The sequence below is a fragment of the Ornithorhynchus anatinus genome, chromosome 9 (assembly GCF_004115215.2).
Source record: "Ornithorhynchus anatinus isolate Pmale09 chromosome 9, mOrnAna1.pri.v4, whole genome shotgun sequence".
Lineage (NCBI taxonomy): Eukaryota > Metazoa > Chordata > Mammalia > Monotremata > Ornithorhynchidae > Ornithorhynchus > Ornithorhynchus anatinus.
This window is the reverse complement of record NC_041736.1, coordinates 42,030,124-42,315,238: the sequence shown is the minus strand read 5'-3', so window position 1 is coordinate 42,315,238 and position 285,115 is coordinate 42,030,124. Positions and strand designations below refer to the sequence as shown.

The following is a 285,115-nucleotide window of genomic DNA, read 5'->3' as shown; positions in this document are numbered from 1 at the left end:
ACCCTTGTCTGCCGTGTGACCTTGGGCAAGTCTCCTCCAAGAGGCCTTCCCAGATTAAGCCCCACTTTTCCTCATCTCCTACTCCCTTCTGCATTGCCCTGACTTTCTCCCTTTGTTCTTCCCCTCTCCTAGCCACATAGCACTTATGTACATTATCTATCACTGTATTTATCCCTTTGTTCTTCCTCCTTCCCAGCCCCAAAAGACTTATGTACCTACCTATAATTTTATCTGTACTGATGTCTGTCTCCCCCGTGCTTGACTGTGAGCTCACTGTGGGCAGGGAATGTGTCTATTATATTGTTATATTGTACTCTCCCAAGCACTTAGTACGATGCTCGGCAAACAGTAAGGACTCAATAAATAAGACTGACTGACTGATTTGTTATTGTGTACCATATGGGCACTCAAATGCTATTGTTTTTGTCTGTCTGTCTCCCCCGATTAGACTGTAAGCCCGTCAAAGGGCAGGGACTGTCTCTATCTGTTGCCAATTTGTACATTCCAAGTGCTTAGTACAGTGCTCTGCACATAGTAAGCACTCAATAAATACTATTGAATGAATGAATGAATCATTGGCAAGATGTTTTCCCAGAGCTTCTAGGAGCATCTGACACCAGTGGCAAATTTGGCTTCCCTGAGAAGTTCACCAAGACCCTAAGGTTACTCCACAATTGATGGTCCGATCCGTTGAGTCAGAGATGAAGGTGCTCTGCCTAATCCTTTACCTACATAAAAGGCGGGCTGGGTTGACAGGTCCAGTCCTGTCCATCCCCTTCTGTACCATCATGAGGGACCTAGAAGCTGGACCACCATTTTCCACCAGGATTTTCCACCAGCGCCCTATCAGCCAATCCTCAAGAAGCTGCTGAACAGTTTTCCCTTGTCAAGGGTGAAGATTAGTATTGTTGTATTGTACTTTTCCAAGCGCTTAGTACAGTGCTCTGGACACAGTAAGCACTCAATAAATTCATTCATTCATTCATTCATTCAATCATATTTACTGAGCACTTACTGTGTGCAGAGCAAGGTACTAAATACGATTGAATGAATGAATCATTGAATTTATGAAGCACTTACTTTGTGCCGAGCACTGAACTAAGCACTAGGAAAGAGTACATGAGAGTCCTGAGTGTTCCATGGCTGCTAAGACCAAAGGCTTTTGGAATAAAGGAGGTTTGAGATGGCCTGACTTCTAGCACTGAGGATGAAATTCAAGTTTTGTGGAAAACTAAACAAAAAGAGTATTCTACACTTGTTTCAAGTGGGCTGAACCCACACTTGACCTCTTTCACTATCATTAGTTCGTGAGCACTACCCCGCTACCCGAGCACCTCAAATGTAACTTAAAATTTCCATAAGCTTACTGGTAACAGTGGAACTTTAAAAAGTTCCAGTTAGGTTCCTTGTGTGATGCTAATGAGTTACTGATTCAGTGATTCAGAGAAACCCATTACAATCTGAGTGACAGATGTAGCAAGTGAGAGAAGGGTGAACTTGAATCCATAAGTATTGCTCTTTCAGGCTGTAAAAAAACGAGGCTATCCCCAAAGTGCATCCCGTGGCCAAAAGGGGATACTGAAAATTAAGCATGGATAATCAAAACTGCTTTAAAAAACCCAAAAATTAAACATTGGGAAGGAAATACTGGATTCTGGTGGAACATTCATAAAATCATACAGATGATATTGAATTGCTTTGCAGTTTCAGCCCAGTGCTGTGGACTAAAGCCTAAGTCCAAGAAGATCAGAACTTAAATGTTTCATCCAGGAGAGTAACACTGAATTGTACTTTCCAAGCGCTTAGTACTGAGCTCAGCACATAGTAAGTACTCAATAAATACGATTGAATGAATGAATTTATATCTGTGACCAAACTCAGCAACCTAAGCAGCATACTACCTGATGAAGCACCAATAGACAAAGAAATAGAAAACTGAATCAAATATGTCCAAATGATTCTGAGGAGGCTGGCAGATGAAGAAACAGAGGCCCAGGAAACGGAATCTAATTCTTCAGTCATTCATCAAGGTGATGGGGGAGGGAGGAAAAAACCCTAGATTTCCTAGCTTCTAGTCCAAAGTACTATATTGATTACATTACACCGTTTGCCTGAATAGCTCAGTTCATCAACTACGCTTAAGCTTCACTCCGCTGTCACAACTGTTTCATTTTCCAGGAGCCTCACTTGCTGGGGGCAAAGAGAAGGGAGAATGGGGATGGATTTGAGCTGACTTCCCCAGCCACCGTTTTGTTGTGAAAGAAATGATGGTGATGACTGGGCTGTAAGAACACATTCATGCCAGGAGCTGAGGGGTGTGGAGGGGGGACGGGAGCAGTGTGGGAGTGCATGCCTGGGTTAGAGGGGCAAGTCACATGTCTGATGTGCATTTCCTCTTTTTTTCCCTCCCTCTCAGGGGCACCACTTCTGTCAATCAGATACCCTGGGAAGAGGAAGAAGGGAGAAACAAACAAACAAATGACCAAAGAGGGTACAGGGCTTCAGGAAACAGGACCACTTTATGGGTGTGAAATGTTCAGGCCCAACCTCCCTCCTGAATTTCACTTAGGTTAGTGACAGCCTTGAGAGGGAATACTGAATTTCCAGGAAAACTGTGCTTTTTATTCATTTATATTACACTTGGCTTCCCCACGGCCATATTTCAATTTTCCTCTGCACTTTACTTGGGACTTTAGCAGGAGTTTAAAATTTAAGCCAAAAGAAGGTAATGGTGAAGACAGACCCTTCCTCTTTTGGGTGGGTCTCATCTATTTAGCTACAGGACCTTTTAGTAATACAGTTAGCATCCAGTAACCTTCAGCCTATCGCATGGGAATAAACTGCTCTTCCAACAGGCTAGAACTTTCATTTTCTGCCCTGCCCATCCCAATTATTCAACTACTTCGCTAGTTCCCAAGACCAGGTACCCTTCACTGGTAAAGAAAAGGGAGTCCTATATAGGCCTTGAATGTCAATTATAACCTTTCTCCCATTTTCTTCTAGGGGATAAAGGAAGCAAACTCAGTTATCAGAGTACTTCTCCCATTATGAAATCAGTGGTTTTGTGAGATTTCCTTAAATAAAATAGGGAATTTACATAAACATGTAAATCCATTTTAGAGTGATTGGCTTTTTGAACCGAACACTCTAAAATGGATTTACATGTTTATGACTATTTTATTTCTTTTGGCCTTTTTCCTGCTTTGCTTAGTAGACTGACGTGGTGTAAATTAACTGAAATTTTTTTATCATCATCTAATAATAATCACTATGTGCCAAGCACTGTGCTATGGGCTGAGAAGATACAAGATCATCATGTTGGACACCATCCCTGTCCTACAATGAGGCTCACAAATCTAAGAGGGAGGAAGCACAGAGATTTTATCCTCATTTATATAAAGTGCTTTGAAGTAGGCATTCCATTCTGTCAAAAGTTTTCCAGTCTGCCCTGTTGCTGTCAATTAATCCCATTCTCTATCATAGTATTAATTAGATGCTTATGTGCCGAGTGCAGTGCTAAGCACTGGGGCAGATATGTGATCAGATCAGACACAGTCCCTGACTGACTTCGCTCATTTGTTGAACCCCAAAAAGTAATGGGGCCAGAGCCAGCGACTTGGCCGCCTCAGGCAACTAAACTCCCACCTTGGCAACGAGGAGTTGACGCTCCTGGTCTGAAACAGATGCCAGGGTTAAGCTCTGGTGAGCCTCAACACAAACAGAGCCCTGGTAACCTAGTCAGCCATCACAACAAAACTCTCAGACTCAACCAAGAGTAAGGCTTAGTTGGGGATAAAGATAAACACAGTGGTCCCTGCATATTTTTTGGCTGAACGGATGCACCATTCAGGGTGAGCTCAGGAATTTCTGTACCCATGGCAGGACTGTACCTCCACTAGCTGTAAGCTCCCTGTGGGCAGGGAGTGTGTCTGTTTTTTGTTGTTTTGTACTCTCCCAAGCATTTAATACTGTGTGCAGAGCTTGTATTCACCCCAACGCTTAGTACAGTGTCTGGTGCTTATAGTAAGCACTTAACAAATACCATCATTATTATTAGTTAGCTCTCAATAAATATGATTGACTGACTGACACTAGCCTCCTTTCCAGCTCTGAGTCCCCTCCCCCTCCCCCCCTCCACCCAAACACCTTCCCCAACGAGCTGAACATGGAGGTTCCCCCATGTCTGAACCCTAAACTGGTTCAGACTCCTCCCCATCCTCACCTCCAGCCCTTTAGGAAAGTAAGAATAATGAAGTCACTTCAAGGAGGGAGTATGGGTCAACAGAAACATCAGTTAAAACAGAAGTCAAACAATTAGCAAACAATTCCCAAGTTATTAGCCCTTTCAAGCACCACAGTGAATGGAACAAATGCTATTTAATCAAATAATGGTCAAGGTCCTGGTTTCAGCCCAGTCCTGAGCTACACAATTATTAGGGGGCTGGAAGAATTCACACCCTGCCCAACATTGTGTTAAGGTCCTTTGTGGGTGCCTTTCTGGGCATTTCTCACAAATGCTCATGACTAATTCCCTTTGGGCAAATGAGCAGCAAAGTTAAATGAGTACCAGGCTGAGTCAGGGTTGCCCTTCTATGCCCTTTCAGGTTAGGCACTCCATGAAATCTCCTCATTTTCCACACTCTTAGCACAACTCTGTTAGTCCAAAACAATCAATAGCTTTTTTTGAGCGCCTTCTGTGTGTGCAGAGTACCATGCTGAGTGCTTGGGAGAGCACCACAGAGGTAGAAAACCCGCTCTCTGCCCACAACAGGAAGACAGGCACAAATAATTTACAAATTGAAGAAAGTGTTTAAATAGTAGGGTATGGACACTGACAGGTATAAAAGTTCCATGGTTGTGAGAACACAGATGCTGAGATGAAATCAAAGCGCGGGGAAGTTAGCAAACTGGGGAGAAGAACCATGAATCCAGGAAAACTCCAGGAGGAATCTGAATTTGGGATTTCTCCTCTAGATTGTAAATGTCTGGTGGACAGGGAATGTATCTACCAACTCTGTTTTATTGTACTCTCTCAAGTGCTTACTACAGTGCTCTGCATACAGTAAGTGCTCTAAAAATACCATTGATTAATTATCTTTATAGACACTAAAGCTTCCCTTAACCAGTCATTTTAGTGTCTGTCTCCCCACTGCCCATAACAAAGATTGGAAGCTCCTTGACGGCAGAGATCATGTCTACTAACCCTATTGAACTCTCCCAAGTGCTTAGTACGATGTTGTGCTCCGAGTAAGTGCTCAGTAAATACTATTGATTGGTTGATTGAAGGACTTTATAAAGAACTTTATAAAGTCCTTCTCAATTTCTTTCCATAAAACGCAAGAGGGTATCTGTAAGTGGACTTACAAAGAGTGGAATTGAATTCAGTGGAAGTAAGTCTTTTCCTCGGAGTTGATGTCAGCACTTTGTAGATGGCATATATGTCTACAATCCCAATCCGCAAGTACCTGGATTTAAGCTACTGTTCACTTTGATAAGTGGGTTGTTTCTAGATATCACAAAATCGCAAACTTGAGGTTAAGTCTCATGAGGTATTTTCCTGAATCATCTTGAAATAAATACTTTCAGAAGCTTTTGGATGCATCTCATATCAGAAAGTTGGCAATGTGGCCAGGTGATTTCCAATTCCTACTCACTTGGAGATATTTCAGTATGTGAAATTTCTAAGATTACATGACAAACCTTTCTTTTAAATATTATGACATTTACTAGTTCAGAATTCTGACAGAGCTTCAATCAGTTTTACACTCTGAATTTAACCAGTTTTTCACTTTTGGAAATTGTGAAAACATTTATTTTGGGGTTTTTTTGAAGCACTTAATTTTCATTCTTCCTCAACTACCCTTCATTATATCTTACCTTTTTGAGAAAGCAGTACATTTTTATGTGCATTTATCAGTCATTTCCATCAACCTCTCATTTCCATTCCATGCCAGGGACACAATTCTCTTAGCCATTTTATTATTTGGTTTTCTCAATCAGCTGCTATTAGGTAAACCTTTGCAGATTTTTTCTTATTTTACTGATGTTTTATTCCAGTCTACTCCATTTTGGCTCATACTGATTGCTTGACTGTAGAGCTGACTGAAAGCCACGTTTCTTCTTGCGGCTCTTGCTGCCAGGTAAATTGTGTAAAATGCATACTGTCGAAGAAGAACTTCACCGACTCTGCACTGTGTTTGCGCGGGTATGATAGAGAGAATTTTATCGCTACTAGCGCTTCTTGTAGGGAGAGGTGGTTGAGGGGCAGAATTAAGGCCAGCTCAACTCTGAGTAATCCAGAGCTTCTTTTGGCTTAGTGGATAGAACACGGGCCTGGGAGACAGAAGGACTTGGGTTCTAATCCTGGTTCTGCCGCACGTCTACTGTGCGACCTTGAGCAAGTCTCTTCACTTCTCTGGGCCTCAATAACCTCATGTATAAAATGGGGAATGAGAGTGTGAGCCCCATGTGGGACAGGGACTTTACAGGTTCCAACTGATTAGCTTGTATCTACCCCAGTGCTTTGAACAGTGCTTGGCAGTGTACTAGTTGTCTGGGAGAGTGCAATAGAATTAGAAGACAAGATCCCTACACTGAGAAGTTTACAATCTACTGGAAGAGACAGACCCTAAAATATTGTACAGCTAGGAGGCCATAATAGAATTTATGAGGTATTTATTTAAGTGATATGATTAGTGGTGAGTGCCTAGGTGCTTAGGTTTTTTTTTAATAGTATTTGGTATATAGCACTTACAGTGTGTCAAGCACTGTTCTAATCACTGGGGTAGTCACAAACGAATTAAGTTGGACAGAATCCCTGTTCCACATGGAGCTCACAGTTTAAGTAGGAGGGAGAACAGGAGAACTGAGGCACAGAGAAGTTAAGTGACTTGCCCTAGGTCACACAGCGTTTGGCAGGGCTGGGACTAGAACCAAGGTCTTCCGACTCCCAGGCCTGGGCTCTTTGTACTAGGCTACGCTGCTTTTGGAAGAGGACTGACATGGGAGTTGGGGGATTTAAAGTGAGGAAAATAATAATAATGATTGTATTTACTATGGGCCAAATCCTGTGTTGAGCACTGAGGTAGGAATAAAATAATCAGATTAGACACAGTCCCTGTCCCAGGAGAAGTTTGCAGACTAAGAGCTAGTGAGAACAGGTATCTGCTCCCCACTTTATAGATGAGGAAACTGAGGCACAGCGATAGTAAGTGACTTACTCAAGGCCACACAGGGGGCCAGTGGCAGAGTTGAGCTTTGAAGATGTGGGATGGGGGAGCCTGTTGCATATGAAGAGAGAGGGAATTCCAGGCAGGGCCTCAGGCATGAGTAAACTAATAACTCTTGGGCATTCAGGAAGCCCAAATGATGCCCTAGTCAATAATCCTAGAATCATGTTCACTAGTAGAGTTGTGGGACAGCCCAGCTTTGGGGAGAGCCCCTGGGGGGATTCTGGGCAAGACTGCTCCTTATTCAAATGAAGGGGATTGAGCAGAACCTGGACCCATCTGTCTGGGTAAATTCAGGGACTCAGTAGCAGCTCAGATCTTTGTGATCATCTCCCTCTAGGACACCATGCTTCCTTTACCATGGCTACACTTCCCATCCATCTTCAGTGTCCCACTACCAGTTGGTCATGGGAGGAGGAGCCAGGAGAACTTTAGGTTGCCCTCCTAAACTGGGGGGAAAGAGGTGTCATCAGCAGAACGACTTTCTAAACATTTGCTCCCTTGTCCATTTTAAGCACACATACCTGGGCCAAATTAGGTACTGTGTCAACAGCCTAATGCTTGCCTGCATGTGCCAAGGAAAATCCTGGCTACAGTCACAGCTTAGGACTGTTGATTCAAAGCAAAAAACGTACTAAAATTTTCATTCCTTTCCTTCTTCTCTAGGCCCACAGCTTCTAGGGCCATCTTTCTTCCAGTTTTGAGCTTTGGTTTGAGATTTCTTTTGTCTTGGTAGTTATGCTTATGAAAGCATTTTGTACTGCGAGGTTTACACGGGAAAATTAGAAATGGCAGGAAAACATTTCAAAGCGTTTGAGTGGGTGTTTATGTTCTTTGCCTGGAAGTGAATTGGTGTGCATGTCCGGTCCTACCGGATGGGTAGTTCAGCTTTTTGGAGCCTTCTCTTGTTCTCCCACCAGTATTGACAAATTCAAGTGTGCAGATTCAGGGCATTTGGTACACAGTGTTGGTACACAATGTCCTAAGGTTGTTGATCTGGTTTCGAGACAGACATAATGGTAGCTCTAGGCACATCTTGATCTACTCAAACAATTGGAAGGGGAGGAGATTTTTCTGATTTGGAGATAATACCAAACTGGAAGAAAGGCAAGAAGCAGGGTTCATGGAAACAAATGGCTACTAGACAGCCAGATTATGCTGGAGCTGGAAAGTCTCTATTTTTATAATCTTTTCACTGCCAATTAATCTTGAGCCAGCTAGGAGCTGACATACGTTTGGATCATAAATATCATAAAGAAAAGGGTAGCACCCTTCTTTTGTCTCTGCTCCAGTGGGGCATGCAATGAGGAACTGGAGAATGCAGCAGCTTGGAGTCTAGGCTCCATGACCTAGGATTTAGGGAAGGCACAACAGAACATTCTCTTTTCTGAATATTGTGCTGTCGTTACTGGAGTAGCAGGAGCCATGGTTTTGCATCCTCAAGAAAAAGAAATGATTCTAGCTCCCTCTGTCTACATTTGAGGAATAAAATAGGTGCCTGGGAGGAGAAACTAGAATGTAAAGCAGTCTCTTTAGCTATTGTTCAAGCAAGAGAGGGCAGACATCCCAACTACACCTCTTAACCTGCAAAAGGCAACAGTCGAGACCTTGATGAAAGAGGTTATGGCTTTCCGTCTAGAGGCTTTCTTAGTTTTACCTTTTCCTTTAAAGAGCACTAACTACCTTGAAAGTTTTATTGGCTTGCTTTGTGAAAACTCTGTATCATGTTACAGTGCCCAGTGAAATTCTCTGCACATTGGGCACTCAATATACACTGCTGAATGAATGAATGGAAGGATGGAAAGATGGGTGATGGTAGAAAGGGTGGAGGACGGTCTCTTTTAATAATAATGTTGGTACTTGATAAGCGCTTACTATGTGCAGAGCACTGTTCTAAGTACTGGGGTAGATACAAGGTAATCAGGTAGTCCCACATGAGGCTCAGTCTTAATCCCCATTTTACAGATGAGGTAACTGAGGCCCAGAGAAGTGAAGTGACTTGCCCACAGTCACCCAGCTGACAAGTGGCAGAGCGGGGATTCGAACCCATGACCTCTGACTCCCCAGCCCGGGCTCTTTCCATTGAGCCACGCTGCTTCTCTATCCCTTTGAGAAACAAACATGTAGCTTAGTTGTTACTGAAGCGCCTATTTGATTCATAGTACTTGAAACTGCTTTTTCTCTTCTTCCGTTCATTCGGTTGTATTTATTGAGCGCTTACGCGTGTGCTGAGCACCGCACTACGTGCTTGGGAGAGTACAGCGTAACAATAAGCAGACACATTCCCTTCCATTCCTTCAGATTATTAGAAATGATGCTTATTTTTTTTTATTAGATCACTGGTCACCCGTCCCAACATATTTATGCCAACAAACAAAGCCAAAATAGTAAAGAAGCTGCACCAGCTCCTTCTGGGTTGAGGAACACTCCCAAGCTGGAAGGTTTAGCCCATGATTTGGGGACACATTACTCCACGAAGGCGGCTGCCCATTTTGAAGCCTAGTGACAGGACGAAGATCTATTTTCAAATCCCTCCAAGGAACGGGAGCTCCTGAGAGTAGGAGGAGCAGCAGAGAAGTGTCACAGGCAAGATATTGCTTATGATTTTTTAATCCCTGTTGCTCTAAGGGGCAGCCTGCTTTTTCAGCCTCATTCACTTGCCCGGGCACACCCGTGGTCCGGGGGGGAAGCTAAGGACCCCAGGGTAGGGAGAGACAGGTCTTGGCTCATTCGATCTTTCATTCAATAGTATTTATTGAGTGTTTACTATGTGCAGAGCACTGTACTAAGAGCTTGGAATGGACAATTTGGCAACAGATAGAGACCGTCCTTGCCCATTGACGGGCTTACCGTCTAATCGGGGGAGACAGACGGACAAAAACAAGACAATATAATCACGATAAATAGAATCATGGAGATATACAACTCATTAACAAAATAAATAGGGAGATAAATAACATATACAAATATGCACAGTGCTGACGGGAAGGGGGAAGAGCAGAGGGTGGGAGCATGTGAGAGACTTGGGGTCCAAATCAGAGCCCAAGCCTTTCACCCCAGATTTATTGTGGCTTAGTGGAAAGAGCCCGGGCTTGGGAGTCAGAGGTCATGGGTTCTAATCCTGACGCTGCCACTTGTCTGCTATGTGACCTTGGGCAAGTCACTTCACCTCTCTGGGACTCAGTGACCTCATCTGTAAAATGGGGATGAACTGTGAGCCTCACAGGGGACAACCTGATGACCCTGTCTCTCCCCCAGCGCTTATAATAATAATAATAATAATAATGTTGGCATTTGTTAAGCGCTTACTATGTGCAGAGCACTGTTCTAAGCCCTGGGGGAGATACAGGGTAATCAGGTTGTCCCATGTGAGGCTCAGAGTCTTAATCCCCATTTTACACATGAGGTAACTGAGGCACAGAGAAGTTAAGTGACTTGCCCACAGTCACACAGCTAAGTGGCAGAGCCGGGATTCGAACCCATGACCTCTGACTCCCCAGCCCGGGCTCTTTCCACTGAGCCTGGCTGCTTCTCTGCACATTGCACATTCTCTGCACAGAATAGTGTTCTGCACACAGTAAACGCTCAACTCGGCCCCTTGTCAGCTGTGTGACCGTGGGCAAGTCACTTAACCTCTCTGTGCCTCAGTTACCTCCTCTGTAAAATGGGGATTAAGACTGTGAGCCCCACGTGGGACAACCTGATTCGCTTGTGTCTACTCCAGGGCTTAGAGCAGTGCTCTGCACATAGTAAGCGCTTAACAAATACCAACACTATTACTACCCTTATTATTATTTAGGCGCATCAGCAGCTGGCAGGCCCAGCGATCCGTTGCTCCGCTTTCGATGCTTTACGCCTGGAACGGTCCCTGAGAGGGCGACGAGGCATCCGTGCGCTCCGCGCTCGACGGGCTGGGGCTGACGGGCGCGCGCACGGCGCGACGGGCTCGCCCCCGCGACGGCCGCCCTCCTCCCCTCCTCCGGCAGCGGTTTTCCAACCCGTGCCGGGAGGCGTCCTCCCCGCCGCCCCGGAGGGATGTCGAGGGCGTCCAGGGCGGTGCTGGGGCTCTCCGTCGTGCTGACGGCGGGCACGGTGATCGGCGTGCACCTGCGGCAGCAGCAGGACCGGCAGGTCAGGAGCACGTGACGTTGCCCGCCCGCGGCGCCCCCTTCCCGGGGGCGGGGGGGGGAGGGGGGGCGCCCGCTCTGCGCATGCGCTCCCACCCCCTTCCGGGGGGCCCGCTCTGCGCATGCGCCCCCACTCCGGGGGGGGGGCGCCCGCTCTGCGCATGCGCCCCCACATTCATTCATTCCCTCCTGATTAAGGAGCCTTTCCTCTGTGCGGAGCACTGTACTAAGCGCCTGGAAGCAGCGTGCCTCAGTGGAAAGAGCCCGGCCTGGGGAGTCAGAGGTCATGGGTTCGAATCCCGGCTCCACCACCTGTCAGCTGGGTGACTTGGGGCAAGTCACTTCTCTGGGCCTCAGTGACCTCATCTGTCAAATGGGGAGGAAGACTGTGAGCCCCACGTGGGACCACCTGATCACCTTGTATCCCCCAGCGCTTAGAACAGTGCTTGGCACATAGTAAGCGCTTAACAAATACCACACTTTATTTTATTTCTTTATTTGTTAAGCGCTTACTATGTGCAGAGCACTGTTCTAAGCAGTGGGGTAGATACAGGGTCATCAGGTTGTCCCACGTGAGGCTCACAGTTAATCCCCATTTTACAGACGAGGTAACTGCGGCACAGAGAAACGAAGTGACTTGCCCACAGTCACACAGCTGACAAGTGGCAGAGCCGGGAGTCGAACCCATGACCCCTGACTCCAAAGCCCAGGCTCTTACCAGTGAGCCACGCTGCTTCATTGGGGTGGATACGAGCAAATGAGATTGGGCACAATCCCTGTCTCATGTGGGGCTCACACTCTCTATTCCCATTTTACAGATGAGATCACTGAGGCACCTAGCAGTAAAGTGACTTGCCCAAGGTCCCATAGCAGACAAGTGGCAGAATCGGGATTAGGATCTGTGACCTACTGAGTCCCAGGCCCATGCTCTGGCCACATTGCCATGCTGCTTCTCTGCCACTTGTCTGCTCTGTGACCTTGGGCAATCCACTTCACTTCTCTGTGCCTCAGTTACCTCATCTCTAAAACGGGGATTAAGACTGTTAGCCCCACGTGGGACAATGATTAACTTATATCTACCCTGGCACTCAGAACAGTGCTTGGCACAGAGTAAGCACTTAACGAATGCCATCATTATAATAATTATTATTACTGAGCAGACCCTCCCCCATCCTGAATATTGGATTGACTGACCTCCCCAACCATGCCCTTTCCCCCAATTTACCTGGACACCCCCCGTCCCCCAATCTCCCAAGATCACCCACCAACTCGTATGACATCTCTGGTTTCTTTCATTTCAGAGGCTTCGAAACGGCGTAGTCAGAGACATTGAAAGGCAAAATCGGAAAAAGGAAAACATCCGTCTTTTGGAAGAACAAATTGTTTTGACGAAACATTTTGAAGCAGAAAGAGACAGGGTGCTTCTGGCAAATGGGTCTCAAAAAACAAACCATGAAGTGAAAATTAAGCCTGAGTGACACAGTGGGGTTTTTTTGTTTGTTTTTTATGTGGCCAGGTATTCCCCAAATTTAAGAAGACCTCAGCCTAGCTTTCCCCTACATATGTTTATATGAAAGACAGTTGGCGTTTAAAATACTTAAAAATTATCTGAGTGGATTTGTCAGTGAAAGACCACTCTAAAGTAGGTTCGTCTGTGCTTCTCCCCCTTTTCATACCTTGGTAAGTAGCATTTGAAATTCTGGGTCACCAGTTCCATGGACTTCAGAAGGCAATCTCTACCTGGCCCAAGCAAGGATGGACAATAACCTTCACATGAGGGCACTGATGAGTCGGCACGATGATGAAGCCACTAGAACATCCACGTCAGAGGGCCTGGAGGAGGGTGAGGTGGAAGGTGAGACCCTCCTGATTGTCGAGTCGGAAGACCAAGCCTCCGTGGACTTATCTCATGATCAGAGCGGGGACTCTCTGAACAGTGATGAAGGGGACTCCTCTTGGATGGAGGAGTTGTCCTACTTCTGTGAGAAGTGCCAAAAATGGATACCAGCCAGTAAGAATCTCCCATTTTTTCTTTATTTGGGGTGCCAGTTTCTTCTTTCCTAAGTTAATTACTTGGTCATTCTGCCAGGGGAAGAGGAGTAGACCTTTAACAGAAAGAAATTTTATTTGTTCGTTTTTTGGGGGGTATTTGTTAACCATGTACTGTTTAGAAGCAGCATGGCCTAGTGGATAGAGCACAGGCCTGAGAGTCAGAAGGACCTGGGTTCTAATTCCAGCCCCACCAAGTGTCTGCTGTGTGACCTTGGGCAAGTTATTTTACTTCTCTGTGCCTCAGTTCCCTCATCTGTAAAATGGGGATTGAGACTGTGAGCCCTATGTGGGACAGGAACTGAGTCCAGCTGATTATCTTGTAACGACCCCAGCACTTAGAATAGTGCTTGACACATAGTAAGCGCTTAAAAAATACCATGATGATTATTACTGAGTGCTGGGACAGGTACACGGTAATCAGGTCTGGCATAGTCCACATCCCACAAGGGGCTAACGGTATTAATACCCATTTTACAGAGGGAAAGGAAGCCCAGAGAAGTTAAGAGACTCGCCCAAGGTTACACAGCAAACTGGTGGAGTCGGGATTAGAATCCAGAAAGAAAACGTTCTTTTTCTAACCCTTAGTTGATCACATAACATATGCAAAGAACCAAACCATTTTATTATGGCCAAAGTTCAAATGCTCTGTGTTGGAGGAAATATTTTCTAGTATGTTGAAGTGATTGGATCTCATTTTAAGTAAATGTAGCACATATATATTGAAGAATCAGCCACTTTTCCTAAGATAGAAAAACCTCTTCTCATGAAAAATGGTTGCCGTACCTACCCATGGTGAAATCCTTGGAAAAGGGGACAGGATGTATGCTTGACTCCCAGAGGGAGTGTTTGGGCCATGATTCAGCCATTGCTGCCTTTGGGTTTGGGTTGCTGCTTTTCATAGTTAAGAATAGTCTTGACTCCTTTCTCCCCTTCCTTTTCCCCCAAACCTTCCTCGGTGTTCCTGCTCCTCAGGAGGAGTCGGAGGGATCAGAGAGTATGTTAAGGGTGCGGGCCTGGGGGGCACATAGCCTGGCTTCTAATCATGCCTCTGCCACCTGCCTGCTGTGTGACCTTGGGCAAGTCACTTGATTTCTCTGAGGGCCAGTTTTCTCATGTATAAAGTGGGGATTCAATGCCTGTCACCCTCTTAATGGTTCAGGGACTGTGTCCAACCTCGTATTTTACCCCAGTGCTGAGTAGAGTGCTTGGCACAGAGTCGGTATTGGGGGCCAGGGCCAGCTCCGAGCCCAGTTGTGTTCTCCAAGGTGGTGGCGACTATGTGGATGTAAGCACACTGAGGCTCTGAGGCTCCCTTGTGTGTGTGTGTGGGGGGGGGCCTGGCTCCCTCTTTCTGATGGTTTTAGTGCCTGTCTGTCTCCTTTTTCTGCTGCTTTCTCCTTACCTCTCCCTGCCAACTTGGTCTTCTGTCCCTGTCTCCGTGGAAGCCACACTCAAACATTGTAGCTGCAGGAAATTAATAGAGATAATTTTATTCTCCAACTTCTCCTTTTGTTCTAAATAGTAATCTGTTGGGCTGAAAATAACTTGCAATTATTAGCAATTTGCAACTCTCAAGAAAGCAGCTCTGTGAGCAAAAAGGTTTGTAAGGAATGAGCGAAAAAGAGGTTGAAGAGAAAACTGCTAGGCCTTAGAAACACTAAACATGACAGAGGAGACCCTTTTCCTGTTCACCATGTGGCTGGGATTGTCTTTGGCCTTTTCAACCACACATGCGATTGTTGATTAATTTCACCCTCAGGAGAGTCTACTTCAAATATGGGCAACTCTGTACTATGTACGAATGTATGATTGCATAAGCAACCCATCCATGGGAAAATAAAATAGAAATTTCCAAATTTTTTAAGTCTATGTGCTAAATTTTTTCCGGGTCCTATTTCATCAGCCTGAAAATTACAGATGATGTGCCTAGATAAGAATGGACCTACAAGAAATCCAATCTGCATCAATCTGGCTGATTCCTTTTTCCAAATTTTCTCTTCTCCATCCAAACAACAGTCTCCCAAGACAATGGAGCTGGGTCATTCAGTGAACGGTGCAAGAGATCGAATAGTTCAGGAGAGGGAGAGGAATACGTTATCCCTTTTTATTTAAATGGTTTTCTCTGGCTGATAAGAACTACTATTTTATAAATGCTTATCGCTCACGATGTTGCTTAGCAAATAATAGTAAAAAAACAAATAATTTTGCAAAATAGAAAACTACCAGTTTGGCAGGGCCACAGATTGGCGCCCTTTTTGCCTCTGTCCTAATTGGAGATTTAGCGGTGGGGTATGAGGAGGGTGTGGAGGATCAAAGCTTAGGTCTCTTAGTCTCTGCTTGCTAAAAGTGGTCAGGGGCCAGGCCTGTTGGGAAGAGTCCCTGACAGCCTCATTTCGGATGGTGATCTCTGCTCTGTCCTCTGTTCTTGTCCATGGTAATCCATGAGCCCGGCTGGAGGATGAGGTGGGGGACAACCAGAATGCCAAGAGGCAGGTGCTCGGCTGAACCCTGGACCACCTTCTCTGAATAGAGAGAAAGAGGGAGCATCACTAGTAGTGAAAATGCCAGACATAAATGTCCCTCGTAGGGAACAGACCAGATAAAGCCTGGACTATCTGATTTAAAGCTGGACAAATTGCTACTCTAGATATGGAGAAGCAGCATGGCGTAGTGGATAGAGCACAGGCCTGGGAGTCAGAAGGTCATGGATTCTAATCCTGGCTCTGCCACTTGTCTGCTGTGTGACCTTTGGCAAGTCACTTCACTTCTCTGTGCCTCCTTTACCTCATCTGTAAAATAGGGATTGAGACTGTGAGTTCCACATTGGACAGGGACTGTGTCCAACTCGGTTTGCTTGTATCCACCTCAGCACTTAGTATAGTGCCTAGCATATAGTAAGTGCCTAACAAATACCAACATTATTATCATCATTATTATATGAGAGCCAGAACCATTTTCCCCCCTGCTTTCGGGCGTGCTGGGCAGGAGAAAATAAAAATGAGCAAGCAGAAGGAAAGTATAAGTGTGTACCGGGGAAGAAAAAGCTGGCCTGCTCATGGTTTAAAATATGGTCCAAACTTTGGACACAACTTCTGTTAAAAAAAAAAAAAAAGGCAAACTAAACTGTTTTTTTTTTTCCTTCTCTGCTTTAGGTCAGCTTAGGGAACAACTCAGCTACCTCAAGGGTGATAACTTTTTCCGGTTTACTTGCTCAGATTGCTCCGAAGATGGTAAAGAACAATTTGAAAGGCTGAGGCTGACGTGGCAGCAGGTAAATAAAAATCTCCATCGCAGTAGAATGACGACGCCACTGAGTGCAGTGTTTCCTTGGGCCGATAACAAGGGTCAAACCCAGAGTTGTTTGCCGGCAGCATTTCTTAAGAAAAACTTGTAATCAGAGCTGGCAGTGGGGAGAGGTGAGGTGGAGGAGTGCCGAAGAAGCTAAACACACTCCTCCCAGAGTATGCAGCTTTTTTCCATCAAATTTTTTTAATTTTAGAATGAGGCAGGGTATGCCAGGGGAGGAGAAAGGAGATGGGGAGGCATGTGGAGGCAGGGGTATGCATGCTAGGAAGACCTACCCAGTCACTCAACCAGTGGCATTTTTTGAACATTTTGTGCAGAAACCTATACTAAGCACTTGGGGAGAGCACAGTAGAGTTAGTAGACATGATCCCTGTCCTCAGAGAGTTAACTAGCCAAACTGAAAGCATCTCACTCTGTCACCATAGATGACCTTGACCTCCACCGGTCCCTGAGCGGACTGAGGAAAATCTGAACTCTGAGCCAGAGCTGGCAGCAGGATTAGGTGGAAGGGAGAAGGGCCTGGCCTTGCTTCCTCCTGGCCAGTGGAGCAGGGGCAGCCCTCAATGGATTGTTTGTAGCCTGAGGACTGGCTCTCTGACGCGCCTCTCGAAAACAGGCTCTTGGCCAAGATTCCTTAGTGACAAAGTAAATCTCTGAAAGGTAGTTTTTTTCCCCTTGATACGCTCTTCACTTTATCATTTGATCATGATAAACAAAGGATCTCTGTAAGAAAAGAGTTCTTGTTTGTGAATTTGAGTTGAGTGATTCCTGAAAATCTCAAGCCTAAAATTCCTTTCACATAAAATACTGAGCTGTGATCTTTCTGCTGGTCAGAGAACCAGAGAAATTACATAATTTCCAGGTGAAAGTCAAGCCAGCCAAAAGTAAGTTCCAAAAAACAAAGCTAAAAGTTACATTCTAAAAGTCAAGAATGTCGTTTGCTTATGTACCAATACGGTTATCTACTTCTATCAGCATTCCTTTCTTGTGAGTCATTCTAGTAGTTGTTGTCACCTAGCTAGGTCCATTAAAGTGCTGTCTACCCTAACCACAATAATCACATTCAGTTGTTTTGTTCTTCAGGGCACTATAACAAATCATCAAACTTAAACTTTCAATTGTCACTTACTGCACATCTCAATTTACATATGGTTTGAATACTAAGGACAACATAATGTCTCTGGTGGTTCAGTTTGTCTGTGGGCATGGGGGCAGGAGTGGGGCAGGGTATGGGGGGGGTGTGTATGTGTGTTTGCTTAAAGGCCCTTCATTGTGGAGCCTACTGTTCTGACCACCAGACACACCGCACACACAAAGATTGTGCTTAACTGATGTTATTAACTCTCAATTCTCAATTGCTAGTTAACACCAGAAGGTATTCCCTTTGGCACTTCTCCCGGAACCCCAAGAAAGAGGTACATATGTGAGCTGTGGAGAGAGTGACTGCACCTCTAGCTAGGGTCTGGCAACAAATTCTCTGCTGGAACAGGATGTAACTCCAACAGACGCAAGAGAGTGGCATGGAGGAGAACTTTTTTCTATTCTGGATTTATGGTGATTAGAGACTTTGGGTCTCCTTTAATTCAGACTCTGCTGCAAGCTCTCTGTGAGCAGGGATCATATCTCCCAACTCTACTGTGCTCCCTCAAATGCTTAGTACATTGCTCTGCTCACAGTAAATGCTTAGTAAATACCACTGATAGATGACTCCAGAAGGGAGAATAAAGACCAATACTTTTTAACTTATATTGAACTAAGAAAAAAGGTTTAACTATGATCTGCCAGGCCACAATTCTTGTCTATATATGATGTCCATCAAATCATGTAGTGTGTGAGTTTAAAGTGGGAAAAGAGTGAGGATCAGTAGAAGGGAGATAGCTGATTGAGTTTCTTGAAGCCACTGGTCAGGAGTTTCTGCTTAATGTGGAGAGAACTGGTAACTACTAAAGGTTTTAGAGGAGTCGGGAAATGTGCAAGATGATGCGTAAGAACAGTAATTTGGGCAGCAGAATGAAATATGGACTTGGGAGGGGTCAGGGGCAGGGATGTCTGCAAGGGGACTGTTGCAGTAGTCGAGTCAGGATGTAACAAGTGCTTGGACCAGCGTGGAGGTAGTTGGATAGAGAAGAAGGGACCAATTCTGGAGACACTGTGAAGAAAGAACCAGCAGGTTTTGGTGACTAACTCAGTGTGGGGATCAAAAGAGCAGGAGGAGACAAAAGATAATGCCAAGGTTGCAGGCTTGAGATATAGAGGTAGTAATATTGTCAACAGTGATGGGAAAATTAGGAGGAGAAGAGGATTTGGAAGCAACAATTGAGGGTACTCTTTTGGACATTCTGAGCTTGAGGTATCAGTGAAACACCTGTGAAGAGCCATCCTGGAGGCAAGAGGAGAAGTGACCTTCAGAAAAGGAGAGGGGTTGGGACTAGTGATGTCAATTTGGGTCTCCCTGCCCGAAGGTGGTAGTTGAAGCTGTAAGATTAGATGAGGTCCTCCCCTAGTATAGAGTGTAGCTTGAGATACTAGGGGACCCAGAACTGAGCCATGAGAAATAGCCACGGGGTGGGAAGCAGAGGAAGAGCTGGCGGGAAAGACTGAGAAGGAGTGACCAGAGAAGTAAGAGGAGAACTAGAAGAGAAACCAAGGTTAGATAGTATTTCCAGGAGAAAGAGGTGGTCCATAGGGTCAAAGAGAGCTGTGAGGTCAAGGAGGATTGGGATAGAGTTAGATTTGGTGAAGAAGAGTTCATTGGTGAAATCATTCTCTTCTTCTCAGGTCTTTTCTAAGCTATTTTCTTTTTTGAGGTGCTTTCTTGGGGGAAGAGGGTGGTGTTTAAGGGCATTCGGAATGGATGAATAATGTTAAGTGAAGTGTAAGCCAAAATAAACCAATCAAAAATTCCTATCTCCTGGAAATTTTGAGATTTACTGTTCTTTTCCTTTAAGTTTACAGTTAGAAAGGTTTCTCCTAGGTGATCCAAATCCCCAAGTGTCCCTTTTTCAGGTGTTATTTCTGTCTGTGCTTCAGGTTGTGATGTTGGCCATGTATAATTTGTCTCTGGAAGGAACTGGACGTCAAGGCTACTTCAGGTGGAAAGAAGATATTTGTTCGTTTATTGAGAAACATTGGACATTCTTACTAGGGAGCAGGTAAAGTAATTATATTTGAAATTTGGGAGTGGGCATGTTGAATGAGAGGGGATAAAACATATCAGATTTACCCAACCCCTTCCAGGACATCACCTTTCATTGTGGAAGGAGATTGCTCTCTCCAGTGAAGTTGAGAGTGAAACTAACAGAAACATCATTTTGATAAGGTACTCCAAGCTGAGGAACCCAGTCCAAATTATCTCGCACCAAACGCTGGGTCCTGTAGATTGATTGATTCCCCACATTGGGGAAAATAGATGGTCTCAGTGGAAATGAAGATAGAGAGCACAGCAATGGGATGTACAAGGAAGTACATCTGGCAAACTAAACCTTTAAAAGGGGGAAAGCTAGCATAAATACTGAAAGTAATCAAAAGGAACTAAAGGAAACGTTCACTTAGGAAAAGATAAACTATGTATTTAGCTGGATCTCAAAAATTATGTTGATGGAAAAATTGGAAAAAAAGTAATATTGGCAGTAGCTTCCAGGGTAAACATTAAATGAAAAAGAATAACATGCATCCAGATTTATATTTTTATGGAACATAGAGAATTGATAATGTTTCAGTAATAACTTCTAGAAAAGCAGAGCTTGAAACTGTCATCAATCTGGCAAAATTTACTAAGGATTAGAGAAGAGACCAGGGATGGTAGGAAAAGGGAAGAAAGTGATAACTAGTGAACTGAGATAAACTATTAAGAGGAAATATTTAAAAGTAAAATACATTATATCACATGAAATGGACAGCAGAGATTTGAGGCAGAGGTCATTTTCTTTGATAAGTAACATGACACTTCATGAATATGGTATCATTCACAGATCAGGCTAAGAGAGAGGAGTTTTAGCCTTTTGGTGGGATGAGGAAAGTGGAAGAAAGTGGTGGCAATAAATAGAGAAGGGTTTAAACAAGGCAAATAGTCACAAAGTCAAGATAGAGATGGAAGAGGCCACCGTGGCCAGGAGGGACTGAGGCAACCTCAATGCCATTAAAGTCACTGAGCGAGAAGATAAGGTAGAAGAAAAAAATGTGTCCTAGAAATATTAACCTACCTACTTGAGGAGGCTTTCCTTTTGGCTCTTTTCCAGGAACCCCAAATCCAGTAAGCCCTGATTCCTGAGTCTCAGAAGTGGGTAAAATCCTGGAACAATTGCTGAGGGGTCCTTAAGACAAAAGGCACAATAGTGAGTGCATTTCCTGGAGGGCTTTGGAGAGTGCTCCCTAAGTAGCTGACAGAACGTTTTCATTAGAGCAGGTTTTTCCAGGACATCTAATGCATATCACAGAATAACTCATTGCCTTTGTCATCCACTTTGGTTCCTACACTTTTAGTTCATCCCACCTATATGCACCTTGCATTGAGATAATGAAACTGTATCTCATAGTCAGAGGTCTTGTCTATCCTTCAGCATTTGTGTCGGGCTTTTGAGATTGCTTGTGTCGGTGACACTGCTTCTCTGCTGAATTTTATCTAAGCTTTTTGGATCAGTAGGCATTGTCATTATCTCCTGAACAACTAATAAACCTAGCAATAGTTCCACCAGCATAGACATGGATTTTCAATGTTTCTTAGCCTTCTGCATTCTTTTCCACAATAATTCACTACGCAGATGAAGAAAAGCTCTTCAGGTTCTGTTGCTAAGACACTGAGAGGAGTGAGAAGTGGAATCTGAAGTCAGAGGAAGTGTTCTTTTGGAGCGATTTTTTTCAGGAGGTGTCATTCTCATTTCTAAATTGCTTAGTGGTGGTTGGAAAGGAGTTGCCAGTGTAAAGGACTCTAGTCTTAAAAAAGGGAAATCTACCAAAGGGGCTCCCTGTGGTAGTGCTCTTCATTGGGTCCATGAGAACAGGGTGTTAGGGGAAAGAGGCCGGTCCCAGAAACCCACCTCCAAGGCCGCTGTTCGTCCAATGAGGAATACTGCTTCTTCCTAAGAAACCTGGTAAAGTGCCTTGCTCCTTTTCTCTTTCCTTCCTTCTCTCCCAAAGTTGGAGACCTTTCCTGCCCCTCTCTGTATCCCACCCTCATGTGCACAAGCTGAAAAGAACAGATGGTGATTTCTCTCTCCTACTCATCTCTTTGTAATCGAAGTTGCTGGTTTGACTGACATGTTTGAGGATTTCTGTCTTCTACCCATCTCTTTGTAAATTGAAGTCGGCTGTGCGAATGACATGCTTTGATATGTTTCTATATTGTTGCTGTGTCTACCACTAGCAAAATGCTTTACACTCTTACCAATTATTGTTATTTTACCATATTATATACTGAAAAGGTGCAAGAGTCGAAGGAATATATCAGTACTGGGAGGCAAAGGCAGAAGCGTAGCGGAATCTTGCCTTGACTGATGTCACACTCATGTGCACAGCCGTTTCTTCCAACACTGAATCTACCTGTACATCATGTTGGACCCAGGACAGATTCATGTTGTGAAAAAATTTTTACCTGATTCCCCCATTGTGTTCTCCTCAAATAGTATAATGAACACGTGCTCTAACAGAACCGATGTATTTTAGAGAGCCAGAAATGCTTTACCAAATGGCCCTTTCCCATCATTCCCCTTTGCGGACTTTTCCTTTTTCCTTTTAAAGCAGTATTTTCTTCACTTGTTCAGGTTTTGGTGGAAGATATAGTTTTAGTTTTGTCCTGTGGCATGTGGATTTTCTTAGTGAAAGTGAACAAGGGATGTTCCTATATTGCTATCACTCAGTTCTCTTGATTCTTTTCAAAGCCCTCAGTAATTTTGTATTCATTATAGTACCCAGACTTAAGGGGGAGTTTTGGAATCCTTACAGTATCCTATAGCCACTTACACATCCATCTTTTAAAACTAAAACCATCTTTTGAAAAATGAGCTCTAGAAATTAAAAGATTTTTTTCTGGAGTCTGCAGTTGCCCTGAGGCTTAACTGTGTTCAAGGAACAAGTCATCCAGTTCCAGCCCTGCTTTGGTACGTGAAAACCAGGAACAGAAAAGCTGTTGGAAGAAGCATTGGTCCCCCTAGGCAAAATGAACTATTTACCTGTGCTCACGTCTATCATGATAGATCCACAGAGAAGTTGGTTTCTGTCCAACTGAAGCATTAGCTTTAAATGGGAAGCCCATAATTCATGGTGTTGGTATTTCCTTCTAAGAAGCAGTGTAGGTTAGTGGAAAGAGCATAGGTCTGGGAGTCAGAGGACCTAGGTTTTAATCCCAGATCTGCCAATTGCTTGCTGTGTGACTTTGGGTGAATCACTTTTCTCTGCCTCGGTTTCCTCATCTGCCAAATGGGGATAAATACCTGCTCTTCCTACTTAGACTGTGTGCCCCAGGTGGGACAGGGACTGTGTCCAATCTGATTAACTAGTATCTACCCCAGCACTTAGTGCTCGATACATTGTAAGCAGTTACTAAGTGCCGTTGTTATTATTATTCCTTGTCTCCATCTTTTAGGAAAAAGACTTCAACATGGTGGAGCACCGTAGCGGGCTGTCTTTCTGTGGGAAGCCCTGTGTTCTTCCGCTCCGGGGCTCAGGAATTTGGAGAACCAGGATGGTGGAAACTCGTTCACAACAAGCCTCCAATAATGAAACCTGAGGGAGAAAAGCTTTCTGCCTCTTCCCTGAAAGTAAAAGGTGACATTTATCAGAGCAATACTGAAGGTGCCAGAAAGGCCAAAGTCAACTGAGTTTTAAGATAAAAGATAAACCCTAATTTCAACCAACAGAGTTAATTTTCTCTAGAGTTATAAACTCCGTGTGCTCTTTATGGCATATTTTTATATGATTTAATTTTTAAATACTGCATTTACTTGCATAAATAGCCTCTACCCTGCCCCCTGATTTTTTTAAGACAAAATATTTTAAGCAGTGGTAGTGACATGTGGGCTGAAGTAGGAAAAAAGATGGGGTCAAGATACCCTGGGGACAGGCTCTAGCTGCAAAGTTTTCTTTTTCCAAAGTGTAGAAGGGAAGAAGGATGGTTACCATAATTCATGGAGTGTCTATTTTATACAGCATTTGGAAGAGTACAGTAGAAGCAAGTGCTCTCATGTTTCTCTTCATCCTTTGCTCCTCTGTTTTTTTGTCCTCTTCTTATTTTCTCCTGTTCCATTATTTTTAGACTTCATTCTCCATGTAATAGCCCTTCCCCTTTTTGCCGGAAAAATTACGCAAAAAAGTGGGGTGATTATGGAAGTAAATGTGGTAAACCAAAGACTAATCTTTGGTTAATCTAATCTTAGGAAGGCATCTACTTTACCAGGCATATTTTTTTTCATGTCTGAACTACCTCTAGTTGTCTGTACCCACTGTGATTTTTAAAAAGTTTCTTTGGTCATTTTATTCTGTTTCAAAGCCCTCACATCCATGTTGTTTTTATAGGCTCACCCTGATCCTTGTCAAATTGTTTAAACAGTCTTTCTTTTCTAACAGCATCCAAACCACCTTTGGATCCCATCATTACAGTGGAGGGGCTTAGGAAGCGAGTGAGTCGCAATCCCGTGGAATCAGCCATGGAGCTGAAGGAGAAGCGGTCACGCACACAGGAGGCCAAGGAGATTCGGAGAGCCCAGAAAGAGGCAGCAGGGTTTCTTGACAGGAGCACTTCATCCACCCCTGTCAAATTCATTAGTCGGGGCCGGCGACCGGACATGATTCTCGAGAAAGGAGAAGTTATTGACTTTTCCTCCCTGAGTTCTTCTGACCGCACCCCTCTGACTAGCCCTTCTCCTTCTCCTTCCCTGGATTTCTCTGCTCCCGGAACACCCGCCTCTCATTCGGCCACTCCTAGTCTGCTGTCTGAAGCCGATCTTATTCCAGATGTTATGCCGCCTCAAGCCTTGTTTCATGGTGAGAACCATCTATTTCCTTTCTTCCTTAGAGCCTTTCCTTTGTCTCCCTGATTGTATTTGTGAGCAGAGTTACCCTTGAGGCCGAAGATGAGGTCTGTTCTCCTTGCCAGCCTTCTAGCAACATTTACCTTTGGGGGCAGCAGGACTGGGCCAGAGAATGTGAATGGCTCAGTGCAAGCCATCACCACCACTACAAAAACAATTCAAGTATTTGTTAACATTCAGCAGCATTGCTGAGAAAATGCAATTTAATGAGAAGACATCATGCAGTAAGAAACAGTGTCAATCAGTCAGTATTTATTGAGTGCTTACTGTGTGCAGAGTACTGTACTAAGGGCTTGGGAGAGTACAATATAACAGACACATTCCCTGCCCATACCGACCGTTCAGTCCAGAGGGGGAGACAGCCGTTAATATAAATAAATTATGGATCTGTACATAAGTGCTGAGGGAGGGGTGTGAATTAAGGGAGCAAATCAGGGCGACGCAGAAGGGAGTGAGAGAAAAGGAAATGAGGGCTAGGGAAGGCCTTTGGAGATGTGCCTTCGGTGATTCAGTCAGTGATTCAGTGTCAGTGATTCAGTTCAGAAAACATCAAGACAGGCTGCATAATGCAACAGATGAGAATTTTTCCCAGTGCTTGGATTATCACACTCTTAAGAAAGGTAGTGAGATGGCTTTTTAAAATACTGTCACCTCATGGGCCCCTGAGGGTAATGGGAAACAAGAGTAACAGGGGGAAATGAAATGCAGAGCTCCTGAATCCCCAGCTCTCATTTTATCCATTGGCTTTAATCTCCTTTCCATCAAACATTTCTCAGAAGCTACTAACATCCAGAATTGACTGACTTGACTGTCACATTGCTTCCCTTCCCTTTTCTGGTAGAAGTGCCTAATGGAAAATGAAGTAGTAAAAGTGGTGAATAGAAAGAGAGAAAAGGAGAAGCAGCATGGCCAATTGGGAAGAGCACAGGCCTAGGAGTCAGAGGACCTGGGTTCTAATCCTGGCTCTGCCAATTTCTTGTGTGTGACCTTGAGCAAGTCACTTAATTTATCTGTACTTCAGTTATCTCATCTGTAAAATGGGGATTAAGACCGTGAGCTCTTTGTAGGACATGGACTGTGTCCAACCTGATTATCTTGTACCTACCCCAGTGCGTAGTACAGTGCTTGGCACATAGTAAGTGCTTAACCAATACAGTAAAAAAAAACAGAAGCAGCTAAGAGGAGCAAAGGGCTTAGATAATCCATCCCTGACCTTTCAAGAGCTGACTGGAGCAAACCAGGTGGCAGTTAGCATAAAAGAACATCCTGTAAAAAGTTGGATTTATTGTTCAGTCTTTCTGAATAGTTTATCCTATCTGTCTATCTGATTCCACACATTTCTCCTGATGCTGCTGTTTTTTGATTCTCCATAAAGATGATGAAGAGATGGAAGGGGACGGCGTTATAGACCCAGGAATAGAATATATTCCGCCTCCCAGTGGAGCGTCAGCTTCTGGGCCCTTGGTAGGGGGCAGAAAGAAAGTCAAGCCCCCTGAACAAATAAAACAAGAGATAGAGAGCGAGGAAGAGAAAAATGAAAGGATGGAAGTGGACAGCGAAGACACTGAGGACTCCAACACCTCACCGCAGGCTCGAGGGCGAGAAAAGAGGAAGTCCCAAGTGGAGAAGGACAACAAACCGAAAGGCCCCAAGTACACACCCGTTAGCATCTATGAAGAAAAGCTTCTTCTGAGGCGACTTGAGGCCTGTCCCAATGCTGTGACCATGACTCCGGAGGCCAGGAGACTGAAGCGCAAATTGATCGTGAGGCAGGCTAAGAGAGAGAGGGGATTGCCACTCTTTGACTTGGACCAGGTTGTTAATGCTGCTCTTCTCTTGGTGGATGGGATTTATGGAGCCAAAGAAGGTGGAGCTTCCAGGTATCCCGGCGGACGTGCCACATACAGAACTACGTGTCAGGATTTCAGAATCCTAGACCGATATCAGGTGAGCACTGCCCAAGCCTGCATTCAGTCAGTAGTGGATTTATTGAGTGCTTACCGTGTGCCACGCCCTGTACAACAGGGTCCTGAACCTGAAAAACTTGGGGGGAAATTTTTCAAAGGTTGGGGGAATGGAGCGGAAAAATCAGTGCCTAGACAAATCCACAGTGAACGTGCTTCTTTTTCTTGGGGAGTGGATTTTCTATGAATGCCACAGGGACTGTTGTCATTAGCAGAGGAACTCTCCTTCCGGTTCCCCATAAAACCTGAATGAACAGTTATATTTCTGTAAGATCCCTCTTTATGGTTTTTCTCATGATCACCTTAGCCAATAAGGAATAAAGCCACAAAGAACGGTCACTTTCTAACTGTCTCTCTATTTATTGACCGCCTGGGGCCTGCATGAACATCCCATGACTCATGTACTGCTGGCCGCCCTCCAGTGCTCCTTGTCCCACAGCTACATTCAGAAGCTGAAAAACCAGAGTGGGTGCTGCTGCCATCGTCCACTCGCTAGCTCCCCGGAGAGTGCCAACCCTCTTATGACCACAGCCACTTTTTCTGCCACCCTGTCCACTCCTGGCCCTGCGTAAGAGGACCGTGTGGGATGACGGGGAGAAACTGTATATAGGTAGATACCGCTCTTGCAATTGTCAGCAAGGAGACAAATAATGTAGGCTCCTTTCCAAATTAAAGGGAGTAGTCCAGGGACAGAGCAAATGCGAAGCGGAGGAGCAAAAACAAAGCCAAGCTGTTAAGGCAGGTAAATTCTTCATTTTGGCCAGGTAGAGTTGAGGGGGAGAAATGGAGGAGTAAAGACTGGAATGAAGAATGATGAAAGTGGGAAGGCAGGGAAACATAATGCCACCGACTCTGCCTTTCTAACCTGCCTGGTTGCTACTCCAGGTCTTCAAGGAACAGCTCTTGAGGCCGGTGAAATCGGGCCACTTGTTCTGTGCTAGGAATCTCTTTAAAGGAGAAGATAGAAACAGAATAGTTGAAATTTTGGATTTGAAATATAATTGGCGTTAAATTTACTTTCACTGATGGGGCTTGCACTTTGCCTCTGACTTCTCCATGATCAGGGCTCATCAAACGTTAACAGGCAGTCAGTCGTATTTACCGAATGCTTACTGTGTGCAGAGCACTGTACTAAGAAAAGTACAATGCAGAAGAGTTTGTAAACACACTCCCTGCCCACAAGGAGCTTTCGGTCAAACAGAATTGGCTCTTGTCAGCTCCTTTCTGCCTGTTTCGAGCCAGCGTATTGGTTTTATTCTGATTTATTCTGTCATCATCTCTCTACCTCCTGCTCCATACAGAAATACTTGCTCATCTGCTTTCATTTCCCACTCATCCCTGATGAAAAAGGGAATGTCACTCTTTTGTACTTTGGATCTGTGCCCATTGCAGTGGCTCATAGCATCATGTAAACTACTTTTTGACGTACAGACACAGTGCTTGAGCCAAACAGCAACATGAAATTTTAGAAGTCGAAATGAGAACTTTCAGGTGGTGAGGTGTTATCGACTTGGTTTTGATGTTAAATATTGGCCTGGATCTGAATGTAATTTAACATTTTTAACATTTGTAATAGGTGATGCAATCTAATTATTGTTTTCCTGAGTAACTGATAATATTGCGTGTTAAGAGTTTAGTCTTCTAAATTTACTTCACCCTTTCCAATCAATCTTCATTATTTTCTTTGCAATCCACCTATTTGTATTCTTATGCCAGAAGCCCAAAAGCACGTATCTTATTGTTATGTGACTCAGAATGCATGGCAACTAAATTCAAGACAAAGAGGTTAATTTTTAATTTGAGTGTCTTGATGAATCCTTATGGTTGAGATTTTAAGTACTAATTTAAATGAAAATTCCCCAAGCAAGCATAATTGAAAAATATTCTTCAGGTACTGTGAAATGTAAATTATATTTTTGAGATGCATTTGTCAAAAAAAATTGGATTTTTTTTGTAGTTTTTTGACTTAGGGGAAAAAAGGATTTGTGACCTTCAAATGAGGAACTCAAAAGTATCCATATTCTCTCAGTATTTAGCACAGGTCTTGGCACATAGTAAGCACTTAACAAATACTGTAATTATTATTATTATTATATCACAGAGAAAATTAAGCTAATAATATTTACTAATTGACACTTTCTGAAATTTACCATGGCCTATTATATAACCAATATCTATTTGTTTTGTAGACAACTTTGCCATCCAGGAAGGGATTTCGGCACCAGACTACTAAATTTTTATATCGATTGGTAGGATCAGAAGATATGGTGGCAGACCATAGTATTGTCAGCCCTTACACATCGCGGGTCCTGAAACCTTATATCAGGTATACGTCAGGAGAGGATGGATGTCAAGACTGCTAATGAAGACTGTCGGTGCCTTCCTTTGCTAATTCTCTTTGAGAGGGAGATCTCAGTTTAGGGGAGTAGAGGGACTTCAAAGTGGCACTGGAGGGTGTCTTTACTTTTTTCATATTGTCCTCGATGAATCTTTTCCCCTCCTCCGTCTGCTGTTTTTACTAACCCTTTTCCTTTCATTTGTGTGCCTCTGATAGGCTCTCATTCTTCCTTCCAACAGGTCCTTCTGCTCCAACTCCCAGTATTTCTTTCTTCTTTGGAAGCAGAGGGAAGGCTAACTCTTAGGCAACTTTCAGTCCAGCTCTACACAGAAGGATTTCCCTAGGGATATGGCAGCAGCTTGAGACCACCTAGAACCTTGCATTTCACACTAGTTTCAAACTTGTGCCACTGGCACAGGAAGAACTTTTGTGTTGGTAGCTGAAACTCCTTGGCCTCCGGAGGCCTTCCTGGCGGATTCTCCTGTTGGAATGAATAAAGCCTTTCGTTAAGAAGGATTTGCTCTTCCGAAGTCTGAGCTCGTGGGCAGGGAATGTGTCTACCAACTATGTTCTACTATTATATTTTACTCTTCCATGTGCTTAATACAGTGCCCTTCACACAGTAAGCACTCAGTAAATACGATTGATAGACCGAATGTATTTATCTTTCAATTGCAGCCTTGCTGTGGTGCAGAGAAGTTGGCTTTTTGGAATGAGAAGAGCCTGACAATACTGTATTTTGGGGGAAGCAGCATGGCCTAGTGGAAAGAGCTCAGGCCTAGGAGTCAGAGTCTGCTACTTGCCTGCTCTGTGACTTTGGGCAACTCAGTTCACTTCTCTGTGCCTCAGTTTCCTCATCTGCAAAACGGAGATTCAATCCTATTCTCTCCTACTTAGACTTTGAGCCCCATGTGGGACAGGGGATTTTGTCCAACCTGATTATTTTTTGTCTCCCCCAGTGCTTAATACAGTGGTGCTTGGCTTAGGGTAAGCGCTTAAAAGTACCAAAATTAGAACAAAGCCATCTAGGGTCTCTGACACCCCGAAGTAAGAAAATGAGAAAATAAAATGGGAGAGTGCTGGGTACCCTTCACTATAGCAAATGCTGCAAGGCTATTTTGACATAATCAATAAAACCATGAAAATTCTAGTGCTTAATACAGCATATGGCCCTTAGTAAATGCTTAACAAATAAGTACGATTATTTACTTGCTTTTAGTTGTACTTAACTTTCTTATTGAAATGAGCTGTTTCATTTCTGCCCCAAGGTAAAGGCTGTAGTGATTCTAGTTAAATTTTGTCATAAAACATTTTATTGCATATGAGACCAAAAGCTGTCGAGATGGCCTTTGTGAAATTAGGCACCTCAGGAGAGTCTCCTGTCCACTAGTGGGGTCCACCTTTGGCCTTGGGCAGAAGGGTAAAAAGATGAAAGAAGACCCAGGAGACCAAACTCTCCTCTTGGTTCAATAGATGGGTCTTCTAGGGCCTGGATCACAAATGGCATATGGCAAGTAAACTCGCACTGCTACTTCTTATGCCTGTTCTCTAATTGAAAATGGACAGCCTCATTGCTCTCCTTGGATCCTCTTATCAAGCATTAAGTTCAAGAGAAAACTTTTTTGGTTGGCAGTCTCAGTGACTGGAATGTCAAGCAATTTTTGAACCAAGACCAGAAATTCACTGTCCAAATCAAAACTGCACATTTCCTTCTTGAAAGCCTAGCACTATGATCAGTCAGTCAAGCAATAGTATTTATTAAGTGCTGGTTGTGGGCAGAGCACTGTACTAAGCACTTGGGAAAGTGTAATATAACAGTTGGGAGTGATAGGTTCCCTGCCCATAAGGAGCTTACAGTTTAGAAAGGGAAACATTAAAATAAATTACAGCTATGTTCATAAGTCTGGGGGGACGTGGGTGGGGTGAATGCCAAGTGATTCAAGGGTATAGACCCAAGTACATAGATGATTCAGAAGGGAGAGGGAGGGAGTAGGGGAGAAGAGGGCTTAGTCGGAGAAGGCCTCTTGGAGGAGATGTGCTTTTAATAAGGCTTGAAAGGTGGGGAGAGTGTCATCTTTCTCTGTCATCTTCCCCAATAACATTCATTTTATTTGTTTTCTATGATCCCTGGAGGCGTGATTATGAGACAAAACCTCCCAAACTCCAGCTGCTAGCAGAGATTCGGACCTATCCGTATAAAAATGACACAAACTGGAAGCCTGAGCCTGAAGCCCCCATTGATTATTGCTACGTCCGTCCAAATCATATCCCAACTATAAACTCGATGTGTCATGAATTTTTCTGGCCTGGTAAGATTAGTTAAGTTTCATATTTTTCTCTGCTATGTCCTCTGCTTAAATAGTCTTCTTACACATTTGTTTCACCGGTAAGTATTTGTTTGATAGTCCACTGATTTGTGAGGCATAATAGGAATTCAGCGGAGAATTGTTAGCACCTCTTAGTTTTCTGAGATCAAAGAGTAGCATCAATTTGAGGAACTGTAATAAGTAAACTTTGTTAGGTACCTACCAGATGTCTGCTTCTCTTTGTGTCCTTTGTTAAAAACATAAAGGATTCTTGAGTTTTTGCTGCAATGTATGCATCGCGTGGGTTTGGGTTTCTATTTTGCTTTGCATTAATGATTTGAGTTGATGGGCGTTTAGGGCCCTGGTAAATCAAATGAATCGGGAAGAAGTTGTTTCAGCTCTTGTTTAAAAATAATTATAAAATTTTCCTAATTTCTCCTAGTAGCAGAGCACCTAATTTCATCTTTGTAATTTGTAGTTGAGTGAGGCTTTATTTTAATTCTTATGACCTACATTGTCTGTTTTATTAGAGTATAATTGGCATATGGTTAGTTTGGCGGTTAAAATGGCCACATTGATTTTGAGTCATTTAAAATAGCTTTAGGTTTTTTTTTGATTGTTGTTTTGAATATGTAGACGCTATATAGCTATCCACTTGGGCATGAAAGCATCAGTTGATGAGCATGGATTTAGGGGAGCTGGACCTTTTAAACCCCCTGACCATTTTGATATTTATTAAACTACAAAATGAAGTGACTTTTTGACCTGTGGAAAATTTCCCTTCAGTTTGTATTGTCTTTTTTTCTTCCATTCTTTGTAGGAATTGACTTGTCAGAATGCCTGCAGTATCCAGATTTCAGTGTTGTCGTCCTTTACAAGAAAGTCATTATTGCCTTTGGCTTCATGGTCCCTGATGTGAAATACAATGAAGCCTACATCTCTTTTCTGTTTGTCCATCCTGAGTGGAGGCGAGCAGGGATTGCTACTTTTATGATTTATCATCTTATTCAGGTACTTGACTATTCTAGACCATAACTAATATCTTTGTTTCCCTGAGGAATTTGAAAGTAACCTAGCTAGTGTTCTGGGTAATGGTCTAGTAGAGTAGTTGCCAAAAAATTAAATATGTCAACTGGAAGCCACAGGCTACAGATAAAAGTGATCATTATTATGCCAGGGTCCATAAAGAAATAGAAAACTACTCGTGGGATCCAGAAGCTCAGGGCCTGAAAAAAATTTGCCTGCTGGTGAATAAGGATTTTAATCATATTTGAAAATATTTCTCTTTGCACAGGTATTAGATTTCTTTAGGCTACTTCTTTTCCTTTGCCATTAGATGCATCATCACTGTGAAGCTGTACTCTGGGTTGATTGATTATTTAACTCACCTTCAAGGCTTTTCTGATCTATTATTTTGTATTAATAGAGCTTATTTTCTTTAAAATTCCATGGTATTTCCCCTGGAGCCGTCCCATTTGCTTGAAATGGGGGCTCTTAGGCAGATACCTCCCTACATTGTTAGTAATGTTTACCAAACTCCCAAAATATGCAGAATCCTATGATGACTTTCTCTGAAAGTTTCCAACTGTTGATGGTTTGTGATGGTGGTGAGACTTTTGTAGTTGTCCATTCTGGTTATTGATCTGTAGCTACCTCACATGAACTGTAAAGAAAATATTTTATGGCTGCACAGGCAAAGAACGAGAGTGGAAGTTGGCATTAAAAATGTGGGTTTCCTAGAATCTTTCCCTGTAGCCTGGGGTTAGTTTGTGCTAGGCCAAGCCCCAGCCCCAAGGGAAGACCCATTTCCTCATAAAAATAATCTGTCAATCATTAGCCCTCTGTTTTTAGGCTAAACAATCCCAATTCCTTTAACATTTTTGATAAGATCTCTTTTTCATCCCTAATCATTTTTATCACCTCTCCAGACCCCTCTCCCACCTCCCGTTCCAGTTTCTCCGCATCCTTTTTAAAATGTAATGATCCCAACTAGACATAGTAGTCTCTTAGGGTCTGACTAGCTTTCCTACTCAAAGGCAAGTTCATGGTTAGAAGATGCTTCTGTTTTAAAGGCCAGGCATTTTACTCTTCCATGAAGGGAAAGGGAGTGAACTCAGCATCCTAAGTCCTAACTTTCTCCAGCAGCCAGTCACGTGGGTAGAGTACCCTTCTAACACTAGCCAGGTCTGAGCTGCTCAAAAGAAGCGGAAGATGGAGTGATGATTTGGTGGACTTGCTCAAGCTCGTGGAAAGAGTTCAAAGGAATGTTTCAGGTCCCCAGATCTACTTGGTTGGCCCAGAATTGGGGCTGTGGATTTTTGTACTTCCTAGGGCTGCTTTCTCCTTTATATTTGTATCGACCTGATTCTCTGGAAAGATTTTTTCTCTTTGAGGGTGGTGATTTGAGACTAATGCAGTTCCCCCAGACAGTGCAAGCTCATGGTGGGCAGGAAATATGTCACTGGGTTATTCTTCACATTTTTTTAAAATGGCATTCATTCAGCACTTACTAGGTGCCAGGCACTTTACTAAGCACTTGGGTATATAGGAGATCACCAGGTTGGATGCAGTCCATGTTCCACATGGGGCTCACGGTCTTAATCCCCATTTTACAGAAGAGGTACTTCCAAGCACTGTGTCTAGTACAGTGTTCTGCACTAAGTGGACCCTCAATCAGTGCTGCTGCTGCTGCTACTAGAACTATATTCAGGAATGTCATCCAGTGACATTATTATTAAGTGCTCACTAAGTGTCAGGAAGTGTTCTAAGCACTGGGGTAGATACAGTTCCTGTCCCATCTGGGACTCAACAGTCTAAGTAGGAGAGGGAACAGATATTCAACCCCATTTTGCAGTTAATGAAACGGAGGCACGGAGAAGTTAGGTGACTTGCCCAAGGTCACCCAGAAAGCAGTTGGCAGAAATAGGATTAGAAACCAGGTCTTCTGACTCCTAGGCCCTTGCCCTTTCCACTAGGCCGTGCTGCTTCAATATCTGTAGTTTATCCTTTGTGTACCCATTTCTTTTCCTGAGCTTTTGGGAGTTTTTCCATCTTCCAGAAGGACTGAAAAGTGTGAGAAAACCATTCATGCCAAATCCAAGTCTTAACTTTTAATGCCAATTCTTTGGAGGAGGTCTCAACCTTATTTGGCTCAGTGGAAAGAGCCCGGGCTTGGGAGTCAGAGATCATGGGTTCGAATCCCGGTTCTGCCACTTGTCAGCTGTGTGATTGTGGGCAAATCACTTAACTTCTCTGTGCCTCGGTTACCTCATCTGTAAAATGGGGATTAAGACTGTGAGCTTCATGTGGGACAACCTGATTAGCGCTTAGAACAGTGCTCTGCACATAGTAAGCACTTAACAAATACCAACATTATTATTATTATTATTTATGGGACCCTGTGGGGAATAATTGGTGGACGAAAGAGTAAAAGATTACAGAAACAGAATTTCTAATCCTTGCTGTTTCTTCTAGCTATTCATAAGTGTCTGAAACTGATATATCTGAGACATTTAAATACACTTAAAGTGTAGATGCATTAGTACTGATGATGATAAACTCACTCCTGGGCTCTCCTTTCGGTGGAAAAAAAAAAACCCACAACAAAATATCCAAACATTGCAAAGTTCCCAGGTCATCTTGTGAGTGTTTTGAGAAGCAGCAAATTCCAATCCTCTTTCCGCTGCTGCTATGTGTTGTAATGTCTTTGGGGTTCCCATTTTCTCACGATTCTGCAGTTAACTAAATACCAAAACATAAAAGTGTTTCTTCACCTACTCATTTTCCCAGAGGCCTTTTCATTTTGGTGTTCATTTTTTTTCTCCTCCCTTTGGCAGACCTGCATGGGCAAAGACGTCACTCTTCACGTCTCAGCAAGCAACTCAGCTATGCTACTGTACCAAAAATTTGGATTTAAGACCGAAGAATATGTCTTGGACTTTTATGACAAATATTATCCCTTGGAAAGTAAGGAGTGCAAACATGCATTTTTTCTGAGATTGAGACGCTGAGACGGTCTGGAGTCATACCACGTGAATGGAAAACTGCACCTGCAGAAAGAACCCATCTGTGGGATACTGAGGCTTCAATCAATCAGTCAGTGGTATTCACTGAGCTTAGCCTGTGTGCAGAGCACTGTACTAAGCGCTTGGGAGCATACAACGCAATAGGGTCGGTAGACCTGATCCCCCCCTTAAAAGGTGACAATCTAGTGGGGCTTCATGCTCAGAACCTAGGTACACTGAAGCGAAAGTCTATGGAAACCTTGATCTCTGATTGGAGCCAACAGTAGCACGTTCTTTGCCAAGAGCACAGTGTAAAATATCCCATGTGTTCAGGGAGACCTGAGCCTCAGAGCGACTAGAGGTCTTTTAAGGAGTGTTCTCGGTTTCTCTTTTTTAAGAGGGCCCAGGACAGATTCCTTGGGATTTCTTGCTAAGAACATTGATTTTTCCAGCCCAAATGGAACTGTAGTTTTTATGAAAGATTGATAAAAAACAGTTGGATATAGTAATCCTACGAAACTGGCATAAAATATAAATCAGAGAAGAGGAAACATAATGCCCTGCCCAATTAAAGGGAAGGTTTGAAACTCCTCCCCTTTTCTCTAGCCTGTGATATATCCTTCCACTTTAGTTCTCCATGTCAGGCAATACTGTTGGTATTGTATTGCTTTGGAAGAACCTAGAGTTATAACTCCAGGGCAGCCCCTGCTACCCACAGCTGAATGTGGAAAATGCCCAGGGCAGACAGGGGTCGATCTAACTGTTGCTAGAGGATCTCCAGCCACTGAGGTGATCCCTCAGCCTCCTTAGGGAGCCGGGGAGTTTGGAAGTCCTTCCTTGGGTCTCACTGGAGCTCTTGCTGCCATTTAAGGCCAGTCCCTCGTGTTTGTGTTTAAAATGTTCGGCCTCCTCCTTGGGAAAACGCTTCCTTGACCATTATTTGTGTCTCTTGGGATTGTTTCTCTGGGTTTAACAGCCTAATTTCTTTGATCTTTCCCCTAGAACCTATGTCCAAGTCCCTCAGTTATTTGTCTCTCACTCTTGGGCCCTCTCGTCTCCCTGCATCTTTTTAGAAGTTGGACACAGTCCTCTAGTGAGGGGCTGAATAGCACGGAGTACAGGACAGGAGAAAGACTCCTTCCTGCCTCTTTCCTGACACGTCCCTGCTGTTGACTCCGTTCCCTTGCTGGCTTTCGTCGTAATGGCCCCACAATGGCAAACCCTCCCATCGATTTGCCCCTGAACTTGGGTCTAGCCAGTTTTTTCTGGGTCTGTGTTTCAGTTTTTGTGTCTAAGTGTACTGTTTGGTCTATGACCCTATTTTGAGTCTAATTTATGAAATAACTTTGAGGTGTAAACAGTTCTCCCCTCACCCCCCAGAAATTTAGTGTTACCAGTAGTTGTTGAGGGTATTCTGAACTCCTTCAGTCAGGTAATCAATCAAAATGGGGGCATGTAGAGCCGGGATCATTTGCAAATGGACAGCAGTCCCCGAAGGCCATCCCGTCACTGCTGATCTCCTAGTGGGGATTGCTCCGGAGCCAGCAACGGCCCCAATCTATGGAGTGGCCGCGGCCGGGACTTGGCCCCCAGCGTGCCTAACGGTTTGGGCGCACTGGTCTGATAGGCAGGACCCCTCTGCTGCTCTGTCTCAGCATAGCCAGGCCCCTTATGGGCCACAGACTCACAGAGGGTGGGTAGAGAGGGGCTGCAGCTGGAGAAGCACTTGGAGTGCTCCAGAATGAAAAGATGGGGAAGCACTGGTCTCCATCACTTCTTTCTGGCTTCTCTGGGTGTATCAAAAAAATAATAGTTCCTGTAGCTAAGTAATTGGTCAGTTTCTACCACGTCGGACCTTCCCGATCCAACACTGTCAGCTGAGGGGCAGCGGGATAGGCTCCTGCAGATAGGAACCCTCCTCTCCAGGGGCCGGCCACAAGATCGTCAGTCAATCAGCCCGTTAACCGAGGTACTGCCCGGATGGCTTTGGGCACCAAAGGCGGCGAGGGAGCTTCGTCCCAGCAGAAAGGAATAAGTCTGTTATGTCAGAAATAGAGTGAATTGTGTTCAGCAGCAGGTGGAGCAGGAGGTCACGTGGTTCCGTTGCTCAGTGGAGCCTTTGGGTCTCTCCCCTTTCCGGTTGCTAGCCAGAAACGGTAGCACCATAGAGGAGAGCTTCCGGATGAATGTGGATGAGGGCACGGGGCTTTCCCTTGTCTGAAGCCGACCAAAACTGCAAATTGTATTACATTTAATTGGGTTATCCTAGAGGTAGGGTGGCCTTTATTTTATTTCAAGGGGGTAAACCTCTTGTATCTGTAGTATTTTCACCAAACTTAAATCGTTACAAAGAACAGTGGGAGTTGTTTGCCCCCTCCACCTCCATCTTTTATGCATCTTCGAGGTGCCTAAAGGTTAGAGTCATTGCCTTAATTGACTCTCCATTCTGACAACAGTTAGTGTACGTGTGTAATTGGCCTGTTATAATGGCAAAGAAAATGTAGCCTCCCATAGAAGAAACTGTAATTCTAAAGTCACCCTTTATTAACCCTATAGCTATTGCTCTTAACAAAATGTTTTTACGATCTCCTTGAAATTTGACAATTATAAATATTTGCTGTACTGGAAAAAAAATCCTCTTTTTCCAACTGAAATAAAAAAATTCCTTTCTTGCACAAATGCCAGGGACTGTGATATTTCCACAGCATTTGTGTACACTTGTGTTTTTGTGATTTAAGAAGAATCAAAGCAAGTAAAGAGGAGAAATAATTTTGCACCTGTTTTCGAAATCTGGCCAAAACTGCTTTGTGGATGTATGTATGCATTTATTCATTTACTTGTAGGATTTGATTTTGGTTACTTTGGGGTAATGATTTGGAGGTGGAAGGTGAAATTGGTTTATCTAAAGAAATTAGCAGCCGGTAGCACCTTACCAGCCCGCTGCTCAGTCTTTCTTCGTCTAATGAAGTGGTGGCTTTGCCCTCTGGGTCCTGAGCCGGAGCATTAGAGTGAGGATGGTGCAGGCTTGGGGCAGCAGGTTGTTGCTGCGCCTGGTGGCCTTCGGGACACTCCTTCTCTCCACCAGTCGGAAAGCAGAAGGTGGGGTCAGAGATTGTGTGCCCAAGGGTTTGTTACAGGGCTCTGGTGATGGTGGCTGTCTGTCTGCCTCTCCTTCCTTCCCATGTCCTCTCCCCTCCCTCTTCACTCAGCTTCACTCCAATTACCAGGCAAGTCCTCTTCGTCTGTGATTCCTCTGGCACAGCTCCTCAATAGCCCTCGGCCTCTTGGACCCCCAAAATAAAGTCCCTTTGGGGGATGCCCCTGGGGAACTTTGTGGTAGAGACCCCTACGGGTCTCCCGGGTGAAGGTAAGTGTGCTCAGGGGGTCAGATTCAGCTCCGGCCCCTCGGACACGACTCGGGGGCTTTCATGCCGCCACTTAGGAACCGGGGGCGAGTACCCCTCGCTCTGCAGCTGGCCTCAGATGACTTGGAGTCAATGGTGAGGTGTGGGGGACGAGGGGATCTCAGAGTGCCAGCCCTTCTGTTCTTCAGACCGTTAGAAGAAGCTTGTTAAGCGGAGCTTGGGTGGACCAGGAGAAGCTCCTGCATTAGGTGCAGACCCTTGCTGAACAGCCTCTCCCTTGGGACCCTCGTGAGGGTCTCAGGTTCCCCTAAGGTTCTCCCCGGCCTAGGTGTGTCTCTGGTGTCTTTGGGGTCACCCCTCCCCGCATAGCTCAGAGGCTGGGGCAGAGGTATTGGTAGGAGCTCATCCCTTGCTCTCTGAACCTCACCTTGGAGCCTCTTTTCAACTATTTTTGCCTAATCAGAAGAGACTGAAAAAGAGGATCTTAGAAGGCCCCGGAGGGGAATGGGGTGATCCGATCTGTTGGCCTTTTGTTGTTTTCTTGCTCTTTCCTCCGGTTTTTGCCAGAAAGTGGAAAAGACTTCTGCCGTTCAACTCTTACAAAGCCACTCTGAAAATTGCGATCAAAGATGACCTACCAACTGGGTGAGAGGCATAGCGGTGCCTGTCGCTACAGTGACCTCAGAGATGTTCTGCGCTGCGACTGTGGGCCGCAGTCGTTCTCCAGGTAGGGGGGAAGGGGGTGGGACTCTGCCTGTTTCTTCCAGATCAATAGGGGTGATTTTCTCTGCTTGCTGTCAGTTCACAGGTGGATTGAATTGGGAGAGGGAAAGATTGCAGGGGAAGAGAGGGTCCGCTAAAGTGCTTTCTACATAGCAAATGCTCACTAAATGCTGCTGAGGAAGAGTATATACCTGTGACCATTGCTGGAAAGATTGGAGAGCCCGGGGGATATTCCTAGTTATGAGATGTGGACTGGGGCTGGGATGGGAGGAGAGAAGGCTGGAGGTTGAGCAGGGCCTAGCTTTAGCATTCAAAGGTGGGAGTCTGCAGATCGTATTAGTGAATGTGGGTTTTCAGTTTTGTGCTTGCTTTGAATGCTCAGTTAATGGGTGAATTTGCATTGTTTGTCTATGTGTGTTGGATGGGAGTGGAGGTTCATGTTTGCTGACCGGGTGCTAGGCCAGAGGCCTGGGAGTGTTTGGAGTCATGAGTTGTACTGCTACTTGGACAGGAAGTGGCTCTGGCTCCTCACTTGAGTTCTGTCTTTCCAAGGGGAAGGAGAAAGCAAGGGAGGGAGCAAGCAGGAGACCCAGGGAGTCAGGGGCAGAGGTAATAACAATTTTTGTAGGATCTTTAAGTGCTCACTATGTGCTAACCACTGGAGCAGATGCAAGGTAGTCAGGTCAGGCATAGTTGCCGTCCCACGTGGGGCTCACAGTCCTAATCCCCATTTTACAGAGGAGGTAACTTGAGGCCCAAATAATTTAGGTGATTTGCCCAAGATCATACAGCAGACAGGTGGCAGAACTGGGATTAAAACCCAGCTCCTTCTGATTCTCAGGCCCAGGCTAGGCCCCACTGCTTAGTTCCAAAAGCCCTTGAGCACTGACCTTTCTCCACCCCTACATTTACCCAATGTCACTTCAGAGTCAAAAGCCTCTATTCTTGCTGTCATGACACTCTGTCTCTCTCTTTGTTATTGCCTCAGTCTCTCCCTTCTATATTTCATTCATTCAGTCGTATTTATTGAGCACTTACTATGTGCAGAGCACTGTACTGAGCACTTGGAAAGTGCAATTCAGCAATAGAGACAATTGCTGCCCTCTGTATTTCTCAAGATGGCCCTTGTTTTTTATTGAGGGGTATCCTAGAAAACACAGCCATAAATGGACTGGTGTTCCCCAAATATATACTCAGTACAAACAAGAGCATTAGTCTAGAATTCCAAACTCTGCCCTAACTCTGGCTTTCCTAGTCGGGGTTCATCACCCCATCTATAGTACCCGCCTGGCTGGGGCGGCTGTGTGGTGATGTGTCAGTGGTGGCAGGGAAGTTGGCCCCGCCTGAGTCGGGCAGTGGTGGGGTGATGTGTCTACGGTGACAGGAAAGCCCAGACTGCGACAATATTTACAGTAGCACACACAGTGCCAGCCTGGTGCGGGCTTCGGAGCATGGAGTCCATTCAGTCCATTTCCTGCTGCCAGGCCTGGAGGGGAGGAGAGCTGGCAAGAGCAGCTGCCTTGTCTTTGTCCTCCTCCTCCTTTCTCTGTTTTATTTCATTCATTCTGGGAGCAGAGCACTTCAGGAGAGCACAAGAGATAGGCACAATCCCTGTCTACCAGTACACTAAAATCTGATGGGATAGAAAGATGCAAAATCATTTAGAGATAACAAGTAGCAATGTTTCAATAGTGTAAGTAAATCAGTATGTCAAACTGCTGAGATGACAGTAGGGAGGATGTAACCTGGGGAGAAGAAAAGTGAATTGAGGAAAGCCTCTTGTAGGAGGTAGGATTTCAGAAGGGCTTTGAAGATGGGGCGAGCCGAGATCTAGCCAAATTGAAGAGGGAGGGAGTTTCAGAATTTCTTCCTCCCGGCCCCATGGTTTCCCACGGTAAATGACTCCCGGGGAGGTGAGAGCAAGTGGGGCGCTGGCTGGCTGCTGGCATGGGCCGAGATGGAGCCCCGCCCGTCTCGCTGAGTGGTTCTTCCCTGGGCGGCGGTGGCAGGGAGAGGAGGTGGGAGCCGGCACTGTGCCCTATCCCTCTGCTCCATTACCATTCATTCAATACTATTTATTGAGCGCTTACTATGTGCAGAGCACTGTACTAAGTGCTTGGAATGTACAATTCAGCAATAGAGACAAGTTGTGACCTTAATAAGGCTTTGAATATGGGGAGAGTGGTGGACTGGTGAATATGGGTGGACAGGGAGATGCAGGCCAGCGACTGCTTGTGGGAAGTGGGAAGGCAGCTAGACCAGACTGAGTTACAGTAAACTTCAATGGGCCACAGAGTAGGAACGAGCTTGCAGCCCTGGCCCTCACCTTCGCTCCTCCCAGGTCACCCAGCATTCAAGTGTTCACCTGGGAGATGTTGACCAGTCACCTCACCGGGGAATCCTCTAGCCTCTGGCTTCCAGGCCATGGCCCTTTGCTACTCCATCGGAAGCCGTGGTGACCGGTCAAGGCACAGATGCCCACTCCAGTTTTTTGACCTGGAGTCCCAGAATTTCTCACACTGGGTTTGACAAAATTTGGGTTTTTCATCAGGGCCAAATCGACCCCCCAGTGGTGGCTTTCTGGCCTATTTTAGCTGTCGGAAGCCTGTATCCATCCTGGTCCTGTCACTCCTGAAGTCTCGCCTCTCATTACCCCCATGCTCAAAATGAAAAGTGGACACCTCTGAATTAAGGTAAACTCTGAGAGAAGAAATCCAGAGACCAGCGGAAACCTCCCAATCTGCTGTAGACTGCGCCTAGGGTCTCAGGTCTCTCACAGGAGGGGGGAAAGAAGTCAAGCCTCAGTGTCGGCAAGTACAGAGGTAGTGAGATGTGGGGAGGAGCCCAGAATTGATGTCATTCATTCATTCAATCGTTTATACTGAGCACTTACTGTGTGCAGAGCAATGTACTAAATGCTTGGAAAGTACAATTCAGCAATAGAGACAATCCCTGCCCACACTGGGCTTTATATTGATGCTGTTAATGCTTGTCTGTTTTGTTTGTCTCCCCCATTCTAGACTGTGAGCCTGTTGTGGGGTAGGGATTATCTCTATTTGTTGCTGAATTGTACTTTCCAAGCACTTAGTACAGTGCTCTGCACACAGTAAGCACTCAATAAATGATTGAACGAATGAATGAAAGAAGGGTCCACAATTACCCAGGGATCCATCCCCTTCTCTTCCCAGAGGAGCAGAGTGTGTGGATTGAATTTTAGTAGATCAGTGAGGAGCGAGCCGATTGAGTGCTATAAAGGGTGAAGAGTTTCCGTTCGATGCGCTCGCTTTCCTGAGCCCTCATAAACCCTTCCAAGGACAGACATGTTGCAAAAGGTGCTTGGGATGGAAGGAGAAGAAACCAAGTCTCTCTTTGCTAGTAGCCTGGATTCAGTGGCTTTGGTCCCTGCATTTGAGCTGGTGTCCTCTCACTCAGTTTAGGATTGGAGAAGAATTTGGTTAACAGGCTAAAAGGAATTTGTTGGACAGGAACACTGAAGGGAAAGAGTAGTGGGAAGAAAAAGATATCTTCCAAAACGATTCAGTGTATTGTGTTGGTGGGAGGTGGTGCATCATCCCTAGGCTCTTTGGAGAATATGGTTTTTCCTTGTTCAGCAGCAGCATGCTGTGGAAACAAAACTCAGCTTGTGGGTGAAAAAGCCAGGAGCAGAGATGCTAAGGAGGTGATACAGCTACAGCAGCAGAGCAATTTCCTTGACAACTACTCATGGGCCTCTTATGCCAGAGGCAGAGCAAGAGAAATGGGAGCAGGATACAGTGGGGCCTTGTATTCTCGTGACCAGGGAATCTTTTCATCTTGAGTCACAAGACAGCAAGTCTCAAAGTGATGGACCGAGGACATTAAGGTTAGACTTCCTCAGCCTTAATCAGGGCTTTTGTCCAAACTAATGGAAGCATCTGTTTCTTGTTTTTGTGTGCATGATTCCTATGCTGGCAAAATCTGTCCCCAATCACCTTCAACACTAGCCTTCAAATAGAGCAAACACCACAAGAGAAATGTGTGGGTTTGAAAAATAAATCTAGACCCAGCCCCAACATTGCAAGGATAATAATCCACTCCCACACCAAGCTGGAGCTTCCAAATTGGCTTCTTTCCAGAAAAATCTTATCCCTTGCTGCCCCACACCCCTAAGTCCTCCCTGCTCTTAGACCTGCAAGAAGGTCTGGTCCCCCACTGAACGTAGGCCAGGCTGAGCTCTGCTTCCTCAGCTCACCCTCCACCCAGCAGCTCCTACATGCTTCTCCTTGGGGATTGGAGGAAGGAGGAGGTGGGGAGAACTGCAGGTAATTTCCTCCCCCTGACCCATGGAATGGGAATGGGCAGCAGCAGCAGCATTAAGCAAGGACTGTGATAGATTTTGGTTCCTCAGTTCAGAGGTTCCAAGTCGGTCCATCCTCCTTGGCTAAAACCTCCCAGGTTAATTCCCTGGGCAGAAGGTTCCTGATTCCCAAGTACTTACCCTGACTTTATCACCGAGGTCTCTGACTTTCTGCTTTCAGGGACCCTGGCCTCTTTCTTCAGGGAGTCAGAGTTTGTGTCTAATGGTGTATAGGAAGGAACCATAGAGTGGAGTGGGGTTGACTTGGTGCACAGGGAGCTGATGAACTGATCAGAAAAAGCTTGGTAAGGGGGAAAACAAGCAGAGAGTGAAAGTCTCCCGCAGAGAGAGGCCCCAGTGCGTGTGCCAACCCCTGGCCCTTTCCCCAAATATACACTCTTTTTGAAGTCGATTATTATAGGTTATCCTGAGGGCTGGAGTTCTGGCAGGACCTGTCATTTCTTTTGCTTCTTTCACAAAGCTTACTTTGGAGACTTCTTAGGAAGGAGCTAAACAGAACGTAATAAGATCCAATTTATTATGCAAATGCAGTGCTGGTTTTAGCAGGTTTTTTCGCTTGGGCAACACTAAGTGGTTTTGCGAGACAACAGCAGCAGGGCTACCTCCTTGGTGCCTGGCGGTTTGTTTCACAGGAAATAGAACATGAGAGTTTCATGCTATCGCTCAACAGCACAATTATCTAACAGTCATTAGGCCTGGTCTTCTGTGTCTTGTTACACACAGGGAAAAAAGACAAGGAGTTAAACCTTGTAGTAGGAGCCAGACCATAGTATTTATCTAATAAAAATATAAAAATAGATGGTGGGAGCCAGGAAAAAAATTCCACAGGAACTGTTCCAGAAGCTCAAATGCTTCCACTGGGGGCATGAGCTCATGGAGCAGATGCAGATTTTTTTTAATGGTTTTTGCTAAGGGCTTACTATGTGCCAGGTACTGTGTAAGTGCTGGGGTAGATATAAGATAATCGGGTTGGACATAGTCCCTGTCCCAGAAAGGGCTCATAGTCTTAATCCCCATTTTATAGATGAGGTCACTGAGGCACAGAGACGTGAAGTGACTTTACCAAGGTCACTCAGCAGACAAGTGGCGGAGTCGGAATTAGAACCCGTGACCTACTGACCCCCAGGCCTGTGCTTTAGCCACTATGCCGTGCTGCTTCTATCATTCTGCCCTCCCTTCTGCACAGCAACGTTACTTCTCCTTCCACCAAGCCCACTGCCCCCAACAATGATCCCAAAGCTTTAACCCCCACCCTCGGAGCCTCCAGTGCCCGATGAGCTGACCAATACTTGGAAAAATTATAAATCACTAGAATTGAGCTCCGCAAAGTGTCCCCTGTCACCTCAGTAACTTCTTCCTGACCCCACTCAGACACTCATCTTTCTCAGCATTCTCCCAACAGGAGATAATCCACTTGCTTTCAAAATCTGGCCCCTCTGACTTAATTCCTTCTCATCTCCTAAAAACAATTGCACCTACTCCTCTTTCCTTCTTGAATTCAAACCCTCATGGTCTAATGGCTCCTTCTCCTCCACCTTCAAACAAATCCAAGCCCCTTCTATCAACCTTCTCTGGATCCCACTGCACCCTCAGCTGTCGTTCTTATCTCCTTCCCCGTAGGCCAAACTTTTTCAAGTGAGTTCTATTTGCCTGCTGCTTCTCCTTCCTCTCCTCCAACTCCCTCCTTGACTCTTCAATCCAGTTTCCACCCTCATTCCATTGAGATCACTCTGCAAAGACGTCAGTGACCTCCTCCTTGCCAAATCTGCTCCTCCACCTCTTAGCTGCCTTCGACACTGTGGGAACACTGTCTAACCTTGGTCTTACTGACACTGTTCTCTCCCCAGCTTCTCCTTTTACCTCTCTAGCCATTTCTTCTCAGTTCCTTCGGCTGGCTCTTCCTCTGACTTCCACCTCCTAATTCTGGTTGCCCCCCAAGCTCCGTTATGGGTCTCCTCTTGTCACTTTACACTCGCTCTCTTTGGGAGTTCATCCGTTCCCAAGGCTTCAACTACCACCTCTATGTAAATGGCTTCCAAATCTACCTCACCAGCCCCAAGCTCCCTCCTTCTCTGCAAGTTTGTATTGCCCCTGGCTTCCAGGACATCTCTAAATAGATGTCCCGCCAGCACTTCAAGCTCAATATGTCCATAACTGAATTCATCTTCCTTCCCCTAACTTTCCCATCACAGTTATATACCAACATCCTCTCTATTTCTGAGGCCCACAATTTTGGCATTCCCCTTGACTCCTCCTTTTTTCAACACCATTAGTCAATCCAGTGTTTTTTCTGCCATTTTTTCTTCCACAACACTTCAAATATGTATCCTTTCCTTGCCATCCAAACGACTACCATACTGTAACAGGTGCCTGCCATATCCTGGTTTGACTATTGCATCGACTGACTCTCTGGTCTCCTTGCCTCCAACTTCTTATCTCTCCAGTCCATACTTCAATCTGTTGCCTAGATCATTTTTCAAAAATGTTCTGCACAAATCTCCCTCCCCCAAAATCTTACATGGTTACTCGTTCCTTTGCGCATCAACCCAATTCCTGATGACGGGTTTTAAGGCATTCAATCAGTGCTCTTCCTCTTGTCCACTCTTCCCACTGCACTCTGGCTCCCACTCTGTTTCTCTCTAGCTAACCTACTCAACATGACACTCTCCCTCTTCAAATTCAACAGACGACAGCTCAACCAATCTTCAAAGCTCTTTGAAAACCACATTTCCTCCAGAACACCCTCCCTGATTAACATTTTATCTCCCCTGTTTCTATTCCCCTTCTGCTTGTTCAGTGATTCTTGTCCACCTAAGCAATGAAGTACCCAGAACTTTCTGAAGCCCAATAAATATCTTACATTCCCTTTTAACTTCAGCACTAACTTGGATACATCTCCCCCTTTCCTCATGTGTAATTATTTTAGTATCTTTCCCCTCCACTAGACTATAAACTCCTTGAGGGCAGGGATCATGTCTACTAATTGTACTCTCCAAAGCATACATTAGGCATCCAGCAAATACTAACAGTTGACTGACCTTTAGCATTCAATACCAATACCATGTGGGACTGACAGCTTGTGTTATGGGAGGGGGGAAAGGAAAACGGAAAAGGAAGATATCGGAAGATGAGGCTAAGAAAGGGGAGGATGCAGACCTCAAAAATGGATATCTGGATAAGAAATACCATTTTTTCTTTGCATAAAACCATGGCAAAGACAAGGTGTTTGTATATCATGCCATAGAGAAGCAGCGTGGCTTAGTGGAAAGCGCATGGGCTTGGGAATCAGAGGTTGTGGGTTCTAATTCCAGCTCCACCACATATTAGCTGTGTGACTTTTGGGCAAGTCACTTAACTTCTCTGTGCCTCAGTTACCTCATCTGTAAAATGGGTATTACTTGGACTGTGAATCCCACGTGGGACAACCTGATTACCTTATATCTGCCCCAGTGCTTACAACATGCTTGGCACATAGGAAAGTGCTTAACAAATACTATTATTATTATTATTATTATTATTATTATAGAGAAATGAATAGTACCTTGGAGTCGATGGGATAGGATCATCTCAGACCACATTCACAAAGCTTGGACCTTGAAAAATGACAATGAAGTCCAATAAGGTGATGTCATTACTAATAAAGCCCTAGACAAAAGCAAATCTTTGCTTCCTACATGGCTCATAGAAAATTTAACATTTTCAGAATCATTATTTTTGTCTGCTGTTTAGGTAGATGACATGGAAAAACGGTCAAAGTCAGGGAATAACATGTTGAGATTTTCAGGACTTTACTAGAAGTTATTATACTAAATGATTAGTAATCATTTAGTTAACCTCCACTTCCTTGATTATCATTCCATCAAACACTTAGGACTGTTGGATTTATCTGCTCCTTTATTTTATGCATTTTATGCTTTTTTCATTTGAATCTCTGTACTTATTCTTGCATGAATCGTACACTTGCAATAGCTTATTTTCCCCATTTGATTGTAAACTCCTCAAGGGCAGGGACCATGTCTTTTTCTCTAGTACAGTTCTCTGCACACAGTTGGAGCCCAGTGAGTACCACTGCTGCTGCTGATGACACTCACCACTCACCACTCTTGGTTGCCAAGTACTTAACTTTGACCTCCTGAAGTGGGAAGGTGGAGTGGGAGAGTGTTATGTCTCCCAAGTGTTCCTGGGACTTGTGGTTGGGTGTGTGTGTGTGTCTCCTCACTGATGTGCACCCTCAGAGCTAACTGTGACAGTCCCTGTGGAGATCAAGTTGCTCAGAGAGAAGCTGGGGACATAAACTGAGGTTAGTGCTGAGACCTCTGCTCTCCAACCAACACCGAGCACCCCTAAAAGGCTCGGGCTCTGGGCGGAACCAGTGTAGCCCACCAAAATCTCACTCCTGCATGGTAAGGAAGTCCTGAGGCAGATCAAAAACACCTCAGGGTTTCCCTTATTTTTCCTAAGGTTGAATTTTTTTAAAACTACATATCCTTACTTAAGCCAAGTCAAATCTCTCCCTCTAAACCTAAAGAGAAATTCACAAAATTATTGTCACAGAGCTAGCTGATTGTGCTAAGAAAAGGCCTACAAAAATTTTTAGAGTGAAAATGTTTAGAGTGAGGTCAAAAGTCATTCAGTTTACTGTTCTTAAATTGGGTGAGTTGACTCAGCATTCCTTGGCCAAGTCTAGCAGCAAATAGTGAAATGATTTGGTCATTCCCAGTCTTCAGGGCCAAGTCATAGGCTGACATCCCTTTCTCGTTCTTCTTTTTGATGCTTGCGTTACACCTGTAGGGAAATACAAGGAAGTTGAATTATGACGGGGTAAGGTTTTTCACCCAGTACATGAATTAACTTGCTCTGCCATGGCAGAGGATCTACTCTGGTTACTCTGACGTTGTGGGAGTGACTTGCAGCTGAAGGCTGTAAGTCTTCCAGCTTCCAAACCTGACTAACCTAAACTTCACTTTTGCTGTGTTTGTCAACCTCCCAGGTTCAAGGACTTTCAAATGAGCAAAATTTTATTTGGGGTTTTGAACTTCATTACTTGCTTAAAAATGACGAGACTGGACTTGGGATAGGGAAGACCTGTGGGGGTGGGTGATGAGGAAAGGGGAGAGCAGTCAGTCATTTATTGAGTGCTTCCTGTGTGCAGAGCACTGTACTTAGTGCTTGGGAGAATACAACATGAAAGAGTTGGTACACACAGTCCCTGCCCACAAGGAGCTACAGACACCCTTGCTAGAGCCCTTTGTCTTTTCCATTTGATGTGCCGTAGGCCCAACAGACTCACCCCAGTAAGACTTCTATGCACTTCACTCCCTCTAGCAGAGTCGCTTCATGAAGAGCCGTATTTCTGAGGCTGTGTGGAGAAAAAAATGCCAGTTCATTTCTGACTAAAAGCCTAGATGGGGAGTCTGGTTGGTACTTCATAATGCAGTGGCCCAGGAGACATGTCTAGCTGACTCATTCAGCAAGCCAGTCACTCTCCAGACAATGCTGGTTAAACAGGACAGCTCGCCTCCCAGAATGTGTCCCCGAAATCACTTAATACCTAGATTCCCTGACTCTCCTTTCTCTTCACTTTCCTTCTGGGAATTTATATTGTGGGGGAAACCTGAGGGGCAGTAGGCAGTACAATTTTGGTCAATATCAAGCTTTTCAGCCAATAGAATTCTCGTAGAACTCAGAATTTCAAAAATCCTTTCTCTCATGCTTTGAGAGCCCAACTCTGCATATCAGCTTAGGTGTAAAGAAGAAAGTTAAAAATGTAAACATTGCCACACACCCTGGTCCTCTTGCAGGCCCTTGTTGCGCTCTACCATCACTATAACAGTGGGAGAGGAGAAATGATGGATCGGAAAAGGGAAACACTACACACAGTAGATGCTTAAAAAATTATATTATTGCTCCTAATGGGCTTCAAGCTTATTACTCCAGAGAGGAAAAAAATTGTCTGGATTAAATCTGATTATATCTGGACTAGTTCATGGACTATATCATAAAGGGGCAGAGCGGCCACACCCAAGCCTGCAGTAGAATGCCGAATGGATCATCATCTTCTACAGTCCCAACCCACACTGCAACCAATGGGCATTTCTCAGTGCTGGTCTATTGAGGCGACTGTCAAGATACTGCAGTGTCCAAGGCAAGACACCAAGATTGGGTTGATGCAAATGGCTCAGAGATAAAAAAGTCTATTTGAAACAAAATAACTGCAGTACCAGCAACACATGCAGCTCCTGGGACTTAGATGAGAGGCTTTCAGACACCTGGTGTTGGGTTGGGCAAATTGGGAACATGCACGACACGTGATCCGAGGCCGTGCAGGCCACCGAGAAACTAAGGCTATTCACATTATAATAATAATAATAATGTTGGTATTTGTTAAGCGCTTACTATGTGCCGAGCACTGTTCTAAGCGCTGGGGTAGACACAGGGGAATCAGGTTGTCCCACGTGGGGCTCACAGTCTTAATCCCCATTTTACAGATGAGGGAACTGAGGCACCGAGAAGTTAAGTGACTTGCCCAAAGTCACACAGCTGGCAAGTGGCAGAGCTGGGGTTCAAACCCATGACCTCTGACTCCAAAGCCCGTGCTCTTTCCAGTGAGCCACGCTGCTTCTCTAATTATAAGGCCCTGTCCATGCCGTCCCCCATCCCATAATTCCTGAAGAGAACAGATGGCTCCAACCTCACCCCAGGGGAATGCAGAAGAAGAAAATGAAGGGCACTCGTTGAAGCTGTTGAGCTTCTCTAACTTACGGTCCTGACGGCTGGTCAATATCTGCCCCCTTCTGCACAAGAATTGGGATTGCTTCATGGTGCATGTTTAAAACAGCCACAGTTAGAACTGGTCGATCCTCACTGTTCTTGCAGTTGGGATCAGCTCCCTGAAATGTAGAGAAATCAATCAATCAACCAATAGAATTTATTGAGTACATGGCACTATGCTAAGCACTGGGAAGAGTACAATATAATAGAGTTGGTAGACACATTTCCATCCCACAATGAGCTTACTGTCTAGAGGAAAGGAGGATCCTGTAATACACCACCATTATCTATGTCACTCTGTTTCCTTATAGAACAAGTGGCACCAGGAGCTAAATGTCCAAACTAATGAAAATGATTAGTCCCCAGATTCCTGGAAAGGGAATTCAACAATTTGGATCCAGCTTACAAAGGGACACAAATATCTAGGAAACTACAAAATGTTTCTGTAATTAAGCCAAAGACTAAAGCCAACTTCTGGCCCAGGAGAGGTAAGGGATGATACACGAAAAGGTAGGGATTTTATTGCCCAGCTTCCTATAGGAAATTCAAGTTTCCTGTTCTGAACAGCTGTGTTCTGTCAGATGTAAATGTTCATCTAGGGACAGTCAATAGGCAAATATGCCACGCTTACTCATTCAACTTGTTCAAGCTCAGGTGGAACTTTCCTATATTTACACTTAAAATTGGCAGCAGTTGCTTTTTTAAATTAGAGTTAATAATAATAATAATAATGTTGGTATTTGTTAAGCGCTTACTATGTGCCGAGCACTGTTCTAAGCGCTGGGGTAGACATAGGGGAATCAGGTTGTCCCACGTGGGGCTCACAGTCTTCATCCCCATTTTACAGATGAGGGAACTGAGGCACAGAGAAGTTAGGTGACTTGCCCACAGTCACACAGCCGACAAGTGGCAGAGCTGGGATTCGAACTCATGAGCCCTGACTCCAAAGCCCGTGCTCTTTCCACTGAGCCACGCTGCTTCTTATCTAGTGATCTGGGCTTTGTCAAAAGAGTTTGCAATCTGATGTACTTAAATAAAATCTCATAAAGCAAGTCTTTATAAGTCAAATTTCTCAGGACCCAATATCTACAGCTTTCCAAAAACCAGGAGGCATGAAAAGCAGCGTGGCTCAGTGGAAAGAGCACAGGCTTGGGGTCAGAGGCCATGGGTTCTAATCCTGGCTCCGCCGCTTGTCAGCTGTGTGACTTTGGGCAGGTCACTTAACTTCTCCTCAGTTGCCTCATCTGTAAAATGGGGATTAAGACTGAGCCCCATGTGGGGCAAGCTGATCCCCCCAGCTCTTAGAACAGTGCTTTGCACGTAGTAAGTGCTTAATAAATACCATCATTATTATTATTATTTGCCCAGCCAAAGCCCCATTTGAGAAGCCATGTTTAAACTAAATTCTGTGTGGGGATAATTTGGGGATGAGGCCCGGAAAAGTATGTGAAGGGCTATGTCAAATAGAGCTGTACCCCACAAACTACACAGGCCTAGCCCTCCTAGGCAAGTTCCAAAGACACCCAAAGAAAACACAATGAGTGCAATGGGTGCTAAACCCATGGAATGTATTATTATAGGAAATGGGAGCGAGTCAACTGTTCAAGAAAGGGTTGAACACCTGAGGTGAATGCATGAGACCCGTAATACATTTTTAGGGGGATACCATAGAGAGATGCTATATAGGGCCTCCTGAACCATGTGGTTGGCTGTCCACAAGTATCTGACACCCCACAAGTGGGCACATGCACATATACTGCTTCTTCTGACATTGTGGCACTCTGTGCTCCACCAACATCATGCTACGAAAAGAACATTCCCACTTCCCTCCCAGGGTTCTAGCCAAAACACACAGATAATGGCAGGAACGAGTATAAGCCTCTGCTAATGTTTTGACTAATGGGATTCAATTAATCAATGGTATTTATTGGAGAAGCAGCATAGCAGAATGGATAGAGCCAGGCCTGGAAGTCAGAAGGACATGGGTTCTAATCCCACCTCTGCCACTTGTCTGCCGTGACCCTGGGCAAGTCATTTCACTTCCCTGGACCTCAGTTCCCTCATCTGTAAAGTGGGGATTAAGACTGAGCCCCAAGTGGGGCAGGGACTGTGTCCAACCCGATTTGCTTGTATTCACCCCAGGGCTTAATATAGTGCCTGGCCCGTAGTAAGCACTTAACAAATACCATAATTACTATTAATATTTGAGCACTTATTGTGTGCTGAACACTATACTTACTGCTCAGGAGAGTGTTCTGACACATTCCTTGCACACAGTGACCTTACGGTCTTTGAGTCTAGAGTCTAGATTTAGCATCAAATTAGAGGATGGTCCCTGTAGATGGTCCCAACCCTTCCTTCTCTGTATCCATTTTATTAAAATTAACTTTTTGACAGGAAGTTAAACAATAATTATTTTCCACTGATTCAGAAGTGATTTTATAAGAAACAACTTTTCCCAAGTACACGAACTGTATGGGGTCTTACTAAACTATCAGAAACATGTGAGAGCCTAGTACACTGCCCAGGAGCAAGTGGATATTGGCAATGTGTCCAGAAAGTTTGAGAAATCGTGTTTTTGTTAAATTTACCTCATCTAGAAGTTCTTCGATGAGAGAAACGCTTCCTTTCCCTTTCAGACTCACTTCTTTCAGGAGGCTTCTATTTTCAGGCTAAAGAAAGAGAATTTGGAAAACCCTCAATAACTGTATTCATTCCCTATGTGGCAATACAGAATCCTGACATCATCTTCACCGCAATCCAGGAGGTGTGCTCCCTCTAGACACTTGCATGGGGAAGAAGAAGAAAGCTTTAATCCTCCCGGATTCTGGCCATGCTGAGCCTGGCCTGACTGGAGCCTTAAGCCTTGGCATCTGAGTCCAGTTTGGGTCCAAGCAGGGCCAGATGTAAGTCAGAGGTGAGCTCGGGCCAAATTATAAATGCTTGGGGCTGCAATTCCAGGAGACATTGTTGTTAACAGACTGCTGGAAGTCATAATCCCAGGAGCCTGGAAGACAATAGTGTGTGTGTGTGTGAGCATGAAAATACAAAGCAGAGAGCAGTCTGGAAGTGTATGGCTCTTCCCCAACTCAGGGGTCCCTGAGGAACACTCTATCTCGGTTCCCTTTTGTGCAGACTTCCCCCCGTCCTTGTGGGCTTGGGACATGCACGAGTCAAGGCTCAGACCCCGCCCAGGCAGGATCCTGGTGTCCAGACTTTATCCAGAACCACAAGAACAGATGAGAGAATGCAGCTGCTGGACTGTCAATAGCAATACTACAAAGAGAGTATGTATAAGCCCAGTGAAGAGTGTAAAACTTGCCCCGGGAAATAAGAGTCAGCAGCGTTGTCTTTAAGAAAAATGGGCACTGGTATATATTAATAGGATTTGCAAAATCCAGAAAGTAATCTTTCTGCTTTAATCTGCTGACTCAAGAACTTATTTAGAGTACTCTCTAGGAGAAAAGAGAAAAATAATGATTCAAAGAATGGAAAATAGGTCTTAGGAAGGAAAGTTCAAGGAACCGAGATGCTATTTTGTTTGGAAAATTGTCAGCACCTCAAGAGCGTCTTTAACTTCTGTGATATGTTCCCAAACATTCAATACTTATCCACTCTCTTGTCTCACTACACCTCAGCTCATATTCTTTGCTCCTCTCAAGCCTACTTACTAACTGTGCGTCATCATTCTATTCTCTCTTGCCTTTGACCTATTTCTCAATCCCTTCCTCCTGTCTGGAGCTCTTCAAATCTGACAACTCCCCACCCTCTTCAAAGTTCTGAAATCATATCTCTTCCAGGCCTTCCCTGATTAATAATGTTTAATCTCTCCAGGTTATCTCCTCCATAGCACTTCTGAGCCACCTAAGGATTTGTGTCCTCTCAACCTCCTATAACACTTGTGGTCCATAATTCCATGTTTTAGCCTTTTACTTAAGCACCAACTCGCAAACATATCTCCTTTTCCTTCTTTCTCCTATCTGTAAATTATTTCAGTGTCTATCTTCCCAGCTGGACTGCAAGCTTTTTTGGGGACAGGGACCACACTAATTCTACTGTGCTCCCTCAATCGATTAATACAGTTCTCTGCTCAATAAAATGATGAAGATGGGAGAAGGCTAATGGGTAAAAATGACTGCTTTCCAATATATGATGGGTTAAGAGGAGAATGTTGATGCATGATTCTCCATATTCACAAAGATTTAAACAAAAATCCTGGCTCTGCCACTTGCCTGCTGTGTGACTTTGGGCAAGTCATTTAACTTCCCTGTGCCTCAGTTATCTTGTCTGCAAAATGGGGACAAAATATCTATTCTCCCTTCCCATACACCATGAACCCCATGTGGGACAGCGACAGTGTCCGATCTGCTCATGTTGTCTCTATCCCAGTGCTTATACAGTGCTTGGCACATAGTAAGCACTTAAATATCACAATTATTATGAAATGGAAATGGGTTTAAATTAAAGAAGGGATTTTGGTTGAACAGAGGAAATAATTTTTTTATTATCAAGGGATTTAGTAAGAGATGTTGCAGATTCCCCTTCCTGTGACATTTAAAAAAAGAATATACAACGATCCACTTTGGATGGTCTAGTCATTCCCCTCTCTGGGGGCTAGAGACTGGACCAGATAATTTCTTTCAGATTTTTGAGCCCCCACAAAGGACAGGGCCATGTCTAATTCCCACCTGTGTTGTCTTTTGCAGGGTCTACTGCAGTGCTTTACACACAATCAATCAGTGGTATTTATTGAGTGCTTACTATGTGCAGAGCACTGCTCTAAGCACTTGGGAGAGTATAATTCTACAGAAATAACAGAAATGGTCCCTGCCCATAATGAGTTTATAGTCTAGAGGAGTAAGCACTTAAGCACAGTAAGCACTTAATAAATACTCTCACTGTTACTACTCAAAATTTCCCCTCACCGCCCGGATCTTTGACCCTATGATTCCAAAACAAAGTTCAAAGGCAAGTTAAATTTACGTCAAACTCAGAGGAGGCCTAAATTCTGGGATAATGTGGGTATATCTAGAGTTGGCATCAAGGGAACAAGGAGAAGTAAAGGAAAAATTCAGGATGGCCCAAAAGGTTTAGTTATAAATGTAAACTGAAAAATAAGCCAGGAGAAGTGAGACGCTTCCAAAAGCATGACGGAATCACGAACCCCTTCATTCCTTGTTTCTGAGTCCTCCCACCTACCCGTTGCCCTGGTTGTGCTCCACTTTTCTAGGGCACATCCAGCACCGTTATCACCATGATCATCATGAGCAGTATTTATTGAGAGTCACCTTTGTTTAGAGCACTGGAGAAATTATGAAAGAAAAATAAGGGGCACACAATTTAATAAAAGACAGGCAGACAAGCTGAGTTGGATAAAAACACAAAATTCAGGAATAAAAAACCTCAACAGCTGGGGTGGTTGCTGCTCCAAAGCAGCAGCAGGAAAGTGGGGGACCAGAGAAAGTTTCACTCACCCTTTCATAGGCAGCAGAAGCCCCCCTGCAGTACTCTATGTGGCAAAAGCTCTTTCTCCTTATTTTCTCCTCAATTCTTCTGGCCTTTCTTTTTTACCTTTCACCTTCTTCCAGTTCTTCACTCTTCCCCATCTCCCATTCTTTCTCTTGTTTACCCTTCCCTTCTTCCTCTTCCTTCCTTCCTTTCCTCCCCCTCCCCCCCCACCTCCTTTTCTTTCTTTCTTTCCTTCTTTCTTCGAGAAGTAGCGTGGCTCAGTGGAAAGAGCACGGGCTTTGGAGTCAGAGGTCATGGGTTCGAATCCCGGCTCTACCGCTTGCCAGCTATGACTTTGGGCAAGTCACTTAACTTCTCGGTGCCTCAGTTACCTCATCTGTAAAAGGGGGATTAAGACTGTGAGCCCCACGTGGGACAACCTGATTCCCCTGTGTCTACCCCAGCGCTTAGAACAGTGCTCTGCACATAGTAAGCGCTTAACAAATTATTATTATTCTTTCTCCCATTCTGTCCATCCTCCTCCTCCTCCTCTCTCTCTTCCCTGCCTCTTTTGGTCCTTTCCTGTAATTAAAACTGTTTGAGAGTTTAATCTAATGCTTGACCCATAATGAGCTCTTAAATACCATAATAATAATAAAAATAGTAAATGAACAGATAGAATCTGCCTCACACCACTACTCATCTGTTACATGCATGCAGCTGAATCTCTTCTACTTTAAAAATTAACAGAGAAAAAGAAGAACTATACATACAGAAAGCTTTTCTTCTTTTGCTAAATATTTTCTTGTCTTCTTCTTGGTCCTTTTTTCCTTATTCTCGGTGCCCGAGGTACCCTGGCTCTTTTCACTCACTGTATTTGACACAGAACAATTAAGATTTAAAGAGAAACTCCCTTATAAAAGTGCATTGGTCAGTACTACTCTGCTGCTCTTTTGTACTCAGGAAGGGGACAGAAAATAGCTCAGAGGAATTTGTGTACCAACATCCTCAGAAGGAAGCAGCCCCAAAACTCTCCGACGCTTTTCCTCGGAACCTGGGGGCAATTGGGGGACCATGGCAGGAAGGACCTGGGAGAAACTAGTCACAGGATGGAGACAGAGATGGCTTCTAACCCTCACCAGCACCACTGAACTGAGTGGCTCCACCACACTTGCAGTGACTGGCCAGAAAAATGTAGATATTTTTAAGAAGTTGTTTTCCTTCCAAAGTAACATACTGTAAAGGATTTGGGCCCCTTCACTGAATTCTCCAGGTCTCAGTTAGTTTTACTGAAAAGCTTTAGAGAAAACTCACCCAAGCTGTCTTGGCTACTATACATTCCATTCCTGCCTTCAGTCACATCACTTAAAAAATGACTGTTGGACTTTGTTGGCTTGCTGGTGTGGCTATCCTGGCAAAAAAAATAGAAATTAGTCATTTCAATAAATAATCTTATAATGTCATAGCTTTCAGTTATGCTAAAAACCATGAAGGACCAATCACAGAAAGACCCAGATATAAAACAGGGAGAGGGGAGGCAGGTGTGGAATCCCATATCAGCCGATGAGGTCACGGCTTTTTGGAACCCCAGCTGCGGCAGCTGCAGGGCAAAGCTAAGGAGGGAGGATAGCAGGCCTAACTCAACACAATAATAATTATAATAATGTTGGTATTTGTTAAGTGCTTACTATGTGCCGAGCTCTGTTCTAAGCGCTGGGGTAGACACGGGGGAATCAGGTTGTCCCACTTGGGGCTCACAGTCTTAATCCCCATTTTACAGATGAGGTAACTGAGGCACCGAGAAGTTAAGTGACTTGCCCAAAGTCACACAGCTGACAAGTGGCCAAGCAGGGATTCGAACCCATGACCTCTGACTCCAAAGCCCATGCTCTTTCCACTGAGCCACGCTTCTAGTGCCTGGAACACAGAAGCGCTTAACAAGTACCATTCAAAAAGTTAATACATATAAATTTAAAAAAATGCTCTACCAATTCTATAGAGGTGTTGTATCTGACAGTAATGAAAAGAAATAGCTTGAAGACATACAATCCTGATGCTTAGGTCACCTATCCACAACTTGATTCCTCGATATGTGCTCGTGGGTACCTTATGTTATCTGCATGACTGGTCCATTTAACTCTTTCATTGAAAAATGAACCTCTCCTGTGGGATCCAAAGAAGCAACAATCCAGCAGCAAGTGGCTCCGAGGTACCAAGAAGGAACTTTTCTTAATGACAGATTCTGTTCCAACACACCTTTTTAGTGATCTGTATGTAATTCAACCTGATATTGACTTCAAAACCATCCTCTTGGACCATCGCAGAAAGAAGCTGAAAAGAAAAAGCAGAAATGGTCTTAAAACCCCTTTCATTCATTCATTCAATAGTATTTATTGAGCGCTTACTATGTGCAGAGCACTGTACTAAGCGCTTGGAATGAACAAGTCGGCAACAGATAGAGACGGTCCCTGCTGTTTGACGGGCTTACAGTCTAATCGGGGGAGACGGACAGACAAGAACAATGGCAATAAATAGAGTCGAGGGGAAGAACATCTCGTAAAAACAATGGCAACTAAATAGAATCGAGGCGATGAACATTTCATTAACAAAATAAATAGGGTAATGAAAATATATACAGTTGAGCGGACGAGTACAGTGCTGAAGGGATGGGAAGGGAGAGGGGGAGGAGCAGAGGGAAATGGGGGAAAAGAGGGTTAAGCTGCGGAGAGGTGAAGGGGGGGTGGTAGAGGGAGTAGAGGGAGAAGGGGAGCTCAGTCTGGGAAGACCTCTTGGAGGAGGTGAGTTTTAAGTAGGGTTTTGAAGAGGGGAAGAGAATCAGTTTGGCGGAGGTGAGGAGGGAGGGCGTTCCGGGACCGCGGGAGGACGCGGCCCGGGGGTCGACGGCGGGACGGGCGAGACCGAGGGACGGTGAGGAGGTGGGCGGCGGAGGAGCGGGGCATGCGGGGTGGGCGGTAGAAAAAGAGAAGGGAGGAGAGGTAGGAAGGGGCAAGGTGACGGAGAGCCTCGAAGCCTAGAGTGAGGAGTTTTTGTTTGGAGCGGAGGTCGATAGGCAACCACTGGAGGTGTTTAAGAAGGGGAGTGACATGCCCAGATGGTTTCTGCGGGAAGATGAGCCGGGCAGCGGAGTGAAGAATAGACCAGAGCGGGGCGAGAGAGGAGGAAGGGAGATCAGAGAGAAGGCTGACACAGTAGTCTAGCCGGGATATAACGAGAGCCCGTAGCAGTAAGGTAGCTGTTTGGGTGGAGAGGAAAGGGCGGATCTTGGCGATATTGTAAAGGTGAAACCGGCAGGTCTCGGTAACGGATAGGATGCGTGGGGTGAACAAGAGAGACGAGTCAAGGATGACACCGAGATCGCGGGCCCGAGAGACGGGAAGGATGGTCGTGCCATCCACGGTGATAGGGAAGTCTGGGAGAGGACCGGGCTTGGGAGGGAAGATGAGGAGCTCAGTCTTGCTGACGTTGAGTTTTAGGTGGCGGGCCGACATCCAGGTGGCGACATCCTGGAGGCAGGAGGAGATGCGAGCCTGAAGGGAGGGGGAGAGGACAGGGGCTGAGATGTAGATCTGTGTGTCATCTGCATAGAGATGGTAGTCAAAGCCGTGAGAGCGAATGAGTTCACCGAGGGAGTGAGTGTAAATGGAGAACAGAAGAGGGCCAAGAACTGACCCTTGAGGAACTCCAACAGTTGGGTTATCCCATGCCTGACCCTGAGTTAAAATTGCCTTCTTCCTCATCTGACAGACAGGGATAATCCAGGCAGCCATGTTAAACATTTGGTTCAAATACTGATGGTCCCTGTTGAGGAGGTGGTCAGGAATCACTTTGCTTGGTCTAAAAGCAGCTGGAAGGATTTAGACTAGATTTAAGGACAAGCTTTATGGCTGAAGGGGTATAAGATATGGGAACAGGTTATCATGGGGGCTTGGAAAATCTCCTTCCTTAAAAGTCTTTAACAGTTGTAATATAGATAACCCTGCCCTTAAAAAATTTAGGGACATTTCTTCCTAAAAGTCGATTGGATGGACTAGATGACTTCCAGCCTTTTGATTCAAGGGTTCCAGAAGGGGCTATTAGGAAGGACAAGGTCACACATTCCAGATGCTGGTGGTGCCCTCCTGCCTGGTAAACCTCCAAAGGAATCTTGGGATTCTTTAACAATTCCAGCAAATTAGATAAAATCATTACTGGTCTTTACTTGAAACCACGGCAAAAGCAAATGTTGGTCACTCTAGGAACTACACTTGGCGGATATGCCGATCTCACTTCTTGGGAAAGGGCTTCCCCAGTAAGTCAACCAGGTATAAGAGGTTTAACTGTTCATGATAATCACCTACTGGTCACTGCAGCCCACTATAATAATAATAATAATGTTGGTATTTGTTAAGCGCTTACTATGTGCAGAGCACTGTTCTAAGCGCTGGGGTAGACACAGGGGAATCAGGTTGTCCCACGTGGGGCTCACAGTCTTAATCCCCATTTTACAGATGAGGGAACTGAAGCACAGAGAAGTTAAGTGACTTGCCCACAGTCACACAGCTGACAAATGGCAGAGCTGGGATTCGAACTCATGAGCCCTGACTCCAAAGCCCGTGCTCTTTCCACTGCGCCACGCTGCTTCTGCTTCTCAATATAAATCAATATAGATTAATGTACATTACAGATATGAATATAAGTGCTGGGGGCTGATGAGGGGTGATTAATATAAATTACAGATATGAATATAAGTGCTGTGGGGCTGATGGTGGGGTGAACATCAAGTGCTTAAATGTACCGGCAATGCAGAAGGGAGAGAGAGAAGGGGGAAAGAGTGATTAATTGGAGAAGGCATCTTAGAGGAGATGTGATTTTAATAAGCCTTTGATGGGTGGAGAGAGCGGTGGACTGTTGTGTGTGGAGGGGAAGGGAGTTCTGGGCCACAGGGAGGATGGTGAGCAAGGGGTTGGAGTGAGATAGACAAGATTGAAGTACAGTGGTGGTTTTTCTGGTTTTACAGTTTTACAGGTACTGGTTTAAACTACAAGGGTGTAGTCCTGTAGTTGGGTTGCCTTGGAGCCAAGCTTTAAAAAAGCTGAAAATAACTAGTAAAATTATTTGTAAAATAATGATCAACCTAATACATTATTATAGAAAACAAAGAAATGAAGTTGAAGACTAGAATTATCTCTATTTTTTTTTCAGATATGATGCTTGAGGGTAGGGCTTCCATGGGGGTGGAGAAAGGTAGGAAAGGATACAATAAGGAAGGCAGACCAGAAACAAGTAGATTACAAAAACCAGAAATCAAAAGAGACAGGTTTAGCCTTCTCACTTGCTCACGCTTTTCTCACTCCCATCTGTGATCTCTCTCTCTCTCTCACACACACACACACACACACACACTCTTCCAAATGCTTAACACAGTGGTCTGTACAGAGTAAGTTCTCAATTAATACCACTGATTGATATAAGAACTCCATGGAAGATAGCAGCTCCAACAGCAGGAAAGAATCCAACCCCAACTCCTGCTCAGATTGCAGGTCTTATTTCCACTCAGGCCTGTCACCTTTTCCTCTCAGGATTGTCACACCTCTGCTATCAGGGGCTGCTCTCTGGGGTTGCTGACTGGTGTCTGCATGCAGAGTAATGCCCACCCCCCGCCAACTATCTCCTCTGAAGAATCTTGGAACCCAAGAGAACTGCTCCTTCATCCCAAAGTGGGAGCAAGAAGCTGAGCTGCTGGCAAGAGACGGACAAGCTCGGCTCAGTCTCTATTTTCTCCCTTCATTGTTCCACTTGGACTGTGAGTTTTATATGTGTAGCTCAGACTTTACTTCTCTTTTTAAACACTGCCTCTAAAAATGTTTTTTTCAAAGTAGTAACTCGGGTTGAAATCTCCATTAGGAAAATAACAGTCATCAAAGTGATTTGGCTGACTTATCTTGAAAGAGAATTAAAAACTTTCCAACCATCCCAACTGTTTTAACCTAATATGGTCGGATGTTCATGGGTATTTTCACACTTGGCCCCATTGCTTAATTAACAAATAAGTGATTTCAAAGTGTTGGATTGTGCAGCCTTTCAGAGTATAGTGATAAGGATTCTCCACTGACTCAAAGGGAAGGGTTGGCTCGCCTGAGTCATCAAGAAGACCTTTTTCAGCAACACCTGGCTTTTTCACCAATTCCCAGGCTGAGTGGCCTGATTTCACTCAGATTTTGAGCTCTGAGAGGATTACAGTCCAAGGAGGCATAGCTGGAGGCCGAGGACTCTGAGAAAGGTCTCAGACTAAAATAGCCACAAATGATTTCACCCTGCCACAGAAGGAAGAAAACATTTTGGCACAAATGGGTGGATGTTGCACCATCCTACCAGCCATGACTCTTGAGTAAATTTTGGTTTTCCTCCCTCTTCCTCTGGGGCAGAAGAATGTTTGGGGCCGGAACACTAGAGAACACTCCTTTTCTTCAGTTCTTTCTGCCTCCTTTTCTGGAATATGGACCTTTGAACTGTAGTCCATGGAGAGACACCATTGTGTTTGATGATAGATCACATACATGACAAATACAGTCTCCCCAGTGATCTGGAGATGTCCACTCTCTGAATTAGTGGGCAGTGGAACTAATGCAAGAGATGGCGGTTTTAAGCTTGCTTAATTCCCTCAGGAGTCTGACAAACCCACTTCATCTTTGGGAAGGAAGCTCCCCAAATCATTACACTATTTGGACCTCTATGGTCGCATCCCCTGACAGGCTAGCCCTGGCTCCGAGCAGCAGACCTGGCCTAAAAATAATGCACTAGAAATGTTCCTGCATCTTCTCTTCCGCTGCTGGGGGAAGACAGAGGGACATGGGCACACACCTGCTGTGCCATTTTCACAGCCGTTCTGTGTGCTGACAGGAGGGAGCCCAGAGCTGTCGAAAGTGGTGGGTGGTAAAGCTGGGAGGCAGGATGACCAGAAGTAACTGGCTGTAGGGGATTGCCGGCTACTACGTCAAGCCTGAAGACCACTGGTTTGACCAAGATGTCTGAACAAGACGATGAATTTTTCTTACTTTTCCCATCCGAGGTTCTCCAATTACAACCCTGAACTCGGGATTGTTCTGAGCATAACTTCTGAGATGAGCACAGATGTGATCCAGCTGTTTCCTCCAGTATCCTAAAACCAAAAGAGGAAAAACAAGATCAGCAACCCATGCTGATAAAACTTTTATGGGTCCAGAAGAATCATGACTGAATTGGGACACTTGTCCACGATGCAATGGTCTTCCTTCAGTCAAACACCTGGAGGTAGTCATTACCATTTTCAAAATCTTTCCAAAGATCAGCAGTTTAATTATAAAAAACCCAGTGAGGCCAGTTTTCTGGAGTTGGACTCTGCTACCATAAGCAGTAGTGGAAATCTTGTGGGGCTGGTGGATGGAGTTCTGGGCCCTCTGGGCTCCATTAGTGGGATTTAACAGTGCATGTAATGCAATCAGAATTCCTAGAGAAAATCACCTCTAATCCTACCACTGGGCAAAACTGAACATGTACTCTTGCGAGATGGGCCATTAGACTAACTCCCATCATGTCCCAGACAGCATGGGAAATTACAATAATAATACTAGTAATAATTGTGGTATTTGTTAAGTGCTTACTGTGTACCACACACTACATTTAAGCGCTGGGGTAAATACAAGATGATTCAGGTTGGACACAGACCCTGTCCCACATGGAGCTCTCAGTCCAAAGGGGAGGGAGAACAGGTATTGAATTCCCATTTTATAAATGAGGAAACTGAGGCATAGAGCAGTTAAGTGACTTGCCCAAGGTCACATAGCAGAAAATAATAATAATAATTCTGGTATTTGTTAAGTGCTTCCTGTGTTTCAGGCACTGTACTAAACACTGTGGTGGATACAAGCAAATTGGGTTGGGCACAATCTATGTCCCACATGGTCTCACAGTCTCAATCCCCATTTTACAAATGAGGCAAATGGCCTGGCTCAGTGGAAAGAGCACGGGCTTGGGAGTCAGAGGTCATGGCTCCGCCGCTTGTCAGCTGTGTGACTTTGGGCAAATCATTTAACTTCTCTGGGCCTGAGTTACCTCATCTATAAAATGGGGATGAAGACTGTGAGCCCCACATGGGACAACCTGATCACCCTGTATTGCCCTAGCACTTCGAACAGTGCTTTGCACATAGTAAGCGCTTAACAATACCATTATTATTATTATTAATAAATAATTTTACCTCCAGGTATTATTACTGTTTAAAATTCCATGTGTTTGCCCTGCTTCAAACCAATGGAAGGTTTCCATTATATTGTGAAAAGTTCAAATAAGGATAAAAGTAACTTACAATGCCCTACCCTTGAGTCACATTCTGAACCTATATTCAAAAAAGATCATGAAAATCAGTTCTGCCTCCAGCAGCTATGAACAGAAAGAGTAACGATGATACTTTCTGCCAGGTTGCCCAACTCTCAGATTATTCAAATCTCCCAAAACTGCCCCTAGAGTGGTTTGGCTGTTGTCAATCTACTCGACAGCAGGTGATACGAAATTGTGGAAAAGAAGTAGGGGTTCAACAAAGAACTTCATCATAGTGAGAAAAGGCAAAAGGTTTCATAATACTGATGATGCTGCATATGGAGAAAAAGTCTCATTAATGAAGCTTTTGATCACAATCTGATACAGGATACATGATCTCTGCTACACACCAGAAACAGAAAAGTGCAAGGTACTCCTAGCAATTCTTGACTTAAGATGCTTCAACTTACAACACACGATAACTCATTGAAATTTAAGCTTGGGTTCAGCGTTACAATACGTTGCTTTAGACACCAACTGTCCCATTTTAGCATTATAAAGGAAAAGGGGAAAATGAGGCTTTGGCTGCGGAGAGGTAAAGGGGGGATGGCAGAGGGAGTAGAGGGGGAAGAGGAGCTCAGTCTGGGAACGCCTCTTGGAGGAGGTGATTTTTAAGTAAGGTTTTGAAGAGGGAAAGAGAATCAGTTTGGCGGAGGTGAGGAGGGAGGGCGTTCCAGGACCGTGGGAGGACGTGACCCAGGGGTCGACGGCGGGATAGGCGAGACCGAGGGACGGCGAGGAGGTGGGCGGCAAAGGAGCGGAGCGTGCGGGGTGGGCGGTAGAAAGAGAGAAGGGAGGAGAGGTAGGAAGGGGCAAGGTGATGGAGAGCCTTGAAGCCTAGAGTGAGGAGTTTTTGTTTGGAGCGGAGGTCGATAGGCAACCACTGGAGTTGTTTAAGAAGGGGAGTGACATGCCCAGATCGTTTCTGCAGGAAGATGAGCCGGGCAGCGGAGTGAAGAATAGACCGGAGCGGGGCGAGAGAGGAGGAAAGGAGGTCAGAGAGAAGGCTGACACAGTAGTCTAGCCGGGATATAACGAGAGCCCGTAATAGTAAGGTAGCCGTTTGGGTGGAGAGGAAAGGGCGGATCTTGGCGATATTGTAGAGGTGAAACCGGCAGGTCTCGGTAACGGATAGGATGTGTGGGGTGAACGAGAGGGACGAGTCAAGGATGACACCGAGATTGCGGGCCTGCGGGACGGGAAGGATGGTCGTGCCATCCACGGTGATAGAGAAGTCTGGGAGCGGACCGGGTTTGGGAGGGAAGATGAGGAGCTCAGTCTTGCTCATGTTGAGTTTTAGGTGGCGGGCCGACATCCAGGTGGAGACGTCCCGGAGGCAGGAGGAGATGCGAGCCTGAAGGGAGGGGGAGAGGACAGGGGCGGAGATGTAGATCTGCGTGTCATCTGCGTAGAGATGGTAGTCAAAGCCGTGAGAGCGGATGAGTTCACCGAGGGAGTGAGTGTAAATGGAGAACAGAAGAGGGCCAAGAACTGACCCTCAAGAACTGATGAAAAAAGTGAGGTCCTGAGAGGTTAAGTGATTTGGCCAAGGTTATGTGACAGGCCAGGTCTGTATTCTTTATTTATATCAATGTCTGTCTCCCCTTCTAAGCTATAAACTCCTTGTGGGCAAGGAATTTGTCTACCAACTAGGTTGTACTCTCCTAGAACACTAGACCACCCAGTTTTCTAGAGATTAACGTGTTATCTTGGTTCCCTAAAAGACTATGGTTTTGTCACCTGTCTCACCAAAGATTTATTTCAAAAACTACTGTCTTGTAACTATCTATCCTTTTGTATAAAGTTGAAAAAGCATAAAACCAACTGAGCCCTTACTATGTTCACAGCACTGAACTGTTCTAAGTAGTAGGGTAGATACAAGGTAATCAGGTTGCCCCACAAAGGGCTCACAGTCTTAATCCCCATTTTACAGATGAGGTAACTGAGACACAGAGAAGTGAAGTGACTTGCCCAAAGTCTCACAGCTGACAAGTGGCAGAGTCAGGATTAGAACCCACGACCTCTGATTCCCAAGCCCCTGCTCTTTCCACTAAGCCACGCCACTTCTTCAGTGCCTGTCAGGGAAAACAACCCATGAGGGTAAATGATTGTCTTCTCCTGTCACCACTGGAGGCTTCCCCAGTTACAGTTCAGCTCCAGGGTGAGGATCTCAGACTAGGGTAGGCCTATAAGGATCGGACCCTCACTGGGTTATTTCCAATTCTGAGTCCAATCTCGGGTGGACTTGGGTGATCCCGAACAAGGATGTGGCTTTTCAAGGAGGACTCTGGAATATACTCTTGTGGCCCCAAAGCCACACCATACTCCTCGAGGGTCCCCCAGATCAGGAATGGCTGAGGTCAGTTCAGAAAACCCTGGAGCAAAATCCAGACTGAGACAGGATCCAGGCCTTCAGCCTGGGCTAGACATGGGCTGAGTTCTTGGGTAACCATCAACTCCTGCCCACCACTCCCTGGCCATTTCCATACCGGCCTGCTTTACAGAGAAACTGGGTGACTCAGTGAATTGGGTTGGGATGGTGCCCAAGTGGGAGGTGGTTCTTTTCAATAACGGTGTGGGGAATCATTTGGCTGCAACTCCCTACCTCAAGGTCCTTTCTGTCCTGCATAGATACTCCAAATATTAGTGCTCTCAGCCAAAATTCCTAAGAGTTGGCTGCAAACCATGGGAAAACTGAGAGCTCTGCTTATACCTATAGGGTATTAAAGTATTAGTCACCCTGTAAAACTTTCAATATATTTGTTTAGTCAATGTAGCAATAGAAAGGTTACAATCAGGTAAGTTTGGCATGACATGCTAAATAGTATCACCAGAGTCATCCAACACACTGTCATTAATTCAAAAGTACCTGTAAAAACATGATTCCAGAAATATAAGGTCCATGCTTGCCTCTGAGCTACTCAAGATGGCAGCTCCTACTAAACACTTGAGCTCGGCTGTCAGTACCTGATTATTTATTGTAACTTTCAGGGACCTTTCAAATCATCTGTGCATAGGAGCCAAAATACATCTACTATTTACTTGGTAAATGTATTCTAGCTCCTATGCAGAGATGATTTGAAATAAAAAACAAAGGGTTTTTTTGGGGGTGCCAGATAGGGTCAGGCTACCTTCTCGATGCAAGGCTAAGTATCTTGGGAGTGAGATATAAAGTTTAAACCTGCTTTGGAGCAAGCTGCTCACCTGCAGGCCAGAGCCCTTCTCATCACTTACTAGGTGGGCCTTGTGCCCTGGGATTAAAGCATACATGTTTTTCCCACTCCATGGCACTAATTTTAGCACACAGCTGACTGGCTATAAAGTGGGAGACTCAGAGTAAGGAAGGGGTGGGACAAATAGTCTTGAAGATCATGGGACTCTGTAAATCAGCAGTTTCTGTATCTGACAACCTTCCAACCCCACCCTGAGCACATAGGTCTTCATACTGAATTTTCACCATTGTACAAACATGATCTTGGTTTCATGACTTTAAACGATCAGACAAAAAGTCTGGAATGACAGTGTATGATTAGCAAGTTGTCTGCTATTGCCAAAACCAGATTCCAACTCCAGAGCTATGAAAGCTTCAATCATATGAAAAATGGTGATGTTTGGCTTTGAAGGTATGACATGAGCCTGAACCAAGATCTTGAGTAATTACCATGGACTGGAAAGAAGATTTTTAATTATTATATGGAAAATCCATTTGAAAAGGAAAAAGAAGAGGGAATATAAACATGGTTTCAGAATCAAACACTGACTTACTTGCTGACCAATAGGACATTTTGTTATAACATGAGACTCACCTTTTCCAGGGCTGATGGCTGTGAGAAGAGGCTTGCGGTCACTCATTTTCTCTTGATTTTCTTTTTGAGAAACCAGCTCAAGTTCTTTCTTCTCCAACTCCTTGCTGGATGGGTAAAAGAGGCCAATGGTTTGGGTGCTTTTGTCCTTCCTGTCTTGAATAGCTGACAGTGATACAATTAGAGGCTGCCATGCAGATTGGAGCTGGAAGGAAATAATGAAAAATATAATTTAGTTAACATAATCCTATAATTTATAGGTAGAAAAAATTCCACGGAGACATCAATGGTGCTTCTAGAAACAGAAGTCTTCACCTGATGAGCTATCAGGGGTAAATGAAATAGAAAATGACAAATATTTATTCAGAGCTCCTTAGTCACCTCCATTAATTCAGGGGCATCCACATGGCAATTAATATATTACTGTTCAAGTACACAGCTGCTGAAAGGGCTTAAACTCATACCCAAGGTATAGTTTACACCCTGGTGTCTCTGCTCAATATTGAAATCAAATGCTGAAATATTTTAACAACAATATTCATTCCAGGGTACTTACTAACATTTCATCTGATCCACAAGAAGAGTTACAACATGGGCAACCTTAATACCCTCAGAGCTGCCCCAGAAGTCAGCTACAACTTGGTGCTACTGTTCCAGTATTCCCATGTGGGAGTTGTTTAACCTACCCCACATAGTTCCCCATGGCTGTTAACCTAATGAAAACTGCAACAGGGTGAAGTTAGGCAACTCCTACAGTTCGACATTGAATTACCCTAAGTCAGTGGCCATGTCTAACAGAAGATTAAAAAAAATTCTCAAGTCTTCTTAAATTTCTTGATAATCCATGTGCCTCAATTGCTATAAATGGCATTTGAATTGTTAGCTAAAGAGGGATTTGCTACTATTTTTTGTCACAGTTCAACACAGTAGGGCAGAAAAACAAAAACCACCCCCAGCACCCAACACCCCAGCATCTCTGGGTACCTCACTTTTGCTCATTCTGCTGAAGAAGGAAGTAGAGGTTCCCACTGGCATTACCACCTTCCTAGCAAAAGTGGGTAAGAGCTCAATCTCATCCTCTCCACCTGTCGCGTAAGCCTCCCTTCCCCTTAGAGGGAGAGAGACTCTTCCTGGGTTCTAGCCTGCAGGCTCTTCTCTCCTCACTGCTTCCCTTTGCTATCCCAAGGTTGACATCATCCTATAGAATCCACAAAAACACACACATAAAAGGCCCAGTATAGAGATTTTGCACTGCAACCCCTTTGAGAGATACTGTCAGGTTGTATTGTCCAATTCAAGGAGATGTGGAGATTTGGAAATTCTACAGTTTATTTGATCAATCAAGTAGACAGCCACAGATAAGACAGTAGACTGCCTATCAGAGAAGACAGGCTAAATGGAGAATTTTCAAATCCTTATTTCAATTGTTTTTAGATTAACTTTATAAAAGAGTCAGTATTGAGCTCCATTTTAAAATTTATATCTCTACTATGGCATAATAATATACTATTTTTAATGGTATTTGTTAAGTGCTTATATATGCCAATCACTACACTAAGCACCAGGGTAGATACAAGATATTCAAGTTGAACTCAGTCCCTGTCCCATTTGGGGCTCACAATCTAAGTAAATCATTAAATTAAAGTCTATTTAAATTAGTCATCATTATCCATTATTTGAGGACTGCTTTTTAAATGGTCAAAGACTGCCTCTTGTGAAAACTACTTAATATGGGGGAGACCTTAAAAGGAATATGTAATGCAGAGAAAGAGGTTAAAGGAAGGCTTAGCGAGTATTTTTCCAGCCTACTGGAAGTGCTAAAGCTCCTGAAGTTCTAAAAGAAGCTGGTGACAGCTTGAATGGTATAAATATAGCATTGTGAAATCGTCTTCCAAACTACTCCTGTTGGGATTGGCTCCACCTTCTCGGAACCTGTTTTAACATCAGCTATGGAGGCAGGACATCTATATTATTCAATCAGGAGAATAACAGTGAAAACAATTTCTTTCACCAGTACTACAGCAGCAGGAGACCAGAACTAGCACTAGAACCAAATCCCAACCAAATCCAAACCATTTTCGAGGGGTGCTTCCTATCTCACAAGTGGATTTGAATCCCAAAGTGAACACCAAATGGATTTTCACTGGGATCCACAAAACTAAGCACTCTGGAAATATTATAACAGAGTCAGGAGAAGGAGTTTTTGATCATGAACAACAAGGTTCTTCAATCTTGTTTTGTCAGGAGGTAGTACCACTTTCTGGGAGAGGGCAACTTGCAGAGAATGGTGGAAATACTCACCGAGAGGTGGTAATCTCTGCCTGGCCATGGTATCCCTCCACCCTCCTCCTCTCAACTGAGAGACCTCTGCAGCAGAGAACAACTCTGAGACACTGAGGCAGGAGCGTCAGCTGCATCACTGTTGCTGCAGTTCTCTCTGCCCCAGTCAAGAGGAGGTCCAGCTGGAAAGGTAAGGGACAGAGGGGGTGGAAGGCCAATACATTTTTGTAGCAAAAAAACGCTCTGAGATACTACCACTTGAAAAGCACTGATCTACAACAACCAACAGATCCAGATCTTTATGAATCTACTTGCAGGATCCTACAGCTTTCAAAATACTTGAATATCTGGATAGTGTCCAAAACTGAAGTGCACTGAGTACACAAATAATTTCAATTTTCAACCAGATGGCCAAAATGATTTGCGTTGTTTAGATAGGGTTTAGTGCTCTCTCATCACAATTGTCTTACCTCAGAAAACTCAGAAGCATCTCCAGGATTAAGAAGCATGCACTTCTCTGAATCTAATCTTTCCAAAGACTCTGTATAAACACCACAACATCCACAAAATCTAGCATGTATGGGATTGCAGGCTCCACATTTAGTGCAGGTGAAGTAGCATGCAGGACGGCTGGGCTAGAGAGTAGAGAGTAGTGAAATTATTCATAATTGACCAGTTAATTACTATGGGGTTTTTCTTTAAAAGAATACTTCAAAACTTAGACAAGGATAATAGAAAAGTTAGGAAGATAGAAAACTAGGGGAGGGAGAGGCAGGAAGTCAGGAAGATAAATGATTTCACAAAGGCTTTAAGAATGAATAAATGAAAATGCATGGATGAAAAAAATACTTTTCTAGCCTTTTGAGTTCCAGAGGTTCTGATAGTTTACCTAGAAAGTAGAAGGGAAGCTTATCAAGGAAAAGCAGTTGTAAGAAATAGTAGCATTAGTAAGAAATTAGAATAATAGCCTAATAAGTATCAAAGTATTCTTATAAGATTGTCCACATGATATAAAGTATACTATATACAAGGAGCTTGGCAGGTACAAAACAAAGAACATTTCCTGCCCACAAGGAGCTTGCTCTCTAATGGGAGAGGCAGAAATAAAAATATTAACAAAGAGTAGTCAAGTATTTAAATGCTCACTATGTGCCAAACACTGCTCTAAGAGCTTGGGTAGATACAAGTTAATCAGGTTGGACACAGTCCTAGTCTCACATGGGACTCACAGTCTAAGTAGGAGGGAGAATAGGTATTTAATCCTCATTTAAAGTTGAGGAAATTGAAGTACAGAAAAATGTAATGCCTCGCTCAAGCTCACACAGCAAGTAATTGGCAGAGTAGGAATTAGAACCTAGGTCTTCTGCCTCCCGGACCTGTGGTCTTTCCACACTGCATAATAACAAACAGGAATACCTTCCTGTACAGAGAGGTGTGAATCTTTCCAGATAGAAAAAGTGTTTCAAACTGAGGGAAACCTAAATGGTAAAAAATCTAAGTGAACATTCATAACAAAAATAGGAAATGAGAATAATAGTCACATAAAATGAACAGAAGAACTGTAAAGGAATGGAACTAAATTTTAATAAAAGTAAATTGATGCAAGTATTCAAAAGAGAAGAGGAAATGTAAATGTAAACTTGAAATTATCTTCAGTTGTTATTGAAAATAGTTCTTAAGGATGCTATTTGGAATCAAGAGGGTCTTAGGAAACCAAAAGTTTTCTTAAGCCTTTATTAAACCTGCATTTTATTTATTTTGTACTGTCATCAAGTAAAAAATGCAAGGACACAACTCAATTATGAGGCAAAATAACTTTTATGGAAGCAAATCCGCACAAAGCCAGGCAAGCACAGAATCAAAATAACACCTCTGGAAATGAGGAGCCTCATAGAGGAAAGTAATCATAAAAACTAGAATGAATAATGTAAGCAGTGATAAAATACGGAATGACCTTGAAGGATGGTTGTTCATAAAAATAACAAAAAACCACCAGCCAAAAGGGATCAGGCAGGTCAACAGAGCAGAAATACAAAAGGAAATATCTGAGGTCTTTTTGAGGCCATGCCAGAGGAAACTGAAGAATGAAATTGAAAAATGGGAAGGAAAAGAGGAAGGAGTGAGAATGAAATGGAAAAGAAGGCCAGAGACAGGGAGAAGAGGAGGAAATGGACTTTAGCAACTGTAATACTATAAGGCAAGAATAAAACCATCAAGAACAAAAAAGGAAACATCAATGATTGTCCATTTCCATATTCTTCAGGCACAACTGGCAAAAACAAACTCCCAAAAGAGAACCCTATTAGAATCCTGACAGCAGAGTTACAGAATCAAAACAAGAGAACACAGATTCAGATCTGGTCAGGCTTGGGCTGGAAAGCTCAGGATTGCAGGAGTCAGAGTTGAATCATACCTTGGTTCCACACCAATCACAAAAGCGAGCATCACAACAGTTTCTACGGCCACACTTTGGGCAGGAAATGGTTTTTCCTCTCCAAGTGGATGGAGGTGGGGTTGTTTCTCCCTTTATTATAGGCTGGTGAAAAAAAAAAAAGAAACTATTCTTTGAGAAAACCAAACAAGGTGAGCAGCAGCATTTTATATAGAGCAGAGGAAACTATTTGTATATCTCACTGCAGCACATTGCAGTACACCTCAGAGTTAATTACAGCAGGTTTAATTTCATCCTCACGGAGGCAATCATTACAGGGTCTGCTCCTGAGATGAACTAGCATGAGTGAAGGGCATGTTTTTACTGCCCTTTCCAAAGAACAGTGAAAATGCTACACAATTAAAAAGCACTTTAATCTACCTCTGTGATTTTAATGCCAGAAGCAACTAACATGCTGAGAGGTTTTAAAAAAAGAAAAACTCATACTTGCCACCTGGACAGAAGTCAGGACATAAAATATTACAGTTAATTCCAAACATGTGAATGGACATGACCAAAAATACTTTTTATGGGCAACTAAGAGTACTTAGGTAACAACCGGGAAACTAATCAATAGCAGAGCACTATACTAAGCACTTGCCCTCAGAGAGCTTACAATCTATGAGGGGAAACAAGTCTGAAAATAAATTATAGATGGGAAGAATAAAAGTGAGTAGATGCATGAGTTAGTGCTTAATAATAGGGTTTAGAAGATAGGTACAAAAATACTATGGAAGCTTGTGAGTTCTTAATGCTTACCGCTTGTGTTTCAGGCAGGGGACTCTCACATGTCACACAGTGCTTGAGGTGGATGGGGTTTCCTGTTCCACAAGTGAGACAGATGATCTTCCTCTTTAAAAAGAAAAGATTAATCATGTGTATCTTTAGGTCAACAGAAAGACAAACTTATAAACAAGCATCTCATTAGCTTACAATACTAATAGTAATAAACATGATTGAATGTACCTGTTGGAATCCTCCAAAATGGTCCTGAATTTCCAACTTCCCAATCACAGTCCAAGGCCCCACTATCATCCTGGTTCCTGGGGCTCCAACCCTCACTGTCTTCACCATCTGGCAGACACCATCCCAAAACGTCTGATTCTTCCTCAGATATTTTATAGACCTACTTCTTATACATTCTCCCAGTGCTAGCCATAATCTAGGCCCTAACATTTTGAGTCATCTAAAAGACTCCCCTCCTCCAGGAATAATTCCTTGACTGATTTCTCCACCTTCTCAATTACAATGAATCCTCAGTCACCTTAGTTCTCCCTGTTCCTGTTATTTATCAAACTGTGTTGGTTAGTTACATCCGTTCTCATGGCCTTTTAACTAGTGCTCTATACTGCTTAATGTTTCAAATGCGTTCTGTGAAAACTGAGGACAAAACTGCCTAAAAATTGCTTCCTCCAAGCAGTGATGAAAGCTTTTTTTTACTGCTACTTTTGAATTTTTAAATTTCAATGTTTTTTCTTGTGATTGAGATGAAAGTCCCCTTATCCTATGACTCTGCCCTCCCCAGATAGACTGTGGAGCCCCTGGGGTCCATGGATAGTGCCTAAATTGAATTTCATGCCATCACCCTAACAGCTGGTCCATTAATAGATGTCAATAGTGATGCTGTTTCATTTCTCCTGTCAACTGTGATATAGGTTTGTTGTGTGCTGACATACAGCCCTGCTGTCAGTCCAGTCCAAAGAGTACAGCTCTGGGAATCAGGTGACATGGGTTCCAGTCCCAGCTCTGCAAGTAGGGGAATGTCTGCTAGGCTCCGTCATCAGTGATGAGAGTTTCAGACCAAAGAATTACTCAAAAGAGGACGGCCCAACTGGAATCTTTGAAAAACAACTGGCTAATGTAGATAGCAAAGACAACAGCAGCTAACAAAGTGATTGCCTGTCAGGCTGTGGCATTACAGCACGGCATCATGCTGTGATCACTTTGGCCATTAATGCAACAGGCACATAAAACGCCTTCGACTGCCCCGCCATCCTGGGAACCAATTCCTTCACGTAGAGGCCAAGGCTCAACTGTTATTCTCTACTGTAAACTGTGAGCTACTGAAGATAAAAGAGCACTGATTTTTTTTTTTTCGGTTGCTACTACTAGCCCACTAACCTTGGATTGGGAATCCCTGGGATTCTGAGCATGTGGGTCCGTGGTTCTGGTTTTTCTTCTGGAATGCTAGAAACCTTCCTCCTCTTCCTCTCTCATATTTCAGCCTGTGTAGGGCCCTATTATGTAACATGTTTTGTAATGAACAAAATAGCTTCTCCTCAGCAAGAATTAAGTTCTCTCAAGACTTTCTTTTACAGAAACAAAATATTCCATCCACTATTGAAAATGTCCTATCTGTCATTTTATTTCTGTTATGTTTCATTACCTTTAAATGGGTACTGGCTGGGGACTGCAGCTGTGTAGCGAGCGGGGTTTCACAGACAATACAATTCAGGGTGTTCATTGGAACTCTAGTTCTGCATTCTCCACATAATCCCATCTGTACAAAAGAGGAAAAATGGATTTAGAGAGAGAAGAGAGGCTTATTTTCAGGTGGGGATATTGCACAACAGAGAAAACAGAAGATTAGGATCAGCAAGCCCTGATTCCAAATTAAAAATCACTGGCCTAGACCCGTTATATAACCGGGGCAAATCACTCATTTTACTTAAGTGAGTATGGGTGCTTGAATAATTATAAATCCCGAGGTCCCTAGGCCTCTGGATTCCTGAATCCCTGTGATACAGCAGGCAAAGCTTGGGACCAAATAACAAGAAGGGAAAGGAGAGAGTAGGAAGGTGGCTGAGAGACAAAGAAGAAAGCTGGGTAGGAGTAGAATTCATGTGCTTATTCCACAGGAAGAAAATCTGAACAGAGTAAAAGAGGCAGTCAATCAATAGTATTTGAGTGTCTACTTTTTGCAGAGCTCTTCCCTTAAAAGCATTTGCAATCTAGCAGGTGAGAAAAGGGGACATGGCCATGAGTTAGTACTTATATAACAGGGTTTGTAAGAAAGGGCCCTAAGTGCTAAGGGAGGTTGAGAGTACTTAAGTGCTTCGCTGGTGTTAAAGTATGGAAATGGAATACCCCTAGATTGGCATGGAGCAAAAACAAGATTTCTCATTAGGACAAGTGGGAAGTATCAATGGATTTAAAAGGAATTGGGTGCAGTCACGGCCAAGGGGCTACTAGAGAGAATGTTAGACATTCTGGGAGGCTCCCTTTCTGTCTGTGGAAAAGTCCATGTGGATTGTTTGGGTTAATTAGGGATCAATCAATAAATATAATTTATTGAGTACCTACTGTATGCAGACACTGAGCTAAGCACTTAGGAGCCTACAAAAGAACTAATAGGCATGATCCCTGTCCTCAATAATAACCATTATATTTAATAAGGGCTTACTATGTACCAAGCACTGTGCTAAGCGCTGCAGTAGATATAAGATCATCAGTTCACATACAGTCCCTATCTCCCTCATTAAACATTAGTGACTTGCCTAAGGTCACAAACCAAGCAAATGGTCATCTGATTCCCAGTCCTATTCCTTTTCCACTAGAGCTTGCTAGGTCACACTAAAGTAAATTACAGATAGGAAGAAGAAAAGGTGATAAGTACCTGAGTTAGTGCTTAACAGGGAATCAATCACTGGTATTTAGTGAGTGCTTGCTGTGTGCAGAACACTGTACTAAGTCCTAAGGAGAGTACAACAGTGTTGGTAGACACATTCTCTGCCCACAAGGAGCTTACAGTCTAGATGAGACAAACATTAATATAAATAAATAAATTATGGATATATGCATAAATGGTAAAATAAGTATAGAAGTATTGCAAGAGGCTATGAATAGTTAAATACTTGGGTGGTACAAAATTAATTGGAGAAGATCTCCTGGAGGAGATTTGATTTCAGAAGGGTTTTGATGATGGGGACACGTGCTCTGTTAAATTTGAAGAGTTCTGGCATGGGGTGGATGTGAGCAACATATTGGTGGAGGGACACATGAAAACAAGGCACTGTGAGTAGATCAGCTTGAGAAAAGCAAAGAGTGTGAGCTGTGGTGTAGTGGGAGAAGAGAGTGAATCAACAGAAGAGAAAGAACTGATTGAGTGATTTAAATCAATGGACAGGAGTTTTTATTTGATGTGGAAAATAGGTAATCAGTGGAGAATTTTGAAGAGTAGGGAGACATGGCAAGAATGTTTCTTTAGAAAAATGATCTGGGTAGCTGAATTAAGTATGGACTGGAGGTAGGGAGGCCAGTGAGGAGGCAATTGCAGAAATCAAGCTGGGAGATTCATTCATTCAATTCATTCAATCGTATTTAATGAGCGCTTACTCTGTGTAGAGAATTGTACTAAGCACTTGGGAGAGTACAGTACAACACTAAACAGACACATTCCCCACCCAGAAGGAGTTTACAATCTAGAAGGAGGGAGACAGACATTAATATAGACATTACCTCATTTATCTATATGGCACACCTTCCCACTCTGTGTCCCAGTCTCTGGGCCTTTCAGAGTATGTGTCTCTGTAGGTCACTGTAAGTGTGTCCCCCCCATCCCTCCCGCCCCCCCCCCCCCCAAAATTCCAAAGACTGCTTTATTAAGATAGGGAACAAGTAACTGCCAAACCAAAGATGAATGGGAGGATGAATTATCTTTCTATTCTCAGCATGAAGTTTTAAGGAAGTCACCTTAATTTTTCTTTGTTCAGAATTTTTTCTCACACTTCATAAGCTGTTATTAATCTTTACACAAATTTGAAGCAGAGAGTAAGGAACAGATATTAATGCCTTCCGCTTAGAAGCTGAACAAGGTGTGATTCAGGGAAGGATGTTTGACTTGCTCTTTGGCTGAACCTCTACACCCCCAGGGCTCCTTACTCAGGATCCCATATCCTAACCATTGGAAACTCAGGAAAGGTTTTCAAACTTCAGTTGCACAATTCATTTTGGGGTCACTACCAATCAAACACACTGCATTTGTGATGAAGCAGGACTGATAAGCCATCTCAGTCAGAGAAAAAATAACAGAAATGAGGTAGCAGAGTTAATCAGACAGATTTTCAGTGCCATAAGAGGACAATCTTACAGTCTATCCCTCAAAATCCCAATTCCACCTCCTTGAAGCCTCCTCCTGCTCATACTTCTCACCTACTTATTGCCGTGCACCGACTCTCCCACTCCTTCAATATCTCTCCAGTTCCGCACATGAGCTGCTAGCACCAAAGCCATTAGTTTTAGGCTTCTGGTGGGTAGAAAGTGTGAGTGGGGTGAGGTTGCAGAGGAATCGGAGAAGGTTGGATGGAGAGAAGCTGGGGCTGGGTTTTGACCAGGAGGCAGTCCAAGTAAGCTGGAAAGCAAAGGTCAGGCTAGATGTTTCCGTGCCCAAAGTCACACTTTACATACTCAGAACCAGGAATAAAAACCAGGCCTTCTACTCCCTAGCTTGGTCCCATCAATGTGCTATTATGATGTTAGTCTAAGAGAACAAAATAGATATAAATATATAAGACAACAATAGGGGTGCTAAAAATCACAAACTCCACCTCCTCTCTCTCTTCTTTAATGCTTAATAATAATTGTGGTATTTGTTAAGCATTTACTATGTATCAAGCACTGTTCTAAGTAATGGGGTAGATTTAAAATCCCTAGGTCAGGGACATTCCCTGTCCCTCAAGAGGCTCATAGTCTAAAAGAGGGGGGAAACAGGTGATGATGATGATGGTATTTATTAAGCACTTTCTATGTGTTAAGCACTGTTCTAAGCATTGGGATTGATACAAGGTAATCAGGTTGGACACAGTCCCACTTGGGGCTCACAGTCTAAATCTCCATCTTACTGTTGAGGAAACAGACACAGAGAAGTTAAATGACTTGCCCAAGATCACACAGCTGGCAAGACTAGAACCCAGGTCTGCTGACACCCAGGTCTGTGCTCTTTCCACTAGACCATGCTGCTTCTTTCTTTTTCTGCTCCCTCCCAATGTAAGTCCCCCCACCTCTCCTTTATTCTGTCTCCCACAATTCCCAAGCATTCTCTTTTTTCTTCAGTCAGTTTTTCTACATCCAAGAAACTACAAAGGGATCTCTCCTACCACTGATTGGAGAAGAGCCCTGCGGTATTACCAAATATAAAATGGAAGCCAATATACCTCCTGTGTAGCTACACATTCCAACAGCACACCGGGACAACCGCTTTAGGGTTGAAGCATCAGGAATGTATTCTTTTCCCCCAACTCCTTCCTGCAAGCCACATGAATGCCAACTGAGATCAGCCAGAAAGAAAATTAGATAAAAAGCCTGTAACTAGGCTCCACTCCCTCTGGGCTGAGCTTGGCCCAGATGAGGTCAGACCGCCTCCAGAACTGCATCCCAAGCAGGGCTCTTCTCCAGCAGAGGGGTAACACTGTACACTGTACTCAGTTCTCCAGTTTCTTGGATTGGAAAAATGGGAAGCAGTGTGGCCTAGTGGAAAGAACATGGGATCTAGAAGTCAGAAAACCTAAATTTGAATCCCAGTTCTCCCACTTGTCCACTGTGTGTGATTTTGGACAAGTCATGGTGGTGGGTCTGTTTTTTATTTCTATGGTATTAGAATCCATTTAAATGTCATTCTTGATCATCCAGAATCTCATTTATTTGAATTATCTCCTATGCCAAATGGTTGGGAAAATTGAGGCTACATATAGTAATTCTAAATTTGACAACCCTTAATTTCCTTAACGTTCTCCAGTGACAGCAGGACATGGCAGGATAGGGAGGAGAGCCGAACTGTGAGTCTGCAGCAGGGAAGAGGCAGAGGAGAAAAACATCTCTGAGCCTCAGTTTCCTCATCAGGAAAATGGAGACTAAATCTTACACTGTCGTATATAAACTGTGAGCCCCTCGTAGGACAGGGACTGGGTGCAGCCTGATAATCTTGTATCTACCTCTCCACTTAAAACAGTGCTTTGGACATAGTAAGCACTCAACAAGTACAATTATTATTATCACTACTTTTTATTATCATTACTATAAATGGGCTCAAGGGCTCAACCCAGGCAGAATCTGAGAGAAGCCTCATAGAGATCCAGACTGTCAGTCCAAAAGCAGACACATCCAAAAATAAATGTCTAATTTTTGGTAGAACAGTTCAATCTAAAGGTACGTGGGGAGTTAAGTGAGTTTTGATAGAGAAGAAAGTGATTGCAAAAGTATTTCTTAGAGTACTGTATTTTTTTCCATCAAAATACAAAAAGAACAGTTAAACTGACACCAAATACTGTGCACATGTAATTAATCTGCTTGAGGAAATAATTCCGAATTAAGCGTCCAATTATGATCTCAAATACAAAGATGAAAGTTAATATGTTGCTTATAACATCAGTTGCTGCTCCCCTGCAGTAGGTCTGCAGTAAGTCTGCAGTAAGTTATTGTATAGACAGGTATGCGAATGATTTAGGCTTCTCATGTATATTCCCTATGAATTTCTCTTCACTGAACCTGCACTATGCACACTAGTCTGTACTGAAAATGTCTGGGTTGAAAAATCTTTGTTTTTCCAGGGATGTCTGAATTTTTAAAAAGAACATTGAGATCTGGGAGTGACATTTCAACCTTTTTCTTAGTCACTTGGGAACACAAAGAAAACACAGCAGTGAAAAGTATTCAACAATCTGCTATCATTAGGCAGCGTGAAGAGTAGAATGACACCAAGAACAGGTTTTTCCAAGCCCAGGTATGAGGAACCTACAAGGTCTCAGTATTAAGTGATTTGGTTTGCTGAGGCTTTATAAAGGGCAGCTCCAGCGCTTTGGGATGTGTTTAAAGTTTTCTTTGCTGACCTGAGCTCCTTCCAGGGGAAGGAGGTGACGACTCAGAGTGGGTGGGACAGGAGAGCCGCATTCTTGACAGAACCGAGCAAAGGGATCAGACGGGCGAGGAGCTAAACAACGGGAACACCTAAAACACAATTAACGGACTGAATACACAGTCTTTACGTTCAGTATTTAGACAGAAAGAAACGGTGATGCAAACACTTCTCGGAAAGAAAAGGGGACGGTTTTTCATTTCAATTTGCTGACCGAGAAACCTGGCAAGAAAAGTTTCCAATTGTACACAAGCTAGGAATTAGGCTTCTGGATTACAATAATACAAAACTGCCATTTCTTTTCCACCCTAGTAACTGTCAATGAGCCACTGGAGGAATAGAGGACCTGATGAGTCTATCCAGTAACCTTGCTAGCTCATCTCCTCCTCTCTCACCATAGATTGGTGTATATGGGAATAATGCATGGACCCAGTTGGGCATAGACAGCACAAGTCTGACTCTTTGCATTAAGAATAAATTCTTACTGTTCCTGAATAGAAAATAAGGCATAGGATAAAAGAGAATATATTTGCCCTTATCTTTTGTAACGGATGAAGGCTCTGCCAATGGAATCTTTTCCCATACCTTTACTATGAATATGGGTTGAGCAGTCCCAACCTCTAGGAACACATGTAAATACAATTATCTTGTATCTACCCTTATGCTTAGAAGAGTGCCTGGCGCATAGTAAGTGCTTAGGAGATACCATAAAAAAAGGCTGACAATCAGAACAGGATCACAGAGTTATGGTTTTCTACACAATCCTTGGACTGAGTTGTTGGTAATGCGTAAAAAGCACAATCAGTTCGCCAAGAGCAATCCAGGAGACCAAAGTAACAGAATTCAAGACCAGAATTTCAGGTTGTTTTTGAGCGTCCTCTTGTGGATATTTTCTGCTTATATAGAGAGGGAAGCAGGGAAAAAAAATAAAAGGTCCAGTTGTTCATTGATTAGAACGAGGAGCTTGGTTTATTTTAAGGCTATGGACTCAAATTTGTGAAATTATAAAGATGGAAAAATAATTGTGGTCTTAGAAATTCTCCAATGTTGCCTGGAAATCAAAGAAGTTTAATAAATTAAAAACCTGTCCTCAGTACCTATTTTTCTCAGGCTTTTCATGCCTCATTCCTCTGATTTTCATTAATAAAGCACACAATGCATATATTTCAGCCTTGCTTTCTTCCAATTGTATTGTTTTGCTCATTTGCTTTCTTTCATCTACTGGCTCCCAAGAAATATTCATCCTGAAGACCTGAGAGGTCCTGCCTTATTGTTTCCCTCTACCCCACATTAGTTACATAACAGACATGCTATATAATATTTGAGAATTGAGGATTATACAACTAGCATCATTTTTACTAAAACACAACAATTTAGAAATATCATAATTCCTTGTCTACACTGTAAACATCAGTCCTATCACGATGGCCTCTATGGTTTCAGTCTGAAACATAAACCCCTGTTAGGTAATGAGGGGGCTCAGAGACAATAGGCTCTAAATATATTTCTGAGTACACAACTATAACCTAGAATGTCCAGCAGACTCAAAAGACTAGTTACTAACAATGATCACAAAAAGCAGGAGCCGGTGAGGGTTCAAGAACCAGTTGCCAAGACTGACAGATGAATAATGCCACTGCAAGAGTAGAATATAATTTCATGAGGATAATATCTTACAGTAGTCTAGCAGAAATACCTCTTTCCCCCTATCATCATTCCCCCTTCCTGTTGGGGCTCCTTCTCCTCCTCAGTCATCCCTACTCTGCTCACAGCCACACTCTTCTTTCTCCCAGGAATTAGCTTTTCTCCAGCTATCCCAAAAGCTCTCAGGTCCTTCTTCCTCTCTTCTACTGCTCTTTCCTTTCCCTTACCTTGCTTCTGGTCCTACTATTTTCAAGTTCCAGTCAATTGCCACCTGGGACCCATCTCTAAGACAATCAGAGCACCTGGCCTTGCTGCCCAGATGAAGACAGCGTCTTCATATTCACAGAAAACACTGGGGTGGGTTTGGTACACCATCAGATTCTAGGTTATTCCTAATGAGAGGGCAATACTCACAGCTCTGGGTAGGAATGTTTATAGAAAATGCTTTACATTTTGGCTCAGCTATAAAGATACTATATTTGGAAGAACAAGAGCTGGTCAGCTGCCCCAGGCACCACCTGGGAAAGAAGCACACAGTGAGTGAATACCCCATATCCTGATCAAGTCTAAGGGCCCAGTAGCATTAATAATAATAATGTTGGTATTTGTTAAGCGCTTACTAGGTGCCGAGCACTGTTCTAAGCGCTGGGGGAGATACAGGGTAATCAGGTTGTCCCACGTGGGGCTCACACACTTTTAATCCCTATTTTACAGATGAGGGAACTGAGGCACAGAGAAGTGAAGTGACTTGCCCACAGTCACACAGCTGAAAAGTGGCAGAGTCGGGAGTCGAACTCATGACCTCTGACTCCGAAGCCCAAGCTCTTTCCACTGAGCCACGCTGCTTCTCCAAGACATTAAGAAATAGAGGGCAAACCTGCCTGCCTCCCTTCCTCCCAGGAGGTTAGGGAATGAAGAAGTTCTGTCCCTCAGACCCCCCCACCCTGGGTCGAACTCATCCTCAGGAATAGAGCGGAGGGGATGCCAAGCTGTTAATGTCAGATGTCAGTTTTCCTCTCACTTTCCCATGCCGGCTGAGGATGCAGGGACTTAAAATCAGCATGTTATTCTCTTCACCACCAACCATGAATCTCGGAGATTAAAATAGGAAAACATACCACTATTTGCAAGGGTGACATTATAATAAAATGAAATCTGAATTTTGCAATTGTATATGGGTTGAATGTGAAAGCCGACAGGGTGTTGAATGTTCTGTAAGAAAACACCATTGCATGGAGCCTCCCATTTTTTGGATCTCCTCCAAAGCTGTACAGCCCCTTCTACCAGTGATCTCACCAGGTTTTCTTCTCTCTTCCCCCAACCAAGCCCAGTTGGGCTTTTTTCCATACCACACCTTTTCCTTTTCCTGCTATGTATCTGGAATCAGGGATGGAACTAAAGGAAGCAAGTGTGACTGGCCATGTATTACCAGTGGGTCAAGTGGGCCCCTATATATTTGAGTCTAAATGTGAGTGTAAAACATCCTTATGCAGGTGAGTGGGTCTGGGTGTCTAAACATGGGTGTATCATTTCTAAACATGCTTTTAAAACACTGCCATGCAAATCATTTTCATCTACCAAAGTCCTTTCAACATTTTTTACAGGAAATTTCCACTGGGTAATATCACTCTTTTACATTATGTGGCCATATAATAGAGAAGCACTGTGGCTTAGTGGAAAGAGCACAGGCTTGGGAGTCAGAGGATGTGGGTTATAATCCTGGCTCTGCCACTTGTCTGCTGTGTGACCTTGGGCAAGCCACTTAACTTCTCTGTGCCTCAGTTGCCTCATCTGTAAAACAAGGATTCTGACTGTGGGACAACCTGATTATCTTGTATCTACCCCAGTGCTTAGAACAGTGCTCTGCACAGAGTAAGCGCTTAACAAATACATTATATATAAATGATTTTTACTCATACTTTTGAAATTTTAAATGTATATATCCTCTGTACAGTTAGATGAAAACCACAGAGACTGTATCTAAACATGTAAATGATATAGCTAATAGAAGCCTCCTGAAGACCTTTGATATAGTCATTTTAAGAAAAGACCTTTTTTACCTTGAAATATCTGGAAAACTCAGCCAATGTATATTTTAGTACTCCAATATTCAGATAATTGTTATGCTTGCATCCAAGTAGTGATAGAGTTTGGGCTGTCATGGCACAAATGAGTTACAGTGCACTGAACTGCTCAGATGATTCAGTTTCATTTCCAACGTGCAGAAACCCCACATTTCACTAGCAATAACCCACTTGAAGTTGGCAGCCTGCCTTCCCAGACCCAAGCACTTGATGGAGGCACACATCTCCTCTGAGCTAAGTAGCTGACAAGATGGTGTCTTGGGAGCTCTTACTTGCCAACTGGGAAGCTCTGATCACATTCACAGCTCCTCATGCAAATGGCAGGCACTTGATCATTCCAACAGCAGGGAATGTTGAGAAATGAGTCCCCGCGCCAACAAAAAGAGATGTCTGAGAGTAGGAGCTGAGTGGGGCCATAACTTTCCCCTTAATATCTTTGATCCCATTTCCCTATCATCACTCTGAACCCTCACTGCCCCTCTCTGTCCCTTTCTTCTCCCTCCACCTTGACCCAATCTCACTATGAAACTCTTTCCCCAAACTTCAGCCTCTTTATATATTCCTTTTTTTGTGGCTTTTGAATATTAGGTTTTAGTCCAAGACTTGTCCTCTATGTTTGTCTCATCAGTGTCTCTACAGTCAAATCACAGAGCTAGCCAGCAGGGACTACATGGAGGTAGCAAACTCCTCAAGCAATTTCATGGTGCACTAGCATGAAGCACCAGAAGAATCCTACCCAAGATGTAAAATGCCATAGGCCCTGAGTGCCCAATCCCCCAAAATAACAGAAATGTTTCAGATACCTAAAGTGCTTATGACATTTGGAATGAAGTATTTTTCATTATCTTTGAGAGATTAATATGCAATATGAGCTCATCCTAAATTGTAATAGGAGGGGGCACTTGTTTAAAGTGATTATTTCCTTTGGCAGCTGGTTTAAAACAAACATCTCAAAAAATGAGAGCAAAAACTGAGTTTCGGGATGCTGAGGGTTTCAACATCAGGGGGCTGGGGTAGATAGAGAATAGAGCATAGCATGAGTCTCGGGAGACCCTTACTATGGCCAGTTGTGAGTAAAGGGTGAGTGCGGAGATAAAGAAAGGAATAGGGAACCATCAGCCTTCCATGGTCTCTGATGGAAGGTGGAAAAGGATCAGAAGATGGGTTGAAGGCAGAGGCCTGCTTTCCCGCAGGAGCCATCAGGCAAGGCTCCATTGATGCTGTTTTTCCTCATGGCACTCCAACTGGTGGGATTCCTATCCAAAGGGAATGCTGCTTCATGTGGAGAGTTATCTATGTGCATCATGGTACTGCTAACCTGACTAATTTCATTTAAAATTTAAGCACTCACTATAAAAAATTATAACCTAAAGTTACTTAAACTCACCTAAACATTACCAAAGGTTACTTAGACCAACCCACCCACCAATAATGCCTCTGTTGAGCCTCATTTGAATTCATAATGCCCACTACTGAATGCATAACTACCACACATTCCTCCAAGAATAAGAGAAATAGAGTCTTACTTGAGAAAGTCAGCTTCCCTTGGAACTCTTGAGGCTTGGGTCCTAGTCAAAGTTTTCCTGCTAGTTATGTCTGTAGAACTAGTGAACTAAAATAAAGGAAGATTTTAGCATAATCCCAAAATCACTGTGCAAAGTGTTTAACAGGGTAATTCCACCGTAACCATCCTCCATTTTATGTTTACTCCCATTATTGTCTTCATTCATCCATTTTAAATGCTCTGGCTTAAGGTCAAAAAATAATTCTAGTTCCAAGCAATACATCAAGGCCTAAAAAAAACATTTAACTAGATTATGGTTAATGAGTTGTATGCTTCAACTTAATATCCATAAATTAGGGTTTTACATTAAAATAATAAAACCCTGCCAATACAGCAACACACACACCCCTCCCATGCCCGCCCCCCACTCCCCTCCCCCCCGCCCCGCACAAAGCTACTTGCCTCCACCCTCACCATTACCACCTGGGCCATGGGCTCTTTGCAGCTCAGATCCTCCCAGCAGGCAGCACCCTGCACTTTTCCAGCAATGACTAGAAACATGTTTATGGTGGCTCTGCTGAAAAGCTACAGGACACCTCCAGGAATAGGCCAGATCAAACATGGTGAGGTGAGTGATGGTGGTAGGAAGGAAAAGGAAGAGGAAAAAGCTGAGCAGCCTCATTGCAACTCCTTCACTTCCCTGCTGGTCCACTACCACTACCCTGCCCCAAGTGGAACCCTTATGAGCAGCATCAGAGGAACCCCAAAATAGTGATTGCTCCACCTGCTGCAGCACATCTGGTCACCCAAGTCTGGAGACCACCGGCAGAGAAAGGAGGCTTCTGTTGTAATTATTTTGACCTCTCCTAGAGCCAAAGGAATTGCTGAAGTGAGGTGATATTGCCATCCTTTTATTATCCAGAAGGTCTTCCCAGGGCCTTATTTGTGAATCAGAGCACTTACATCACCAGAAACCAACCACTGGAGAGTTGACCGATGGCCAAATAAGGACCATGGGACAATAGCACAACATCCTGAACTGCAGGGTGCGCAGGGAACCTCAGGAGACTTTCTGTTCCAGTCAAGGTCCATTCAATCAATGGGATTCATTAAGCACTTTCTGATGTGGAGCACTATAGTAAGTGATTCAGAGAGTACCAACAATGGAGAGGGTAGACACTGTCCCTGCCCACCAGGAACTTACAATTTAGAAGAGTCCACAATTTAGAAAACTCCAAGATGAGCTACTCCCGCCTGACCTGGAGACCATGTGAGGGGTCAGAATAGTTTCAGGACTCCCTACCAAGAGTGTTTCTAAAGGCTGAGAAAAATTCTGAAGGATCCCAGAAGATCCTTTATTCTTCTCCAAACTTTTAGAAGCCTAATGAAGCTGAGGTAGGATCTGGAACTCTCTCAACTCCTTGAGAATCCCTGGCAAGGCTGGCTTTCCCCAGTCTAGGTTTCCCCTAGAGCCACTCAATACTTTTGGAATTTCCCCAAAGCTTCCATGGGGTTTCAGAGAACCCTCTGTTCCACCGACTTGCAATAGCAACTTTGCCAATGGCTTCTTGAATATGTTTCGGTATATGCAAAAAAAATCAATTCATCCAAAATGAGGAAGAACAAACGTGTTTTCTGACAAAGAGCTCACGTTCTTACAGTATCTCAGTAGCATCCTATTTCAATTTACTTTCACCTGCACCTGGTGAGTAGATGATGCAGAGGCTAAATCTTCTTGGTAATCTGAGACTTCCATGGGATCTTTTGAGTAATATGGGTCTTTCAGGATTCTGAGGTCAGATTTCTGGTCTACTTTGCCATCTAAAATGACAACAAAATGTCATTCCTTAAACAGCCCAAATTTACAGAGTTACACATTTTTTACTGTTGGTCAATCTTTAATAAAAGACCAGCATTATAATAATGTTTAAAAGGGTCAGTGAATCCATGCATATCATAGATTACATAAACATGATCTTGTGAATCAAGAATCCATCATCCTCTCCTTTCTAAACATCCTTGCCTGCTTCTCACAAGGAATAATTCTATTGCAACGAGTTTCAAACACCAGCTCTGGCCTTCATTAATAGCATGCCATTCCGTGTCATATCATACCTTGAAACTTTGGAAATGTAACATTATAGTCAGGCTTGCTTCCCACATTTATGTCTGCCTTTCTCTGTTTTGGGCCAAGATGTCCATCTCTCAACTCCTAAGAATTAAGATTCCGTATCAGTTATATCATATGTGGTTAACACTTTAGAATTTCTAATTAAAGTTATGATATGTAGAAAGATGGAGGTGCCAATCAATCAATGGTATTTACTGAGCACTTACTGAGTGCAGAGCACTGTGCTAAGCATTTGGGAGAGTACAGTGCAACAGAGTTGATAGACACTTTACCTGCCTGTAAGGAGCTTACCTGCTCTCTGATAAGGTGATTTACTTCTGTTCCACAATTCACTTAATTAAAACAATGATTTACAGTCCTATGAAGCAGAGATCAGCAGTCTATGTTTCATGAGCCATACTTAGCTCTGCTTTGAACCAAACATGACTGTAGAGCTGGGGAGGGTGGGTAAAGGGAGGGAAAGGGATAGACGGAGAGGGGGAGTTATTCAAGCCCATTCCCCAAGGTTTCGGGCTCTTTGAAGGGGGCCTCCCCAAAACACCTCACAACAAGCAATACCAGTACCATAATCAAGGCCACTGGGCTCCATCTGGCCTATTCTTGCCAGAGTGGGGTAGAGCCAGCAACAGGCAGCCCGCCCTGAGGTGGGTAGGGAGGGCACTAACTCTCAGAGGGCCATGGGACTAATCCCCCCCTCCCTCAGGAGTCCCTAGGGAGCTGCAGGATCCCTGGGTACTCCAGAGCCTAGCAGGCAGACCTGGGTGGGGTAGGACCTAAGATGATCAGACTGCCGCCCCATGCTGTTCAAACCAGGGAATCCTTACCCCATTCTCTACTCAGGGAAGGAACTCCCGCACCTTTGCGGAAGGGCATCCTGCGACCCTGGAGGCACCCAAGGGCTTGATAGCTCTCTGGAGGTGGGAGGGAAGACAGTAAGTCCAACCTGCCAACCGGGCATGGGGAGAGGTGGGGAGCTGTGGGCAGAAGCAGGAGCTCAGGGAAGCTCTTCCATCAGTCTCATGAGAGAGCTACACAGCCAAAACCTGGGGCTGGTTCCCGGGTGAGTTGAAACTGTGTCCTGCTCCAAGCTGGAGAGAGAAGGATTCACCTGTTCCTGGAGATCATACTGCAGTCCTTAAAGGGAGGGGAGGGGGGCGGTCCTACTGTCGTCTTCTGGTGGGACCAGGCAGTAAGGGTTGGGCCATGAGGCTTCTGCCTGTGCTGGGCTGCGTAGCCACTGCCCTCTAGCATGCCTGGAGCAAGAGAGGTGGGGAGGAGAGGGAGAAGAGGCTGACCTCTGTCACTGCCAAGCCATCGCACTGGGCTGCCTCTCCCCTGACCTCTCCTCCCCTTTTCTCTCCTCCCATTTTCTTCCTTCTCCTTGCTTTTTCCTTCCCTTTCCCTTCCCCACTGGCAACAACAGCTGGCGCTCTGAAACGGGCCGCCGGGTGAAATTACATCATCCCGCTGCACCTTGTGATGGACTGATGTCATGAGTCCTGTGGGAGCCACAAATTATAGTACTGTCTCTCTGCATAGTAACTGCTCAGAATTTTCATTCTGGGTGACTTTCCTATATAGGAGAATGCTATAAAGCATTAGCAACCATCATTTTAAAGATATATTTAATAGTTTTTTGCTCTTCCTCAAAAAATATTTGTATGTTGATCTCCCCTGTTAAGAAGGCAAACTCATTGTGGGCAGTAATTCTTTCCTCTGGTCTGTCAAGTGCCTACCACAGTGTGTGACAACGACTGGGCATATAATAATGCTATTACTAATACGACTGTTGCATAAAACTTTGAATTCTCTTATATATAAAAAATTGTTTTTCTATTGGAATTTTATAACCTTAGGGAAATGTTTTAAAGACTACATCAATTTTTGCTTTAGTTAGGAAGAGATCTATAAAAACAAATTCAAGTTTTTGGAAGGGCAAAACCGATATCTTTAAAATACTAAAAGCTAAAAGGAAAATTACAAATTGCTGATTATAGATTACTAAATACTTCAGGATCAGAAAATCTTGAAAGTTTTTTTTGGCAGCTTAAGCACAAAAATCACTCCCCGAACTGCAATGTACCTGCTTTGTAAGATCTTTAAAGAAATTTTCATCATTATCTTCATCAGAAGAGACCAGATTTGGTGACTTGTAGTCTACCAGAAACGTCTTTGTGACAATGCCACTCTCTTTGCAGGTTCTGAAAATAACCCAAAATCATAATGACATTTATGCACTTACTAAATGCCAAGCACTGGGGAAGATACAGGATAATCAGGTTGGACAAAGTCCCTGCCCACATGAGGCTCTCAGACCAAGAGGGAGGGAGAGCAGGTATTTTATCCCGATTTTATAGATAAAGAAGCTAAGGCACAGAGAAGTGACTTCCCAAGGTCAGGACGCAGGCAAATGGTAGTACTGGGATTAGAACCTGGGTCTCCCAATTCTCAGTCCAATGCTCTTCCCACTTGGCCACGTCGCCTCCCTAAACAAAAAACTTGCTAATTTACATAGGTTTACAGGTAGGAATATAAATCAGGAGCAAAGATGAGTCAACTATACAAAGTCCGTAATCTACCTGTTCGATTTACTATTGAAGTGACAAGATCATACCATAGGGGCCTACAACCCCCACAGTTTTTTGAGGTAGACTCCCAGACTTGCCAATCCCAGATCTCCAAAACAATCTGAGAGTTTCCAACCAGGAGTGCAATGATCCCAGATGCTGTTTTTCTGGCCTAACTTCTTTGATCAAAGAGCAACCCCCAGGATCCACTGGGTCATTGTGGACCACAACCGTCACTTGTCTTGCACCTCCAGGATTCTGCCCACACTCTGGTATTGTCCACTTGGTCCATATTGCCACCCTTCTAGACTCATTACAAGTCTCCTCTGACTAAAATAGCAAAGTTTAGGATGACACCAAAGAGAGCAAGGTGGGGTGGGGGAGGAGGACTAAAAAAAATAAATAGGAACTATGAGAGAAGTGGTCATCTGAAATATACTGCTTCTCCTGCATAAGTCCAAAGTGAAGGTCACAGTTCAATCATAAAGATATGCATTTTATCCCTTCTAGGCATCTCTTTGCCTTGCCACTATTTTTTCTGTTGCTGCTACTGAAAACAGGACTAGAAATAATCATTTATCAGTGCTTGTCTACAGAACTCATTTATTTTATGTCCCAAATATTCCAGTGGCAAAGAGTCAAATTGTCAACCCGTGTGAGATGATGGAAAAAATCACATAAATGAGCATATGGCCCAAATATATTCATCTGTTTCCATTTTCCCAATTCTTTTAATTTTGGCTAAACTTAATTCCAGAGTCATTAAATATTTTGTTAAATTGGTTCAACCCTGCTAAGTTTTTTCCTATAAAGTGTCCACTGTATCTCCAAGTGCCAGTTGGGGAAATTGTTGGAAACATTCATTTAAAATTTAATATAGCCTTTACATGCCACAATTATTTTTTAATCACATCTTTTCATAAGCATTGGAGGCACCCCAAACTAACCCATAATTTGAAGTGTGCCACTGAAGGTTACTTAATCAACATAATTTGCTCAACTAATTCTTCTTGAGAGAGTACTGTGTACAACATGATCTTCCGACATTATAAATGAATCATAAATCAAACACACAAATCCCCCCACCCCCAAATTGATAATCTAATTTACTACCACCTATGCATTATATAATCTTTATAGAGCACTCAGAACACAATTTCACAATTATTTTGTGTTTTTAATCCTTCCTTTCGTGTCTGTCGCCATTCCTCTCTTCTTGCCTTATTTTCATAAGATGAATTCCTGGGGGAACCAGAGACTTTCTAATTCTCATCTACGTATTTTTCCCCAGTGCTTAGTTCAGTGCTTTGCACCCAGTAGGCACCTAATAAAAATCACCACTATTACCACTACTTGAGCCCTTTGCAATATTGACTCTTCAGTCAGTGATTTCTACTAGGCATAAATGATTAATCCATGAATCTGAGGACTTTATTTGGGAGTTAACTGTTTACAGTGAATGTTACGTGAAAGGACCTATACAGCTTCAAACTTTCAACCTGCTTGGGTTCAGCTAAAAGCTGGCTTAATTATTGGTTTAAAATGTTAGCTTTATGAAAACTAATAGTAAAAGAACAAAATGGCCCACTCCCAAAAAACAGTCCATAAAGCTATCTATATGATTCTGTCAGCTTAGCTGTGTTTTTGAGGCTGTCAAAGGCTGGGATACTGGTAGAACATAATGAGCTAAGTTCTCCTCTTCAGTGCAAAAGGCTAAATGTTTTGTAGGTTTTTTATGGCATTTGTTAAACACTTATTATGTGTCAAACTCTGTTTTAGGCTCTGGGGTAGATACAAATGAATTAGGTTGGATACAGCCCCTGTCCCGCATGGGGCTCACAGTCTGAGTAGGAGGGAGAACAGGAGAACTAAGGCACAGAGAAGTTAAGTGACTTGCCCAAGGTCACAAAGCAAGTATTTGGCAGAGCCGTTTGAGAACCCAGGCTCTCTGAACCCCAGGCCTGTGCTCTCTCCACTAGGCCACGTGCTGTTTCTCATGTGTAATAAGCAGCAGCCAGGGGAGCAGCCAGTCCAGTAGGCTGCCCACCAAGTCAGGCTTTATCATGTCCAAGGAAGTCCACGTACAGACCAGGCTGACTGAGGCAGTACTCTGCCTCTTCCTTCTAAAGAAAAGTTATCCCTTAAAGGAAAATGTTGCTGAGCAGGATTCTACAAACAAAGGCACAGGACATTCCTCAGCCATTAAAGAGGGAATTGGGAGTACCAGCCATGGTCAGTTATTACCTGGGTTGAGACCAACCAATCTAAAGTGCAACTGGCCAAAAACAAGCAAACAATCAAAAAGCTTCTGAAATACATAATTTCACAGTCAAAACCAATTAGTAGGAATAAAGGTGACGATAAGCACTGTTGTATTACCTTACCTTGTGACTGCCATTGCTTTAATCAATATTTTACCATCAGGCAAAGTGATTGGTCCTGAATACTTAAACGTATTATTTTCACCATAGCCAGCTCTCTTTAGGAGTTCTGGCTTGCTTCCATCCAAGGTGTAGTATATGCTGACATCAGGGGTATCTGGAAATTGTGAATGAAAAAATAATAATGTTGGTATTTGTTAAGCGCTTATTATGTGCAGAGCACTGTTCTAAGCGCTGGGGGAGATACAGGGTAATCAGTTTGTCCCTCGTGAGGCTCACAGTCTTAATCCCCATTTTACAGATGGGGTAACTGAGGCACAGAGAAGTTAAGTGACTTGCCCCCAGTCACACAGCTGACAAGTGGCAGAGCCGGGATTTGAACCCTTGACCTGACTCCCAAGCCTGTGCTCTTTCCACTAAGCCATGCTGCTTCTCTAATAATGATCATCAATATCGACCCTATATTTAAATAATTCTCAGGAGGTAGTTAGTAATTGTCCTTTTTTAAGAATGCCACACAATATTTTTTTCATCTCTGGCTTGAAGCCCCAACCTTCTCATGGAAACTTTGATAAATTTCTATTTTTGATAGGCATAATAAATAAGCAAGTTTGAAATAGTAAAGGGGAATTTTAAAATTACATTTTTGTCACATATAAATCTTTAAATTGTTTGTATGACAAATACCTCCTCTCCCAGATAAAATGTAGTTCGTCATTTTAAGAAATGCCAATATGGTCTGAAAGTCTTTCAAGCCTAAACTATTTAATTCACTTGCCATCCACAGGTCCCACTCCTATTTTTAGCCTCTGCCTTTAAACGAAAAGTTGCCGTCTGTGTCAACTACCACTGGGATCAAAACAGAAAATATTTGGAAAACCTTCAAGATACAAAGTATTGCATTTCAAAACTAAATGCAAGTTTCTCATTTTTTACTTTTTGAACAGTATATGATGCAGTTCTACAAACTAGAGAATAGTACCACATGCCAGGTACATGCATGATTATATGTGAAAGTATTATTAACTATGAATGAAAGCACAATTCCTACCTGATTTTATTTCTACAAGTGTATTAGTGTCTATTTCATGCTTGGCTTTCCCCGGGAGAGGAACTCGCAGGGGAATAATCTGAGGCACAGAGACTGAACCAGCAGTCATTTTCTTGGCTGCTCCTGAAAGAAATACAACAACCCTTTCAATTATAAAATCAAAAGATTTCATCATTTAATCTACCCCAAATTGCAGTTTGGATTTAAATAATTCATTTCATCATCTTCACCAGTTCCCCAAATTTAACTCTATAACAATAAATTAATGCTATTTATTGAGCACTTATCGTGTGCATTGAGTACAGCTCTTGGGAGAGTACAAGAAAGTAAATAGATCTAATCCCGGACCTCAAAGATCTTACAATCTATCAGGGAAAGCACACACTGAAATAATTACAGGTAACAGAAGCAACTGAGAATTAGCACATGGACATAAGTGCTGTGGGGGTGAAGGGTGGGGTGACTAAGTGCTTTGCACACAGTAAGCGCTCAATAAATACGATTGAATGAATGCTTAGGGATTGACCTGCCAAAATTACATAGCAGGCAAGTGGCAGATGCAGGATTAGAACCCAAGTCTCCTGACTCACAGTCCCGTGTCCAATGCCACGCTGCTTCTATTGACCAATTTATCACTCACCATAATTGATTAATAGGTACAAAGAAATCACTTTTTCCTGACAACATTACATAAGAGTACATAAGAAAAAGATACCAAATGCTGAACTTGGGATCTTCAAAGATAAATACATTTTCTTTCCACCACCCTATACGGTCAAGGACTCGAACGAATATCTCCCTATTCTGACTCATTTTAATTACCTTCCCCGTTTTAAAGCAGTTATTAAATTAGTTAAATTCAGTTAACTAAATGAAATTTTCAGTTGAGATAATCTAAAGTAACATTGGAAATTCTAGCATCAGGGCAATCGAGCAGTGGCGGGAGCCAACAAGGAAAGAAACAGGATATGTGGGAGTTTGGGCTCTTGGGTGGGAGGTGAAGGAAAAGAAGTGAAACCTTGGGACCGCCGAGTTACTTCAGAGGTAGAAACCCTTGAACTAAATGATAATATTGCTTTAATGTTGGAAGAAATTAATCTTTCCTCATTAATCAACTATTTGTTGAGTGCTTACTGTGGGCAGAGCATTGTACTAACTGCTGGGTAGAAAGATTTCAATATAACAGACACGGTAGATACGTTCCCTATCTATGAGCTAAACTACAAGAATCATATAGCATTCTATCAAAACTACTCCTTTAGTGGCAAAGACATACACAGCATTAACACCTCATTCCTAGAGTTCCCTTAATTTTTCTACAAGAGACACAATACAGTAGACACTCCTTTTATATTTGGCCTGTTGGGCTCATTCCAGGTGAACCCTGCATATTATATGCAAATCACACAGCACGTAGGTTTCGTTTCCATCAAATGTTCATCTCAGATATTCTTCATTTCTTTCCTTGATTTTCAGGCTTAAAGGAGTGAGTTCATATTTTCCATTCTTAAATTGCCTCCCCTTCAACCCAGAAGGAAACAGTCATGCAGAGGCTGACGTTTCTTTAAGAGAAAAAGATTTCTGCCAGCTGGCAGCCTTCTCTCTCAAGGCATTAAAATTAGAGCATAAAAAGTCCCATAATGTCTACATGGGGGAGTACATATGGAGTCTAGATATGTCTACCAGAAATAACAAATTATGGAGCAAGCCGAAGTACTACAGGCCTTCGGTATTTTAAAAAGTGTTTGGGGGGGGCGGGGGGAATTGAGAGAGTGACATATAGAGGCAGAAGACAAGTGATAGGCACAAAGATGGGGGAAAGAAAATCAGAGGGATGGTACTTTTCCATTCAGAATCTTCAGAATTTTAGAGAGCTTACACAACCAGAGTCGATTTATATCTGCACTGCAGAGCTCCATCAAGTAACAGGAAAACAGGAGCGGGGTCGGGGAAATGGTGATTGTAGCAGAGCTATAGAGGGGGCCAGAAATAGCCGGTGTAGGGGACCTTGGGGAAGTCATGGCGGCGAAGTTGGGGAAAGGCCAGATTGTGGGATGGTGGGAAAGACACTTGGTATAGGGATTTGCAGATGTCTTTTTGCAAACACCAGGACACCCTGCTTCTTCAGTGGTTCCCTCTGCAGCATAATCTAGTGAAAAGAGCACAGGACTCGGGGAATCAGATGACCTGGGCTTTTGTCTCAGCTCTGGCACTTACCTGCTGTGTGGATCTCGGGCAAATCACTTTAACTTCTCTGGGCCTCAGTTTCTTCATCTGTAAAATGAGGATTACATAACTGTTCTCCTGCTCCCATAGACTGGGAGTCCCATATGGGACAGAACCCTGTCCAACCTGGTCATTCTGTATTTATGCCAGTGCTTAGTACACTGCTAACAAATACTACAGTTTACATGGAGAGGGAGACAGCTACTACCTCGCTATCTTGGTTTTAAAATAACTAAGAAAAATAAGAACTGCTCCCCAGATCTCTAGCTGCAGCTCTCTCACCCTCACCCTCTCTCGTTTTCTCCCTCCCTATCTCTCTCTCTCTCTCACACACACATACACTTTGTTCACTAAATGCCAACGGTCAACAACACTGGGGAAGTTGGAGGAAAGGAAACACCTAAACTAGAAAAAGATGTGTTTGGAAGGTGCTTTGTAAAGCAGCTGTGCCACCTGTCAGCTGTGTGACTGTGGGCAAGTCACTTCACTTCTCTGTGCCTCAGTTACCTCATCTGTAAAATGGGGATTAACTGTGAGCCTCACGTGGGACAACCTGATTACCCTGTATCTACCCCAGCGCTTAGAACGGTGCTTTGCACATAGTAAGCACTTAAATACCAACATTATTATTATTACTATGGGAGCAGTGTGGCTTAGTGGAAAGAGCGCAGGCCTGGAAAGCAGAGGCCCTGGGTTTTAACCCCAGCTCCATCACGTGCCTGCTGTGTGGCCTTGGACAAGTCATTTAACTTCTTTGTGCCTCAGTTTTCTCATCTGAAAAATGGGGATTCAATACCTTTCTACTTAGACTGAGCCCTGATTAACTCGTATCCATGCCAGCACTTTGAAAAGTGCTTAATATAAAGTAAGCACTTATACAAATAATAGATTCCTCTAGACTCCTGAGTACTTAGTACAGTGCTCTATAGATAGCAAGCATACAGTGCCTGGCACACAGTAAGCACTTGACTACCGTAATTATTATTGTTAAATTTTTTTATTATTATTAGTGATAATAATGAACTACAAATTGCTAACGTGCCGAGTCACCTGGAAGTGTACTGAGGGATCCAACTTGGAGGGAACTCGGGGGTTGAAATGGCCGGTCAGTGAGTATCTAGGAAACTGGCGGCACTGGGCCTCACACGGGGACATTTATAATAGTATAATAATAATAATAATAATGATAATTATAATGGCATTTGTTAAGTGCTTACTATGTGCCAGGCACTGTTCTAGATGCTGGGGTGGATACAAGAAATCGGGTTGCACACAGTCCACATGGGGTTTACAGTCTCAATCCTCATTTTACAGATGAGGTAATTGAGGCTGAGAGAAGTGAAACAATAATAATAATAATAATAATGTTGGTATTTGTTAAGCACTTACTATGTGCAGAGCACTGTTCTTAGCACTGGGGGAGATACAGGGTAATCAGGTTGCCCCACGTGAGGCTCACAATCTTAATTCCCATTTTACAGATGAGGTAACTGAGGCACAGAGAAGTTAAGTGACTTGCCCAAGGTCACACAACAGACAAGTGGCAGAGCCAGGATTCGAACGCATGACCTTCTGACTCCCAGGCCCATGCTCTATCCACTATACCATGCTCTTATTTTACCTTCCTCGGATTTAAAGAGAAGGTGGGGTACTTTCGAGGGTCAGTCAACCAATCCATGATATTTACGGAGCGTTTATTATGTGCAGAGCCCTGTAGTAAGCACTTGGGAGAGTACAACAGAATGAGCAAACGCGTTCCCAGCCCACAACGAGTTTCCAGTCCAGAGGATGGGAGAAATGGCACCTCATTCATTCAATCGTATTGACTGAGCGCTTAATAGGTGCGGAGCACTGTACTAGGCGCTTGGGAGAGTACGTGGGACAAGAGGAAGGAGCAGCCCTAAGGGAAACCCAAACCCAGCTGGAAGCAACGACTCCTCGAAAGGCCCCGTCCCCTCCCCGCGACCCGCCGTGGCTCAGTGGCAGGCAAGAGCCCGGGCTTGGGTGTCGGAGATCGTGGGTTCTAATCCCGCCTCCGCCACTTGTCAGCTGTGTGACTTTGGGCAAGTCACTTCACTTCTCTCATCTGTAAAACAACGTGGCTCAGTGGAAAGATCACGGATTTAGGAGTCAAAGGTCATGGGTTCTAATCCCACCTCCACCATCTGTCAGCTGTATGACTTTGGGCAAATCATTTAACTTCTCGGTGGCTCAGTTACCTCACCTGGAAAATGGGGATTAAGACTGTGAGCCTCATGTGGGACAACCTGATGACCCTGTATCTACCCCAGCGCTTAGATCAGTGCTGGGCACATAGTAAGCGCTTAAGAAAAACCAACATTATAATAATTATTAAAACAAGGATAAAGACTGTGAGCCCCACGTGGCACAACCTAATGAGCTTGTACCTCCCCCAGCGCTTAAGACAGTGCTCGGCACTGAGTAAGCGCTTAACAAATAGCCTCATCATTCATTCATTCAATAGTATTTATTGAGCGCTTACTATGTGCAGAGCACTGTACTAAGCACTTGGAATGTACAAATCGGCAACAGAGACAGCCCCTGCCCATTGACGGGCTTACAGTCTAATCAGCGTAGCTCAGTGAAAAGAGCCCGGACTTGGGAGTCAGAGGTCATGGGTTCGACTCGCAGCTCTGCCACTTGGCAGCTGTGTGACTGTGGGCAAGTCACTTAACTTCTCTGGGCCTCAGTTACCTCATCTGTAAAATGGGGATTAAAAAACTATGAGCCCCACGTGGGACAACCTGATCACCCTGTATCTCCCCCAGTGCTTAGAACAGTGCTCTGCACATAGTAAGCGCTTAACAAACACCAACATTATTATTATTATTATTATTATTAATCAGTGTGGCTCAGTGGAAAGAGCCCGGGCTTGGGAGTCAGAGGTCATGAGTTCGAATGCCGGTTCTGCCACTTGTCAGCTGTGTGACTGTGGGCAAGTCACTTAACTTCTCTGTGCCTCAGTTACCTCATCCGTAAAATGGGGATTAACTGTGAGCCTCACGTGGGACAATCTGATGACCCTGTATCTACCCCAGCGCTTAGAACAGTGCTCTGCACATAGTAAGCGCTTAACAAATACCAATATTATTATTATTACCGTCCTGAGCCTCCGCTGGACCTCCCCCCAAGGCGGGGGCTGAGGAAGAGGAAGGGGGACGGGACGGGCCAAGCCCCCGGGGCCTCCCCCGGCCTGCTCATCCTGAATATCCCGCACCTCCCGCACTCGGCCCCTCACCCGCAGCTTCCAGTCCCGCTCCCGTTACCAGCGACGCTCGCAGCCGAGTGTCCGTCACGCAAGACCGAGGCTGCTCACTGCTGCTTACTGCCTCCTAGCAACGAGCCCCGCCTCCTAGCAACGGATCCCGCCTCCTAGCAACGGATCCCGCCTCCTAGCAACGGGTCCCGTGTTCAGGCGCCCGCCCATCACCTTGGCCAAGTGACTTCCCTTCTCTGGGCTTCACTTCCCTCATCTGTAAAATGGGGATTGAGACGGTGAGCCCCACCTGCGACAACCTGACTACCTTGTAGCTACCCCAGCGCTTAGACCAGTGCTTGGTACATAATAATAATAATAACTGTAAGCCGGTCAAAGGGCAGGGACTGTCTCTATCTGTTACTGATTTGTACATTCCAAGCGCTTAGTACAGTGCTCTGCACATAGTAAGCGCTCAATATTATTGAATAATAATGTTGGTATTTGTTAAGCGCTTACTATGTGCAGAGCACTGTTCTAAGCACTGGGGGAGATACAGGGTAATCAGGTTGTCCCATATGAGGCTCACAGTCTTCATCCCCATTTTACAGATGAGGTCACTGAGGCACCGAGAAGTGAAGTGACTTGCCCACAGTCACCCAGCTGACAAGTGGCAGAGTCGGGATTCGAACCCATGACCTCTGACTTCCCAGCCCGGGCTCTTTCCACTGAACCACGCTGCTAATAATGACGATGCGTGGCTCAGCGCTGCTAATAATGACGATGCGTGGCTCAGTGGAAAGAGCCCGGACTGGGAAGTCAGAGGTCATGGGTTCTAATCCCGACTCTGCCACTTGTCAGCTGGGTGACTGTGGGCCAGTCACTTAATTTCTGGGTGCCTCAGTGACCTCATCTGTAAAATGGGGATGAAGACTGTGAGCCTCATATGGGACAACCTGATTACCCTGTATCTCCCCCAGTGCTTAGAACAGTGCTCTGCACATAGTAAGCGCTTAACAAATACCAACATTATTATTCAATAATATTGAGCGCTTACTATGTGCAGAGCACTGTACTAAGCGCTTGGAATGTACAAATCAGTAACAGATAGAGACAGTCCCTGCCCTTTGACCGGCTTACAGTTATTATTATTATTATGTACCAAGCACTGAACCACGCTGCTAATAATGACGATGCGTGGCTCAGTGGAAAGAGCCCGGACTGGGAAGTCAGAGGTCATGGGTTCTAATCCCGACTCTGCCACTTGTCAGCTGGGTGACTGTGGGCCAGTCACTTAATTTCTGGGTGCCTCAGTGACCTCATCTGTCAAATGGGGATGAAGACTGTGAGCCCCACGTGGGACCACCTGATCACCTTGTATCCTCTCCAACGCTTAGAACAGTGCTTGGCACATAGTAAGCGCTTATCAAACGTCATCATTATTATTACTGTTAAGCGTTTACTACGGGGGGGGCCTGAGGTTGTGCCACCACCCCCCTCCCCCCAGCCCGGAAATGATGAAGGCAGGGCAGTAACTGCGCCGAGTGAGCGGAAGGCCTCTCTCCTCCTGCTTCGGCTCAGTTCGGGACGCGCTCGGGTGGGCTCGGTTAGATTCGGGCTCAGCTCGGCTCGCTCTCGGATTAGGTTCGGCTCGGGCTCAGGCTCGGCTCGCGTTCGACTGAGTTCGGTTCATTTCGGCTCGCGTTCGGCTCAGTCCGGCTCGCGTTCGGTTTGCTTTCGGCTCAGTTCGGCTCGCGTTCGGTTGAGTTCGGCTCGCTTTCGGTTCAGTTCGGCTCGGCTCGGCTCGCGTTCGGTTCAGTTCGGCTCGGTTCGGCTGAGTTCGGCTCGCGTTCGGGGCTCGGCCCGGCTGGGGCACAGCACGCAGACCCTTCTTTCATGGCCGAGGTGAGGGTGAAGATGCAGCCTCCCGATGCCGACCCGGTCGACATAGAAAACAGGTGAGGTCGAGCGTCCTTCTTCGTCCCCGCTGCTCTCAGGAGCGGTGAACCTGGGCCAGCTCCCCGGCTCCGTCAGCTGGGTGACTTTGGACAAGTCACTTGACTTCCCTGGGCCTCAGTGACCTCATCTGCAAAATGGGGATGAAGACTGGCAGCCCCCACGTGGGACCACCCGATTACTCTGTATCTACCCCAGCGTTTAGAACAGTGTTCAGCGCATAGTAAGCGCTTAACAAATACCAACATTATTATTATTACTGGATCGAGAAGCAGCGTGGTTCAGTGGAAAGAGCCCGGGTTTAGGGGTCAGAGGTCATGGGTTCGAATCCCGGCTCTGCCACTTGTCCTTGTCAGCTGTGTGACTTTGGGCAACTCACTTAACTTATCTGTGCCTCAGTTACCTCATCTGTAAAATGGGGATTAAGACTGTGAGCCTCATGTGGGACAATCTGATTACCCTGTATACCCCAGCGCTTAGAACAGTGCTCTGCACATAGTAAGCGCTTAACAAATACCAACATTACTTGTCAGCTGGGTGACTGTGGGCAAGTCACTTCTCTGTGCCTCAGTTACCTCATCCGTAAAATGGGGATGAAGATTGTGAGCCTCATGTGGGACAACGCGATTACTTTTTCTCTACCCCAGCACTTAGAACAGTGTTCAGCACATAGTAAGCGCTTAACAAATACCAACATTATTATTATTATTACTATTGAATGAATGAATGAACCTAGTAAGCGCTTAACAAATGCCAACATTATTATTTTGAGAAGCAGCGTGGCTCAGTGGCAAGAGCCCGGGCTTGGGAGTCAGAGGTCTTGGGTTCGAATCCCAGCCCTGCCACTTGTCAGCTGTGTGACTGTGGGCAAGTCACTTTGCTTCTCTGGGCCTCAGTGACCTCATCTGTAAAATGGGGATGGAGATTGGGAGCCTCATGTGGGACAACCTGATTACTCTGTATCTACCCCAGCGTTTAGAACAGTGTTCAGCCCATAGTAAGCACTTAACAAATACCAACATTATTATTACTACTATTGAATGAATGAATGAATGAATGAACATAGTAAGCGCTTAACAAATACCAACATTATTATTATTATTATTATTATTACTATTGAATGAATGAATGAACATAGTAAGCGCTTAACAAATACCAACATTATTATTATTATTATTATTATTGAATAAATGAATGAACCTAGTAAGCACTTAACAAATATCAACATTATTATTTTCAGAAGCAGCATGGCTCAGTGGCAAGAGCCCGGGCTTGGGAGTCAGAGATCATGGGTTCGAATCCCAGCTCTGCCACTTGTCAGCTGTGTGACTGTGGGCAAGTCACTTCACTTCTCTGTGCCTCAGTTCCGTCATCTGGAAAATGGGGATGAAGACTGTGAGCCTCATGTGGGACAACCTCGTTACCCTGTACAGTGCTTAGAACAGTGCTCTGCACATAGTAAGTGCTTAACAAAAACTAACATTATTATTTGTACTATTGAATGAAGGAATGAATGAACATAGTAAGCGTTTAACAAATACCATCACCAACTCCCTCTCCTACTCTCCCAAACGCTTAGTACAGTGCTGTGCACATACTAAGCACTCGATAAATACCGTTGATTGATTCGTCCCTGGAGCCCCACATGGGACAACAGGATGATAATGATGGTATTTAAGTGCTTACTATGTGCCAAGCACTGTTCCAAGCACTGGGGTGGATACAAACAAATCTGGTTGGACATAGTCCTTGCCCCACATGGGGCTCACAACACTTAGTCCCCATTTTACAGGTGAGGAAACTGAGGCAGCATGGTTCAGTGGCAAGAGCCCAGGCTTGGGAATCAGAAGACGTGAGTTCTAATCCCGGCTCTGCCACTTGTCTGCAGTGTGACCTTGGGCAAGGCAGGTCCTTCTGACTCCTAGGCCCGTGCTCTATCTACTAGGCTATGCTGCTTACAATGTGTCAAGCACTGTGCTGAGTGCTCAGGTAGATGCAATATCATCAGGTCGGACACAGCCCTTGTCCTAGTGGGGAAGGGGGAGATAAAAGATTAGGTGCTTTAGGTGACTGACCAGTTGCTAGTTTGTGAGCCGCCTAAAATTATCTCGCAATAACTTTTCTCAGGAGTTAGTGACCGTGAGCTTTGAATTTCAGCAGTCGTGAGTTGAACTTCACCCCGCCCCTTGGCTTTCATGTTTCACAGAAGCATATCACAATTTTTAATACATCTTAAATAGAATGTAACTCGGGTTGCACAATTTCCTATACTGAAGAAATATTTTATTTGAAACACTAAGGAATATTCCACGCTGTACTCTCATCTGTAAATCTGGTTCACTTTTTAATACTCTTTTACTTTTAATTCAAAGAAAAATAAACTGCTGTTAATAGTTGACTTTGCCACCCCATATCTGTGCATTTGGGTGTTTTTTTAGTTGAGATATAAGCTATCATGTCTACCAACTGTTGTACTCTCCTTGTACTCTCCCAAGTGCTCACTACAGTACTCAGCAACTCTCCCAAGTGCTCACTAAGGCACTCAGCACACAGTAAGTGCCCAATAAATACTATTGGTATATATAGGGGCAGTGAAATTTTATATCCATTTGATTTGGACATAAGCCTTTTAACCTTAAACTTCACTTCAGAACAAACTTCACTTTAAAGTATGGCCTCCCAACAAAAAGTTGGCTTATGTCCTTGTGCAGAGAACTCTATTTTTTTTTTATGGTGTTTGTTAACGGTTTATTGTATGTTGCGCACTGTACTAAGCATTGGACTAGATAGAAGCTAATCAAGTGGGACACAGTCCAGATCCCATATAGGTTCACAGTCTTAATCCCCATTTTATAGGTGGAGGTAACTGAGGCATGGAGAAGTTAAGTGACTCGCCCAAGGTCACTCAGCAGAGCCAGAATTAGATCCCAGGTTCTTCTGACTCGCAGGCCCCTGCTCTATCCACCCTGCCAAGCTGCTGAAATGTAAACTTATCGAGCAGGTTTTTTCATTTCTTCTCTACACCCTGATTTGGCTCCCTAAAATAAGGTGAATGTTTTTGTTCATGGGCTTTTTCTAGGATCATAGAACTATGTCACCAGTTCCCTCATGGGATCACGGACCAAGTAATTCAGAACGAGATGCCCCATATAGAAGCGCAGCAGAGGGCGATGGCCATCAACAGACTCTTGTCCATGGTAAGTTGGAATCTGATTCAGCTTATCAGCTATAAATTATTAGGGGTGAAAGTAACAATAATTCCTTACCTCTATGCCCGGGACGTCACATCCGATACATTGGGCATGCAGCAAAATGTAATGATGTCTTGGTCTGGGCCATAAACCTGACGCCCACGTCCTCCCCGGCCTCCCTTTGCCTGGCAGGAAGGGCCCACAAGCCCTCTCCATTTCTCCGCTGCTCAAAGGGAGCCTGGGCTTGCAATTCAGGTTGCACAAGGGCTGAAGAACTGGGCCGGCCCCTCCCACTGAGACCCCAGGACTCTTTTCCTCTTCCTTCCGCTTGTCCACTCTCCTTCCTGGATCCCACTGTCAGCTGGATGGTGAGGCGGCGGTGGCTGAGGAGCTGAACTGACCTGGATCGTGCTACTAAAAGCATCGCTTCCAGCCCTCTCCACTGACCATTCCCCGCCAGGCCCCCGACAGATGCCCAAACCCTGCCAGTCCCCCCTGCACAGGGGTTCTCTGTGGGAGCCGAGAGTGCGACAGTGCTTTGCGTTCCCTTCCCAGGTCTGTGAAGCCTGTTGGGATGGGGTTTTTTGTTTCATTTTTTGTTTTTTTCATTACCAGAACCCTGTTGAGGTTTCCTTCCATTACTGACCATCATTACTAACACCCTGAGGTTTTCTACACTGATTGTATGTTGCCACTTCCGTCTCACCCTATTCTGAGCCCAGGGGTCTTCCTTTTCCTCTCCTCCAACCTTTTAAATAATATATCCTCTCACCCAGTCTCTTTCACCCAAAAGCCATGGCCCTCTACTTAGCTCCCTACTCATTTTCTTTATGTACTCTTCCTTGTCATCCATTCACTCTTGCCTTCACCTGTGCATGCAGCTCATCTTTTTTCTTTGATTTTTCACTGTCATCCTTTATCCTTTCATCACTTTTCTTTCCATTTTTTTTGGCCTCATTTTATTTCTTCCTCTTTGATTTCTGTTGTTCAGAAAACTGTTCCACCATACTTTTTCAAGCCTCCTTTATCTGTGTTCCTTCCTCCCTATTTTTCACCTCTCCATTATTGCTTGGGGAATAGAGAGGTTTTCATGTTTACACCCTCACTCTCTGAAACCTCTAGTGCCATGTTTCCCATCTTGAACTAAAACCAAGAGGGTGGGAAGGGGAGAGAAAGTAAGGTTATGAAGAAGGTCGGAAAGGAGTAGAGAGCTGGTTCTTCCCCACCCCCGTCACAGAATAGTTGACCGAGTGACCTGTTTCCATCTTAGAGGTGGGTAAAAGGGAGGGGATGTAATCAGCGTGATGTTAAATGTGTATTTATGTTTGTACCTACCTCTTTTGGTGAGCAAATTTGAGCAAGTGGGTTAAAAGCCTATGTCAATTCATGAGCCTATGGAATGTGAGGGGGTGTGTGTATATTTTTCGCAGTTACCAGAACTGAATGGTTTGTTTTGCATATTTCCTTATGGGAATTGGGGCTCTGAATCTGGAAGCCTGACAATGGGCAGTCATTGCAAGGCTGGACTGGGAAAAGTTTGGACTAGGTGTGACAGGGTCATTAATGAGAATGTTTGGGTCAGCCAAGTGGGGAATGGGAAGAAACAATGGAATTCTAAAACTATATGTGAGCGAAATGTTTAACAGAGTACACATTAGGTTTGTATAATTTATCATTTAAAATTATTTTAAATAAATGATTTACCAAACCAGATATCCTTTAAGTGTAAGCACTATCGTAAGAAAGAGCCAGAGGAATAATAGGGCTCGAGAGCCTAGTTTTAGAAAGCGTCCTCCATTTGAGGAATAGGAAAAATCTATTGACTTCCAGCAAGGGATTGGTTAGTAACGATTTGGAAAGGTATCGGAAAGTCATTGATGTTTCTTCAAGAAAGAATGTTCTAAAAAGAACTGACAAAGATTTTCCTATTAAATTTTCAGGGACAATTAGATCTCCTAAGAAGCAATACAGGTCTTCTGTACCGAATAAAAGAGTCTCAAAGTACTGGGTAAGAAGTGTTTGGTTTTTAAATTGAAAAATTAAGACTGTTACAGACGAAGTATCGTGAAACTTCAGTTTATAATTGATATAGTCCAAATAGCATGTCATTAGAAGACACTTAGTAGTCTCTAATAATTCAGATTCTTTTTCTAAAGCTGACTCAAAAGTCCATTTTCCCATGCAATTTGGAGTTCTCCCAGTTCTCCTGTAGCATGGAGCTTGCTTTTTTGCAAAACACTGCATTAAGAAGGAAATCTTGGTGGTTAGTACTTATCTTTTGAACTTAAAAATGACCATTTCCTCCAGTAAAGCGCCCTGTGGGTTCTAGGTAGATGTACTCAGAAGAAAGTTCAACCAACAGTCATAGTGAGAACACATGGTGCAGATAGAATTGAGTCTACCTTGTTTTTCTTTATGTAGTGAGCAACCGTGTTGTCATAGACAAGAATGCCTTAGTCTTTCTCAGCATATCTTAAAACTGTGAATTTATTAAGGAAGTTTAGAAGTAAAAAAAATGATTGGCCTTGCCTCAATGTAATTGTTTTTCTTTTCACAGGAAAATGAAGGGCTCAGACAACCAAGAAAAGCTAGTTTATCAAATTATAGAGGATGCGGGAAACAAAGGTAATTTATTAAAGAATTCTGTGTAAATCGCTGGGTTTATTCAGTGGGCTTTGCCTAAGTTATCGATGTGAACTCAGAAAAGCCTAAGGTACAAATTAAAAGTGTGCATTTATTGTACTGCACCTCATCTGTTCACGGGTCAAGGACGGTTTTCTGTGCTGTGTCCCACAGAGCAGATGTTGGACCTTGTGGCCATGCTAGAGGGAATAGATGGCAGGGGAGGACAGAAGCGGGGAAAGTTCACTGTTGGTAGTTGAATATTCATGGTTTTTAAAATTTACCCTTTTTTAGGTATCTGGAGCAGAGATATTAGATACAAAAGTAACCTGCCTCTAACGGAAATAAACAAAATCTTAAAGAACTTGGAGAGCAAAAAACTCATCAAAGCTGTTAAATCTGTGGCTGTGAGTAATCTGCTATCCCTTCCCCCCTAAGACACACACACCTCCCCCCAAACATTTCAGTGTGTGGGTATATGTGTATTACTATGTGGCAGACACTATACTAGGTATTGGAGTAGATCAAAGCTAACCAGGTTGAACACAGTCATATTCCACGTGGGGCTCACGGTCTCAATCCCCATTTTACAGATGAAGTTACTGAAGCGTGATTGAATGGAAGTTGCTCTGGCCCTTCCTACGTAGGGAGAAGGAGGCCTGGGGTATTATTTAAATCTCTCACCTCATGTCATACTCTTTGGGGGTCTCCAAGGGAATAGAATAGACCACAAGAATATGTATGTAAAGCTGGGTTAGAACCATGGCATTCTAGCCAAGTGTGCAGTCCCTGACAGCCACACCCTTGTGATCATCTTCATTAAAATGTCCTGGTTTCATTTTGACATTTTAGAAGGTAATTCTATTCTTCAGGAATTAAAAATTACATATTTATTTTGGGGGGGCGGGCAGGGGAAATGATCTGTATGTTTGTAAAATAGCTTTCTCTGTTCTCCCCCAGGCCTCGAAAAAGAAGGTGTATATGTTGTATAATCTCCAGCCTGACCGGTCCGTGACTGGTGGAGCCTGGTATAGTGACCAAGACTTTGAATCGGAGTTTGTAGAAGTGCTAAACCAGCAGTGTTTTAAATTCCTACAGTCCAAGGTAAAACACCAAGAAAAAGTATTTTTGCATTGACTTTTTCTTAGGGGATATCTTTCAGAAAAAAGCTTAAACTTTTCATTAATACTTTAGCTGTGGTCAAGAAAAACTTATTGCTCGAATTACACTAGACCTACCTTCAGACTTTTGTGACGGAAACCAGTTGAAATGCTTGTAAATTGTGCGCTTCAGGGTAGGGTGGTCTAAGGGACATAGTCCGCACATCAGGAGTCCTCGTGGTTCTAGTCCCTGTTCTGCCAGTGGCCTGTTGGGGCTTTGAGCAAATCACCGAAATTTCTCCGCTCCTCACTCCTTACATCTGCAGAACAGGCGTAGTCAATCCTGCCCTCTCCCCCCTCACAAAAATGTTTTGGGGCCATCATCAGATAATTGATGTGAGTGGTCTCTGGAAAATCCAAATGCTGTATAAATTCAAGCTATCATTGTGATGCTCTGTATATTAATGATAAATGCACACTTCGGATTTCACTAACGGTGTGTCGTGTCTTCAACAGGCAGAAGCGGCACGAGAAAGTAAGCAAAACCCCATGATTCAGCGAAACAGTTCATTTGCTTCCTCTCATGAAGTGTGGAAGTACATTTGTGAACTGGGCATTAGTAAGGTCAGAAATTTCAGTTTATTTTACTGTTGCTTACTTTTTAGGAAATAGAGATGGTGAGGAAGGCCAAGACTTCAGAGCCCCCATGCAGCCCCCATGCAGCCTAACCCCAGTGAAGTTAAAAGGGGAGATTGGGAGGATAATGCCCCCCACCCTACTCCACTCCCATACTCACCCCTCTTCTTCCAGCAGAAAGACATCATTATGTGTTAAGTTGACAGGCTGGTGCAACTCTCCTTCCTTCTGACTCCATCGTGATGCAGAGCGAGAAGCAGAGTAGACTACTGCCAGTATGGAATGATTGTTCTTATGAAGATGTGACACGAGTTTGAGAAAATTAATCCAATATATAATTCATTACAACACTATCCCAGTGAGACTGATGTCTCTAGTGTCTAAATTGCTCCCTGGAAGTAAATGAGACATTTCCTGGGAGCAGTAACTCAGTTTGTAAAGGGGCTGTGGAGTGCTTGCTTCAATGTGTAGGCATTTGGCCCCTAGTTGTGTGAGAGGTAATACTCCTCCCAAATACCTCTCCTGTTAGTTTAGTTGAGTTAGGAGTTAGTTTAAGCATTGGGAAAATAGTGCTCAAAATGTTTGTTTTTCCATATGTGTTTTTAAATGTTTTATATTTTCCAAGTATAAAAGTGTACTTTTATTTTACAAAGGGACTGGGGGCCGTTAATACAAAAAAAATACTTTGGGGCCCTTCAGATTTGAAACAGAATAATCGGTGGATTTTTTTTTTTGGCTGTGGTTTCTTTCAGTGTTTTTTAGTCTGGCTCTATTGTTTTTTAGGTAGAATTGTCCATGGAGGACATTGAAACAATTTTGAACACCCTCATTTATGATGGGAAAGTGGAGATGACGATCATTGCTGCAAAAGAAGGGACAGTGGGCAGTGTGGATGGCCACATGAAACTGTATAGGGCCGTCAATCCAATCATACAGCCCACTGGCTTGGTTCGTGCACCCTGTGGACTCTGCCCAGTAAGTAAAATAGTATGTTTAAATATATTATACTAAGAAAGTGAGCCCTGAGGCCACTTTGTATAAATGTATGTCTTTTGAATGAAAAGGGTAGCATTGAGGTTGTGTCTTTGACACTGCGGAGTAAGGTCTTTAATGCCCAAATCATAGTCTGACAGACCACAAGGAATCCTGCTTAGTCAGAAAAGACTATAAATATAGATAGGCCCGAGACTCAAGAAACCATCATTTAAAGACGTAACTCAGGTAAGTCATTTAAGCCCTTTCAGGAGCAAGAGTAATTTTGGGGGGGTAAATTTGGTTATTTATACCTCGGACCCCTCTCTCTCGCTCTCTCTCTCTCTCTCTCCTCCACCTTCTCCGACTACAGATAGAGCTAAAATTTATTTTACCTGTCGTGTGTCTTTAAAGATTCTGTCACAGTTGTCTAACAGTTCTCCCAAGAAGAGAGCAGCACAAATGCAGAATATGCATTGTGGTAATAAATCTGTGTTCATTTTTCAGATGTACCCCAGTAGGTGGGGTTGATAGTTCTTGGCAGGCAGTGTCTAAACAATGGATGAGTACAGTGGAGTAAACTTTCTTCTAGTCCCATTGGGTAATATTTGAGTGGAGTTAACTCCCAGGATCCATGTTGTGTGGGGTCAGCAGGATCCCACCTCTCTCCCATCACAGTCCTGCTGGGCCCCAGAGGCTCTGATGTCCCACATAAGCAGGACGACTACCAACTCAGAGGCAAGGAATATATTAGTGCTAAATGAAATGTTTTTACCCATTCTAAAAGGCCCAATATATTATGAAGAGAATGAAGCCAAAAGGACTGATTTCTATAATCAAATTAATTAGGAAAAGACCAAACCCTCTGGATCCTCTGCCTGACTCCTCCCTCTGTCCACCGGGCTCTCAGGCCTGGTATGGGGGTCTGGAGATGACTGGATGTGAGAAATTGAGAGAAATAACACAGTCAAATTGAACAAATATTATTGTTAGTGCTTAGAACATAGTGCTAAGGACCTTTAATTCCCATTTATTTGCTTTATAGTTGACCTAGCTTTTAATAGTTAAATTTAATGTAAATTTCTTTTTCTTTTCCTTCCTTTAGGTTTTTGATGACTGTCACGAGGGTGGTGAGATTTCACCATCAAACTGTATTTATATAACAGAGTGGCTAGAGTTTTAGTAAAGAACAATCAACTCTGGCCATATTTTGTATTCAAAGGCAACAAATGCAGTGACTTTTAAATTGAGAAATTGAATCTACTTGGGACCATCGAAGTTCACTTGAGAGGTAACTTCACAGACCGGAGTATAGATTTCCTGCTCTGAAGAACAGAGGCTCAAGATTTCCTCCAACTTCTGTTGACTGCGTAAGGACTAGCATTATTTGAAGTCACCCATGAGATCATTAGTAGAAAGACTGGAACAACAAGCGAGTGGCTCTTGAAAAGTGGCACAAGTACACTATTGGAAGGAATGAGTTTTTCGCGGTTGGTGGTGAAAAATGTCAGACAGTTCTCACATTTGCCAACAACTGCAAGAGCTCAAAATTTCCAAGTGGTAGCTTGTTAGTGTCAAGAAATTTCAGGCTGCCTAATGGGAGAAACCTGGAGCCTTTTCACAAACAGACTGGGACAGCAGGAAGTTGGGACCCAGTGTCCTACTCGAGTGAGGAGGGAGTAAGGAGGTGGGGGGCGGCAACAGAGGTGATGGCACTATGGTCTGTTGGGGGGGAGATGGGGAAGGGGAAGATTTTTTTTGCCCCATCCCCGCCTCTCCCTTCCACGGATCGAGATGTTCTTTGTGGTGACATGGTTCTGCTTTCGACGCAACTTTTCTGAAGAAACTTTTAACAACTGCCAAGAATTTCCAGACCGTCGGGAGGCTGAGTTTGTGACAGATCCTGAAAATTTAGCAGCTACGTTGCACAGCAACATTGGGTGTTTAATTTAATGACAAATTAGGTACATAAAAACAAATGTTTGACTTACCGTAAAATAGGGTTTTATTCCTTCAGTTAGCACTCTTAAGTCTGTGGACTCTCAGCTGATGGTGTGAAATCTACCTTTCTTCTTCAATCTTCTGAATCAATACTGGTAATACTGGTGTGCATTTTTGTGGCACCTTTGATTCACTTTATCTCATTTCACCCTCATGTAATTTATCATTTTTTTCTGGGATGGAATGCAAGTAAGAAATGAAACTTCTTTAAAATGTATATGCACTAACTAGCAGTTAAATTAAATTTCTAGGTTACTCCACTGTATCTTTGGCCAATCCCGTCAGCCTCATTATTGCCCTTGTTGAACTGGTTGGTGCAGACTGGGCCCGAACTGAAGGCTACAGAATGGTGGGACTGGATGTGGGCCAACCCACTCTCTCTTTTCTGGTTTCTGGCCAGGAGGGGGGAGGGTTTTTTAATTTTTAAAAGATGGTATTTGTTTAGCCCTTACTATGTGCCAGGCACTGTGTTAAGTGCAGGGGTACATACAAGCTGAGCAGGTTGGACACTGTCCCTGTCCCACATTGGGCTCACAGTATTAATTTTACAGATGAGGTGAGTGAAGCACAGAGAAGATAAGTGGCTTGCCCAAGGTCACATAGCAGGAGGGGGCAGAGCAGGGATTAGAATCCAGGTCCTTCTGACTCCCAGGCCCATGCTTTATCCACTAGGCCATGCTGTTTCTCACATGGGAGCATCTAATGTGAGGCGGTTGTACCCACCACAGATAGAAGTTCCAGCAGACCATCAGGAAGAGGTGGTCCCTCCCCCATCCACAAGTGAGTTGGGCCCTGCCAGTGCTCCCGACTAAAGTAGGATCTGCATTCCTGGGGCTTAGACTAGGCTCCAGGATTTGGGCCAGGATAGGGCTCTATCTGCCTCCCTTTCTTCATGCTTTTTTTTTTGTTGTTTTTCACTCATCCTTCTCCATCTCATTCTTTTCCTTACTTGTCACCCTTTCCTCTCCATTATTTCCTTCATTGTTTCCTCACTCATCTGTTGTCTACCAACTGCTGTATAATTGTTCCCTCCCAAGCATGTAGTTACAATGTTTTGTACCCAGCAAGTGCTCAGTGAATACCAGTGTTGATGATGAGTTCCCTTTACTTCCAAGTGACTTTCTCCGTGTCTCCTTTATCTTTCTCACCTTTCCCCTGTTTACACCTTGCCCTTCTCTCTCTTATCCATCCTGACCTCCAGCTTTTAGTGTTGTGCTGCACTTAATTCCTGAAAGTTAGTGTGACTTGGTTCTTCTGATGGTGTTTTAGTGAGCTGAGCAATAGCTGAGAAAAGCTGGATTTGGAAATGCTGTTTCTAATTCTGATATGAACCTGGACTAGTTTGGAGCAAATTATTTCCCCTCTGCTGTTTCTCTGTGTTTCTTCATGAGTTAGACACACTCCCCATTGTATCCCTCCTGTTATCCCTCCCCACCACCTTACTGAGCTCTGGACCTTACTGAACTAACCCTGTTTTCAAGCTGCAGCTCTTCTCCCGACACACTAACCCCTGCCTCCAGGCCCTCACCTGGATTCCCATTCCTCCCAGCCTGGGCTTCTATCTCATGCATTTCAAGGAAGGACAAACTTAGAGTCTAAAAACTTTCAGTGCAATAATAGGACTTGTTCTGAGGGCTTGAAATGAATACTTGTTGGGTTTGTTCCACCTGGTACCTCCTCTTCCTCTTTAGCCCGGGTCACTAGGCTGTGGGGCCCAAACTGAGTTTCCTTGCAGCTCACTTTACTGTATAGCTTATTGGCACAAAACAAGCCAGGAGCGCAAAACATCACACACACCAGAGGGCTCACTGGTCGGTGAGAGGTCTATTTTATTCTGTTAGTAGTTTGGGAATGGATTCTCTTTTCCAGCAGTGAAGTGCAGGCATTGCGGTGTGGAATCCAGCACAGAGAGACTGGGCTGTGGGAGGGGTCCTGAGGACTGGGATCCCTCCCACTCTCTCTGCCTGGCCCTGTTAACTATAGAGCGCACAGAGGTATCTCCAGGAAGCTATGGCTTATCTCTTCAGGAGCTGGGATGGTGTTTGTCAGGAGAGGGGTGAAAGGGAAAGCTGCACTCACATGACAATCTTTCCTCTGAAAGAGAAAAAACAAGAGGCAACAAGTAAGAGTATTGTAGTGTTTAAGTTATAAGTGTTTTCTATGGGTCTGGGCATTATGCTAAATGCTGGGGAAAACGCAGCACAATCCAATCACTCAGCACCTGGTCCACACTCAGAGGGAGGGAGGATGGTATTTAGTCCCCATTTAACAGATGAGAAAACTGAGGCCAGAGACGTTACCTGACTTGCCCAAGGGGACACATCAAACAAATTGTGGAGCAGGGATTAGAATCCAGGTCCCCTGAATCCTAGGCCTGTTCGCTTTCCACTAGGCTGTGCTGCTTGCCTTGAGAAGGTATGGAGTACGGTTGCTCTTATGATCTCTGTGGGCACATTCTCGTCCATTGTGCTTCAAGTGCTTCGTACAATGCATTCAATAGCATTTCAATAAATAGTACTGCTATTAATAGAATCCCGAGAGCGTTTCTTCTAACTGGTATGTTGTACTCTCCCTAATAGTGCTCTGCACCCAGTCAGCACTCAAATACAATCGATCGACTGAACCCACGTGACTCACATTCCAGCAAGGAGAAGGCAGGTTGGTGTGTTGGGGAGCATATTAAATTTTTTTTAAGCTAATTTTCTCCCCAGAGCAAAATGGACAGGACATCTGTCCTCCAAACATCCTGCCTGTAATGTCTCTGTAAGTTACAAGTTTTCACTGTGCATTTATCTACTTTTTCCCCCCTGTGCTTTTCATCATCTACACCTATGTAGATAGAGACTTGTTTTTGCACTCCCCTTCCCTCCACCCCCTTCCCACTGGATTGTGTAAATTCCTTGAGGGCAGGGCGTCAGTTCTCCTTTGCAATGTCTCCCTACACTAAGTGCTATTCCCCCAGAGGGTGGTCTGTAAATGCCAAAACTGACCTATCCAGAGTCTAAATCTTCCCACAGCAGTGCCAACAGGCTACCTTTTTTTTAAAAAAAGCAAAGAAACCCCCAAAAAACCTAATCCACCTAGATGACAACAATATTAACACTGCCTTATTTCAGTTATTTTGGGTGGTTTGGCAGCGGGGTGAGGGTAGATTGCTATTAGTGTTCTCTGTCCCAACTTAGCAAAGAAAGATGGAAAAAGTATCCATGTGAAGGTCATGCCTGCAGGGGATTTTTAATTGGTCTAAGAGTTGGCCTGATTGGGCAGCTGACCTGGGCTTTTCTGGGTCTCTGGACCAGCAGCTTATCAGGGCTCCGGAACTGACTGAGACCCCTTTCCAGGGCAGAGGGATAAAATCTGGAAGTGTCATCAAGCAGGGGGATGGGCTAATCTTGGGGCTCCAAGCCAAACTTAGTGGTAGGGCTAGGGGTACATGACTCAAAAAAAACATACGTTTTGCTTACACAGCACAATCCCCACTAATATCGGGTTTGCTCTGTGCAGAGTTGGATCAGAAATCTAATTTTCTACTAAGAAAATTTCCTCCAGGACTGCACCTTCCACATGCACCCATGGCCTCTCTCTGACTAGAATAAGGCACTAGGCTCCACCAGGCAGAGCCCAACCAACTCCTTGGCCCCAGGACTTACGCAGCATTCTGCTTATATTGCCGCAGAGCTTCCTCCGCTACCATTTCCATGAACTTCGGGTCGTTCCAAGGAATTTCTCCCGGGATGGTCAGAGAGATTGGGTCCGAATCGAAGATGTGCACAACCACCTCTGTGTCAGATGGGATGGATGGATCCTCTGGATTTGAGGATTTCGAAAGCAACTAGTGGAAGAGAGTAAGGCAATGAGAAGTTGAATCATTTCTAACCAAAAGTGCTTATTTTTAGAAAGGGATTATTAGCACTCCTTAAACCAAGTTTATGCTGGGGCCACTTAACCTGGGCAAAAGCTTGGTACAGTGCTCGGCCCATAGTGTGTGCTTAACAAATGCCACAGTTATCACTGTGCGCTTTCCCCTATTCCACACTGCCTGGTACTTTCAAAGATGATGATACTGCCTCTCTAGGAGTGCTGCGAGACAGTTGGCCTGCTCTGACTGGAAAATTATGGCATTATTTTACAGAGCCTCTCACCTAAGTAGAAGGGGCTTTAGCCTCATCGAATTAACCCAGCTTTGCCCCTGACATGAGCAATATTGCCACCCCACTGGCAGAGAGACTGAAGCCAAGGATGCTTATTTACCCAATTCCTCTTCCCCAGGGCACTGGAATAACTGGCCCTGGCTTCAATTAGCAAAATCCTCAACCGGGTTTACGTTTTCCTCTCTGCCTCGCAGGATTTGATACCTTTAATATAGGAATTGGGTTTAAGCAGGCCACATAAAGTGCACATCCTAGGCAAGTCCATTCACCCTAGCACGTTGATACGTATCTTTAAACTCTTGTTGCTTCCCCCTTCCTGTAATTATTTTAAGTGATGGTCTCCCATGCCAGATTACAGGCTCCTGAAGAGCAGGGATGGTGTCTACCAACTCTATGGTACTTGCCCAAGCACAAACGGAAAATCCCAAGAGCCCGGCTACCGGGCAGGCTAGGGGAGGCATCGGGGAAATCACCCCAAAGGTCCACCTCAACAGCCAAGAAGGGAGAGCTGGACCTCCTCCCCTCACCCCCATGAGCACAAGGCAGACATCAGAGCCTCCCTATCTCCCCACTGCCTCACGGATCAGGGAAGCCAGGCCCGTACCGTGGTGACCTGGAAGATTCCGTTGCTGTTCTGCGTGACGTTGGCCAGCTGGGACACCCATCCAAATTGCTTGTTCAGCTGATCCAGGAGGACAGACATGTTCAGCATCTCCATCTGGAACGACTGGAGGAGCTCGTCATATTTCTTGGAGAATTTCTCCGCTACCCGGAGGGCATCTTCAAACTTCTCCCGCAGCTGACTTTGTAAGGGGTCTGTCTCCGAGCAATCTTTACAGGGTGAAGAGCCGGGGAAGGAACGGAGCACCGAGAGAGAATGATTAGGTGTAGAACCCGGAGATCGTGGGCCCAGTAGAGATCAGTCTCTCTCCTCGACCCGTCCTCTCTATGCACCGATCCAGAGGACCGGTAACTCTGCCTTAGGCCGGTCCAGTTGTCTTTCAAGAAAGTATTTGATTAGGCCCCTGAGCTAAGACAAGGGAAGCTTGGGTTTCTGCTGCTAAATCTGCCCTCTGCAGTACCACACAGTTGAGCTGACGTTCTGCAGTGATCTTCCCTTTGGTCTAACTGACCAGCATTTGACTTATTTACCAAAAAAGAAAGCCATCTGGCACTGAACCGGAGTCTTTAGGTGGGATCCTGCAGAAGCAGGTGTCATACACCTGTGTGCCCGGTGCCACTCATCCCAGCAGCTGGCAGCTTTAGCTAACCACCCAGCAAAGTAAGGATGAGGGCTGAGTTCACCTATTGTGCCTTTACTGGGGAGGGCGGGCTGGCCAGTTTTTAGCACATATGTGCAGACTGAGTTAAACGTGACAGAGAAAGCTATTGCATCAGTGGTGAGGGATAAAGCATAAAGCTCAGTCAGGCTTCCAGATGACTGGTGGGGTTCATGGAGTTGGCAAGAGGCACAACATTCCTTCTGCGCTGCAAAAGGGCCCAATCAAATGAGGAGGTCAAAGGCAAAAACTCATGGTCACCAGTCATTTCTCTGCCCCTAATCTAATCTAATTAGGGACTTTCTGACAGGAAGTGGACATGGCTTGCCTCTGAATGGACGTGGGGCTGGTCTCAGGAATGAAATAACAGATCTTCCGTCAACAAACAGAGGGCAGGCACCTCTGATACATGTGTGTTAGAGGACCACACCTGACCTCTGCAATGGGTATGAGTAGTCACTTTTTCCCAGGTCTCCAGGATTTTGTGTGTCCCCCAGAAATAAAGCCTAAAGTAAAGCCTCCAGATTCACAGAGCCATCCTTTTCCCCTGCCACTCTCCCTGTTATTGCTTCATTTAGATGGCAACACTCCAGAAGTGACACAAAAGCAGCATGAGGAGCAGGAAGTCCACAGCGCATGCCGACTCTGATTTACACCCCCAGTTTTGCTATATGGCTGCTCCCTGCTTGGACCAAAAAAGCCCTACTATTCAAAAGGTTAAATTCATTTCAGAAGCTCAGGCAGGGGATGATATGAAATGCAGGCAGACGCAGGCAGTATATTTTACTAAAAGATGGGAGTTGGGTAAAACCTTCCCTGGTTTTCCTTCATGATGCATAAAGCCACAGGAAAGTCATGCAAGGCCCCATGTGGTCAGGGACTATCCAAACTGAACTTGTAGGTACCCCAGCACTTAGCATATAGTAAGCCCTGAACAAATCACAGAATTATTATTGGAAAGAGGTTAAAACTGATCCTTGACTTTGGTAAATCAAGCCAGGCTTCTACTATTGCACTGTTGAAACTCCAATCAGAGTGCTCTGAATCTTTTATGGAGAATCATTAGTTATGGATGTTAAGTGTCAATAGTGGTATTGTGGTGGTGGTGGTGATGATGATAAAGTTGAATCACTGAACATTACCAGGGAGGCGGGGGTGGGGGGAGCTCACTTACCTATGGACAAAATCTCCTGGCACTTAGCACACTGGTCCTTCATCTTCAAGCAGCCTGCTGAATTGCGTCGGATTTCCCGGCACACCATACGGTCATTGGTGGCATTGTACTCTGGACACGCAAAACAGAAGAAATCACATCAAGCACTGATCAACTCGTGGCCCAGAGGCAGAAGGAAAAGACACCCGATGCTCTCGTTCGCTTCTCTCTGCTGTCCCTTAACTGCCCAGGATTCATTTCTACTTTCTTCTCAAGAGGTCTTCCCTGATTTCAGCCCTCATTTTCTCTTTTCCCACCACCTCTGACTTGCTCCCTTTATTCACCACCCGCTCCATCCCCACAGCACTTAATGTATCTAACCGTAACTTATTTGTATTACTGTCTCACTTTGCATGGAATCTTGATACACACACTGGAGAATTATTTCTCTTAATTTCCACTAGAGGCTCCCAAGAAGGAGGCTGTGGCCAGATAGGGCTAGACCTTCACAAAATCACTATAATCTGCCTTTCCGCTCCAACCAACCTGCTACTACACTAATCCAAGCACTTTATCCTATCCAACCTTGACTACTGAATCACCCTTCCTCTCTGACCTCCCTGCCTCATCTCTCCACTCTAGTTCTTACTTCACTCTGCTGCCCAAATCATTTTTCTAAAAAAACCGAAAACATTTAGTCCACATGTCCCCATACCCCGCCTATCTTACTTGGCTGATTTCCTACTATAACCCAGTCCACACACTTCACTTCTCTAACACCAACCTATTCACTGTTCCTTGATCTCATCTAACTGACCCCTTCCCCCACAACCCCCAACGTCCCTCAGGCCTGGAACTCCCACCCCATCCATATCTGACAGACCACCATTGTCCCCACCTTCAAAGCTCTCCTAAAAAAAAAACCCAAAAAAACCCAACAAAAATAAAAAACAAAAAAATCAGCTCCTAAATGCCATCTAAATTCTTATTCTCCTATTCCCTCTCTTTTCTGTGCCACCTATATACACGGCTCTATATTCTTTAGGCTAAATACGATTGATAGATTGAGTTCACCCTTTAGACTGTAAGCTCCTTGTCGGCAAGGAACATTTCTACCGACTCGGTTGTACTGTACTCTCCCAAGTATTTAGTATAGTACTGTGCACACAGTAAGCACTCAAATAGGACTGATTCCCCACATATCAATAACTCTGGCAAAAATGTCCTCCCTAGTTCTTGATAAGGGCATTTTATGAACCACATAGAAATGCTCCGTGACCAAAACAGTAGTTTTCCGCAGATCTACATCTGGAGCAGACACACTTAGCAAGCAGCTCCTGGGCCTGATTAATAACCGGAATACTCTTTGGAGGCAAATACCCCAGTCTCTCTCAGTGAACCACCACGGGAGGAAAGACAAAGCCTGACTAGCCTTGGTCACTTCCTAGTCCGACAACCCCCCTGCTCAGGTAGCAGTTGGAGGGGAAGGAGTCACAATCGCTTGGGAAATGACTGGCTGGCTGCCAGGCTGGCAATTACTCCCAGCTTAAGCAAGGAGCAGGAAAATGGGCAGGTAGCAGGAACAAGGCACTAATGGTTGGGAGTTAAGACTTCAGAACTTTTTCGATCCCATTCGGACGTAGGCTGGAGACTGTGTTTTGAGCCTCCATACCTTTGGAATTTCAGGAGGGTGTGGGTGTGGGGGGCAGAGTATAGGGGGCAAAGCCTTACCATTTCTCCTGTTGGGCAGATATACATGCCCTGGGTTGGTGGAACTGCACTGACTACCCAAGTGCTTTCTCTCTTTCCACATTTTGGTCAAATGTGGGATAATTGCACTCTCACAAATCTATAGCTCCTGCTTAACAGAAACCAGAAGAGTGGCCCAAACCAACCTGCAGTGCTCAGAATCCCACCTACTCTCCCATTCCCAAAAGACAGAGAGTTTCCCACCTGGCAAGAATCCACCCAGTGACGAGTCACGACCGTGGACGTCCCACTGATTTTCCCTTTCTAAGGCTCTCTGGGTCCCCTCCATCATCCTCCGGGTCATTTCAAAAAGAGGCTGGAACAGATGTTGGAAGCCTTGGTGGCGAGGGAAGAAGGAAGACGTGTCCCTGACTACCCTGCCGCTGGAGAAAGGGAAACGGAAGCCCCGGAAGGGGGATCTCATGGGGTCTTGGAACACCCCCAGAAAGGGGGAGTGGAAGATGGGGTGCATCTGCCCGTAAGCCATCGAACTGTCCTGGAAAAGGTCATCGATGCTCTGCTCCATCAGGCTGAAGTTCTCCTCCAGGTTGTCCAGCCTCTGGTCCTGCTCGAGGTCTTCTTCCAAGAGGGAGTCCATCCGTTCCCCATTCAACCAAATGGAAAAGGGCGAGGACTGATTCAAGAACTCCTCCAGCTATTGGAGCAAACACACGCCCGAGCAGCCAGTGAGGGTCTGTGTCGGCATCTGGACCCTTTAAGCACGTGAGATTCACCCCACCCTCTGTTCCCGCCACTTAGGTTCAGATCTGAAATTAATTTATATTAAATGTCTGTCTCCCCGTCTAGACTGTAAGCTTCTTGTGGGCAGAGAACCTGTTTACCCACTCTGTTGTCCTGTACTCTTCCAAGCACTTCGTACAGCGCCTTGAACACAGTAAGTGCTCAAATCCCAACGATCGGCTATTGGTGGCAATGCCATCTACGAGCCCCAAGGGGACCTGCAGCAGGCTCGCCCAGCTACATGGCCAACTCCAGCCCATGGGGAGACGCAGCTCCAGCTCAATCGCAATGGGCAGGCTGCAAGAGCACCCCAAGACATAGCTATAGCATTAGAATCACCCACATGGTCCCATTCAAATCTTTACAGGGCAGAGTTGTATATGATGCTACCTGTCATCCCAGGGAAGCTCTCTAATCTAATCCAGCTATCTGATGGGCCCACTAAAAGTCGACATACAGTATCGAAGGAGTACTCAGTCTTCAAAATGAGAGTCCCACTGAACTATGTACGCTCTCACTCCCTGGGCGAGGAAGAGGTGGTGGGGTGGACAGGGGATAAAAAATGATGAGGGCCAGAAGGAACAAATATGTTCCCTCCTGGTTTTCTGGTTGGGGACAGACAGGAAGCATCAGGTTTTGGTTACACTCATTTTTAGGTCCCTTGTTTATGCTTTCATTCAGATGGAAAATAGCCTCTTGTGGGTGGTGGATTTTTTAATATATATACAAACACACACATATCCACCTCTCTGGCCTTGCTTAATTCAGAGCTAACTCTTCTTTCTCCTCCAATCCCAGCTCTGCCATTTGCCTGCTACATGACCTTGGGAAAGTAACTTAATGCCTCTGTGCCTTAGTTTCCTCCTCTGTAAAATGGGGCCTGAATCCCTTTTCTTCCTTCCCCTTAGACTGCGAATGGTGTGTGGGTCAGGGGATATGTCTGACCTGATTATCTTTACGACCACCACAGTTATTATTCTTTCCTCAGAAGATTCCTTCCTACCTGGCCAGGCTCAGGGTGGGGCTAGGCACCCCCAACAGCAGACTTGCCACTTCCCACTGGCCCCCTCCATCAGGGAGGTGGCCCTCTCTCACCTGGCGGCCGACCAGGCCAGAACCGCTCCTGCAGACCCTGGAGTAGAACTTCATGCAGGTGTGCTTCAGGCAGGGTTTGCACTCCTCCCACAAGGCCATCATGGTCTCGTTGCACACCTCCGGCTTCTCATTCAGCTGCTTCTCAGTTTCCTTGGCCAGCTGAATGGCTTCCTGCCAGGGGAGAGGAGGAGAAGGCTGTGATAACCACCCAGAAACGCCTAGCAAGATGCTAAGAGTCTGACTGGGTGAATGACAACCTTCATCTGGCCAAACTAAGCTCTTCTGGCTGGAGCCCAGCTTAGACAGCCTTTGCAGTGCTGTAAAATGGGGGTTAACTAGCTCTTCTCCCTCCCCGTTGGACTGTGAGCCTCAGGTGGACCAAGGACTTTGCCCAATCTGCATATATTCTCTCTACCCCAGCGCTTAACACAGTGCTTGGCACATAGTAAGCACTTTCCAGATACCACATCTACAATATTGGCAATGCTAACAATACCTCGATTGCTAGCATATTTTTTCTGAAGAGCTCAAAGTTCTCCTTTTACAGGTATCTTTTCACTCATACTGTATCTACCCCAGTAAGCATTTAAATACTTAATCGTTAATCGTTATTATCCCAGTGATCCTAGAAGGAAGGTTCATGGTAGACACCATGGTGGGGCCATCATGGTGAGGTCACTGGGGCCCAAAGGGAGTAAACGAGTTATTTTAAGCAGTGTTTCTCAAAGTGTGGAACATGAGGGGCTTTCAGGGGGCTGCGGCCAATCTGCTGGTGCAGTGTCCGGAGAGGGACCAGCAACCCCCAGGAGAGGTGAGCCCTTTTCTCCTCACAGGATAGCACTGCTGCTGTTTTTAGAAAGAGGTTTCTGTCACACATTCTCATTCCAAAAATGCCACTTTCGGGAAGCTGAAGGTGAGTGGGAGGTACCCCCTTCTGTGTCTGAGGATCACCAGCTCAAAGAAAGAGCTGAAAATAGGCCTGGTCTGAAACCAGTCCCAAATGAAATCCAAAACAGGGCTTCCCGACCACTGTGCTGTGGAAAGCCTTCAGGGGTACCTGAGAACTGTGCTGAGCTGCCATTTTAAATTTCACTGCACCTCTCCGGATCTCTAACATGCAGGGGAGCATACCCAATCGAAGCTGGCAGTCCCCAGCGCCACAAGGGGAAAGAAGGGGAAAGGGAGGATGCGGGGGGTGCGGGTGCGAGCGGGTGTGTGTAGGTGGGGATGCCGGGAAGAGATAGACTGAGGAAATGTAGATATTTATGGACCATTCTACCTGTGCTGGGTGAACCTCCTACCATGAAAAAGTTGAGAAGCACTGCAATAGTAATGTTTAAGCTCTAGAATGTATGTTCACTGTGGGCAGAGAAAGTGTCTATCAACTCCATTTTACTGTGCTCTCCCAAACGTTTTCATACAGTGCTCTGCACCCAATCAATACTCAAATACGATTGATTGGTTTCAGCTGCCAATCAGGTAGGTCTGGTTCCCAAAGTTGGGAAGACATCGGAAATGTGCTTCAGCATTTCCAATCAAGAGCCCAGCTGAAGTTCTGGGCAGCAGACAGAGTCAGAATATTGGCCCTTGGACACCACTAGACCATCAGCTCCTTGAGTGCAGGGTTTGGGTTTACTGATCCCGTTCTATTATACTCTCCCAGGCTTCAGTACAGTGTTCGTCACATAGTAAGTGCTCAGTAAATATCGTTAGTCCCCTACCTACCTCCCTGTAGCCCTCAAAAACAAATACAGCTTCCCTAAAAAGTGCCCTGCAACATGCAGTGGCCAGGGAGAATTATTAATAGGTCAGAGACGTGATGTGGAAAGCCATAGGCCTGGCCCCGTGAAGCTACAATTTATCATGCCCCCGCCTCTGCTAGGGACCCAGAGCCCCAGAGCAGCTGTAGCAAGGTTGAACATCCCACCTCCTTCTCCTTCTTGGCTTTCTCCAGGGTGTTGAGGATCTGCTGGTGGTCTTTCCCAGTTTTGTCCATAAGATTCTTCATCTGCTTCACACCATTGATAGCATTTTCAATCTCGGCATCTATATACTTACTCCCTTCTGTGGACAGCTCTGCAATAGGGGAAGAGATAGAGAGGTATAGGCAATGAGGTTGTGGAGAGGGACAGGGAAGGACAGGGAAGAGTGTTGACCTAGAATCTGAAATGCTTGGGTTAGGGTAGATCGGAGCGGAGAAAACTGTGTATAATGCGATGGCCAGCAGAACTCGGGATGGTCAAGGTCACCTCGGGGTTTCCTTTTGTTTTCAATCCAAATGTGCATTTCCTCTTTGATCTCAGCCAGCTACAGGGGTGAAAGCATTCTTTTCACCCAGAATCACATTGACCTGACCTTGAAATGAAGATTGCTGGATCTCCCAAATGTTAGACAGGACCATTAACCTGGTAAGGACTGAGTACTTGGTCCCTTGACCTGCTCCCTGTTCCCTAATCATCCCAGCAGGATACCTTTCCTTTCACAAACCTCTGCTAGTTCTGCACTTCAACCTTCTCCCTCTCCTTCATCTCTCCTGCCTTTGGCTTTGGTTCCAAACTGCTGCTCGGCACTTAGGAGGAACATACTCTGGGAAGCTATCTTTCCTGGGTTCAGTTTAGCTTTTTAACAGAGTTCATGAAGGAGGAAAACCACGATTCTCATTCCATTTTTCTGTCCCTCTGAGCCCAGCTCTATTCTCTTCCTAGACCGTCTGGTCTCTGGTTTTGTAATTTGGCAGGCTGGACTGGGACATTCTACTGCGCATTTGTCCCAGTAAATATTTACCCAGAGAGCGCACTTGGAAGGAAGTGACCTCAACAAAGGGGTGGGGAACGGGTAGGTTTCGGGGCAGGAAACAGCACAGCCTGGACAGTACCAGTGCCAGCTGCTTGCTGTGACTGAACTGGTCTCTGGCGTCGGTAGGCTATGGGACCCCAGGCCTAGATCTTTTGCAGATCGCACAACACTCTGTGCAGGTAGTGGGAGCGTTCGATTCCCGCCTTGTTGTCTGCTGCATCTCACCACACTCTTCATGGCAGGAGAGGACTCTTGGGTTTCACTAACTGGGCTGGGGGGAAAAACTTTCCTTTCTGACATACTGCTCATGACTCAAAGGAGTCATGGTGACCCAAAAACCAGCCCATGCTAGGAAACCACAGCGTTCTGGCACAATGAAGCCAATGGCCAGAGAGCCAACATGAATCATACCAACAGGGTGCCAGAATGTCACAGAATGGTCCCAGTGAGCCAATGGAAAATGACATGGCAGATCTGGACCCCAGCTTGGTCTTTGTAAACCCAGATTATTTTTGCATTATTTCAAGAGCTCCCTGCTGTACCACCCCCTGAGAAATTTCACCTGATCACTACAGTATTTGTGTTTGGATTCATGGGTCGTAGGTCCTGATGTATGGGTCCATCTGGTTGGGATGGCAATGGGCAGGAGTGACGTCAGACTCCCTAAACACTCCCCTTTCCCTGGAATGGGACCGGATTGGTGGGGGAGGGGGAACTGCAGGAACAGGGGCTGAAAATCCAAGATACAGCATGGCATGGAGAGGCAGTGGCTGAATTTAACGGTTGGCCCAGTTTATGTGCAAACAGGCAACGACTGATGTCACTCAGCCATAAAGGAGGACCCAGACCCAAGCAATTCTCCCCAGAGAGGAGGAGGGTTGCAGCCCCCCAGCTCCTGCCTGCAGTGCAGCAGACTCTTTTGCCGGGGAGGGGGGGAATGTACAACAACTGAACAAGGGACACCTTTTTTGTGTACCCAACGTGGCCAGGACTGCGGGTCCCACAATGGTCTTTTCAACCACACACACACACACAAATTCATAGGTAAACTTCACCACCAATCAATAGTATTTATTGGCCACTTACTGCATGCAGAGCACTGTACGAGAGCATTTGGGAAAGTAAAACTCAGTTGGTAGTCACAATCACTGCCCACAAGTACTTTCCTCAACAATAAGACCGATTATTGTTGTGTTGTACATTCCCAAGCGCTTAGTACAGTGCTCTGCATCTAGTAAGTGCTCAATACATACAATTGAATGAATCAAGCTCTACCAACTAAGTGTTCAAAGGGCCCACCTGTGATTGCTATCTCAAAGCCTACTTCCCAGCTCCTCCACAATACAGCACCAGTAGCCCCTTAGGCTTCAGAGACCGTTCCAGTGAGTAGCAGTGCTCACTGGATCTTACTTAGGTTTGGATTCTCTGCACAAGGGAAAATAAAAACCATCCAGAGAGTCGGAGGCCCAGCTAAGGAGCTCGGTAAACTTACGCTGGAGTTCATTGGGGGAAACCAGTGCCTGGGCTTTCCCCAAGTTCAGCAGGAGCCCCAGAAGCGGAAACAGGAACACAGACATCATGTTCCCTCTTTTCCCAATTCCAGAACCTTGCCACAAACCTGTTGGAGAAGGAAAAAAAAAAGAGGATCAGTTGATCAACAGCATCTACTAAGTGCCTACTGTGTGCAGAGCACTGTACTGAGAGCTTGGGACAGTACAACAGAATTAGAGGGTACAATCCCTACCCTCAGTGATCTTAAAAATCTAGAGGAGACAGAAACAAAATAATTTACAGGCAGGAGGGAAGAGAGAAATGTGGATGAGTAAGGGGTTAAACAGTGGAGTATACAAGCCAATGGATAAATTCAGAAGTGCTACAGGTGGTGGTGAGTGAAGAAATGTAGCAGTGGCTCAAAATTCCCATTTTCAATAGTTGGAAAGTCACAGAAATCAATCAGGGGACACCTCCTGGAGGAGGTGGGATTTCAGTGGATGAAGAGTTCTGTAGTCTTGCAGATTTGAAGAGGAAGGGGTTCCCAGAAAGAGGAGGGGTATGAACAAGGTGTTGTCGGCAGGGGAGAGGAGAATGAGGAAGCACAGTGTGAGCTGGGGTGCAGTGGGAGAAGAGAGAGGGAGAGAGCTGTAGGAATGCCTGGCAGATGCAATCTCTTGATTTTCAGAAGCTGGTTTACTAGCTGCAGCTCCTTGGGAAGGGACTGCACAATGGGAAAAACAAAACTGATCTGATGAGCACAGTAAAGGCAGAGAAAGGAACACAGATACCCAGGCCCATCATTAGCTCCCTAACTATTTCACTCTCTGACCCCGGGAAGTCACTCTTTGTGCTGAGGCTTCCTTAGCTTTGAAGCAAGCAACAATCCTTGCCATCAGATATAACATCTAGGAAGTACAGTGCGGCCAGAAGATGAAAGGAGCTTCACGGAAGATACAAAATGGGGTCTTCATTCAAGACATATGGATTTCCAGTACTGCACTTTTCAAGGGATTGTTCTTTAAGTCAGTTTCTTTTTGCCTTTCCAAATTGCAGGGACAAGCAATTAGCGAGCTGAGATTGCACATGAGTAAGTCTTAGTTAGTTAAAGAGGGAGACAGGAGCTATGTGCCCAGAATAACAATTTGGAAGAGACGGGACAGTCCTTTATAAATCTCAACCAGCAGATACTTTAGGATTTCTTCCTCCTCAGTGCTTCCCCTCTGCACTTCTGAGTGGGGCTTATCCCTCTATCCTTGGGAAGCTCCTCCAAAAGGTGAACATTTAGCTAGGGGCTTTCCTACATATCGAAAACTTTATTCCTTTCATCCCTGACAGATCTTCCAAAAATAGCTAAAGAAGAGATGGCCTCAATTCCATGGATCTCACTAGGTAGCGTGAACGAAAAAAAATGAGAATTATCTTTGTTCATTTCCGTAACTCGGCTTCCTTGATAGGTGAATTTGAAAAGCTATCATTTTGGATACAACTCTGTAAAACATATTTTTCAAAATGGTGACTCCCCCCCAAAAATGGTGAAATGAACAAAAATAATATTTGAAAAAAAATATGATTTCTGCAAGGCCTGTCGCCTTGGGAAAAGCATTTTGATTCATAAGCATGCCCCAATTGTATGGTTAGAGGAGGGATGTCACAAAAACTTGAAAAATGAGCATCTTGGTCCTTCTCAGGATTATTCACCCATTACACCAACAATGTTTATTAATCCCTCTAGACTGTAAGCTCACTGTGGGTGGGGACCTTGTCTACCAACTGCTTAAAGCAGTGCTCTGCATACAGAAAAACACTCCATAAATACGACATTTTTCACAAGAAGGCCACCATCATCCATTTCCCTGATGTCTCTGGGAATTATTAAGAATTCCAAGAGACTGCTCACTGCACTTTCAAGTCTTAAAATTCTTAAAAGAACAGTATGTATTAAGCACTTTCCATATGCCAAACAATGTGCCGAGGGCTGGAATAGATGCAAGACAATCAGACCATTCTTGGTTCTAAATGGGACTCGCAGTCTAGGAGGGAGAGCAAACAGATAAGCCCTCTCTATTTTTCAGATGAGGAAACCAAGGCACCGAGACAGTGAGCGACTGTCCTACCATCACCCAGCACCTAATTGGTGGAACCAGAGTTGCAACCCAATCCCAAGCTCTTTCCCTAAGTCATGAAGAGAATCAATTCATCCACTGTATTTATTAAGTATTTACTGGAACTATACTAGACATTTGGGAGATAATTTCCTAGAGAGTCGATGGTAAACACATTCCCTGCTCCTAAGGAGCTCACAGTCAAGACTGTGAGCTCTTTGTGGACAGGGAAAGTATCTACCAACTCTTATACTGTACTCTCCCAAGCACTTACTAGAGTGCTCTGCACACAGCAAGCACTCAATAAATATTATCGATTGATTGAGGGAGAGAGAGACTTAATGTGTAAGAATCCAAATACACAGTCAGCACAGAAGGGAAGGTGAATAAGGAGAAATGAGGGCCTAGTCAGGGAAGGCCTCTATGAAAGGATGAATAAAAAGATGGAATAAACAGCCTCCCACAGATCTTCTGTATCAGACAAAATAACTTGACAAGATCAGCGGAACTCACACTTGCTTAGCATAGCCAGCAATAAGATGGAATTGAATAGAACATGAAAAAGTCTATGCTCACCACAAGGAATCTGGACTGCAATGAAAATTGGAAGCCCCTTTTTTTCCACGGCTCCCTTACTGCTTGCGGGAATCAGGTCTGCAGCCCGGGCTCGGAGCCCAGAAAACAGCCTTCAGAGGAAAGGGCTTTCAGCTGATCAATGTTTCAATTCCTGGCCCTGTCCAATGTGAGCTGTGAGCCAGGACATGGGAATTCTATTACAGCCTCAATGGCCACCTGTCTGACACTCTGGGCTTCCTAACAAGCTACTTGAGCAGAGATGCTTTCATCAGTAAATCTCAGCTGGCAATTTGAGGCCTGTACTTTAGCATCTTTCTCTCCCAGCTCATCAGCAAGAAAGAGTAACCTTCACTTATGCTCTCTACCCAGGAGGCCTGCGAGGCCCTTTTCCTCCCACATCAAGGGGTTTCTGCAGAGCCCCAGGGAGCAGAAGCAGTCCAGTATGGGCTTAAAAGGCTTAATGTTTGCTCACTCTTCACTCCTTATCTACCTCACCTTGGTGAAGGCCAGACAAGTCTAAGCTCATGCAAAGATTTTTCCCCTGACTCAGGGTCTTTGTCACAAGTTTAGGAGCCACTGGCCTACCTGATTATCTTGTATGACCCCAGTGTTTAGTATAGTGCTTGGGACATAGTAAGCACTTAACAAGTACCGCAATTAGTAGTAGTGGTAAGGTAGCTGGGACAGAGCAATTAGCCCGAAGAAAAGAGGAATTAAAGCCTCCTGAGCCCTTCCTCCCTGCTGAACGCTGTCAATAGGACTTCACTAGGGCGATCCAGAGCTGAGGTCTTTACCAGAGACTCCCCAACTATGTGCCAAGCACTGTGCTAAACAAAGCAGTAGAAACAATGGCATCAGACCCAACACAATAGGCACCATTGAGATAAATTCCTCAGGGATTCCCCTCTGCTCCTTCCGGCCATTCCAGCCATTCCCAGAGGCTTTGGAGGCTGTGTGCCAGTCTCCGCACACCTAACATCCATCCTCGCCCCCACGGGCTGGGCGAAGGAACCGTTGCCAAGCCTCACTGTTACACAATGAAGGCTTTCCCAGAAGTTGGAGGTGTTGTTGCATAAAATCCTAACCGCCCCCACCTCCTCACCCCCATCTCCTATCAAAAGCAACTTAAGGTCACCCTGTTCCCACAACACAGGGAGGAGGTGGGGAGAGGGACTTTTCCCAGCTTTGCCCTGGACTGTGGGCCAAGACGAGGACTGCGTCCTTGGGCTGGTTACGTGGGATGAGGGCGTAGGAGGGGTGATCAGTTGAAATAGGATTTTTTGCCAGCCCCAAATTTTTATTCAGAACTCAGTGAAATACAAGGGAAGTTTCACCAATAGAATGGCAAAGGCCCGGCAGGTTGCCTGTGCCAAATTCCAACCCCAGATGGGCTGGTGGCAGGGCAGAGGGGCCGGTAGTGAGGGTTTTAAGACAGCATTTGGCATGAGCAGATAAACTGACTCATGTATCTCTGGGTACTGCCCAATCCCGGTTTACCAATAACCCAGCTCTATCTTCGAACATCAGTTTTTCATTTCTTAATGCACTGCTTCAATCATTCAATTATATTTGAGCGTTTACTGTATGCAGACCACTGTACTAAGTGCTTGGGGAAGTACGATAATAAACACATTCCCTGCCCACAAGGAGCTTACAATCTAGAGCAGGGGAGGCAGGCAGAATATAAATAAATAAATTACAGATACAAACATAAGTGCTGTGGGGTTGGAAGGGGAGTTCTTATAGCTTAACTGGAGTCTTATTCTGGCTTTGTCTGTCTGTACTGGTTCTATTTCTTAGTGGTTCCTTCACCCACTGCTTTGCTCGCCATTCCAATTCTCACTGAACCATGCTATACCACTGAGCATGGATCACTTCTAAATCTTTTCAAATCCTACTCCCATTTGGATTTCTGTGTTCAGCCACAGGCCAAATCCTCTGTGCAAGATACACCCAACCAGACCCTCTTCCCTTATCTCCTTAGGGTCATAAAAAGGCAGTTGCCCTGGGAGGGTGAGAAAATGATGAATTATGAATGCAGGGGAAAATGAAGAAGGGATTATACTGTACTCTCCCAAGAGCTTTTACAGTGCTCTGCACAGTAAGTGCTCAATAAATGATCGATTGAAGGGGGTGAGAAAAAGAGGTCTTCTCTTTTGTAAAGAAGTGGGGGACTGGGAAAGGATGACAGACTGACGTCACCCCCCTCTAGTCTGTAAACTCTTTGAGGGCAGGGAACATGTCTATTGTACTGTACTCTCCCAAGCACTTATTACAGTGCTTTGCACACAGTTAGGGCTCAGTAAATACCACTCAAAATTAGAGTCAAGTTTTCCGATAAGATCTTTCATCTTCTTCCCACAGAAAACTCCATTTCCACAGCAGAAATTGTCTATATTACAAATTAAGATCAGCGGGATCAATAAAAATGCTTAGGGAGGAAAAATATTGCAACCACCATCTTTCTCCCAATCCTACCCTTCCTTTCCATCTCACTCCTAACCCTTAGGCCTAGAAAGAATGGCTAATAATAATGGCAGTACTTAAGTGCCTTTTTATTTACCAAGCACTACACTAAGCACTGGGATAATATAACACATTCAGATTGGACACATTTCCAACGCCATATGGGTCTCCTGATGTAAGAGAACAATAATTTAATCCTCATTTTACAGTTGAAGGAACTGAGGTCCAGAGAAGTTAAGAAATTTGCCCAAGGTCACTCGGCAGGCGAGAGAGATGGGATTAGAACCAAATCCTCTAATTCCCAGGCCTGTGCTCTCTCCACTACGTCACGCTGCTTTCCTAAACTCTCCAGAAGAAGGAACCTAGCAAAAAGTATTGACTGATCTGACTAAGCACTCATTTCCTCCATCTGCCTTCCTTACTACGTGCCAGGCATTGTACTAAGCACTGGGGTGGATACAAGCAAATCAGGTTGGACACAGTCCCTGTGTCACGTGGGGCTCACAGCCTCAATACTCATTTTACAGATAAGGTAACTGAGGCCCAGAGAAGTGAAGTGTCTTGCCCAAGGTCACACAGCAGGCAAGTGGCGGAGGCAGGATTAGGACCCATGACCTTCTGACTCCCAGGCCTGTGCTCTATCCTCTACACCATGCTGCTTCTAATAGAGAACTAGATTTAATTGATTGCCAGTTTCTGAAATCTTCTGTTGATGCTATCATCTGACACAATATACCATTATACTGGAGGTATGGATCGCCTAACCCAAGAACTTGGCCTAACAAACACTGCAGAGTCATCTGGAGAAATTTTACACAAAGGGGGTTAGGGTAACCTCGCTTTACAAATGAGGAAGTAATGGGATCTAGAGATAGAATCCAGGCATCCAGAGCTCTGGCTCAATCTCTGGTTCCAGGAAGGACTGTACAAGTATCTGTCCTCACCACCCTGTCCCCTAGTTTGTGTGGGGGTGATCAGGTCCCCAACACCCGGCTGGAGATGCCTAGGAGGCCAGGGGTACTTGCCTGCTCTGCAGCATTAGGTGGCCTGGAGCCAGATCTGGGTCGGGGGTGTGAGAGGGGCATAATGTCCTGACTCCGTAGGCTCCCCCGGGCCCACCACCTCTTATCCTTTGGGCACTGTCACTGCCCTGCCCTGAAACAAGGTCACATACTGCTGGGATTGCAGAAGGCCGCATCAGATGAGTTGGCACGGTCGGCAGCGAGCAGCGGGTGTGAGTACAATCCCTTCCTGCAGACTGTGGTCATGAGGAATCTGAAGGTCTTCTGACCTAAAGAGGAGCCTGACTTGCTGATCCAGGAGAGGGAGGCGGCAGCCGCAATTCTCTGAGCCCAGTACTGCAGAGTCATTGCAGGGGGCTGGGAAAGAACTTCAAAATTAGAAACCGCACAAGGGAAGGACAGGCAAGAGAAGAGACGGGCAACTCTCGTTCCCCGGGGGGGAGACCCGGCCGACCCAGCCCTCTTCTCCGCAGAGCTTCCTCCTGCAGAGGATAGGAAGCTGACACAGGAATGGGGAGGAGAAATTATGTTATCATAGTCACTGTGGTATTTGTTAAATGCTTACTAGTGCCAAGCGCTGCACTAAGGGCTGGCTGCTGAGTATCCACCCCACTCCTAGAGGTAATAGGAAGCTCTGGAAACCTGTCTAGAAATTAGGATCCCCATGGGCACTTTACACAAAAATGCGTGCTCCCAACAGAGGCCCTGAGTGCTCCAATTCTACATCAATTCTGACTCTAAATTGTCCCACTTCCTGTCAACAGCCCCAAAATAACCACTCTTCCCAACACTGCACTCTCCCTTCATAGGAGTCACAGAAGCCCACACTCTCATTTCCTTTTCTCTTTTCTAGCCTGCCCCCGACTCCTACGTTTTCAGCTGGTTCTTCCCATATACTCTCTCTCTCTCCTTTTGGTCCTTCACTTCATTCCTTTTTTTTTCCAATGGGTGGAGGGGGGAAACAAGGAGAAGAATCCAGAAATAATAAGTTGATAAGGACAGAAAGTCTGAACCTCATGCCCACAGTTAAGCTCTAGAAGCCTCAGGCCTGGAATTTACAGGACCCGGAAACTCACCAAATTCTGCCTCTTCAAGGGTCAGCATGCAATTACTCAGCCTGGGGAAATTTTCCTGATAGTGCTCTTGGGAGGGGGGCAGTTTGAGGAGGTCAGTCGGTCATGAGGGATTAAGGGGGTGGGACCTACACCTGTCTCCTGCTCACTTCTCTCGCAGTCATCCCTATCCACCCACTTCCTGGTCACCCCTGGGTAATAATAATAATCCTTACGGCATTTGGTAAGCGCTTACTATGTGCCAACCCCTGTTCTAAGCACTGGGGTAGATAGAAGGTAATCAGATTGGACACAGTCCCTAACCCACATGGGACTCACAGTCTCAATCCCTATTTTACAGATGAGGTAACTGAGGCACAGAGAAGTTCATGTGATTTGCCCAAGATCACACAGCAGACAATTTGCAGAGCCAGGGCTAGAACCCACGACCTCTGACTCCAAAGCCCATGCTCTCGCCACTAGGACGGCGGAGTGAACTCCATTTAGAGGAAGGATGAAGGTCAACTCATGGGGGCTGGCAGCAGGGGTGCGGCCGAACCTGCAAATGCTGGGCAGCTGAGGACAGGGGCGGCCATATCAGGCTGCAGTGGCTAGTGGAAAACTGGCTTGAGCAGGAGATCGCAGCAGTGATTCTAAGGAGCCTAACCTGGGCAGCCCTCCCCTTCCACCCACCCATTCCCCGATGCAGATCAAATCTAAGCATTCCAATTTCAGCACCTCGGCACAGGAGAGCCATATATACCGTTAAACCCTAACACTCCCTACTCCACCTTCTCCCACTACCTGAAGCATGCTGCTCTCCAAGACAGCTGGGCTCCGGTTCGGGGGCCAAGCAACTTTCTCGGGAAGACAATCCTGAAGGGACCATGACTCTAATGTTTGCCTGAGAGGCAAGAAGCTTCTTGGCTTCTGGCCCACGGCTTTGCAATCACCGAGGGGTTAAGACCTCTGATTAGGTAAAATGGTCAATCTCTTCTCTCTGCAGGTGTCCTTGACTCTAGAGATTGGACTACAGGATGCTGGGGGCAGGGGTAGTTCCAGAAGGCACCATGGTGCATTAGAGGGCCAGAAAGCGATCTTCACAAAAACCCGGGGACCGTTTTAATTTCCATAAAGGTTTTTCCTCATTAGGAGAGGGGAAAGAGAGGCGGAAAGGGGAAGAATCACATTCTCCCTCCCTGGTTTAGAAACACCTGTACATTTCTTTCTCCCGGAAAAATTTAGGCTCCGGCAAAATTCTATTCCTTCCTACTCAACCAGCCCCAGAGCTCCACTAGATCACCCTGGGGACGCCCCCCCCCGCCCACACACACCTTGAGCCCCCAAAGCCGAGACGGCTAATCAGACATTTCCCCCTTCCTCTCTATCAGCCTTCTCTTGCTGCCTCCCTTTTGGCTGCAGCTGAGCGCCCGGCTTTTAAGAGAGATTTAAAAGCATCTCACCCATCCGCAGCGTGCTTTGGAGCCCGGACGCTGATCCTCCCTTTTCCCCGGATAGCTCCTCTGCTCTCAGATGACGGCGGGGGATGCTGTATTTATAAACCTCCCACCCCCCGCTTCTCGCGACCTTTGGGCACACCCCCTTCTTGCTCCTGTCTGCAAACCTAAATGAGTCACTCCCAAAGAATGCCCTGGAAATGCAGGGGGAGCTTTCTGGAACCCTGCAGGCAGGCATGGGCGGCCTGCATTCTGCATGGAGGGCAGCAGGAAGCACTGTTGCACCGTAAATTGACTTAAATTATTAGCCTTCGGCCTAATAATAATAATGGCACTTATTAAGCGCTTACTATGTGCAAATCACGGGTACAAAGTGACAGGCTATCCCACTTGGGGCTCACAGTCTTAATCTCCATTTGACAGATGAGGTAACTGAGGCACAGAGAAGTGAAGTGACTTGCCCAGAGTCACACAGCTGAAAAGCGGCGAAGCCGGGATCAGAACTACCCATGACCTCTGACTCCCAAGCCCGGGCCCTTTCCACTGAGCCACGCTGCTTTCCCGGTACTGATTAAGCTCTTCCTCCGTGCCAAGCGCTGTTCTAAACGCTGCGGGAGATACAAGGTTATCAGGGTGTCCCACGTGGGCCTCACAGTCTTAACCCCCATTTTACAGGTGAGGGGACTGAGGCCCAGAGAAGCGAAGTGACTTACCCAGGGTCACACGGCAGACAGATGGCAGAGCCGGCCTTAGAATCCGGATCTTTCTGACTCCCAGGTCAATGCTCTATCCACGAGGCCACGCTGCTTCTCTGAGAAGTGGCCCGGGGTTGGGGGTGGAGAAAGAGAGGGAGAGAGACAGAGAGGGAAGTAGAGAGAGATAGAAAATGTGTGTGCCTTTCTCTCCCCCTCCTCCATTTTAATACTTGGCACTGTAAGTGGATTCCTGGTGTTCCCCAGGGCAGGGATGGGACTGAAAAGAGCGAGGAGAGAGAGGGGAATAGAGAGGAGGGGAAGGTGGAGGGGAGAGGAAGGGGGAAGGGTAGGAGCAGAGAGGACACTTCTCCCACCATATGCCCCAGTGGAAGCCATTATTCCCCCCAAGGCGGCTGCCTGCCACACTGCCAGCAGCCACTGCCCCTCCCCAGCCATTTCCAGAAGTGCCAGGCCTGGCCTATGCTCTTGGATCTCTACCCTTTAAGCACTTGATATTTACCCCACCCTCAGCCCCACAGCACTTATGTACATATAAGTAATTTATTTTAATATCTGCCTCTCCTGCTAGACTAATAATAATAATAATAATGTTGGTATTTGTTAAGCGCTTACTATGTGCAGAGCACTGTTCTAAGCGCTGGGGTAGACACAGGGGAATCAGGTTGTCCCACGTGGGGCTCACAGTCTTAATCCCAATTTTACAGATGAGGTAACTGGGGCACAGAGAAGTTAAGTGACTTGCCCACAGTCACACAGCTGACAAGCTCATAGACTGTAAGCTCATTGTGGTTAGGGAAGATGTCTTCCAACTCTGGTGTACTGTACTTTCCCAAGTGCTCAGAATAGTGTTCTGCACTCCATAAATACCATTGATTGATTGGCCAGAAGCTGTTTCTGGCCATGTCGGAAACCCCAGTATGCTTTAATAATAATAACATCTGTGGTATTTGTTAAGTGCTTACTATGTGCCAAGGTCTGTACTAGGCGCTGGGGTAGATGCAAGATAATCAGGTTGGACACACCTCTATCACACAAGGGGATTAGAGGGTGAGCCCGTCACTGGGTAAGCATTGTCTCTGTTGCCAAATTGTACATTCCAAGCGCTTAGCAGGGGGAAACCCTAAAAACACCACGGTCTGGCCCAAACCGGGACCTTGACCACCTTAGCTCGGAGACCTGCGGCTCAGGAACTCCTACTGCTTCTGATGGAGACCTGGATCCTGACTTCACCATTTGCTTGCTGTGTGACTTGGGGAAAGTCACTTCACTTCTCTGTGCCTTCATTTCCTCATCTGTTCTATCTTCCCCCTTAGACTATGAGCTCTATGTGGGATAAGGACTATGTCTGATCTGATTGTATCTACCCCAGAGCTTAGTACAGTGCTTGGAGCATTTTAAGTGCTTAGCCAGTATCTCGACGATTATTACCACTAGTGTACGGAAGAGGACTGTCCCTTCTGCAGTAGGCAGCCGGGAGCAGAAAGTGGCAGCAGCGGAACAGGAGCGGGGAGGGTAAATCTATCATACTCTCCCGAGCACTTAGTACAGTGCTCTGCGCACAGTAAGTGCTCAATAAATACCATGACCCTGATGCCGTCTTCCTCTCTGCTTCCCTGTGGCAGCCATGTCCCCTGCTGAGATTGGGGTGGAAATGATAGCGGAAGTCTGACGGCAAGGAACATGCAGGAGGCAGAGAGGCTTCTGAGGCTTCCTGCCCGCCTTGGCCCTATCACCACTGCTTTCCCTTGGGTTACTGCAGGGTCACCAATGCCCTGGAATAAACCAGTATCTAATGGGGGCCTGCTGGGCATAATGGAAGGTCAGGAAAGCACCCCAGATTTCATGACTGACCCACCTAATTAGAGGCATTTGATCACTTCAACTCCTTTGCAAAAGGTGTCCAGTGGTACTGCTGTACCCCCATTTTATCTGGGGGTATGGAGAAACTGAGGCATAAAGGAGCTAAGGGATTTCTACAACGTCATTCATGTCCTCAGGAATGGAACTCAGGCTAACGGATTTTGGGCCATCCTGCTCCATATGGGTAGGAAGAGGGCAGAGTGGGAGTAGGATGGGAGAGAAAAGAGATGGGATCCCTGGAGTCTTGGGGAGGACATCCAGCCAAGCCCAGGGATGTAGAAAATGCATATCATTTTGACAGCTCTAAATTGAGTATTGTAATTGGTAAACAACTGAACTCAGGGCAGTTGGATCTCTATCAGGACGGTTTCGGTAGAATCTATCTGGTGCCCTAAGACCTCAAGGATCACTCTCCCTGGATGTCCCACCAGCACCTCAAACCTACCGTGACGCATGATCCCTCCTAAATCTCCCCTTTCCCTTACCTTCTAGGCTTCGTTGGTAATACCACGATCTTTCCTTTGGCAGAAGCTCCCAACTTTGTGTCATCTCTGACTCCTAGCAGTAGTAGTCACGGGGATGGTGATTGTACTTTGCCTACTTTGTGCATGTGACTGTACCAAGGGCTGGGAAAAATTACACAGGAGAGAATCAGACCCAATCCCTGGCCCTCCAGGGGCTCACAATCTAGGAATAAGTTGGGGAGGGGAAGTTGGCGACACATAAGAAAAAACAAAAATAATAGAAACAAAAAGCCAACGCAAAAGACAACTTTCAGAGTCCGTCTGTTCCAGTGGTCCGATTACGTGCTGAGCATTATGCTGATGTACTAGATAGATACAAAATAAGAATAATTTATTCTGTCTCCGGGATCAGGAGTGGAGCAGCTGCCAGCAGCAGAACATGCAGCTTGCACTCTCAGTTCCTCTCAAGCTTACCACTTGGCTGGGCTTTGTTTGCCATCTCTCCTGGCCTTGGGTTCTAATCTCGGCTCCGCCACTTATCGGCTGTGTGACTTTGGGCAAGTCACTTAACTTCTCTGTGCCTCAGTTACCTCATCTGTAAAATGGGGATTAAGACTGTGAGCCCCATGTGGAACAACCTGATTACCTTGTATCTACCCCAGCACTTAGAATAGTGCTTGGCACACAGTAAGTGCTTAACAAATACCATGTTCATCATCATCATCATCATCATCATTCTGCTGCAGACCCCTTGCTCGCATGGGAAGCAGGGTCGTCTAGTAGAAAGAGCACAGACCCGGGAGTCAGAGGGCAGGGATTCTAATCCGAGCTCTGCCACTTGCCTGTTGAGTGACCTTGGGCAAGTCACTGAACTTCTCTCTCAGCTTCCTTATCTGTAAAATGAGAAAACCTGTTCTCCTCTCTACTTTGACTATGGGTCAGGGACTGTGTATTTGACCGGATTACTTTGTATTCACTCCCATGCTTAGTACAGTGCTTGGCACATAGTAAGAGTTTAACAAATAACACCTATTGCTATTACATCATAGCCTCTGCCAGAAACTCAAAAGACCACACAGCTCTCCCCATCTTCAGAGTCCTTCAAAATTACATTTGCAGGAAGCCTTCTCTGACTGATTTCTAATCTCCCCAGCTTTTGTCCTTCAACTGCTATTTCAGTACTTAGCTCCATCTAAGCAATAAAGTACTCTCAACCTCCAAGAGCACTTATGTAGCACTTATGTACTAAGCCCTTATGTCATACATACCCCATTACTAATGAAGGCATCGGCTCATGTATATATCCCCATTTTCTTTCCTCTTCCTATCTGTAACATTTATTACTTGGCCCCTGCTAGACTGTAAACTGTTTGAGGGAGGGGATTGTGTCTACTATTTCTCTTGAACTCTCCCAAGCACTGAGAACAACGATCTGCACACAGTAGATGCTCAATAAATGCTACTGATTGTTCAAAATCCTCCTAAAATCCCACCTTATCCAACAAATCTTCCCCAGTTAATTCCCAATATCCCAAGTTGTATCATCTCACCAAACATCTCTAGGCCTTTTGTGCTTGTGTATTCCCAACTTTAGCACTTGTGTAGCTACATTTATTCCACTGTACAATCAACTCTTTATTCTCATTACTCTATCCGTAAATATCTGCATGTCTGGTTCATCTATTAGAGTGTAAACTCTTTGTGGGCAGGGAACACATCCGATACTTCTGTTGGACTTTGCCAAGCTCTTAGTACAGTGCCTTGCATCCAATGGGTGCTTAGTAGGTAGCATTACTACACTTTGACTACATTCAAAAGTACCACATGGCACTCCTCTGGGCCTCCCAGTTTCAACGCAGTCAGGAAGGAAACATCAAATTCGTAATAGCTTGACAGACATATGAAGCAGCCTCTGTGATCCACTCAAAAGGAGAGTCGGAATGTCTATACCGACAGGGAGAGACTTAGGAGGTTCCAGTGGGTGACACATTGTATAAATGGAAACTAGCTGTACCTCTGAGGATGCCTGTTGTCCAAATCTCTGATATATATTACCCTCACCCCATATGGTGGGAACCAATACTCCAGAAACATCTCCTCCAACCCTTCAGACTCCTTGGAACTTCTTTGGCTTCAGAGTCCAAAGAGCCAACAGAGGGCAGTGGTAGGGATAGATCTCCATGTCTTGGATGCCCTTGCTCCCTTCAGTGCTCTGGGCTGTTTCCAGCTAGGTCTGTCCCCAAGGGTCCCTACCCATCTTTCGGTAGCAGAGCCTTGGCATCTGACAGAATTGACAGTTGGGAAGATTTAAACAGGAAGGCTTCTTCTCCAGCAAACTGAGAGTACCTCAGTGGGAAAGGACAGGCTTTCTGACTTCCGGTTGATGGTAATTCTACAATGCTATGTCACCCGTGGCGCTGTTAATGCAACCTCTCCTACTGATCTAAGCCCCACCACTGAACCGGCTCCCATCACCCCCTGAGGACCAGAAACGCCCCACCCCAGATGTTCATGCCTGGCTAAGGACCCTGACTCTTGCTCAGACTGCTCATCACTTGTGGGTTCTCCAGGGTTTTCTCTAATTCCTCTAATTCCGTTTGCAATTACATGAGCCGTTTCCCTGGGGGGATATTTTTCCATTGTCTAATGGAGTTCATGATTAAAAGATGTTTCCTGTCATTCGGCATTAATTTCCCTTTACTTAAATGTCCTTTCCCACCTCCTCGTCACATAACCCCGAACAAATCCAACTGTCTCTTTCTGAAGTTAAAGCTCACATAGACGGTTATCGTATCCTCTTCGTCTTTGCTTTGCCAAGACTTCATTATTTTGGCCTAAAAGATTCAATTCAGTCATGAGTCAGGTCTCTCAAAGGGAATAAATCAAAATCCTGTACTTGAGTCTTTGGGTCAGCTCTGAGAAGTGTCTTAGTTGTTGGGGAATTCCCCTACTTAGCCTGGGAAAACAGGGAAGAGGCAGGCAGAAGAGCAGGCATCTCCCTTCTATTGGGATGTTGATTCCCAGGGAAGCCTAGGGTTGATGGACTAGGTAGGACCGTGGAGCAGGGTCTGCACTGAAGCTGAGCCCACCAGGCTTGGCCACCGGCCAACGGGCCAGCTACTTCCCAGAAACCTCCCCACAGTCAGTCCCCACTCCTGCTAAGGAATCAGACCCTGGAACTCTTCTGGTGGGAATCTCCGGGAAGAGAAGAGCGGTCCTGTAGTTGATTCCGTTTCATCTATCTTGCCACCGACCCCTTGCGCGTGTCCTCCCTCTGGCCTGGATCTCCCTCTCCCGTCATATACGACAGTCCATTGCTCTCCCTTCCTTCAAAGCCTTACTAAAATCTCACCTACTCCAAGAGGCCTTCCAAGACTAGGCTGTCATTGCTCCTACTCCTCCTTCTTTCTGTGTGGCCTATGCACTCGGATACTCCTTTAAGCACTTGATATTCACTCCACCCCCTCTAAGCACTTGATATTCACTCCACCCTCAGTCCCACAGCACTTATGCACCTAGCTCTGCTTTATTTTCACGTCTGTCTCCCCATCTAAACTGTAAGCTCCTCGTGGGCGGGAACATGTCTACCAACCTGACTGTATTGTACTCTCCCAGTGCTCTCCACAGAGTAAGCACTCAATAAACTCCACCGAATGACCGATCGATTCTGTTAGTTGGGGTTGCGTGGCGTCCAACGCCGGAGGACACCAGAGCCGAGATGCTGAGAAGGGCAACGGGTGGGCGTGGACCGGTGCCTTCCCGGAGTCGACGCTGCCTGTTCATTCATTCATTCATTCAATAGTATTTATTGAGTGCTTACTATGTGCAGAGCACTGTACTAAGCGCTTGGGATGAACAAGTCGGCAACAGATAGAGACGGTCCCTGCCGTTTGATGGGCTTACAGTCTAATCGGGAGAGACGGACAGACAAGAACAATGGCACTAAACAGCGTCAAGGGGAAGAACATCTCGTAAACGGCTACCTTACTATTACGGGCTCTCGTTATATCCCGGCTAGACTACTGTGTCAGCCTTCTCTCTGACCTCCCTTCCTCCTCTCTCGCCCCGCTCCGGTCTATTCTTCACTCCGCTGCCCGGCTCATCTTCCCGCAGAGACGATCTGGGCATGTCACTCCCCTTCTTAAACAACTCCAGTGGTTGCCTATCGACCTCCGCTCCAAACAAAAACTCCTCACTCTAGGCTTCGAGGCTCTCCATCACCTTGCCCCTTCCTACCTCTCCTCCCTTCTCTCTTTCTACCGCCCACCCCGCACCCTCCGCTCCTCTGCCGCCCACCTCCTCGCCGTCCCTCGGTCTCGCCTATCCCGCCGTCGACCCCCGGGTCACGTCCTCCCGCGGTCCTGGAACGCCCTCCCTCCTCACCTCCGCCAAACCGATTCTCTTTCCCTCTTCAAAACCCTACTTAAAAATCACCTCCTCCAAGAGGCGTTCCCAGACTGAGCTCCTCGTCCCCCTCTACTCCCTCTGCCATCCCCCCTTTACCTCTCTGCAGCTAAAGCCTCATTTTCCCCTTTTCCCTCTGCTCCTCCACCTCTCCCTTCCCTTCTTCAGCGGCATCCGTGGGCTTACCCCAGAGAATATAAGTATAGGTCTGCCGACCCGAGGGGAGACGCCAAAGAGTTAACCTCCGGACCTCACCAGCCTACCCTCTGCCCCCACCCTCCCATCCCATCCCAGTGGTTCCAACGGTTTAAGCAACTGGCTCCCCACACCCTTCCCGGAGAGAAGAATCCACCCTCTCAACAGTCAGAAATTTGACATTTGTTAGCAATTAGGGTTAGCGGCGGGGGCTGGGATGGGGGTGGGGGGGCGGAGGAGGGGAGGAGAGAGAAGGGGAGCCTCGGGGCGAAGGCTCACTGCAGCCCAGGCATCCCGGGTCGGATTTCTCTCATTCCCGCAGCGGGCAGCATCCCGGCCCGGCGGTCCACCTTCCTCCATCCAGGTCAGCCGTCGACGGCCGGTGGGCGAAAGGGGGAGCGTGGTCTTTGGTGGGGGTGGTCTCTGGGGGGGAGGGGTGTGGTCTGGGGGGCGTGGTTTGGGGGGAGTGGCCCCGGGGAGGGGAGCAGTCATCGAGGGGCAGAAGAGCTTCTAGAGGGACGGAGGGGAGCTGCCGGTCACAAAGAAGGCTTGGCCGCGGCACTTTTCAAACCCCTAGGAAGTTGATCGGGGGAGGGGACGAGGGAGAGCGGGGCATCTGGCCCCGGAGCTGCCGGCGGGCCGAGGGTGGGAGGGGGCCCGAGGAGCCCTCTCTGCCACCCCGGAGAGCCGGGCGGGGTGCGGATGCCCCCAAGATCGCGCTCCTCCCATTCCCCTGAGGCGCCCGAGGGCAGGGGGCCGAGGGGTCCCTCCTAGACCCGCTTTTGGGGGCCCAGGCCCCGGGGCCGCCGTCCAGCCATGAAAGGTAAGAGGAGGAGGAGGAGATGGAGGAGAAGGACTGGCCGCCGCCGGACCCGGGCCGTGGGCCGCGCTGGGGGGGTGGGGAACCTGGTCTGGGGTCTTTGGGGGGGTCGGTCCGCGGGGTCTGGGGGCTGGGTTGGTCTGGGGACTGGCCACCGGGTAGGGGAGAGTCTGGTCTGGGGTCTGTCCAAGGGGTCGGGGGAGTCCGGTGGGAAGTCTGTCCAAGGGGTCGGGGGCCTTTTTTGGGGGGATCTGTCCTTGGAGTCGGGGGTCTTTTGGGGGGGGGGTCTGTCCACGGGGTCGGGGGGTCTGGTCTGGGGGTCTGTCCTTGTGGCCGGGGTTAGGGAGTCTGGTCTGGGGACTGTCCAAGGGGTCGGGGGTCTTTTTGGGGGGTCGGTCCAAGGGGTCGGGGAGGGGGGGGTCTGGGCTGGGGACTGACCTCGGGGTTGGGTGAGTCTGGGGTCTGTCCACGGGGTCGGGGGGTGGTCTGGTCGGGGGGTCTGTCCGCGGGGTGGGGAGGGGTCTTTTGGGGGGGGTCTGTGCGTGGGACCGGGGGTCTGGTCCGGGAACTGTCCGCGGGGTCGGGGGGGGTCTTTCTGCGGGTCTGTCCGCGGGATGGGGGGAGGGGGTCCGGTCGGGGCGTCTGTCCGAGGGGTCGGCGCTGATCTCTGCCTACAGGCTGCTTGTCCTGTGGGGGATGCCGGGGTCTCCCGCTTTTTGTTCGTAACGGTAATTTGTTAAGCGCTTACTATATGCCAGGCAATGTGCTAAGCGCTGGGGTGGTTACAAGCGAATCAGAGTGGACACAGTCCCTGTCCCACGTGGAGCTCACAGTCTCCATTCCCATTTTACAGATGAGCTAACTGAGGCCAAGAGAAGTGAAGTGAAGCAGACAAGTGGGGGAGCCGGGACTAGAACCCATGACCTTCTGACTCCCAGGCCTGTGCTCTATCCACTGAGCCACGTTGCTTCCCCCCCCCCCCCCCAAAAAAAAGCCAGCAACCCAACAAAGCCCCAACAGGTCCCGGGTCTGCGGACAAGTTGTCCAGGGGACCGCTGTCCCCCACCCCGGGGAAAGCTTCGGACAGATTTTACCTGATGCTCTTCCTGACTTCCTCACCCCTCCTCCCATTCCAGAAGAGTTTCTCTCGACCTTTGCCGGGAATTCCTACACTTTTCCTGGGCTTTCGGGAAGCTCCAGGTCTTACCTCCCCCGCTCCCCATGGCAGCCGACCCCGCTGAGTTTCGCTTGGCCTCCATCTGTGCTCCCTGGCTGCGAGACTCCCAGGGAGGCGGCGGCTTTACCTGGCAACAGCTGTAAGCCCGTCTGGCCTGAACTGGTTTGCAATGAGACCCTCACCCCAGTGACAGCCGGTAGGCCAAGTCGCAGCCCCTCAGAGGTCTCCGCTTTGGAAGTGTGTGTGTGTGGAGGGCTCCCTGGAGGTGTGTGTTTTGGGGAGGTGGATGCACTCTGGTCAGGTGTAAGTTGCCCCTCATATCAGCAGCTCCTAACTTCCACGCGTGACCACAGTCCAGCAGGGTGGTGGCCATAGGGAAATAGTGCAGGTGGGAGGAAAGGGTTGAAAAGGGCCTCCCTTCCAGTCCCAGCCCTCACTGTGTGGGACTGTCAAGGATGTGTGGTGCCTGCCTTTCGGAGATGGGGAGGGAAGATTGTGGAAAAGGACCCTTAGCTCAGTCCTACTACTGCTCGGGTCCACTCAGCATCACTACTGACAGCCTCATCATCCTTCTCAGTCCTGACCCTCAGTCCTCTCTGTCTGACCCATACCAACCTCTTGGTCTGCATCATTCTCCCCCAAATAGGACCCCAACGGGGGCCAATGTCACACAGAACCTGATCTCTCCAGGGTTCATAGGGGATCGGTTTCTCCCCCCGCCTTCATTCCCGGGCTGAACTGTTCCTAAGAATTGTTGGAGAAGAGAATAGGATTGAAGCATCTTACCAGCCAAGTAATGCCTCCATCCATCCCTCTGCACTCACTCTCCTTCTTTCCCTTTCCTCTTTTCCCCTCTGCCTTTTATTCACAGAAAAAGCTCATTATGGGCAGGGAAGGGGTCTACCAACTCTGTGTTATTGTACTTTCCCAAACACTTGGTACAGTGCTCTGCACACAGTAAGTGCTCAATAGATACCACTGATTGATTGATTGACTATGGGTCCGAGCTAGGGTTTAGGATCCATTGGGTGTCCTAAACCCTTGGAGGTGAGGGGCGGTTTTTAAACTCACTTTCTCGGGGAGCTCATCTGCTCCTATGGCTTCCTCTATCCCCTCCAAGCAAATGACTAAACAAATTTACCTCCCCAGCCCCAAGCACTCAATAAACTACTCACTGATCAATTTTCTTTAATCTTATATCTCCTCTTACTCTAGGACATCTCTACACGGATGTCCCACTGGCACCTCAAGTTCAACATATTCCAAACCAAACTCCTCCTCTTCCCTCCAAAACCTCCCCTCCATCTAACTTTGCCATCTCAGTTAACCACACCGCCATCCTCCCCGTTTCTGAAGTCCACAACCATGGCATCATCCTGGACTCCTCCCTCTTTTTCAAATCTTTTACTCAATCTGTAACCCCATCCTGCTGATTCTTCCTTAGGGTTTCAACCGGGATCCAGTATATCTAAATAGACTTCATTCAAGTAATCCCTCTTCAGGGCAAAAGCCATGTATGACAGTGAGGCTACTGTTCCCAGAGCATCACTATCACCACTGATATTTATGGAGCACCTCCTGAGTGTGAAGCACTGTACTAGAAATCTGTGCTTGAGAGAGGACCACAGAAGCAAGATGCATGGTCTGTTTTAATGGGGTGAACAGACAGACAAGCTTGACAAATCATGGGGGCAGGAAAAAGAACAAGGGTATGCCAAGATAGATAGCGCTGCGGCCTCGGGGAGGCCTCCCAAGGGGAAAGGGATGAAGATACTTGGGAGCAAAGTTTTGTCTCAGTTTCTAGATGTCTCCTGCCTCCTGGCCAAGGAAGGAGAGTTCTTTGAGTGATGAGAAGAGCAAGAATGTGTGGGCTCCTCTAGGAGAATTGATCGTCTCCTCTAGGAGATTGATTGTCCACCTCTCCCCTTTCTCCTCCTCCACTTCCTCCTCCCTATCTCATGCCACGCTGCTCCTTTCAGGTTCTCCACTACTCAAGACTCTGTATTTGGACTCGGGGATCTGATCGGATGGAAGGACCTTTCAGAATAGACAAAAGTGTCATGTTCTTTCTCCTACCACCTGGATGGGTAGGATTGTTCCCTCGAAGATAATCTGAATTCCAGGAATTCAGTGCTCCCCTAACCACTTCCAAAACTTCAGAGAGTTTAGCCCCCTCAGTCCCCAGACCGGCCAGAGGCAGCTTCCCTTCCTGAGAGTAGGGGGAAACACCTCCTTCCTGTCTGCTAAACCAATCTTCTCTGATGCTGAGCAGATCCACTGAGGGCCCCATGCCAGAGCTGTTCAGGTGGGGGTAAACACCACGGCAAGGCTGAGCACAGCTTGTTCCCCAGTCCTGCAGGGCGGCAGACAGTAAATATTTGACCCACTTTCTGGGGTGGTTGATCTGTGGAACATGAAGTCAGGTTCCAGTTTTCCTCCCAAGAAAAGTGACCGCCTGCTGCATAGGTGAGCAGCCCCTCACTGCAGCCCCTCGCTGACAGGCAGCCCGAGTTGTACGAGTTGCTGATTAAAAGGGCCCTGTTGGGGTCCACCTACCTAGGGAGATTTACAGCGCTTTGCAAAATCTGCATTTTCCTCTCGAAGCAAATATCACGCTGTTGATGACATTCTGTTTTTGCAATAAAAAGCCAAATGGTGCTAGGAGTGGAGCCCTTCCAACCCAGGGCAACGTGCCTGGCTCAGTTCTGCCAATGCAATTCAATCTCATTTTGCCACTCCCCTGTGCACCTCCCCCTGGGCCCTGCAGGGAGGGAAATCTGCCTGGATTCCCACCTGGGCTCCCCCTTCCAGGCAAACACCCCGGCCTCTGGGGTCTGCTGCAGCTGCTGCAGGAGCTCCAGCATATGCTTTATGGGCCTCAAAGCCTCAGCTGTCACCAATGCCCAATACCCCTCTGTCCCCCCTCTCCAAAGGAAAGAGGGGGAATCAGGGGACCTCAATTCTAATCCCGGCTCTGCCGCTTCCTTGCTGTGTGACCTTGGGCAAGTCTCTTTACCTCTTTTTGCCTCAGTTTCCTCATCTGTAAAATGGGGATTGAATCACCGTTCTTCTTCCCCCTTAGACTCTGAGCCCCATGAGGGACAGGGACAGTGCCCAACCTGATTACCTTGAATCTACCCTGACACTTAGTACAGTGCTTGGCATTCAGTAAGTGCTTAGCAAATTCCACAGTTATTATTACTATTATTATTATATCAGGGCTGAGCTCGAGTGATTCCTGTGAAACCTTGATCTTGCTCCCTGGCCCATGAATGCCTGAGCATGGAGTCATTATCAGTTCTTCTCCCAGCAGAAGAGCTTCAGTTGATCATTATCAGTCCTTTTCCCAGCGGCAGAGCTTCAATTCAGCAAATCAATCAGTCAATCAGTGGTACTTATTAAACGCTTACCATGTGCAGAACACTATTTTCAGTACTTGTAGAGTACAACACAATAGAAGAGTCTCTGAGAGTTGGACTTGACTGAGAAACCAAACCAACTCATCCAACTGGTGATGCCTGCTAACCCATGAGCCCTTGGACTGAGAGTCACTCAGGCATAGAAAGAAGGAGGCTTTGAATTGAAAGGGGACTCTCTGCTCACGGTGCCGGTGGGGGAGCCCTCCTGCTCCCCACAAATACCAAGAGAGGGGGTCCCAGCACCTAGAAGAGTAGGGCCCCCGTTATGTTCCATATTTGGACCTTCTTGGAGCAGAGGGATAGGCGGGAAGGAGGTGAATTGGAGTGACATAATGCCAGGGAAAACCTACCTCACAAAGCCCGCCAGAGAGAGAGATTGAGTTCTGTGCTGCTGGCCTCATAATGGCTTCCTCCGCCAGATGGAGTACGGGCCTCCCTCCAAAAGCTCCGATTCCACGCTGCGGGCTTCCACTGCTTGGCACTAGGAAGAGGGAGCAAAGGAGACTCAGGTTGCCTGGGGGCTGGGATCGGTGTAAGGACCAGTGACAGCTATGTTGGGGGAAGGGTCTTCGTGGGTAATCCAAGATCATGAGGTGTGGGCACTGTCCAGTCTGCCATATTTTTGGGTTGACTGTTAAGGGGTCAGACTTCCCTGGGTTTCAACCACAGGCCTGTATCCCTAAACTAAAGGGACAAAAGGCTCGTTGCCCACTTGATGCTGGATTGCTTTTGTTATAAATCTATTTCAGAAGAGAAACCTCTTTGGAGCTCCCAGCAGGGCAGTTTATGACAGCATTTCTCTTGAGGCTGTTGGAGGTTGGATGTGGGGTTTTTGCAAGTCACTCTTTTCCTCTCTCCTTTCACTCCCCTCAGGAGTTGAATCAGTGGGCAGTGCCTGGCCGAAAATTGGTGGGAAACGCGGGATTGGGATCTAGACGATCCACTCTCCTGCCCCAAGAGTGGAGCCCTGCATGGACTGGGGCTGGGAATGGGCTGTGGAAAGAAGGTTTGGGCTGGGCAATTAGGCTGCAGCTGGGTGGCCTATGCTTTTTTCCTCTTTTCCTCCTCTCTCTCCCCATATTATTCCTGTTATAGGCCTACTGAGGTGGGTCCCAGTTTTCAACCTAGCAGGACAATTCTTGGAGCCTCACAGCAGACCCAGGGCCCAGCCGACTTGGCCCAAGTCCCTGAGGGCGACATCCCCGAGGCACTTACTCACATCTTCGCTTTAGATCCCAACTTACCTGTTTCCCATTACTGTGCAGGGTGAGCTCTGCCCCCCATGAGTTTTCCTTTAGTTCCCCATTCCGGGACTATTAGCCGTTGTCCTCTCCCACCAGAGGGCATTTGATGGTCCAGGTTAAGGGAAAGCATCACCTTCTCGGCTCTCTCAAACAAAGGGCCAAAAAGCTTCTTTCTAAGGGGCTGGGAGAAGTGTGAACGAGGCTCCTGCTTGTTCTGTTTGTTTCTCAGAGATGCTTATCCCATAAAACCCTTCAGGAGGATGCCCTGGCATTTTGGAAATGTCCCATTATCATTTCTAGTCCAAACTTAGGCTAGCTATTTTAGATGCTTCCTGCCTAGCAAGGTCCACCCCTGGGTCCCATCACAGGATAGGTGGACACAGCCTAGCCGGGAGAGTAAAGGGATAGGCTCGGACCTTTATATTAGCCTCCGAATGGACATTTCACCTTACAGAAAGATTATAGCGGAACTTCCTCTCTGAGCACTGCCCACCAGGAGGCACCCAGTTCGGGATTCTCAGTAATCAGGTTCACACCCTCAGCAAGGAGCTCACAATGCTGTGCTAAAAGGAAATTTATACTCTTCCCCATGCCTGCTAGAAAATCAAGGGAAGGAAGGTTAAAATAACACATCCACTTTCACATGGTAAAAAATAAGGGCCAAGCTTTTCTCACAAATAGACACTTGAGAAACACTGCTGGCTGACTGTTTTCTCCCATTTCAGGTTTCTTAGCCTCTGATCAGCACAAGCATTTTACCAGACTTTTTACAATGGGAAGTCTGTTGCTCCCACTTTTACTACCCAGAACCACTGCCCAGATTTTCTTCAGGCCTTCCCCTCCAAATTTGAAATGTGATCATGGGAAGATGCCACTTTGAAGGAAGGGTTTTTTAAAGAATGCTGAGCAGCTAAGACAAGAGCAAAGTGGTCTATCGAAAGCCATTTCACAACCCTTAATGGTAGTTTTCCAACCTCAACTACAGCCATTTTGTAACATAACCATAGCATATGTTACCAGGAAGAACCTAGAGTCCTCACTTGAATGGGAAGAGATGACCACTTTGAAAACCTAAGTAATTATTTCTGCCTTTGAAACTCTGGAAGAAGTAATTTTTTATCAAATTCCTCCAAAAGCTGCACATCAATAGACCCTGTAGAAGAATTGGACACAAGGGAAGCCATGGCAAGGATCAACTCTCCAAATCTTGGGTCAGGCAGAAAAGCGTGGTGCTCTCTCAGTCCAGTCGGTTGATCCAAGTTTTCTGGCTAACAGTCACCGGAAAAACTCTAGGTCTCTGGACCTCAATCTCAGACTTCAGCGGATGCAGCGCAGGATAGAAACGGCAAGAAACCGATTCCTAGAAACCCTGTTCTTCAAGCTCCTCCCAGGGGCTCAGCATCCTAGAAATGTTCCCAGTCTACAAGGTTGAAGCAGTCTATGATTTTGATCCTCTGCATCACTTTCTTCAGCCAAAAACGTACAACTGGGGTTGTGTGGAAGTAATCAGTTGATGGTAACAAAGGGCTTTGCATTCAAGAAGTAGGCGGAAAGTGGAAAAGAGTCAGCATTGTGGATTATTAATGGGCATTATGATGAGAGTGGAGAACAGTTTAGGAGTGAATCTTCGGTTGGACATTGCAGCAGACATACTTCTATACTGAGAAAAAAGTTCATCATTGCTTCTTGAAGTGTAAAACCGGCTATCTCTCTTTCTCGCTCTCTCCTCTTTGCATACACCCTAGAGACACACATTTATTACATACATTACATTACATTCATGTCTCTCCCTTGTTCATTACATACACTCATGCAACTCCTCCCACACCCACACCCACAAATATATTCAGAGAGATCGATGGATAGAGGGAGTGATACCTAGGTGTTCTTCAGAGGCAGTGAAGGCTGACCAAAAGGAAATGTGGTTAAAATAGTAGAACTTTCAGGTGCATATAAGACAACACAAGTCTTTCGAAGTGGGTGAAACACTGAAATAGGATTCCAGGGAAGTTGGGCATTCCCCTCCTTAGAAGCCTTTAAGAAAAAAATAATTCTATCTATCCTGGGGTTTCATCACTCTTGCCAAGAGGTAGGGGGCTGGACCAAATGACCTTGAGTCCACACATAGCTATTTGATTTCTCTGAATCTTTCTTTCTCTCTCTCTCTCCCTTTTTCTTTCTCTCACACACATACTAGAATACATATATACCCTCTAAATACAGTGTATACATAGAGATGTGAAGGGTGAGCACTGAACACCCTTCAATTCGAGAGGAGAGTATGGAGAACTATTTTGAAGCTACATACCTAGTCAGTAACCCTGGGTTCTTAAAGTTTAGTTTTGGATTGGAGAGAGGAAGTCAGAAGGGAAGTGCTCCATGACAAGAATTCCTAAGGGAATGTAGGGAATGTACTATTTTGGAGCTGGGAAACTGCTCCCCAGATTGAGGTATAACCCTTATCCCATCAGCACTAAAGTCAGCCACCTGCCATGCTTCCGCCTTCCTCCTGCCACCTTCACTGTCCTGTGCTATTTTCATAAAGGAATTGATACCGGGGTCTTGTAATTCTCGCTGTAAAATGAGTGCCATTTGGCTTGGTTGTGGGTGCGGATAGTTGGCTGGAAGAGCAAAGTAATGACAAACAGTGCAAATTTAAGGGAGGTGTCTGATGTGGGTCAGTGTTGGGTCTTGTTTGATTTAACGCCTTCCCAAATGATCTAGGAAAGGAATAAACAGTGAAGTGATAAAATTGGCCAAGGAGACAGAACAGGGAGGAGCTTCAGTCACCAGGGAGAGCAAAGGAACAACACTGAGAGGCAGAAAGAAATGAGAAACATGGCCAGGGAATTCTAGCATGAGAATTTGCTTCACTAGATGGAAGGGCAGGGGCAGGGGGGACCAACATTGTGGATTACTAATGGGCAGAGAGAATCCCAGGGGTGACAGTGAAGGGTGTTAAGGGATGAATTTTGGTTTGGATCTAGCAGGAGTAACAGCAGCAGAAGTTCTGGGTGACATCCTTTTAGTCAGGACTGCTTTGTTCACTGGGCAAAAGAGACAGTTGCTCCAGACCCAACAACTGTCAGGAGGAGCCCCAAATCAGATCGTATTTGGTCAAATACGAGCAGTGCTTGGACAATCCCTTCAAAACCTCCAAGATGAGTCGTTCCCATTCATGAGTTCAAAACTACAAACCCTCAAGATGGAAGTGAGGCAGCGTATTTTGGAACATAAAGTCTTTGGCAAGAAGCCTACCAATAGGGAGGGAATGGAGGAAGGCTATAAATTCTCCTTACACTTCTTTGAAGAGAGTATAGAAGAGTGGTCCTTCATAATCAAAGACGACACCACACCTAGTGAGAGCCGAATCCACAAGTGTGGATGTAGTCCTTTTCTCGGGCAGTAATGTCTGTCTATTTTAGTTTATATTAATATGGGCTTATCAAATGTTGCTGAGGCCACACCAGTGATTAAAAAGATGTACACTGTATGAACACACCAGTCACTCCTGGCATATGCAGGCATTTCTAGCTACTGAGCATCGCATTTATCATTATCAACAGCAGCCACAGCAGTACTCACTGAGTCCCTTCTATGTGCACAGCCCTCTATTGGGTGTGTGAGAACATTCAATAAAAATAGAAGACACGGCTCTGCCCTTGAGGCACTTACAATCTAATGTGGCGAGTCAGGCAGACACGCGGGCAGAGGGAATAAAGGGAAAAAGAAACATAGACACCACTGGTGAAAAAAGAATACATAAAGTAATATACACATTTTATAATAATTGTGGCATAATGCTTACTTTGTACTAATCTCGGGGGTAGGTACAAGAGATTGTATTCAGTTTCCTCTCCCACATGGGGCACTCACTATCTTATCCCCATTTTGTGGATGAGGAAACTGAGGCCCAGAGAGCTTAAGCAACTTGCCAAGGTCACAGTAGGCTAATGGTAGAACTGGGACTCATCTGTTTCTCCTGACTCCAATCCCATGTTCTTTCTACTACTAATAATAATTCTGGTGTTTCTGTTAAGTGATCGCTATGTGCTAAGCACTGGGGTATATATAATAAGGTCTTACAGTCCCTAACCCACATAAAGCTCACAGTCTAAGGGGGAAAGAGCCCAGAGATTTAATCCCAATTTTACAGATGAGGTAACTGAGGCGTAGTGACTTGCCCAAGGTCACATGGCAGGCAAGTGGCAGACCTGGGATTAGAATCCAGGTCCTCTGATTTCTAAGCCTGTGCTCTTTCCACTAGGTCACAATGCTTCTCATTCCATGAGGCCATGCTGAGAGTAGCTGTTTGGTTGATTTCAATCAGTTAGCTATTGAGGGCTTAGTATATGCACTGCACTATACTAAGCAGTTGGGAGAGTACAACAGAGAGTCACAATCCCTTCACTGTACCTTAATCTCCTCTATCTTGCCGCCAACCTCTCGCCATCATCCTGCCTCTGGCCTGGAATGCCTTCCTTCTTCATACCCGACAGACAATCATTGCCCCACCTTCAAAGTCGCATTGAAGGCACATCTCCTCCGAGAGGCCTTCCCTGACTAGGCCCTCATTTCCTCTTCTCCCACCCGCCTCTACATCACCCTTGCTGTAGGGATTTGGTCCCTTTATTCACCCCTCCCTCTACCCCAAAACATTTATGTACATATCCATAATTTATATTAATATCTGCCTCCCCATCTAGCGTTTAAGCTCACTGTGGGCAGGAACATGTCTACCAACTCTGCTATATTATACTCTCCCAGGGGCTTAGTACAGTGCTCGACACAGAGTAAGCACTCAATAAATAAGATTGATGGTTATAATCTTAACCACATAGAGGTGAGGATTGCCCAAAGAGTGCCTCCTGGAGGGGGTGGGTTTTAGGAAGGCTTTGAAGATGGGCAGTAATGGGTTGAAGTAAGAGAGTCAGGTATAGTAGGGGGTAGTGAAGAGGGTCAGCTGGGGCGTAGAGGGAGAGTAGAAAAATAAGAAGGAAGACATCTGGGTGAAGTGCCTGGGAGCCAATAGTCAGCAGTTTCTATCTGAGGTAGGGAGATGAAAATCCACTGGAGGTTTTGGAGGAGAGAAGTGATGTGTTTCATTTGAATTGGCAACAGAACATCCAGTTTCAGATGTCCAGTACACAGAGTGGGTAATCGCGCTGAGGGAGAAGGGTTGGGGAGGACAGGTAAGGTAGCCTTGGGTAGTAGAACCGATGCCCTGGATCATGAAGGAATAAGCAGATTCAGAGCGGCTGAAATGGCAGAGAGGGCAAGAAGAATCAGAAGCATCAGGGTTTGGCCAGTGTTTTTTGGTCAGGCTATTAATTTTGACAAGCACTTTATTCCTCCCCACAAAAATAAGTTCAGGAACAGTTTACCAGCAGGTCTAAGCCTAGTCATGAGACCAGGTGTGAGAGAGGGATGGATAAAATCCCTGCTCTGAAGACCAGAGTTGAGAGACTTGGGTCATGGCCTGGTCGGGCCCCTCCTTCATCTATTGTTCCCTAAATCAGGATTTTGGTTCCCTGCCCCCGCCCCATTCCCAGAACAAATATCTGTGGTTCTAATAACAAGAAATCCTGAGTTTTTTGTTATGAGAGGGTCATATGGCAAATGTGGTTTCTGAAGAATGAAGGGGGTGGAAGCTGGTTTGGACAACGTCCAGGAGTGAGTTGTCTGTTAAGAAGATGCATGCAGTGGGCGGTGTGGCCCGCTGCAAGTACTTGGCAGGGAAAGGGGCAGCGATTGCAGGGCAGAAACGGACTGTCACCCGGTGCCTCAGTCCTCTCCTCGATGGCGCCTTTCTTGGCCCTCTGTTGAAATGATAATACTTTTAAACCTACCTTTTATCTGGGATGGGATTGTTTTTCAGATAATCTCTTTGCTGTTCTGGGTTTTTTTTTTATAAGAATGCTCTGGAATAGCATGAACACCTACAGTTTATAGCAAATGGGAATACAGAAGAACAAACCCCTAGGCTAGGAGAAAATAAGTGGAGGAGGAGGTTTTTAAGGGGTGGTGGTTCCTAACCCTATCAAGCCAAGCATCAAGCCAAGACCCCTGTTTTGCATTGTGAGACGGGGACCCAAGGTAGGAGGTGTGCTCAAGACTCTCCCGGAGATATGAAATATCAAGCACCTTCTTACCTCAGCACCCTAGTCTCTGGCTCAGCACGTATCCCGTCTGCCTGGGCAGCAGCACAGTCGGAAAAGCATCAGCAAAGGGGCAAGCTGGAGGAGGAAGACCTCTGGGTGCCCCTCAACACGGGAGTGAGATGATTCAGTTGCCCCCCCACCCCATCTTACCCCGCGTGGGCCCGACCAGCGGTGATTATATGCTCCCGTGGCCCAGCAGGGAGTTGGCATCCATGATTCCCCAAGTCTTCAGGACTTAACGTTATTGAGAAATCTTCCTTTGCCCTCCTTGCCTCATAGCTAGGGCCAGATCTAGAAGTCAACAGTTTCAGGACATTTCATGGCACAAAAAGGAATTCTGTTATTCCTTCCCTCACTCCCCCTCCCACCAGCCCTGCTTGCACATTTTCACCCCCAAGATTTAGGATAGGAATTCCTGGCCCTGGCCCCCAGAGCAGTTGCAATTGGGCTCTCAGTGGTAGCAGTGAGAGAGCCACTGGGACCCAAAGCTGGACCCACCCCAAAGCTGCAGGCCAGGAACAACCCAGTACATTGTGCTCATTCAAAGAAGTTGCTCAATTTTGTTCTTGACTAGCTGGCTGGCTCACTGATTATTAAAATCCTCTGTTTTCCTCTTCTTCTTCATCATCCTTTTCATCCCCCTTATCTGGAAAGAGCCCGGGCCCAAGAATCAGAACACCAAGTTCTAATCCCAGCTCTACCACTTGTCTGCTGTGTGACATTGAGCAAGTCACTTATTTTTGTCATTATCATTATTAATAATAACAATAATATTAATGGTGTTTGTTAGTACTTACTCTGAGCCACACACTGTACTAAGCACTAGGGTAGATTTAACATAATCAGATCATATGGGACCTTCAGCCTAAGGGGAAAGAACAGGTATTTAATCCCCATTTTACAGACAAAGAAACTAAGGCTTAGAGAAGTTAAGGTTATGTTGCCTAAGTTCATACAACAGACAAATGAAAACAGCATGACTTAGTGCATAGAACATGGGCCTGGGAGTCAGAGGACCTGGGTTCGAATCCCAGCTCTCCCAGTTGCTTGCTGTATAACTTCAAGCAAGTCACTTAGCTTCTCTGTGCCTCAGTTTCCTCAACTGTAAAATGGGGATTCAAAATCCATTCTGCCTCTTACTTAGACTGTGAGCTCCATGGGAGACAGGGACTGTGACCCATCTGATTAATTGGTTTCTATCCCAGTGCTTAGTACAGTACTTGGCACATAGTAAGTGCTTAATGATACTTTTTTTTTAAAGCGGCAGAGCTGGGATTAGTGTACAGGTCTCCTGACTCCCAGTCCTGTTCTCTTTCCACTAGGCCCCTCTGCTTCTACCTATTCCTCATCTTCCTTTTTCTCTTCCTCATCATCACCAATATTTTTCATTGTTTGCCTTCTTACTGCAAGCAGTGTACATGGCTCTAGTTAAGGTCTCCCCAGCTGAAGGCCAAAGTCAGTAAGTGATTTGGTAGGTATCTCCTGTGTCATCATCATCACCAACAACATACATGGTATTTACTGAGCACTTACTGTCTGCAGGGCCTGGGATACTACAATGCAAAATGGTTGCTAGACTTGATTCCTGACCACAACAAGCTTACAGCCTAGAGGGGGAGACAGACATAAATACAAATAATTCATAATATATGATTTATAGATACCAAAGGGGCTCTTATAGGCTGGCTCAAAGCAGCCTGGAAATACTCTTTCTCTCTCTTCCTCCCAATGGGAAGCGAGTTCTGCCATTAGTGATTGTCTCATTCAGGAGTGAGGAATGACTGAATGGGGTGAAACCAAGTTAATCACCTTTCGGATAGGCCCAAGTAGTCCAGGGAAGGATGTGATCTTTCATTAAAACAAAAGAAAAGCTGAATTCCCCACGATCCCACCCCTTCTTTAGGTCGGAGACTGAAACACGAGAGAGGTGGACAGGTAGCGAGGCTAGTGGGAGACTGTGCCTTTTTGTTTAAAACAAACCTGCTGTTAGAATCGATAGACCCGAAGCAGTGTACATCACCTTCCTAGATGTCTTGAAACATCCAGTCCCTTAAAACCACAGGCGCCCCCAGCTCAGACACCAGCTTGGGCCTCCTGGGTCCTCCTCACTCCTCCACCTATACAATGGTCATACTTGGACTGGAACATGGAGCTCTCAGAGAGAAGGGACTGTGGGGGTGAGACTGGAGGGGGTGAAGTAGCGGAGGAGGGAGCCTGCGAGGGTGGAGAGTGGGGTCAAGCAGCTCGAGCTGTGGGGTCCTGACGGCCAACGACTCCATCACAGTGAGGTCGGGCGGAGGCGATGCGGACGCCTTGTGTCTTGCAGAAGAGGAACTTCCTGGAGAGGAAGAGGAAATGCCATCATTCCCAAACAGACAGAACGGTAAGGGCCTCCCTGAGCCTGGCTGGACTATCCAGACTGGGCCACGGGTTTAGGAAAGCCAAAATAGAGAGGGACCTGGTCCCTTCTCTGTGGCAGGTGGAAAACCTGTCCAGGGGAGTGAAGAAACAAGCCACAGAGAGGTGTTAACTACCTTAGGTCAGGACAGTTGACTACCGTTTCCCAGGGCTGCTTGGGATTTCAGCAGACTGGAGAGGTGAGAAAGGCTAGAGAGAGGCCCACAGCCAGCATGGGGAGGACTAAGGCTTTGGTGGGAGAGTGGGCATTTTGTCAAGCTAAAGAACACTTATAGGTTTTAGGACTCTAGCTGCAAAGCTGGTCGGAGTGTCGGGCAGGACTTCTCAAACGAATGCCACGTTACAGAATAAAGTGGTGGGAGGGGGGTGTGGAAGAGAATGTCCCGCTTAGGTTGAGCTGCCCCTTCCCAGTGTCTAGACTGAGAGGCTCCCCGGACAGCGACGGTCTGAGTCGGGAAGTTGGGGGGAGAGTTGTCTTTCCACTCTCCACGCAGGTGTGAGATGACCTTGGGGCTATCGGGGCCAGGAGCGGAGGTCCCCTCAGCGACCCAGGCGGTCCACAATGAGCTGGGCGAGTACCGTTTCTCCTTCCTCCCCTGCAGGCCGGGCCGGGCCGAGTTGCAGCCGTTGCCGGAGGAACCTTTCGCTGCAGACTTCGGTGAGGGTGCTCTACCTCTTCTTGGCTCTGCTCATCGTTGCTGTGGCGTTGCTGGCCTCCCTCGGTGAGTGGACGCTTGCTCTGCCTGCCCTTCCCCAGCTGAGGAAGCTTCCCCACCCTGGTGCTGCTGGTCTCAGGGAGAGTCTGTAAGCCTCAGAATCGGAGGGGCGGCTACCTCACCGGCCACCTCATTTTGTCCTGATGGATTCTGGCATCCTGAGGCTTTGCGCCAGACCTCCCCCAGTCCAGGGATTTCTGGGCCATTCCTTCCTACGGGGAAGAACTTGGGAAGCAGCGTGACCTATTAGATAGAGCACTACAGTACCTGGTTTTCTACAGATCTGCCAGGATTTCTGCAATGCTCCTGAAAACTGTCTTGTGAGTCAGCCAGGAATAAAAGGATTTCTTTCTTGAAGATTTTGAAAAGACCGAAGAGCACGGTGAAGAGGACCAGACCGGGCCTTTTGTTGTTAAATTTGCATCCTCAGGGGTGTCTCCAGATTGGTCCTGGAGACTGTCTGATTGATAGCTACTGCCCAGAAGTACTGATGACTCTGTGTTGGTCTCTTCCCTTCTTCCCTCCTTGTTAACTGCCTAGACTCAGGGACTGCCCCAAGGACTTCCATCCCACTGGGTAAGGGATGGGAGAGGCGAGCTCCTGGGACCGGCTTCAAGGAATCACTAGGAATTGCTATCTTAAGAGCTTCAGAGGCAGCACAGTCTAATAGAAAGGGCACCAGACTGAGAGTCAGGAAACCCACGGTCTAATCTTCGTTCTTCCACTGGCTGGCTGTATGATCTTGGGCGGGCCGCTTAACCGTTCTGTGCCTCAGTTTCCTCATTTGTAAAATGGGGGCAAAAAACCTGATCATCCTACCCATGAGACTGTGCATCCCATGTAGGGCAAAGACCATGTCTAACCTCACTGCTGCCACAGTGTGGGGCATATAATAGCACTTAATAAATACTATAATTATCATTAAAGGCACTAGTCTAGACTACAAGATCCTTGAGGGCAGGGATTGTGTCTACCAACTCTGTTGTATTCTGCTTTCCCAAGTTCTTAATACAGTGCTCTGCACACAGTAAGTGCTCATTAAATGTCATTGATTGATTGATTGACAGTCCTATATGATCATGTCATTGATTGACTAACAGTCCTATTTGATCCTGACAGCTCCTGCCAATGCTGGTCCTTAAAGTTTCTAGTCCTATTCAGGACCCAGAAAATATTTTCCACCAGAAAATATCTTTACACAGGAAATTAAAAATGCTTGCTCCTTGCCAACATGGCCATTGAGCCACTTCCTACTAGGGCCTAAACTACTAGACTATTACTACTATTTCTAATATCTGCACTGTACTGTCCCAAGAACTTATTACAGTGCTCTGCACTCAGTAAGAAATCAAAAAATACCACTGACCGATTGTATTTGTTAAGAATGCTTACTATGTGTCAAACACCGTGAAGATACAATACAATCGGATCAGGCACATGACTCTCCAGTTGTAATTTAGGGACACTCAGAGCCTTAAGAGTTTATGCAGCTTCCACAGACACCAGCTAAATTCATGTCCTGGGAGAAAAACAGCTCCATGGATGACTTGGGGCAATCATATTGTGCTACCCCTTGGTGTCTATTTCTCCACTGTAAAATGAGGATTATACCCCCTATGCTGCCTCTGCCTCATAGCGGCAACCTGAAAATAAATGAGATTATCGCAGTAGTATACTTTGGCTTCTCTTAATAGACAGGGACTGTAGCGAACTAGGATGAAATCAATTATCAGCCTGTTAACCAGTTCCTGGCACGAGCATTACCTTAGAGAAGCAGCGTGGCTGAGTGGAAAGAGCCCGGGCTTGGGAGTCGGAGGTCATGGGTTCAAATCCCGGCTTTGTCACTTGTCAGCTGTGTGACTGTGGGCAAGTCACTTAACTTCTCTGGGCCTCAGTTACCTCATCTGTAAAATGGGGATTAAAAAACTGTGAGCCCGACGTGGGACAACCTGATCACCCTGTATCTCCCCCAGTGCTTAGAACAGTGCTCTGCACATAGTAAGCGCTTAACAAACACCAACATTATTATTATTTGGTAACTTTAAATTTTTTGATTAAGAATCGAAGAGCCTCCCCCTGTCTCTGGAAGAAATCATCCCTCTTCTCACGAAATGTCTATTGAGCCTGGAGATGTCACCCGGTTTAACAAGCTAGCTACCAGCCAGTGAGTAATGGAGTTAGGAACAGAACCGAGAAGTCCTGTCTTCTGTAGCACCTATTCTAGCCACTCCCCGCAAACCCTTCCCTATAAAACAGAGGGAAATGGGCCTAAGAGAGTTTATAAACCTCAAACTAGGAGGGGCCCCTAGTCCCCAGCTGCCGAAAGAAAAGCTTCAGCTCAACTGGTCAGCAGAAGGGTCACTGAAAACGTGGGGACCGTCTTGGTTGGTCAGAGATCAAAGAAATCAAGACCAATAATAATAATAATAATAACGTTGGTATTTGTTAAGCGTTTACTATGTGCAGAACACTGTCCTAAGCGCTGGGGTAGATACAGGGTAATCAGGTTGTCCCACATGAGGCTCACGGTCTTAATCCCCATTTTACAGATGAGGTAACTGAGGCACAGAGAAGTTAAGTGACTTGCTCAAAGCCACACAGCTGGCAAGCGGCAGAGCCGGGATTAGAACCCATGACCTCTGACTCCCAAGCCCAGGCTCTTTCCACTGAGCCACGCTGCCAATGGAGTCCCCTTGAAGTAATTCCATCTGAGCTGACCTAACCTAACCACCTAATTCCGTGCTCTGTGTCTCCACCTCTGTCTCGTTTTCAGTTTTTAAGAAAGTTGACTCTATCTCAGAAGACATCAATACAACCCAGTCTTATTATGAGAAGAAGATTGTTTCTGTGCAAGAAAACCTCCAGGAGCTGGGTGAGTGCCCCGGGGATGCTCGAGGATTGTGTGGTCAGGGCAAATGGACAAGACATGGATGCTGCACGCAGAGGGAAAGCCCTCTGAGATACCCAGTGTTGCTACTTGGTGTGGGTGGCCACTTCCCTTGCTCCTGATTGGCTGTCTTGCTCAGACACGGAGCAGAAGAAAACCAGTGGCTTGGTCCGGGAGATGCTCATCTTGCAGATGCTCATCTTGCCCCGGGGCCAAGCCAGGCAGTAGAGCTGTTCACCAAATACTACTGTAAGTGCCCGGAAAAAGGGGCAAGAGGGAGGAGTGCTACAGGGGAGGCAGTGTTTGGCTACCATGACCATGTCCCCTACCTGCTACGGGCCTCCTGGCCACCCCTTGCTACTCACTCTTTCTCCCGGTCCCGGTCCATAGCGGCTATACCCGGAAGCCCTGACGGACGCCGCACCGGAAGCCATGAGCCCTCTGACCACTCGGCCCAGACTCTGTGATTTCCCAGTAAATGGCGCCTATTACAAGAGAGGCTGGGGATTCGCAATGGGGACTCATTCATCTCCCCCCACCACAAACATGGTCCTTCTCCACCTACCTCCCCTCAAACATTCCCACACCCCCACATTCCCTGAGAACATACACTCTGTACATAAACAAGTACCACATCTTTTTCCATACCCCCACATACTCACCTATCTGGAAAAGGCGAGGTCTAGTGGAACCAACACAGTCCCGGTAATCCGAGAACCTGAGTTCTAACCCTGGCCCCACCACTTGTCTGTTGTGTGATCTTGGGCCTGCACATACACACTCACATGTGCAGACTCACACCCTTCAACCTTTCCCCAGCCACTCTTCCTGCACATCCATCCATCCTCATTAGATAGCAAATGCCTCAAGGGCAGGAACCGTGTCCTTTATTTCTACTGTTTATTCCCTGAGAGCCTGGCACAGTGCTCTGCGGACAGTAAGCATTAGAAATATGCTATATCCGATGATTCATTCAGACAAACGTACACCTACCTATACACATACGCAGTTCCCTCCACATACATCCCGGGGCACTCAAATACAGGGAACATACATATATGTAATAATAATAATTGTGGTATTTGTTAAGCGCTTACTATGTGCCAAGCACTATACTAAGCGCTGGAGTGGATACAAGCAAATCATGTTGGACACAGTCCCTGTCCCACATAGGGCTCATAGTTACAGATGAGGTAACTAAGGCACAGAGCAGTGAGACAAACTGGCGGAGACAGGATTAGAACCCAGGTCCTTCTGACTCCCAGGCCCAGACTCTCTCCACTAGGTCAGGCTGCTTCTCAGGAACATCTTACACAAAAAGATGGGGGCAGAAATTTCCAGCTGCACTGGAGGAGTGGACACAGACACAAAAGCACATGCACACAAGGCCAAGAGACACAGAGAGCATCAGAGGAGAGTTCAGGCCCTGAAGAAGAGGGCGGAGAGAGAACATAAGGAAAAAGATGGAGAGAGGAGAAAGGGAAAAAGAATTTGGGGTGTGTGCATGTGTGTGAGAGAGAAAGAGAGAGAAAGAGAGAGAGCACAAATAATACATTCAGCATTCAATGGCAAGGCTACTGAGGATGATGCTGTGAGCAAGATGGTGGCTGAAAAGGTAAGAGGGGCTGACAGCTGAACGTCAAGCCTCTCTCTGACAAGACAGAATGGAGAAGGGAACAACTGTAGAAAATGAGACCGGGTATTATCCCATGGTGTTTCCAGATGGATCAGCGATATCATGGATCAGAGTGGGGAGAAGCACCCTAGAATTTGCAGCCATTTTCTGAACCCATTCCTCCCCCTCGGCCCCAGTGCTCTGGACTCCAAAGGGACTTGTCTCCTTTCCCCCTGTGCAGATCAGAAGTCCCTGAGCAACTGTTCTTTCTGTCGGGACACTGGGCAGCTGGGACTGGAGATCAGCAAGCTGCAGGAAGAGCTGGAAGAGATCCAAAAGATGCTTCTGGTCCAGGAAATCCTGCTAGATCGGACCACCCAGACCCACCAGGTGCTCTCCTCCTCCAGCAGCCAGATCGCCAGCGAGGCGGACAGCTGCTCCTTCTCCATCCGCCAGGTCAACCAGACCCTCGGACACTTCCTGGCTCAGGTCCAGGGCTGGCAAGGCGCCACAGCCGGGCTCGACTCGTCCCTGAAAAGCCTGAGCCAGGAGCGCTACGACGTCAAGGCCGCGGTGCAGCAGATCAACTTTACCGTCGGGCAGACCTCGGAGTGGGTCCACGCCGTCCAGCGGAAGACGGACGAGGAGACGCTGACCCTCCAGAAGATCGTCGCCGAGTGGCAGAACTACACCCGGCTCTTCGGCAGCCTGCGGACCACCTCGGCCAAGACCGGGGAGGTGGTCAAGAGCATCCAGATGAACCTGGGGGCGGCCTCGCAGCGCATAAGCCAGAACTCGGAAAACATGCACGACCTGGTGCTGCAGGTGATGGGCTTGCAACTGCAGCTGGACAACATCTCCTCTTTCCTGGACGACCACGAGGAGAACATGCACGACCTGCAGTACCACGCCCGCTACGCGCGGAACCGGACGGTGGAGCGGTTCGAGACGCTGGAGGGCCGCATGGCCTCCCACGAGATCGAGATCGGGACCATCTTCACCAACATCAACGCCACGGACAATCACGTGCACAGCATGCTCAAGTACCTGGATGACGTCCGGCTCTCCTGCACCCTGGGCTTCCACACGCACGCCGAGGAGCTCTACTACCTCAACAAGTCCGTCTCCCTCATGCTGGGCACCACGGACCTGCTCAGGGAGCGCTTCAGCCTGCTCAGCGCCCGGCTGGACTTTGACGTCCGGAACCTGTCCATGATCATGGAGGAGATGAAGGCGGTGGACATCCGGCACGCGGAGACCCTCCGCAACGTCTCCATCCTGAGAGGTGAGAGAGGGTTGGCTGGGGTGGTGCTGTGGTGGTGGGGAGGGGTTACCCCGGAGAGGTGCCCCGAAGCTCTTTGCCCCGACTGCGGCGCGACACCTTCTGAGCACGGTGCGTCCAGCTCGGGTTGGGCTTTCCACCAGGGGGCGGCGTTGCCCTGGGGTCAGGAAGGTGGGCGGACGGGGGAATGCAAGCCCCCCGCCTCGGCCAGCGCCTGTGGATGGGAGCTGCTGTGGTCCTGGGAGAGACCCTGCTGCTCTGGGCACCCAGGCCGCCCCTTATGTACATATCTGTAATCCCAGGCCAACCCTTATGTACGTATCTGTAATACATTCATTTATATTAATGTCTGTCTCCCCCTCTAGACTGTAAGTTCACTGTGGGCAGGGAATGCGTCTGTTTATTGTTCTACTGTACTCTCCCAAGCGCTGACTACAGTGCTCTTCACACCGAAAGCGCTCGATAAATACGTTTGAATGCCTGGGGTCCAGCCTCTGTCCAAATCACTCCTCGCTTCCTCCGGCCCTGGTGGCACGCTGGACTGGCAGAAGAGTTGCTGCAGGCAGGAAACCACAAAGCCAGAGATGGTCAGTGGGAAGAGCCAGGCTAGAAGCTCCCCTACCGTTCTGTTGACTTCAAAGGCCTCAATGGCCCCATGGTCTCCAGGGCAGGCTAATTATCCCCAACATAGGATTAACGAGATTTAATGGAAAAGAGATGGGCTTCTAACCCGGGCAGCTGGAACACACCGGGGTCAGCAAGCGAAGGAAAATGCAATTAGAAATGAGGACTGGTAAAACATTTACACAGAAAATAAAGGGAGATAATACAGAAAATGAAATTTTTTCAGTTCATAATCCACTCCTGGGACTATGTAAAGTGAGATGAACCCTGTTGTTGGGCCAGTGAAAAGAGCACTGCTCTGGGAATCAGGAGCCCTGGGTTCTAGTAGTATTCAGTGCTTACTACGTGCAGAGCACGGTACTAAGTGCTGGGAGAGAATGCACAGATGATTCTGGTTCTGGTTCTACCCTAGGCTGGCTAATGTGGGCATGACCAGGAGGGATAAGGAAGAGTGTGAATGGCGTGCAAAAGGGCAAGCCACAAGCACTATAATTAATTCCTCTGCCCAGGATCTTGGACCCGAAGTCAGACAAAGCAACAGAGGAGGGTTCAGGGCCAGAAGAGGACAAGAAAACCCCCTAGCTCTAAAGGCAGTTTTGGAAAGTGGGTCTAGATGAGGAAGAAGGAAGGTGCTGGAAAACAGAGAGAAAGCGTGAGAATGACATCCCAAGACTGTGTGACACCACCCAAAGAGTGGCTCAACTGGATATAGAGGTTTGGGGACCTGCCAGATGGAAAAGGAGTCAAATAGGAAACCCCCTTCTGTCCATAAAGTGCAGAGACAACATCCTGAAAATTGTGGAATTGAAGGGGGAAAATGGAATAAGAGGTCAAACACGATTCTAAGAAGGTGTCACCATACTGGCAGCAGGTACAAGGGAGAAATTTCAAAAGGTGGTGACAGGATAAACAGTGGAGCTAGAAAAAAAGGAATGGAAATATACGGTCATAAAAGCAAAGGTGTGCAACAACCAAGAGAAAAAAAGGAAGGTGCTGTACCTAACATAGAGAGAAAAGAAAATGGAAGTTGAAATGTTAATTATTTCAGAACAATCTTTTTTGGGATGAAAGATCAGCTACATGGAAGTGGGGCTAAGTAGAATCAGAAATGTTATTTGCCTACTGTTGTTCCACTAAAGAGACAACCTGGAATACCAAAACGCAACTTGATTCTTTGACGGTCCGCTCCCCCTTTACCACCCCCACCCTTGAAAGATGGGCTCTGGAGCCCCACAGATAGGTTTGGAGCAGGCTGGGGGTCTTGGTGCCAGAAGATGCCGAGATCTGTATGTCAGCCTGACCTGCCCCAACCACCAGCTCACTCCCATAATTCAGCTCTTGGAAAGCAGCAGACCACCCATTTCTCAGGACCCGGAGCCAGTTGAGATCAGCCTTAATGGCCCGTAATTGCTTAATTATAACCCCTGGCTCTTGGGCCTTTCCTGTGTAATTAAGAGCCTCCCCAATCCTCATGTGGTTTTTCTATCCTTCATTTCCCTCCTTGTGCCAGAGGCTCGCTAAACCCCATTCCCACTTGTACTATTCATAGTTTGTCGATTTTACTAAGAATTTGGCCAGTCAACCCCACCCCTAAGCAATTCTCCTGCCTTCCACTGTCTCTTTCCCAGAACTGCATGCAGAATGTCGAGAGCAAGCGGATGCGAAGCTTGCCTCCTTCCCTCCCTCTGCTGCCCCTCTCTCTTGATATCCTTGGTGCCAATTTCATTCAACAGTGTATCATTTAGAAGAGCCCTGTGATTGAGGTTTCTGTGGCCAAAGGACCCCTGGAGGGAAGGGACTTCCCACTCACAAGACAGCTTGGGCTAGCCATGTTGGCTCCACTCTGTCCCCATCTTTCTCCCCTCCCTCCTCCCACTAGCTCAATCAAACCCACAGGCTTCCTCCTCACCGACCGGCTCGTTCCAAGCCCTGTCAGAAGGACTGTCGACCGTCCATAGAAAGGAATACATTTCTCTTAGACTGACCGGGGTTTTTATTTCACCCCTGCCCTGAAAATACTTACTGGGGTGGCCCCAGTTTTGAAGTGACAGCCATTTGCTGCTGCTGCTGCTGATGATGCTGGCGATGATGATGATAATGTTTCCTGTCAGGAACAATGCATGGGCCTCAGTCCTGAAGTCTCAGGACCGAAAATCTGCAAAAGAAATTGACTGCAATGAGCAGGACACAGAAAGCAATGAGCTGGTGAGCTGGCGAGGGTGTGGCACACAGAGCTTAGAACAGTGCTTGGTACAAAATAAGCGGTTAACAAATACCATCATCATAGTGTGTGTGCAAAGGATATTTTTTTGTGCAGAAAGGACTGTCCATGGGCTACCTGCAACTGAGAAATGTTTTTCCTCCCATTTGGTCAGATGCAAAACTGGGAGGTTGGCAAAAGGAGAGCTCTTTCCTCTGCCCTCAACAGGAATCTCTGGATGCCCAAGGAGAAGATATCTTGCTCTGATATCTCTGGGAAGGGGTGAAATTTGACTCAGGTGCAAGAGAGGTGTTCTTGGGGAAGGAAGGTTCATGGCCTTCTGGGAAAACTTTCTTAGGGATTTTCCTCCTGGAAACTCTGCCCTGAGGAAAACCAAGTAAATGTTACTTCTTCAGGATTTTCCTTGATCACCCACCCCCATGAAGCCACCTCTCCCTCCAGCTCCACTTGAGGTTGCCTGATGGAGAGAGGGTGGTTATTCCCTGGGCAGCGAGTTGTTACAGTCAGTCGATCATATTTATTGAGTACTTACTAAGAGCACTGTACTAAGAGCAGAGCACTGTACTGAGTGCTTGGCAGAGTACAGTAGAACAATAAACAGACACATTCCTGCAGCCCCTCCAGGGAGCAGGCTGGTGGAACCTTCCCACCCGGTTTCAGAGAGAGCGAATTGTTCCTCCCCAGAGAGCTCAGGGACCTGGACCAGAATCTACCCTAGGAATGAATTGAAGCTCCTCTGTGGCAAAAAGAGCAATCAAAGACTTCACCATCCATCTCTGAAGGGATCAGAATTCTACTGGAAATGGCTTGCCAGCTTCTGACTAGGCCATGGACATTGCTGGCTATTTCTGAGGTGGGATCTCTACTCCCAGATTGGTGTAAGCTAATCAAGCAATCAATCGTCATCATCAGCATTATCAATGGTATTTATTGAGCACTTACTGTGTGCAGAGCACTGTAGTAAGCACTTGGGAGAGGACAATCAATCAATTGAGGGCTTCTCTGTGCAGAGGACTGTACTAAGCACTTAGGAGAGTGCAAATGAGTTAGTAAACATGATTCCTGCCCTCAAGAAGCTTACAGTCTAACTAAGGAGACCGAGTCAAAAAATTTCCAGGTAAAGGGAGCATGGGATGGTTGCTCCAGAGACCTGTGATAGCATCCCAAATATCACCACCACTCTCTCTCCTGTCCATCCCTGCCTTTCTACTGAAGAGGCACAGAGAAGTCTCAGAAGGATAATGATAACAACTAATAATAATATTTGTTAAGTGTTTACTATGAGTCAATCACTGTTCTAAGCACTGGGGTAGATAGAAGCTGATCAGGTTGGGCACAGGCCTCGTCCCACCTGGGGCTCCCAGCCTAAAAAGGAGGCAGAAGAGGTTTTTAGAATGATGGCAGTTGACTACATGGGAGCCACATGGCGGGGGCCTTCCCTCCCGAAGTCACGCAGTTGAGCAAGGCAGTGTCTTTGGATTGTCGACCATACAGCAGGAGCCCAGAAGGTTTTCCAGCCAACAATATTTACTGAGCACTTACTGCATACAGAGCTCCAAACTAGAGGTTTGGGGAAAGTTCAAAAATATGTTTATTGAGGTGGCCCTCAAGGATCTTGCAAGTGATATATCTATAGATATGCATATGTAGATAGATGCATGTATATGTATATCGATATACTATAGTTCAGAGTGAGAGAATAAGATAGAAATGAGACATGTGAATAAATAAACATAAATATACAACATAGTAAACACTCAAGAAATACCACTGATGATGGCTGATGGGAAGGTAAAGGAATTGATCAAGGAAAGGCTACTGGAGAAGGTGATTTTTTAGGAGGGCTTTGAAGGAGCGGAGGTTCGAGATTTTCCAATAAGAGGAAAATCTCCCTGTCTCTCTCCTACATTCACCAGAAAATTTAGGCTGCTATGGTCTAGCTTGGGGCATTTCTCATTTGTCTTCCAAGATGGGCCAGCGGAGAGCAAGCAGCAGCAAGCCTTTGTTTGAGATATGTGAATGCAGTGAGCAAGCAAGTCATTAAAAATAAACTGGGTCATCAATGAATGGACACTACCCAGTCAAAAACAATGAACCGTCAAAGTGGCAGTTGCTCCGAGGCATATGTTTAAGTCTGTTATTTTATTGCTGGTTGTCAATTAATCCTCTTCTCTTAATTTGTTTCATATGAGGATGTTTTTGCTGAGGCTATGTTTTAAGCAACTTACATTTCAGTTCACAGTTGTTTTATTTCCCTGTGTTCTGGTTTATGAGATTTTGAAAAACTTTTACAGAGGAAACCAAGAAAATATTAGAGAAAAATAGTGTTTTGAATACCTATTTAAGTTTAAATAAATATATATATATTAATATAACCAGTTGTGAGTAGTGCCATCTAAGTGGGCTGTGTTCACTGAGAGGCAGATATGTTTTAAACCCCTTCTAATTCTGGTCCTCAGCAAGTTGACAGTGTTCATCATTTGTGACTTACTCCTTGCTAATCTTGGCTGCTTGGGATCACCAGCTGGCTGTACTTCACCCTGTACTTACTAGACCAGCCTCTACTTCCTCCTTCCTATTTCCCAGAGGAGCACAGAGAAACCTTTTTGCAGGGATGTTCTTGCTAGCTCCACTCCAATTCCTGCTTTTCACTACTCCGAACCTCCTCTCCCTTTTGATGTAAACAGGTGCTATAGGACCCAAGCATGCGAGAGGGAGAGAACCAGCATGTGTGCCCTCCTTCGCCCACAAACTGACTTTGCCAGGTGGTGACAGCCACCCGCTCAGTATCCTACCAGTTTATGGGTGGCATTAAGTTCTGTCTGCTCAGGAGAAATGAGCAGAATTTAAAGTGGCCCTGACAGGTGAGAGAAATGGTCCAACCGAAGCAGGAGTAAGTTCAATAGAGACAACAGGAAGTTAGATAGTACCGTTAGACACACAGGTGATTACTAGGCGTTTCGATATCTCGGGGTGTGTATCATTTTAATGGCCAGACTGTAGGGAGCAGCCCTCCGTTGCAAGCTGAGCTTTTAGGAACCCAGGAGCCAAGGAAGAGCCAGGAGCCCCTTAGACTGGGAACCCTGTATGGGACAGGAACTGTGTCCGGACTGATTGTCTTATATCTACCCCAACACTTCTTTGGTCCCAGAGTAAATGCTTAATAAATACCACTATAATTATTATTAATTAGTAGGAGCTGATGCTGCAACAGGTCACTACTTGGATTGGGCTGGCTCCAGGGCCTGCTGGGATTCAGATTGACTCAGAATAGCCGATTCAAGTTGAAACCAGGGCCATTTTTGCACCCCCTGATGGTGCGGAGAAAGGACGCCAAAATGGCTCCTCTCAACAAAAATAAATTATCCAGAAATGAATAAGGAAGTGATAATGGACCACAAAGGGAATATAATTTAGAATTGCTGCACTGTTCTTTTTAAAAACCAACATAATCCTGGGAAATTTACTGGCAAGAGTTTGACCTGCAAGAGCTGGGAAAACCTCTTCCTCCTTCATGCCCCTTTGCCAAATAGGTTTTTCTAACAGAGTAAGACAAATAGAGGGAAGAGGGAAGAGTAGCAGAAATACTTACAGAATAGAAAATACGATCTAAGCAGAAGGGTGATAGGTGTTGGAATTATTTATCTTGTTGAATAGAAGGATGAGTGACAGGAAAATAATAACGAAGAATATAAAGGCGGTAGGGATAGTGAGCAGATGTTTTCTGCATCCACTGAAGACAGAATAAAATAAGTTTAAATTGAAGCAACTTTAGGAAAAACTTCCTATTTGAAAGGAGATGTTTAGATGTATTACTAAGGGAGATTTTCAAGAAAGTTGTAAGCAACTCTCTGGGATATTTTTGAATGCATGTCTGGCTAGAAACAGGAGGATGGATTAGATGACCTCCAAGGTCTCTTCTACTAGCTCGGTGATTTAATGATGTCACTGGCTCCCGTGTGCTATTCAACAGTGCAGAGGAGGAGCGGTGTTGTGGTTCTTAAGCGATTCTGTCGGTCTGGGGGATGATTCCAAAGAGAAAGGACAGTGGTGGTTTTCTGTCTGCCATTAGTTGACGTGATTATTTTGGAAAAAAGCAATCCAGAGCTGTCTTTTTGCCTGGCACCAAGAACTCCAAAGTTGTTGTGCTCTTACTCCTGGTCAGACTCTCCCATTTCCCCTCCTCCTTTCCTTTCCACCTCTCCCTCCCTATGCCCACTAATCCCAGAGACAGAACAGGGGATTTTAGCCTCTGCCTTTGGCATCTCAGTGTGAGTCAATATATGACAGCATCCCAGTGAGGAGGGAGACCGGGTGGGGCGGTTCGAGGAGGAGGTGGCAGGAAACTGGGACTGTAGGTTTTCATTGGCTCCAATGGGGCATCACTGGGCTCCGATCCCCAGTTTAGATCATAACAAAGAACAGGCCTTACAGATGTTCTGTTCATTTAAAAATGTTCCCGAAAAGGGGATGAAGCTAGGAGGATGGACTGGGATCAAAGGAGCTTGGAGAGGCCACTAACAGCACTCAAGAATACCAGGCACCCTAACTCTGCTGACCCCACAAGTCCAGACAGGGTAGCGACCAGCTGGTAACCAGACTGACTGATATTAAAACCAGACAGATGGCCACCTTGATGGATGTGGAGGGAGTAGGGATGGTGTCCTGCCTAGTCTCAGTACTGCAGAGTACTCTGCACATAGTAAGCGCTTAACAAATACCAACATTATTATTATTATTAATCTCCCAGAGCAGGTGAGTTAGACACAAAACCAGCCCATTTGAACTTTTGACTATATCTAGCCCTCCGGAGATAACTCGCTTCCACAGCTTCAGGGGCTCTAATGAACCGAGACCGAGGTGGGTTGAACCGGAGGAGACCTGGGCTGAATTGGAAAGTGAGCTAGACCAAACTAGAATTGGTCTGGAACTCATAACCTGGGACATATGTCAGTGCAATCAATCGATCGATCACTCTATGGCATTTATTTAGCACCTAGTGAATGTGAAGTTCTGCACTATAGAGCACAAAAAAGCAAGTCACCCAGTCCCTGCCCTCAAGGCACTTGTAATGAGGGAGACCGACAAAAATGACTGAAAATGGAGTAGGAGGAAGAAAAAAAGATACAATAGGAAGTCATACAAGTGTATTAGGATAAAATAGCTGAGGAAATAAATGTACAAATAAAAGTATACATAGGTATTCAAGCATTGAGGAGTGGAATAAAATACATAAGTGCCAAGGGTTGATGTAACAAGGGTGGCTGTGAATTAATTGGTGAAGGCTCTCAGGAGGAGATGGAATTTTTGGAGATCTTTACTTTGATGGATTTGCCGGGGAGGGATTCAGGCAAGGGCACAATGTGAGTGAGGGGTTAGAAGTTGGAGGGCAGCAGGGGCTGCTTGGCACAAGGTAAGCACTTAACAAATGCCACAGTTATTATTATTACTCACCGCTCCCTTTTTCCTCCCCCTCTCCAGGTGTCCCAGGCCTTCCAGGACCAAGAGGATTCAAAGGCGATGTGGGCATGAAGGGGTCTCCTGGGAACAGGGGGCCAAAAGGAGACTATGGCAGCTTGGGGCCCCCAGGGTCCCAGGGCCCCCAGGGTCAGCCTGGTGACATGGGGCCAGTGGGAGAGAGGGGGCCCACTGGACTGAAAGGTTTCTCTGGCTTCAAAGGAGCCAAAGGCAGTTTGGGGCTCACTGGCCTGAAAGGAAAGCCGGGTCCCAAGGGCGATGTAGGACCCCAGGGGCCGGATGGACCACCTGGCCCTCCAGGACCCGCAGGCCTCCAGGGGAGGCTGGGGATCACTGGAAAGACAGGGTCACCGGGGCCGCAGGGGCTCACGGGCCCGAAGGGGGAGCCGGGGATACAAGGCCCTCCGGGCCTGCCAGGACCCCCCGGGCTGCCCGGACACCAGAGCTCCTTGAGAACGGGGTCTGCGACCTAGGCCTAAGGGTGCTGCCAAACCTGGGGCTAGTGTGGGAAAGGGGGAGGGTGGTGCTGGACGTGGCCCCGGAAAAGAAGAAACCTCTTCCCTTGGTATCCGAAAGCCAAGAGCTGCTGTCTCCCTCCCTATAGAAGCATCCAACAGTGTTCTGTCAGCCAGGGGTGGACCCTAATCCTGCAGCTTCCAGCCTCCTGAGCCGAGCTGCTGCCCGCCTTCCTGCTTGCTGGCTTGGATGGCCCCAGTGAAGCCCTGGAGCCACCCCTGCCCCACCCCACTTTAAAATGAGGGCTGGGGGAGGGAGAAGTGGCCTGAGCCACTTTCACCAGAAATCAAGGCTCTGGGCCATTGCAGAGGAGGAACCAGCCTCTTTGGTTCTGAAGACCAGGAGAAAAAACAACTACTGCAGCTTCCTCTTCCTTCTTTCTCCCTTCGAAGATGCGAAGGGCAGTGGTTCTTGATGAAGCTCCTTCTATTGGCTCTGAACCAGGTGGGGTCCTGTGGGGGTTCCCCCACAGGCAGGTCAGAGGTGGGAGGTGGGGCCTAGGTGTGGGAGTTGGAGCAAGTGGGTGTGTGTGTGCTGAGAATGACTGGCAAGTATGAGAACATGGATATCGCACAAGAGGGAGATATCGGCCCGTGTCACAGCCGACAGACTACTGTCCTCTTCTTCGAGCCTCTGCTAGCTTATTGCCTGCTGCAAGCTACATCCTGGGTGCCAGCCAGGAGGGATGAGGCAAGAAGGGAAATCTAGCTTGCGGGAGATTGTTTTGCCTCTAAATACTGAGTTTGATTGACAAGCGAAAGATGATATTGACTCAGAAGAGTCAAATCAGAGCCAAGCAGACTAGGGGAGTGGCTAGTGAGAGATGAATCTGAGGGTGCAGAGAGGTGGTTTCTTTGGCTGAGACTTAGGGAGAGGCAAGCAGTCCATTCTCAGGGTTCAGGCCACTCCTTCTCTAGTTCTCCCTTTGGTGAAAAGCCCGCTAAGCAGGAAATGGGTCTAATTTATGAGACCTTTCTTCTCCTTCTCCCGCTTTTCTTCCCTGTGCTCCCCCTGCTCTGCCCCGCCAACCGAGGCCTTGCTTCTTTTAGGCAGCAGCTGTGCGGTAGGGTGGACGAAAGAAAGGCCCCCGGGAGACTTTTGGGGGGAAAGGCACACCCACACACAGAGCACTCCAGTGGGAGCTCAGATGGACGAGGGGAAGCTGAGTCCTTAAAACTTTGGGTAAGGATGCTAAGGAATTGAGGCCATTGAGCATGGGGCTAAGACAAGTCACCCTGAAGACCAGGTGATTTGAATATGTTCACGGGTGTGTGCGTGTGTGTATGTGAGAGAAAAGTTTCTTTTAAAAGAAATCTCTGAACCAGAGCTTCCCATTCCACCTCTTTCTTTCCCCTATGACCCTACTGAGGCTGGACCTCTCCATCCCCAAGGGAATTCCCCAGTCTTTGCTGGGGAACAATGCCCCCGAAGAGCTGTCCCCCAGGTACTAGCTTTGTCCACTCCCCTCAGCAGATTCGGACGTGGACTACCGCACCCTGAGAAGCTGTCCACCTGGCCACTTGTGTGCTTTGGCCTCCTGAGATACTCAGTGAGACAGGAACTCTTCTTTTCCCCCTCCTTAAATGACTGTCACCTATACCAATCCCCAGATCAGAGGGCAGGACCCCGAGAATGGTTCCATCAATTAAAGGGAAGAGGCCAGAACTTCAGCCAAATATAGCATCTGGCCCCTGCCGCTTCCTCGATGCTGGCCCTGACCTCCCACCTTGAGCAAGTGTTGAACCCAGTGCCAGAAGCTCTGCTATGAAAGGTTAAAGGTCAGCAACTCTCCAGCCTTGAAGGTATCAATTCCAATCCAGCTACCACATTCCCCAACAGGGAGCAGTCTTCCGGACACTAAGTGACTCTTGAATAGGGTGTGGTGTATTTAAGCTTTACCCCAATCTCAATCCTCCGATTCACCTCGTCAGACCCTGGGTCTCTCATCCCTCAGAGGCCCCTTTAGCTCTGTGTTTGCTTCTTGCTCTTCCTCCTTCCTCCTAGAAGCAGTTCCATCTCCCTCCTCTTCTATTCCTGCTCTCTTCCTTCTCTCCTTTCCCACTCAGGAGGCAGAGCTAAAAGGAGTGAAGCTCCCGGGGGCAGAAAGCTGGAGAAAGACAGACTGCAGCACAGAGCGTCCCATAGGTGAGGGACTTCCAACCACAACCCTACCAGCACCTCCTCTGCAGCCCCAACTGCCAGTAACTGGTCTTTGTGCCCACACTCTCCTGTTGTTTCCTTGGCAGAGATGTCCTGGACAGGTAAAACTTCTTTTAAAATAGGTAAACTAATTTTTAAAATGTAAAGCAGGTTCATTAAAAACCAATTTTTCCCAAATTGAAAACAAAAATTACCTCCTAAACTGTTTTAACCTCTGAAATCCAAATGAACTTATGAGATGTGCCCCTGTGTTCTCTGATGGGGTCCTAAGCGTCTTGTCAGGCAGAGGGACGTGCAACTGGTTTGCATTTCTCTTCCTCTCTGCTGCCATGTAACCCTCGTATCTATCCATGATATCATGCAATGTATTATTCCAGAAGCAATAAAGAGATGACTGTATGAGGGAAGCTGGATTCGTAGCCTTTCTTCCGGTGGGGAAGGGGGGCTGAGCCAGGTAGGAGGGAAAGCGGACACCTTCTGGCAGGGCAAAAAAGGGTTGTATGCACAGATGACAAAACAGCCTCCTTGTCCCATCTGTCACCAGACAGCCTCTGAATCTACCTATCTGATCAATGGTCCAACCTAATAATTACTGTAGTATTTGTTAACTGCTTATTCCCTGCTAAGGACTTTACTAAGTGCTGACGTAGATGTAAGATAATGAGATTGGACATGGTCCCTGTCCCACATGGGGCTTGAACTCTAAGTATGCTGAGAACTCTGCACTCTAAGAAGCAGAGTGGCCAGGTGGAAAATATACAAGCCTGGGAGTCAGAGGACCTGGGTTCTAATCCCAGCTCTACCGCTTGTCTGCTTGGTGAATTTGGGAAAGTCACTTAAGTTCTCTGAGCTTCAGTTTCCAGTAGAGAGGTCAATGTTGACTTTGGTATAAGCAAGGTAGATGTATAGACCCACCCCCAAGTCCATGGCTAGCCACCAGGAACTCAAGCCCCGGAGCCTCTCCTACATCCTTCTATCCCGACTCCTCAATGCAGTTTTAACATTCCCCCCCTTCATTTTCCTGTGGCTCCTGAACCTCCTCCCTAACCTCTGTGCCTCAAAGCGAATGGCCCGACACTATCCGCTCCCTTTCTCTGCCCCTACTAGCACCGCTTTTTGAATAAATAGAAGCATTTATTGAATGCCTACAGTCAGTCCCTCCCCTCACTGTAATCCCCAGAACAACATGGCCACAGGGCCTGGGATGGGGGAAGCCTGGCAGGGGACCGTAGCCAACCCCCACTTCATTCTGACCCAGCCCAGCCCAACTCCCAGAGCTATGGGGATCTCCACAGCCAGGGAAGGAGATGCTGAAACCATGAAACAAGTTTTTTCAAAATTCAAAAAGCAGCCTTGGGTGGGGTGGGATTGAAGGGCGCTGATGGGAATAAAGGTGGCTGGTAGGAATAAAGGTGTGGATTCGAGACGTGATGGGAGACACACACAAGACCCGCAATGAAAAGGGAAAAACTTTGAAATTCATGGGGCAGGTGGAAAGAGAGGGAAGGATTTTAGGAGTATGAAGTGGGAGCATGTCAGGGGATTGCCCAGCCCGAGACGCCGATGTTGGAGAGTCAGCACAACTCTTTCACTTCCACTGAAATAAAATCGGGTCATCACACCACTAAATAGACCATCCATTCCAAACCTAGTCACTCCTAACCTCTACAGTTCCCCTTTCCTCAGGCAAGAAACCCCAAAGTCCCCAACTTTGTCTCCATCCCCTCTCACCGAATCATTTATGGAGTGCTCACTGTGTGCAGAGCACTGTACTAATCACTTGGAAAAGTACACTATCACAAGGGAACATCTCTATCCCCAGCAAGCTTACAGTCTCTCTGTCCAAACCCCCAGTCTTCCTGCCTGGCATTAATCCATCTTCCGATTTTGAAGAAAAAAAGAATCTCACTGTGAGCCAAGAGCCCAGGGGGCACCCATTTTGCTTCTCCGTCATTCACGGTCTCCTAATTTTCTCAGCTCCTTCACAGCCTGGGGCTGATGCCCCATAGAACCCCAGCCTGAATCTCCAATCACAGCTCCCTGTGTGCTTACATGGCAAATCCAGAAGGAGAATTTCAATGGGTAGAGTGTGGGAGGAGGTGGAGTACCCCCCTTCCCGTCCCAGCTCTGCTTAAGATAAATACTCAAAGGTCACAATCCCCATTTCTCAGATAAGGAAACTGAGGCCCTGTACTATTGCAAAAAGGGTAGGAATTTCCTATTTGTGCAGGGAGCCTTGGCTTCCTTGGGTTCTGAGGGAAGGCTAGGGATAAGGGTAAAAATCTCTGCTAACCTTCAGATCATCCTTCCCCTATCTCATGCTCTATAAGTCACTGGCATCCAGCCCGGTCTACCCAATAAAAACAATCCTATGTTCAATAGTTCATCTCTCCCAAAGTCTTCTACAGTGGGCGGGGGGGGGGGGGGCATTATTAAATTACAGAGGTTGAAACTGAAGCATTGATAGTTGACTAGGAGTGACCCCACAAGTCTGTGGGAAAGACGCAGCTAGAACCCAGATCTCTGGGGTCCCAGCTTTCTGCTCAACCCACACCATGCAGCTCTGAACGAGAGGCCAGAATGTTTGTCATCTCAGCTGGGATATTCAGCTACTTTGAGGGTGGAGCCAGAACAGGAGGGGAAAGGGTCCAAAAACTGTCTCCTAGAAAAGGACTCCGCTCTCCACCCCAGCCTTCTTTCCTACCTCTATTCGTCTTCTCCATGCCAGGAACTCTGTGCAAGGGATGGCCTGTAATGGGGAAGATGGGGGAGAGGAGGCCCCCAACCAGCACCAACATGGCCACATGAGCTGCCGCTACCTCAGCCCCCTCTGCCATGTAGGAAGGTACAGCAGCTGGCATTTCTGGCTGCATGGGCCTCCCCTCCCCCAGCCCAACTTCCCCCGTTACTCAGCATCCTCTGGCTCTGGGCCCTCGGGCCAGGATCAGGCCAAAAGAAACATGGAGCTCCCTTTCCCAGAACTGGAGGGGAAGAAAAGTACTTTAACAGCACCTACTTAGTATCCATAGCGCCTTGCTTCTCTCCAGGGACTGGAGTCCCAGCAGCTTCAACCTACTGACCTGGAGAGTTGAGGCTTGTCTGGTTTAGTGGCTCCATGTAGTCAATTCAACTGATCATCCAAGCCCCCAAAATCCACTTTGGGCCTCAAAATGATATCCTGTTGGGCTGTATTCAAGGAGCAAATTAGCGAGATAATTAATGCTTGCCCATGGCTGTGTACTTCCTCTTTAGAGGGGTAAAAGCAGATCTTTCAGGGACAATTTTCTGAGAGAAACTTTCCATTTCTGACTTGAGTCTGGCCAGAGCAAAGTCGCTCCCTGGGTCTCCAAACAAGACTTGTGGGAAGAGGGCCCTGCAGACAAGGGTATGTCCCGCCTGTGGGACCACTAATCCCGCCTCAAGCCCAGGAACTCTGCCTGACCGAGCAGGTTAACATGATAATCAGGCTCTGAGGAAACACCCCAAGAGGAAGTTTAAACCAAACTTGGCCTTCCGACCTCAACAGGTTTTCCCCTCAGCCCCCAGATCCCAGATAGAGTCTTTAGCCTGGGGATCCATTTTTTTTTTGTGGTATTTGTTAAGTGCTCACTATGTGTCAAGCACCGTTCTAAGGCCTAGAGTCGATGCCAGTCAATCAGGCCAGATACAGTACTTGTGGCACATGGGGCTCACAGACTAAGCAGGAGGGAGAACGCTGCTCCTTCTACTGAGAAGCAATGTGGCCTATTGAGTAAAGCACAGGCCTGGGAGCCAGAGGACCTGGGCTCTAATCCCAGCTCTGCTGCTTGCCTGTTGTGTGACCTTGGATAAGTCACTGAATCCACTTTGCAGTTGAGGAAACTGGCACACAGAGAAGTTAAGTGACCTGCCCAACGTCACACAGCAGGCAAGCAGCAGAAAACCCAGGTCCTCTGGCTCCCAAGCCCACACTTTTTCCACTAGACCACACTGCTTCCCAGTCCAGCAAAACGGGGTGGGAGGTACAGGGTGGAGGGACACTCGATCTACTTAACTTTCCCAGGTCTCCCTTCCATCTTCTTTAGGTTCCCTGGCCCTGACTCTGAGAGGGATGCCCTGGTGTCTTGTTCCTGGCTCTTGGGGAAAGAAGAGCTGAAGGAGGGGCCAGGGTGAGAATGCAAAAACTAGAATCCATCCCAGAGGCCAGATTTAGAGGACTGCCCTTACTCTCTGGGTTTTAGAAATTTTGAGCCTGACTCTAAAGAGTCAGGGACTTGGGGAAGCCTCCTCTGAGGCTGTAGCTCCAGAGACCAGCCTTTCAGAGGCAAACCTCTCTAGCCTCCAGCCCAGGGGCCTCAACCTTTCACCTCCGATGACCCCAGTCTCCCCCTAAGCAGCCCCTTCAGGAGAGAGAGCCAAGGAAAAAACTTCCAACGCAGCAGCCCGGCCTCACCACGAATCATGCTGAGCTCGGCAATTCCTACTGCCCACAGCTCAGCGGAGCCCAGCGTTGAGATCCACCTGTCAAAACAGAGAGGAGGTGGGAGACAGCGCAGTTGGAGGGGAAGAGCCGTCTGAGCAAGCTCTCTGCTTTTCAGGGAAAGAGCTGAGCTGGGATGGTCAGCATCCCCTAGCCCAAGGAAACTTCACCTTTTTTCTCAAAGAGGGGAGTGGACAAGAGGAGGAGGAGGAAGTAGAAGAGGCAGCAGGCGAGGCTTTTGAAGGATCCTTATGCTCTGCCTTACCACTGCCTCCACCGTGGCAGAATCACCTGTCATCTCTACCCACCCCTCCTCAAGTATTGGCAGGGCCATCTCTACCTGGGTGGGAGAGCCCTACCTCCGCTTGGCTGGCATTGCTCTCCAGGGCTTAATTCCAACCCTCCCTCACTCCCCACAGGTCAGGATCGAATCCCCTTCAATGTAGTGGAAGAAGTCCAGGCCAAGCCAAAGGGGTCTTCGAGTCACCCAGGGAGAGCTCAGTCACCTGAACACTTAGAACCTGGTCAGGCAGCCAGAGACACACACACGTTCCCCACCCCTGGCCAGCCCAGAGCCACCCTTCAACTCTGGATGCCCTGAACTCAGCAACTGGAGCCTCCTAGGGCCAGCCCTGGGTTGGGGGTGACAGCTGAGTTATAACATCTATTTAGCAGCAGCCCCCAAATGAAGAAGAAGCTTGGGCTCATGATGCTATGGGGGAAGTCCACATCCAGACAAGTACTGTGGCTGGGATTATTGAGGCAAAACTCTGCCTTTGAGAGAACATAGTGGAGGTCTGCTGTGATCCTCCCCCTTTGAGAGGGGACTGATGAAAGGTTCACTCAACAGTCAGTTGGGTTCTTCTCTGGGAGAAAGGAAGGAATAAATTAATTAATGATGTGAGGAACCAGCTGGCTAAAGCCCAGGCTCTGTCAGGAGCGAGTAGACAGCTAACCAGACCTGGGGTTGGCAGGGGCAGCCGGGGACCACTCTGAACCTGCCCAGAGGTTGGGAAAACTCAGATACTGTGAGCCCCGTCAGTCAGATGCTACACAGGCTCGGCCATCAGCAGCAGACTTAAAGCTGTGCTCACAGAGGGTTGAGGGGAAAGGGGTTTGGAGGGACCCTCACTTTTGCGGGGCTCAGTGAGTTGGGGAGAATCAAATGTCAGACTGAACAGTCTGCGGACCAGACTTGACTCTGTCTGGTTTAGATGAGTCCACTGAGGGAGCCATCACCTGAGAGTGGTGCTTACCACCTGGGCCCTGCCTCTGCCCCAACATCCTCCCGTGAACTGAGGAGAAGCTCCACCATCTTCTGAAGCCCGGCCTGGTCAACCAACAAAACCCCTATTCCATCTGTCGGGTGCAGCAGGTTTTCTAGGACTCGGCTTTGGGTCAAGGGCACAAGTCAGTCGTTGGCTCCTCCGGGATGGCAGCCATCAATCAATCAGTGGTATTTATTTAGCGCTTACTGTATGTACTGCACTGAGCATTCGGGAGAGTTCCAGAAACTTACAGATTAGTCAGTCATTAAAATAAATTAAAGATGGATATGTACATAAGTGTTAGGGGTGGGGAGAATATAAAAGTGATTAAAGGGTACAGCCCCGAGTGCCCTTTCCTGAACAGAGGATGGAGTTCCATCTGCCCTGAGGACATTATAAAGGCATCTCTGACTTGGGCCTTATTTTCTTTTGACTTTCACTGGTATGCTTTGTGGGGAGGAGGAAGGGAAGCAGCATGGTGTAGTGGAAAGAGCACAGGCCTGGGAATCTAATCTTGGCTTTGATACCTGTTTGCCTGTTTGTGTGACCTAAGGCAAGTCACTTAACTTCTCTAAGCCTCAGTTTTCTGATCTATTAAATGGGGATTCATTACCTGATCTCCGTCAGTGCTGAGTACAGTGCTTGGCACATAGTAAACAATTAATCACTATTATAATTTGGTTGAGGTGCTATCAAGTTACACTGGACAAGAGCGGAGTTAAGGGTCCTTTTGGATTTGCTGTCCTCTTCATACCGTCAGCTTCTCGATGCATGGGGCAAGGTGGGCTTGTGGGGTGTTGGACTTTTGACACCAAAGCTCCTTGCTAGTCTGTCTCATCTCACAGCCCCAGCTTGTCCACATTGGTCATCCCGCTTGGGCCAGACCCACTAACAGGATAGCAGCTTGGACGGAGCAAGGACTGCGCTTCCCTCCGGCTCCAATGCTGGCTCGGGGTACCTGCGGGCCCAAAGGGAACGTCCTGCCCTGACACCCGCTGCCAGGAGGACCAAGCCGAGAGGGTGGGTAGGAAAGAGGGGGTGGGGGCAGGAGGGACTCATCCTAGCCTCATGCCACCCTTAGGAGAGGTGGATGGGCAGTCTATTATTTCCCTGACAGTGTTGGAACTCCCAGGACTTGAGCATGGGAGTGAGTGGTCCCACTAGATTGTCAGCTCCTTGAGGGCAGGGAATGGATCTACCGGTTATACTCTATTGTACCCTCTCAAGCGTTTAGTAAAGTGCTCTAGCAGGTAGGTTTCCTGGTTTTCAGCCAGGTGGCCTGCGTTCGACTCCCAGTATGAGAACAATTAATTCTCCCCGTCTAGACTGAAAGCTTGTTGTTGGCAGAGAACGTTTCTACCAACTCTGCTGTACTGTACTCTCGTTAGTGCTTCGTACAGTGCTCTGCACACAGTAAGCACTCAATAAATATGACTGATTGATCTGCACACAGTGCACATTCTCTGATTCACTATAGCAGCCCCAGAGCCAAGAAGATTGAAAGATCTTGGCTCGAACCCCCTGGACCGCATGCTCCATATGAGTTGAGTCCTGTCACATCTACCTGCTTTTTCTGTGGGTGCTGCCGATCCCAGGGAGGCCTAGACCTCAGTGTCAGGTCTCCGCCAGATGGGTGGGGTGGATTGGTGCCTTAGGGTCACTGCCTGGGAGAAACACAAACTGGGAGAATTGAACATTTCTCCCCTTGTTAATTGTACTGATATAGGATGGCCACTGAGAGCCCTAGGGAATACTAGGTGGCCCTCTGCCTATCTGGAAGAAAAAAAATGTACGTTACATCTGGTGAAGTGATACCTTATGGGATCTTTTACTGAAACCCACTTGAGTCTAGAGGGTGTCCTTGGGGAAATCTCTGACTTCTGAACCCCTCCCCTGCCCGCTCCACACAGACCCGTGCCCCAGAGCTACTGCTTTACCCTCCCATGTCCCTGTAAATATGGGCAGTACTTCTGGACTGTGGGACTTGGTGGTAGGAGTCAGATAGCTCACCTACTGAGTCAGCTCCCTGCCCCGTTACCTGCTTGCCTTCCCATTCTCCCACCCCACCTTCTTTGATCAAAGAAAGGGGAAGGTGAAGACAAATGGGAGAGGGGGCTCCTGTCTATGGCCGGTCAGTGGTCCAGTGGGGCTACATGAGAAGCATCAGGGCCCAGTGGAAAGAGCATGGACCTGAGAGACAGAGAACCCAGATTCTAACCCCACCTCTGCCAAATGCTTGCTGTGTGATCTTGGGCAAGTCACTTCTCTGTGCCTCAGTTCTCCTGTTCTCCCCCCTATTTAGACTGTGAACCCCATGTGAGACAGGTACTGTGTCCAACCTAATTAACTCATCTACTCCAGCACTTAAAACAGTGTTTGTTAATTAGTAAGTGCTTAACATATACCATCAAAAATAACAATGATGGTATTTTTCAAATGCTTACTATCATCATCAATGGCATTTATTGAGCACTTACAGTGTGCAGAGCACTGTACTGAGTGCTTGGGAGAGTACAATATGGCCAAGTTGGTAGACATGCCCACAACAAGCTTACTATGAGCCAAACATTCTACTAAATGCTGGGGTAAGCAGATAATAATGTCAGAAACAATCGGAGCTCAGAGTCAAAGGGAAGGAAGGGAGAGCAGGTTATTTAATCCCCATTTTCAGAGGAAACTGAGGGACATAGAAATTAAATAATTTGCCCAAGGCAAGTGGCATAGCGAGGATTAGAGCCCTGGTTCTCTTACTTTCAAGCCCAAGTTCTTCCCACTAGTCCATACTACTTTCCTAGACTCTCCAGAAGAGGTATCCTAGCAAGAATACTGAATGATCCACAGTTTCCCTTGCAACTTAGCAATATGAATATTTTCACTCTGGATTTGCATATTTTTTGAAAAATATCCAGCAGAAAAATCAATCTGGGACTCAATTTTCCATGAGTGGAATGGACCAGAGAGGCTTCTCTTGATTTACTTCTTACATTGGTTGTCCCTTCCCCCAGTTTAGGTAGTACAGGACACTTTGGAAAAATATTCCAATGACCCCAAATTAGGATGCCCTGACCAAATGTGGTGATTCATATATTGTATGATTTTTTGTGTATGTGCACCAGCTGCTTGAAGATTCCATTTTGTTTGACACTTCTGCACTAAAAAGTTTTTTTTATATGGAATTTGTCAAGTGCTTACTAGGTGCCAGGCACTATACTCAACGCCGGGGTAGATACGAGATAATCAGGTTGAACACACTCCATGTCCCACGCGGGGTTCACGGTCAAGCCCCATTTTACAGATGAAGTAACTGAGGCTTAGAGAGGTTAAGTGACTTGCCCAAGGTCATTCAGCAGAAAAGTGGCAGAGCCATGATCAAAACCCAGGTCCTTCTGACTCCCAGGCCATCCAGGCCATGTTGTTTCTCGTGGTTTCTAACCGCTTGGACTTGTAAAAATAGTCCGAGAGTATGCTCAGTTTAGGCCCCCAGCTTTTTGGGCCTTGAGTACGGATGTAGTAGAATGCTGGGAATATTTGCTTCTGCACTATTCCTCGTGCCTACCACTCCTGTGTTTGCTCAGAGCACGGGGGTGATCCGGCACTTTGAGAATAGTGTCTCCGAATCCTGGTTCTCAACGAGAATGCTCTGGCGTCCGTGCCCCTGGACCCGCTGCGGGCCCCTGGCTCGGCAGGCCGGCCCATGCTGGAGAAGGAAGGTATAGAGCTGGGTTAGCGGCCGCCACCCCTCCCTGCAGAGGGCCGGCTCCCCAGCTGTTTGTTGCTGTTGGCTGGGCAGCTTCCTGTTTTTCCCAAAAATAATAGTTGCCTAACCCGTGAGCTATGGAGCTGTTTGTGAAGTGAATCACGCTAATTTAATTCCCTAAACTCTACCTATCATCCTTTTAACCACCTAATGAGAAGCACATGGATTGCGGGGCCAGGGAGGGCACCAACTGCAGAGGGTCACTTGCCCACATCCCGTCTCCGTCGGTCCCCTGGCCAGCCGGCCCCTCACCAAGGTGAGCGGCTCGGGCTCTGCCCCCCCGACAGGCCCTAGGCCACCGCGAGTGGCGGAGGTAATCGACAGAGCACTGGTTCGACTGACCCATCCCTGGGCTGCTGCTGCTGCTGCTTTCACAAGCATTTCTGCTTGGTCCAGGCGGCAGCCCCAACCAAACCGAACCAGTTGGGCTAGGGCTGCTTCCCCATCCTCGCACCTAGGATAGAGGCCGCCTTAAGGGCTCCCTGGCTCAGGCTCTCCGGCTCCACGCCAAGGAAGACGGGGCAGCGACCCTGGTGGCTGCCTTTCTCCTCCTGTGGCTCCACAGTCCAGTCCTAGGGCTTGAATGCGATAAACCGCCATCGAGGCATGATCCCCTTGCGGATTGGAACAGCCACAGCAACCATCAGTGAGGGCAGTGGTGGTAGGAGTCAGAGGTCAGGGGGTCTAATCCCGGCTCCGCCACCTGTCAGCTGTGGGCAAGTCACTTAACTTCTCTGTGCCTCAGTTACCTCATCTGGAAAATGGGGATTAAGACTGTGAGCCTCATGTGGGACAACCTGATGACCCTGTATCTAACAGTGCTCGGCACATAGTAAGCGCTTAACAATACCAACATTATTATTATTATTATTAGCTGCAGTTGTTGCTGCTGCTTTAACCTCCCCCTCCCGCGATCCCAGCAGAAGCCAGCAGCATCTTACCGGGGCGGGGGGCAGGAGGGGTGGTCACCGGAGACCCTCCTTTGACCTGCAGGATGGCAAGATGAAAAGCCCTTAGCCCCGGGAGCCGCTTAAAAAAGGCTTCTGCTCCTGCATGTATCCCGGGGCACACTAGACCTTGGGGAGGGAAGGAATGGGGTTTAATGAATAGTTAAATAGCGTCTGCATGCTCTTTCCTCCTCAGTGCTCTCTCCTCCTCAGCCTGAATCAAAGGAAACATTTATCTAGCTCGTTACCCAGTGGCTCTCGATGCCTCTGGGGAACCGGGATCTCCTGAGACCTGGATATAGGGTGGCCATTCAGCTAGCTCTGAGCCGGACATTCTTCTTTTCGGTTGGTCTTCCTCCAGCTCCCCACCAATGCAGTATTGATACAGAACCAGATGATGTCTTTATGTCTGCTATTTTTATATTGTGCCGGCCTCTCTCCACCGCAACACTTGAGCATGCAAGTATTAATTTATTTATTTATGCCTAGTCTCCGCCCTTGTCTCTACATGCGTATTTGATTGAATGTTCAATCTTTTTTTATTCTGATTCCACTGTGAATATTTCTGGGTCTGTCTCCCCTCCATGCTATTAGAGTGTAAGCTCTTTCTGGCAAAAAACATATCTTGTGCTTATGCTGTACTTTCCAAGTATTTGCTCCAATGAATTGCATTCATTAGGTGCCTAATCATTCCATAAATGATAGCTTTACTGTGTGCAGAGCACAGTAGTAAGCGCTTAAGAGAATACAACACAACAGAGTGGAAAGACAGAGTTGGTAGACATGGTTCCTGCCCACAAAGAGCTTACATTACTCCCACTGACCAACCCTCCTAGAATTTCCTCCTCAAGTCTTTCTCACTACCAACTTCTTGCCCTCTGGAAGTGGGAGACTGGTCAGGGAGAGAGGAGCCAGAACAGACAGCTCTGTCCTAACACAGAGGCACACCGGCCATAGGGGAAGGCTTCTAGTTTTAGTTGTTCAGCTAGAGATCAGAAATAGGAGAGGCAAGAAACAGGCAGAGTGATAAGGTTAGCTCGAGAAGAATGAAGAGTGCAAGCTGAGGTGTAATGGGAGAAGAGATTGGATAAGTAGCGGGGAGACTGATTGAGTACCTTAAAGCTGATGGCCAAGAGTTTCTTCTTGATGCAGAGAGGAAAGGACAACCATTGAAGGTTTTGCAGAAGGGGGAAAGGCTAGTACAGAATGAATGAGCCAACTCTGCTCTCTGTTCAATAATACCCTGTCCTTGGCCTCTTCCCTGTCCCTGTCCCTGTCCCTGCTCCTGATCCTAGCTCTGCCCTTTCTTTAAAAACACCCCACTCTGCCTTCACTTTTCATGGCTACCAGCACTGCCTCCATTTTCCTTTTCTTCACATAACTGGTTTTCCAGCATCTTAGGGTGAACTCTTCTCCCCCCAGCCTCCCGCCCACCTTAATTTCTCCTTGCCAAGTGCCCAGCTGCAGGCCCGGTAATGGAGCATGGAGCTGTCAGCTTCAGCCCATGCGGGGAAGTGGAGAGGAGGGGCATTTGGCATGTCTATTGCTGTTCGTGAATTCATCATGCAGAGACAGCCAACAGCTGCCCCGAGGGAGGATGGTGAGGGAAATAGCAAAACATCCTGCCAACTCCCCGGGGCCAGTCCAGGCTTCAGGTTGGACTCCTTTGGTGGCAGGAGGCAGGGGGGCCAGGTGCCCTCCTTCCCAGCACTGGAACAGCCAAAACATTTTCTCTTTTAGACAAATGGTCATTTAAATCACGTTTGGGCCTTTCAGATACAATGGGGGGCCACAGTCTGCTGTTTCTGAATCTGTTTTTCTATAGAAATTCAGTTTTGGGTCTTGCTCATAGACAACCACTTTATGGTGCTCAATAAATGTCTACAGAAAGGAGGGCAAACACCAGGACAAACTAAGAGAAAGGGCTACCACCAACAGTCTGCCACAACTGCAAGCTCCTTGGGGCCAGAGATCATGTCTACTAGTTGTATCGTACTCTCCCAAGTGCTCAGTGCTCTACACAGAGTAGGTACTCAATAAACACTATTGATACTGATGGATCATAGTTCCCCAACTCTGATTTCTGGGGCCAAAATCACTGAGGATTCTTACTCCACTGTCTCCAGCCAGGTTTTTTTAATGGTATTTGTGAAGTGCTTACTATGTGCCAGGCACCATACTAAGCACTGGGGTAAGTACAAGATAATCAGGTTGGCTACAGTCTGTGTCCCACAGTGGGCTCACAGTCTTAATCCCCATTTTACAGATGAGGTCACTGAGGCACAGAGAAGCTAAGCAAGTTGCCCAAGGTCATATAGCAGACAAGTGGCAGAGGTGGGATTAGAACCCAGGTTCTCTGATTTCTGGATCCATCCTCTTTCCACTAGGCCATGCTTCTTAAACCTAGAGCTAATCTTAAACCTTTTTTGTAAAGGATCTTTTTTGTAAAGCTGGGATAAATACTAAATTGGAGGGCTCTGTGGACTTCACTGAAGCTGGAAGAATTACCTGCCCTGTTCCCTCCACACCTGCCGGTCCTGAGCACTTAGCATGTAAGATCTGGAAGTCTTCAGCAGACAGGAGGTGCTCAGTAAATATCACTGATTGATTCTGACTTCCAGGGAAGCCTTTAGCTAACTAAGCCCATAGGAAAGACTCTGTCACCATTCCCTCGAAAAGCTTTCAACTTAGACTGGGATAGAATTAGAGATGGGCAGCTTCTCTCTGGTTTCCAACTACCAGCTTGCCAGAGGTAGCAGGGCAAGTGAGCAGGAGAGGGCTCAGGAACAAAGCAAGAACTGAATTGGTGGATTAGAAATTTGGAAGAAATTTGTGTAACTCAGACTATGACAGAAAACTCAATTATCCATAAGACTGTAGGCAGCAATGAAGAGGATAGGGGAATTTAGCAGATAACTCACAAACGTCCCTAAGAAATAAGTAGCTCTGAGCCTTCTTTTCTCCCTTCAGCTTTCGCTTTACTCTTAATCAATCAGAAACAGTGCTTAAACATCTGAAAAAAGAACTGTAGTTTAGCTGTTGGAGAAATCTCTTTTTTTCCAGACACCTGAACTTTATTTCTGAGAAATGGAGAAAGAAGGGAACTGCTCAGACCTGCTCATTTTTTGGAAGCTCAGGCTGTAGCTGTGGATGTGTATGATGGGTCTGTTTGCCTGCATGTGCCTGGGAGCCCAGGAAGGTGGGAGCGGGAAGAAGGGGAGAAACCCCACCCAGAAGACCAGCATCAAAGCGTGAGAAGGGTCTAGAGGGTCCTAGAACAGGGAAAATCCTAACAACCCCTCATAAGAAAAAGATCTTTTGTATAGGATAGCAACTATTCATCTGGAGACACCGGCGGAAGCACGACAAATTAGAGGGAAGGACTTGGACAAGGGGAAGGAAAGTCCAGAGCCATGAATCCCTCATTCCCAGGAGTCCCCAAAGAACAGACATAGGAAACCAGTATTAATCAAAAAGGCCATAGGTCAGAATGGTGGACAACAGGGAAGGATCTGTGGACACTGTGCCCACAGAAAACCTGCTAAGGGAAGTTAGTCGTGGGTTTGGGGAATGGTGGGATAGTAATCCCTGTGTTTAAGTTAGGAACAAGTCCCAGGTAGGGGATCATTTATTGATTCATTCATTCCATCGTATTTATTAAGCCCTTATTGTGTGCAGAGCACTGTACTAAGCACTTGGGAAAGTACAATGCAGCAATAGTGAAAATCCCTGCCCACAACAGCTCACAATCAATAGTATTTACTGAGCACCTATTGTGTGCACAGCTCCTTCCTAGGAGCTTGGGAGAGTAGGATAGAGTTAGCAGAGAAGGTTCCTGTTCTGAGGAGCTTCCATTCTAACTGGGGAGCCAGACACTAAGATAATTAACAGATAGAAAGCTGTCTTCAGCTTTTCAATCATTTTTTGAGAAATAACATCCCCTTGAATTTAAAATTTCATCCGAAGATGACACTATCTCCACTCCACTGTGACCAGCATCAACTCCATCACACACCTACACCCAGCCCACCTGCCGCTGGAGTCTCTCTAAGGAGTCCTGAGAGAAGCAGGCTCCATGTAACCATGTTAGTACCTGAAAGGATCCCACCCCAGGTCCCGCAGGTGAAAACCTCTGCCTTAGCCCATCAGGCCATGACTACTTCTCCTGGGTAAGAGACTCAGGATGGCCTTCTATTACCTTCCTTATATGCAACAGATTCAACCCCTGGGGTTGTGGAGGGCAGCCTCAGAAGTTTCTGAACAAAGTGATCTCAAGATCTGATCTCAGCCTCTCCCAAGGATGGGAACTGTTCTTCCTACCTGAAAGAAGGTGGGGAGAGAGGACTCGGCCTTGGGAAGAACACTACCACTCAGGGAAAAGGTGTGAGTTGGATGGGCCGAGATGCAGCCAGGTCAAGTGGACAAACCAACGTCTTTGAAAAACTGCAAATAAAGGATTAGAGCAGGGAGGAGATTAAACTTTGGAGCCATGAGACCGCAGCTTCCTAGTCAGTTCCCTCTGAATCACAAGAAACAAAAGAGAAAGTGGACACAGGAGTCACGTAATGATGACATGGGCACCAACAAACGTGGTTCAAGAAAGTCTCAATACTTCTTCCTCTAAATCTCTCTCTACCATTCTGAAACACCATCTGGAAAGAAGCAGAATACAGTGCTAGTGTCCTGCTGGACAAAGGAAGCTGCATTATGTCAAGGCTCATTGGGAAGAGCTGGAGGCTTAGATGGGGTTTGGGGAGGGGAGACGCCTGCCAGTTTAGAGGAGCCCACTGGGAAAGCACCAGGGTCTTGTTGACCAGTGTTTTGTTTTTGTTTTTTTAAATAGAGCCTACAATAGAATCCCTGGCATTGTTTCCTCGCTGGAAGCTGACATGGACACAAGTGGTCTTGAGACTTTTCTAGACGGAGTCAAATAATCAGCGGCTGGGCCTACCTGACAAGGAATCTTAGGTTCGGAGTCACCAGGACACCTCCGTGGATTTTATGAGATGCCATGTGAACCTTCTGGGGTCAGTGCTCTCTTTGCCCCCGGCCTTCCTCTGAGTACTTGCTCCCAGTCATTGGGTGTCTAGAGCTCACCCTGATCTGCAACCTCTCAGGGACAAGTTTATGCCTGACTTTCCCTTAAGTAAATGAAAACAGCCTCCAGGATTTCAGAAAGCCTCCTCTTGTTTTTCTTCAAGTCTCCAGTGGAAAAATAACCAACCAGGGGAGAGAGAGTGAGGGTCAGAGCTGCAGAGGCATCGCTCCTGCCTCTCTCAGTCCTTGGCATAACCTGATCTGCTCTGTCCCTCTGGGGCTTGTTTACCCAGATTTGGTTTATTGAGGGGGCTGGTGAAGGTGAATCAATCTGAACGGTATCACAGCACTAGTGGGAGGGAGTGAAATGTGGGGGGTTGGGATAGGGGGTTTATGAATTTTCCTGTCTCCTATCTCCACCCAATCTAATTTTCTTCTCTGTGCCTAGGTTGAAGCCCTTGATGCCCACCTCCCTTTGCTTTGAGCCCTGGCAGGCCCAGAATCTAGATGGTGACCATAGATTATGTCCCTCTTGGCTTATCCTCCCATTTGCTCTGCTTTCCTTCTCTCGGGCCAGTCTCTAAACACAGGGTGTTTTTCACACTTGCAGCTCTCCCTCCTTCCCAGGCCCTGCCAGGACCCCGCTGGCAGGCACATGAAAGGGCTTCCTGTCAAGAATATGCAGGAAACACACAGCCTTGAAACTGCTTGCTGCCCTGGCCCCAGCCCCGGCCCCAGCCTCTGCCCCGGCCCCACTGAAAACTGTGGTGAAGCTATGGAAATTTGGCCCAGAAGGGCAGGCGAAGCATAGAAAGAAATCCATCTTCCCTAAAGATCACAATAACCAGCATCCCAGGATCCCAAGATCAGAGGCCTAGAATCTGATGGGAAGAGTACAGGGGTGCAGGAATTGGTGAGAAGAATGGTGATAAGGGAAGAGGGGAAAGTGGGGAGAGAGTTGATGATGGGAGCAGGGGGTGTGAGAGGGAGCAGCTGATGGAGGGTAGAGGAGAGGATGGAGGCCAATAAACCACCTTAACATAATATTCCAGCAGCAAATGTGCTTGAGAGAGGGATTTCTGAGCTCCTGAAAATAATGCTTGGGGCAGCACTTTGGGTTTATTAGTGCAGGATGAGGTAAAAAGGGAGCTATATAATTTCAAACATGTTAGCAAAAAGAAGAAAGGGTGGAGACCTTGGGGAGTGTAAGAGAAATTAGCACAGCTTCCACTGCACTAAGAGACTTTCTGAAGGGCATCTGTGTGTGTGGGTGTGTGTTTGTATCTGTGTGTTTGCTTATGAGAAGGCACGGTTTCCAAGCAGGAGTGGGGGCTGTGGGATGCGGAAAGGAGACTGGCACTTTTCGCTTAACTTGGTTTCTCGGGAACGTGGCAGGACCGGATACTTCAGAGCACTGAGGTAAGTAGTGAAGTGCCTGTGGGGGCACCCAGGATCTCCAGGTTTCAGCACCTAGCATCCCGAGACAACAGTATCCAGCATTCCCAGAAATCAGCTGCCCAGCACTCCTAGATATCAGAATCCAACATTCCGAGATAGCAGCATCCAGCATTCCAGACATCAGCTACCCAGCACCCCTAGACAACATAATAGAGCAGGGGCCTGGGAGTCAGAAAGACCTGGGTTCTAATCCCAGTTCCGCCACTTGTCTGAAGGACCTGGGTTCTAATCTCAGTTCTGCCACTTGTCTGCTGTGACACCTTGGGCAAGTCACTTCACTTCTAGGTGTCCCAGTTACCTCGTCTGTAAAATGGGGATTAAAACTGTGAGCCCCATGCAGTACATGGACTCTGTGACGAACACCCCAAAAACAACAAGAGCTAAAAAAAAAACAACAAAAAAACCCGGGATATCAGTAACCAGCAATCCCAGACATCAGGGCCCAGCATCTCCCGTCATCAGCAACCCCACGCATCAGAATTCAGCACTCCAGACATCAGTATTTAGAACCCCAGACATAAGTATCCAACGCTCCGAGCTTCAGGTTTCAATAAGTGGGGTCCTGGTGGTCCCCTGATGTCACCCCAAGAGAAGGGAGAGACCGGGACCGTCACCTGCATAGCAGGGAACTTGTACAGATGATGCTTTGGCTATGGAGTGGTGGAGGGGGTGTGTGTATAACCCACAAACCTCGCATCTCCAGGAACACCCCTGAGTGTTTTCCCGCTTTCCGTGCTGGAAAAAAAAAATAATTGCAAAATGTTCTTTCCTTATTGGCTAAAAGGTCAGGGCAAGCAGGATCCAGGAACATTTTCAACCTCTCCCTTCTCAGAGGACCAAGCAATTTCTCAGCCCACTTTCCTCCCCTTCCTCCTGGGTGCCGCCTGCTCTCTCTGGCTAACCCATTTTGTGGGAACTCCCTAGCTCTCCATTGGCCCTCCCGACGACATCCTTGGAATTTCAGTTCACCCGGCATTTTTCCTTCCTTTCTTTGACAATCCCACTTTGTTCCTGTTTTTTCTCCTTTCTGTCTGCATGTCCCAGGCCAATGGCCTACCTCCGGATTTTATTTTTAGCTTTACCACGGTGCCCGGCTGACTGGCTGACGCCAACAGGGATCGACGCCAATGCCGCCCCACCTCCTCCCTCTGATGTCTGTTCTGCACCCAGTAAAGTGCTCAATAAATACTATTGATTGATTGATTGACAGTGTTTTAGAAGGAGCTGCTGCCTGACTGGGCAGTAACAACGGCAGAACTGCCAGCGGGGCCTCGCTGCTGACCAGGCCAGACCGCCCCTCCCATTGGGCTCTTGGTCGGTCCCAAAGCAGCAGGGGAGGACGGAATGTCCAAATGCAGGAGCCTCTAAGCGGAAACACCTGAGGAGCCTTGGCCCAGTCAGAAAGGCTTCAGGTCTTGCGGGAAGGAATCGAATTGGGTGCTGGTGGTGCGCGTGCCGCGCCACCACCCTCACTATTTCCAGCCAGTTGGGGCAGAGGGGCGCCGAGTAGGCCGGCGAGGGAGCAGCCCGATAGCCAGCACACCCAGGGGGTTAACGTACAAAACCTGTTCATAGCCAAAGTGACCCTAGCACCGTGCCGACGCTGTGCCTCGGTGCCAGAGACCAGCAGGGGGGTGGCCAGGGTAGCCGCCTCAGGAACAACTGCCATCTCTGCAACCTAAGTTAGAAGGTATTTTCTACCGAGCCTGTTGATTTTGCCTGGGAGGTTCTTTCGTCAGAAATCTTTCCCCTCCAAGTGGCTTTGTGGGGGATCTGCTGGTAGCACAGAGCTCTAGACCGAAGTGAGGTGATATCCCCTCGGAACCAGGCATGTTTTCTATCGATTGCCTCAAGGCCTATTCAGAAGGGTCAGAGCTTTTTAGTGAGCTAAAAATAATCGTGGGATCTATAGAGGAGTATGGGCCAAGCAGTGGAGGAGAGATCAATGAGATCTGAACCAATCCCTGTCTTACACGGGGCTAACGGTCTAAGGGGGAGATCAGCTACTGAATCCCCATTTTACAGATGAGAAAAGTGAGACAGAGAGAAGTTAAATGGCTTGCCCAAGGCCACCCAGCAGGCACGCAACAGAGCTGGGATTAGAACCCAGGTCTCCTGACTCTCAATCCTGTGCTCTTTCCGCCAGGCCTCAGTGCTTCCCTACCTCAGGGACTTCATGAAGGGTGGTAGGGTGGGGGAATCCAAGTATCTATCTGTGGGTGATAAGAAACATCTCCTTTTCAAGGAAGTTGACAGCCTTGAAAACCAGCCAGGCTGTCAGGACCTCTCAGGATAATGCCTGAGTTTGGGTTACTTGGTGGGTCTGAATTCTGTGATTTGAGGGAGGGAGTGTCTGTCTTCCCCTCCCCTGTCCTCGAGCTCTTATCGGGAAACCTGAGTTTTTGGTGAACTCATTATGGCTACTCATTTTACATATTGATTCATCAAGTTATTCATTACTACTGACAAGCTACTCTTTGTCATATTTATCTGGATCTTCCAAACTATGTCCTTCCTGCCGCCTCAGTGTTGCTATTTTTCTTATCTCCTGTTCTCCGAAGGCTTCTCAAGGCCTTCCTCTTATTTTAATGTGGTGTTTATTTCTAGCCAAGGTTTTTTTCCTAGGTGTTGCTTCAGCCTTAACCTCTTATTGATCATTGTGTGGCGCAAGGCCCCACTAAGATTAGTGGTTCTCAAATGTGGTGACCTCATATTTTGATTTAACACCAACAAACCGATGAGGTTCACTTAAAAATAATTAACATTCTCATTGAAAATGGCATTTTTTCAGGATTTTTTTCCAAGTTATTATTTGTCTAGGTTTTACTTCATCTTAAAGCCATTTATCATGATTAGTCTAATCTTAAAAAGGTGTAGCCACAAAAATGATGTGGAGGCCAGCACAGTAACCTTTAAGAACATTATTACAGGCTGTTCTAACTTGTGTTGATTCGGTTTGGGTAGATCTTTAATAGCAGAGCACTCTGCTGATCCACATATATAATCCATATGACAATTAATCCACCCTATAAAGCCCTTGATTTTTACACATTTATATTTTTATCTGCCTGAAATTGTAAGCGCATTACTCACATACGTATTTCCAAGTATACACATGAATATGTCTGCCTAATATAGTTAAAAAGAGCAGCGTGTTCTAGTGGAATGAGCCCAGGTCTGGGAGTCAGAGGACCTGGGTTCTAATCCTGCTCTGCCAATTGCCTGCTGTGTGACCATGGGCAAGTCTGGGCATGTCACTCCCCTTCTTAAAACCTCCAGTGGTTGCCTATCAACCTCCGCTCCAAACAAAAACTCCTCACTCTAGGCTTCGAGGCTCTCCATCACCTTGCCCCTTCCTACCTCTCCTCCCTTCTCTCTTTCTACCGCCCACCCCGCACGCTCCGCTCCTCTGCCGCCCACCTCCTCACCGTCCCTCGGTCTCGCCTATCCCGCCGTCGACCCCTGGGCCACGTCCTCCCGCGGTCCCGGAACGCCCTCCCTCCTCACCTCCGCCAAACTGATTCTCTTCCCCTCTTCAAAACCCTACTTAAAACTCACCTCCTCCAAGAGGCCTTCCCAGACTGAGCTCCCCTTCTCCCTCTACTCCCTCTACCACCCCCCCTTCACCTCTCCGCAGCTTAACCCTCTTTTCCCCCCATCTCCCTCTGCTCCTCCCCCCTCCCTTCCCATCCTCTCAGCACTGTACTTGTCTGCTCAACTGTATATATTTTCATCACCCTATTTATTTTGTTAATGAAATGTACATCGCCTCGATTCTATTTAGTTGCCATTGTTTTTACGAGATGTTCTTCCCCTCGACTCTATTTATTGCCATCGTTCTCGTCTGTCCGTCTCCCCCGATTAGACCGTAAGCCCGTCAAACGGCAGGGACCGTCTCTATCTGTTGCCGACTTGTTCATTCCAAGTGCTTAGTACAGTGCTCTGCACATAGTAAGCGCTCAATAAATACTATTGAATGAAATGAAAAGTCACATCTTCTGTGCCTCAGTTTCCCCATCGGTAAAATGGGGAATTGTTGCCTGGTCTCCCTCCTACTTAGACCGTGAGCCCCATGTGGGACAGGGATTGTGTCTGATCTGAATAACTCATATCTACCCCAGCACTTAAAACAGCACTTAAATGCAATAGTGATAATAATAATAGCAAATAAAAGAAGACAGCTGAGGTGGGGGGGAGAGGAGGGAGTTTGATTCCAGACAGAGTGTCTGTGTTTGATGTCACTGGGAGAATTTGTGGCTTGCTATCACTGCCTTCCTCAAGGCCCTGCTCTTAGACTGTCACCTCCTTCCTGATTTTGCTGCTCTCCCAACCAATCTCGCTCTCCTCTGTTTCAATCTTGCAGTTAATTACAGCTCCGCAGTGTCTTGGACTTTATGCTGTCCTCACTTGGCATCCCCCCGATGTCCTTCCCCAAACCAGCCCGTCCAAAGCTGAAGGTCAGGCTGCTCCAGCCGTGCAGTCCAAGGGAGAGGAGGCGCAGGCCTGGATGTGGGTTCTAATCCCGCTCTGCCACTTGTCTGCTGTGACTTGGGCAAGTCACTTAACTTCTCTGTGCCTCAGTTACCTCATCTGTAAAATGGGGATTAAAAAATGTGAGCCCCACATGGGACACTCTAATTACCCTGTATCTACCCCAAAGCTCAGCATACAGTGCTTGGCACAGAGTAAGCGCTTAACAAATACCATAATTATTATATTATTCACCTTTACACAATTTAATTCTTTAATTTCAGTCATTTATGGTATTACGACTGTTTCTTGGGTGTCCTCTAAGTTCTTTATATATGTGTCCTTGTCAGTGCGGTCTGTCTTAGATGGTAAAGTCGAGGGTAGGAAGAGTTTCTGCTGAATTCACTTGGGACAAAGCTTAGCATGTGCCCAGACACATGAACATGCATACACTCACACACACAGGCTCTTAAACCTTTGATTATAATGATGGGGTCTGGAAGCAACCACTAAACAAGTGTTGGGGAGGGATCTGGGGACCAGGGGTGGCTAGGTCCCTTTGGACAGCAGGCTGGGTTCAGAAGTGGATAATAATAATTAAAGCATTCATTAAGCCCTTACTAGGTACCAAGCACTCAAGTGCGGACTGGGGGTAGGATCTAGGTTCTAATCCTGGCTCTGCCACTCGTCTGCTGTGTGACCTTAAGCAAGTTACTTAAGTTCTCTGTGCCTCAGCTTCCTCATCAGTAAAATGGGGATTAAAACTGGGAGCCCCATGTGGGACGGGGACCGTGTCCAACCCAATTACCTTGTATCTACCCCAATGTCTGGCACATAGTCCTTAACAAATACCAGAAAAAATACAAGATAGTCCCTGACCCGCGCAGGGATCATAATCTAAGAGATAGGGAGAGCAAGTGTCTCCAGTTTGCAGATGAGGAATCTGAGGCCCAGAGAGGTTGACTTGCCCAGGGTCACAGAGCAGATCGGTGGCAGAGCTGGGATTAGAACCTGCCTCTCTCAACTCCTGTTCTCTTGCTCTTTCCATGATGCCATGTGGCCAGCCGGGAACAGCCGGTCTGCATCCAGAAAAGAGTTTTATCCCTATCTGATCTGCAATCCACTGCAATTACTTTGGCCTGACCCCTTGGGTCTCCCGGGGCTCCAGTTCCTAGTTGGGAAGTAGGGAACAGGAAAAGTCTTGTCCCTAGGAAGCCCCATGGAAATAGGACAGCGCCTGCAGGAACAAACTATCTGATTATTCCTTTCGGGGTCTGCCTCATTCCTATCATGGCCACTGAGTGGACCGACACATGGGAAAGCATCACCTTCAGCCTGGCCTTGGGGTTGACTCCATAAGGAAGGTAGTTCCCAGCCTGGCAGAGAGGCCTAAGAAACCTAAGGAATGGGGTTCCTGGAGTAGTCAGAGCCCAAGTTCCCAGTCTGAGAATTGTTCCCCCGGAGTTGCCCTACACCCTAAATGGGCAACCCTAGTTTCGCACTGACTGAGCTCCTGCCTTCTCGCTGGCCATAAAATCTTGTGAAGTAGCCTCCTTTCTGCCAACATTTCTCCCTCTCTTGGGAGTTCAGTCCTGGCACTATCTTTGGGCATCATTTATATGAGGGTCCTGCACTCAGCATGGGTCCTGCCTCACGGACTCTCGAGTCTCTCTAGCTTTGTCTGTCTCCAGCTTTGTCTCTCCCACTGCCTCCTAAGCATGTCTGTGAGTGCCCCGCCTCATGGAAAGTGGCACAGAAGGCACCGATGCCCTTTGCCAACAAGGAAATAACAGAAGCAAGTTTTGCAGGTTTCACAACATACCTTAATGACCTCATATGGATCTTTAGCGGAAATCCCCAGGACCCGTTGTCTATCTACGGGGGGTCAGGGAGAGGGGAAGGAGGGCAGGCCAGCTCCCTGGCTTGAAACCTTACATTCCCCTTAGGTTCCCGTAAACGTGAATACTGCTTCCCAGTCCTCAGACTCATGGGCAGGAGCCAAGGTAGAGGGAGACTGGGCATTTAAAATTAAAGTACTGGACATAAGGGTGTCCAATGCCAGATCAGCTCCGGGCACTGGGAACAGAACTGCTGGAAACTAGGCTGTCTGATATCAAACGATACAAAAAGCTTAGGCTGGAGGGAAGTGGGAGCTCTGCATGCCAACAGTTCTGCATGCCAACAGCTCTTCAAGGAGGCCAGAGTATAGGAGGGGTTTTCAAACTTAACCTCTGACCTGGGACCTTAATTACTGCTACTAAGACACCCCAGGGTTGAACCTGAAGAATCTGGGGTGCAAGGGCCACCTGGGGGTGGGCTCGTGGATCAGGCCTCCTGCCTAGGACCTTATTCTATATCCAAAAGGGTATTCTCCTTCATCCTCCGGTTTCTTCCCTTGGCTCAGCTTCTCCAGCTGAAAATGATGGGAACCATTACTTGTAGCACTTAATACTGGCTAAAGGCAGCTGTGTTCCTTTCGCTCTCTTTTCTTGGAATTCCCTCCACAACGTATAGCCACCAAAGAGAAACAGTGGACTGGTCTGATCAAATCACACCTAAGTGCCAGGGAGAGAGGTCTAAGTTCCCAAAGTCAAGTCCTGGAGATTATTTCTCCAGCGAAAGATACAACATCTCTTATTTGTAATCCTTCCTAATGCCCCTACGTATTAGAGAAGGGTCCATTTGCCCAACTTGTAGTGAAATGGAAGCCCTCAGAGGGGGTGGGCCAGAGATCCCTCCCAAACAGAAGCAGAGCTAAATTCAGCACGGTACTTAGTGAGTGCCAGAGGCAGGAGAGTCCTGAATCAGTGTGAACCCAAGGACTCAAGATGGCTCTCACTCCCTCTCCCAGCAGCACATCCTGCCCTCGGCTCTCTGGAGCTTGTGTTTAACATTGTCGCCACGTATTGGAGCCTCTCCCCTTGCCCCCATCTTACCCTGCTGCTGCTCTTGTGCGGTTGCTGCTAGAGCCATCCCAGGGCACCTCAACTCGGGGGCCTAGATGGTGCTGACATACAGCCAAATCTATTGGATGTGGTCAAGGACTCTGGCTCCTGCTGCCCATCTGTTGCTCACAAGGTGACCCCGGATGGCACTTCTCATCCTTTAGGGATCGGACAGGAGGCAGGCCAGCTATAAACTGGACTGGCAATTGTAAAACCAGACAGATGGCCACTCTACTGGCAAAGCAGCAGTGGGGTGGGGGCGGGGACAGGTACAGAAGAGAGTATAGCTGGGTATGATGGAAATTACTGGTGGAAACTCCAAAATTCAACCTGAGTCAAATGGCCTTTGAGGGGAGTGATCAGTTTAGATTTCCAGAGGGCCCTCTGAAGTGCCCTAGTGGGTGCCAGGGTCTCATGGTGAGCCGCATCAGTGGGGTGATCTGAACATCCAGCTTGGGCTATGAGCCAGGAAACAATGGAAGACTAGTTCAGCTCCGTGGGGGGTGGGGGGGAATCCAGCCTTGCCCCACCCACTCTGACTTCCATCCACTCACTCACCTTTCAACTGCCCAGTGGCAGCAATGAAGCTGGCCCTGGAGTTCTAGAAGAGTTGCTAACATTTACCGTTCTGGGATGGAAGAGCTCCTTTGAGCCTGAGTAATTCCCTATGCCTCTCATACCTGGGGTCTGAGAACTCAGACTCTCTGCAGAAAGACCAGCTGAGGAAGATGGAAGAGCTGGGCTGACAGTCCAGAGTCTGGGCCCTTTCACAAGTCACCCTCAATCCAAGAGACATCACCCTCTCTCTGCCTCTCTGTCACTGGCGAGTGGGAAGATCACTGACCTGGGAGCCGGGGGACCTGGCTTCTAATCCAAGCTCTGCTGTATGACCTTGGGCAAGTCACATAACTTCTCTGGGTCTCAGTTCCCTCACCTGCAAAATAGGGATCCAATACCTGCTCTCTCTCCTCCTTACTCAAACAGAACTACTGTGAGTTCCAGGTGAGACCTGATGATCCTGTGTCTAACCCAGCTTTTAGTTCATTGCTTGGCACCTAGTAAAGACTTAACAAAATACCACAGTGGTTTTTATTTTTTCCCCACCTGTGAACAAAAGGCAGCACATCTGTCCCCAAATTATGTCAAGGGAGATTATAAAATATTTGAAGGCAGGGGTCAAATCTAACAGTACAGTACTCTCCCAAGTACTAAGTACAGTGCTCTGCAAGAGAATGACCTAAATAAATAGTATTGACTGATTGATGAATGTTTTGCAGAGCCTGAGAGAGAAAGCAAGCCTGGAAGAGTTGGGCATTATCAGCATCTGTGAACCAAAAAACTGGCTTCTGATTTGTCATTTGATAACAGATATGGATTTAATAAATGAAAAAAAGGAATTGCCCTGGGTTTGAATAGAGAGGATGGAGGGCACGGGCTGATCCCTGGTGTGGGAGATTAGAGCCTTTGATATTACTGTCCATTCAATTAATCAACAGTATTATTAAGCACCAAGGCCTAATGGAAAAAGTATCGTATTCTCCCAAGCACTGTTCTCTAGGCAGAATAAATGCTCAAATATGACTGACTGATGGGTTGGGCAGAAGACTCGGGGGGCAAGGAGGCAGTGACTGTGATTGTACAGAGGCAGCGTGGTGCCAGGGAAGAGGATGTGATGGTACTGCCTTTAGTCTCTGATGACCCCTTCTAACCCAGTTACCCCTTCTAACCCAGTTAACAACAACAATAATAATAATTATGGTATTTGTTATGCACTTACTATGTGCCAAGCACCATTCTAAGTGCCGGGATAGATACAAGGTAATCAGGTTGGCCCACATGGGGCTCACAGTTTTAATCCCCATTTTAGAGATAAGGTAACTGAGGCCCCAAGAAGTGTCTTGCCCAAGGTCACACAGCAGACAAGTGGCAGAGCTGGGACTAGAACCCATGACCTTCTGACTCCCAGCCCCATGCTCAATCCACTACACCATGCTGCTTCTTAAGGATTTGGCTTTGGGCTAACATATCCTGGCCTTAGGGGCTGGAGACTGGTAGGGCTCCTGGTCTGGGCCCGATCCACACACAGCTCTAACTCTGTACAAACTCTTGGAGCCTTCTGCCTTCTCAACTTAATTCAACAGTATATGCTGCCCCCTAATAAGTGCCAAGCCTAGAACAAGGCTCTTAGGTGAGTAAAATGGAAGGAAAAGACACTCTAGCCTGCAAGAGTTGACAATCTTCTTCATGAAACCACATCCCTTCCTTCTTTCAAAACCTTACCCCATCCCCATTCCTCATCCCCTTCTACTCTGGTCACTTTCAATGAGCAACTCCTTAGCATGTACGGTCATCTCCGTTCATTCACTACACTCATCTCTCCTGCATAGCAGCTATCACTTTCCAAGGAGCCCCCACCACTCCCCCATTAAGGAAAACTCTCATAAACAGTACCTTTCCTTGACAGATAATAATGTTGGTATTTAAGTGCTTACTATGTGCAGAGCACTGTTCTAAGCGCTGGGGTAGATACAGGGCAATCAGGTTGTTCCACGTGAGGCTCAAAGTTAATCCCCATTTTACAGACGAGGTAACTGAGGCACAGAGAAATGAAGTGATTTGCCCACAGTCACACAGCTGACAAGTGGCAGAGCCGGCATTCAAACCCATGATCTCTGACTCCCGATCCCGGGCTCCTTCCACTGGTCCACGCTGCTTCTCTGATGATAGATGCCGTGGGTGTAAGCACAACCACTGTTTCTGACACAGCACGTTCTATCCAGACAGGAGCTAATTCTCTACCAGCATTCTAGCCAAAACCAAACCGAAATCACGTGTTATGAGAGAACAGGTAATATTCATTATATTCAGATATATATTCAGGTATACACAGATATTCATTATCTGTTTGTGCTGTTGATTTTTCCTGCATTCTATGCCCTTCACTTGCATTTTATATCCACTAGGAGCAGGATATTCATGCTTGCTTCCCCCCTCTCCCATTAAACCGTTAACTTCTTAAGGGTGGGACCATGTTTTGCATTTTCTCTCAATCAATCATTCCATCAATGGTATTTACTAAGCGCTTACTGTCGTACAGAGCAATTGGGAAGAGTACAGTTCAATACAGCCGTTGATAGACACAGTCTCTGTCCACAACAACCTTAGAGTTTAAAGAGGGAGAAGTCCCCCGGCTCCCAGGATAGCACTCTGTATGCTATAGGGGCTAAATCAGCAGCGTGGCTCAGTGGAAAGAGCATGGGCTTTGGAGTCAGGGCTCATGAGTTCGAATCCCAGCTCTGCCACTTGTCGGCTGTGTGACTGTGGGCGAGTCACTTAACTTCTCTGTGCCTCAGTTCCCTCATCTGTAAAATGGGGATTAAGACTGTGAGCCCCACGTGGGACAACCTGATTCCCCTATGTCTACCCCAGCGCTTAGAACAGTGCTCGGCACATAGTAAGCGCTTAACAAATACCAACATTATTATTATTAAATCCTGTTCCTGGAATGCTGACTTGAGCAATGCCTTTCCTTCCTGAAGCAAGTGAGGCTATACATATGCTCATTATAAAATCTGAGCCTGTGGCCCATAAATCCCAAAACCCAGGATCGTAAACTGTATTCTGGGCATATAACAATGAAAAGGCAGCTCAGGGGAGCTGGACTAGATACACAAGCTCTCCTGAGCCAGTATCTCCAATACAGCATTTCCCCCCAGTTGTTTAATTTTGATTAATTTAACCTGACAGCTCTGTTCTCTTGTCTGATCACAAGAAGCCTGTAAAGTCCAAATCTGTCGGGCCTGTCCTGCTTCAGAAATACAATGGGATGCCTCCACTATGACAGCTCTGATTAATCCTTCAGCTCTCTCTTTGCAAACAAAAGCAAATGTTGGCCTTTCTTCAATCTTAAAGGCAAAAATCTAAATATTGGAGTGAGCCCCTGCGGTGCAAGCCTCTTCGGGCTGCAGGTCCTTGTATTTTTACTGTGGTGGTTACTGGGTGGGGTGATTGTGGAAATGAGAAAACAATATTGACTTTGGAGAATTCCTTGTCATGTATTTTTTTCTTTTACTTTTTCAGCCTTGAAAGCTGACACCCACCAAACATCAAGCCAGCAAAAGCAGCGGTGGGGTAGAGCAGCCGAGGGCCCACCCCCGCCTGAGAGGGACAAACAATCTTCAGGGAGTCTCTCCATCTCTTCTACTTACACGACACATAGAGAGACCACTAACAAGTGGCCCCAGTTAATACCAACTGGAGTGGCAACATGGAGAGACACTTTTTTTTCTCCTGGTAATGGCGCAGATCTGTTGCCAATGAAAGGCACTTGGTTGGAGAAGAGTATCGCTCCTAATCTGCACCAACCTCTCCAAGGAGATAACCAATTTCGATTCCCAACTTCCTAACCCAAATTATTTTGCTCCTCATTACTGCTTTGGCAGCTTTCCTAATGTTGTCTCCCTCCAATACTCTCCTCTCCCTTCCCCTTTCCTATCACTCTCCAAATCACCCCAGACGGCCCATTTCCTGCATTCCTGCAGCTAAGCAATCTTGATGGGAGCCGAAAACCATACCGCTGTAAGTTAAACCTTTTTATGCTATATTTCTGCCAGTGTCAGGCAAAGCAGTGCTCTCACTCCCTCCTCAGTGACTTCCAAGCCCATGGCCTTTTCTGCCTACTTCAGGCTTTAAACTCCCTTCTTGAATCTCCACTTTCTCATCAGCTACCTTCCCAACTATGACCTGGCCACCTGTACATCAAGAGGAAAAGCCCGTTAGATGTGAGCTCCCTGTGGGAGCTGGGAAAGGTGAAAGGAAGTGGTAGTTAGTACTGTTGACAGCAAGACTGTGACACAGAGAGCACCACATACTGTCTCTCCATTTGTGAAGAAGGGAGGTAGCTGAGCAAACAGTGTTTCCTCAGCCCCTTCTGGGCACAGAACTCTGTACGTGGTCCTCGGGAGAGTACAATAAACATGACAGACTCTGCCCTCAAGGAGCTTTCAGTCTAAAACCAAACTCATTTTGACTCCATCCCTCCCCCCAACCCCCGACACTCTTCTCACCTACCTGTTTCTGCCAGAAAAGTGGCCGTCCTTCCACCTCTGAACACCATCATCTCCAGAAGCATCACCAGCACTTTCTACTCTGTTGGGAAGGGACAAAGCCAGGAGTTTGCTTCACACAAGTGGCTTTTAAGAAATCTGGTTGGTGATTTTCCAATAAGTCATACATTTTCTGAACACTGGGCACATGTACCATGCCGGGGGAGGAGATGGGAGATGGATGGTGGTGGCATGTGTGGGTGAGTGTGGGTGTGTTAGCATTCTAAGGAGGTCAAATCCAACTCAAACATTGGGGTGTTAATTTAGATGATATCAGTGCCCCAGTGTAGCTCAACACTTCCCTTCCCGCTTATGCAAGGCTCAGTCAGCGCCCAGTGTCTATCACAATGCAACCCATGGAAGGAGGAGGGAGAGAAATGCCTTACCCCCCTCCATGGACCTGTGTGGCTCATGGCAGGGCTTGGAAGCCAGTATGTAGATTTAGGTTTTAATTGGCAAAGTGTCGGGAAGAGAGAGAGAAAGAGAGAGAAAGAAAAAGAAAGATGAATGAATATTCAAGAGAGCAATATGGACCATCACCAGAGTTTACTAAACTCTCTCTTCAAGATACCCTAGTACCAGCTTCCATGATTCCAGTCCGTCTGAATCTTTGTTTTTGGTCAAGGCCAAACCAGGGAAAAAACAACAACAACAACATCACCAAAAAGAAAACAGCACAAATATAGCCCAAGAGATGCATCCTTGAATTTTTCGGTATCCTTCAATTTCATTTTTATTCTAGTATGTACATGTGATGTGATATTGACCAACTGAGTTACAATACATTACCAATTTTCAGTTTAAACTTTGGTGAATAGTTGGGTGGTCTTTTAAAAGAGTCATCTTCAAGGTTTTTCTTATAGGTCAGGGGGTCCTAAAATGGCATCAATATACCCCTCTCATATTTCAGGCTGGGAGGTGACCTGTCAGTGGGGAAGACCGGTCCCGGCATGCAGTCATTCGCAGTGCTCAGCCGGGTCTACTGGGAAGAAGCTGGAGCCAAGCAATTTGCTCAGCTGAGGGCCGACTCCTATTTCTCTCAGTTCAATGAAATGCAAGCCCCCAACCCGAAAGCCTCTACAATCCCAAATTCCCCACGTGCATTTCATTTCTATTCCTGCTTGCCCTCCTTTCATTTCCTTCTATCATTAATAATTTCTGTGACACACTGGAGAAATATTAAAAGAATCGGGACAGTCTTTGAGGACATCTGCTTTCTGGGAAATACTACAGCAGTACAAACACTTCCCCGAACCGGTCAGATTAGAAAACCCATCCCAAAAGTGAGCCCAGCTAACTCTCATGAAGACCCATGACGCTTGTTCTTCTGGCAAAAACACGTCTTAGTTCCCTTCAGTTCCAGGCCATCTCCAGGCTCCACGGCACACACCTGGAAGTTTAATGCCAATCCAAGGGTTCGCAAATCTTCAAAGTCTGTTGAATTGTTATAGGGTTTTGGTTTTTTTTAGCATTTGGAGCACATCTGATAACGTCTAGGTCTGTCCAAATTCAAGTTTGAGTTTACATGAACTCATCTGAGTCATTGCCATCCTGTGAAAAGAAAAGTGAAACCGTTACTCCAGACTTGTAAATTGAGCACCAAAGGAATTCCAATTTCAGGTACAGAACATTTTCTCTGGTCCGCTTTTCTTTCGCTGAATGGAGTGAGATAAATGAAACCAGTAGAGGCTATTTCTGAGACATTTCAAATGTTCTGTATAGTTCTCAGTAGCCAAAGAAAAAGTTCAGCAGCCTTTGCTTCTCTTCCTATGGCAATCTTTCCTTGCCTTTTTGGTTCTTTCAGTATTCAGAACTGGAGGATGGGTATGGAAAGGAAGAGGTTGAAATAAGAACTTCCAAGGATGGGGTCTTACCTAATCTACAGAAAAATCACATCTCATTGCAAGTCAGCTCAGCACTACCCACACTGCTGAATATGAACTCACATGAAATTTTCCAGTCAGAATTTCAGTGTCAGCCCAAATGTGTTAGTTCTGTTCTAGCTGCAAGACTACGGATCGTTTGGGCTTCTGACACCACAGGTTATGGCAATGGGTCCCTTTTCCTAATGGATATCATAAATCGAAACATAAAAACTTAATGTGGACAATTTTCTTGTTTTAACCTGTCTTTTTGTATTTTGAATGCAATGTACTTCCAACAGTTCTTTTTAAATGTAGATCCTAAATGCTCTGATGACCAATTTGGATGTAAGACCTCTGTGACCTTCCATCTACTAAATTAGACCCCTCTCCAGAGTAAAGTTCACCTCTTCCAATTTAAGGAGGCGGCCACTACCTTTCAGCTGAACAGAAGACCCAAAACAGTGTTCTGGTGCCTACAAGGGAGCTCAGGTCCTACAGGTTGAAGCAGCTGTAGGCAAATAATGAGGCTCAAACTCCCAAGGCCTGGTGGGGTGCAGGTTCTCTTCTTTCCTCATCTAGAGTGTATTATGGCCTAGAAAAGCCCTGACTACCCACCCCACCACCTCGGTACCCCCTGGGAGCTCTTCTGGGTTATCCTGAAGACTAAACTCTCGTCAGAATCCCACTGGAGCTCGGAAGGGGTGGTGGCTTTGCAATTTAGCAATGCAGGATGATGAAGCCCACAATCCTCTATATCTTCCATGGCACACTGCCACTTCCCTTTATCACTAATTTCCATCCCTCTCTTCAGAGACCTGTTCTTCTCTTACACAACTGTGAACTGTGAATGGAGCTTTTGGCAAGAAACTTATAACTACAAGATTCAGGCCGCAGGAGACAGGCAGGCATAAGAGGCTGGTCTAGGAAGGAGAATGTTCATTAAACCAAAATAATACAAGCTCAAGGGGAAGATTAATAAAAGAGAGAAAAGTGAACTTTTGGGGTATGTTTTCCTTTCATACCCTCATCTACTCATGAAATGCATCACATAGTCAGAGATCACTGTGAAGGGGGTGAAGAAAATAAATGGAGAAATCTTCTTAGGTTTCTATTTCCCATGTGTTCAGCAGGAATCAGATTAGCTCAGTTCTCCCAAGAATATGAGGGAATAGAGAATAAGTTTACTAAATTCAATGCTTTTCTGGCAAGCTGACGTAGATTTCAACCTGGTGCAGAGACACAAGCTGACAACACATGTGTCAGAGAGGAAAGGGTTGGGAGGAGGGGAGGGATAACCATTCTGAACTCAGTATATTCCACTTCCTGCATGGAGCCTTTTAGCATCTGTCCCTAATCTGATGCTATTTGCACTTGCATATTAAAAGCTCCAGATTAGCTCTGGGCAGAGTGCCCAATCATTTTTTTTATTCAATAATGCTTAGAATGGGAGGGCTTTAGGTCCCCAAACACTCTGGAAGCCAGATTCTGATGAAAGATTGAGGAAAACATTAAACTTCATCAAACAACAACGTTGAGTTTGGGAGTAGGGTGGGCCAGTCCATCCACATCAGAGAGAGGAAACTTCTACAAAGGCTGGGCTAGATATGCACACGGGTCGGGGGAAGGGGAGTTATTTTCTTGGCTTTTTTGACTTCTCAACAAAGGATTGAACAGGTCTATCCTAAAGTTAATTTTCTGGCAACAAAAGTGTTTAAAAAGCATCTTGCTGAATTCATATGGTTTGGGTCTCACCTTTACAAACACAGCAATGAGAAAATTACCCTGCTCTTTACTGTGCTAGACTTTGAAAAGCCACCTGGATATTCAAAAGTATCTAAATTCTTTCCAAAACAGGTCCTTAAAAAAACCTAATATTTATAAACCTAATGCACTATAAAATCTCTCAGCCCATCCTCCTTACTACAACAACCACGTTTATCATTTCTAGCAAAAAAATTTTCAAAGTGGCCACCATTTGGCAGCCTTAAAGAGGCCCTGAGAAAGGCTACCTTTAAGGGATTTTCTTATTTTCTGTCAGGATTAGAGTGGTACTTCAATTCTAAACTTCTGGGTGGCAGGGATCATGCCTACCTATGCTGTACTCTCCCAAGCACTTAAGACAGTGCTCTCCCCAGAATAAGCACTCAAGATATACCTCGGTTTGACTCACTGATTAAGAATACAGGCAGTCCACCCAGCCCGGTATTTCCTATCCGACACTGGCAATGGGACCTGTGAAGGAGTGAGGGACCTGCACTCCTCTAATACCCCTTTAAACGTTATACCATAGTACCCTGCCTAGCCTTTCCCTACTTAGCCCTAATTTTTCCTCTAGTAACCCAACATAGATTCTTTGGCATATCAAAGAAAGAAGAGAAGAGGCTCTAAGTCCATTTACATATTGGCCCCAGTGTAACAACCCATTTTCATCGTGTGGCCTGCTTAAAAATACACTTTAATGAAATGAAGTTTTCAGTGGACCTGCTCCCATAGAGGTCACCCTGGATTTCTAGGTTTTTAGTTATCGGTGATTTAGAGTCTATGCAGAGCCTGGTAGGAGGGCTAAGCGTTGGCATTGTTACATACTGCACACCTGTGCTGGGATCGGTTTTCCATAAGATTCTCTATATCTCCCCTTTAGGAAAAAGTTTGAACATACCTGGTTTGAAGACATATTCTCAGACTTCATTAATGAAGAATAACTCCTAGAAGAGAGATCATTGAAGAAATGAGCTGAAAAATGCACAGTATACATATACACACACTCTACACACAATTTCAGCATGACTTTTTTTTTGTTTTTAAAAAAGGGGCTTAGAACTGTTGACCTAAAGGTTGAACACAACTAGGGCAAGTTTTCTCAGTGACACTGCTTTAGAAACAAGGCTTTGAACAGCTAATTGATGATGACAGGGGGAGGATGTCTCCCCGCTCCACAAACATTCCCAACAGTCACCCGCCCATCACCGCATTAAGTAGAAATCCTGACCATCGGTTTAAGGCACTCCATCGACTCTCTCCCACGACTTATCCCATCTTCTCCCACTACACTTCAGATTGCACACACTCACTGTGCCTAGTTCTTGTCTCCCCTGCCACCAATCCCTTGAGAAGCAGCGTGGCCTACTGGATAGAGCACAGGACAGGGTTCTAATCCGGTCTCTGCCACTTGTCTGTTGTGTGACCTGAGGCAGGTTTTTTCTCTGTGCCTCAGTTACCTCAACTGTAAAATGGGGGTTAAGAGAGTGAGCTCCAAGGGGGACGGAAATCTCCAACCTGATTTGCTTGCATCCATCCCATTGCTTAGTACTGTGCCTGGCGCAGAGCATGTATATATATATGTATGCATATATATATATAGCTTTAAGCTCCTATTTATAGTTTATTTTAGTGCAGGTCTTCCCTCCTAGACTGTGAGCTCCACCTGTATTGTACTGTTTCAAGTGCTTAGTAAAGTGCTCTACACACAGCAGGTATTCAATGACTACTGATTAATTTGGTCAGTCTCACTTTATCTTTTTCTAACCTAGACTTTAATATCTTTCTTAATTCTTTTTAAAATACCTTTTCTTTTTAAAAAAAACTAGTTACAAAAATTTTTTAAAAATATTTTTTAATACTTTAATAAGAACTCTAATATCACCCCACAGCACTTGCGTCTACAACCATCTATAATTTATTTAAACGTCTGTCTCCTCACCTAATCTGTATGCTCCTGGTGGGCAGGGATCTTGGCTACCAACTCTATCATATTCTTCTAAGAGTTTAGAAACTTCTCGGCAAACATCAAGTAGCTGCAGGTGCTGATGCCCCACCCCAGAGCTAAAACTCACCTAAGTTCATCCATTTCCTTCTTCTTCTTCATTTCTTCTTTCTCTTTCCTTTTCATCTCTTGGATCTGGGCTTTTTTTTCATTCCTTTCCTCTCGGTCCCGGGATTCCTTCTCTGCTGCCAGGTCTGGGAATCGCTCCACTTTTGTCTTTTCCAGGCGGTTAAGAATCTCATTCACTTTCTTCTCCACAGTCACAATTTTCACCTTTGGGAGTGAAGGAAGAGGGACACTTGGCTCTTTAGCAATCATTTTTCACAGTAATGTAGGGGAGGGGTAGGGGTCTTTCCAGCAGGTCCGCACTAAGAGTACATTTGGTCAGTTCCAATTGAACGTCCCTTTTTGGCCACATGCCAGCATGTGAAAATGATGGGGCACTACACACAAGAACCCAGAGTCCAGCTCCTTCAGTGGGTGGGAAACACTTACATCCTTCTGCCTGTGAAAGCCTATCTGTCCCACATCCATGTCAGCTGTTTTCTTCAGATTAGACCAGGGCGTATATACCACATTAATGTTGTTCATCTTGCAGCCTGCCAAGAGAGATTTTCTTGAGCGTGTGGGCAGGAGACTGGGCATTGTTAAGAAACAAGGGCACCCCCATGCCAAGTCCCTTAGCTAACATCACCAATGTTCTTGCTGCCTCACTGCCAGAGCCATCCCTAGAGGGGTGAGGGTTGTGAGGCCCAGGACAATTAACCTGGTGCAGGGACAGAAGGGTAGCGTAGAAGTTCATCTATATATCTCTCGCCCCAGTCCATGGTCCAATCTTGTGGATGTCCCCCCACGCCATCTCTATCTCTCTCCCAGTGGGGTTCAGAAAAGCTCCAGGCCCTACCCCTCCCGATGAGTTGGGCTGCAGAGAGCTCCTGCCACATGGGGAGGTGAGGGGATGGAAGGAGAGAGCCTGAACCCCTAAAATCACCCTGTTCCACCATCCCCCGACACCTTGTGGAGGGGCAGCTCTCCAACGGCCGAGTCCAGTGGACAGTGGGGACAGAGGGGAGGGAGCATTTGGGGAAGGGAGTTAAAAAAAGCAGAATGTCTGCTCACTAAACCCTCCCTCCCCAACCCATATCTCCACTCCTGATAAGCAAGCCTTTGGGGAGCCAATATCACAAGGCTTGCTTGTGGAAGAGAAAAAGTCCTAAGAATTAGGACTTGGGCCTAAGCTATTTTCACAGGCTCTATATGTCCTGCTCATAGGAGGAATGGGACCCTATGGCAAACTGTTTGGGCTATGATTGGCCTCACCCTAGGTCCTTATCCTAGGTTTAGCTGTCTCTCTATTCTATACTTCTCATGCTCCTGGTAAAGTGCCCTGCATCATGTAGGTAGGTACTCAATAAATACTACAACTAAAACAACAAGTTTTCTTTAAAGGGGAAGGAGGAAGGGGAGGGAGCCCAACACACGGAATAAAGTTTGGTTTGGGGGCTCCCCACTGTGGACAAGTGTTCCTTTCTCTCCCTTTTAATTGGAGACTGGGGCATGGGCAGGGAAAGGATAAGCATGAGAGTCTAAGAGGATGAAGCACAGAGCTGTTTTAATGTACACCAGCCATGGTTTCATTCTAGGCGGGTGGAAGAGAGAACAAAAAATTAAATATGCGAAGGAGAGATGAGCATCTGGGAGAAAAGTGGGATAGGGTTATTGATTCTATTCAAACACTGAAAAACTGGGACTTGAAATTATGGAAAAGTCTGTTTCTATTCATGAAATTAAATGAGGGGGGTTTCTGAAAGTTCCAAGCCCCTTACAAGGATGTTTACTAGGGTCCCAGCAGGATCTAGAAAGCAACTGTTCTGCCTCTGGGCTTCTCAGCCTGGATATGTACTCTCCCCATCTAATCTCCCACAGTGAGAATCAGGGTGATCTAGTGGACCTGAGAGACAAGGCCTGAGAGACAGAAGGACCTGGGTTCTAATCTCTCAGCTCCACCACTTGTCTGTGTGACCTTGGGCAAGTCACAACTTCTCTGGGCTTCTGTTACCTCATCTGTAAAATGAGGATTAAGACTGTGAGCCCCATGTGGGAAATGGACTGTGTCCAACCTAATTAGCTTGTATCTATCCCAGCACTTAAAACAATGCCTGGCACTGTTCACTTAACGAATACCACTAAAAAAGAAAACACAAATAAAAAACAATGACTCCAGCTCTTCCCCCTCAATCCTACCTTTCTCTCCATTCTTCTCTGCCCTCCTCCAACCTCCATACTGTGTCTATCGAGAACCACCTCCTACCAATTCAACCTCTCTTTCTCTTCCTCCCCCAAAAGCTCAAGTCCCCCTCTGGTTTATGTTTCTAACTCTGCTCTCGCCAACTCTTCCCCCTACTCACTCTTTCCCCTGCTGTATTTATTTGCCGGCAGATTTTCACTCTGCCCCCAACCTTTACACAGACCTCGGCTCAGTAGGCTTTGGAAATCTCCAAGAGGAACACTTAACACCATTCAGCACGTTAAGCCTTGGCTTAGAAACAGAGATTGAGCAAATCCCCACAATGAACAAATATTTAGATATTTTCCTTCTGAAACAAAGCTGTGCACGATTTGGCTCTGTAATTTGAATTTTAGATGCAGTGCATTTTCATCTATTGGAGAGTGTCAGATTTTCTTACGTGTTTCACCTTTAATTTATACCTTAAGGGCAATCGGTGGCATGCCATACTGCCAAGATCTGGAAATGTTTTCTTTGAAATATTATTTTTAAATCTTTCAAAAATCACAGTGAATCAACTTGACACCTTCCCAGTGCTTTGGAGCAACAAAAGCTTTACAGTGGCAAACTGGAAGCTGACGATGAAATGATGAAGCTACAAACATAAAACAATTCAAAGTCCTGTGTTCATCTCCCTCATGACTCAATCCTTGAAACATCTCCTTTTGAAGGATTTCAAAGAGATCTTTGTGATCTTCCTTCCAAGAATGAGGGACATTGAGTTACGGAGAGGGTCAAGGAGCAGGACTAACTGAAAATGCTATTCTTGGTTTCCAGTGTGAAAATGTTGGAGAAGGAAAATAGGCATGTGTTTTATGGGACAAACCGGGAAAATAAAAACACCTTCTTTAAACAAATAGAGTGAGCCTGGACCTGACAGCTGGCATCACCATGAGATCACCGGATTTCTCCCCCATATTCCAGGAATGATAAGTGCCTATGGCATATTACCTTGAATGCTATTGGCCTTCACAAGATGTGCACAGTCGATGAGCACTTCTTTTGGTATGTCTTCCATCGTCTCTCCCTGAAACATAAGAGCAAACGATTGATTTGATCACATCAACATTTGGGCACTCATAGGATGGATGGGATTCCACTGTGCAGCATTTTATGAAAGGAAGGGAAGTGTTTAATTACACGAGCACCACGCAGATAATACAGGTCAAAGGAGAAGAGGCCAAACAAACCAGACTGAGGAAAACAAATGTCGGAGTTGTTGTCCCTTCTTGACAAATGCTCTGCCACTTTCTTTGTTCTTAATGAAAATGGGATGTATACCACCATAAAGTCTATGTCCAAGCTTAAATGACACTGGGTAAATAGTAGATATAGGATCCAAGAAGGGCAAACACATTCAGAAGAGGTAACAAACTGAGCTGACACTTACGGAAATCTCGGGATAAACAGAGAAGGAGGAGAATCTTGCTGGTTTGGGCTCAAACTATAAATTTCATTTAGGATACAATCCTGGACATTGAGTTGTTATAATAACAATAGTATCTGTGAGGTATTTTCTACAAGCCAATTTGCTAAGCACTTGGGTAGGCACAAAACAATCAGATCAGGCAAATGCCCTAACCCACATGGGGCTCAAGGTCTATTCTAAAAGACAAAGTCACTCAAAATCTAAGATTGATGGTCAGGGGTGGTATTCAAGATAGCAAAGCTGTACAAATCGATCATTCATCTTCCCTCTTTTTGACCCTTCTCACAAAATTACCATTTACTAATTTAATTTGCCAGTTTACGCTTCTCTGATGTTTACACATTACACACTGCCCGTGGAGGTTAGGCATGCACATCAGCAGGCTGTAAATGCCTAGATTCCAATGTCAAGGATTTCTTTTTTTTTTTAGCTTTTTGGATAATTTTCAAAAAGCTCATGCTTTAATTTAGAAGTCCAATAAAAACAGATGAAAAACTTCACAAATAAATGGTAAGAGATTTAACATGCGTGTAGGTGTGTATGCAAGAACCAAAAATACTTTTAAAAGGGCATTTTTTATGTATCAAGAAAGGAGAGAGCTGGACTGCTTGATTGGCTATTTCTTTTCCCCTTCCTCTGGGATGTGAAAAGGGATCTGGAGGAATCGGAAAGAGGAAAAAAAGCCCAAAGGCATTTTAAATTTAAAGTTATTTTAAACAGATTTACAGAGGTTAGAAATCAATTAATAAGTGATATTTATTTAGCATTAACTTGGTAAAGTCTCTAGACTGTAAATCTGTTATGGGCAGGGAATGTGTCTGGTTCGTCCTGTAGTCTCCCAAGTGCTTAGTACCCCGCACACAGTTAGCGCTCAATAAATACAGTTGAATGAATGTACAGCACACTGCAATAAGTGCGTGGGAGAGTACAATAAAATCAGTTGACATGATCCCTGCCCTCAAGGATCTTATAGTCTAGCAGATCAATATATAATTTTGCAAAAACATTAAATTTCGGCACATATGGGGGAAGAGGGCATGGAACTACTTGCATGTTAGCGCTCTTCAACATTTATGTCTGGAAAAGAGCCTACTTTAAAAAAGTCAGAACTGACGTGTTACCTTATGTAGCCGGAGGTACACGTGAGCCGAAGACAGTTTATCCACATGAAACCTATAAAAGGGAAAAGAATAACCTTTAACTAAAGGGATAAGAAGACCCTTATATCTGAAATTAGGCCAGGCCCATCCATTTATGTGCTTGAGCCTTGTCCAGCTGGTTGTGACCAGTTCGGCAAGCGACAGTCACTATCTGGAAGGCGGGAGTAAGAGAGGTGAGAAGATTAGTGGCATGCTGTGCCTTCTTACCCTTGCATCTGTTCCCTCTCTCAGAAGGTTTTTTCCCACTATTTCATTTGGATTTTTCTATATTATAGTCTAGCTAAGAGGTGGCATGTTGGGCAGTAATGGGTGCTAAACACGGTGGGGGGCCTGTGGTCCGTCAGATGGCATGACTCGGTTGGAGGCAGGCTGTGTCTACAGAATCATAATTCATTAACTTAAAAAAAAGGTGGAATGGCTGACTATTCCATTTCCACTTCGCAACCCACTAGCACATCCCCCAGGGGGAGGGATGGAGAAATAAAAAGAGCTGAATATCCAGTCAATTTGACACCGGTAAAATATTATCTGAAATGAGGTTTGGGGGTTATCTGTGGATTTCAAAGACCATGCTAGCCTGCTTCACCATTACCATGGATAAGAGAGCGTTGACTAAAGAGGAAAAGAAAATCAGGAATCTAAAAATCAATTAGGAGAAATTTTAACCTCTGGTTGAACATATTCAAGCCACGGGAGAGCTCAGTTTAAACACTACTTAGTGGCTGTCGATCTATTTCTAGTGGCCTTGAAGGAAATACTGTATTTACATGCATTATTGTTCCACTCTTTGGCATAATTCTTATAATGAAAATAGGGTTATGGCAGTTATTTGTGGCCATATAATAATGTCTAGCAATAAATGCAGAGCAGAAGAAAAGAAAAAAAAAGGAAAGGGGAGGAGAAGGAAGAAAAGTGAGACTACTGCACTTCCCCAAGTACGGAATAAAATGAGCACTCAATGAATTAACACCCCCCTCCCCATCAAGCCCTTCTCCTCTATCTACCGAGGATCACACCCTTTTCAAAGAAGAAACTTCCTTCCTCCATCTGAAGGGTTCTCTTCCTACTCCAGGCAACACACTCCCCTCACTGCTTACAATTATGTGGCACCAAAAACACCCACAAAAAAACCTTTTGTTTCCTCAAAAATCAGAGTGGGGGAAATTGTGTGGTGGAGGGCACTGTGTAATTTTCATTTTGGTCCCCATTCCTCAGCACTGCCTGTAGAACAGAGTGAATACTAATGTTACCATGTCCTCTTCTCCCCTCCTCCTCCACTGCACCTCCTCCCAGAGGCAGATTCAGTTCTACCCTGGATATACATATGGGTCTGGAGATCTGCTGGCTTAAGAGTCTGCTCTAGCCCAGCCCTTTTGGAAGCGTCCTGGATCAGCCCTACAGAGGCCTCCTAGGAGTCTGGTTGGTTCCAGAACCAGCTGGGGGATAGTGGTTCAGAGCTCGAGATTGCCCTCGATTGAACCAAACTCCCCGGTTTATCCAAGAATGGACTTCGACACTCTGAGTCAGTCCTAGAACAAGGCTTTTTGAGGAAAGGACCTTTAGGCTGAAAATGAGTCACATTATGGCTAAGGTCCAAGTCACTTCAGGCCACAGCAAACCCCCAAACCCAAGCTGCTCTAGACTTTCACCCTTGGAATTAGACTTTTGAGGTGAGCCCATCAATCTCAAACAGTACCTGCTAAATCCTCATGAGTCAAATGGCTTTCAAAGTACTGCAGACACACAATGGCAACCGCACAACCACTCATTAAGGAGAGTGCAATAAAAGCCAGCACTAAACTAAACATTAGGCTTCATTTTCATGAGAAAAGCTTGCAGAAGGTTAAGGAAATGACAAGAATGGTTGGTAAATACTGCCATTTTACCCACACAAATGTTAATACAGAGATTCGTTCTACGCATCTCTTTTTCTCTCAGTGGGACAATTTCTGATTAGTAACGAGGCGAGTTCAGTTCTACTTCAATCAGTTCCCAACCTCTCCATTGAAATCACCAATAGGGGTACTTCGTGGTGGGCTATAAATCTCCTGCTTTCCACTAAGGATGATTCTTATTACACGTAATCATATCTTAACAAAAGGCTGATGGCAATAAATGAAAAATGCTGCCAGAAACCAGAGGAGAAATTTCATTACATCTTGGCCGAATACATACGTTTCCATACTCTTCTTTTTTCTATTTACTTCGTAGACGGCTACATATGTGCAACGCTGTACCATTTCAGGAGGCCCTCCATGTAATGGTGGATTATAGGGGTTTTTAGGGCTTTTTTTTAATAAGCAAATTTTAGGGTTTGGCAATTTTGTAGCTGTAACTCTTTATTGTCCTGAAACTCCACTGCCCCACATATTGCTCTGATCTGAACTCTCACCTGAATCAGATGGAAAACTGCCCTATCAAAGCAAAATGGAGGCAGTTTCTTGAGGTAGCGCCTGTCCAAACTTCGACTGTCTCCCGCCAGTCTGCATGCTGACTGGGACAGGAGGATAAGTCAAAATGATCGTATTAAATATTTGCTATGTTTGGATGGCTCAGGTGACACCTAACCTCTGCTAGTTTGGAATATGTAGAACTGAAAGGAAAACAGACCCATTCTAACTGCCAGGTGTAAGAGCATAAGGTACCTAAGAGTGCAAGACCAAGGAATGAAATGATTAAGTAGCAGAGGTGAGACTGCCCTTGAAGTAATCAATTTAATGTTAAATTATACCCTGGATCAAAGAGGTGCTATTTAACTTCTACCAGAAAAGCAAGAAGAAATATTTTTATGAGGTGGCCACCCACATTTTAGGCTTAGCAAAGTTAGCCACATAATGCCAAACATAGTGAAAACTCAACGATCCAGCATGAGCAGGACTGAAGCAAGCCTGGACAAGTAGGTTTCTGAATCACTCATTTTTTCTGTTTTTTCTGAAGGATGGGTACCAGGGAAAAGATGGGATCTAAATGAAATTACTAGAGTACTAGGGCAAGCATTTAAATCCTTGAACTGTATGCACCCGTAATGTCCATTTGTCAACAGTGAGAGGAGTAATTAAAGTACAATACTCCACCCTGCTGCATGCTATTGAAATTACTACGCGACAGTAAAATTTCGAATATTTTCCTTTTGCCTCTAGTATTTAGATGTGTACAGAAGCACAATAATGGGCATCCCTGAACATGGCTCAGCAGTGTTGGGAAGTCTGGAAGCAATCCAAATATCAGCATCTTTACTGAGCCAGCCTGATACTTACCAAATATCTTCTGGCCAACCATACTTAATCAGATCTTCATCTGTAGGGAGACACGACAGAATGGAAAAAAGATCAGAAAAGTAGTCCTACAAACAAACGCGATTAGAGAATGTCACTGGAGCACGGTTGAGCTCATGATATTCAAAACCATTCCTTGATTTAAGACAAAGCATTTAATATTGGAGGATGGCTAATGGTGTAATACGAATCATTTCCATGGTCATTTTTTTTTATTGACAAGAGTGAAATCCCACCTTAAGATGAATTTTTAATGAAGATATTTTTGGGAAAGGGTGTGGAGGAGGCAGTGATTAAGCTTAGAAGCTTATTCAACAGACTATCACTCTCCCCATCTTCAGTCTCAGTAAAGGCACATCTCCAAGAGGCCTTCCCTGACTAGGCCCTCATTTCCTCTTCACCAAGCCTCCTCTGCATTGGCCTTGTACTCTTTATTCATCCCTCCTTCAGTCCCACAGCACTCATGTACATATCTGTACTTTATTCATGTTAATGTCTGTCTCCCCCTCTAGACCGTAAGCCCACTCTGGGTGGGGAATATGCTAACCAACTCTGCTATATTATACTCTCCCAAGCACTCAGTACAGTGATCTGCGCAGAGGAAGGGGTCAGTAAATATGACTGATTGATAGAAGCAGACCAGAAAAACTACCTATTGAATGTTTTATTGGAAAGAACTGAAAGCTCTATTCACTGCCTCTCAAGTTATCACTCCCGTTCAGTGTACTGAGATATCCCAGGACTAAACCGTACAATTCTGTGACGGTACCGGGGGGGAGAGGCCCATTGTTAACGTTTTTGCGTGTCTGTGCTGTTTCAGGAGGAAGGCACAGGATAAGAGTGCAGGTGCTAATTCCACGGAGGTACCTTCTAGCTGCTGTTCTAAGGCTGCCTTTTCTCTTAGAGCACTCCTGCTAATACCTCTGAGCCCGTCACTGGGCAGGGATCGTCTCTATCTGTTGCCGAATTGTACAGTGCTCTGCACATAGTAAGCGCTCAATAAATACTACTGAATGAATGACCTGCCTCTTGCCGCAGATGAGAAGCACTCAATTGATCGGTGATATTTACTGAGCACTTACTGTACTGTATACGGAGATGTGTACTAAGGGCTTGGAAGAGCTCAACACAACAGAGTTGGTAGACACTATCCCTGCTCTCAAGGAATTTATAATCTAGTGGATGAGACAGACATTAAAATACCACAAATACTATCATCAGTAATCATTCAATACATCATATTTACTGAGTGCCTGCTGTGTGCAGAGCACTGTACTAAGCGCTTGGGAGAGTACGATATAACCGAGTTGGTAGACACATTTCCCATCCACAAGGAACTCAGAGTCTACAGTCTATTTTTCACTCTGAGCTTCAGCTGCTCCTCCCCAACCGCCCCCACACCCCAGTTAATGGATTGGACTAGCACTGGAAGCAGTAAGGAATATAGCCAAAAGGCTCCAAGACGGTAGAAATTTTTATAGCATTTTCTGTAGCCGGAATACTCATCACCATCTGCAACACCAGAAGCGGGCATTTCCATGTGAATGTTCAGATTTCTGCCTCAAGCATTTAGAACATTTCCTGGTAGTTTCATATTTAGCTGGCCAAAAAGATCGAGGAGAAATTGTTTAAAGATAATAATGATATTCTGAATATTGAACTAATTTCCACGAAGCATCAAACCTGGCTCTTTGATGACGCCTGCTGGCTATCCGCTGCCATAGCCAAGACTAATAATAATAATAATACTAATGGCATTTGTTAAGTGCTTACTGTTCTAAGCGCTGAGGAGGATACAAAGTGATCAGGTTGTCCCACAGTCTTAATCCCCATTTTACAGATGGGGTAACTGAGGCCCAGAGAAGTGAAGTGACTTGCCCAAAGTCACACAGCTGACAAGTGGCAGAGCCAGGATTTGAACCCATAACCTCTGACTCCCAAGCCCGGGCTCTTTCCACTGAGCCACGCTGCTTCTGAAGGCATTCAGAAGAAAGAATGCCTTCTGGGGGGAGGAGGTTGCAGAGAGAAGCAGCTTGGCTCAGCGGAAGGAGCATGGACTTGGGAGTCAGAGGTCATAGGTTCGAATCCAGACTCTGCCACTTGTCAACTGTGTGACTGTGGGGAAAGTCACTTCACTTCTCTGCGCCTCAGTTCCCTCATCTGGAAAATGGGGATTGAGACTGGGAGCCTCACGTGGGACAACCTGATGACCCTGTATCTACCCCAGCGCTTAGAACAGTGCTCTGTACATAGTAAGTGCTTAACAAATACCAACATTATTATTATTTTGCAATTGCTAAAGCCAAATGTTCTCTACTACAAGATGGATGGGGTTTGGTTCAGTGGGGATGACTCAGAAGAATCCAAGAGTTATTTGCAGCAATGCAAGGAAAGAGTGCAACGTCAAAACATCGCTGGCCCTCTCGACCCTGAGGAAGGAAACGCCTCTACTATGCGTTTCCAGATGAAGTGAAGGAAAGGTAGGTGAGTGAACAGGGTGGGCACTAAACAAAGAACGTCTCTATATTTCCAAAGAGTCCATGCTATCGATTTTGATTGCTCTCAGAGAAAGCACCACAGAGTCCACTGAAGGTTCACTGGGGAGCCTGGGAAACTGAAGAGAGAACTTAAACAATTCTTAAGGGCCGTACTTTCACGGTAAACAATCTTGACAATTACGTAGAAACAATGACTCCATAACTCCAGTATGTCTGATCCCAGACAAATTCCCCATGAAACAGGATCAAAGCTCTCCTCCATCCTCCCCCTTTCCCTTAGAAAGGCCCTTTCCTATTAGATTGTAAACTGCTCAAGGGCAAGGAGAGACCAACTCCTTCTATAAGTTAACTGAATGTCTAGTGCAATGCTCTGCACATACACTACACATTCAAATACTGAAGATACTAATACTTTCAACTGCTTCTCCCTTATATGCCGATCTTTCATATCTTAGCTCCATTAACCCAACTGGGACTCTCTCCCACTCCTCCAAAGTTATCCTTGGTGACCCTTCTGAGGAGACTGTGGCAGAGGGAGATGGAGCCGGCTCCGGGGGGCTTCTCCTTGCTGGAGGACTCAGAGGAGACGGGGGAAACTAGGCTAAGGAAGGGAAATGATGCTTACTTGGAGAAGGGAATGGGAGTAAATCATAACAGATGCTTTTATCATGTACTTGGCTTTTCTTTCTAAATTTTCCCCTAGCAATTGTTATTGGATCACCAGCTGTCCTCTCTGTAGAATTTAAGTTATTTTTAATCTCCAAGTGCAGTAATTTAAAACTTTCTGCTAGATCATAAACTCGCTGTAGGCAAGGAAAGTGTTATATTGTTGCACTCACCCAAGCGCTGAATACAGTGCTCTGCACACAGTAAGAGTGCAATAATACGACTGATTGATTGGCTAGAAGAGGAGGTTTGCACCCAAAGGGTTGTTATCCATGGTTCACTCACTATCAAGCTCACACACACACCTTCAAAACTCTCAGAACACTTATAATTTCTTAAATACCTAATCTAAAAAAATTCACAATTCAGGGCTAAAAATATTCAATAAATTGTGAGCTTTTGAAGTAATACTGCATTGCGTGCAACAGCACATGACAGAAGGTGCCATTATGAGGAGGAGGAAGATGTGTGTGTAACAAGTCTGTTATGCTGAATTATATATAATTGAATTATATATAATATATATAATTATAAAAAATATAAAAGGGAAAGTGGGGGAGGCAGGCAAGCTTGGGTGGGAAAAACCAACCTAGAAATAAAGATGATAAAAGAAAAGGTGACTCAGAGAGCTTGTCTTGTAAGTGAATCCAGTGCAAAGTTCCTCCTGGATGCAACTATAACCCATCAAAGAGTAATCAAGATTATTTTGACCTTCTCCAGAAAAATTCCTATCAAATAAAGGAATGTCTAGCCAGAAGCCCTGAGCATAAAAAGTGAATCAAAATGGCCATTTTAAAGCTTGGGGAATGCTCAGTGTGGAAAGTTTTTTTAAAAAAAACCACACTTCTAACCAGAACATCAGTGATTTCCAGTGTCTCCTGGCCCCGGCCACAAGCGAGTGGGCTTTTGGGGGGTTGGGGAGAGTGTCCTGCCAGTAGCAGAAAGAGTAATTCTATTTATTAAGTGCTGACTGAGTGCAGCGTGTGCATTTTACTAAGCACTGGGAGAGAATACACAGGTTAGACATGGTCCCTATCCCTCAGGGGGAGCTCACAATCTAAGAGCCAGTGAGGATGACCACAACTACTGCACAACCCGGCTGCCTAGGATCGTGGGGTGGACGGCTGCTGGCGACCAAAAGGACAGCAGACCGCCGGGGTGGGAGTGGGGCCGCAGTTCCTTTTCTTAAACCAGAGTCGTGCTGGGGCCAGTTGCAACTTCAGCACTGGGTAGGCTCCATCTTCAAGTTCGGATGCCAGCAGCACCGCTCAATCAGTCAATCACATTTACTGAGCGCTTACTCTGTGTTCCCACTGGCCTCAAAAGTTGGGGGAGAGTGTGTGTGTGTCTGCGGGGGTCGGGAGAGAGGGACAGAGAAAAAAAGTCTTTTTCAGCTACACAAAGCAAGCACACCGATTTGAATCAACACCTTGAACTGCCCTTGGAAACAGAATAAAATGGTAGCCAGCAGTCGTGTGATAGAACTACCTAAGCAAAAAGTGCAGGTGGAGATTTTTTGACTGAAGTTTCTTTTATCTGGGAAGCTGACCTACCCAAGCAGTTGGGTTAAATAGATGTGAACACAATAAAAAGGGGGAAAAATGAAAATGCTATCGCTTACCTGCTGGAAATCCCAAAGAACAAAATTATTTTTAAAACTTACTTTCATATTTGTCCTTTCCCATGTAAATGGTGTAAACAGATGAATCAACTAAGAAAATGAGAATACAAAAATGAAAATAAATTAAATCAAGATAATGCTGGCAACACTGATAAAACTTCTGCACAGTGAACAGAGAGATGACAAAGTTTTAGAAAAGTTTCACAGTGAACCACTAGCCTAGTCCATTTATTGTCCTTATTTGCCAACTTTTGCACAGTGCAACAGAGAGATGACAGAGTTTTAGAAAAGTTTCACAGTTAACCACCGGCCTAGTCCATTCATTGTCCTTATTTGCAAGATTAACTGACCATCTTTCCAAGTCGGGCATGGGACTATTTCATTCAGTATTCTTTCTGGAGAAATTAGCTGTGAAATAAAAGAAAACTGGATATGAAAGCTATGCGCCTTAGGCTAATTTGGGCCTCAAGCCCCATAGCTCTATTTCTAACTTAGGGAGACCCTGGGGAGGTCGGTCCTGGGACACGGAAAGTGGCCTGAGCCTAATTCTGAATTGGGTAGCGTTGGAGAGCTTTTTGGCAATATCTTAATTCTACGTTGGCAAATAATATATTTCAAAGTAACAACTTAAAAAAAGCATATATCAAATGCATTAAATTACTTTTTTGGAACCCCATGGAATGAGATTAGTTATTTTTCACGGTCTGTGGGCTTTAAAAATTATTTAGTCGGGTCACCGTGAATTATTCTACTTTTTCGCCAAGGGATTTATCAGAATACACAAGAGCATATCCTTTTCCCCAGATACCTACACAGTACCTCGGGGCAGTAAGAGTAATGGCATTTATTGAGCACTCGCTGAGCAGAAGGCACTAAACCCTTGGGGAAGTACAACAGAAACAAGAGCAGGTTCTCTACCCACAATGAGCTTATACACTAATGGGAGAAAAAGGTTTAAAATCTTTACAAATAAAATAATCAGCAGGAATTATTGACTGATCTTTCAATGCACAAGTGCAGAGGAAGGGCAAAACGGAAATACAAAAGTACTAGAGGTGACAGGCTTGGATGAGTTGGAAGGCTGGAATCACGGGGGAAAGTCTTTTTTTGCAGGAAGTGATCTGGACCTGATGTGCTTGACCCAATATTTCAATCTGTTTTACCCACATGAGGGGACTGCCTTTATCAAAGCAACAAGAATTCTGCCAAATGTGCACTAGAGTATACGAATCCCAAACCTAGAGCTACAGTGTGGCTTAAATGCAGAAATCAAAATTGGACTTTCCCTCTGGATTAATGTATTTGATTGCCAACAGGATTCAGAAAGTGCTGACTTATAGACATAACCTAGAATCATAACCTAGAATCAGTAGAGCATTTACAAACATTCATGCTGTAAGGGCCAAAGGTCTATCTGCAAGGCACTATAAAATTTAGAGACAGAAGTCATGATCCCCATCTTAATCTGAAGAGACACATGATGAGAAAGACAGGGTACTTGAGGTGACAAGCTAGAAGAATCACATTTCAAATAAGAAATCTTAAAGGACATAAATTCCAGTTCTGATTTGTCATGACTATTAAAGGGCATTTTTTAAAAAATTGGGGAGGGGTAGAGGAGAACATCTTGTAGCAACATATACATAGGTTCTTTATTTCCTGTGATAAGTGTCTGACCGGTTTCGGGAAAATGAGACACGATTTCAACTCTCCCAACAGACCACAATTAGAACGAATTTCTTGGGTCTTAGAGTGCCACACTCATTGGGCTTTTAAAAATTAGAGGTAAAATTAATTTTCTCCAGGAGATTTACTGCTATAGTAGACTCTGCTTTTACAGTTTTCCTCTCTGGCCAACTTCCCAGCTGGGAGGGGACGTCTGACAAGTAGATCCTGAGGTCATCGACATGGACCTATTCTGGATGATAGGTAAAACCATCAGTTGAATTTAGAATCTGAAAGCTGGTTCAAAGCCTCGAACACCAATTTCACATGCTCACATTCAGAACTTCTTGGGGGCAAGCAGTTACTTTAATTATTTTTTAAGAAAGGAATGCTTTTCTTACTGGGAGTCAACCTCACAAATCTGGCCACCATCATGGAAAATTAATACCATAATCTGTATGGAAATTTGAGTAAAAAAAAAAAAAGCTACCTGTCTTCATCTTTTTGTCAGACCCTGATTAGGTTTTAATAAACTAAGGTTTGCATTCATGACAAAGAAATAGATTTCACAGTTGATTCTTACCATTATTTTACAAGTTAGGGAGTTACTAATAAGTGACAATATAACATATGCATACAAGTATCTTTATTTTGCATAAATTGTTTCTACTGAATTTTGGATAAGTAGATACAATTTATGATGCAAAGCAAAGATACTTGGGTGGGTATGTGTATTTCTTGTCTTTTTTTAAAAATCTCTTTAAAAGACTCAAAAATAGCCATGGAAGATTCCAAACACTTCACCTCTACACAGCAGAAAGTTAAATTTCACGGTTGCAAGCTTTACTACAGAAAAGGTCAAAGGCAATATGAACACAGGTGGTTGAGACACTTCTGACTTTTGTAGCTCTGGAAATTAGAAACATCTTGGGGTTCGCAAAATCGGGGGGGTTGGTATAATGGGAGCAGGAAATGATACTAGGAAATGTTCAAAGTTGTTTCTACAGCTGAAGAGAAGAGAGAAGCATAACATCCACCGCTCTGATAGGCATTTACTCACCCTCCTCTTCTGCCTAAATTTGGACTTATGGTGATCAAAGAGCTGACGGGTATACTGAGAAATGAGCCACTAAAGGAGCAAAACAGACAACAAGGGACAAGCCTGGCAAAGTGGTTATGATTTAATGTCTGCAAGGTTGACTGACTTCTAAATATCAAAAACCAAAGGCCATAATGAAAGAGGAACAGTTCACAGGAATGCAAGACATGTAATTCAGAATAATGGGATCAAACTAACCAAAAGCCATCTTCCTGTCAATCAATCACTAATATTTATTGAGCACCACCTGTGTGCCAAACCCTGTACTAAGTGTTTTGCACCGTGGAAAAGAAATATTAGACATAATCCCTTCCCTAAGTGTGATTACATCCTAACACTATACCTCAAAACAGTGTCTTTTAAGGAATGGATGAAACTGTCACTCAAGGAAATTAAATCTGGTTATTACATGTAAATTGCAGGGACCATATAGCTAATCATCCACAGTAGTTTACTGGTGCAATTTAAATAGTGCAGCATTACTGAGATTTTTTCATTTCCCATATTGAATGTTGTCTGCCTGGTATTTTTACTGTGGCAATGCCATGGAATATCTTGATAAATAGTCCCAAGAAGGCAGCGAATGGAGATTACTGCTAGAATGGCATTTCAAACTAGGAAAAGACCCTAACAGGCTAACTTGGCCCACACTTTCCAAACGCTTAGTACACTGCTCCACACACAGTAATCGCTCAATAAATCCGATTGAATGAACCCCTACTTTCCCGATGAGGGAATTGAGGCTCAGAGAAGTGAAGTGGCTTGCCCAAGGTACACAGCAGACAAACAGCAGAGTCAGCATTAGAACCCATGGCCTTCTGACTCGCAGGCCCTTGCTCTAACCACTGCGCTGTTGCTTGCACTGCGAAGGTCAGGCAAGATAACTGTACTTTCCAGGTGCTTAGTACAGTGTGTATATTTGTATATATTATTTATTACTCTCTATTATAGATATGTATATACCTATGATTCTATTTATCTTGATGGTACCGATGCCTGACTACTTGTTTTGTTGTCTGTCTCCCCGTTTTAGACTGTGAGCCCATTGTTGGGCAGGGATTTTCTCTGTTGCCAAATTGTACTTTCCAATTGCTTAGTACAGTATGTATATTTGTATATATTATTTATTACTCTATTTATATTATTCATGTATCTGTGATTCTATTTATCTTGATGGTACTGAAGCCCGACTACTTGTTTTGTTTTCTGTCTAGCCCTTTTAGACTGTGAGCCCTGTGGTTGGGCAAGGACTGTCTCTGTTACCGAACCGTACATTCCAAGTGCTTAGTACCGTGCTCTGCACTCAATAAGCGCTCAATAAATACGAGTGAATTAATTAATGAATAATTCCCTTTTGCTTTCCCACCCGACCCCTCCATCCCTGGGGAGGTCCAGAGAGCATACTTTCATACTTTAAGAGAAGCAGCGTGGCTCAGTGGAAGAAGCCCGGGCTTGGGTGTCAGAGGTCGTGGGTTCTAATTCCGGCTCCACCACTTGTCAGCCGTGTGACCCTGGGCAAGTCACTTCACTGTGGCTCAGTGATCTAATTGAGAAGCAGCGTGGCTCAGCGAGAAGCAGTGTGGCTCAGTGGAAGGAGCCCGGGTTTGAAGGTCGCTATCTGTTGCTGATTTGTACATTCCAAGCGCTTAGTACAGTGCTCTGCACATAGTAAGCGCTCAATAAATACTATTGAATGAATGAAGGTCAGCGGTCATGGGTTCTAATCTAGGCTCTGCCGCTTGTCGCTGGGTGACTCTGGGCGAGCCACTTCACTTCTCTGTGCCTCAGTGACCTCATCTGTAAAATGGAGATTAAAACTGTGAGCCCCACGAGGGACAACCTGATGACCTGGCATCGCCCCAAGCGCTTAGAACAGTGCTTGGCACATAATAAGCACTTAACAAATACCATCATTATCTCATCTGCAAAATGGGGATAAAGACCATGAGCCCCACGTGGGGCCACCTGCTGATCTCGCATCGCCCCCAGCGCTTGGCACATAGTAATCGCTTAACAAATACCATCATTATTATTATTATCTCATCTGCAAAATGGGGACGAAGACCGTGAGATCCATTTGGGACCACCTGATGACCTGGCATCGCCCCCAGCCCTTAGAACAGCGCTTGGCACATAGTAAGCGCCTAACAAATACCATTATCTCATCTGCAAAATGGGGACGAAGACCGTGAGCCCCAACGTGGGACCACCTGATGACCTGCCATCACCCCCAGTGCTTAGCACATAGTAAGTGCCTAGCAAATGCCATCATTATGATCTCATCTGCAAAATGGGGATGAAGACCGTGAGCCCCACGTGGGACCACCTGATTATCTGGCATCTCCCCCAGCGCTTGGAACAGAGTAAGTGCTTAACAAATGCCATCATTATTATCTCATTTGCCAAATGGGGATGAAGACCGTGAGCCCCAACGTGGGACCACCTGATGATCTGGCATCTCCCCCAGCGCTTAGTACATAGTAAGCGCTTAACGAACGCCATCATTATTATCCCATCTGCCAAATGGGGATGAAGACCCGTGAGCCCCAACGTGGGTCCACCTGATGACCTGCCATCTCCCCCAGCGCTTAGCACATAGTAAGCGCTTAACCAACACCATCATTATTATTATTATCTCATCTGCAAAATGTGGATAAAGACCATGAGCCCCACGTGGGTCCACCTGATGACCTGCCATCTCCCCCAGCGCTTAGCACATAGTAAGCGCCTAACAAATACCATGATTATGATCTCGTCTGCAAAATGGGGATGAAGACCCTGAGCCCCATGTGGGACCACCTGATGACCTGGCATCTCCCCCAGCGTTTAGCACAGAGTAAGCGCTTAACAAACACCATCATTATTATCTCATCTGCCAAATGGGGATGAAGACCCGTGAGCCCCAACGTGGGACCACCTGATGACCTGCCATCGCCCCCAGCGCTTAGCACATAGTAAGCGCTTAACCAACACCATCATTATTATTATTATCTCATCTGCAAAATGTGGATAAAGACCATGAGCCCCACGTGGGTCCACCTGATGACCTGCCATCTCCCCCAGCGCTTAGCACATAGTAAGCGCCTAACAAATACCATGATTATGATCTCGTCTGCAAAATGGGGATGAAGACCCTGAGCCCACGTGGGACCACCTGATGACCTGGCATCTCCCCCAGCGCTTAGCACATAGTAAGCGCCTAACAAATGCCATTATTATCTCATCTGCAAAATGGGGATGAAGACCCGTGAGCCCCAACGTGGGACCACCTGATGACCTGGCATCTCCCCCAGCGCTTAGCACATAGTAAGTGCTTAACCAACACCATCATTATTATTATTATCTCATCTGCAAAATGTGGATAAAGACCATGAGCCCCACGTGGGTCCACCTGATGACCTGGCATCTCCCCCAGCGCTTAGCACATAGTAAGCGCCTAACAAATACCATGATTATGATCTCGTCTGCAAAATGAGGATGAAGACCCTGAGCCCACGTGGGACCACCTGATGACCTGGCATCTCCCCCAGCGCTTAGCACATAGTAAGCGCCTAACAAATGCCATCATTATTATCTCATCTGCAAAATGGGGATGAAGACCGTGAGCCCCAACGTGGGACCACCTGATGACCTGGCATCTCCCCCAGCGCTTAGCACATAGTAAGCGCTTAACAAATACCATGATTTCTATTACCTCCTCTGCAAAATGGAGCCCCAACGTGGGACCACCTGCTGACCTGGCAACCCCCCTCCCCCAGCGCTTAGCACATAGTGAGAGCCTAACAAATGGACAAGCAGCGTGGCTCAGTCTCCAAAGTCCACGGGCTTTGGAGTCAGAGGTCATGGGTTCGAATCCCGGCTCGGCCACTTGTCAGCTGTGTGACTTTGGGCAAGTCACTTCACTTCTCGGTGCCTCAGTTACCTCATCTGTAAAAGGGGGATTAAGACTGTGAGCCCCACGTGGGACAACCTGATTCCCCTGTGTCTACCCCAGCGCTTAGAACAGTGCTCGGCACATAGTAAGCGCTTAACAAATACCAACAACAACAACAACAAATGGCATCGTTATGATTATTCTCCTGGGGGGGAGGGGCCTTCGCCGCAGGGAAGGCAACTCGGGGAAGGCCTAAGGCCTGGGGGATTTGGGGTGGGGGATCGAAAAGAAACAGGACGGGCCCGAAGGAGGCGGCGGCGATTCTCTCCCACTCACCATGGCTGGTGAAGTAGAACACCATATTGCCGGCGGCGGCGGCAGCTCCTCCTCCTCCTCAGGCGGCCCGCCACCGGAAATGACCTCACCGGACTTCCGGTGGATTCGGGGGCCGGGCAACGCCATCTTTCTTTCTGGCACGCGGGGGCGGAATGACCATTGGGCCGGCCATCTTTCTTTCTGGCACGTGGGGGCGGCCTACGAAGACGAGTTGGCCGCCATCTTGCTTTCTGGCACGTGGGGCGGGAACATAGGCGAGTTGGCCGCCATCTTGCTTCCTGGCACGTGGGACTAAAATCCAAATAAATGGTGCTATTGGTTAATAATGATGTAGGGATTTGTTAAGCGCTTACTATGTGCCGAGCACTGTTCTAAGAGCTGGGGGAGATACAGGGGAATGAGGCTGTCCCACGTGAAGCTCCCAGTCTTCATCCCCATTTTCCAGATGAGGGAACTGAGGCCCCGAGAAGTGAAGTGACTTGCCCTTAGTTACACAGCTGACAAGGGGCAGAGCCGGGATACGAACCCATGACCTCTGACTCCCAAGCCCGGGCACTTTCCACTGAGCCACGCTGCTTCTCTAATTAATAATAATGTTGGTATTTGTTAAGTGCTTACTATGTGCAGAGCACTGTTCTAAGCGCTGGGGGAGATACAGGGTCATCAGGTGGTCCCACGGGAGGCTCCCAGTCTTCATCCCCATTTTCCAGATGAGGGAACTGAGGCCCAGAGAAGTGAAGTGACTTGTCCACAATCACACAGCTAAGTGGCAATGATGGGATTCGAACCTATGACCTCTGACTCCCAAACCCGGGCTCTTTCCACTGAGCCACGCTGCTTCTAGCGCTCACTATGTGCCAAGCACTGCTCTAAGCGCTGAGGGGGATACAAGGTCATCAGGTTGTCCCACGTGGGGCTCACAGTCTTCTCTGAGGCCCAGAGAAGTGAAGGGACTTGGCCAAAGTCACCCAGCTGCCAAGCGGCAGAGCTGGGATTAGAACCCAAGCCCTCTGAGTCCCAAACCTGGGTTCTTTCCACTGAGCCCCACTGAATAATAATGTCGGTATTTGTTAAGCGCTTACTATGTGCCAAGCACTGTTCTAAGCACTGGTGGAGATACAAGGTCTTCAGGTTGTCCCACGTGGGGCTTACAGTCTTCATCCCCATTTGACAGACGAGGGAACTGAGGCCCAGAGAAGTGAAGTGACTTGCCCAAGGTCACCCAGCTGACAAGTGGCAGAGCAGAGATTCGAACCCATGACCTCCGACTCCCAAGCCCAGGCTCTTTCCACTGAGCCACGTTGCTTCTCTCTTTATTACCGTACTGTACGTTCGAAGCGCTTAGTAGAGTGCTCTTCATTCATTCACTTAATCGTATTTCTTGAGCGCTCACAGTGCACAGTGCTCTTCACAAACCAAGCAGAGAAGCAGCATGGCTCAGTGGAAAGAGCCCGGGCTTGGGAGTCAGAGGTCATGGATTCGAATTCTGACTCTGCCACTTAGCTGGGTGACTGTGGGCAAGTCACTTCACTTCTCTGGGCCTCAGTGACCTCATCTGGAAAATGGGGATGAAGACTGGGAGCCTCATATGGGACCACCTGATGACACCGTATCTACCCCAGCGCTTAGAACAGTGCTCTGCGCATACTAAGCGCTTAACAAATACCCACATTATTATTATTATTACTATTGAATGAATCTATCTCCCCCAGCGCTTAGAACAGTGCTTTGCACATAGTAAGCCCTTAACAAATAAGCGCTGGGGGAATACAAGGTGATCAGGTTGTCCCTCATGGGGCTCACAGTCCCCCAGCGCTTAGAACAGTGCTCTGCACATAGTAAGCGCTTAACAAATACCAACATTATTATTATTACTATTGAATGAAGCAGCGTGGCTCGGTGGAAAAGGCTTGGGAGTCAGGGCTCATGAGTTCGAATCCCGGCTCTGCCACTTGTCGGCTGTGTGACTGTGGGCAAGTCACTTCACTTCTCTGGGCCTCAGTTCCCTCATCTGGAAAATGGGGATGAAGACTGGGAGCCCCACGTGGGACCACCTGATTCCCCTGTGTCTACCCCAGCGCTTAGAACAGTGCTCGGCACATAGTAAGCGCTTAACAAATACCAACATTATTATTATTACTATTGAATGAATCTATCTACCCCAGCGCTTAGAAGAGTGCCCTGCGCATAGTAAGCGCTTAACAAATACCAACATCATTATTATTACTCCATCATTATTATTATTACTCCATCATTATTAGTACGAATGAATGAATGAATGAATGAATGAATGAATGAATGAATGAATGAATGAATGAATGAATGAATGAAGACGAGCCGAACGACTGAATAGCGCCGAGCCGCAGCGCCTGTTGGGAAATGTAGTTCTGCCAGGAGGGAGGCGGAACGACTGAATAGCGCCGAGCCGCAGCGCCTGCTGGGAAATGTAGTTCTTCCAGGAGGGAGGCGGCTGGGAAATGTAGTTCTGCCAGGAGGGAGGCGGGGCCGCTTGGGGGCGGGCCAAGATGCTGATTGGCTGCAAAGACGCCAAACGGCGGGAAGGTGTGTGTGGGGGGGGGAAGGTCGGAGACCATTGGACGGGGTGGGGCCGGGGAGTCCAATCGGTGAAGGCCGTCGTTGCCCGGGAAGCGGCGGGACCAATGGGAGCGCTGGGGGGCGTGGCCTCGGCTCCGCGCGCGCGGCTTGAACGTTGGCCCCCAACGGTCGGTTGGAGGAACGAGTCCCGGCTCTTCGGCGGAGGGAGCGGGAAGGGGCCGAAAAGGAGGCCGCGGGGGGGAGTCGGCGGAAGTGTCCGGACGGTCGCCCCCCCCTCCAGGTCTGTATTCCCAGGCTCGTCCGGTCCCGGGCCGCCCTCCCCCCCCCCTCCTTTCCCTCCTTAAACCGCTACGGGGCTCACTTTCATCCATCCTTCTTTATTGAGCTCCCACTCTGCGCCCAACACTGGGCTAAGCGCTTGGAAGCCCCTCGCCACCTGGGAGACTTTGGGCCGGTCGCTTCATCGTAATAATGATGGGATTTCTGCAGCGCTGACTCTGTGCAGAGCGCTGTTCTAAGCGCTGGGGTAGGTACAGGATAATAATAATAATGTTGGTATTTGTTAAGCGCTTACTATGTGCACAGCACTGCTCTAAGCGCTGGGGTAGGTACAGGATAATAATAATAATGTTGGTATTTGTTAAGCGCTTACTATGTGCACAGCACTGTTCTAAGCGCTGGGGAAGATACAGGGGAATAATAGTAATGTTGGTATTTGTTAAGCGCTTACTATGTGCACAGCACTGTTCTAAGCGCTGGGGTAGGTACAGGGGAATAATAATAATGTTGGTATTTGTTAAGCGCTTACTATGTGCCGAGCACTGTTCTAAGCGCTGGGGTAGACACAAGGGAATCAGGTTGTCCCACATGGGGCTTACAGTCTTCATCCCCATTTTCCAGATGAGGTCACTGAGGCCCAGAGAAGTGAAGTGACTTGCCCACCGTCACCCAGCTGACAAGGGGCAGAGTCAGGATTCGAACCCATGACCTCTGACTCCCAAGCCCGGGATCTTTCCACTGAGCCACGCTGGGTAATTGGAGGGTCCCTCGTGGGGCTCCCCATCTGTTAATGCCCATTTTTACAGATGAGGTCACTGAGGCCCAGAGAAGCGACGTGACTGGTAGTGATGGTATTTAAGCGCTTACTATGAGCAGAGCACTGTTCTAATCGCTGGGGGGGGATACAAGGTAATCAGGTTGTCCCACGTAGGGCTCACAGTTTTAATCCCCATTTTTACAGGTGAGGTCATGGAGGCCCAGTGAAGTGACTTGCCCAAAGTCACCCAGCTGACAAGTGGCAGAGGCGGGATTAGAACCCACGACCTCTGACTCCCAAGACCGGGCTCTTTCTACTGAGCCACGCTGCTTCTCAATAGATAAATATTTACCAAGATCGATAGAATCATAGATATATGCACATTGTTAATAAAAGACCTCTGCTCTTCCCCCTTCCCCTCCCCACAGCACTTGTGCATATTTATGCATATTTCTCTTATTTATTTTGTTAATGATGTGTATCTATGATTTTATTGATCTCGATGATATTGACGCCAAATTACTTGTTTTGTTGTCTGTCTCCCCCGTTTAGACTTTGAGCCCGTTGTTGGGCAGGGATTGTCTATCTGTTGCCAAATTGTCAGCTGTGTGACTGTGGGCAAGTCACTTAACTTCTCTGTGCCTCAGTTCCCTCATCTGTAAAATGGGGATTAAGACTGTGAGCCCCACGTGGGACAACCTGATTCCCCTGTGTTTACCCCAGCGCTTAGAACAGTGTTCTGCACATAGTAAGCGCTTAACAAATAGCAACATCATTATTATTATTAAATTGTCCATTCCAAGCGCTTAGTCCAGTGCTCTGCACATAGTAAGTGCTCAATAAATACGATTGAATGAATGAAAAATATATACAAAGATGCACAAGTGCTGTGGGGAGGGGAAGGGGGAAGAGCAGAGGGAGGGAGTAGGGGAAATGAGGGCAGAGGGAAAGGGAGGGCTCAGGTCGGGAAGGTCACTTCTGGGGTCCTTGATGTGGGGGGCAACGTTTGGGCATCTTAAGGGCACATCATGACCCTTTCCAGTGTGAGGCAACCGCAATTTACAGGGGTCTGCTAAGCCAAAGCCCCAGATAACGTTTCCAACGCTTTTTACCAGCTTTATTTCCCTGTACGACCTTGGCAGACGTGGAAGGCCTTAGGCACCGTTCATCCCTTTTATTTTTCCAGACCCGCCTCCCCCACTAAGAGCTCCGTCTTCATTAGCAGGACTTTCTAATAGAAGGGGCTGTTTTCACCTCCTCTTTAATGGTATTTGTTAAGCCCTTCCTGGGTGACCTTGGGAGGTCACTTTCCTCATCTGTAAAATGAGGATTCAGTACCTGTTCTCCCTCCCCTTTAGACTGTGAGCCCCATGGGAGACAGACTGTCCCTGCCCTGATTCTCTTATATCTACCTCAGCGCTTAATATGATGCTTGGCACATAGTATGTACTTAACAAATGCCACAATTCTTATTATTGGGTTAAGGTGACAGGCTCCCATTTGGGGGCTCAGCTCCCACAGAAACCTGGTCCACTCTTGCTCTATTCTGCTTCCTCCTGCAGAAGGGGAACTGCAGTGATTTCAAGTAGCATGGCGGTGGTTCAGAAGGACTGGGTCTTTGAAAATGTTGTTCTTGGGTTCTGAAGAACCTCCAACGTTTTTGATTCTAAAATATCCTGTAATTTTAGGGGCCCAAATAAGGAGATGGCAACAGTAACTCCCAGGAAAAGAAATCGCAGTGCCACTAACTGTGCTGGGTGAGTTATGATTCATTTAATTTCTCTCTTTCCACGGCTAGACAAAAAACAACAATCCTCTTGTATCATTCCTTGTCGTTTAGGGCCCTGCCTGGACTAAAAATCCAGGATCCAGCCTACACCCCTGAGCCAAGATGAGCCTGAGTCCAAGCTCTTTTCCAGGGGTGTGTCTTGCTTCTGCGTACATAAATGGAATTACCACATGGGTGACAGTTATGCTACCACCATCAACTCCCAAAACAGGGTGGACATTTTCCAGTTTACTCAAACTCATGCATTCAGTGTTGGGCTCCACATGCACATTTGTTCTTGTCAGTGGCTGTGGCTTCTAAGTGTTGAAAGTCATTGTGCTCTACTTCCTGAAGTGGGGGCACTAGAATCACCCGACTATCCCAATCACATTTTTTCCTTTCTCCCTATTGTCCTTTTTCCCTTCACACTTATTGCTCTGACCACACTCAGTCTTTCTGTAGCTTCTCTTTACTCATTTTCTCCTTTCCCTGGAGTAACTACCCTGAACTCTAAGTCTCAGCGAGCATTTGAAATGAAATACTTGCCCAGGTGAGAGAAGAGAATGCAGTACAACAGCACTTTTCTCCCAAATTTTGGCAATTCAAAAAAATACTGCAGTTACAGCTTTTGAATTCTGGTCAACACGATCTGGTTTAGATTTGCCAAACAAGATTTTAGAATAACTTAGTTGCCTGAGGCTTTTGACATCAGTGGATGCTGGGGAAGACCCAGAATCGTCAGACACGGCAGTGAAGAGGTCAAGCTCTGGTGCGATAGTGGGGTAACAGAAGGAATGATTTTGGTAACTGCATGGACAACCCATGTCAAACTGGGCTATTAGGGATTCCTGGTCTGCATGTGCAGCCCAAGAACAGAATGTATTCCAGCATCACAGTTATTTAGCAAACACAGATGGGTATCACTTTTAATTAGCTCAAACAGAATTGTTTTATAACAACACTGTTCTGATTCTTTGAGGTTTTGTTTCTTTTCCTAGTTTATCATCTGGAAACCCAATGAAGAAACTAATATTGGACTTCACAGAAGTTACATCTCCATTATCAAATTTGACCTCTAAAAAGCAGGTCTCAAAAGCCAGTGATGAGACAAAAGAAAATCCATGTCAGGTATTCCCACAGAGCATTTCATGGCAGGGCAATAAGCCACCATTTCAAACAGCCTTTCCTGCTAAAAAAACACCTGGACCATCACCATTTAAGTCATCAAAACCAGGCTCTCCATATCAATCTGCTGTATCCACTCTAACCTTTTATAACAAGGAGAATCAGTATCTTAATCCCCTGGAGAGGAAGCTGGTCAAAGAGAGCAGGTCAATTTGCCACAAAAACAATAGTGGAGTCTTTCCTGTGCCCAGTTTATCTGAGAAAATGAAGGTAAAGATGACCCTTTCCAAAAAGGCAAGTTCGAGAATTCAGAAGAATTCAGCTTCCAGGTTTCAAATGAGCTCCAGACATACAAAGACCTTAGCAAAGAACTTGACAAAAAACAAGGAAAATGTAGCTTCTTTCAAACCTGTGGAAAAGAAAAATGGAGTCACAACTGAAAATAATTTGGATAATGCTTCACGTGTACTAAGCCTAAAGGTTAAGCCAAAGGTGACTCTCCAGATTGGAGCAGCATTTTTTGCTACTAGAAAGAAAGCTCATCCTGTCCCTAGAAAGTGTTCTTTGGACACTAGACCAGCATTTGACCCAGCAAAGAAGGCCCTATCAAAAGAGATTGTGGATGCAGATTTGCCTAGAAGAGGTGTTAATAAAACTGTTGAAGGAAGCCAACGCCCAAAGGAGAAGTTGGAAGTTAGGGGTTTGAGCACAAGAAATGAAAGTGGAATGAAACAAACCAAGGTAAGCAAAAAGAAAGACATCACTTAAAACTTGAGGGTTTCTCTTCAGATGACTTACAGGTTGGGAACAAATGTTCAGCAGAGCAAATTAGGGTAGAAGCAACTAAACTGTGATGGACAAGTGGTGCAGATAACTTAAGGGTGAGACCCACAGACAAGCAGTTACATATATCTTGTTTAAATTCCTTTATATAAATACCTGTGTAGATCAACCGGGTCCAGGCTATCTTGTTAACAGAAGGATATACATTTTTCACACACTTGAAAGGCCAGAAAGCAAGGAAGGAAATGGCAGAACAGTGAGGCTCTCTATTCCTCCCTGAGCTCCTGGGAAGGCGTAGGATGTGGGTCAGAAGGCCTGGTGCTAGATAAGGACAATGGAGACTGTGGGGCAAATCGTTTTCACCCAAAGTTGTAGCAAACAGCAACCAATGACAGTTAAGGATCTTTGGGGTGTGGAAGAATTACAATCTAGTTATTCTTTGCTCAGTTCACTATACTTGACAAGCTCAGCTCTCTCAGGTCCTTCGGTCCCAACTGATGGAAGAGAAAGAGTGCTGCTAGCTTTCTTTTTGTTGCTGTTTTGGTGAGCTTCACTAACTCTTTAGGGGTTTTCAACAGTGGCAGCAAAGTAGCATTCGACAGGGGCACGGAAGACCCAACCACACCAAAGAGGCACAATAATAATAATAATAATGATATTTGCTAAGCACTGGGGCAGATACCCTGTTAATGTGATTGGATTCTGTCTGCCTTATTCCCAATTTAGAGATAAGAAAACTGAGGCCCAGAGAGGTTAATAGACTTGCCCAAGGTCTAATTGCAGGTCCATGGTAGAGCTGTGACCTAGAGCCCTGGGTCTCCTGACACAATCCTGCATTCTTTCTACTACTAATAATAATAATGGTGGCAGTTAAGTGCTCACTATGTGCAAAGCACTGTTCTAAGCGCTGGGGGGATACAAGTTAATCAGTTTGTCTTACATGGGGCTCAGTTTTAATCTCCGTTTTACAGATGAGGTAACTGAGGCACAGAGAAGTTAAGTGACTTGCCCAAAGTCACACAGTTGGCAAGCGGCAGATCTGGGATTCAAACCCATACCTCTGACTCCCAAGTCCGGGCTCTTTACACTGAGCCACGCTGTTTCTCGGCTAAACATCTTCAAACCTGATGTGCCTTATGGGGAATTGCTAATCTTTGACCTGCACTTGAATAGGCACCACAGACCATGCTAGCCACCGTTATCAAAACTATTCTGTAGTTATCTCTGGCTCTAATATTAGCCATACTGACTGTCACATGAGAGACAGGAAATATTATGAAACATAAATAAACATGGTCTGTTATAGCAGGGTTTAAAGTGCTTCACCCTATGGACATTATTTATCATCTATGGATGGGGTGGTTGTGGATTGTGGAATTAGGTTGTGTAGTACTTGGGAAAAAAAAGATGGGTCAATTTTGTTCCTTAAGGAATACAAGGCAGGTTGTAACTTTTGTCTGGATCAACACATATATTAAGCATAGGACATTCTGGTAAATGTGCTCATGTAGGATGACATATGCTAGATAATGTACTAGAACAATCAGATTTCTTCCTTGACTGAAAGTGCATTTTTCAGATGCAGAATAATGAAAATATAATGGTTGGGTTGAAGCAATCAAATCCTTCACCTGGAATGGTATGTTTTTATTTCTAGGGATTTTTTATTTGTAAATTCTATTTCACTCAGAAAACAAATGTGGAACCTTTCTCTATTAGGTTTATTTTTATTCTCATTTAATATATACTACAAAATTTAATACATAGGAATAGTATTTATTAAGGGCTTAGTGTTTGCAGAGTACCATACTAAGCACTAGGAAAGAACCTAAAGGTGGAAATTAGAGCCCTGTCGCTCATGAAACTCAATCTATGAATGTGATTCTTTGAATGCATATTCTACAGATATTAAATGGTCAGCTACATCAGTATGTTCTTTCCTTCAGTATGCATCAAAAACATAACTTTACAGTAATGAGGCCCCTTCATTTCTAAGACATTATTTTGAAGCAGATTGTAAGAATTGTTTAAAGAAGTCATGTGGTTCTTAAGCAGTAATTTTAAAATGAATTCAGACTTTCTGGCTTTTGGCTTGTTTTGTAATTCACAGAGTTCAGGCAGTGATTGCAAGACTTTTCCTAACAGGGACTCGGTCAGTGAGAACAATGGGAAAGGTAAACTATGTTAGAACCCTCTGTTTTCCCTATATTGCAATCAACTATACTTTCCTTTTCTCTCATTCTCTAATCTACAAGCTATCTTTGCCTTGGTATCAAAAAGCACTGAGAACACCAACCTAATAATTTGCATTTCAATTTCAATAGTTGGGCTATAAAATAATATACAGTAAAAAGCAGATTTTGGTTTATATTCCAAAAAAGAAAAACCAAGAATGTGTATCTTTCCAATATTGCCAAGTCTAGGTCTGTTTAACCAGGCTTTTATACATCAGATCTTACCTGGGGTCCTGATTAGTTCAGAGACTCAACCATATTGATTATTTTCTCACTTTCTTAATGTCCTGTCAGTGTGAAAATTGTGATTGCATATTATAAAGGCAAATATAAAACTTGTTTAGTATATCTAAACTGACCTGTATTTTCATTCAACTTATGGAAATATGAGAATTTAGGGATCACTTTTTTCATAAAGAAAAGTTTTTATTTTACAAGTCATTGTGATATCTCACACCCTCCATTTCTTACAAAAGCATGGCTAGAGACCTTGTATATGACTGGTACAGAACACCACTGTGATCATGCATTCCCAAAGTGAATTTTAATGTACCCTTAGGGCACAGTACATTACAATATGTTTCTTAGATGCAAGGAGGTGCACAGAGAACAGTGTAACACCAATTAATTCACAGGCTCTTAAAAGACCATTTACCCCCCACCCGCAGTTACTAAGCAAAGTTTATTTTAATTTTTTTAAAGGTACTTGTTAAAGCACTTACCATGTTCCAGACACTAAGTTCTGGGGTAGAGACAAGATCATCAGGTTGGCACAATCCATGTCCCATATAGGAGAGGTCACAGTTTAAGGATTTAAGTATCATTTTAATAATGAAAAGTTAAGTGTTACGCAAGACAACACAGCAGACAAGTGGTTGAATTCACCTCCCTCATTCCCTTTCCTTCACCCACCTTATAACATTAACCACACCCTTAAGGTTATCTCCACAGAATGCTTCCTCTTCACCTGTGGAAGAGAAGTAACATACATCTACCTAAATACCATCCCGCTGTCCCTCAATTTATCTCAAATTTATCCTCACCTGCTTTCAATTCTGCCGTCAACTCCACCCAGCAGCAATCCCTCTCCACCCTTATCAACTCCTATACCTATTTGCTTGTGTCAGCTGTTTCACATCTGTACCTCCCTTATCAAAACCCTTTTTGCCCCACTTGGAGTCATGTTGTTGTGAAATCTTTTAAATGTTTTTTTTTCCTGCCTCTTACCTATGTATTTTTATATTTACATTACAAATTACAAGTGATTTCCTTTTTCTCTTCGCTTGCAGCTGTTGCCTATCCCATCTTTGGTTCGCCTTCAACCAACAAACAAAGGTATGATGGTTTTAAAAATCTGAATTCGTGATCATTTTAGCCTCTAGATTTTGGCTTTATGAATTGGATAGTGAAGTTCTTCCAAATATCAATTATTCAGGATCCTATTGTTCAGTCTGTGGAATATTAGCCAAGCCTTTTGTCTCTTCTCATTTAGTATCAATCACTTTCCTTCACCTACTCTGTAGTTGGTTATGAATACAGGCGGAGGTTTCTACCTCCTAATGTTAATAGAATGTTTTTGTGTTTATTCTGTCTTCTGATTGATTTATAAATTCCTGGTAACAGGACAATTTTTCTTGTCTTCCAGCCTACAGTATATTACCCTGCCCTCAATGAGTTTATTGCTCTTTTCTCTCCTGCCCATGTTTTGGCTATTTCTTTATTTGTTTCACCTTCTAGAAGAAGGTGGAAAAACTTGCCAGGGTTCTAATAAGATGGATTGGTTTCCTCCCAAGTGCTTAGTATAGTGCTCTGCACATAGTAAGCGCTCAGTAGATATGATTGACTGAATGAATTCACTAAATGGAGAGGGAGTGAATGGAATTGCTAAAAAATGGCCTATGTCAATGCAGATTTTGTACCCAGTTGATTCCCAAAGTACTGTAATATAAGTACAGTTGTATCTCATTGTTTCTAAGACCCTGCTTAGCAGGTAACTGAATTAAATTGCAAGATCTATTTCCTGTAACTAAGCCAGCTCAGGGGTCAAACGTGCACATCTTTCTCAGTATACTGTCTATTGTATATTTAGTGAATTAACAAGAATGTTGATTTGAAATAAAACCTTGCAGTAAACATTTTGGTATATTTTTTGTGCTTTTAGATTTCAACCACCCTCAGAAGATCTTTCTTCCCTGGGATCCAGGACATCTATTGATGTGGCTTCTGAACTCTTTAAACAGCCTCATAACCAGAAAGTCATCAAGAATACCAGAGACTTAAACCAAGGATTGAAAGACCAGTTTGTTATTGTAAGTAAATTTGGGGAAAATTTTTCCTTGCCTCACCACAGAGCCTGTTCCTTCAGCTTGCAGTGCTTCACTGTTACATCCTTTCTTGGCTTAGTATTTTGAACTGGCTTTGTGCTGAGGAATAGATCGGCTTTTGTTTTCAGATATTGGCAATCTGCTTTGGTTGATATGAACTGTTCAGGATTGCTTAGTTGACTGAGGTCTGTGAAACAATCACTAGGTTTTGAGGTACCTCTTTTTTCCCTTAGTAATGCAAAGATGAACTTACTATTTTAGTGGAATGCTGCAGAATAAATACAGCTGGGAACAAGATCAGAGAATGGGAAAGTTTTCTTGTTGAGCTGCAAAAGATTGAATGTAGAAACTAAAAACAAAGTATTAAAATGTTTATGGTCTTGGTTTAGAACTGTGTATGACTTAATGGGTTTAAGGTTCACTTTAAAAGGAGTTTAATTTCCTCTATCTTGTTGACTCTTCTCAATGACAGGATGCAGGTCAGAAGCATTTTGGGGCCATTTTATGCAAATCTTGTGGCATGATCTACACAGCTGCCAGCCCTGAAGATGAAGTACAACATGTTCAATATCACCAGAGATTTGTGGAGGGAATTAAATTTGTTGTAAGTCAAAATGCCTTAAGCCCACAACATGTTGTAAGTCACTATGTAGGCAAATTCTTTTTTTTCAGAAAGTAAAATGTACTTAACCAAAGAAATAGCAACCTCTCAAACTATTTCTAGGTTTATAACTGAAAATATTTTAGTCCATCAACTTTGTGAGTTCTTTATATACATAAGAATGATACATATATATATATATATATATATACACATATATATATAATTTATACATATAATGCCTTTCTATTTTAATATAGATGGCCTGAGCCTTTTCGCTTAGGATCAGTTATGCTTTCCAGTGCCATGGAAGAGCTGATTAACTGTAGTTTGGCAGAATGCCCAGGATCGGAAAAGTAATTTTCAGATCAAGGAAGAATCACATTATAAAACACATCCTCATCGATGTGCGCAAACACACAACTGTATCTCCCAACACTACATGATGTTCTATCCTGACAGATGCACATTATTAGAAAAATGTTCCCTGATTCCCCAACAGCATTTCATTTAAAATGAGTAATGAAAATGTGCATCACAGGAGAAATGATTAGCAAAGATAAGACGCACAGGGGCGAACTGGCGGGGAGAAAGAGGGAACGTGAGTAGTGGCAAGAATAGGGAGAGAGGAGGTAAATAATCTAAAAGGATACAGAGTAGTAGAGACACAAATAGAGGAAGAGACAGAGCAACAGATGAGTAGATAAATATTTGGAGAACTGCAAGGAGCGAGCACTAGAAGAAATACATAAGAGGAATTAGGGAATGTGAAAGTAAATTAAAAAGGCTACTCCGTTCTGATCTAATATCTGTTTCTACCATGAGCTTTGGCTAGAAGCTGACGGGAATTAGCTAGCACTGTTGTGCACGCTTAAGCCATTAGAGTGGGTGAGCACTGAGGCACAAGTTTTCCCGGATGTGAGGTTTTGAAACACTCTTTTTATAGGAGAACTGGGTTTAGTACATTGTTGACTAAAGCAGAATGGAAATTTTTGCCAGTCTCACAATAAACAGGCCACATGCTTAAATTTTATAATACCGATTTGTAGCATCATAAAGTAAATGTCCAAGATTATCTCACTCATTAATCAAATTATAACTGCCACTTGGAATTGGGAAAAATGATGAACTTAATCTCCCATAAAATTCCATATTTAGAGGGCTAACCATCCAGTTATTCACTTTTAAACATAGGCTTTTCAACTCCTTTCCTCTGAAGAGCTCAAGGTGTTTTATAATGCTCTAATCGATGACATAAAGGTAATAAGGGGTAGAAGTAGCAGAGAAAGGAGGAGGAAGACATCAGGTACAAAAGGAATAAGAGGTAGGAAAGAAGCAAACAATTATAACAGCCTTGAATATTTGTCTTCTATGGTCCCAGACATTGCTAAAGTTCCTGCCTGGCCCTGTTGCCTTTTGATTTGTAGTCTGTTTTTTTCTCCCAACTTCATTTAGACAGTTAGGCCTCTGATATTGATGAGTATACACCACCTGCTCACTTTATGCTACTAGTGTCTTTAGAGCCAGGGAGGTGAAATGGTGTGTATGGATAGCCACAGAGGTGATGGGGTTGGGAACAAGCCCTCAGCTGGGGCTTCAGGCACCTTTGGTGTCAGGAGGCCACAGTTGTTCCAGTTCCTGCTTTTTTGACTGCCCATTTTATGGTGAGTGTGTTGGAGTGGAAGATGCTAACTTCCAGTAACTTCCAAAGCCCAGAATTTTACCCTGGAAAATTTTAAAATCCCAAATAGTCCTCTCAACAGCTTTTTTTCCACCTTCACAAACTGGGCTGTAATTTATGCTTTTCTTGGCAGGGCTGGAAGAAAGAACGTGTAGTAGCAGAGTTTTGGGATGGGAAAATCATAATGGTTCTGCCAGATGATCCAAGATACGCCATCAGAAAGGTAATTCTTTGAATCGTTTGCAGCCCTCCTTGGAAAGAAAATCTGCAGCCCCTTTGATTCCTGTATAAAGCTAAATGAAGGTTTTAAAATGGGAGCTTTAATAGAGACCCATCAGTTTTAACTCTGCAACTCTTCCCAGCAATTTTGATGACTGCTCTTATCAAGTTAGGAAACTGTCCTGTTCTGATATATCCTGGAATCAGCATAGTAGTCTTTTTTAATAAGATAGCCAAAATGGTTCTTCTGCCATACCTCTTGATTATTACTGCCTGTTTTGCTTTAATTCACACCATCTACCTGCCCTCTGCTGCTCCCTGGCTTCCTCCTCCAATGCCTAACCCATGCCCCATTCTCTCCTACCCCTGCCCTCCCCTTCACAGCCCTTCTGCTCCAAGGACCGCCTTAGGGTAATTTATTTAAAAGGTATAATACGGTCTCATTTGAATGAATGTTATCATAAACTCTACCTTTTTAGAATTATTTGAAATACTTCCCCAGAATATTCCTTTCAAAAAGATTCATTTTATTTGTAGCAACACACAGTTTAGATTTACAAATATAGAAAAATGCATTTTCCTACCTTAATTATACTTACCTTTGAATTCTTTGGTTCAGGCTTTAGGAATTTAGGGGCGGGGATCCTAATGGTAAATACTGTATATCCCACTCCAAAAATTGTCCTTAGGGGAGTGCGTACCTAGATTCTGGAAAAGGTTGGGCTACCCTTCTTGGGTTATGCTGTTAGAGCTAACTGGAGTGGGACGGTTCTGTGGGTGGGGTAAGTGTCCTTGGGGCCCAGCAGGGCTCCCCCACCATAGCAGTAGCTTTGGCTGCAGAAGACTTAAAGCGTCATCAAGCACTATTCCGACTATTGCTGCTGATTGATGCATCTCACCTGCCATCACAGCCAGTAAGGGTATGCTGAGCAGAGAGAAACTATGGACCCTCAAGGGACTCTGGGGCCCAAGATGGGCATGGAAGAGAAGATGGGCTCTCTGGTGGCTCATGGCAATGCGTCTTACCTCATCTTCCAATACCAAGCTGTGAGCAATCATGAGCAGGTGCCAAGAATGAAGCTGGCTCTTACCCAAAAATGCCACCTGTTAAAACTGCAAAAGTTGAAAATGTTCAGTCTGCCCAACACCTAATTAGTCCTCACTTCCAAGGGAGGCCACTGCCTAAGACTTGAGTTTCCTGAGTTCCAGCAGCCCAGCAGACAAGTTGGGAATATTTGGCAACGCTTAGCTGCCACACCATGATCCTCTGGCCCGAAGAAGTACTAAACAGGGGAAGAAGCAGGTCTGTTCAGGGCCACACTACCTCAAATCCAGCAGTGTTTGGGGAGTGAGGTGGGGAGGGACAGGGTGGATGTCATTTGCCAGGGAGAGGGTGGAAGAGGACCATCTCCCAACTGGTTGGGTTTGAGTTCCAAAGGCTGACATAAGTTCATGAAAGCCACTTCCTGCCTCAAGTCCCTTCACCACCACGAGTAATGATATAATTAGAACTTCAGCCGTGATGGCCAGTGAATGATTAAATGTTTCTCTTCCCTTGACCCACATATCTAAGGCAGAAGATGTCCGAGAACTTGTAGATAACGAACTGGGATTTAAGCAGGTTGTGCTGAGCTGTCCAAGCAAAACTAAAACCTACCTGTTTGTGTCCAATGAAAGGAAGGTGGTTGGATGTTTAATCGCAGAGCAAATCAAAAAGGTATGTACGTTCTGTCTTTTGTAAACTATTGCGTAGATTGTGGAATGAGAAAAGATCATTGAAGTCTTCAAATTAATGCCACTAATACTTGGAAGCATTAAGAAATTGAGGAAAAATGGAGAACGTGTCTTCTGTTGATAGGTTTAACAGATTTTAGAAGTCATTTGGATATTAAATTGGGGAAAGGCATTGGATTATATACTGTAGCATGTAGACTGAAAGATTTGAATGGCTTTCAGAATTAGTGACTGAAACCTTGTTACAGGTTAACATATTTTGCCCACTAGAGTGCCACATGATTGTCAGCAAGGAGTATTTATTGTGCATCACTCAGAGATGATATTACATTTGCTGCAATGGAAACCGAGCTATGATTCTTGTCCTCAAGAAACTTAAATCGCATTTATTGCATCTCCATTTACACATTTTAACTCGAAAAGCTCAGGACGTTTTGACTTTTTTATCAACTGGTCTAGGGCTATATTTTGATATTTTTTGCATCCATCACACACATTTGCTTTTGCCATTCCCTCTCCTTTCTCTGTGATTACTTATAACCTACTTAATTCAGAAGAGACCAAGGAGAGCTCCATTACTGACACTACACGTTATCTTGATAAGTGGTATTATCTTGGAGCATCAATTAACATAAGACATGCCTTTATTACAACAGTATTCTGTCCCCTGGAGGGCTGCCTCTTCCCAGCGCTTAGAACAGTGCTTGGCACATAGTAAGCGCTTAACAAATATCATCATCATCATTATTATTTAAGCATTATGTGGAGCCTCGAGGGGGCATGGCTTCTAGGGAAGAAATACTTCTCCCCATCCCATCTCACCCTCCAATGTGGACTCGAAAATAGAGAGGGATAGGAGAGGCAGTACCTTTGACTTAGGAGGCAATCACATCACATCCCCATCCCTCTTGTTTTTCTGACAGAGTTCTCTCCTGGTTCTCCTCTTACTTCTGTGACTGATCCTTCTCAATCTCTTTCCCTAGTTCTTCTACTTTCCATTTCCTTCAAAGCTCAGTTCAGGGTCCCCTTTATTTTCTCTTCAGGAACTCAACTGCTCCCAAGGTTTTAACCGCCACCTCAATGAGGATGACTCCCAAATCTACCTCACTAACCTTGACCTCTCTCTTTTTTTGCAATCTCACGTTGTTTCCCTGCCTCCAAGGACATCACAATGTGAATGTTCCAGCCAGCTCCTCAGACTTCCTGTAACCCTTCCAAATCCTTTCTTCTACCTTACTTTTCCATCCCCGTTGACAGCCATCCACCCCATCTCTTCAAACTGTGTCATCCTTTTCTCCTCCCTCTCTTTCAACCTCCACATTCAGTCTGTCACCAAGTCCTGTCAGTTCCTCCTCCAGAACACTTCCATAATTATCCAAACCATCACCACACTGTTCCCATCACTTGCCCTACCCAGCATGGCTGCTGCAACAATCTTAATTAACCAATCAATGGTATTTGAGTGCTTACTCGAGTAAGCACTGTACTAAGCACTTGGGGAAATACATTATAACAGAGTTGGTAGACACATTCTCTAATCTTCATTCTTATTACTCAGCCTCCAATGTCTCCTCTCCCCAGTCCACATTTCATTCTGTTGCCTGAATCAAGCAGAAACTCCTGTTGGCTTTAAAATATTCCATCAACTCTCTCCTATATCTGTTCTCTTCTCCCACTACAGTCCAGCTCACATTCTTTGTTTTTCTCAAGTTAGTCCATTCTGTGTGTTTTTGATGTCTCTCCCACCACTGACCGCCCATCCATGCCTTCCCTCCTGCCTAGAACTCCCTCCTGCTTCACACCCAACAAGCCACTGCCTCCCCATCTTCAAAGCCCTCCTGAAATCATGTCTCCTCAGAGGCATTCCTTCCCTCATTGATTTCTAATCTCCCCACCTTCTTCCCCATCTGCCATTTCAGCATTTCCATGCCACCTAAGCACTTAAATAATCCCCACCGGAGCACTTATATACATATCTCTATTCTTCATCACTCTTCTAGCTGTAATTAATTTGTGTAAGCTCTTAGATCATAATCTCGCTAAGAACAGGGATCATATATCATGATTCTGTTGTACCCTCCCAAGCGCTTAGTACAGTGATCTGCCTATGGTGCCTGCTCAATATTAGTTGATTGGACTGGGTATGTGTGTGTGTGTGTGTAAGTGTGTGGGGTGTGTTTGTATAGGTGCATGGTGCTCAATAAAATATGAACAGTCAACAATGAAATCCACCCTTTGGTCAGGAAACTATATGAGAGGTAGAATTTTTTTTTTTTTTAAAGGTTACAGCTCTCACTAATTTCAAACAGCTGTTTTGAAGTCTTTCTGCTCTGGTCTCAGTGATCCCTTCAGGACTTCTGAATGACCCCTCAGTTTGAGAAATTGACCAGTGTAAGATCAGGAGATTACTATATCATTAGTTACTATAAATACAGTATTGATGCCATAGAGAAAGCCAGATGGCAAGAGTCCAGATAAGACTCTATAAACTTCCATAATTCTTAGTATTAAATTGTTGATGTTCAATCATTTATTGAGCACTTGCTGTGTACAAAGCATTGTACTTGGGAGAGAAAAAAATAACAAGCAGACATTCCCTGCCCACAGTGAGTTCATGTGATGCTGATGTTAGCCACTTGTTCAAAGTTTCATTTCAAATGGGTGCCTATAATATTGTGCCCCAGATAGTGTGGGTTCCTAAATGTTCATTTTTTCTTCAAGTGCTCCCCAAGCCTAAAAATCATTGTGTGTGTATGTATGTGTGTGTGTGTGTGTGTGTGTGTGTGTGGCAGGCATTCCGAGTGTTGTCAGAACCAGCTACTCCAGGATCTCCCAACAGTCAAGCGCTGGAGCATCACCGGGCCTGGCGCTGCTCAAGCACCCCGGAAGCTGCACTCTGTGGGATCAGTAGGATCTGGGTCTTTAGCCTGATGCGGAGAAAAGGCATTGCAGGTCGTTTGGTGGATGTTGTCAGGTAAGGAATTAGAATCACCACATTTGCCCTCCACCAAATTTTATACCATAATAGCATGCAATCAATCAATCATTCAGGGCACATGCTGGCAGCTTTCAGAATGGAGGGGAAAGGGGCTAAGGCGCTTTCCCACTTTAATATTGACAGCCTGAATCTTAGAATGTTAGTGGAAATTTATGAATAGAGAGGTGGTTCCTAGTTGAAAGGGAGCTAGCTTCATTATAGCATACATTGGCATTAAAACTACCTTCACGGGTTGGAACATATTAAGCAGATCTTAAAAGGCCCTTTGGCAATAAGTAGAATTTGAAATTCCTTTATACTCAATAGATTAATATAGCAGTAAAAATAAATCTTTTAAATTGAACAGGAGAGCTAGCATGTAAAGTGTTTAACTCTATGAAGTTGAATTTACTGCCAAGTTGTAGTTTGGGACATTTTGATGAAAAACCTATAATGAAACCTATTTTGACAGGAATGAAAACACGGTTTAAAAAATGCATCAGATTCAGACTTCTATTTAACTTTTAACCTTCTAAAACTGTTGTTTTAGGAATACATTCATGTATGGAGGTTACCTCGACATCAACGAAATTGCCTTTTCTGATCCGACACCAGATGGCAAATTATTTGCCACTAAATACTGCAATACTCCGAATTTTCTTGTGTACAATTTTATTAGTTAAAACTCATTCAAATATACCTAGAAGTATTGTGGATAGAAAAGCTTAATAGAGTTTAACTTGTTAAATTATAAAAATTTTTTTAAAAAGTCTGTTAAATTGTTCGTTCTAATCAAGGGAAGATATGGAGAGGAGACTGTGTCACTTTTATAGAGTCAATAGTCTTTATGTTGAAGTCATGGTACTGTGGAATCTATTTGGGGGGGATTAACTAAAGCCTGCTTATCTGGTCCATTGGCATATTTGATTGTGTAGTTGTAGTCTTGTATTTGACAACTGCCAGAGAAGATATTTTAGTTCTGTGCTGCCCTTTTTTAATAGACACATAACATTCATTAATCTCTTGCCCCACACAGCATGGAAGTAGACCAGTAGATTATTGCACCTTAACTGTAATGGGGCACCTACTTATAGAGATTTTGCACAACAGCTATACAAGTCTGAATCTGCATCTTCTCCTGACTCATCTGAAAGTTATTTTGAACACAAAATTAGGGAATTACTTTACCACTAAGATAAGTTCATTTACAGAGGGGCTGCTAGTTCTTAGCTTGTACAACAAGTCCAGAATATTTGTTTTGTGTTCTTCAGGTTAATACTATATGTAGTATTCAAAAATTCTTTCTGGGACAGTGCTGGAGCATCTTAAGAGTCCCACTTCCTAGAGGGAAAAATGAGTGGAGGTAAGGAAAGAGTAAAGAAAGGAAGCATTGTAAAAGTCATTAAACCAAAAAAAGACTTTCTAGAAGTGGTGAACGATGATAGGAAGGTTAAAGGTTGGATGTGAAATCTCATTCTCCCAGCTTGATCCCATTCACTCAAGTGTATTGCTGCACTGTCTTGTTTAATTGCAAAGTGTTTAAAATAAAGATTTTTATTGAAGTTAATTTTGTGATTTACTAAATACGCCATCGCTAGAGTATTTAGGCTCTTTGCCATCTAAGAAAAGCGTCTTTAATTCAACCACCTTGTGATGAAAGCATTCCACCAGGAAGGCTATATCAAGTCAGCTGGGGTGTGACTCTGAGAGCAAATATTCAGGTTTTTGAGATTATTTTAAGGTGGCACACACTTCGTAAACACTTATGTATCTCTGTGACTGTGGGCTCCTAAGTGGGCCACCAATGGGCAGACTTTAAATCTGAGGGGGAAATGGAACTAAGATCTCCTTGCCCCTTCTAAACCTGACATCTTCTTCCTGACTGATGTATCAGAGAGAATGTTTCTGAATGAATAGGACTTGGGAATTTTGTTTTATGGTGGTGATCAATAAGCATACTCTGGCTAAGAGGGGTAAAAGATTTTAATACTTGACAAGTATAAACATGAATAAAAACGAGACAAACGTTTTCTAGGCTGAATTCCAGTGTAAGTTTACAATAACCTTATTTTAGTGGAAAGTTTTAGGAAAACTACTTAATACTAGTTAAGTGTAACTGCCTTGATCTCCAAGGTTATTAGGGGATTGTTAAAAATGAAAAACAGCATGTACACAGAGAAGAACCTGGAGTGATTACTCTATGTCTTCTAAAGCCTGAACAATTTGTGCAGCTGAAGGGCGCTCTTTTGGATCCTCGTTGGTACAGACAGAAAACAGTTCTATCACCGTCTGGTAGGAGTCGTCCAGTTCATCCATATTGAGGGCTGGCCTGGTTCCCAGAGCCTCATAATATGCCTCATCATCGAAGTCATCTTCATCAAATGTTTTATCTGATCAAAATTGGGGTCAGATTTAAGTCAGCACAGCAATTAAACCCAAATTGGAGAAGCTTGGTCATAAGTAGTAGAATCAGAAAGTCAGTCAAGTGCCAGGTTAAGGCAGTGTGACACGACACTATGGCATCGACTGGTTATGCATAAGGCCGCCAGAAAGTCAATATAAATGGTTCAATCTATCAATTTCCTGATAGATTTGGAAAATGGAGGTCATTCTGGCTGGCAAGGGAAACCTTGTCAGTAGAGAAGACTAAAAAGGAGCTAAACACTGGAAGAATACATGTTCCCTCTGACTTGCTCAAGCAAAGAGCACCTTTCTGCTAAGTCCACTAAAATCTACTGGTGGTTTCTCTCTGCTCCATAGGCCTTACTACTGAGGCTTCAAGGAAGAGTAATACCTAATTAATACCACTGATTAATTGAAAATATCTGTTACTCTTTCTTTCCACAGTCAACTGCTTATCATACAATGATAGCTACAAATTTACCCATCTAGCCATTTATCACATCATTTTCCATGAATCTTGAAAAGACTAAAAGCAAAACAACTGTTTGGTATAGTCTATCGCTAAAAGAAAACCTAATTTTTTAGACTTTTCCCTCTAACTGAAACAATGAATAGAATCAACATAAAAAAGCATATTTTCATACCCTCATCATCATCGTCCTCTGGCAGATTAATATGTGGAATGGATAGTGTCATCATCTCCCAGAGAGTTAGCCCAAAAGCAAAGATGTCCGCTTTATCAGTGATAACACCATCCTCCAGAGCCTCCTTGGCTTTCCACGGCTCAGTGCCAATGTAATGTACATTAGGGTCACTCACTAGAAAGGGGAGAGAAACACCTTGAATTACTTCAAATTCCTTGGGCTTCCACGGCTCAGTGCCAATGTAATGTACATGAGGGTCACTCACTAGAAAGGGGAAAGAAGCACCTTGAATTACTTCAGATTAATCTGCTTTGCTTAAATGTGAAATTTCACCAGCTGCTCTGGTGTTTTACCTGTGAAATATGGGTTCAAAGTGACTAAACCAGAAACTCAGACCTCTTCATAGCAGAAATGAATTCCATTGGCAAACCTACAGGTAAGTCAATTTAAGGGCTGTCTTCACTCACCCTAAGAATCGCCCAAGCAGGAGTTAGCAGTTCTGGCTCTTCTTGGAAAGAAAGTGGCTTCCCCAGCCACTGGATGTGGTGGGGAGCAACTCGAGGCTATTTAAAATTGGGGGGAGGTGGGAGGCGGGAGGCAGGGAGACACTCTAGGGAGGTGCTGGGGATCCAGGGTCACCCCTGGAGAGGTGACAACCAGAGTCTGGTCCAGCTCAAGAAGAAGCAGTGACTAGCAGGGTTGGCCCCCAGGAGACCCACCCACAGTGCCACTGCTGCGGCCCCAGCCTCCTCCTTGCAAGGGAGTCAGCGGGCTGGCAGTTGGCTTCCTCCTCCTCCTCCTCTTTGTCCCCACGGGCCAAGGCTGCAGGAGTCCTGTTGCAAAGCTGAGTTCTGTCCAGCTGGACATTGCCCCCCCGGATGCTGTTTCCTGCAGCTCCTCCCAGGGTAGAGGGGGACACTCTAATAATAATGATAATTCTGGTATTTGTTAAGCCCGTACTGTGTTCCAGGCACTGTCTTAATCCCCACTGTACAGATGAGGTAACTGAGGCACAGAGGAGTGAAGTGACTTGCCCAAGGCCACACAGACAAGCGGCCAAGTGAAGACTTGATCCTATGACCTTCCGATTCCCAGGCCTGCTCTCTATCCACTAGACAATCCTTTGCTAAAGGGAGCCACCCTTTAGCTAAAGGGAGGTAGCTTTTTTCAAAAAAAATCCTTTTTGATCTTCCAAACTGATAGCTCCAGTCCCCTTGGGGTCTTCTTGTTCCCAATAAGGCCCTGAAGGAAAGTTGGTTAGGTTTCCTACCCCCAAGCCTTAGTTGCAGATTTCCTGCAACTAACTGGGTGACTTCAAGAAGCCAGGATTAAAACACCAGACCGATAAGATGTCTCTCAACCTGTGGAGCTAACCAAATTCAGTTAGGAATGTCTCCTCACAATGCACAACATACATTTTTCAAATGCCATCATTATTATTTTTCACAACACTGGCCAGTTCACTGAAACATAACTTATTCAACACACACTTCCAGACACAGCCAATCCCTCCTAACAAGCCAGGCGCCAATTTCCACCCCCCAGGCAAATGCCTAAATCTTCAACATTCTCATCTCTTCCGGAGACAGGGATTCCTTCTCATCTATATTAATTCCCCCATTATTTCTTTAGAGATAACCCTTCGGGCCTTTCACTCATTTCCTTCAAGGCTTTCTCTCTTTTCCATCTTTACAACCTTTCCTCACCCTTACATAAGCTCTTTGAGGCGTCACCTCAAATATCAACTCTTTAGGATTCCCAAAACATCCTCCATTCTACACACAGAAGCACAAGATGAACCTTAATTCCAACACATTCACACAATCTTTTCAACTCTTAAAGCATTATCAGTTTAGGTTCACATCCCAATCAGCCCTGACGCTAGGGCCAGAGAGGCAGAGAGGGCCGCTGCGGAATCTACATGCAACATTGGGCGGGGGCGGCGAGACAGCCCTCCTTGGTTAACTCACAACCACAGCTCAGTGGAGAAGCAGCCCTGAATTTCACTGTTTGGGAGCATTTCAATGCTCCCAACCGTAGTTGGGATGGCAATTCTCAGGTAACTCGGAGCCTTGAGCACGACCCCATCCTCACTTTCCGAGGCCTGGCACTGGGATTTGGGGGACCCCGAAAGGGGCCTCCCAGTGCCTTTCTCCACCACTGCTCGGCTGCAGATACGCAAGAAAGAATACTGCTTTTCCTCTTTGGCTACTTTAATGTCTGGGTGGCCATTCCCAGTGTCAGTGACATTTCAGTCCTCTGCTGATTCCAGGAAGCCACAGAAGATTTCAACAGCTGCTTGGGGACTTGGGCGGGTCAGCTTGATCGGGCTCTCCTGTGGCCCGGGCAGGATCTCTCTGGGTGAGCTACTGGGCCAGAAGCACAGACTGGCCTGTGGAAGGCTGGAATCGAGCCTCTAACAACTAGGTAGGCACCACAGAGGCTCAGCTGCTTCCCCAGAAATTTTCAGTAGTAGAGGCTAGTCATTATACCCATCCCCTCTCCCCAGGAGGAAATTCAGTCATCACCCCTTCCCACTTCCCACACCTGGCACCCCCCAAATTCTCTTCTGGCCAGGAACATCTCACTGCTTTGTGAACAATGTCACTTACCAGTAAGATTTTCATCCAGGGGCAGGGAAACACCCACATCACAGATCTTAACTGCTTCAAAATCTCCTTTAATTACAACATTTGAAGATTTGATGTCTCCATGAAGCAGTTTCTTTTCATTGTGCAGATACTAGAAGACAAACCGAGAAGTGGCTCACACATACTCAGAAATGCAGTAAACATAGATACACACACAAAATGTGAATTATGTCACTCTTTTTAGGGTCAACTTCTGATGATGTTGATCATCACCTCAGTGTCTGTGAGCTGGAAATGTACCCAGCTCTCCAAAAATGCAGGACTCCATGTTAAGGAAAACTCACACTGTGGGGCTCACCCCTTGTTCAGTACAGCAACTTTTCTTCTGACACCACAACCAGACGTGTGATGAAGGCAGAAGAACACTCCTTAATCCTCCTGGCAAGTTCTATCCAAAATGCAGAATGAAAACATGGGATTTCAATTTTTCTTGCCCTCAAAATTGGATGAAACGATTTTGAGTTTAGAATACTTTCCATTCACTAGAGCTTTTCTTTTATGAAAAGGTCAAAGCACTTTTTGGTTGGTCAAAGCATTTTTTGGTTTGTCTAGATTGTAAACAATTTAAGTAAAAACAGATAAACCTATTCTAGTCATCATTATATTTATTAAGTGTCTACTAGGCAGACCACGAGCCTGAGTCATATACCATGTTCACGGTACAGTTTTATTGTCTAAAACGACCAGGCAATTCTGGGAAAATTGCTCTTAATATTCTTCAGTAGGTAATAAAGAACAATTCTAGGTTGGATCACCTCTCCTCTTTCAAGTTGGAGAGCAATGCGAGGTCACAAAGTTAGTGTTCCGGCCTCCCCAAAATGAAAAGATTTTCAACATGGATGTAGGGTTGAAAGTTACATCTGAATTCTACTACCTAGCCACCACTGTCCACCCACGTATAAAAATGAGACGTTCTGCTATTTCTGCTGTAGCACATGTCTTCATTATTCAGTTTGGAAATAACACTTCCCACAACGTGAATCTGATCTGGATTGAGAATTCAATGCATCAGTTGGCTCAAGTAGATTTGGAGAAGGCAGGAACAGGTAAGCGCATTCTCGTGGTGCTGATGAGAATGTGATGCTGCCTTATTTCCCAGACTCGTTATGTCTTTTAGTACTTTGGGATTTTGCAACTTTTCAGTTTAGTACAGTAAAATAACAGTGACTAGCAAAGGGGTAATGTGGGCTAGTGAAAAGATCCACGGGACTGGAGTCAGGAGACTTAGAATCTAGTCCCTCTGCCACTGGTCTGCTCCGTGACTTTGGGCAAGACTCTCAGCATCTCTGGGGCTCCATTTCCTCATCTGTAAAATGAGGTTAAAATACCTGCACTCCCTCTCTGTTAGACTGTGAGCTATCTGTCAAACTGTGAGCTCTGGGTGGGACAGGGGCTGTAATCTGATCTTGTCTCTACCCCAGAGCTTTGCACAATGCTTATTGCCATAATAAGCACATAAATGCCATTGAAAGATTATTAGATCAGGTGAAGTCTCATCTGATCTTTTCCCCCATTTTCCAGATGAGGCCACTTGCCCAAGGTCCAGCAGCAGGCCAGTGGCAGAGCTGGAACTCGAACCCAGGTCTTCAACTCCCAGTCCCGTGTACTTTCCACAGGCAATGCTGCCTCCCACAGTTATTTGGGGTATAAAGCATTCTGCTAATGATGGACAAAACAGAAATGTGGAAATTTGAATCAAAATATCCCAGCCATGGCAACATCTTCATACCACCTACCCCTCACCCATTAATTCCCACTGAATGAATGGTTACTACTACTACTAATAATGGTATTTGTTAAGCGCTTACTATGTGCCAGGCACTGTAATAAGCGCTGGACTATACCATGATACTCCCATACTCTGAGGCTTTTCAAAAATTCATCTATTCTAGTGTAGCAGAAGTGACTGTGTACACAGCATAGCAGTACAATGCTTTATAGGATTTTAAGGCCTTGACCTTACCAGGGAGTTTCCAGTGCTCTCATTCATTCAGTCGTATGTATTGAGTGTTTACGGTGTGCAGAGCACTGTACTAAGAGCTTGGAAAGTACAATTCAGTACTCAAGAGAGACAATCCCTGCCTGCATCGGGCTTACATTCTAGAAGGGGGGAGTCAGATATCAAAACAAGTAAACAGGCAACAGTATAAATAGAATTATAGATATATACACATCGAAACAAGTAAACAGTCATCAATATAAATGGAATTATATATACATACATATATATATATATACATATATATATAGATATATACATACATACATATATATAAATACATATATATATGCATGCACATTTAAGTGCTGTGAGATGGGGCAAAGTGACTACAGGACCACCCACAACAAGGTCCTGGATTGTAGTGAGCCCATGGCATCCAAGTAATGTTTGGTGCCCAGATGGCTTCATTGGACAGGCCCCGTGAGGAGAGTAGACGGCAGCAGCTGTAGGTTATGAACATAATGAGCTAAATGGAGCATCTTCAAGCAGGGAAGGCAGAACAGTGGATAAATGTGAAGCCCAACCTCAAATGATGAAGCACAGCAAGATTTTGGGGGGACAAATGCATCGGATGGAGCAGTTTGGTGTGCTAGCAGTTGGGAAAGGGTAACGTTTTTCAAGCTGGGCTTTGGGGAAGAGATTGATTCTAAAAAGGGAGAATCCAAACATCATCAGGCACTGCTCTACATCAGTTCAGGAAAGTCACCAGTTCAGATGACTTGGCACCATTTCTGACTCCTGTCCAAAGCCACACCCAGCCAACCACTCAAATAAAGGTCACCATTAGTAACCTCTTCAAACCTGAAGGACCACTGTGTATGAGATATCACTGAAAAACAAAATGCAAGTACCTTTAAACCTCTGGCCATGTTCAAAGCAACTTTGAGAATTGTGACTGCTGGGAAAGGATCCCGGCTTTTGGAATTTCTTTCTTCTATTAAGTCATTGAGAGACTTTTCCCCGCCATACTCCATAGCAAGGCACATGCTACCATCATGAGCTTCAGTGAAAGCACGGTAACCTTGAAGAGAAAGAGGTCATGTTCTGAAGCTGGGAAGAATAACACATTTTTAGCAAGATTGAAATAGTAAATCTGGAACTGTCCCGAGAAAAAGAAAAACAAGCGGTGCTGGTGTTTCAATTGCTGCTTGTTTAAAAACAAATGGAAAAAAAATTTAAAAAATAAGATCCCCACCAAGAAGGGCACACACAAAAAAAAGACCAGAGGCCACCAGACACAATCATGGAACATACACGCTTGGAATACCATGTGCAAGTCTGGTCTCTGCATCCCTGGAAGGACATAATGGAGCTGGAGAAGATACAGGGAAGGGCACATAAAATGATCAGAGGAATGGATCAGCTTCTGTATGAGGATAGACCATAAAAATTAGGACTCTTGTCCAAAGCAACAAAAAAAAAGCAGAGCAAGGACATGATTAAAGGTTAAAAAAAAAACCATGAAGAATGTGAACTATGGAGCCAGGAATTGTTGTCCCCCACATCACCAAGACAATGGGGAAATAATAATAGTAGTAATGGATTTTATCACGCATCTACTAAATGCAATTCTCTCTTTTAAACACTTGAGAAGTTCAACATAGAAGACCCGTTTCCTGCCCATGGGGAGTTTACACATTTGGTACAAAGTCATAAACTAACAGCTCAGTACCCTTCTTTAAACTTACCTACGATATTAGGATGCTGAAGGTTTTTCAAAATTTTAGCTTCATCATTCAGTCTCTTTTGATATATACTTTGATAGTGATCATCACATTTAGGATTAATCTTTTTCACAGCCCAGGGAGACTGAGATAAGCCCTTGGGAGATCTAAAAAAAAGCAGGAGAATCTTAAGAAACAAGAGGCAAAGAATGCATAATCAAATAGAGAAGATAATGAAAATTAGACCAGAACTGCACTAAAAGCAATTTTAAAAAGAGAAATTTCACCAGGATATTGTACTTTCGACATTCAGGAAGAATTTAAAAAATACTTTGAAATTTACAACACCTCAAAAATCTTTTTAAGTTGGAAAACATTGGCAATGGGGTGCTGTTGTTGTTGTCAGATGATTTGGCTCGATTTTTCAGAACTCTTCACGAACAACTAGACATCGCAAGCAAGGAACGTATCCTACTAACTCTGTTGTATTGAACTCTTCAAAGTGCTTAAGTGCTCTGCACACAGAAAGCACTCAACAAATACCATTGATTGAAACTGATTGAGGGACCACCACTGAGCACTCGCTTGAGGCAACAGTCCCTAATGGACTATATGGAAGATATGGAGGACTGAGAAAAAATTGAGTCCTGGACTCAAAGAGCTTTCGATCCAAAGATGGAGATAAGATGGGCAAAATTCATAAAGCATAATATATTTTTATAGGGAGAAAATATATAGCATATTTAGGTCATTTCTCTAACCACACACAGGTGGAAGAAGGTGAAACAGGGTTGACACAGCATGGCATAGTGGAAAGAGCACAAGCCTGGGAGGCAGCAGCGTCTGGCCTCAGGTGGCTGCCAGGAAGGTAGTCCTGGTTACTTAGCTGACAAGGGACGGGAGGGAGAAAGGTCTGATGAGAAAAATAAGATTCACTTTCTCTATACTGGCAGAATATGCATGTGGAGATGTCCTCTGGAAGAGTCATCACAAACACTGATATATGGGTATGGTAGACCACCCAGCCATCCTAAAGGACAATGAGGCAGGAGAGATTGGTCCTAAGTATAATCCCTGGTTGCAAGGCCTAACTGCCTCACTACAGGTTTCTCCTTCCCCCAGTTTCTGAGGAAATAAAAGATGATTTCTATAAGCAGTGGGTGGGGGAGGGAGTTTTTTCATTCCTGGATAGGAAAAGGAGAAGAAAGGCGTGGAGGGAGTTTCTTCATTCCCGGGGTAGGAAGAAGAGAAGGAAGGGGTAATCAATTAATTACATGCCTACTGTATGCAGCACTGGGGAAAGTGCAATAAAAGAGAGGCACAAAGTTCAAAGTGACATCTTACTTTTCTCTTCCTTCTCCCTTTTTCTCCTGTAGCCCTCATTGCTAGACTTTTAATTCCCTAGATAATATAGCCTCTAACCCGTCTTGGGGTTGCAAGAATTATGATCAAATGTGGGACAATTATACAAATAGATATAGTAATCTTCTCTATGCTTGCTATGAAAAGTTCTCATTTCAAAGCAGATACCCAGAATCTTAAATTAAGGCCAACTCACATTGTAACAAAGGACTCCTCCCTTTCATAAAGGAATGTTACCTTTATTAAGAAATCCAAGGTTCATTATTTGGAACCAATAATGTAAGGACACAGCATAAAACGTGGGAAAGATATATTTTAAAATAAAATTCTGCAATTTAACATTTTCACTAATCCAGACAGGAATTTCTTTATTCTTCTTTATAAATTTCTTTATTCTAAATAAATTTATTTATTCTAAATTTAAGCTTTATTCTTATTACGAGCTTTCCCTACTACTGAGTCACCTTGGATCTCTATAATGTCACTGAAACAAAGTCCCAATTAATACACCTTCTTACAGTTCTTTCACTTACCTTTTCATAAGGTAAACATTTACCCCAGTTCCATAACCAAGCTTTTGCATAAATGGAGAGGCTGGAATAGCTATGGTAGGAGTTGTAAATGATGCTGAAAGTAGGAAAATAAAGACAGAATTAATATTTGAAAATACCATTTAAAGGGTAACTTGAGAGGTGTTTGATTTAAAATGAATTTTATAGGGCATCTCCAATCCTCAGTTACATACTTTAATTCCAAAGCAACCAGGAATTTAGGATGCTTTCTGTGTTGTTAAAGAACAAATCCCCAAATAACCCCACAAATGATATCATTAAAAATACATTATTCTAGAAATGCAAATATCAGACACTAATACATGCACTGAGTCAGTAAGAGCCTAATTTTAATAATAATTATTATTATTTTGGTATTTATTAAGTGCTTACTATGTGTCAGGCACTGTACTAAGAGCTGGTGTGGATACAAGTGAATCAGGTTGGACACAGTCCCTATTCCCATTTTACAGATGAGGCACAGAGAAGGGGGGTGACTTGCCCAAGGTCACACAGCAGACAAGTGGCAAAGCCAGGATTAGAATCCATGACCTTCTGACTCCTAGGCCAGTGCTCTATCCACTATACCATGCTGCTTCTCTAGTTTATCTGGTGGTAAAAGAAATAGAAAAGTATTGGATTTTAAAATTTGGCAGAGTTTATAAAACTGATAAAGTTGACCGACTTATCTGAACAAATTCCATAAGAATTTCAAAGAATTGGGCCAAATGTGGATACTTTTTAAACTAAAGTGATTCACTAATCTAGCAGAGCAAAGAACAACATTCTGCTGATTGTTTTCCAGCAGTCTGAACACCCCCCCAAAGTCACTGAGCAGCTCTTTCCTCTCCCACCCAATGCTACATTTGTTTCCCTAAAGTTAATTTGGAAAACACAGCTCTTATTACACTTGACAATTCATACTTTCGACACAACTTACCAGATTTCTTCTTCTCAGGCAATTTGCTAGGGGTCTTGAACATGTTTGTTCCTTCCATTGTCAATACTTATAGTCCTGTATCTTATGATGGAAAATGTGACAATTTCCTTAAAATATAACAGTGGTGAAAAAAACCAAAACATTCTGTACTTCTAGATTCTCGAGTTTCTTAGCAGACAACAGAATGAATTAAGCACAACTTTAACCCTTGCTTTACTACAAAGATTCCAATCTTCTTCGGATGCTTTCCCCACCTTACCCAGTTCAAAGGTAAATTTGGGGTATTCCTCAGCACCAAGCCCTCAAATACTTCCTATCCTGCAAAGCTTAGGTTTGGCTTGACTACCGCTCTCTCTCGACGTGTAACACGGTCTCCTTTATCTATTCCGCTCAGTGTTTAAAACTGTAAGCAACTCAGAGGACCCTCTGACAAGCCCCAGTGTTGCTTTCCCAGGGCTGGGCTGCCTGCCCACCTATGCCCTAGCCCAGATTGGCTATAGTCGAAGCTTCCGGGGGATGGTTCATCTAAAGGTCACAAACCCTGAGGAGGCATATTCCGCTGATCTGCCTCTAAACCTGGCTCTGGAACCGTCAGAAAACCACGTCCACTTGAATGACTGGCAGCATCTAAGCTGTTTTCCACACACCCTATCTGTCATCAAACCCAGCATGGGCCTGGGTGCTTTCAAAGTCCATGTAGACTGGGAACAGGAGGTTGGGGAAGAAGGCAGAGCTGCAAACACCCAGTATCAATTGGGTCTCATATTGTACTCTCCCAAGCAATGGGTACAGTGCTTTGCACACAGAAAGCTCTCAGTAAATACGACGGAATGAATGAATGGTGTGGGATTTTCAATATGGCAGGTCAGTTTGAATGCTCCCGTCTGCCACCTCCCCGCACCTCTGATTTTTAGGACCCAGTTGCTGGATGGAGCAGGACTGCCCAAGTCCCCGTTCCAGATCCGATCAAACCAGCTGCCACTGATAACAGGACTAAATTTGGACTGGGACCAACGTGACAAATGTTGAGCGCATGCAGGCTCTAAGACAGAGGTCCCTCAGGAGGCCCCCCCGGCTCCTGCCAGAACGCGGCATTTTAGAGCACGATTTGGATAGATCGCAATAGAAGAAGAGGGGAGTAGGAGAGCAGATAAGTATATAAGTGTAAAATGGGAATGAAGACTGTGAGTCTTATGCAGAACAAGGACTGTGTCCAACCAGTACAGTGCCTGGCACCTTATAAGCACTTAACAAATGCCATGATTATTATTTGTTAGAGCCGTACATTTTTTATACCTCTTTTCAAGCCCGGCCTCCTATTGATTTATAAGGGAGAACAGGCTGTGGAGCAGCATGGTTTAGGACTTTGAGTCCTTTGTTGGGCAGGGATTGCCTCTATCTGTTGCCGAATTGTACTTTCCAAGCGCTCAGTACAGTGCTCTGCACACAGTAAGCATTCAATAAATACGACTGAATGAATGGAAAGAGCCCAGGCTTGGGAGTCAGAGGACATGGATTCTAATCCCAGCTCCACCATTCATCTTCTGGGTGACCTTCGGCAAGCCACTTACCTTCTCTGTGCCTCAGTTATCTCATCTGTCAAATGGGGAATAAAACTGTAAACCCCTCCGTGGGAACCTCTGTGCTTAGAACAGTGCCTGGCACATAGTAAGCGCTTAACAAATACCATCATTATTAAAGGGGAGGAGGCAGGCCAGAAGAGGCCTGAGGGTGCCAGGACACCGGGGGAGCCCACCAGCCTCGAGCTGTTGTCCTTTGGCTCAGAGCCCTGTCCGGGTCCCTTAGAAACCACAAGTAGGGCCAAGGGCAGGCTGATTACCAATCGATGAATTAATCGATCAATCAATAAATAGGGTTGGTCAAGAACCTACTGTCTACCAGTCCTATAATAATGTTGGTATTTGTTAAGCGCTTACTATGTGCCGAGCACTGTTCTAAGCGCTGGGGTAGACATAGGGGAATCAGGTTGTCCCACGTGGGGCTCACAGTCTTAATCCCCATTTTACAGATGAGGGAACTGAGGCACAGAGAAGTTAAGTGACTTGCCCACAGTCACACAGCCGACAAGTGGCAGAGCTGGGATTCGAACTCATGAGCCCTGACTCCAAAGCCCGTGCTCTTTCCACTGAGCCACGCTGCTTCTATAGTATTGTATCTACCAGCTCTATACTTATTGAGCACTTATAGTGTGCTGAGTACTGTGTTAGCGCTTGGGAGACTACACTTCAACAGTTGGCAGGTACATTCCCCGCCCACATCGAGCTCACGGTAAGTGCCTGATAAGTGGCTTTGATTCATTCACTCAATCGTATTTATTGATTCCCCGCCCCCCCCTTAGACTGTGAGCCCGTTGGGCAGGGATGGTCTCTGAATTGTCCATTCCAAGCGCTTAGTAAAGTGCTCTGCACATAGTAAGCACTCGCTAAATACGAGTGAATGAATGAATTGATTGCTTACTATGTGCAGGGCACTGTACTAAGCACTTGGAAAGTACAATAGAGCAATAAGGAGGGACAATCCCTGCCCACAAGGGGCTTACAGTCCAGGGAGTGGGGGGAGACAGACATCAAAACAAGTAAACAGGCATAGATATAAATAAATAGAATTAGAGATATATATAGAGAGATATATAGATATACAGAGAGATATATAGATGTAAGAGCTGTGGGGCAGGAGGGGGGGAGAAGAGCAAAGGGAAAGTGTCGAGGTGACAGGGAGGGGAAGGGAAGGGAAGGGAGGGGAGGGGAGGAGGAGCTTTGATCGATTGCCAGTGTGTGCAGAGCGCTGTGCTAAGCGCTTGGAAAGTACAATAGAGCAATAAAGAGGGACAATCCCTGTCCACAACAGTGCGGGGTGGGGGGGGTTGATTTATTTATATCAATGCCTGTTTATTTGTTTTGATGTCTGTCTCCCCCCACTCCCTGGACAGTAAGCCCCTAAAATAAGTATCTAAAATTAGAGATATATATAGAGATTCATTCATTCAATTGCATTTATTGAGCGCTTAGTATGTGCAGAGCAGTGTACTAAGCGCTTAGAATGTACAATTCAGCAACAGTTAGAGACCATCCCTGCCCAATGATAGGCTCACAGTCTAAATGAGACTAGAGACATAGAGAGATTACATAGAGAGATATAGATAGATAGATAGATAGATAGATAGATAGATAGATAGATAGATAGATAGATAGATATAGATATACAGAGAAGCAGCGTAGCCCAGTGGAAAGAGCCCGGGCTTGGGGGTCAGAGGTCATGGGTTCGAATGCCGCTCTTTGATTACCCTATATCTACCCCAGGGCTTAGAACAGTGCTCTGCACAAAGTCAGCGCTTAACAAATACCAACATTATTATTACCCTGTACCTACCCCAGCGCTTAGAACAGTGCTCTCTGCACATAGCGCTTAACAAATACCAACATTATTATTATTCCCCTGTACTTACCCCAGCGCTTAGAACAGTGCTCTGCAAATAGCACTTAAATACCAACATTATTATTATAGACAGATGTAGATATAGAGGGGAGAAGAGCAAAGGGAAAGAGTCAAGGTGAAGGGGAAGGGGAGCTTCGATCAATTGCCAGGGTGTGCAGAGCACTGTGCTAGATGCTCGGGAGAGCACAACAGCGTTAGCAGAGCCGAGGAGGCGCGGTGCCACCGCCGCTTGTCAGTTGTGTGACTATGGGCAAGACCCTTAACTTCTCTGGGCCTCAGTGATCTCATCTGTAAAATGGGGATGAAGACTGGGAGCCTCACGAGGGACCACCTGATGACCCTGTATCTCCCCCAGCGCTTAGAACAGTGCTCGGCACATAGTCAGTGCTTAACAAATCCCAACATTATTATGATTATCACTACTGAATGAATCTATCTCCCCCAGCGCTTAGAACAGAGCTCTTTACATAGTCAGCACTGAACAAATCCAACATTATTATGATTATCACTACTGAATTAATCTATCTCAGCGCTTAGAACAGTGCTCTGCACATAGTAAGCGCTTAAATCCCAACATTATGATGATCACTATTGAATGCATCTATCTCCCCCAGCGCTTAGAACAGTGCTCTGCACATAGTAAGCTCCTAACAAGTACCAACATTATGATGATCACTATTGAATGAATCTATCTCCCCCAGCGCTTGGAACAGTGCTCTGCACATAGTAAGCGCTTAAATCCCAATATTATAATGATCACTACTGAATGACTCTATCTCCCCCAGCGCTTAGAACAGTGCTCTGCACCTAGTAAGTGCTTAACAAATACCAACATTATGATGATCACTATTGAATGAATCTATCTCAGCGCTTAGAACAGTGCTCTGCACTTAGCGCTGAACAAATGTCAACACTATTATGATGATCACTATTGAATGAATCTATCTCAGTGCTTAGAACACTGCTCTGCACATAGTAAGCGCCTAACAAATACCAACATTATTATGATAGCTATTAAATGAATCTGTCTCAGCGCTTAGAACAGTGCTCTGCACAAAGTAAGCGCTTAAATCCCAACATTATGATGATGATCACTATTGAATGAGTCTATCTCAGCGCTCAGAACAGTGCTCTGCACATAGTCAGCGCTTAAATCCCATCATTATGATGATGATCACTATTGAATGTATCTATCTCAGCGCTTAGAACAGTGCTCTGCACATAGTAAACGCTTAAATACCAACATTATGATGATCACTGTTGAATGAATCTATCTCAGCGCTTGGAACAGTGCTCTGCACATAGTCAGCGCTTAAATCCCAACATTATGATGATGATCACTATTGGATGTATCTATCTCAGCGCTTAGAACAGTGCTCTGCACATAGTCAACGCTTAAATACCAACATTATGATGATCACTGTTGAATGAATCTATCTCAGCGCTTAGAACTTGCTCTGCACATAGTCAGCGCTTAAATCCCAACATTATGATGATGATCACTACTGGATGTATCTATCTCAGCGCTTAGAACAGTGCTCTGCACATAGTCAACGCTTAAATCCCAACATTATGATGATCACTGTTGAATGAATCTATTTCAGCGCTTAGAACTTGCTCTGCACATAGTCAGCGCTTAAATCCCAACATTATGATGATGATCACTATTGGATGTATCTATCTCAGCGCTTAGAACAGTGCTGTGCACATAGTAAGCGCTTAACAAACACCAACATGATCATTATTCTCCCAGCGCGGCGGCGGGGGCGAAGGGCGCCCCCTGGAGGCTGCCCCGGGTACCGCGCCCCCTCCCCCCTTCCACCGCGGGGACCGGAGGCAGCGCCGCGGCCCGTCGGCGCCCCCGGCCCGGCCCCGCCGCCGCCGCCCGAGCCTTTACCCGCCCGGAGCCGCTCGGCCAGTTACCTCCGCGGCCGCCGAACCGATTCCTCCTCCCCAGACCGTTGCGATTCAAACGCCGCCTTTGCAAAACGCGCGCCTCGGCTCGGGGCCGGCCCACCCTACAGGCTGCCGCGAGGGACAAAATCAAACGCGTTCGCCGCCGCCGCGGCGGGGTCTCCCGCGCGCGCCCTCTATCGGCCGGCGGCGGAGGGGCGGGAGGCCGGAGCGAAAAGGAGGGGAGGGGAAATCATCATGTTTCTATTTGTTCATAATCATAATAATAATAATGTTGGTATTTGTTAAGCGCTTACTACGTGCAGAGCACTGTTCTAAGCGCTGGGGGAGATACAGGGGAATCAGGTTGTCCCACGTGGGGCTCACACACTTTTAATCCCCATTTTACAGATGAAGGAACTGAGGCCCAGAGTGAAGTGACTTGCCCACAGTCACCCAGCTGACAAGTGGCAGAGCCGGAAGTCGAACTCATGACCTCTGACTCCCAAACCCGGACTCTTTCCACTGAGACGCTGTTCATGCGATAGTAATGATGATGATGGTGGTGGTGGTGGTATTTAAGTGCTTACCATGTGCAGAGCACTGTTCTAAGCGCTGGGGGAGACACAGGGGAATCAGGCTGTCCCACGTGGGGCTCACAGTCTTCATCCCCATTTGACAGATGAGGGAACTGAGGCACAGAGAAGTTAAGTGACTTGCCCACAGTCACCCAGCTGACAAGTGGTGGTGATATTTGTTAAGCGCTCACTTTGTGCAGAGCACTGTTCTGAGCGCTGGGGGATGCAGGGTGATCCGGTGGTCCCTCGTGGGGATCACAGTTTTAATCCCCATTTTACAGATGAGGTCACAGGCCTAGAGAAGTGAAGTGACTTGCCCACAGTCACACAGCTGACAAGTGGCAGAGTGGGAATTCGAACCCATGACCTCTGACTCCCAAACCTGGACTCTTCCCACCAGCGCTTACTCTGTGCAGAGCACTGGACTAAGCGCTTGGAATGGACAATTCGGCAACAGATAGAGACCATCCATGTCCATTGACTGGCTTATAGTCTAATCAATTTGTTAAGCGCTATGTGCAGGGCACTGTTCTAAGCGCTGGGGGAGATACAAGGTGATCAGGTTGTCCCACGTGGGGATCACAGTCCTCACCCTCATTTTACAGATGAGGGAACTGAGACACAGAGAAGTGACCTGCCCACAGTAATAATAATAATAATAATGTTGGTATTTGTTAAGCGCTTCCTATGTGCAGAGCACTGTTCTAAGCACTGGGGGAGATACAGGGTAATCAGGTGGTCCCACGGGAGGCTCACAGTCTTCATCCCCATTTTCCAGATGAGGGAACTGAGGCCCAGAGAAGCGAAGTGACTTGCCCACAGTCACATAGCTGACAAGTGGCAGAGCCAGGATTTGAACCCATGACCTCTGACTCCCAAGCCCGGGCTCTTTCCACTGAGCCACGTTGGAAATAATAAGAAGAAGAATAGTGGTATTTGTTAAGCGCTTACTATGTGCCAAGCACTGTTCTAAGCGCTTGGGAGGATACAAGGTGATCACGTGGTCCCACATGGGGCTCCCAGTCTTCATCCCTATTTTCCAGATGAGGTCACCGAGGCACAGACAAGTGAAGTGACTTTCCCAAAGTCACCCAGCTGCCAAGTGGCGGAGGCAGGATTAGAATCCATGACCTCTGACTCCCAAGTCACGCTGCTTTGGGGATTTCACAGCACTTTGGATTTCAAGACAGAACACGGAGTATTTGTAAAAACTGACATGTGGAGAGGTGGCTAGAGCACGGACCCGAGTCAGAAGGTCATGGGTTCTAATCCTGACCCCACCAAGGGGCTGCTGTGTGGCCTTGGGTAAAACACTTCACTTCTCTGGCCCTCACCTGGAAAGTGAGGATTAAGACTGAGGGATTTTGTCCAATTCGATTTCCTTGTATTCACCCTAGCGCTTAATACAGTGGCTGCCATGTAGTAAGTGCCTAACAAGTATTATTTTTTATTATTATTAAGACACTTAAAGTTCGGGGAATTAAATTCCTCTATTATGGAGTAATGGTCTTGACACTTTTTCAATGCCTGTTCCCTACAATTAATTGGAATGATGACTTAAAAGGCAAATCTTAATGATTAATTATTTTTATTTCTTAGGCTAATAAAGACTTTACAAAGTATAAGAATGTTGGCATTAGATCCACAAAAATATCCCACTCCCTTCTGCATCACCCTGACTTGCTCCCTGTGTTCTTCCCCCCTCCCAGCCCCATGGCACTTATGTACATATCAATAATTTATTTATTTGTATTGATGTCTGTTTCCCCCCAATATCCAAAGTGGAAGAGGCTCTGAATAGATTTTTTCTGTCACACTGGCATCCACAAATAAAAATCAACAATAACATCATCTTTTATCACAAGCCCGACTACATATTGTGTTGATGAAGTAAAATGGATCTGACATCTTCAAAGCCTCATGTTCTTTGAGGGCCTTGTGGGATGGGCAGTGTGTCTGATCTCATTAACTCGTATGTACCACAGCCCTCAGCACAGTACTTGACGCCTAGTAAACAGTTAAGAAATAGTATTGGTAATAGTTGTTATAGGAGTCATAATAAATCCTATCTTCAGACATGAGAAGAGCGTGTTTGGTTAAGGCTTACAAAATCATCACCCCACTCCCTCAAAACAGTCATTAATTAGACAATACTTTATGTGACTCTCCAAATTTGCTTCAATGTGAGGGAGAGGAAGAGGGAGGAGAGACACAGCATGGCCAAATAATAATGATGGTATTTGTTAAGCACTTACTTTGTGCAAAACACTGTTCTTAGTGCTGGGGAGGATACAAGGTGATCAGGTGGTCCCACGAGGGGCTCCCACTCTTCATCCCCATTTTCCAGATGAAGTCACCGAGGCACAGACAAATTAAGTGACTTGCCCAAAATCACCCAGCTGACAAGCGGCAGAGGTGGGATTAGAATCCATGACCTTTTACTCCCAAGCCTGTTCTCTTTCCACTGAGACTTGCTGCTTCTCGTGGAAAGAGCATGGTCCTGGGTTCCAATCCTAGCTCTGCCATGTGCCTGCTATGTGAACCTGGGCAAGCTACTTAACTTCTCTGTATCTCAGTTTCCTCATTTGTAAAATGGGGATAAAATACCTGTTCTCCCTCCCTAGGCTGAGTCCCATGGGGACAGGGACTGTGTCCAATCTGTTTGTTTTATATCTATTCCAGGATTAGTTCAGTGCTTTGCATGTAGGAAGCACTTAATGAATATTATTATCAGGGAGAGAAGTGCCACCACAGGACAGGGAGACCAACATAGCTAAACCCCTCTGGGTTCAGAAAAGAGATAAAAGGCAGCGCGGCTGGGGGGTCCCACTCCCTGCCGTTAGAAAGGAGCACACAATGCATGATCTTTATTGTCTCCTTCCCCAGAGATGTCAAGTTCTTTTCTTCCCACCAGCCCAAATGATCCCTCTCTGTCTGTGCCCTCATTTTCCAGCCACCCCTTTCCACCATCTCTTTTTCCCACCTGAGCCAGAGTAGCTCCACCCGCCGATCACATTGAGGGTAATCTTGGCACAAAGACTGTGCTGCGGGGAGGCGGGGGAGAGTTCCCCCCATGTGGGGGGCAGGAGATGGGGTGGGAGGGGTAGCAAGCAGCTGGGAGAAGCGCCTGCTTTATCCATCCAACTTTTGCTAGGGGCCGGCACTGAAGCCGAAGTGACAGCTCACGGTGCTGGGGGCCACATTTGGAAGTATGTAAGGGAACCCTCTTTACCCCAGGGCTCCAGTCCCATGAGGTTTTACGTTCATCCGGTCCTCTGGGCTCAGGACTGAGGCTCATCTCTCAGACTATGTCATAATCACTTACCTTCTCTTTGTATGTTCTTGGAAACAGGAATATTAATAAGCTCTGCTGTTTTGAACAAGTCTTTTGGTGGAATATCTGACTGGATGGCCAGAATTTGTCGATCTATAATCACACCTTTGTTCCCCAGATAGAAACTGTTTTTTAACACATTCTCATAATGTACTGGAACCTCTTCTCCAACTTCAAATGAAGGGTGAACTCTGGCTCCAATTGTTGATGAAAGGAAGTACAGTTGTACGTTTTATCCCTATAAAATATTTTCTGAATTAGAAACTGCAGGTTTTTTCCCATTCTTTTCCCCTTCTTTCCTTTTTTAAATCAGCCTAGTATTCCCAGAATCTAAACAGCCCGTACTATGCAAGCAAAGAAATAATATTAATATACTACCGGTCATCCGGACAACATGCTGTCCAATGATGCTCTAATTCACAAACTAGAAATCAGAAACAAAAAGGTTAGCATGTCCTTTGGGAGTCGTCATCAAACTCTGGACTAAACTGAAAATCTCCAGAGGAGACAAGGTGGTAGCCAACTTTGGATGGTGAGTCCTGGCCCCGCCACACAGGCTATATCCAGTTTCTTGAGAAATTTCATCAACCTCTCTCATGAGACAAACTTAGAATCAAATGTCAGCGGAAGATCTCCAAAAATGAGCTCCTGAAACATGACCAGTTGAACAAATTTGGAGTGATACTTGTCCTAACACAACTCTCCTGAGTGGAGCATGTCTGAAGAATGAATTAGAGCAGAAAATCCAGGCAACTACTATAGGATGAACTGCAGTAGAGCTACTGCAAATAGGAAGAAATGTTTTGAAGGCCCAGTGAAGCTAAGGCTGAGATTATGAAGCCTAGATGTGGTTCATTCATTCATTTATTCATTCAGTAGTATTTATTGAGCACTTACTATGTGCAGAGCACTGTACTAAGCACTTGGAATGTACAATTCGGTAACAGAGACAATCCCTGCCCAAAGACGGGCTCAAAGTAGCATTTTTCTATGTGCCAAAACCTGGGGTAGATAGAATATAATTACATCAGATTTAGTCCTTGTCCATCATGGTGTTCAACAGACTAAGTAGGAAGGAGAACGGGCACTTAATCCCCATTTTATGGATGAGGAAACTGAGTCCCAAGGCAGTTAAGTGGCTTGCCTAAGGTTGCATAGCAGGCAGACAGCAGAGTCAGGACCCCGGGTCTCTTAGCTCCTAAGCCTTTGCTCTTTCCACTAGACCACAACACTTCTGACCTGGAAGTTCAGCTCATTAGTGGATGACCACAAGGGAAGAGGGAGCTAAAAGAGCTCTCCTCCAGTTAGCCACATAACGGGGAAGAAAAGCAGTGAAAGAAGAGGGAGTTTTTGGAGGGGGATTGTGGGATGGATGCCAAAATGGCTAGATTAACCAAGAGGGTGAGCCATCGGGAATCAGTGGGGTTTTTTTGAACAAAGACTCTGAACAGTTGGAGGGCATTTAAGAGGCTGTGTTCCAAACAAGCCTGAGTGCTGTGAACAGTAGCTCAGCTGTAGCTCAAGGGCAACCTCAAGGACAAGCTTTGCAGGGCTGTAGTTTGGAAGAGACAGTCTTTCTTTCAACTAGACCCCTGAATCCAGATATTTATCAGGGTCACTTGCATCATCTTGGAGTACAGAGCATAACCAAGCACATACACACATAAACACTCACACACTCATATATATCCTGGGCCCAGGCTGATGGATTATATGAAAGGCTGGGTTAAGAGGCTTACTAAAGGTTACTCAAGTCTCCTGGCCCTAAGCCCAGAATTCCATTTCATTAGATTGTTTTCCCTGCGGGGCAACTCAGAGGAGGAATAGAAAAAGGGCCATAAAAAACAGTCACATTCAGGATTGAAGAGTAGATCATTTCTCAGAGAAGACAGAGAGTGACAATTTTCTCTAGCATAAGTAGGCAACATCAGTACCTGCATATCCTACTCTCCATTTAGAGCCAAGATGCCCTACCCATGAGACTGGAAGACAAGCAACTGTACACTTGAGAAAGTCAATCAATCAGTGGTATTTAGTGAGCGCTGACTGTGTGCCAAACACAGGTCTCCATCCCCAGCAACCCCTAAATTCCAATCCATCAGTAGTATTTACCAAGCATTTATTGTGTGCAGAGCTCTCTACTAAGCACTCTATGACGTGATTTCAACTTTTGGCAACACTGGCAGTTAGAATTTATTGACTACTAGGGCTCAGTTGTTTAGTTATAGGCATGTTTCACTTCCATCCTTTTTCTCCTGCCTTATCTTTTGACAGAAATGGATGCCTTTTTGTTTTTAGTTAGTGAGGAGGATGAAAAGACTTCTCTTTCAGGAAGGAGCGTGGCCTAGTGGAAAGAACACGGGCCCGGGAGTCAGAGTACTTGTCTTCTAATCCTGGCTCTGCCACCGGTCAGCTGTGTGATCTTGGGCAAGTCACTTAACTTCCCTGTGCTTCAGTTACCTCATCTGTAAAATGCAGATTAAGACTGAGTCCCTCATGGAATATGGACTATGCCCAATGGTATTAGCTTGTGTTTAGGCTGTATGCTAAGTTGTGGGCAGGGAATGGGCCTACAAATGCTGTTATATTGTACTCCCCCAAGCATTTAGTGCAGTGCTCTATATATTGATTGATCTGCCCCAGCACTTAGTTCAAAGAATGGCACAAAGTTACATGCTCAACAAATAACATTTTTTTTAAAAAAATGCACTGTCCCTAACTAGCTGTCACAGCAGCAGATTGATTTATTTTCAAATTGAGAACATAAAGGTTAATGGGGGATGAGGAGGTTGGGAAAGGGAAAGAAGAGATGGGAAGAGAGGAAGGATGCTTGTGAAATGTGTGGGTGTTAGTCTCTGGTGTTCCTTGCCTCCAAACTATGTGGTTGTCAACAGTTGGTGCTCCATGCTGGCAACCTCCAAAATGTGTGGGGATGAGCCACTGGTGCTCCCCGCCCCCAAAATTTGTGGGTGTCAATCATTGGTGCTGCTTGCCTCAAAATGGCTCCCAAGGCAGGGATCTCTTAGGGACCCACAGCTGTGGAGTCTTGGAGCAGATCAATGGCTGTGATGCCCACAAGGGAGTTGCTTGTAAGAAAAACCGTTGGAACTGCGTAACGTCTTGCAGTTTGTGTCTGGAAAAGTTTTAAATGACTAAAGCTTAGCTTTTCCATCTTGACATTATCCAGTTAGGAGGTGGGAATAGCTGGTCTCGGAAAACTATGGCTTGGAATCAACATTGACTTTGAAAAAGCCTGGGATCCAAGTTGCCTGAAATTGATCAGGCTCTTTCCTCCTCTGGGGCTCTGCAAAATGAGGAGGAGGAAGAGGTCATGAAGGAAGAGTCAAAACTTGCCTGGGGAAATACGGCCACTTAGCTTCCCGCAAGGATGTCCGTGTGACTCTCCTCGTTGTGTAAGACCTCTGAATTCATCCTGTCTTCAGGCCAGGCGCTCCAATTCTAATAATATTCTTCCTTGTTTTTTCACTGAAGGAATATTCAGTGAAATATTTCCTTGGGGATATTCTTTGGGGACTCTTATTTGTGGGAGGGGTGGAGATTAAAGGGAGGGCTGGGGCCCTGAAAAATCAAGTGATCACCAGTATGGGGAGTGGAGAGGGGAGGCAATAATAGCTAAGACAGGGAGTTGGAAAGAGTTTTTCTGGTTGATTGAAATATATCTTGGGTCAGTTGTAAATGAAAGCCATTTCCTTCAAATAGGATCGGAGGGACACAAGGAGGGGGCAGACTAGGCCCTGGCTGTCAGGTGACATAGTGCACCCAATGGGGGAATCCCTGTATCTCTCTGGATGGATTTACAAACACATGCAAAGGCAGTGACACCCAGCTGGAATGAAAATGGTCACTGGCTTTGGTCTTCATTGTTTTTCATTCCTCCTATCTAATCCCAGGAGTTGCTTCATCCTGGAAGCACAAGTCTAAGTTTGGGGCTGACAACTGCACGCTATCTAAATACATTCTGGTTTGTTAAAAATCCAGATTTGATCTTGGGAAAACTGCAGAGTCCATAAAAACTCCCGCACCTCAGTGCCAGATTCCTCAGGCCCTCGTGTTATTACCATGGCACTTCTGTGCCTCATCTCCTCCCCCACTAGCCCCACTGGCTACCACCACGGCCAGACCCACTGGCTTCTTGGCCCTGCCATCTGCAACCTCATCGAGCGGGGCAGAGGTGGAGCAGAACTATCCTGGGCTGTTGAATTTTGCAGGGTATTTGGAGATTTGACTCCACCTTTCAAACAGTGTATAATCTGAAGCAGAGGAGCCTTCATCTCCCAATCCATCAGAGTGTGGAGTGGTGTCACCAGAAACACACTGCCCTCCCCTCACCCACCAAGTCATCCCAGGACCTTGATCCCAGCCAGCCCGGCTCCATCTTGGCAGGAGGCACAGGATGCAGACCGAGGGGAAGCCACCACTGAGGTGGTTACCATAGCTGTGGTGTTGATTTTTAGTCTGAGCCATGAGGAGCCTGAAACTCTGCTCTGTTAGTCCCGGTATCGCACGGCTTTTATTTTATTTTGTATTCACGGTCCTTGTCTTACGTTGATTTTGTGTTTCCTTTTTTTTTCTTTATGTGCCTATTGCTAGTCCCTTTTATTTTTAGATTGTCAGCCCCCCTAGGGCCAGGACCATGTGTAATTCTAAGCAAATTATTATTCTAAGATAATTCTAAGGGAATTAAAAGAGTTCTGAGAATTGACGAAGATGAAAGGGCATAGGAGTGAGAAGAACTTTGATCATAGGTACAGAGATGAAACACCTGACTGAGGGAGGACCCATTTTCATTCATTCAATAGCATTTAATGAGAAGCAGTGTTACCTAGAGGAAAGAGCCCGGATCTGTGAGTCAGGAATTTAATCCCTGTCACTTGCCTGCTGGGTGGCTGCAAGTCTCTTAACTATTCTTTGCCTCAGTTTCCTCATATGTAAAAATGGGGATAAGATACCTGTACTCCCTGCCCCTTTGGCTAAGGGCCCTATGTGGAACAGAGATTGGAAACAATCAGCTTACAATGAATCTGTTTATATTGGACACATACTAAGCACTTAACAAATACCATGATCTTCATTATTACACTTAATGTGAGCCCCAAGTGGGACCTGATGATCATATATCTACCCCAGTGCTGAGTACAGTGCTTGGCACTAGTAAGCGCTTAACAAATGCCATAATATATATACATCTATAATATATATAAACTATATATACATATGGAATATATGTGTGTGTTACTACTCTGCCCTGGCCTTAGGATAATTCAGGGCTATTTATCTGGCCATTGGAGAGACTCCCCAAAGTACATATGTAGCTCCTTTGCCTGGGGAGAAGAACTAAATTTTGCTCTACTGCTTGTCTCCATAGACCTGTGTCACTGACCTGGCCATACAGATTCTCTAGAAGAGCAGCTGGCACACTAAATTAAATACCTGTTACTCTGCTATAAGCCCCTCAAGTCCAGTTAATTGAGTTTTCCAGATATGGAGTTTTAATGTGCACTGAATTAGGAACCATAAATGTTTCTTGAGTGTTCTAGGTCCAGCCATGAAATTGTTGAGAAAGACTTTTTCAAAGAGATGTTTTTGGGAGCGGGGGGACTTGCTCCTCTGAAATAGCCCTTGACTTTCCACGCATTCTTGCATGATTGAAGTGGCTTCACTGCCAAAAACAACATTCCCCACCTGAGACTCGACATCTCTTAAAACACATTTCGTTTTTTGCTTTCTGGAAGGACGTGTAATAGTTGAATGGAGTCTGGGTCCATCAGTACAAAACACTTCACAACATTCTCTAAAAGAGCACATAGCAAAGGAAAGGAAAGGAAACCCTGTTTCTTCCATGGAAGAGCCACTCAGAGACTCTAAAGACTCTAAAGGCAATTTGATTTTCAAAGGTTCTGCATCATCTAGATTGTAAGCTCATTATGGGCAGGGAACTGTGACTGGTAATTCTGTTGTACTGTACCCATAGTAAGCACTCAGTAAATACCACTGATTGATCATCAGTTTATCACCCTCCTTGGTGCTGCAGCATGAGCCAAGATCTACATCTCCCCACTTTAAAAGTGATGGTATTTATTTAGCACTTAGTATGTTCCCAGCACTATGCTAAGTGCTGGGCTGTATACAGAATCATCCAATCAGTCACAGACCATGTCCCACATAGGGTTCCCATTCTAAGAGGGAGGGACAATAAGCATTTTATCCTCATTTTACAGATGAGAAAACTGAGGCACAAGAAAGTTAAATTATTTGCCTCAGCCTCACAGCAGACAAATGGCAGAACCAGGACTAGAGCCCCGGTCCTCTGACTGCCAGTCACATGTTTTCTCCACTAAGCCACATTACCCTTCTCTTTAAGATATTAAAACCAAGGTCCAGGGGCAAAAAGTCTTGCCTAAGAGAGGAAAGTGAAATCTCCTGGGCCTGAAATACATCAGATTCCTTGCCATCGCTGTTCACCAAATGACTGGTTGCTGCAAAGCATCAAAGAACTTATTTGCATATCTATAAATTATATATTATAAATTATTTATTTATATTAATGTCTGTTCCCCCTTCTAGACTGTAAATTCCTTGCCAGCAGGGAATAGGATCTAGCAACTCTGTTGTATTGGACTCTCCCAGGCACTTAGTTGTGCTCTGCACTCAGTAAGCACTCAAATGCCACAATGTCTGTTTGAAAACCCCAGGGCTGGAGTCTCAGAAGTCTGAGCAGATGGGCACTGTGATGTCTTGTAGAGAGAAAAGACAGAGATTGACAGGTAAAGAATCCAATCAGTCACGAGGGAGGAAGGGAACATTTCTCAAGCATCTAATCCCCGAGAAGGTAAAGGGCTCATTCCACCTTGGGATCGTGCAAGTCCAATGTAGGGCCAGGAAAGAGGGGAAAGGCCAGGATCTCTTAAACGCTGGGTCTATTCTGTGCGATTCTGTGCAGCATGGACTAGCCAATGTCTCTCAGATCCTCCTCTTCCAAGGAAGACCCCTTCCTGGGGCTAAAGAGCAGGGATCTTGGGATGCTCCTGGCACCCCACAGCCCCTTCTAGTCCTGGAAAAATGCCCTTGACGCACTCTCGACCACACGCACGGTTGGGAAATGACAGAACGGCCAGTTGGCCCAGGGGCCTGGACAGTTCTTGTTCTTGCTGTTTTGGGAGATTATATCCTCCCAGAGCCCCTGGGTACTGGCTGAGTCACATTGGGCGTAGCTCTGCCTGGCTCAGTCTGGAGTCGGGCATCCTGGGACCAGGTGGCTCCCTCCCTTATGGAGGCCAGCAGAGACCACCAGCAAGGCCAATCTTCTTTATTAAGAGCGACTCGGTGGACCAAGAGGGTGGTGGGGGTTTCGGAGCCCTTGTTACTCAGGGATATTCAATTTAAACAGGTTCCAGCTAATGTAACACAGCTTTAAAAAGAACCCCCACACAGGCCCTTTCTGTAAGTTATTTTGTTTGTCCTGCTTTCTAAATCTAGTTATTCTGCCTCAGGCCTGGGTGAGGGGCACGACATAGGTCAGAAGAGGTGAGCTGGATTGGGGGCAGAATGTGTGCGATGAGGAAGGGTGAGGAAGTTTTTAAGGTGGACCTGAGAGTAGTGCTTTGACACTCCCAATTTGGAGGCGGAGGACTAACTTGACCTGGTACAGATTTGGGGCCAGCCTGCTTGAACCATGAAATTAAAAATATTTTCCTGTGGTAGACTGGAGTAAAGAGATCAAGGTCTCTTTAAATATTGTTCTGGGCTTGCGCCTGCATCAACCACCCAGGTGGGAAGACCTAAAAAATAAATGTGTGGTTAACCCATTCACCCCCTCTTCCATCCTTAGGAGACAGGCAGAAGTGGAGGGAGAGCAGGGGAGGGTTGTTTGGGGTGGGGGAGAAAAGACTGTCCTAGCCTGACCTGAATCTAATGAGGTAGATGGTGTGTGGCTCCTAGGTTTGTGTCACTGAGATCTAAAGCCAGGGCCAGACTCAAATCTGACTTTCCCCCAGGAAAGAGCTTGGGAGGGAGGGAGAGTGTGGGGTCTGGGGGCATTCCCTGGCCCCTTGAGGGGCACTCTCCTGAAAGTGGGACAAGTCACAGCCTCACCTTCAGCTTCCTCCTCAATAACAGGAAGCTGAGGATCTCTGCTTCTTCCCTCCACACGAGGGGGTGCACATCAATATGATCTTAAGTGTTTCACGATTTGAGATTCTGGGAAGAAAAGGGCTTGGTTAGTTGAGCTAACGTTATCTTCTGCCAGCTAATTTGGGAAATAGAAAAGATGCAGGAATGGGTGGACTGTAGGTCTCCCTGTGGGCAGGGTTGTTGGTGCCAAGTGAACCCGGTTTCATGGAACCCTAATATTGGAGAAGTAGACAGACTTCAGAATCTCAACCTTCACCCTAACCAGGTTCCCTTCTCTTAACCCTCATCCAGTCCCAAACTCAAGCCTTACCTCTAACCCTAATCCAAAGCTACCTGTTACCCTCACTCTTACCTTAACTTTTCCTTTCCATGACTCTTGATGCTGGCATTCCTCAACGCTTGAACCAAGACCCCTGAGTGAACTTGTCATAAGGGCAGCCGGAATCAGAGACAGATACAAAGAAAGAGAGAGACATGGAGACAGATATGAGCACAGGGGAAGAGATGAAAGAATCGATAAGGAGAGTCAGAGAGAGGAAGGAAATTGATACAGTGAAGATTGGAAGGTGGAAGCTGGAACTGGTGAAGGAATTGAAGACTATAGTCCAGGAAAGGGAGATATGGAGATACAAACAGACATGGAGGCACAACAGATGTGAGGGAGAGATGGGGGACAGTAAAATGAGAGTGGGAAGAAAGAAGAGACAGAGTTAAGGTGGAAAAAAGGCTTGTCTTTGGATGGCTGGCCTCAACAATCTACAGTCACGTTTGAAGATCAATCTGATCCTTTAAAGTATTGATCCTTGACCATCTGCCTTTCCCCCTACTTTGGTACCTCACTACTGAAATGTCATCCACTTGGAATTAGAGTTCGCTCTCAAATTTGAAACTCACTTAATGATAAATAATAACACTAAGGTAATTGTTAAATACTTACATTGTACTCTATCTGCACTTAGTGAAGATAGTCAGTTTGGGCACAAGGGACACAGAGTCTAAGAGAGGCGATGGATATTTCATCCCCATTTTACAGATTAAGAAGCCGAGGCACAGAGAAGTGGAGTAACTTGCCCAAGGTCGAACAGCAGGCAAGGGACCGAGTCGGAGTGAGAGCCCACGTCCTCTGACTCCCAGTCCTATGCTTTTTCCACTAGGCCATCCTGCTTTCTCCCATCGGATCAGATAGGAGGATTCTGCCAGGCTTATGATTTATTGAAAAACATTTTCTTCCTGTTTCAGGTTCCAAGAATAGAGACTAGAGATGTTTATTTGGTTTGGCAGACCCTGCGCTTTGCTCCAGCCATCTGTCACGTTCCAAATAATCTCAGGGAGAACGATTTGCTCTCTCCTCCTCTCTCACAGTGGAAAAAAAAGAAGAAACACCACCTAATAAGCCCCAGAGGGAAGCTTGCATGGAGCACGAAAAGGAGGAACAAGGGATACGTCCAATTTACCTCCAGCAAACACATTGCCATGAACCCCTCTGCCTCAGAACCGGGCCTGCCAGAGATGGGCGTTCTGCTCCATTCTCACACGTGGAATGCTTCCCACAAGCTTGGCTTTGGCCATGGTGCGTGTGGGTCTGTGGCCACTCAGATGTTGGAAGTGTACCATGCCAGCTCTTTGCTAAGTGGTTTTGGCAGGGTCTGCACTAGCATTTAATCACAGGGAGAAGGTCCCAAGGATCCTATTAGCTGTTCACAAAATTACACAGGAATTAGGCTGGGTTGGATGAAGCCCAGAACAGCTGGGCTTCTCTGCAAGTGTGAAAGGATTGCCCAGAGACAGCGCCACACGAGGTATTCCGGTGCAGTCGCTGCCGGGCCAGGCTTCTCCATCTCTTCCTGCTAGGGGTTTGGCAGCAGGGTTCACCTATGGCTGGGAGGAGGCGGAGAGCTGAGCGGGGGGGTGGACGCTGTCCCCTCTCCCTCTGATCCTGGCTGACCACCTTGGAGTGCTTAGTACAATGTTCTGCGTACAGTAAGCACTCAGTAAATACCATTGATTGATTGAAAGGATCCCCTATGCCCAACTGGGCGGCAGTCTCCTCAGGGGCGAGGAGACGGTACTGACTTGGGAATAGTACTCGTCTCACCTTGCGGTCCCCCTCCCCTTACCTTCTTCCTCCTGCCCACTTGCTCCACAGAGGTAAGGGTGGAGGGGCCCTTTTCTCTCCCCCCCTTCAGAAACATGACACCTGGGCAAGTGCCACCATTCCTATACACTTGGGCAGCTCTGCCCAGGGACACATCATTACGAGAGACAGCCATCTCCGGGAACTTGCTGTTGAGGGACATAATTGTCCTTTTCTATTTAATATTTTGATGGAACATTAATTGGGCAAAAACATTCTCTTGGTTCCTGGATTTGCACAGTCCAACTAGCTAGGCCTATAAGGGGCCAAACAAATTTTGGTTTGAGAAAACACTGCCGGGTAGCACAAAAATTTGATGCCTCTTTGCCACCCCAAGAAACGGAGGATTCCTCAAGGCATTATTTTCTGTATTTGGGACAAAGTGGTGGAAATCTGCAACAGCTCTTGTTTTGTGAACTTGTGTCCTTGGAGACGGGGGCCCTTCTAAACAGGGCGGACCAGCTCCCAATTCTGACCCAGGTTGCCCACTAAGAACATTTGAGGGGAGTTGGGAAAGAGATGAATTGAGAAAAAGAGGACCTTTATTTTGCACCCTTCTCCAGGCAGCTCTAGGCTATAAGCTCACTGTGGGCAGGGAATGTGTCTGTTTTATTGTACCCTCCCAAGCACTTAATACGGTGCTCAGCACACAGTAAGTGCTCGATAAATACAACTGACTGACTGACTTCACATAACCCTTCGGTGTAGCCATGGCTCACACAAAGCCACAGGAACAGTCAGGACACTGGGATTTGCCCTGTACCCCAGGGAGCCAGTTCAGCCCTGCTTCCACTTTGTTAATCACCATGATGCAGTGGCTAGAGCCCCGGCCTGGGAGTCAGAAGGTCATGGGTCCTAATTCCGACTCTGCTACTTATTTGCTGTGTGACCTTGAACAAGTCACTTAACTTCTCTATGCCTCAGTTACCCCATCTGTAAAGTGGAGATCAAGACTGTGAGTCCCAGATGGGACAGGGACTGTGTTTAACCCAATTTGCTTGTATTCTCCCCAGCGCTTAGTACAGTGCTTGACACATAGTAAGTGCTTAACAAATACCATAATTATTATTATTCTGATTGGTTTAGGAGTCTGACTGAGAGGAGATGGCTAAGTGTGCTGGCCCACCCCACAGAGTGCTATGAATTCATTCAATCGTATTTATTGAGCACTTACTGTGTGCAGAGCACTCTACTAAGCACTTGAATAGGGTAAAGTCTACATTCAGTATAAGATGGAAATTTTTGACTCAGAAATGTGGGTGAGTGTGTCATTTGTGCTTTCCTTTCCTAAGAATTTGTAATTTAAGGATTTTAGAAGCCTTGGAACAGAATATGAGATTAAGGGCAAAAACCTTAAGTGCTGCCTGTCATATGGGCCCAGAACTAGCCCCAGGATCCCGAAATTTAGCCCATCTGCCTGACAGTAGATGGGGCTTCCAAAATGTTATCCTCACCTGCCTGGCACCCTCTCTACAAACTGATTTGTCCCATACAGAGATTAGCAACAGTTGATATTGTTGGCAGAAAAAAAACCCATTTACAATACAGTCAATCTGTCTGGGGTAAATTAACCTTCCCAAATAGTCTCATTATTTAGATAAAGTTGAGCAACATTGTTAAAACAAACTGATCCCAACTGTAGCTTGCCATTTGTACTGGTGCTGAGATGAAGCAATTCAGCTCACTCTTCTGGATGACTTGGCTACGTTATGTTGGCCATCATTAACTGAACTGATTTATTTCTTTATGCAATGAGGCATTTATTAGACTTCATAGAACCTTTTCCCCTAGGATCTCCAATCTAGAAATGTCATTTTTCTTTTTTCAAATGTTTGTTTTTCATGTGTGTTTTTTTTTACCATAAACTGTCTAAATGCATGGCTTCGGAAATTGAGGGATGGGAGAAGATGGAAGAGAATAGGTATGGAAAAGAAGAGGAGGAACTACACTGGCAGACTATCATCATCATCATCCTGGTCTGAAGAGAAACATCAAACCATGTGGATACACTTGGAGTTGCATGGGGACTTGGGGAAACCAAGGGAAGAACTGGAGATTATCAGGACCCTGATAATCATAATCCGGAGTGCGATATCATAATCCGGAGTGCAGGAAGAACCGGTGAGGGTGGATGTCAGTCATGCTGATGATATCCTGACTCCTAGGTGGGCTAGCGGGGCTACTAGTCTGCATGCCTCCAACAACTGGCGAAGCCCAGCAGATAGACCATTCACTGTGCACTGCTGATTACTCATGGAGTGTGTGGCTTCAGCAAGGTTATAAAGTGCTCCCTGACACCCCCAAAATGCCCCTGGACAACTGCTTAAAGATTTAGGGTGCTGTAATAGTCTCATGTCATGCAAACACAGTTTTATTTATTATCTAGACCGAACTCCTTGTGGACAGGGAACATGTCTACCACCTCTATTGTACTCTCCCAAATGCTCAACACACAAGTGCTCAATAAAAACCAATGATAGGTATTATCCAGAATTCCACTGGGTAGACTTCCCTCCATACCACCTACTTCATCAATGACCACAGCAGCAGGGAGGAAAAGGTCATCCCAAAGTGACTTAAAATTTCATTTTTTAGGTTTTATTTCCATGAATATTTGCATATCAAAAACAAACAGATGATGGGAACAAGATAACCAGCTGAGTGTAGTTAGAGATTCAAAGAAACAATCTGTCCAGCCTAAATAGTATCTGGAAGAGTTACAATCTGGAACAGGAAAAACCCCCACTATTCTGTCCCTTTATTTGCCATGTTTTGCATTCTTTGTGGAGAAGTCTCCTTTTGACATTCTTTTTAGTCTACATTTATTCTACCTCAAATATCAAACAGCTTCCCCACTATTCCCACAAACAATTCAAGTGTAAATAAAGGTTTAAATGCTAAGGAATAGAGAAGGGTATGTGGAGGTAAGGGGGCAGTCCAGGCTGAAGAGGTGGATTAAAGGGAAAGTCAAGAATGAAAATGCAAGTAGACCTATACTGAAAGGGCACTAAAATATCTGTTTCATAAGAACGCTGTAGAAGAAGCTCAGAGGCAGCGTATGACCAAGCAAACTTTAACTGCTGCAATATATTCCAGAGGCATAGATTCGATAAGGGAATTCTCCTTAAGTGAAATTCCCATCGATAATAAAAGGCCTGTATAATTTGACTTTCTCTTGGGATTAAATTACTTTTTCTGCCATAAACAGATTGACCAATACCGATTTTTCTTAGGGCTTAAATCACCTAGTTCTGCTGTTTAGGTCTTTTCAGAACTAGAGTTGGTTCAGATTTATTTTCCTCCTTTACACACTGCTTGGGTTTCAACATTTCATTGACTCATTAAAATCCTTCAAATCCGCAACATCTTCCCAGCCCTTCCTACAGTTACCAGTGCACCACTGGCAAGAAAGGCCAATAATCTGAAGTATTCAGTACAGCACCTCTGCTCTAGATCAGATTTTCAAGGAACAATGATTGATATTGAGAGCCTAATTACTTTTAAGATTAGCAGAATTTCTTTCAGGTTCTAGATTGGTGGGCCCATTCTAATATGCAAGATTGCTTTAAGGTGTGGATAAAGAGGACTTTTTGGGAGGAGATTCAGACGCTTTTGATTTGCATTTGATTTCCCTTAAAGTAGCACCTAAAGACAATTTTGGGCTTTCTTTGGGGACTTGATCTGACTTCTTCCAGAAGTGGACTCTTGTGATTGCTAAATGGCTGCCTCTCCCAAAGGAGTCATTTGTTATGTAGTCTGAGCAATACTATTAACTGCGTAGTATTCATTCATTCAATCATTCAT

At 45.6% G+C, this 285,115-nt stretch overlaps 9 protein-coding genes and 2 long non-coding RNA genes across 21 annotated transcripts; 6 read left to right on the top strand and 5 right to left on the bottom strand.

Moving 5' to 3' along the window:
• The first annotated feature begins 11,159 nt into the window (after positions 1 to 11,159).
• Positions 11,160 to 12,853, top strand: LOC103171221 (protein PET117 homolog, mitochondrial). Its single transcript, XM_029072424.2, has 2 exons — positions 11,160 to 11,360; positions 12,658 to 12,853. The coding sequence occupies exons 1-2, from the start codon at positions 11,265 to 11,267 to the stop codon at positions 12,832 to 12,834; spliced, it is 273 nt and encodes a 90-aa protein (XP_028928257.1). The 5' UTR covers positions 11,160 to 11,264; the 3' UTR covers positions 12,835 to 12,853.
• Positions 12,845 to 38,124, top strand: KAT14 (lysine acetyltransferase 14). The gene is made up of 10 exons (XM_001514611.5): positions 12,845 to 13,367; positions 16,561 to 16,679; positions 19,745 to 19,866; positions 23,295 to 23,476; positions 24,275 to 24,691; positions 26,114 to 26,685; positions 28,892 to 29,028; positions 31,174 to 31,349; positions 32,167 to 32,357; positions 35,183 to 38,124. The coding sequence occupies exons 1-10, from the start codon at positions 13,112 to 13,114 to the stop codon at positions 35,354 to 35,356; spliced, it is 2,346 nt and encodes a 781-aa protein (XP_001514661.1). The 5' UTR covers positions 12,845 to 13,111; the 3' UTR covers positions 35,357 to 38,124.
• Positions 38,125 to 47,566: 9,442 nt separating this feature from the next.
• DZANK1 (double zinc ribbon and ankyrin repeat domains 1) lies at positions 47,567 to 96,354 on the bottom strand. Of its 2 annotated transcripts, none has more exons than XM_007672125.3 (21): positions 96,312 to 96,354; positions 94,095 to 94,217; positions 93,047 to 93,200; positions 90,179 to 90,296; positions 88,080 to 88,176; positions 87,661 to 87,785; positions 85,987 to 86,072; positions 80,707 to 80,824; positions 75,270 to 75,383; positions 73,643 to 73,735; positions 72,866 to 72,988; positions 70,923 to 71,087; positions 68,176 to 68,377; positions 63,070 to 63,173; positions 58,271 to 58,345; positions 57,329 to 57,425; positions 56,788 to 56,885; positions 53,158 to 53,238; positions 50,558 to 50,685; positions 49,086 to 49,154; positions 47,567 to 48,580 (listed from the first exon to the last, which is right to left on the bottom strand). In XM_007672125.3, the coding sequence occupies exons 2-21, from the start codon at positions 94,201 to 94,203 to the stop codon at positions 48,415 to 48,417; spliced, it is 2,322 nt and encodes a 773-aa protein (XP_007670315.2). In that variant the 5' UTR covers positions 94,204 to 94,217; positions 96,312 to 96,354; the 3' UTR covers positions 47,567 to 48,414. The 2 variants fall into 2 exon arrangements, with proteins under 2 accessions (XP_007670315.2, XP_028928249.1); XM_029072416.2 differs by having other exon boundaries at positions 87,667 to 87,785.
• A 2,752-nt stretch (positions 96,355 to 99,106) lies between these two features.
• On the top strand, positions 99,107 to 112,280 carry POLR3F (RNA polymerase III subunit F). 3 transcript variants are annotated; one of them, XM_029072422.1, is made up of 9 exons: positions 99,107 to 99,134; positions 104,573 to 104,690; positions 106,625 to 106,692; positions 107,242 to 107,309; positions 107,601 to 107,713; positions 108,267 to 108,410; positions 108,923 to 109,030; positions 109,826 to 110,017; positions 111,120 to 112,280. In XM_029072422.1, the coding sequence occupies exons 2-9, from the start codon at positions 104,634 to 104,636 to the stop codon at positions 111,195 to 111,197; spliced, it is 828 nt and encodes a 275-aa protein (XP_028928255.1). In that variant the 5' UTR covers positions 99,107 to 99,134; positions 104,573 to 104,633; the 3' UTR covers positions 111,198 to 112,280. The 3 variants fall into 3 exon arrangements, with proteins under 3 accessions (XP_028928255.1, XP_001515545.2, XP_028928256.1); XM_001515495.6 differs by lacking the exon at positions 99,107 to 99,134 and adding an exon at positions 101,317 to 101,495; XM_029072423.2 differs by lacking the exon at positions 99,107 to 99,134 and adding an exon at positions 102,928 to 102,951.
• Positions 112,281 to 113,824: 1,544 nt separating this feature from the next.
• On the bottom strand, positions 113,825 to 138,289 carry CLU (clusterin). Of its 4 annotated transcripts, none has more exons than XM_007672126.3 (9): positions 138,211 to 138,289; positions 126,473 to 126,598; positions 124,112 to 124,260; positions 122,185 to 122,355; positions 120,553 to 121,003; positions 118,621 to 118,731; positions 116,771 to 116,997; positions 115,666 to 115,847; positions 113,825 to 114,109 (listed from the first exon to the last, which is right to left on the bottom strand). In XM_007672126.3, the coding sequence occupies exons 1-9, from the start codon at positions 138,272 to 138,274 to the stop codon at positions 114,091 to 114,093; spliced, it is 1,500 nt and encodes a 499-aa protein (XP_007670316.1). In that variant the 5' UTR covers positions 138,275 to 138,289; the 3' UTR covers positions 113,825 to 114,090. The 4 variants fall into 4 exon arrangements, with proteins under 4 accessions (XP_007670316.1, XP_001515556.4, XP_028928253.1 ...); XM_001515506.6 differs by lacking the exon at positions 138,211 to 138,289 and adding an exon at positions 135,156 to 135,283; XM_029072420.2 differs by lacking the exon at positions 138,211 to 138,289 and adding an exon at positions 134,497 to 134,596.
• A 4,983-nt stretch (positions 138,290 to 143,272) lies between these two features.
• Positions 143,273 to 175,933, top strand: SCARA3 (scavenger receptor class A member 3). 2 transcript variants are annotated; one of them, XM_029072419.2, is made up of 6 exons: positions 143,273 to 143,611; positions 157,936 to 157,992; positions 158,630 to 158,749; positions 161,517 to 161,615; positions 163,487 to 164,530; positions 172,854 to 175,933. In XM_029072419.2, exons 1-6 carry the CDS (start codon positions 143,605 to 143,607, stop codon positions 173,321 to 173,323), a joined length of 1,797 nt encoding a protein of 598 aa, XP_028928252.1. In that variant the 5' UTR covers positions 143,273 to 143,604; the 3' UTR covers positions 173,324 to 175,933. The 2 variants fall into 2 exon arrangements, with proteins under 2 accessions (XP_028928252.1, XP_028928251.1); XM_029072418.2 differs by having other exon boundaries at positions 157,894 to 157,992.
• LOC114814318 lies at positions 148,559 to 205,512 on the bottom strand. The gene is made up of 4 exons (XR_003762096.2): positions 205,359 to 205,512; positions 204,938 to 205,015; positions 167,175 to 167,306; positions 148,559 to 148,685 (listed from the first exon to the last, which is right to left on the bottom strand). It is a non-coding gene; the product is annotated as an uncharacterized LOC114814318 (long non-coding RNA).
• Positions 148,654 to 151,147, top strand: LOC120638623. The gene is made up of 2 exons (XR_005660374.1): positions 148,654 to 148,713; positions 150,585 to 151,147. It is a non-coding gene; the product is annotated as an uncharacterized LOC120638623 (long non-coding RNA).
• Positions 205,513 to 205,659: 147 nt separating the features above from the next.
• Positions 205,660 to 230,596, bottom strand: CCDC25 (coiled-coil domain containing 25). 2 transcript variants are annotated; one of them, XM_001508838.5, is made up of 9 exons: positions 230,511 to 230,596; positions 223,579 to 223,626; positions 218,734 to 218,773; positions 215,438 to 215,489; positions 213,839 to 213,914; positions 211,096 to 211,199; positions 210,671 to 210,873; positions 209,497 to 209,542; positions 205,660 to 206,523 (listed from the first exon to the last, which is right to left on the bottom strand). In XM_001508838.5, the coding sequence occupies exons 1-9, from the start codon at positions 230,533 to 230,535 to the stop codon at positions 206,494 to 206,496; spliced, it is 624 nt and encodes a 207-aa protein (XP_001508888.3). In that variant the 5' UTR covers positions 230,536 to 230,596; the 3' UTR covers positions 205,660 to 206,493. The 2 variants fall into 2 exon arrangements, with proteins under 2 accessions (XP_001508888.3, XP_007664912.1); XM_007666722.3 differs by lacking the exon at positions 223,579 to 223,626 and having other exon boundaries at positions 230,511 to 230,571.
• A 2,588-nt stretch (positions 230,597 to 233,184) lies between these two features.
• Positions 233,185 to 251,115, top strand: ESCO2 (establishment of sister chromatid cohesion N-acetyltransferase 2). Its single transcript, XM_029072195.2, has 12 exons — positions 233,185 to 233,346; positions 235,791 to 235,859; positions 236,869 to 237,736; positions 239,358 to 239,417; positions 239,889 to 239,952; positions 241,302 to 241,347; positions 242,174 to 242,321; positions 242,809 to 242,940; positions 244,752 to 244,841; positions 246,411 to 246,554; positions 249,364 to 249,545; positions 250,099 to 251,115. Exons 2-12 carry the CDS (start codon positions 235,807 to 235,809, stop codon positions 250,229 to 250,231), a joined length of 1,920 nt encoding a protein of 639 aa, XP_028928028.1. The 5' UTR covers positions 233,185 to 233,346; positions 235,791 to 235,806; the 3' UTR covers positions 250,232 to 251,115.
• A 398-nt stretch (positions 251,116 to 251,513) lies between these two features.
• Positions 251,514 to 267,246, bottom strand: PBK (PDZ binding kinase). 3 transcript variants are annotated; one of them, XM_029072197.1, is made up of 8 exons: positions 267,145 to 267,246; positions 261,766 to 261,846; positions 260,808 to 260,901; positions 258,937 to 259,079; positions 258,100 to 258,269; positions 255,208 to 255,337; positions 252,596 to 252,769; positions 251,514 to 251,938 (listed from the first exon to the last, which is right to left on the bottom strand). In XM_029072197.1, exons 2-8 carry the CDS (start codon positions 261,821 to 261,823, stop codon positions 251,742 to 251,744), a joined length of 966 nt encoding a protein of 321 aa, XP_028928030.1. In that variant the 5' UTR covers positions 261,824 to 261,846; positions 267,145 to 267,246; the 3' UTR covers positions 251,514 to 251,741. The 3 variants fall into 3 exon arrangements, with proteins under 3 accessions (XP_028928030.1, XP_028928032.1, XP_028928031.1); XM_029072199.2 differs by having other exon boundaries at positions 267,119 to 267,240; XM_029072198.2 differs by having other exon boundaries at positions 261,766 to 261,872; positions 267,145 to 267,240.
• Positions 267,247 to 285,115: the final 17,869 nt, after the last annotated feature.

Bases quoted from the DNA above. Each gene is read 5' to 3' on its own strand.
- LOC103171221 (XM_029072424.2), top strand. From the start codon at position 11,265: ATGTCGAGGGCGTCCAGGGCGGTGCTGGGGCTCTCCGTCGTGCTGACG. The intron at 11,361-12,657 runs GTCAGGAGCACG...CTTTCATTTCAG, and splicing joins GGCAGCAGCAGGACCGGCAG to AGGCTTCGAAACGGCGTAGT.
- KAT14 (XM_001514611.5), top strand. From the start codon at position 13,112: ATGGACAATAACCTTCACATGAGGGCACTGATGAGTCGGCACGATGAT. The intron at 23,477-24,274 runs GTGACATTTATC...CTTTTCTAACAG, and splicing joins CTCTTCCCTGAAAGTAAAAG to CATCCAAACCACCTTTGGAT. The intron at 29,029-31,173 runs GTATACGTCAGG...TGATCCCTGGAG, and splicing joins GTCCTGAAACCTTATATCAG to GCGTGATTATGAGACAAAAC.
- DZANK1 (XM_007672125.3), bottom strand. From the start codon at position 94,203: ATGACTGCTGGTTCAGTCTCTGTGCCTCAGATTATTCCCCTGCGAGTT. The intron at 63,174-68,175 runs GTGAGTCTCATG...TTTTGGTTTTAG, and splicing joins AGCCATCAGCCCTGGAAAAG to GATACTGGAGGAAACAGCTG. The intron at 49,155-50,557 runs GTAAGTTAGAGA...TTCTCCACACAG, and splicing joins ATTGACCAGCCGTCAGGACC to CCTCAGAAATACGGCTCTTC.
- POLR3F (XM_001515495.6), top strand. From the start codon at position 101,434: ATGGCCGAGGTGAGGGTGAAGATGCAGCCTCCCGATGCCGACCCGGTC. The intron at 106,693-107,241 runs GTAAGAAGTGTT...TTCTTTTCACAG, and splicing joins AAAGAGTCTCAAAGTACTGG to GAAAATGAAGGGCTCAGACA. The intron at 108,411-108,922 runs GTAAAACACCAA...TGTCTTCAACAG, and splicing joins TTAAATTCCTACAGTCCAAG to GCAGAAGCGGCACGAGAAAG.
- CLU (XM_029072420.2), bottom strand. From the start codon at position 134,581: ATGGTCCCTTCAGGATTGTCTTCCCGAGAAAGTTGCTTGGCCCCCGAA. The intron at 126,599-134,496 runs GTAGTGGGAGAA...CTTCTCCAACAG, and splicing joins TGGAGAGCAGCATGCTTCAG to GTTTGTGGCAAGGTTCTGGA. The intron at 122,356-124,111 runs GTGGGATGTTCA...CTCCCCTGGCAG, and splicing joins AAGCCAAGAAGGAGAAGGAG to GAAGCCATTCAGCTGGCCAA.
- SCARA3 (XM_029072418.2), top strand. The intron at 157,993-158,629 runs GTAAGGGCCTCC...CCTCCCCTGCAG, and splicing joins ATTCCCAAACAGACAGAACG to GCCGGGCCGGGCCGAGTTGC. The intron at 158,750-161,516 runs GTGAGTGGACGC...TCTCGTTTTCAG, and splicing joins GGCGTTGCTGGCCTCCCTCG to TTTTTAAGAAAGTTGACTCT.
- CCDC25 (XM_001508838.5), bottom strand. From the start codon at position 230,535: ATGGTGTTCTACTTCACCAGCCATG. The intron at 213,915-215,437 runs GTAACACGTCAG...CTTATGTTTCAG, and splicing joins TGTACCTCCGGCTACATAAG to GGAGAGACGATGGAAGACAT. The intron at 210,874-211,095 runs GTAAGTGTTTCC...TCACTCCCAAAG, and splicing joins GCTTTCACAGGCAGAAGGAT to GTGAAAATTGTGACTGTGGA.
- ESCO2 (XM_029072195.2), top strand. From the start codon at position 235,807: ATGGCAACAGTAACTCCCAGGAAAAGAAATCGCAGTGCCACTAACTGT. The intron at 239,953-241,301 runs GTAAACTATGTT...CTTCGCTTGCAG, and splicing joins CAGTGAGAACAATGGGAAAG to CTGTTGCCTATCCCATCTTT. The intron at 249,546-250,098 runs GTAAGGAATTAG...CTGTTGTTTTAG, and splicing joins CGTTTGGTGGATGTTGTCAG to GAATACATTCATGTATGGAG.
- PBK (XM_029072197.1), bottom strand. From the start codon at position 261,823: ATGGAAGGAACAAACATGTTCAAGACCCCTAGCAAATTGCCTGAGAAG. The intron at 259,080-260,807 runs GTAAGTGAAAGA...GCTTTTTTTTAG, and splicing joins AATGTTTACCTTATGAAAAG to ATCTCCCAAGGGCTTATCTC. The intron at 251,939-252,595 runs GTATGAAAATAT...AATTTTGATCAG, and splicing joins AGAGGACGATGATGATGAGG to ATAAAACATTTGATGAAGAT.